This window comes from Lampetra planeri, chromosome 14 (genome assembly GCF_965212315.1).
Source record: "Lampetra planeri chromosome 14, kcLamPlan1.2.h2, whole genome shotgun sequence".
In the NCBI taxonomy this organism is placed as follows: domain Eukaryota; kingdom Metazoa; phylum Chordata; class Hyperoartia; order Petromyzontiformes; family Petromyzontidae; genus Lampetra; species Lampetra planeri.
The window spans coordinates 1,787,390-2,057,838 of NC_136120.1; the positions used below are offsets into that span (position 1 = coordinate 1,787,390).

The 270,449-nt window shown below is 45.6% G+C and overlaps 4 protein-coding genes across 12 annotated transcripts; 2 read left to right on the top strand and 2 right to left on the bottom strand.

Annotated features, from left to right (window-relative positions):
• Nucleotides 1–14,402: 14,402 nt before the first annotated feature.
• On the top strand, nt 14,403–126,137 carry LOC144722284 (uncharacterized). 9 transcript variants are annotated; one of them, XM_078600395.1, is made up of 52 exons: nt 14,403–14,650; nt 20,940–21,001; nt 21,982–22,071; nt 23,010–23,087; nt 26,855–26,947; nt 38,260–38,414; nt 43,843–43,958; nt 44,574–44,674; nt 45,364–45,483; nt 46,968–47,063; nt 50,360–50,478; nt 62,218–62,311; nt 64,738–64,892; nt 65,603–65,789; nt 66,242–66,370; nt 67,525–67,602; nt 68,931–69,092; nt 69,616–69,720; nt 72,068–72,163; nt 73,247–73,372; nt 74,278–74,430; nt 75,330–75,481; nt 76,361–76,487; nt 76,774–76,957; nt 78,097–78,254; nt 78,424–78,602; nt 85,196–85,334; nt 86,362–86,555; nt 87,024–87,186; nt 87,859–87,942; nt 89,409–89,516; nt 89,712–89,810; nt 92,157–94,205; nt 101,265–101,378; nt 102,713–102,773; nt 103,957–104,303; nt 105,302–105,421; nt 105,985–106,154; nt 109,505–109,664; nt 110,131–110,325; nt 111,939–112,067; nt 112,759–112,902; nt 113,307–113,495; nt 114,766–114,895; nt 115,746–115,921; nt 117,501–117,672; nt 118,178–118,329; nt 119,496–119,570; nt 120,652–120,769; nt 121,604–121,806; nt 121,936–122,056; nt 122,974–126,137. In XM_078600395.1, exons 1-52 carry the CDS (start codon nt 14,584–14,586, stop codon nt 123,255–123,257), a joined length of 9,078 nt encoding a protein of 3,025 aa, XP_078456521.1. In that variant the 5' UTR covers nt 14,403–14,583; the 3' UTR covers nt 123,258–126,137. The 9 variants fall into 9 exon arrangements, 7 of the variants coding, with proteins under 7 accessions (XP_078456521.1, XP_078456524.1, XP_078456517.1 ...); XM_078600391.1 differs by lacking the exons at nt 14,403–14,650; nt 20,940–21,001; nt 21,982–22,071; nt 23,010–23,087; nt 26,855–26,947 and adding an exon at nt 30,097–33,016; XM_078600393.1 differs by lacking the exons at nt 14,403–14,650; nt 20,940–21,001; nt 21,982–22,071; nt 23,010–23,087; nt 26,855–26,947 and adding an exon at nt 30,097–33,016 and having other exon boundaries at nt 122,977–126,137.
• On the bottom strand, nt 126,135–141,147 carry SELENON (selenoprotein N). Its single transcript, XM_078600400.1, has 12 exons — nt 140,513–141,147; nt 138,051–138,168; nt 137,349–137,476; nt 136,584–136,796; nt 135,552–135,676; nt 133,572–133,709; nt 131,802–131,883; nt 131,017–131,205; nt 130,139–130,244; nt 129,545–129,657; nt 128,705–128,806; nt 126,135–128,235 (listed from the first exon to the last, which is right to left on the bottom strand). Exons 1-12 carry the CDS (start codon nt 140,759–140,761, stop codon nt 128,074–128,076), a joined length of 1,725 nt encoding a protein of 574 aa, XP_078456526.1. The 5' UTR covers nt 140,762–141,147; the 3' UTR covers nt 126,135–128,073.
• Nucleotides 141,148–148,644: 7,497 nt separating this feature from the next.
• On the bottom strand, nt 148,645–151,406 carry LOC144722447 (uncharacterized). The gene has a single exon (XM_078600716.1). The coding sequence runs from the start codon at nt 151,038–151,040 to the stop codon at nt 150,126–150,128; it is 915 nt and encodes a 304-aa protein (XP_078456842.1). The 5' UTR covers nt 151,041–151,406; the 3' UTR covers nt 148,645–150,125.
• Nucleotides 151,407–173,346: 21,940 nt separating this feature from the next.
• Nucleotides 173,347–223,534, top strand: LOC144722286 (angiopoietin-2-like). The gene is made up of 9 exons (XM_078600401.1): nt 173,347–174,019; nt 189,352–189,492; nt 198,664–198,785; nt 200,562–200,794; nt 201,839–201,966; nt 204,525–204,626; nt 205,337–205,503; nt 219,983–220,113; nt 222,121–223,534. The coding sequence occupies exons 1-9, from the start codon at nt 173,717–173,719 to the stop codon at nt 222,279–222,281; spliced, it is 1,488 nt and encodes a 495-aa protein (XP_078456527.1). The 5' UTR covers nt 173,347–173,716; the 3' UTR covers nt 222,282–223,534.
• The last annotated feature ends 46,915 nt before the right edge of the window (nt 223,535–270,449 follow it).

A 270,449-nucleotide genomic window follows, 5' to 3' on the forward strand; every position in this document is an offset into this window, starting at 1 on the left:
GGCTATCATTTGTGGCCAGGTCGCTTCTGAAAAAGAGCTAAAAAGCTCAATGGGCTTTACCTGGTAAAATAAAAATAGTAAAAAAAATAGTAATGTACTCCTCATTTGATGAAAACGTATCCCTGCAGCAGCCTACAACACCCGTTTCTCTTCATGGTGCTCACCCACGTAAGCAGAATCAGAACACAATTGTGTGGTTAATGCAGACATGATTCCTTGCAAAAGGTTTCTGTTTGGTGTTTTAACTTCTTGACATCTGAAGGGTAAATACATACTCTTTGGTTCTTTCGGTAAAGTCACGTAGGTAGCAGCAGTTTTCCTGCTGTATCGGTTCTGCCTGATGACGATCGCTTGTGTTGCGATCGAAACGTCGTGATTTAATTAATTTTATTTTATACCTACGTGACTTTACCGAAAGAACCAAAGAGTATGAATCCCTGCAGTCACGAAAACTTCAAATGAAAAAGGGTAACACCTATTGTTATAGACTCAGAATATACCGGAGGAAGCGATTGAGCTACAAAGCTGTTTGTCACAGATGTCTCGTAGTTGGAGGCTCAACCCTGCGTGGCTCATGAGATCGGGTTAATTCCTGGTGATCTGGCCAAATGCACAGTTTGTGTTCATCTTGTTAGAAGTTGAGGAATTTATTCATGCAGCTCTTCAACACTGCTTGTAAACAGTATTAAATACCAACATATTAACTACTGCCAAATAACGTGGGAAAATAATATTAAAATATTTAATGTGAAAAGGGATAATTAATTTCAGTTAATTTCCTATATTCTCGGAACAAATAAGCTGTTCTCCAACGGAATTAGCTACATTCAAGATATGAACAAAGGTAAATAAAATGTGTCGTGGCAAATTAGTACAGAAAAGTGATGTAGATTTTTCCCACCCTGATGTGGCAGTGCTGGGGTGATTTATAACATCCACACCCTTATGCATTTCACACACATGTTGATGAACTCTCCCTATCTCATGGGTTGCTCCTTATATCTGCACTTTTGAACAGAATAGTAAGAGATGACTTCCAGGAGACCACTTTCAGGTTAATTCTGCTTGGTTTATACCCATGGATCCTCATCATGGCACAATTCTCATTATAGGGGGTTTTGAGATAGCTTCAGCCACCTCCAGCAGACACGTTTGCCAACTGACCTGGTCTTGAGCCAGTCTGGGCAGTCCAATCTGGGATATACCAGTCCACCATCTGCTCTTACCCTTTCCTCCAGTTATCCCTGCTGTGATCGTTAGAGCCACTTCACCAGCATTTCCTCTTTAACACGTCCTATATATCCTAGCTGTTGCTTAGTCACTCTTCCCAGAAGCTCACATTGCATCCGCAATTACTCTAGTTGTCTCTTGTCAGTCCAGAGTTAATAATATTTTAATTTGATATAGCGTCATTCATGCTAATAGCTTGTCTTAACGCTGTACATTCATTATATATGACTACAGCTCATATACAGCCACTACCAAGAAAATAAAAACCCTACTACCAATAAATTAAAAAAAAGTGAATAAACAAATTAAGAAATGGCACCAAAACAAAAAAAGCACAAACAATAAAAAAGTTATCGCAACAAATAAATTAGTCCATTAGGAGTTTTGGGGCGCCACAGTGTAATACAGGAGGTCGTGGGTTCGATCCCTGATCCCGACTCAGAACGCCTGCTGTATATTTGGGGTTTGCATTTCTCTGTCCCCGTGGTCGCGTGAACTTTTCTCCGGATCCTCCGGTTTTTACCTCCACATTTAGAAACGTGCATTTAGAATATTTGACTGCTGTTAATGTCCACATGATAAGCCACTTCGTTGAGCTATCATTTGTGGCCAGGTCGCTTCTGAAAAGGAGCTGTATAGCTCAGTGGGCCTTACCTGGTAAAATAAAAAAAACATAGTCTTGTCGAAGAATGTGTTTTGGGTAGGAGACTTGGCGACCGTGGCAATAGCGGTGCAAACCAAAGATTGCATCCTCGACTCATCTCTCATTAAAGGTACGTCCCTCTGCTCCAGAGAGTATCACAAGTCAAATGAAAGCTTTTGGCAGTCTAATAATAAGTTGAATTTATATAGCATCAAAATAAATAAGCATCTCAAACGCTGTGCGTAAACATGAACAATGCATTTAGAAATAAGTACCGTCAATGGTGAAACAAAAACATGGACAGACAGGGCAGATAGGGTAGCGACATAACACTGGGCACACGTAATCCAGTGCAGATGGTGGGTTTGTCCTGTTATGTGTAATACTTGACACTGGGAAAATAATGGGAGGGTTGCCGATTTGGATGAAGATGGAAGAGAAAGATGGATAAACAAGGGGAGTTATACGCAAGTAGTCAACAGCAGATGAGGTGAGGAATGTCTTAAGTCTGGACATAATGACGTTAGTTGAATCTTGACATGTTTGTAATGCCAGATGTTATTTATCTCTTGAAAACATTCCTTGTTCGTGGGCATGTGTGCCTTGATGTTATTGGGGCAATCGCCTTTGGAATTCTGTGGCTAAACGGATGAAATTGCTGCCAACTGCCAACTCCTCTCAACTACATTTATGCACGGATGATACTGTAGTACGTATGGATTTTACAAATCTTGTTTATCAATCTTCTTATCCACGCTCTTCTGCAAATATTTAAGACCGAAAAACAGGTTCACAATTCTGGCTATCGCCTGATGAAGCTGGTTGAAATCACCAGAGAAACGTCGTACTCGAATTATAAATGTTGTTTGGTTTACTTTCCAACACACCGGTGTGCCGACCTTGTAACTAATTCGAACTTTTTGATTACGTAACAAACCTTTCTAATTGGCTGTGTGAGGTGGTGGCGGGTTTCACAACACACAAAAACACATTTCATGGATAATATTGTTCGCGACAGCCGACGTGTTAGATATGAAGAATCGTGTACTTGTGGGAAACCTCTTTTAGGGTCGATTTGGGTCGGGTCAAATCTACACCATAAGTGTAACAAATAAGGTGACGTATCCCTACGCAGATAAATGAAAGAATCCCAGCCAGATTATGGGGTTGGACAGTGGACAGAGTAGGTACTGTAAGATGATAGTGGACAAGAACAATTGCATATTGAAAACTTTCATTTGTGACCATTTTTCTTCACTTCCATGAATGTCCTGCTTACATCCATTTTAAACGCACGCGTCGTAAATTATACCCGCGGTTGTGATACTCGCAAACAATTGGCAATTGCGGAGGCTGATTGAATGGTCCTATTCAGAAGTGTGACAGGCGAGTAGCCGTGGTGAATAATATCGGGGGGGGGGCACGCCTCCTGTGTCCCAGGTCTCTTCTCACGTGCGCCTCGAAGTGCGGCGTACAAGCGCGTCGTCGCGTTCATGTGCGCACCTCGGCGCTGCGTGCTGTGGCAGCAGCTTCTACCGGAGAGAAGGAATATCGGTGGAGGAGGAGGAGGAAGTTTTGTCCCAGAGGGCCCCTTTCTTAAGGCAACCCTGTTGTCCAAATGCTGGCAAGGCAGTCGCGTGGTCCCTCCGTGGCAAGGGGACCATTGGACCTGGCCGAGAGAGCCGTCACGCGGATCGCCGGTAAGTGACGAGCTGGCAACGCCTCCGACTCGGCTGGCCATCCTCATCACCTCGCTCATGTTGATATTATTTAGAATAATACATATTATTGGAACAATAACTTTTTTTCCAAAAGTATTTTATTGAACTGGAACAACTACTTGAACATGCGTTGCAGCATTTACTTTATATATTTTTGCATCTTATCAGCTGTTATGTTTAGACAAATTCTAAGTGTAATATTTTGTGTGAGTGAATAATTACAGGTGTGCACGAATTAAATGTAATTGAAAAAGAATACAATACCTAATGTAGATACACTTAAAGCACTTTGATTTCAGCATTAATTTAAACGTCCATGGATAACGAATGTCATGTCGTTACATTGTTACGAAACTACATTTTTATTTAGCGTCAATGTTAAATGGCTTCGAGAAGCAACATCCGAATAATTTTCATTCAGGATTGGCGGTACACAGTGATTACTTCCCTTGCCAGCATTTGTCAATAGACAACACTTGAAACCATGTGTTTGTCACAATACAGTGTGAGAGTCAACACAGGGCTTACAATGTACATACACAACCCGTCTTTTTCATTGTTACCGTATCTGTCTGCCGCAATGGCTAGGATATCGTGACGTTTCAAAAACATTTGTATGGTCATAGACTTGACCACCGGTCTAATATTGTACTGTAGTCATGCACGAGGAAAGTGCAATACTTTGAATTATAATTGAGTTAGCACCTGCAGGATAAGTTGAAGCGCAAAGGCACGCTCACATTCTTCTAGCATGGGGCATGGGTGACCTTGGGGGAGTTTTTCATAAAGAGCGCATTCAGAATATACATAAATTATCTATAAAATGTAGATAAGTACATTATAATAAAGACCCCCTACCAATTAATTTATGATTTTATCCATAATCCTGCTTTTGATGAAACTCCTCAAAATTAAACTGTTACATTAATTTAGCAACAACGGCCGCATAATTCAATATGGCATGGAGTGTACAATTTGGTACCAATTATGAAGAATTGCATAATATCTATTTTAAACCAAACTCTTTTTAAATTTACCAGGTAAGGCCCACTGAGCTATGCAGCTCTTTTTCAAAAGCGACCTGGCCACAAATAATAGCTCAACGAAGTGGCTTATTATCTGTAAATGTATTGCAGCCAAATACTCGAAAAGCACGTTCATTCTAAATGTGGAGGGGAAAACCGGAGGACCCGGAGAAAAATGCATGCGACCAGGGGAGAACATGCAAACTCTAAATATACAGCAGGCGTCATGGTCGGGATCGAACCCACGACCTCCTGTATACCAGGCAAGGTAGTTAACATCCCACCACTGTTGCATCCATTTGAAAATGTTCCCCAAAACACGATTTAATTCCATTGGGAGCTGTTATGTTCTCTAAACTTGGTGTTCTTGCGACAAAAGTCTACCAGGTGTAATGGTGCAAAGTTTGCACAAAACGACTTACAATAAAAAAATGCAAGGAAGGATTCTGTATTCGTAGGGAGTTCCAGACACCAGTTTGCCATTCTGCAATCTAGCATACAATAACGCATTGCAGTCTATAGGCCACGATAGACTGACAGTGCAGCTGAGAACTAAAAGATTGAAATCTGTCCAGAATTTTCCTGTTTAAATATTGTCCTACTGAACACTGTTGGTCTGGAAATGCCGATGGACTGAGAAAAATAGCTCACGCTGTCTATTGACTCTGTTAAGCTGTACGTAAGATCCTTCAATGGAATAGCGTTGAATCCGCGTTGAGTTTTAACCCAAATCAACAGGCTCATCGGATAGTATTCAACTTGCATACACAGTTGTAACATCATTCACTTATTTACGTTTAAAAATATTAATCTTCAAGTGTGCTCTCAATAATTCACAGCAATTTATTTCCATAAGCGTTACAAACGGTCACAACTAGTTCTGCTGTTTGGCTTTGGCTTAAAAATGAGTGCCGTCAACAGCATTTTGTCGGCAGGGGATACATGAGGAAACGTTAACAGTGGCTTCTGTTATAGCCGCAGCTTTAATTATTCATATATTCCACCTGTATTATTCATAATCCGTATTGTAAAATTACGGCTTATAGGGTGGTAAAATATTGATGACTGTAGAACCTTAAAAAAGAATTATTTGTTCGACACGATGCATAATTAACTCTGAAGGTTAGGCACTGACCCACTCCTGTTATTCTTTCTGAAAAGTTATTGAAAGGTTTTGAGTAACTTTCAATGGCTCTGTGAGCAAAGAAAAAAATACATTGCAAAACATTTGTATAATACGTTCTTTTTGTGAGAGATATGAGGAGAATTTACTGGACACATTTGCACGGTAATGCCTGTGGAAAGAAAAGGATAACAACATTTGCAAGATGGCCAGGAGATGTTAATGCAGCAATGGCTTTGAATCTAACTGTGCAGAGCTTTGGGTGGGAGCCACGGTGGCGAGGTGTTAAGTACCTCGCCTGGTACACAGGAGGTCGTGTGTTCGATCCCGACCCTGGAGTTTGCATGTTCTCCCCGTGGTCACGTGGACTTTTCCCTGGGCCCTCTGAAAATTTTCCTCTACATTTAGAAACGTGCATTTTAGACTATTTGGCTGCTATAAGGGGCCGTCCATAAATGACGTCACGCACCTAAGGGGGGGGGGGGGGTTGAGAAATGTGACGTCACATAAAAATGCGCAACTTTAAATAAATATAGACAACACGTTCTCCTTAATTAAATAGACTTTTTAATAAATATTTTCTCCTACAACATCAGAGTGCAGCGGCACATTAAATACACACTACTATGACAATAATTTAAAGCGATTTGAAGCATGTTTTATTTGGGGGGGGGGCAGAGCTTTGTGACGTCATTTGAGGGGGGGGTCTGACTTTTTGTGACGCCGTGTGACGAGGGGGAGGGTAAAAAATCGTCCAAAATCGCGTGACGTCATTTATGGACGGCCCCTAAATGTCCACAAGATAAAGCCACTTCGTTGAGCTACCATTTGTGGAGAGTTCGCTTCTGAAAACGAGCTGTATAGCTCGGTGGGTTTCACCTGGTAAAATAAAAAAAATAGTTCAATAGTTCATAGAGTGCAAGTTGGGATTTCCCGTGGCTACTCCAGCTTCCTTCCATGTGTCAAACACCTATCAATGGCACTGTCCAAACATCCCAATGCACAATCCTTCCGGGGGGAAAAATGTCCGGAGACAATATATAGAGAAAAAGCCAACAGGTTCATCAATAGCATTGCCCTAAAATGAAAACATATATAGGTGACGTTTCGGGAAATTGTCTTTCTTCTTTATAGCACAATGTGCTTGTGCACCAGTGGCAATGTAGCATCACCAAATAATTTGTTGGATAAATATTGGGCAGGAATGACCATATTTCCAGATTATGATATGTTCTGGAAAGTAAGTTTCACACCAGACTGTCCCGGGTATTAATAATGTTATACAGGTACTCCTCTACATACGAACAGTCGGCTTACGCACTTTCAGAGATACAAACAAACCTGTCTGTATGCCCAGTTGCCTTTTCGGACCAAGAGTCGTAAGTTCAACCACCGCGCAATAGATGGCGGTAGTGACATCTACATCTGCAGAACATGAAGAACCAGTGGCATCTACATCTCTTGGAGATTATACAACTTTGAAAGCCATTCCCCGTGTTTAGTGTACACGCCGTACAGCATGTTTTGGAATCGACAGGAGTAAAGCTGGACTTACAAACAAATTAACTTACGAACAGACATCTGGAATCTAGTTCGTCCGTAAGTAGAGGATTCATATTTGGTAACACATAAACACACACACCTACTGGGCTATAAGGGGCCGTCCATAAATGACGTCACACACCTGGGGGGGGTCAGACATTTGTGACGATGTGGTGTGACGACGGGGGGGGGGGGTAAGAAATGTGACGTCACATCAAAATGCGCAACTTTGAATAAATATAAACAACACGTTTTACTTAATTAAACATCCTTTTAATAAATGTTTTCTCCTACAACATCAGAGTGCAGCGCCACATTAAATACGCACTACAATGACAATAGTTTAAAGCGATTTGAAGCATGTTTTATTTTCGAAATGGAAATATGGTTTTGGGTTTGGGGGGGGGGGCAGAGCTTTGCGACGTCATAATTGAGGGGGGGTCTGAATTTTGTGACGCCATGTGACGAGGGGGGGGGGGTCAAAAATCGTCCAAAATCGCGTGACGTCATTTATGGACGGGCCCTTTGGCTGAAGCTCCCATTTGTCAGTCTTCACGATCGACCATTTAAACGAACTATATATATTTTAAAAAAACTTGACCACGTAAGGCCCACTGAGCTATGTGGCTATTGTTCAGAAGCGACCTGGCCACAAATGATTGCTCAACGATGCGGCCTATCATGTGGAAAGTTGCAGCAGCGGCCAAATGTTCTAAACGCGTGTTTCTAAATGTGGAGGGAAAACCCGGTGTGCCCGGAGAAAAATCCACGATCGGGAGAACATTCAAGTTCCAAATATTCAGCAGGCGCCCTGACAATGATATTCTTCGTCAAAATCACCATCATCCCTTCCAAGAATGTGTCCTGCCCCAGCCCACTTACTAATTCCCTTGGCAGCCAGGATGATATCTACAGCTTGTGCTAACCACTGCACCACCGCTCCCACCCAGGGCATTTATTGTAAACCAGATAATTCAGTAGAAGCTTTTCGTCACGCAGTGGGCAATGTTAGCTGTAAGTGGGCATGTTGTATGCTTATCAAAAACACGAGCTCTGCAGCACGATACACGACATTATATAGAATAATGCAGTTTCCCCACACTCGGACTTCTCATAAACTGATTCGTCCTTGCGAACCTGAATAAGCCTGAAAGGTGGGAAAGTAACCAACTGGTCCAGCAGGGGGCATTCTCTGCAAGCCAGTGGGCTGATTGTGCAAGTTCATCACGGAGCACAAATGCTTATCGCAGGATCGCATTTATTTGTTGGTAATGTTTATGAAAAAAATAACACAAACAAGTATCTTTGTGTTTACATATCTAGAACATTCTTTCTCCCCCCCCCCTTTCCTGATGATGACCGCGTGTGTTGCGATCGAAACGTCGTGGTTTTTTGTTTTCATATATTTTTATTCACTTTATTTTTTATTATTCTTTTTATCTACGTGACTTTACCGAAAGAACCAAATGGCACATGAGCAAAACTTACAAATGGGGCATTGTTGGATACTGTAGCAGCTGCATGTGCAGTGACTGATGGCACTGATGTCACTAGTCAAGCGTGGTTGCCTGGATTCGTGTTATCTCCCACGAACAGTCATCGGTGATTCAGTCTCAAAGGACAGGGACAGCCTGTTGAGCAACACAAATCTACATCAGCCAGAGAGAGAGAGGGCAGCTCACACGCCACTAAACAGCCTGATCCCATCTCTCTCTCTATATTGACGGGGGTGAACGTTTTATCCATGTGCACGTGCAGTGTTTGAATCTTTAACTGTGGTAGATTCCGCGGTGTGTGTTTGGGGCCGTACCGCACCTCCGATTAGCACGGTTGGCTGCGTACGGTGCGAAAGAAGTTCAACATACATACACGATGTCCGACGTTTCGCCTCCACGCGCCGCCAGTTTCTTTGGGAACCGAATTCAGTTTCGAAAACACGGACATACAGCACAAGCGCAGAAAAACCCCTACACAGATGTAGTGTGTCCGTAGAGAAATTAAAGGAAAACATTTTGGAGGGGAATAACTGGTGGCTTTGGGTTATGAACGAGGCTGTTGTTGTTGCTCTGGAGAACGGGCGATCATTGGTCAGTGCTTGGTCGCTGGGTTGCCGGCATTAGCGGTGATTTTAAAGAGGTGAACAGAATGGAGAGCTTTTGGATAGATGAAGGTGGCTTTGAATAAGTGCACATTACCCACGATAACATATTCGTCTTAAACGTCGACACTGACATATAAAATGGACTAAAGGCTGAACAGTGCACAGATAAGCATTTAAACATACTTGCTTGGAAGTACACTGTGGCAGAAAGAGGAACGCGTGGATCAGGGAACTTGTGTTCCTCTCTCGGTCTCTGTTGCAATGAGTTTAACTCGTGGGCAAGAGTGGTATGGTTAGTAGCATCAATATGACTGTACAATAATGTTGGTAATGCCTTTTGGAGGATTTCATCCAGAATTGGAAAGAACTTGGGGTGATAATCATGACGCCGTGAAACATGTAACTTTTTATCCTGCACAGAAACCATGATGTGATGCTTATTTGTAGCATTTATTTCAAATATCGATTGAAACGTGCTTACATGTAAAACTGAATTGTACGTCCAATATAATATGCACTATTGATATGTGCGCTTGTTTACATCACAAAACCGTCTGAGCCACGTCTCGGCACATGTGCTGTTGCCACATCCTCTGCCTGCTTTAGTCACGCGTGTGGCAATATGCTCAGGAGCTAAATGCCAATGTCGAGGTCTGCGAGCCACGAGAGGGCTTCGGGAGACAGTTTGTGTAGCTTTGCTCCGGTGGTTTACTACGTGGTCTATAGTTTTGGTTGCATGGCCACAGTCGCACTGTCTCTAATTCCCCATTGACGAAGGAGATATGTGCATCGGCCTGTTGATGTTCTTATGCAGTTGATGGTTCCACCGCCTGTGTCTTCGGGCAATGTTGAAGCCCTTCCTTTGAGGTGCATTACAATGTTGGGCTTTGCATCGGCGGTTGGCGTGTGTGTGTGATTCAAAATTGGCGTCCTTTGTTATGCAGTTATAATGTCTATTGGAGCTGTAACCCGACACCAGCCAACAAAGCCAAGCAAACAAGTTATCACATTGGCAAATGTATATAGATGCACTATTGATGTCACATTGGCAAATGTATATAGATGCACTATTGATGTCACATTGGCAATTGTGACATTTAATTCCGCCTTTCAGCCAACCGGTCATGTTGAAAATAAAGTAACATATTGATGAAGGACTGTAATCAATTCTGAGAAAGTTGGCAAATTGACAGATTTCAGTTATCTTATGATCGCTTTCCCTTGAGTAGCCATATTTAGAAAATGCATTTTCTCTTTCCTGATTCTGCTCTGAGGAATGGTCATTTCCATTACGTCAGCCTAACGTATATTTTTGTTGTACTGTAATAGCAATTAGAAACTTGTTTTCAAACCTTCAAACCACTACCGGATGGAGGGCTCCCCATGCAATGTATCATGGCGGTTGTTTGACCATACATTAGGAATCAAACTCGGGTTCACATTACAGTATACTCACCACTAATTATGAACGTTGTGGATTTTGATTTTATTTCACAATACTGTAGTTGTGTGCGACTGCATCTATCTGCTTTAGCACATTACCCAGTGAATATGCAGCAAATAAGCGGTAAAGAAAGAATGTTGTTTGAATTAAACTTGACTGAATAAAAAGACATCGTAATTAAAGCCCTTTAAAAAAATCCACTGCTGAATAAAGGCCACCCACTTCGTGTCTGTCATGGGCGAGTGAGTGGGAGTCGCTTTACCAAATGTCACTCATCTGGTCAATATGGGTTGCTAAATAAAAACTGGGGTCCTAGGCAGGACGGGTTTTAAATCCACTCACCGGTCACGTCAGCTGTGGCTTGGAATCCAACCTCGGTCGGCAGGTTTAGAGCTCAGCGCTTTATACCCAGTGCACCTCAAGATTTGCCAGCAAGTCATTATGCAGTCCTTTTAGAGCCTCTGGCTATATCCACGTTTGAGCATGTCCTCTGTGTTATGATGACATAAGCAATGCTATATCTTTACAGCATCGAAGCATATATATGTATTCCATTATTTCAATGACACTTATTCCACATTCGAAATACAAGCATTGGGCGAGCGTGCCACCGCTAATCTTATTGGGGGGGGGGGGGGCATCAGTGATTTATAAATGTGACTTAGATAACTTCTATTGTGCTGTATTCTCTCTTGGCTGGGGGGAGTCGTATTGCTTTTAGCCCATATTTATTTATTTATTTCACATCTTCCCTCCCATCACACATTTGCAACATCCCGACATTCTGGGCGGCATTAGCAGTTGCACCGACCGTTTCATGCATTGGGGGCTGTCCCGTTCTCAAAGCGGGGAACGTGTTGCACGTTGCTTGGTGCGCGTGTGAGAAAAACAACGACTGTACAGCAACATCTGCGAGCTGTAGATTATAATGTGCGGTTCCCTTCGGCATAAGCAATTTCTCTCCACCCCCTCCCCTCCACGTAGGAAATGTGGTTGCTTTCAAAAGGGGGGGGGGCGCTCGCAAGCAACACTGCTCTAGAGATTAACAGCTGTTTTTTTTATATTTGTTAAAGGGACGACAGAATAAAAATGTGACGCTGTTGTCAAAGTGTGGATTGTGTATTTGGGTTTTAAAAAAGAAAATTTCCAGGCTGACGCCTTCGGCACTCGAGTGCAAAATGTTTCGTGCACGCTGGGACATTTTTCTCTCTATCGGAAGTTCGCGTCAAGGAAGCGCCTTCACCTATTGTGCGTACACAGCGCGCTCCGAGCCTGAACCCAAATCCCTCTTGCTCGGCTCTTCTAATAATAGCAGCAGCAGCAAGGATTTAGCCCGGGACTAAGACATCGATTCGGGTTGCTCAGTCTCCAAGATGTCTCCAGGTCACAAGATGCAGCAGATCAAGAGATTTGGAAGAACGCGGTCGCAAAGAGGCTATGCAAACTAATTGAGACGTCGTCTAAATTTGATATTCGTTGTTGTTGTAATCTGCGTTGTGAGAGATCTTCAAAATGACGAACTCTAAGCGGACTGCTATCGCAATGGAGACGTTTCCCTGGGTTCCTGTGCGGTGCTTGTTAAATATGCTCTTAGCGTCGCTTTACTGAACGCTTAAGGGCTTCTTCGTGTCTTTGTGTTGTTGTTGTTGCTGCCTCCGCGTGCGGACAAAGTTGGAACTCGATCCGCTACGCGCTCGGAGAGCGTTCATACACCGAAGGATCCATCCCGCGTGCTGCTGCTCCCTTCCCTGCGAGATGAATCATAATCATCATAATCCCCCCCCCCGCTCCGCCTGCATCCCATGGGTGGAAAAAAACCCGATTTTTCCAGCGGCAGGCTTCGGGTTTTTTTCTTCAATACAATTAAACCCGATGTCGGGGAATTCAAACCTGGTTTAATGAACACGAAACTCTGATCCAAGGCTTAGGCTGCTTCCTCGTCGGTGCTGCTATCGTAGAATGCGGGCAGGTTGGTCTTGATGAACACGAGGAGCTTCTCCACCACAATCGTGGGCGCCAGTGAGTTCCTTAGCTTGGAATGGACGAAGCCCATCGTTGAGAAGTGCGGTTCTGCAATTAGAACCAATTAAACCGGATTTCTCCCAATCTCAGATGATCGGGTTCAATATAAAAAGACAATTAAACCCGATTGTAACAAACCCAACTGTGCCACCCCCACTGTATCCCCAAGCCAAGACGACTCCCTCGAGCCAAACGAACTCGGGTGTCGCCTGCGTTGTCAGCACTCTGGACAGTGACGCTCAATGATCAATGATCTCCCAATCGCCGATTCATCTCTCCCGATAACTGGGGCGGTGGGTGGTGGGGAGAGAAGAAACACAACGCGGTTAGAGGCGACAGCCGTGGGCGGCCGGCCTACAAACCCCGCGTTCGGCTTGAAGCAATTCAATCGACTGTCGTCCCGTCGGTGGGAAGAGCGGCGTTGAATGAACGTGCCCCCCCCCGCACTCGAAATGGGGCACGGGCGGTCGGCCACGGCGTGCCCCCCCCCCACGGCACCACGAGAGTTGCGGCGTCGCCAAATCGCTCGCCTCGCTCCCCACGCCGCCACAAGCCGATCGAGCAGCTACAGCAGCAGAATAAGAAGCAGCAGCAGCTGCAGCAGCTGTAGCTGTAGCGGTGTCTGGGTGGCACCAGCTGTGCTCACGAGGCATCGTGGGGGGGGGTGTTCGTCGTCGAAGCCGCTAAGAGGCGCGGGGAGCTTTGCCGCTGCCACTGGACCCGGGACACCCGCAGATTTGCAATAACGCCCCCCCTCCCCTCGTCAGCCCCCCCACCACCCCCCTACCTCGTCAACCCCCCCCACCACCCCCCCCTACCTCGTCAGCCCCCCCCCCCACCACCCCCCTACCTCGTCAACCCCCCCCCACCACCCCCCTACCTCGTCAGCCCCCCCCACCACCCCCCCTACCTCGTCAGCCCCCCCCCACCACCCCCCCTACCTCGTCAGCCCCCCCCCCACCCCCGTCAGCCCCCCCCCCACCACCCCCCCCCCTACCTCGTCAGCCCCCCCCACCACCACCCCCCTACCTCGTCAGCCCCCCCCCCACCACCCCCCCTACCTCGTCAGCCCCCCCCCCACCCCCGTCAGCCCCCCCCCCACCACCCCCCCCCCTACCTCGTCAGCCCCCCCCACCACCACCCCCCTACCTCGTCAGCCCCCCCCCACCACCCCCCCCTACCTCGTCAGCCCCCCCCACCACCCCCCCCTACCTCGTCAGCCCCCCCCCCCACCACCCCCCCTACCTCGTCAGCCCCCCCCACCACCACCCCCCTACTTCGTCAGCCCCCCCCACCACCCCCCCCTACCTCGTCAGCCCCCCCCACCACCCCCCCCCTACCTCGTCAGCCCGCCACCCCCACCGTCAGCCCCCCCCCCCCACCACCCCCCCTACCTCGTCAGCCCCCCCCACCACCACCCCCCTACTTCGTCAGCCCCCCCCACCACCCCCCCCTACCTCGTCAGCCCCCCCCACCACCCCCCCCCTACCTCGTCAGCCCGCCACCCCCACCGTCAGCCCCCCCCCCCACAACCCCCTCAGCCCCCCCCCGAGTGCCTAGGAAGCTCTGGGGCGGTAACGGCGAAATATTCCACGCAGCCCGCGATTTGAAATTTGAATTCGGCTGGGCGTCATTACTCCGTGCGATTATTATTGGTACAGTAGCAGTGCCACCACCGCCACCACGACCACTGTATTTGGTTCTGCGTCTGTTTCGGTGCGAGGTGGTAACGATGGGACAGATTTTCGTGGAAGAACGAGAGCGGAATGCTCGTCTCATTCTACAGATGTGCTGCATGGGTGCGTACCCCGCCGCCTTGAGCGCCGCCGGCTCGCCTCTCTCTCTGTGTGTGTCGTGTGTGTACTGTGTGTATACTGTGTGTCATGTGTCGTGTGTGTGTGTCCTGTGTGTGTCATGTGTGTACTGTGTGTTGTGTGCCATGTGTCGTGTGTGTCCTGTGTGTGTCATGTGTATACTGTGCCATGTGTCCTGTGTGTGTCATGTGTGTGATGTGTATGTACTGTGTGTGTCATGTGTGTACTGTGTGTACTGTGTGTGTCATGTGTGTATACTGTGTGTTGTGTGTCGTGTGTGTGTCCTGTGTGTGTCATGTGTATACTGTGTGTATACTGTGTGTCATGTGTCGTGTGTATGTCCTGTGTGTGTCATGTGTATACTGTGTGTATTGTGTGTTGTGTGCCATGTGTCGTGTGTGTCCTGTGTGTGTCATGTGTGTCCTGTGTGTGTCATGTGTGTGTTGTGTGTCGTGTGCTTTGTGTGTACTGTGTGTGTGTCATGTGTGTGTTGTGTGTACTGTGTTGTGTGTACTGTGTGTGTGTACTGTGTTGTGTAGTGTATATACTGTGTGTATTGTGTACTGTGTGTATATACTGTGTACTGTGTGTCGTGTGCTGTATGTGTACTGTGTGTGTCATGTGTGTGTGTTGTGTGTCGTGTGTATACTGTGTGTTGTGTGTACTGTGTGTGTGTTGTGTAGTGTATATACTGTGTGCATTGTGTACTGTGTGTATATACTGTGTGCTGTGTAGTGTATATACTGTGTGTATTGTGTACTGTGTGTATATACTGTGTGCTGTGTGTGCTGTGTGTATTGTGTACTGTGTGTATGTACTGTGTGCTGTGTGTGTGTTGTGTAGTGTATATACTGTGTGCTGTGTAGTGTATATACTGTGTGTATTGTGTACTGTGTGTATATACTGTGTGCTGTGTGTGCTGTGTGTATTGTGTACTGTGTGTATATACTGTGTGCTGTGTGTGTGTTGTGTAGTGTATATACTGTGTATATACTGTGTGTGTTGTGTAGTGTATATACTGTGTGTATTGTGTACTGTGTGTGTATTGTGTGCTGTGTGTGTGCTGTGTGTGTCGTGTGCTGTGTGTGTGTTGTGTGTGTGTTGTGTAGTGTATATACTGGGTGTATTGTGTGCTGTGTGTATATACTGTGTGCTGTGTGTGTACTGTGTGTATATACTGTGTGTGTGTACTGTGTGCTGTGTGTGTCGTGTGCTCGCGGGCCCCGTTGTGGCGCGAAATCGTCTCCGCTGTCATTCCCACCCCGCCGAGCCGCACGACGTCGCAGCCTTTGTTGGTATCCCCACCCCGCTACAGCGGGCAATGCTGAGATATATACACACACAGATACACATAAACATATACACAGAGATATACAGATATACACAGAGCAGTTTGTAGGCATGAGTTCGCCGCGTTTGTCCTACGACGATTGCAAAAACAAAAGCCGCAGTGGATTTTTGTCGAGGGCGCCCTGCAAAGTGCCCCTCGGTGCCACCGCTCCCCTCCTCCTCCTGCAGACACAACACACAGCCAGAGACTGTGTCTCCTGCAGACACAACACACAGCCAGATACTGTGTGTCTCCTGCAGACACAACACACAGCCAGAGACTGTGTCTCCTGCAGACACAACACACAGCCAGAGACTGTGTGTCTCCTGCAGACACAACACACAGCCAGATACTTTGTGTCTCCTGCAGACACAACACACAGCCAGAGACTGTGTCTCCTGCAGACACAACACACAGCCAGATACTTTGTGTCTCCTGCAGACACAACACACAGCCAGAGACTGTGTGTCTCCTGCAGACACAACACACAGCCAGAGACTGTGTGTCTCCTGCAGACACAACACACAGCCAGATACTTTGTGTCTCCTGCAGACACAACACACAGCCAGAGACTGTGTGTCTCCTGCAGACACAACACACAGCCAGAGACTTTGTGTCTCCTGCAGACACAACACACAGCCATATACTTTGTGTCTCCTGCAGACACAACACACAGCCAGAGACTTTGTGTCTCCTGCAGACACAACACACCGACTTTGTGTCTCCTGCAGACACAACACACAGACACAGGCTTTGTGTCTCATGCAGACACAACACAGAGACACATACTTTGTCTCATGCAGACACACCACAGAGACACATACTTTGTGTCTCATGCAGACACAACACACAGCCAGAGACTTTGTGTCTCATGCAGACACAACACACAGCCAGAGACTTTGTGTCTCATGCAGACACAACACACAGCCAGAGACTTTGTGTCTCATGCAGACACAACACACAGCCAGAGACTTTGTGTCTCATGCAGACACAACACAAAGCCAGATACTTTGTGTCTCATGCAGACACAACACACAGCCAGAGACTTTGTGTCTCATGCAGACACAACACACAGCCAGATACATTGTGTCTCATGCAGACACAACACACAGCCAGAGACTTTGTGCCTCATGCAGACACAACACACAGCCAGAGACTTTGTGTCTCATGCAGACACAACACACAGCCAGAGACTGTGTGTCTCATGCAGACACAACACACAGCCAGAGACTGTGTGTCTCATGCAGACACAACACACAGCCAGAGACTTTGTGTCTCATGCAGACACAACACACAGCCAGAGACTTTGTGTCTCATGCAGACACAACACACAGCCAGAGACTTTGTGCCTCATGCAGACACAACACACAGCCAGAGACTGTGTGTCTCATGCAGACACAACACACAGCCAGAGACTTTGTGTCTCATGCAGACACAACACACAGCCAGAGACTGTGTGTCTCATGCAGACACAACACACAGCCAGAGACTGTGTCTCATGCAGACACAACACACAGCCAGAGACTTTGTGTATCATGCAGACACAACACACAGCCAGATACTTTGTGTCTCATGCAGACACAACACACAGACACAGGCTTTGTGTCTCATGCAGACACAACACACAGCCAGATACTTTGTGTCTCATGCAGCCAGAGACTTTGTGTCTCATGCAGACACAACACACAGCCAGAGACTTTGTGTCTCATGCAGACACAACACACAGACACATACTTTGTGTCTCATGCAGACACAACACACAGCCAGAGACTGTGTCTCATGCAGACACAGCACACAGCCAGAGACTGTGTGTCTCATGCAGACACAACACACAGCCAGAGACTTTGTGTCTCATGCAGACACAACACACAGCCAGAGACTTTGTGTCTCATGCAGACACAACACACAGCCAGAGACTTTGTGTATCATGCAGACACAACACACAGCCAGATACTTTGTGTCTCATGCAGACACAACACACAGACACAGGCTTTGTGTCTCATGCAGACACAACACACAGCCAGATACTTTGTGTCTCATGCAGCCAGAGACTTTGTGTCTCATGCAGACACAACACACAGCCAGAGACTTTGTGTCTCATGCAGACACAACACACAGACACATACTTTGTGTCTCATGCAGACACAACACACAGCCAGAGACTGTGTCTCATGCAGACACAGCACACAGCCAGAGACTGTGTGTCTCATGCAGACACAACACACAGCCAGAGACTTTGTGTCTCATGCAGACACAACACACAGCCAGAGACTTTGTGTCTCATGCAGACACAACACACAGCCATAGACTTTGTGTCTCATGCAGACACAACACACAGACACTGGCTTTGTGTCTCATGCAGACACAACACACAGCCAGAGACTTTGTGTCTCATGCAGCCAGAGACTTTGTGTCTCATGCAGACACAGACTTTGTCTCTGGTGCCCCATCGTGCCCGGGGTGGCTACAACATTTAAAACAAAATTGCGGTTCAATTCGAGCGCTCCGCGAGCATCTCTGGGCAGGCAGTCGCTTGTCACTGCTCGAGAGAGAATTCGTGGAGGTTGTTTTTGGCCTACTCTTCCGTCTCGGATCGGACGTCAATTGCGCCCAGCTGAATACACATTGCACGAGCTGATACTGCGCGCTCCAAACGTGCTCGTGTGAAGGCGAATTCGTATAAAACATCATCGCCACCGCGTCCAGAATGTGCCCGAAAGGGCCCCCCGAAGTTGGCGTTGCCGAATGCTTCAACGTGCAGCCCCCCCCACTCCAAGCAGCTTTGCCGCGTGTGTGTGGCGACAGATGGCTGAGCCATTACAAGGGCATCATCCTGCCCCTACCACTGGGGCACGGCGTGCGTGTGTAGGATGGTGGGCCACTACGCGTCTGTCTGTGTGAAGTCTTTTCATATTGCTGGATGGTGTGAGATCAACTTACGCCTCGTCGGGAACGCACAAGACTGTTTCCAACACAGTGCTGGGTACAGTGTGTCCCCGCAACGTGCCCACACACACCACCACACCACGTGTTGTTGGATGGTGTGCACGCAGCGAGATGTTGCGGTTTCGGGGCTCGCAACTCGCAATCGTAAGGGCGAGAGTTCAAGTCGTGGTCGGCACAAATGTGTTACACGTTTCGGGTTGTCGTGCGGAGAGACTGGCTCCTGTCATGGGAATGTGGAGTTTGTACCGCTGGCGGAGTGGTGCCAATGAAGATGAGCAGTAGCCCACGCTTCCTTTAGGGTGACTTTCATTGACATTTAACGTAAAGGTGTGGCTTTAGAATGGGGCTGGTGCATTGTCATTGTAATGCGATGACGGATATACTAATGCCCTTTACCCAGAGAAGGTGCTGCGTTAGGGTGTTTGGCCAGAGTGGCATATGGAAGGAAACGGGAGCGACCAGAGGAACCCCACGCATACAAGGGGGTAACACTCAAAACTCTCAATATCCATTATTCTACTGAGATCTCTGTCCCTTAACAGCCCAAACTTATTGACGCCTGTTATTCTCAGGTAGAGTCGCACCCAAATACTATCCAGCGCTTGACATCTGATGAGTTCAGGCTCATTTAGAATTATTTGGTCGTATATAAGGGAATGATAATCAGTGATCCGCACAGATGGATTCAACAATTAAATGTTTGTACGTTCATCTCCTGGCCGCTTTGAAGCTCAGCAGGTTTTGGGAATTTCACAAATCTGCGTGATCCACTGACCTTATCCTCCAAAGCCCTGGATCACACGTGTGTGCCACCATGCCTAGCTTGTGCCATTTGCAGGTAAATGTGTAAAGTATTGTAATGTAATATGTGTAGTATGTGTCTCCCTGTTAAAATACTTCAATGGGTTTACACTGAGTTAAAAATACTATCAATGTTATGACTGTTTAAAAAGCATGTTTTACACAGCGTAAATGTATGCGTATACTTTCGTGTGTGCACTGATTATTATAATTAACTGCTATGACACATTGATCAGAAACAGGGACATTAAAAAAGCTCAAAACTGCAGAAAGTGCCATTGAGACATGCGTGCTTAGAATGACACTGAGGGACAGAAAGATGATCACATGGGTCACAGGTTAAAATCAGTATTTTAACTATTAACACAAGTAAGTTGGCTGTAAGAGATGGCCAAGAATAATGATGGAGTGCCAGCCAAGGGAGGGGACAGGTCTGAAAGTTTGGTCACCGTGGAGGTGGAGTGATGAAATAATGTCCTTTGCAGGACCTCGATAGACTGTAAAACCTCGCGAGACCGCAATGAATGGTGACACCTTGGGGAGTCCTGCATCCAGCGGTCCATTGATCATGGCTGATGATGATCATTAAAATGAATGAGGCAGGAATGCATCGATGGATATGGTGTCGGTCGTAAATAGAAGGTCATCGTAGTCGTCATTGTTATTGGCGGTATCACAATTCACCCCCTCCCTCCACCCTATAACCCTGACAACTTTGAATAGTGATTCGGGATTACAACGATGCATCAATGATTCAATTCAAATGGATTATTCCTCTCACCATACTTGTATGACATCACGTATGATAATTTATTGTTTACAAAGCGTACACATCATGGGTTAATGATAGATTTAGTCGAATAGAGCGAACAAACCTGGACAAATGCGAAACAATATATAAGGGTAAAACTGAGACGACAAAATGAGAGATTTATGAATGGAATCGCAACTACAAATCATGACAATCGCATCTGATTTTTGGGTTTAGTTTTTTGTCCTCCAACATCTCCGATGAGCTCGGTTGGCTACATACGGTGCGAAAAGAAGTTCACCATACGAATCGCTGTGGTTGGGGGTAAATAATGACATACCAGGCATTGACACCATACCCTTGACAATTGTGAGAGGTTGTCGAGAGGGGAGTAGTGCACTGGCAGTAACATTGTTGTATCGGGTTTCGTTACTCTGGTTTGGCAGATGAACGAGACAGGGTGCAAAAGAAAACGTTCACCAAATGGATTAACAACCACTTACAGCAGGTGAGTGCTGGTGAACTGTAGAACACATGAATAACGTAATTTATAATTACAATTCCTTTCCCATGATAAGCCTCACTGAGTCTCAAGGTATTTTTTTTAGGATAGCAATGCATTAAAATGTTCGGCCAATTCCATCCATTGGTGTTTGACAGCAACCGTGCTACGTGGAGAAAAGGCTCCACAGATAGATTGAAGTAATCCATTCCTTTCCTGGCATCTACCTGCTACCTTGCAGCCCAAGCCTTTAACGCCTCATATTCCCAGGCAGTTGCACATCAAAATACAAAACAGGGTCAAAGCTGCGTTGCTTCTTAGACCTGCTTTGTGTACGACAGCACTTGTATCCTGCAGAAACATTCCAACGCAAGAATGTCCTACCCTACCCATAGAAAGCATTGTATTACTCTCAGTGGGCATTACGTAGCGTACACTATTATTATCGCGGCTCTTAGTTGTGATTGTCACGGGGGCTTTGACGCCGGGAGCACCACCGCTCATAGTGAAGAGATGTTAACTCTCTCGCCTGGTATGCAGTAAGTTGTGGGTTCGATGCGGACCCTGGCACCTACTGTATATTTGGAGTTTGTATATTCTCCCCGCGTTAAGAGTATTTGGCTTAAATTTCAATTTAAAGCTTTCGTGACTGCAGGATTCATATTCTTGGTTCTTTCGGTAAAGTCACGTAGAAGGGAAATAATGAAATAATGCAAATAAAAATAATAAAATACAATTCTCACGACGTTTCGGCCACAACACAAGCAGCCGTCCTCAGGTGAAGAACAGAGCTGTCGGAAAGACAGCGTCCCAATGTATTTGGCTTCTATAAATGTTCACATGGTACGTCATATCGTTGAATTATAATTTGTTATAGCCAGGTCACTTCTGAAAATGAGCCATATCGCTCAGTGGGGCCTTAATTGGTAAAATAAAAATGGCGTTCTTAGCTCACAGTGTGGATCCTGCGCTGTGCCATGCTGCAGGTGCGCGTGAACATTGGAGACCTGTACGAGGACCTACGCGATGGACAGGCCCTCATCTCGCTGCTGGAATCCATGTCTGGAGACTGCATTGTACGTGCGATCGGTCCTTTCTACACAACGGTGGCATACTGAACCCTCCGGATAATAAGATGGACACTTTATTTTTTAACCTGCAATTGAAAGCAAAAGTCGAGGGGTGCGTCTCGTTAATACGGTAGTTGTGTGTGTGCGTATGTGAGACCAGATTTGTGTGACTTTCACTGACACTGGGAACAACTTTGGGGTGCCTTACAATCTGGAGTGGATGGTAGCTATCGAGTGTGCGGGCGGCGCAGCTGCACCAGGGCCCACGGGCCGGAGAGAACGCCGGGGATATGGAGAGGGGGGGATGCCAAGAGGCTGGGTGGGGGGGCATTGCAGTACTTGCAGCAGGGCCCAAGTAAACCACGTGTGTTTAAACAAGTAGGAGTAGACTTTCGCGACCAATATTGTCCATATTAAAGGTTTGTTTTGGGTTAGATCACGTAAATATTAAATGTTAACCCACCACCACCCGACACAGCCAATTAGTCAAGTTTGTCACGTAAACAAAATGTCGCAATTAGTTTCTACTTTGTTGAGTACGATGTTTAAATGGAAATCCAACCACTTCTGCTGCACAGCGTCTCTCTCGCCATGCCGATCTTGCCGCTCCAAGAGATTGAAGCGACCGCTGCTGAAACTGTAGCTCCTCTTCGATGTCGGCGATTTAAGAAAAAAAACATACAAAGAGGATTTTGCTGCTCATTTGAGTATGGGACAGTGCTCGTCTGTTGTTCAAAACACCCCGAGCTAGTCATGGACATTTCACATTCGGGTGGTCAAGCCAGATAACTGAGTGAGGAGCAGCGGAGTGTATCGCTGTGATGTCTCCTTGTGAGGTGGACAGTCTGCTTGAGGAGAGAGGGAGATCCTCAATGCAATGGAGGCAGTCAGTCTGCTAGAGGGGAGAGGGAGACTCTCAATGGCAATCTGCGTTTCTTTCTCAGATTCGAGAGAAGGGGCGGCTGCGTGTGCACCACGTGCAGAACATCCAGATCGCACTCAACTACCTGCAGCACCAGCAGGTGAGCGAGGCAGCCTGTGTTGGTCATGGAGGTTGTGTGGACATACTTCACCACGCTGGTCGGTGAGGGTTATTTTAAGTTGTTATCGGCGCAAAAAAAACACTTTCTGACAGCACATTTTGCTCCCATACTAGATATACAATGACACAAATGTGTCGGCTTGGAAATGTTATGAAAAGGTCAAAGTGGTTTCTGCTCAGTTGAGGCGAGGGCGACAATTGTCTCCTGTTTACAGCACCGCGTGAGTAGTGGACATTCCACCTTGCTGTGGCAAGGAGGTTGAGTCTTTCTATAAGACAACGACCGTTGACCTCCCTATGAAGCGCTATTAAATGTTATTGGGCCCAAATGGATAAGTTGACCCTCAACCTGGAGTGGAACTCACAACCTTCCCGATTGCGAACCACACGCTCGACCGCTGTTAGCTAAATATCATGAATGCAACACAGTAATATAATTATCATACGGATTTTTAATGTAAGCAGTATTATATTATTGGTTCTTTCGGTAAAGTCACGTAGAAGGGAAATAATAAAATAATACGAATATAAAACAATACAAATTCTCACGACGTTTCGACTGCAACACAAGCAATCATGATCCACAGGATTTCACCCCTGATGATGATTCTTTGGTTCTTTTCGGTTAAGTCACGTCTAAAAATAAAATAATAAATTAAAATAACATATTACGACGTTTCGATTGCAACACAAGCAATCATCATCAGGTATAAAAGAAATAGCAACAAAAATCTAACTAGAAAACTATAGACAGACATACAAGCAGACAGACATCACAACGGCACACAGAGAGAGGACACAAATCGGCACAAAGAGAGGGGTCGTTTCTGTGACGGTCCCTTAAATATAGAGAGGGGGGGCGGGGACGGAGAGAGGGAGGGGGCAGAGAGAATTAGCATATCAATGAGTGTACGGCAACGTACTGCTGTTGCAAGTAAGATGACAATGTGGAACGGGCACGCAAAATTGAAAACGGGCACGCAAAATTGAAAATTAGGAGACAGGCACACGAAAATTAAATAACCTAGCAAAATATCGAAACGTGATGTAATACAACACAGAGAGTCGGTTAACACACAATTAACGCATAGCCTGGTTGATTACGTGTTTCAAAATTTGCTAAGTTAGAATTTTAAGTGTGAAAATTCCAAAGAGAGGACACAGGCAGAGAGAACAAATAGCCAGAAAGAAAAAGGATAAGCTTAAAACTTCCCCGTAGAAGTGGTTCAATCTTAATTTAGGAGCTTTCGTGACTGCAGGAATTATTCTTTGGTTCTTTTCGGTTAAGTCACGTCTAAAAATAAAATAATAAATTAAAATAACATATTACGACGTTTCGATTGCAACACAAGCAATCATCATCAGGTATAAAAGAAATAGCAACAAAAATCTAACTAGAAAACTATAGACAGACATACAAGCAGACAGACATCACAACGGCACACAGAGAGAGGACACAAATCGGCACAAAGAGAGGGGTCGTTTCTGTGACGGTCCCTTAAATATAAATATTCTATATTTAATATAAATATTCTATATTTAATATAAATATTCTATATTTAAGGGACCGTCACAGAAACGACCCCTCTCTTTGTGCCGATTTGTGTCCTCTCTCTGTGTGCCGTTGTGATGTCTGTCTGCTTGTATGTCTGTCTATAGTTTTCTAGTTAGATTTTTGTTGCTATTTCTTTTATACCTGATGATGATTGCTTGTGTTGCAATCGAAATGTCGTAATATGTTATTTTAATTTATTATTTTATTTTTAGACGTGACTTAACCGAAAAGAACCAAAGAATAATTCCTGCAGTCACGAAAGCTCCTAAATTAAGATTGAACCACTTCTACGGGGAAGTTTTAAGCTTATCCTTTTTCTTTCTGGCTATTTGTTCTCTCTGCCTGTGTCCTCTCTTTGGAATTTTCACACTTAAAATTCTAACTTAGCAAATTTTGAAACACGTAATCAACCAGGCTATGCGTTAATTGTGTGTTAACCGACTCTCTGTGTTGTATTACATCACATTTCGATATTTTGCTAGGTTATTTAATTTTCGTGTGCCTGTCTCCTAATTTTCAATTTTGCGTGCCCGTTTTCAATTTTGCGTGCCCGTTCCACATTGTCATCTTACTTGCAACAGCAGTACGTTGCCGTACACTCATTGATATGCTAATTCTCTCTGCCCCCTCCCTCTCTCCGTCCCCGCCCCCCCTCTCTATATTTAAGGGACCGTCACAGAAACGACCCCTCTCTTTGTGCCGATTTGTGTCCTCTCTCTGTGTGCCGTTGTGATGTCTGTCTGCTTGTATGTCTGTCTATAGTTTTCTAGTTAGATTTTTGTTGCTATTTCTTTTATACCTGATGATGATTGCTTGTGTTGCAATCGAAACGTCGTAATATGTTATTTTAATTTATTATTTTATTTTTAGACGTGACTTAACCGAAAAGAACCAAAGAATAATTCCTGCAGTCACGAAAGCTCCTAAATTAAGACTGATGATGATTGCTTGTGTTGCAGTGGAAACGTCGTGAGAATTTTAATTGTTGAATATTTGTATTATTTTATTATTTCCCTTCTACGTGACGATACCGAAAGAACCAAGAATATGAATCCCTGCAGTCACGAAAGCTTTAAATCAATATGTAAGCAGTATTGTTAATAGTGTGAACATGTATTGACATGATAGCAATCTCCATTGTTGATTGAAAAAAATATATATACCTGCTATCTCTATAAGATGAACCCGATAAGCTCATTGTTGATACAATTGACTTCTTTGGAGATTTTACAAGAAAAATATACCTTTGGGATTAAATTAGAACACTTTATTAATGTAATAGTCTAACAAATTAACTGCATTCGTGCATCTGACAATTGTCAGCTTTGAAAGGAGTTGAAAGCAACAGATGTAGATTTGTCCTTTAAAAAAAAATTAAAGTTTATCTAAAAACAGGTGAATTTAATCTATTTTATGGTCCTAAAATATTTTTACGTACAGATTATTTTTTTAAGTTCCCCTCTATGTTAATGTATTGAATTTGCGTAAATATTTGTATTTCAAACTCTGAACTTCATGCAGATGAGTCAAACAAAATATGAATGCATGTATTTTATTCTGTCACGCATGAAATAGAATACAGTGCACCAGCATGCACATGTACTTCCACATAATTGTATAAACTGTCATTCGGATGTCCAGAGGAAGGGCTCAGGCGTCACTGAGCTGCTACTCTTGAGATCATAGGTTCTCATCAGGGTGTCAGCTGCCTGTGATTAAACTGGGTTCTCTAAGTGCACCTAATTAATGGTAAGCCTGGTCACCAGTGACCTTAAAAAAACGATTTCAAAAAGATTTTCACTTATTTTGTTTAAATTCTAGCTCTGGGAACCAGAAACAACATCAGGTTGCCTTGCATCAGGGTGTGTTGGAAAGTGCGACCACCAGTGTGCATCTAGAAAAAAGGTAATTTTAGTGAATCCCAGAAGTACTTCTGTGATAGACTCTTCCACGGGTCATTCTCTCACGAATGTGGGTACGCACTGCTCTGCAAGATTGCAGAATGGATTCTGCTTCTCACGATATTGCGCCAATAGCAAAACTGGAATAAAATCAGCAAGAATGCAATGAATAAATAATTCAAAATCTCCTGTGTAGCTCTCCAACGCGTTTTTGGATTGCACCGCACATTTTCCGGATCTGCTGCTGAAGCAATGTTTTTACACGAGGCCTCTGTGCGCGCCGGTGAGCAGGTGAAGCTGGTGAACATCAGAAAGGAGGACATCGTGGATGGGAACCCCAAGCTTACCCTGGGCTTGATCTGGACCATAATTCTGCACTACCAGGTGATACACACACTCGTAATCCGTTCTCCGTTTAGCTACGTCCGCCTTAGGTCAGGGGTCTTTCCCCGTCCCCTGTTTTTTAAGTTTTGCCAACCCGATCGGAGGTAGTACCACCACATGCCACACATTTCTGAGAAAGTGAGAGAGGTGATGTGCCAGAAGATGTCACAGGTACATTTTAAATGTCTTCCTGTATTGTATAAATGCAATGTACGTCCAGTGAATAAAATACAACTATTCCTGATTCATTAATAAAAAATATCAACCAGCAGGCCTTGTGGTCCATTCCAGGATATTTTAGACGATTTAGATATTCTGTTCCATGTGTAGTGGTTCACAAACGGAGACGAAGGCTTCTTTGGAGGCAACACGTTTATGCATCAATTCAGCCCTAAACACAAAGGGGTATCTCCCCTTTAATAGATAACCTAGGGAGGTAGTCCCTCCTGGTGAGCCAAACCCTCACACACACTGGGGAGGCTATATTAGACCGGACCCCGACTCAGGTCCGGGTCTTGTCTTCGGGGCTTCTCTTCCAGGCGACGACTTCGTGTCTTCATTCATTCAACAGCAGCCGGCCCCGTTCAGGGCTCCGGCTTACATTGTCAGTGGCGGGCTTGTTCGGCCCCGAGCCACGCCCGTCTTCTGGAAGCTCCCAGAAGGATCTCGATTGGACTTGTGGTCCCCCAGCCCCCTCTTTGGGGGCCCCCCCAGTCGGTACCTCCCGTCACGTGTGCCACGGGTTCACTCAGAGTGCCGTGGCCCCTTGTGAACCCCGCACCGCCCCCTAACCTCTGTGGGCTGGCACTGCACGTGGAGTGCAGTGCCATCCATCTCTGACAAGTGATCTCAGCCGGCCCCCGCTAGGGCCGGTACTGCATCCACATTGCAGGGCCGATGGTGGTGTGCACGCCGTATATGTCGTGCCTCTCACACGGGCCTGCTCACACCACATGCAGAGGCATCCCACGATGCCACAACACATGTAAAAAGGTACATTTTTATAGTGTAATTACATTACCACAGCTTGTAATTAAGTGGCAGCTGCATGCTCATCCAAGTGCATTATTACTCACGGGACTTTGCATCAGCAAGGACTTATTTTGTTCCCATGGACCTCTGCTTTCGACTTATGAAACCACAACCTGTCTTAAATGAGTTAAATCATTAATTTGATTACAACCACAATCCTCTGTAAATAAAACATGTGCACCATAATTCGCATGTCTACGTATCATTTAATGGGTAGGCTGAAGGTGCCACCCTACAATTAAGTAATGAAGTGCTCACACCACACCACACTGATGGCCGTGGGTATTTTTTCACTGCTCTCGTCACGGCGGTCAGTCGTCTTGGTAGAGGTGGGAGCAGCCCACGTGTTACCCCACGACATGTGACTTGTCAATTGGATAACCGTGGTGTCCCCATTTGTACTACTGGGTGTACTACAGCCCCTGGGGCGGGGGTGGGGGTTAAGAAAATGTGCTCTTTGTTGCAACTGCCGCACTGCAAGATGAAACCGGAGACCTCGAGATTGCAATTCCAGCTATTCCAGGATTACACCACGGGAAGATTTCCAAACAATTTAGTACGTAACCATGGATCCACCTCGCTTGCTGTCTGTTACATAAATTAGATGCTGTTATTTACAAACGCACAGCGCCGCTTGTTGTGCTGAACTGCTCTTTGCCGTTTTGACGGTAGCAGCTGCCTGGACAGGTTTGGTAAGCGAGAGGGAATGCACTCAGCACGGGGAGGGGGAGATTCTGCCGTCTCCTGCCTCTGGCAGATCCGGCATTCAAAATTAGTGACTTTTGGATAAAGCGAGGAATGTGTCCTGTAAAATAACCTCCAGAGTGTTCATTCATACGACCGTGAAGATTATTTTCACAAATGCGTGAAACACGGACAGTTGAATTTAGTTTCACACCGAAATTTGTGTGTGTGTAAATCATCTGTGGGGAGCGGTAGTGTCGCGGTTAGCGTTCTGCGCTACGAACCTGGCGACCCAACACCATTGACGATTATCTGAACCGGTCCTGGGCCTCCCCTAGGTCGACTCAACCTCAAATGAGTACCTGGTGAGGTGTGTAAACATCGCCACTAGGGAGACAAAGGCGGCCGGGCGTGGTGCTGACCACCCACCCCCTCGTGTGCCGTGCCGGCCTTCATAGGTGCTCGCTAACAGCACTTGCCCCAACAGTCTGTTCAGGCTATACGGGGGATCTTTGTGTGTCTTTGTAAATATCATCATCAGCCATGGTGAATCTACTGCTGGATGAAGGCCTCCCCAAGCTGCTGCCGTCTCGCATGACCTACGATACGAAGTCTGTCTAAAAACAGCCATTAAAACGAGAACACTTGATATCGTAACTATAGGGGAGGCTGTGATTGTAATGAGTGAATATGATGAAACCCGTTGAGCTAATTTAAAGATGATAATGCTGATGCGCCCGAAGACACCAGGAATAAAAAAATAAAAATGGGAGTGTGACTAATGCATCCTGGGAATGCCAGAAATGTTGACAGGGTGATTTATTTATTGATGGGTTTTTTGATTGTATTATGCAACAATTTTTTCATCTGTGACAGACTCCAGGACTAGATAATATCAACGATTAATTTGTTGAGCTTCTTTTCTCCCAATTTCAATTCAACTCAGTGTTTATTTGTTTCACGGAAAATACCGTTTTAGCCAGTTACCCAGCTAGCTTCTGTGGCAATGTCCCACAGCCATTAACAGTGACATTGGGGTCGCGAGGAGCCCAGCCAGCAACCAGCCAGGGAACTCAAGGCATAGATTATTATAAATGTATTGTCATAATTTAAATGTATCATTATCACCAAAGCACTTCCAACATGATCTTCAACAATCGGCAGTTGAGTGGCATTAATTAATCTCACTCACAATTTGGGGAAGCCATTCGAATTTAATAATAAAGTACCCTGCGTCTTTTAACATGGTGGAGAATTGTAGCACCTCTAGCGGCTGCAGGGGTCACGTGGATAATTGCACGTGTGCAAAAGGAATGTAATCAATGTTCACACAAACAATTTATACAAGAAATAAAGAAAGTAGCCTTATACCAGACTGCAATCTGTATCTAACAGATCTCTCTTTATTTATTGTCAACTTGGAATATGTTTCTGTTCTGTTTACAACCAGGTTCAACAATAATGCAAAACGGTAAATATATAACTTATACTAATGTTTCTACAGTAGCATATTTTATACTGAGCAAGAGTAAGGAATTAATTATCGTCTAAAATAAGCCGTGGATGATAGCCCCATCATCCTATCAATGTTTAAACTCATTATATTTCAAGCACCAGCAAGGCCTTGCGTTCTGGGAATCTAGCAAGGCAGCGTTGCGTGTGTTGAACTCTGCTTGCCCGTTTTTTAGAATGCCTCTGTTGCACACATCGAGGGACACCTGTACGTATGTCGAACATCTTTCATATCGTATGTAGCCATTGTGCTAATCGGAGGTGCGTGAATACGAGAACTCTTCCCTAACATCTCAGTGCAATGACAGTAAAATTGTGTTAGCCGTGGCTTGGCAGTGCCTTATCCGGCATCACCGAACAGTGCGATTAGGCCGCTTTACTCCGTGTTGATTCTTTGCAATTTTATTTTCAGCGGGGACACATCATCGCCGGCCGTCTGTGACTGAACCCTAATACGAGAGGAACCAAGCGCTCTGGTCCGTGTTTTAGCAATAGCCGAAAGTCAGGTGTGGTCACGGGTAAAGGTGGAACGTGTTCGTTCGGAGATGATTTTCAAGGATCTCTGAACCAGCCTTGCCCTACAGAAAACTCTTAGTCAGTGGTTATTTTTTCTCAACCTCAAATGACCCGTATGCATATTAATAAAAAACAACTCCAAGACGAACAAGGGCGTGATACGTGCACACGGTGCACTGTGTTAATCCAGCTTCTCATGCTGCATGAATGCAATCAGTAGAGCATAGTATGGGGCAATGCTTACATTGTTTGAGTATGTAAAACCTCGTTAACTCAGCTCATTTGTCTTATTATACTCGTAAGCACGAGGAATTATGCAAGAAATTGATCAGCAAGGGCTGCAACACTTGGCCAAAATGTGTTACTTGACTCCAAATACACTCTTATCTGTGACAATGAATTGGGAGGGGGCTTTACGTAATGCGGTCACACACGCACGCATCAACACGATAAGCCAATCAAATGAAAGGAAAACGAGCAAAAAATTAAAACATGAGAATGAATGGTTGTTGCTCTTCCCCGAGCCGTGGCTGCAGCCCCGTGGCATGTCAACCATTCAGACCTCATGCCCAGCGGCAGAAACGGGGCGGGAGTCTTCCTCGGTGTACGCTGGGCGAGCCCCGCCAATCGGCAGTGTGCACCTCAGATCGGCTTAGTGTCGGCTCAGAGATTTGCAAACGCGTCTGTTTCGCGTCGGGGAGCGAACGGCTCGGACAGGTGTTCGCGGTACCTGATCGTATCTGAAAGTCGTTTGTGTGTGTTTTATATACACGCGAGCATCTCTGAAGGTATAATTAGCTCCGATAGGTATTCTTTGTCGTTTAGAAAGCTGTGTTTTAAAAAAATATATATTTGCGTCGATTTCAACGAGAAAAAGTTTTTACCACCCCCTCCCCCCCGCTGACTGCGATGGGAAACTCGTTAGGCTGTGTCGACAACCAGGAGCTGGAATTCGATCCAACAAAGGCTCCGCTTGAAGCCACCTCGGAGGTCGTCAACAAGACGTACAAGGGCAAGAAGAAAAATAAGTACACACTGAAGAAGCGCTTATGTGTATCAGATCCAGAGGCTCTAGCAAAGGAAACGGTAATACCAGTGGATGAAGTTTCACTCAGCACTGCTGTCCTAAACGAGTTTGATTTACTGTCTGCGCAAGATGACGGGAGAGTCAAGGCGCGGCTATCGAAACACAGCAACATTAGTTCGCTGGAAGAGGCTTTGGATGCTCAAGATGAAGCTAACCAGGGTGAAGAGGAGGAGGAGGAAGAAGTGAAAGAGGTCATCAAGGAGACTGAGGTCGAGGGAGTGAAGGTGACCATAATTGAACGCACAAAAAGCAAAGTCTCAAAGTCTTCTATGCAGGATTCGGTGTCCGAGATGGATCAATCGCAGTGTGGAGAATTGTCCAAGGATGACGGCAGCCTGGTTTCTACCGGAGGCTCGGGCCTCAAACGGGGTTCCACGTCCAAGAAGACCATGATCACCACGGAGATAGTGCTTCAGGAGATCGCCAGTGACGCTGACGTCGGCAAGTCGGCAAGTATGTCACGCTTGGAACAGGTGCCAAGAGCCAAGAGCGGGGACCACATTGCCGGTCAGATTCATGCAATCAGCTTGCACTCGGTTGTTGACCGGAAGGACAGGCGTGGAAAGGTCGACCTGGCATCTGCATTCCAAACTTCGCCAACTTCACCGACCTCTGGACCCAATCCAGGGCAGAGGCGGCAGATTTTAGGAGAAGATGGAAATGAGTCGCCGTTAAGCGACAAGCATCGCGCCGCTGGGGTCACAAGTAGGGGTGGAATGGTTCCAATTGGGGCAGAAAGATACGGCTCGTCAAATGCAGACTTCAATGGGAGTAGCGTATCTACGTTGAGTGACCCAGACTCTGGTAATTTTGGGCAGAGTGTGGGAAAACTGAGTCAGATGAGCCCTGCAAAACGCCGATTTTTCGACCTCGAGCAACCGGTTAATATTTATCCTGCCATCTCCACGACAGAGGGTGACACGTTAGTCACTCCGCTGAAAGGCAAGCAAGAGAGGTCTAATGGTAAAGAAGATGTGTCTGCAAACCTCAGCGGCCTCGGCCTTGCCATGCAAAGCAAGGCTCCATTAGGTTCAATGAAAGTCCAAGACGGAGAATCGTTGGGTGAATCAAATGCGCCTGTAAAGCGAGCGGCCACGCCGAATGAGGGACATGCAACTGGGAATGCTGATGGATGGTTGAAGGAAGATTTAGCCGCTCAAGACAACGCCGTTCCTTTTGAAGTCGAAATGGAGAGTGCTACCCCTGCTCTTGAAGCCAGAGATTCATCGCATGAAATGGTACTTATTATTGCGTATTCTTAACTGCGGTACTGTCTGTTTATTTAGTGTGGTTTTTGTGGGTGTGTGCAAATATGCTTCGAACATTGTTTTTGCCAGCTGTGCTAAATGCAGTGTATATTAAGCTGGAGGAATTGCTTCGATGACTCAACATATTGAAAAGAATGCACCAACACCCATTTCTTAGTCACGATGCTTAGCTTAGTTACTAAAAATAGTTGCCCACAAAAATGCCTTTTCTGGAACCTGTTTTCCACTTCGTACAGTTGTCGTATTGAAGAAGAACGGTGAACGACGCTCGGCATGTTAATATTTAATGTAAATGAATCGCATCGTACGGCGTTGGAGAACATTTAAAAATAACGTTTTCCTTGCAGTGTTGTCCTAAGCGAGGTAGATATATGTTGAACTTCTGTTGCACCGTACTCAGTCAACCGCGCTAAATGGTCTTGGACTCTGGAATTTCCCAGGTTAACAGACTCTGCTCACGTTTTTCTTCAAAAACCCGCTGGGATAAGCTACCGTTGGAAAGTGACAATAATGACAAAGGCAGCCTAATCTGTAATTAGAGGTTCATTTGGCTTTTTGCTGGGAGTGCATTCAACTTTTAATTAAGCCATGTACCGCCCAGTAAAACGTAAACATGGAACGCTGGGTCCAATGATGGGCCAATATTTCCAACCACGTATGTATATGTGTACAACTTCTGTCGCACCGTACATTGCAAACCACATGCCAAGGTTGACCGAATGTTGGCTCAACGTTGCCATGTTTACTGGGTACAAGCCGTCTACCCTGTGGCGAGATGTGAAGTATGCAGGAGGGTCGTGGGTTCGATACCGACGCTGACGCCTGTGAATTTGGAGTTTACATGTTCTCACCGTGGTCGCGTGGATTTTTGTCCAGGTTCTCCACATTTAGAAACATGCGTTTATAGTATTTAGCTGCTATAAATATCCACGTGATTAGCCACTTCATTGAGCTGTCATTTGTGGCAAAGGTCGCTTCTGAAAAAGAGTTACATAGCTCAGGGGGCCTTACCTGGTAAAATAAAAAAATTGTTTAGTTTAGTTTACAGTAGCATGCAAATTGAGTAAAAAACGAAAGATGAGTGTGAGTGTACTCGAACGTCACCAACAGTCATGCACCAACGCAGAGGGTACAATTTGACCATTTCTTTGTCGAGAGATAAGGCCATTTGATCGTATTTTCTATGAATTATACGTACAGTACAATGTCACATATCTGACGTCACCACATCTGCCCAGATCAATTAAACGTCCACACCCAGTGAACTATTTGCGCATGATGGTGTAACTAATATTATTAAACAAACGACCTCACAGACAGGAACGCAATCTTAACCTCGTGTACGCTTCAGTTCTATTGCACGGCGAATAGTGATAATAATAATGATGATGGTGATGATGTTGTCCCCGTGCTCAGGCAGTGTGAGCTGTGTTTTGTCCGGTAGCCTGTGTGTGTGCACGTGCTGCTGCCAATCTCTCTCGATGTTCACATTTCCCATTTTTCACATGCCCACCTGTATCTCAGTCCCACGGGAAGTCGGGTAGGTGACCTTATACCGTAATTTGCATACGTCATTAAAGCCTCCCTACTTTTTTAATTGGGGCATTGCCTTCACGTGGCGACACAAATGAAGAACCTTGAAAAACCTGAGATGCTGTACCGTGGAGGATAACTCACATCAGTCGCACCACAGTCCTCAGTGAGACAAAATGTGTTCCCTTCACCACCCCACATTGACCAGCCTGGTGAAGTATGGTTAAACAATGCCCATGACCGACTACGCACTTAAAACCAAAGCCCCCAGTCTCAAGCAGCTCTGGATCCACCAGCCATGGCATTGGCTGGGTAGGTGAAGGAGCAGGGGATGATAGGAATCCACTGGGCAAGAACCACACACAGCCTTTCTGGATTGCAACATTGCTACGTTACACACACAGACCCTGCCGGTGAATCGGATACAGAATTGGGAGCATTATTTGAAGAATACTCAATCTTCTGACATTAGAAGCCGACTGGAACTCTGTGCTTTTACATCTACATTGCAAACTCATTTATTAAGGACTGTTACTTGTGCAGAGTTTTGTTGTCCCTCTCCTGCACCTCTGATTAGCATGGTTGTCTAAAAGTTCGACGTACATACAGGTTTCTCTCGTTGTATGCGGTAGCTGCATTCCAGAAAAGGGCGCACAAAGCGAAACATACAGTCCACACAGTCCCACGTCCGACAGCATCGCCGCATATGAGTGAATTCAAACCGCATATTGCGAATTTTGGCTTTAAATAGGTTAGTCACATTTACGCGAAATCGCACAAACCGAACCTGCATAAAGCTGAGTGAAACTTGTACATATAAGACACAGTAAAGAAGATAACTCCATACATTTAAATATTGGCATCTCGTGTGCAGGAACTGTGATGGGCTGTGGCATGGCAATCCTGTGTGAAATATGGTGACGGTTTGGGAAAGCCTTCGTGCAGCAGTGGATCAGCCATGGCTGATGATGAGGCCCATTGCGTAGACTTCGATGGGGTTCACTGCTCCTGAGCTCACAACATACGCCCCCCCCTCCCCGCCTGTTCAGTTGTACACTTGTCTGAAATGACAAACATTGACAGGTCACGGGGAGAGATGTCTGGGGTGAAGGGAGGCCATGGATTGAGCTTCAAGGGGGTGGTGAGCAGTGAGTGAAGATGCTGGCAAAGGAGCAGGTCAGCACAGTTTAGCCAGTCATATGTTAAATGTCACCATTTACATAAGGGGTGGTATGGGGACAGATCGAGTGATCTTTAACAGAGAACACTGTGCCGTTTGACATATCGTTTTATAATTTGCATTTTAATCAATTCGCTGCCAATACAAATATCGGTTTGAAAGTTAAATGTTGCTCACGTTGAAAGCTGATATGTTTATAACCACCGTTCAGATGAACCAACACAGTGCAGGAAAATGCAAACTTTGCTGAGACCACAGTCGATTGGATTGTTGGCCAGGTCTGAAACCTGTCTTACCACTGAGCCTTTATTTAAATACACACCACTGCGGCCCCATTGTATTCACAAGCCGAATGCACTTTTAAATTACCACAGCAATAAAGGTCACTGGTATATGCACCTACCTTAAACTTGTTTAACTTGTAAGGGTGTGTTGAGAATACAAAAAAGAGAATGTGTAATAACTGATGAAAATGAAATAAACATTGATTGAATAATTTTAACCTATCTACATGATTTTACCGAAATACTTTACCGAAAGACCCAAAGAATAGGAATTCCTGCAGTCACGAAAGCTTTAAGTCAGGTTTTAACGTGTAATAAATTGCCAATTTAAAGGCATTTAGGAAACAGTAACATGTATCATTCGTTTTCCTTGTAGTTAAATGCAAATGGTTAAATATTTGTTTTACTGCAAAAAAAAGCGGACAGTATTCCAATGTAACATATCTCTCCCATCACATAAAACATTAACGTCTTTTATTTTACACATCCCATCGGCCTCTCGACCTTCTGGGAGTGCAACATTTCAGCAGCATTGGTTTCACTCAAGCAAAACTCTGGACCGGATTTAACATCCAGCGTCTCATCAGCAGAGCCAGGCTTGATCTATACAATGATTCAACACATGCAAAACTCTGGACCGGTTTTGAAGTGCATTGTCTCATTCGCAGTCAGACTTGCTTGAAGCAATGCTGGTGAACTGCCAGATGTCTATAGCCAAAAACCCTCTCTGTTTGATATGGGTCCTAGTTTGACGCAACACTATACACGTAATACGTTATATAAAATTATCGTTAGGACTGTTGCGGAGAAGATAAGTAATTAAATAAGCAGACAACACACCTCATTTACACAGTTGTACCTCAACATGAGTAAGACGTTGTATTTTAACTCATTCAAGCTAAAGAATGGCTCTTCCACGTTTGCAAATTACTTTTATAAATTCTAAATATAACACCGATGATGACTCAATGGCATGCCAGCACAATGTAAACACATTCCTTTTTATTCAAGTTAATTGTAGAATAATCTTGATAATTATTAATATACGTTAATAAACACATTTATACTTAAATTAACAGATTATAAAATTTATACAAATTTTATTTCTAAACGAATTAAAATAAATGTATGTTTGTTTCAGATTTATTTAGATATGTTTGAGTTAATTGCGTGTACTAAAACCGTACGTTAGACTTTGACCTGATGACTTAACAATGTGGTCATTTTTTGTGATTTCAATTCACTCTATCATTCGAGTAAGTGCTGCTTATTCAATTAAAACGCGTTTGTAAAATTGACAAGACAGATGAATATACATACATTCTTCCTTAAGAGCCATATCCTACTCGTGAAATAGATACGCACATGCAAATATGTCCTTTATATTTCAACAAATAATTGCATTTCGGATGCAGTGAATGGGATTTTAATTTGAAATCAACTACACGTGATGGATGCTATCCAATCATAGACAGTCACTGCAAAAAATGCACAGATCCGAGTAGACACGATGCCACTAGCAGCCGTTAAAGATATATAATTCTGCCATTTCATATTTTAATTTGAATAAGCCGAGTTATTTCTTCAGCTTAATGCATACGCAAGGTTTAGAGACATCGTTCAAACTACGAGGAAAAAGTGTGGGCTTGGGCAGGACCTCGTCGCTAGAAGGAATTGATGGTCGATGAGCAAGAATCATGACGGAGTGGCAGTCAAGGCATGGAATGAGTTGAGGTCATTTACTTGCGGTGAAATTAAATGGCAGGGCCCCTTTTTTTTAATGCAACGAAAACACACGGCAATTGATCGTCTCATTTGCCATCGACTGCACCTCGTGTTTGCTGACATCGGATCTGGGCTTTCGAGACGACAGGTCACATTGCGGCACGATTAAAAGAGCACGGCGATGGGTCGTGCTCTTTAAATCTGCACGCGATCATGAGCCACTTCGTTGAGCTATCATTTGTGGCCCGGTCGCTTCTGAAAAATAGGTTAATACCTCAGTGGGCTTTGCCTGGTAAGATAAGATTAGTCTTATTTGTAGATTTTTAAGTGAATCGTTTACCCTTCCTATACTTTGTACTCCTATCGTGTCTTTGTATTTGTTCGCTATTGTTACATTCTGACACCGTGCCTCTACAGATTCCTCCTGCAGTATAAATGCATATTCTGAATCTAATGAGGACGAGTGGCCTCCCTGTTTGTCTCGAGGGCAGGTGTCGGCGGGGCAGGTGGGTGGCACGCCAGGCAGGGAGCGGCTACTGGCTTGGGCGCGGCTGGTCGCAAAGGATGTCCCCGGGCTGTCGTGCCACAACTTCTCGAGCAGCTGGAGGGACGGGCGGCTGCTCTGCGCCATCGTCCACGCGCACAGGTGTGACCCCTCGCGGGACTCTTCAAAACATCCCGGTGTTGGTGAAACCCACTCTTTATCCACCACTGGCATTATCGGCAACTTCTAAACTATTTTTTTTATTTTAGCAGGTAAGGCCCACTGAGCTATACTGCTTAGATTTTTTTCAGCAGCGGCTTAGCCAAAGATGAAAGGCCAATTGTCTTCTTTCGTATGGCTGATGTAGCTGCAGAGCAGCAACCACAATTTCACATTTAAGGTGGTCAAGTCAGACAACCGCGTCAGGAGCAGCGGAGTGTCTCGCTGTGATGTCTCCTTCGTCTTTGTGGGCATTGCATCGTTATACTTCGTATGGTCTGTTCTGGATGACCACAGTCGCACACTGGAGAGCCCAGTAGCCCCATGAAGTGGTTTATGGAAATTCATAGCAGCCAAAGTCTCGAAACGCATGTTTATAAACGTTTAGGGAAAACTGGAGGACCCGGAGAAAAATCCACGCGACCACGGGGAGAAAATGCACACTTGCAAAGCCAGTGGGGGGGGTGGGAGGTGGGGTGGCATGTGCCCCCCCCAATGATCCGATTGAAATCCCTAATTTCGATCGGATTATTGGGGTTTATTAGTAATAAATCGGCATTTTGCGACCCCCACTGCAGTTGTGTAGCATATTATTACGTGCCAGGGCCTCTATGAGATGATAGGCAATAAGTAATGGCAAGGCAGTTATAAGTGACTTACAGAATTGTACGCAGTTGCGTATTCAGTTCATGACTTCCCTGAAGGCATTCACCTTCAGCGAGCGCGATGCCGATCACATGCGGTTCGAATTCGACCCTCGATCGATGGCTGGGCCATCGCCGCACACGCGTCGAATAAAAAGCAAGGGACGAGTCCATACTTACTAACAACTCCTCTATCATGTTTCATTGCTAGAGGGGTTGCCCCCCTATCTGAAAATCCTGGCTCCGCCACTGAACATGCAAACTTCAAATATACAGGCATCAGGGTCAGGATTGAACCCACGACCTCCTGTATACCAGGCGAGGTAGCTAACATATCGCCACCATGGTGCCCCCAACTTCCATGGCAAGTGTAGAAGAGTAGGCCAAACACATGCATAGTTGCTCACTCAAGCTCCTTCTATTGGGAGGTGTTTGCACCAGCAGTGGCATAAGTAAGTAATTGCAGGCCTGCACCCATTTATTATATGTGGCCCTTAATCGATCGTAAATACATCCCTGTGTTTTGTTGCAGATGAGAGGATTCACGTGAGAATGTCTTCTGATTGTGTTTCTACCTCACTTAAGTTGTTGTAGTGGGTGATAAATTCATCTTCCAGCCTGCGTGACCTCACAGATAAATGAGTTACGAGGAAGAAAACCTGGAATCCATTTCATTGCGATGATGTTATTCAAAACAAATTGCAATCCAATTGTATTTGCCATCTCAGCAAGCAGTGTTCTTTTTAAAATTGTGATTATAATTGACCCCATGTCCGCCTGGAAGTGGCGGTATATTCGTCCCATTCACATTTATTCCCCGGTGACGGTGTAGGTCAGAGGAGGTATTTTTTGTGTGGAGAGACACAAATAATATTATCTGCCAGTAGTGGCTCCCCACACCCTCCCCACATTAACAACGGCATGAGAAGAAAAAATTGCCGTACTCCCAAATCCTTGGGTGCATTTTGAGGTGTTGTACTAATTTACCTCAGTGGGGGCAGTGCTGGGACACACAAACGTCCAAAAAATAACAATAAACTCCTTAAATAAAGTTATTTTTAAAACAACGGTTTTATTAACAACTTCGTTTAACTCACGGTCTTCGAGAAGTACGTCAATGGCGCCTGAGACACGCGGCGCCTGCGTTTTGTGTAAGCCGATTCCACAGTTTATGGACCGCGGCATTTTTGAGCTACACAAAAATAAATAATTAATAAGCCGTCCATACAAAAATTGTAATTGCTTGAAAGGAGGCAATTTAATTGACGAATTGATGCCGATTTTCATACAGGCATAAATTGTCACCGGATCTGAGTACGCGTGCAAAATTTGGAATTGATTGTACAACAGGAAGTAGACTAACTTTTGATGACAAGATTTGACCACGACAAACACAAGTGAAGTTAAATAAAAGCGTTGAAAAACCCCGCAGCTGTGTCATACATGTCTGCTGCCATCATAACGAAGACGAAGATCCCCCGTATAGCCTTCAACGACTTTTGGGGAAAGTGCTGTTAGCCAGCACCTACGAAGGCCGGCACAGCACACGACGGGGTGGGTGGCCAGCACCACACCTGGCCACCTTTGTGTCCATAGTGGCGATGTTTACACACCGCACCAGGTACTCATTTTAAGTTGAGTCGACCTCGGGAATGCCCAAGACCATCATAACAAGCACTGCATTGAAACCATATGCACAGGGTGATTCATCTACAGATACCTCACTGATTTCGAAATGCGCTCTTGCTTTCTTTTAAACGGGTCTTTGAATAGTATTACAGCGTTGGCTTTGTTGGACAAGGTGTATCCGGAGACTGTTAAAACATTGAATGCGTGTATATTGTTTGGCAGGGAGACATTTAGAGCCTTTGAATTCAAATGTAGTTTTCTCTGTAATGTATTCTAATTATGTTAGTGGGGTATCTATACATGGGTCTCCCTGTATACTCATGCTGTCAGCAGAAGCCCCTCCGATTAGCATGGTTGGCTACATACGGTGCGAAAGAAATTCAACAAACATACATTGCAATGCAGCAGATTGTGAATTTTACAGGGTGGGCCAAAAGTCATGACATTTATTTCAACAAATCACAAAGGGTTATTTGATTTATTTCAACAAATGTTTACTTTCATTAACATGAATCCATGCACGAATTCTCTTTTCATATGGATTTAGGACTTTTTTTTAATTACAGGTGTAATCTTTGAGCATTCATTAATTGTTTTTAATTTGAATTAATTCAGGGTTCTTGGTCAAGTTTAGCAAACGACGGATTGGAGGTGACCCCACAAGAAGAATAAAAATAGATAATGATGATACTTATAGATAAAATATCAACTTAAAGATTGAAACATTAAAATGTTTAAATGCCAGTGTTCAAATACATCAAATCACCCTATGTGTCCTGACTTTTGGACCACCCAATAGTTTAGGGGACAGGCTTTTACAGCAGAGAATATCTACTTCCATGCCATCTCGGTTCCTCACACGTCATTTAGCCTAAGAACATTTCATTATTTAGTTTAATAGCTTTTAAATGTGGATCCTGAGCTTTTGTTCACGTCGCTTGACAGCGGTAAATGTAGATAGATGAAGAAATAAACAGGAAAGTAAGTTAACGATTCTACATATGTGCAGGTGTTTGCGATTGTGCTGTGCCACGTATTTTTAGGCTGTACCGCGTGTTCGGCGGCATATTCCGCACCTCCGATTAGCAAGGTTGGCTACATACGCGAAAGAAGTTCAGCAGACATGCATATTCGACATTTTCTCTCCACGTGCTGAGCAAGTGAAAAAGCTCCAAGCACTTGGTAGCGATATATACAACCCGACGACACATCGGAGGGCTTGATGTTTACAGAGGTAATATATCGGAGGACATATACGGACAGACGCACATAAAACGCACGTACTTTAACCGAGATCTGTGAAGATGCCGTGTGCATTTATCCCTTGAGTGTTGACAGCAGCCAGTGAGTGAGTGGTGGCATCGGGCATTGCAAAGTGAAGTCAATTGCAGAGATGTGATCCGTGACATGTATGATCACACCCCTTGCCAATTAAAATGGGGTTGCCGGCGGTTTACCCGTCCCAGTTCTGTCTCATACATATCTTTTTTTAGTTCATAGGACCGCGTTGAAGTACACATTGTTTTTTTTATGAGCGATTGAATGCCGCGTGCCCAACGACCTTCACATTTAAGTAAGCGAGGTGTGTCTTCCCGGAGGGAGAAAAAAAAAATCCATTTATGTGCTCCAAAATAACGATGTCAGCGCAGCGATTAAACTTATACGGTGGTTCTGCCCAAAGCAAAGTTGCCAAGCCAAATCGTTGTTAGAATGCAGTCTTCTAAACACATACCTTCACCGTTCGCAGCGCTTTCCTTTAATTATCCTTTGACAATTTTTATCACTTGTTTATGGCATGCGCCTTCTGTTTTCGCTGGTTTTTTAAATATTTTTTTCGCCTGTGAATTTACCTCATTTTGTTCTAATTAACGCGATACAGACATATACGGAATGTGCTCACGTACGTTTCAGTCTGTTTTCCTACGATAGAATGACCGTGCATGCTATATTTAAACCACCTTGGGCCTCTTCCATTCATTGTGTGTACATAACTCGCATATTTCATGTACGTCTCACGGTTGTAAAATTTGCTAATGACAATAAGTCACGCCCCACCTACTGAAATAGTACACGCGTCTGTTGACAGTGAGACCGCAATAAGCCTCTGAGGTCTCTGAGTATAGATGGAAATACCACATTAAATGGTTGTGAAAAGGTGGGGTGGATACCCAGACTTTACCTCACCGTGACCCTTTTGCTGGCAAACTAATTTGAACCACACACACACACGTTGCTGTAGGAACTATAGGTAGTTGTACAAGATTTGAAGTGTCTTGAGGACTCAGGATGCAGATCACTGAGCCGGCAACCACTGAGATTGTGGGCCTCAGTCCGGATTTCATCCTCATAGCTGTGGTGAGTTGATGGTGTCGGCCCAGTCGGTGATGAGTGGAGAACAAAACATCATCACCTAAAATGTAGGTTTTTACTTCATTTTTTTGGTTCTTTCGGTAAAGTCACGTAGAAGGGAAATAATAAAATAATAGAAATAAACATAATAACATACAATTCTCACGACGTTTCGGCCACAACGCAAGCAGCCATCCTCAGGTGAAGAACAGGGCTGTTGGAAAGACAGCATCTGAATGACGCTGTCTTTCCGACACGTCGTGAGAATTGTATTTAATTGTTTTATTTTTATTATGTTATTTCCCTTCTACGTGACTTTACCGAAAGAACCAAGAAAATGAATCCCTGCAGTCACGAAAGCTTTAAATCGAAATTTTACTTCATTGTTACTAAATTCCAACCAGTGTATCAGTTCGTCACGTGGCAAAAGCATTCTTTGTGTAGCCGGGTGTGTGGGAGAGTGTGCGGCCCCTCATGTGAAGGGATACCTTAACAAGTTCCGCGATATCCGCTGCAGTGCACCATTCTCTAGTGGGGGTCATGCATCTCTGTGTGAGACTTCCATATCGACTCCTCATTCCATGGCACGGTGTTGATATGCCATTTGTAGTTATGATCACTCAATCGCATTACATCCAATTCGCACTATGAAAACACGCGTTATAGGAGATCGCGTTGTATTCATTTGGACTCCCCACCCCCCCTCCCGTATCGTGTCACCGGCTTAAACGTCGCGATTGTCCGCGCAGGCCGGGTCTCGTGGACCTGGAGGAGGTCCGGCGCCGGGGCGCGCGGCAAAACCTGGAGGAGGCCCTCTCGCTCGCGGAGTCGGAGCTCGGCGTGCCGCGGCTGCTCGACCCGGAAGGTTTGTGCGGCGACGTGGTCGGTGGCCGTACGCCGACGAGAATGCCTCTGAAGCCGCAGGACGAGCGGCTCTCGTCTGATTGAGCGGTGTCGGGGTGGCACAGCCTGGTCTGGGCTTGCACATAATTGGAAAACAAACGTTGACAGGAATAAAAAAAACGTGGCCAAGCCCCGTCTTGAATGGCATCACTGTGTTTGGCATTGCACGTTCGTGGCCTCACTGCGTTGGTATTGTCTTGTGTAATACGGTAGTAACGTCTCACATGTTAAACTGATGTCACACTGAACATGTGTTTTTACATATTTTTGTTTTGTGTGAGTGGCAATTATTACTGCCCCGTTTTAACATACGTGGCATCACTCACATAGTCTTAAATTCTATTGATGTAGCAGTGATGTCACTATTGTGCAATAATGAAATGCTTGACTGCAACTTCAAAGTCCATCTTCTTAAAACACAATCTTCGTGCATGTGTAGGACAGTGTGGGACACAACATCTGGAGAATAAATATATCCATATAATATTTAACATATATATATGCTCTGTTTTGTACCTTCCTTTCAATGGCAACACATGCGCAATACAACCGTATGCCCCGTTTTGTCTGTGTGCAGATGTGGACGTGGACGCCCCTGATGAGAAATCCATCATCACATACGTCTCCGCGCTGCACAATGCCCTCCACAAGCAAGGCGGGCAGAGCCGTGTCGCCCTGGTACCTGTGCACGGATATTTTTCACTCCTCCCACCACGAGGGTTCGATTTATTTCGTGAATGGGTTTTAAGGGATCATTTGAATTTCGCACACGTATCGTGTACGGCTCGCAGTCGTAAGGTTGTGAGTTCAAATCCGGATGGCGTCATTCGTACTGCGTTACGTCATTGGCTCTCTGAATATTGCAGTTTAACTGTGACTCGAATCTGGTGTCTTTATTTCACACAGAGAGTAGTTTAAAAAACTAAACTAAAAATACGTTTTTATTACCATGTAAGGCCCACTGAGCTTTATAGCTCTTTATCAGAAGTTATCTGGCCACAATTGATACCTCAACGAAATGGCTTATCGCATGGTAAATGTATAGCAGCCAAATACTCTAAATGCGTGATGTTGATTCTAAATGTGGAAGGAAAAACTGGAGGACCCGGAGGAAAAATCCTTGCGACCACGGGGAAAACATGCACACTCCAAATATACAGGCGTCAGGGTCGGGATCGGACCCACGCGAGGCAGTTATCATCTCGCCACCGTGGCAGCTCCCATAGAGGTTACGGGTATCTGAGCAAGGAAGCAGTGTTTCCAGCAGCAGATAGTAGCAGCAGCCTTATCACAAACAGGGAATTAATTATTAAGGATGCGACCAAAGGTTCCCGCCGTTGATTGTCGATTGTTGGGGCTGTGACGAGGATGCGAATGAGGATGCAGACGAGTTCTGGAGACTGGCTGCCTCCCTGCGAGTCTGGATTGAGGAGCGTACCATCACCCTGCAAAGCAGAACCTTCCCGTACAGCATCGACAAGCTGATGGTGAGCGACGCAGACGCCCGGCTGCATATGTTTGAATTGGACGATGCTGGACTATTTCTGTCAAAATAATAGTTGCGCGGGTAGTTGAGGTTATCTTTTTTTCTTTCCTGTGCAATTGTGTCGAGCCTCCAAAGGGGAAGAGTATTCAGGTTCTGAATGTGTCATTGTGGGTGTATATTTGGGGGGAGGTAGTTTAGACAGGGGGGGTGTGTAGCGGTTAGCGCACTGCGCTACAAACCTAGTGACCCAAGTTCGATTCCCGCTCATGGCCAACACCAGTGACAATTATCTGAACTGGTCCTGGGCCTCAGATGAGTATCTGGTGTGATGTGTAAATATTTCTACTTGAGAAACAAAGGTGGCCGGGCGTGGTGCTGGCCACCCACCCCATTGTGTGCCGTGGTGGCCTTCATAGGTGCTCGCTAACAACACTCGCCCCAACAGTCTATACGGGGAAGGGGGAGTGGGGGGGGATCTTTCTCTTTGTCTTTAAACTTTGAAAAAATCTGGACTATCATAGTAACATTGACAAACAGTGCGCAAGTCTTCCAGTCAGCCTCCGATACCCTGCTGTGCCGCTCTGGTGCGACTTCCTGGCGGTCCCCCTTGCACTGTGCATGGAGGGAGTGGTGGCAGCCGTGTGAATATCCTGAGCTTGGATATTCAAACTCCCGTCAGGACCCCCGCTGATCTCCGTAACTTCACTCACTTGAAGTGGCAGTGCCACTCGCATTGTTGAGCGGCATAGAGATTCATCCACTGCACCGGGATTGCACCAAGAAAAATATTACAACATCAAAATAATCGTCATAGTCGTTGTGGAGAATATAAGGAACATATAAATAAGGAGACAATACACCTCATTCACATCTCTGTTTCTCCACGTTAAAACAAATGTAAACGTTTTTAAACATCCCATAATCTCAGCAGAATTGGTTCAATGTGAGCAAAACTCTGAACCGGTTTTGACATTGACTGTTTCATCAGCAGAGTGAGGCTTGCGTCAACCAATGCTGATGAACTGCCTATCTGTTAGACACGGGTCTTTGTTCAACACAAAACGATATAATACATAACACAGAATAAGAATTAACTGTGGAGAATACAAGTGACAAAATAATTCAGCAGCCAATACACATCCTTCCCATATTTAGCCCTCCATGTAAAAAATTAAGGATATTTTACACTTGCTCACTATCGGCCACGTGGGCTTCTGGGAGTGAATTCATAATTTCAGCGGCATTGGTTCAACACAAGCAAACCCTGGACCCGTTTGGATATTCATTGTCTCACAAGCATGCTTGCTTGAAGCAACGCTGGTGAACTGCCAGATGTTCATTGGACCAACATTTTAAGGTGCAAACCTCACATTGCTGAATTGAAAGGATGCCCTCTGCATTGTTACAAAGCCGATGGCAGGATAATCACATTGGGATCCTTTGTCCGTAATTTGTGAGATACATTTCCACCCGTTGTGCCCACAGGTGATGCAGAAGGAACACGCTCTCATGAAAAACTCAGAGTTTCCAAAGAAGAAAGCCGAACTGCTGCAGCTGGAGGAGGTGTACAAGTCAATGGAGGTACATTGTGTTCACTTGCGCTTGACACCAGATGCATGAAATAATATTTGCCTGCCTGTGTGGCTACCTTCCCCAGATAATTACATCACACGAATTACTTTTAGAACACCAACGTGGAAACATATATATATTTTTCCCTTGGGCAGTAAACTCCCACTACCGACACACTTCACATTTGATCCTCTAAAAAAAATATTAAGAGCAGATTAAGGCAGATCCACCACCCCCCCTAGACCAGAGGGGTGTCCACCACTACCCCACTCACCAGAGAGGTGTCCACCACCACCCCCACTCACCAGAGCGGTGTCCACCACCACCCCCACTCACCAGAGGAGTGTCCACCACCACCCCACTCACCAGAGCGGTGTCCACCACCACCCCACTCACCAGAGCGGTGTCCACCACCACCCCCACTCACCAGAGCGGTGTCCACCACCACCCCACTCACCAGAGCGGTGTCCACCACCACCCCCACTCACCAGAGCGGTGTTCACCACCACCCCACTCACCAGAGCGGTGTCCACCACCACCCCACTCACCAGAGCGGTGTCCACCACCACCCCCACTCACCAGAGCGGTGTCCACCACCACCACTCACCAGAGGGGTGTCCACCACCACCACCCCACTCACCAGAGCGGTGTCCACCACCACCACCCCCACAGACCAGAGCGGTGTCCACCACCACCACCCCACTCACCAGAGGGGGGTCCACCACCACCCCCACAGACCAGAGGAGTGTCCACCACCACCCCCACTCACCAGAGGAGTGTCCACCACCACCACTCACCAGAGAGGTGTCCACCACCACCACTCACCAGAGAGGTGTCCACCACCACCCCCACTCACCAGAGCGGTGTCCACCACCACCCCACTCACCAGAGCGGTGTCCACCACCACCCCCACTCACCAGAGGAGTGTTCACCACCACCACTCACCAGAGAGGTGTCCACCACCACCCCCACTCACCAGAGGAGTGTTCACCACCACCACCATCACTCACCAGAGCGGTGTCCACCACCACCCCCACTCACCAGAGGAGTGTCCACCACCACGCCCACTCACCAGAGCGGTGTCCACCACCACCACTCACCAGAGCGGTGTCCACCACCACCCCCACTCACCAGAGGAGTGTTCACCACCACCACCATCACTCACCAGAGCGGTGTCCACCACCACCACTCACCAGAGAGGTGTCCACCACCACCCCCACTCACCAGAGGAGTGTCCACCACCACGCCCACTCACCAGAGCGGTGTCCACCACCACCACTCACCAGAGCGGAGTCCACCACCACTCCCACTCACCAGAGCGGTGTCCACCACCACCCCACTCACCAGAGGAGTGTCCACCACCACGCCCACTCACCAGAGCGGTGTCCACCACCACCCCCACTCACCAGAGCGGTGTCCACCCCACCCCACTCACCAGAGCGGTGTCCACCACCACCCCCACTCACCAGAGCGGTGTCCACCACCACCCCACTCACCAGAGGAGTGTCCACCACCACCCCACTCACCAGAGGAGTGTCCACCACCACCCCACACATCAGAGAGGCATCAACCACCCCCATACAGCATTCATGAAGACAGAAAGCCCTTCTCTCCGCATACAATGCAATGAAACCCCTTGTTTATTGGGCTTTTTTTACAGTGACAGTTTATCACGTGTTAATATCACGTGTTTATGTCACATGTTTACATCACACGCTTGGGGCAGTGACATGGCCTAGCAGTAGCGCGTTCGCCAAGTTTTGCAGAAGTTAACGGTTTGAACCCAGCGCCCGCCGTGATTATCACAACACGTGTAATCTGCGTGTATGTTGAACTTCTTTCGCGCCGTACTTAGCTAACCATGCCAATCGGAGGTGCAAGATAATAACCATAGCAATATACAGTGGTATCCCGGAGATCGAACTTAATTCGTTCCAGAAGGCCATTCGAACACCGATTTGTTCGAACACCGAATTAATTTTCCCCATAAGAATTAATGTAAATGACATTAATTGGTTCCAGACACAATAAATATCTCATTATAAAGCACTTTTACACGAAGTTTATAGTAATTATATGCATAAAATCATACAAAAAAACAAGAAAAACAATAAATAAATGGAATAAATGAAATAAATTAACATTGAACTTCACTTTACCTGTAGTAAGGAGAGTTGATGGCTTGAGATGAAGGTGGTGAGGAGGAGGAGGTGGTAAAACCTTTGTCTGGGCAAGCGTCATGCACGATGGCCATAGGCGTCTTTCAAGTCGCGATTGCCCGTTCGACCTCCGAATTTCGTTCGGTTTCCGGGGCAATTTTTTTTCGTAAATATCGTTCGAACACCGATTTGTTTGAGTTCTGGTGCGTTCGATCTCCGAGGTTCTACTGTACTGCACAATGGACGTAAACGATCCCCTGACGTCATTAGCAAGAGGAGGCCATAGTCTGCCAGTGTCAGGGTTCAAACATGCCACATTTGATCGTTACCCGCAAATTACTCAATTTGTATTTTTCGTATAAATCATCGCCCCGCTACTGGCAGACGAATGTCCCAGGTCATTCTTGCAAACGAGGCGTTGCTGGTCTGTTGAGTTCTCACCTAGTTAAACACATGTCACTCGTTTAGATTGTTCCTCATGGGTTCTTTGTTGTTTTTTAAAGGTTTGTTCACCCAATTAGCCTTACTGAATGTGACACTAAAATGTCATTTGATAAAACATAAACATTTGATTCTCACACAGTAGAGTCGATGCATGTAGCATCATGAGCACAATAATCTATTTTAATTAATAAATGTATGCATTGTTCCATGCCCATTTTTTACCCCACAAAATCTGTTTGCATCAGACATTACATCGACTTAAAAAAGGTTGCAGTAATCTGTTGTACCTTTATATCAGTTGTCGGTTTGGTCTCTCGACACGGCAGTTTAAACAATGGGCAATCTTCTTAACTCTCCCCACCTCTGCCCACCCAGCTGTACAAATGGGATAGCCACAGTTAGTTCATTGGCAAGTTGTGTGTGGTGGGGTAAAGTGGAATCAAGTACTTCCACCTCTTTTAAGATCTGTGGCTAACGTGAAAGAGTAGGCAAAATACTCTCAAGAGTGGCTCCTCCTATCAGATGCCCTTCCGCCAGCAGTGACATGCGCAAGCAATTTCAGGGGCCGCGCCTTTACCTTTTTAAGCCATATTTTCTATATGATAAGGTATAAGCACGCCGCACAGTGTTTCTCAATACCCACGTTGTGTTTGGTTTTGTGTGGAAACGTGGACTACTGGACATCTGCCGGCCACTTTGCAGCCGCAGCTCAGCAATGACGGGCATGAGGCCTGCCGGCCCGACGAACTCCATGAAGCCTGGAGTGGCCTGCTCAACGCGTCCGCCAACTACGAAGACGCCATCGTCACCGAGGTTCAAAGGTGAGTCCTGGCAAAACGTGGATCACACCCCCGATTAGCACGGATGGCTACGTACGGTGCGAAAGAAGTTCAACATATATGCTTACATGAACACGCCGGAAACAGCTGCAGGGTGAACATGTTGACTATAGGAGGCAGTACAAGCAAGCACGTTACTGGGTCTGGCTGTCCATAGTTGGAGTGATGTTCCCTTGTTTGTAAGGGTTTTCTCTGAGGGCTCATTTTCTGCCCATGTCATAAAGTACTAAGAACAGAAATTGGACAAGCATCTTGAACAGCAACCTCCTGGACACGAAAGTGTTTGAAACTCCGTGAAACTTTTTTAATGACAGATTTCCATAGAACACTTGAGACCAATTTGAGCTGGTTTGATTGGACTCATTTCTCGAAGAACTTTAGTAGAACAGAGCTTGAGTTGCCCAAAAAAAGTGAATTTCCTTGGTTTTCAGTTACGTGGGTTATCGCGTGAGTTGGGCAAGGTTTTTTTTGCCAAAAATCTGAGTCGAACTTTTACAGAAATGCTTCGCGAATTTGCAGCCAACTAAATTTAACAACAAAATCTCGAAATGCGCTGTTGAGATGTCAATTTGAGGCATGTGTCTCATAGAAACTAGGTTTGAATGTTTTTGTTGTTGCTATGTTACTGTCTTCCTCTTCACATTTTAGGCTTGGTAGATATTTTACCTTCATTGTAGAATTTTTTTATGTAGGTGGAATCAGATAGGGCCAGTTATCTGTGATACAACTGGGTGGCGCAGTAGCAAGTTTATATTCTGGTTCGGGAACAACACAGTCCTTCACTCCTCCAGGATTGATAAAACGAGTACAGTCTTTTCTCCTATAACGTGTGTTTTCATAACGCGAATTGGATATAACCCGATTGAGTGAATAGAGCTGAGTCGCGCGTGTAGGAATACGCGGTTTTACGGCTGCCTCGGCATAGTGTCACTCATGGCGGGATGCTGCTGGATGCTTTATATATGCTACCCCCGCGCGTTAGTATCTGTTGAGTCTCCGTATGCATCTCACGTGTTATCGCAGACTGTGCTTTACCCTATATTATATATTATTTATTACAACGCGATTTTTCTACAACGCGGTGTTCTTCAGGAACAAGCTGTAACTACGTTGTGAGTAGTCAGCAATGTTTGTACCATGTATAGTTTCTCCTGCTACAGGAAAGGGGAATTCCCGCCATTGCCCCAGAGCTGTAAGCAGGAGATGAGCAACACTCCCCACGCTGATTAGAACATTAAAACCACTTGAACTTGTTTCAGATTTCGATAGGCACCTCAGACCTGTCAACAGGTGGACCGCATTGTTGTGGTTGAACCCGATTCAAGAGCCGAATGGCTCACAGGGCTATACCTAATAAATGAACTTTGAACTTTGAACGGCAGTGGCGAGAGGAAAACATTGAGATTGTTGGTGCTGCAGGTTATGTGAACGCCTTCAAATGACCATGACATTGATCTATGAAAGCAAATGTGCATTCAGGACATTCTGCAAATACCGACGCCGTTCTGCTACCCAGCGTGCTTGTTTGAGCGGTTTTCGTGTCTATCTGAACCCTCCATTACGTACGCCCAGTGTGCCCAGCAGGTCCTCTTTACGCAGCCTTTAGCTGTTCATGTCCAACTGAAACGCCAGCAGTGTTTGTTTAATCTGTGTTGCTGTCAAGAGGCACAACCTCAGCTGCATGTTTTACGTTTCATGCGTTACATGAGACTTTGTTTTTTACCCTGAAAAGATTCACCACCCCCCCCACACACCCCCCCCCCCCTCTGCAATCCCCGACCCCTCCCAGCGATGAGATGAATTGTGACGATTCGGGGGGTCACGATTTGAGAAGTGATTCTCTTTCGTCGCGTTTCTACCGTCTCGCCCGCATTGTTGTTTCACTTTCGTCGGCACGGTTTTGTTCAACGCATCAGTCGTATAAATGCACAATTTGAATGTCATATGCTTTCATGATATTAATTGAATCTCAAGCACGTAATAGTGTACAGGTGTACCTCGATTTGCACGGTAGTAGATGCGTTCCAAATAAGGGAACACAAAGCGTAACCGCACGAGATAGCTGCCTGGCAAGTAGCACGTACAATCCACACAGTACACACACAGTATACACACACTACACACGGTACACACACACAGTACATACACAGTACACACACACAGTACACACACAGTACACACACACTACACACAGTACACACACACACACAGTACACACACAGTACACACACACAGTACACACACAGTACACACACACTAACCACAGTACACACACACTACACACACAGTACACACAGTACCCACACACTACACACACACACCACACACACAGTACACGCACAGTACCCACAGTACACACACAGTACCCACAGTGCACGCACAGTACACACAGTGTTACTCCACGTCCGACCGCATCGCTGCATGTAGAGCGAATTCAAACCCCGTAAAGAGAATTTTGGGTAGTAATAAGTTGGTTAGCGTGCGTATATGCGACATCGCGTAAGCCGTTACGCTCGTAAAGCGAGGGAAACTTGTTCATGCATCGTGATCTTAAAAATCCATTTTAACCGATTAATACATCTGTGCATTCATATTGGCCTCATTTTTACCCACCATATCTGCATTTGTTTGGCAATTTCATAGACCTAAACAATGTTACATTTGTGGCTGCACCTTCATATGAGGATGCTGCTGTAGTGTGGTGGTCAGCGCACTGGACGTGCGATCCAGAGGTTGCAGGCTTGAGCTCCCCTTGCGGCAATTTAAACTCTTGGAAACTTTTTTTTTAAATCCCTTAAATTTACTATCTGCGTAGAAGAGTAGGCCAAATACCCTCCAGAGCACCGATGGCTACCAGGCGCATGCTGGCTCTTTAATACACCACGTGCGGGCTCTATCAAAGGGGCATAGCGCAGAACGTGCTATCACAGTAGCAAAGAAACATGAATGTCACCCGTTCTGTGACGAAAACTGTCAATATATTTACACGTGTGTAGATCCACTTGGCTCTTTGCAGAACTCTTGGGTGCTGTTTGGCTCTTGGTCTGATACAGGTTGGCGGGCCCCGTTCTCGAGTTCCCGTTCGTGTGGCGTGAGCAAGTGATTGCGGGGCTGCACCTTTGCCTCGTCTTTCACGCCGCGCGTTAACGGATGAGCGTCGCAGCAAGGGGGTTTTTCCCAATCTCAGCTTTCGACAGCGTTCTACCGTTGCCTGCACCCTCTTTTCTCAGGAGACAAATCGCCCTGAAACGCTTAGCCTCCCATGGCCACGTTGCTCCGCTACGTTTCTCGTTGCCAACGCAGCGGAGCTGCTGCTAATTTAAGCAGCGGTTGATGCGGCCGGACGTCAGTGAACAGCCTCATCAAAGTGTGCCCCCCCCGCCCCGTGTGGACTGTAAGGGGGGGTTTTCACGTACAGGTACGGTACCATGGGTTGCGTGTCTTGAGAACAATGGCACAGCCTCTTGGGGTGCCCTCTGAATGCCCATTGCAGGTGTCCAGTGGCCGCCATCCCTTTGTGTGCTGTTAAGTCACGCACTCGAGCTGGGTGTGGTGGGGCCCCGATTTTTCTCTCTCTGTGTGTGCACTGCTCAGAGGATGCCGGCACACTGCCCACTCAGCTCAGACATTCATGAAACTCCCTCTGCTCAGTGATGGGAAGGAACCTGGGATTTTTTTAACACACATCCCATACTCGGGTCAAAAGCTTTAACGCATGAGCTCTGTCCGTCCGTCTGTCTGCCCGCCTGTAACAGGGGGTCGTGATGGCTGGAGTAACGATGATTCAATGTGATTACAACTTTCGCAGAAAATTTCGCAGAAAGTTGTGCTGCGATTAGGGACCACATCGATCAAAGCGGGTTGCACTTTCATCAATTTGGCCTTTGCGCGGCTTGGAAGGCATTGCTATTGTTGCTAATCAAACACTCTTTGGTTCTTTCGGTAAAGTCACGTAGGTAGAAATAAAACTAAATAAATCACGGCTAATCAAATACTTCCAAACACAAATGCTTACAGAATCGATTCCTCCTTGATTCGGTAAACATTTCACTGTTGTAGTTCGTCGATAAGGGCGTGTGTGTGTTTTTTTCTCTCTCTCAAATGTTGGTATGTTTTTTTTCGTAACGTATCTACCCTGTACCTGTCTCCAATAACAGCCACAGTCATTTTGCCCAAGGGATAGGCGCGTCAGCTGTCAACTGCGCATTTCGATTGCTCCAAGCGCGCGCGATTGGCCGGATTGGTGGGTCTATGTTCTCACGCGTACATTTGAACCAATGACACGGCTCACCCGCCAAGGTTAGTTGGCAAAACAGTGTAGAGCGTGCCGGACCGCAAGAAGAAAATACTGTTCATGTTGTGGTAGCCTGCTTGTTAATTGTTGGGGAAGTTGGAGGGAGGGGTTGCATTCTCACATGAAGAGGGTGTTTATGCAAAATATGTTACTTTTACTGCACATTTATAAAACTACTTCATATATAGAAGTTAGTTTTATTTACAAACGAATGGTAATTGAGCGCACATACAAACGCACACTGACTTTTCTCAGCTCAAATTAACATTGGATTCACTTATTCACTCTCGTGCAGGACGATAAATGCACGCACTGCCATGCTAACGATCTCCAAGAAAGGTGAACCCAACGTGGGCACCTGTGAGCGTCACGTCGCTTCCAAAGGCATGTGTGCATGGTCCAGGCAGCGTGAACATATTGACCCTACGAGGAATCGTGATTCAGCTGTGCTTCTTTGGCTTTGGAATTCCACGATCCCTTGTCAGCCTTCTTGCCTTCATGCGTGTTCGTTCGCATGTTTCGCCACAAGTACGTGCGTGTGGTTAATGCAGACTTGATGCCTTGCAATAAAGGTATCTGTTTGGCGTTAGAACATCTTAACACCCGTTTTATTGCCAGAGAGGGTAAAACCTATCCTTATGTTTCATCATTTTGGATACTGCCAAAAAAAGGGTCCCATAGATTGGTATACAACGTGTTTCACTTTGGTGTTCCTGGTCCGCCCGCAGCAATGCCTTCTGGCAATCGTCTAATAATGCCATCGTTTTCGTTGTACAACTTCTAGCATCAAAGTGGCTGTATCACACATGCTTTGTACGCGATATTTTACTTATTTTTCTGTTGTTTTAAATCGTCACTGGCCCTTTTAACGTGAAATATAAAAATCGAAAAGTGCAACCGATTTGAGCAAGTGAGGTTAAATACTTTATTTATCAAAACACAGCCAATGGTATTCCACCTCGTGGTAGTATTCGAGTTTGTTTTCAACCATTTTTGTTCGTCACAATGGTACGACTAAAGTTTGTTTACTTCCATGGATAAAGGGGCGATTGTTAATACAGGGAAAACAATATATATGTACAACCAAAATTTTTATTATATTCTTGGTTCTTTCGGTAAAGTCACGTGACTTTACCGAAAGAACCAAGAATATGAATCCCCGCAGTCACAAAAGCTTTAAATCATAATTTAATTATTCGCATGGCTGATGTTGATGTAGTGCAACAGGTATAATTTTGCATTGAGGTGGCTGAATTGATTTATAATTGCACTATGTGGCAGGAGAAGTGCGTGGGGAGGGGCGTATTTGTAACACCACTGTGAGAGGGAAAGATTGACGAGCTTGCGCAAGATATAAATTGCCTGTTAAGAAGAGTGAGTGGGCTTTGCAGGACACACTGCTCAAAGAGATGATGGCCAGTGGTCTACACTAGCGTCAGAGTGGCAAACAAAGCACGCAATTCGACCGCAGAGATGGAGCCGTGAAACCATTTGGCTTGCCATCGAACATTTTGGCTAGCCGCCGAACAAAGACGGCCACTGCATCGTGCACTTTCTGATGCACTTCTGCAGCCGTCTGGAACGCTCTTCCTTCCGATATAAAGAAGCCACCGGAGCGATCCACTGATTTTTGTGTTTAGTTTGTTGTCCTTCCACCGCACCTCCGATTAGCACGATTGGCTACTTATGGTGCGAAATAAGTTGAACATATTCAGTGGGTCTTTCGGTAAGGTCACGTAGATAGGTCAAAACGTCGTAGTTTTTAGTTATGTCTTGTTATTTTCTTTGAACCTATCTACGTGACTTTACCGAAAGACCCAAAGAATATGAATTCCTGCAGTTACGAAAGCTTCAAGCCAAGAAGTTCAACATACAAACATACATAATGCACAGGCGCGAGATGGATTGTTGCATTGTAAGACTATGAAAAATGAGCATAACTTGGTGAGGCCTTCCACCAGCAGTGGATTGATTGTGGCTAATTACGATGATGAAAGGCGAATGAGGCAGGAATGCGAACATGCAAACGGAACAGAAGTCGTTATAATGAAGGCTAATTGTCCTGCAGAAGCCGCTGGAATGTCAAAAATGGTTCTTGTGGGCTTCTGCGTGCGCTGCAAGTCAAGGCAGTGCCCTGGAAGGCTTTCAAGCGGCGTGCCCGGGTCGTGTTCGCAGGCGAGGCTCAGCCTCCTGCACACCCACTGCTCGCTCTCCGGGCCGACACACCCAGCCGTGTTGTGCGCTCGCGCGCGCGCGCGAGAGAGAGAATCTGTCCGGACAGGACAGCGCCACGTTGGTTTCGGCTCGCGCGGCAACCCCGAGTTACTTTTTTAAGCCTTTTATTCCCCCCCGCCCGCAAGAGAATATCGACTTGTATTCTTCCTTCTCGTGCGAGCCGTTAATTTATCCACGAGGGCTGTCGACAATCGGCGCTTCATAGCTGGTAGGAAGGAAGGAAGGAAAAAAAACGCAGGATTTTTTTTTATTTTGTCAAAAGCAAGTCTGAACGTGGCTGGAGATTTGTTGCCATTAGGCGGCGTTTGAGATGACAGATGGGGAATGTTGGAAGTATTAATGCTGTGGAATATAAAAACCTCAAGTGACAGTTAGCACCCGTGGCAACCCGTGCATTCCTACTCAGTGAGTCATCGCACGGATGAGAAATTACAATAATTCATTGGATTTTGTTGGAATCCTATAAATCTTTTTAAATGAGAGAGGATTTTATTTCTCCTCCTCGATAAGTCCATTTGAATGCTGCGCTGGATTAAAAGGCCTCCTGTAAGTTTACAACTCATCTCAGGCTACGGTGTTGGAAGCGTGGCGATGAAGAGAAGCGCGCGCCTGGCGGAGTCACCAAAATAGCGTTGAATCTTCAAAATCCGAACAGACGTTTGAAACGGCGGCCGGCGATGTCCCTCGCGACGCCGCACTTCTCCGGCGGAAGGCGAGGAATTTTCGGCGACTGAAGTCCGGCGACTCTCCTCCTCCGTTCGCGACTCAACCGATTCCCCGTCTCCGCGCGAAGGGGACACCGAGGTGCCGAGATGAGCGCCTCCGAGTGGAGCACGCTGCCCAGGGCGGCACAGCCCGGCGCTCCGGCCGCTGACGCCACGCAGTTCTGGTCGCTGCCGAGACAGCGGGTCGCCCCCGTCTCATACAGCCCGGCCTTCGCTCACGGCGGCAGCGGCGGCGGCTTTGGAAGCGTCTCCCGCCTTGGGTCCAGCTCAAGCGATCAAATCCACATGGCCTCGTTGTCCCGTTACATCCCGAACCACACGCTGGTGTTCGAGGACGTGAACCCGTACAGGTAGAGCGCCGGGCACACCGCTCACTTCTGCAGTGACCCCTGGTCGCTGTCGAGCTTGGATGTTTTTCGTTTGTTTACTTTAGGTATGCATATTGGTTTAGTTACCGAAGGTTGTCAGCGTAGCTTGTTAGTAATGTTTGCTGCTGTAAAGTGTGAGTAATGTCAAGTGATGTGTCATTAGGGTGGTGCATTGATTAGTGCACTGCGCTGTGAACCTATCAGCCTGAATTTTGATTACTGTCCATAGGTTACATTATTATTTATTGCGTATTTGGTATATACTGTCATTTATTTATAATGATCAATACCAGCTGTTGTAAATTAGCAGTCGTGCCTTTGCTTTCGTGTGTAAAATTCAAACTCACGTCTTCTACTTTTCTTTTCTCTCAAGTCCAATGACAGCAATTGTTCCTTAATTTTATAAACGTATTTACGTCTAAAATATATCGAGTGCACGCATTTCACGTAAGCTGGAGATTTATTTGCGTCTACCTTTGTGATAATTATTTTTGTCTATTTTCGTGCTATATATTCAGTATTCAACAAAACTTTAGCCAAATTCGATTTTGCGTAGCATTTAGGGTGTGATTGACAGACTAGCAGAGGGCTTCTTGTCTGGAGAAGGTTGCTGACTGTTGGTGGCACAAAGGTGGATGTGCTTCCACGGATCGCACCGACAGGCTTAAATGGCCTTTGGCCAACATTTGAATTGCCACTCGTTTGACCGTACTGTTCAGCATTGGTTGGTGGAGGGACTATGGGTGTTAGCTGCGGCCCAGAATCAATCTCAGGACGCTGGGTGTATGGCGTGGTGTGCTAACTACAGCAACGCTCCTCAAACCGACAAAGTCATTGGCATACTGTAGTTGTATTAACTTTGTAAAAAAAAAAAAATACCCGTCTGTAATGTGTTTAAGTTGGCTGATTCCAGTGGCCAGGAAATGGTAGTAAATCAAACTCTTTCTTGAATCCATCTGTGTGGAATTTTGGGTGCTATCCCCTTGTACGTGTGGGGTTTTCTCCAGGTGCCGTAGTTTCCTCCCAGATGTAAAGCACGTGGAATTGGCTGCACATTCCAATTCATTAGGATCCACGAAAAAATAGTATTGAGGCTCTTGCAACTTTCTTGGATAAATACAGGGCATTGTTATTTGTAAAAACACAGGGCATTCATGCCAGAGTACAACTGTGAACAATGCAGGATGTATATTCGTAATCACTTCATCTTTGTTTGGGATAAAACTGTGCCCAGCACTGACTTTCTGTGAGCTACAATGGAAAAAGTGTTAGTCATCAAGCTTCATTGTGGTAATGATACTACTGCTCTCTATGAGTTCATACCACGTGCGGTTGCATGAGGACATCCATTATCAAATGCAGCAGAACATTCTTCAAATCTGTTTACATCGTTCATGATTGGTGTCGTACACTCTTATATTTGGAGACATAAGTAAAGTACATATGTTCGTCTAAAGCCACTGCATACTGTGCTTTAGAGATGTGCTCATCCGAAAGTCAGGCCGAGACACGAAACATTGTACGATTCACATTTTATATATTATTTGGGTTGATCCAGAAACTAGAAGTGCTGTCCCTAATAGGACTTTTAGGGACAGCACTTTCACACTTTTCCCGCCAACAGTTGTGTCACGCTGCACGTGTAAGCACGAGGACATTTTACATTTGTACAAAATGTCAATGATCCAAAAAGATCACAGACCAGATTATCCCAAAATTTTAACAAAAAAATTTAATTGTAGTTGATGAACACAGGCCCAGAGGTCCACAGTATCAAGCAGCCAGTAACAAACAGCAACGCTTGAAGGTGTAATCAATAAGTTAATATATTTCTTGATTTTGAGCAAAGTTGTAAACACTTGGAAAAGAGACGATGGGAGGGAATTCCAAAGTCTTGCAATGCGAAGAAAGAAGCAGAGAGAGAGAGAAGCGAATTGACCTGCAGTGTCGTGGTTGAACACAGCATGCATGAGATAACATGTCAGTCCACAGCAAAGCATGGGCTGTACGCTGAGACAGAGAAGCGGCGTAACATCGCACATATGAGACAACCCCCCTGCCTCCACTGCCTCGCTTGTCCCGAGTGTCACTGTGTGGGGAGTGGTAGTGTAGTGGTTAGCGCGCTGCGCTACGAACCCGGCGACCCGAGTTCGATTCCCGCCCACAGCCAACACCGGTGTGACGTTATCTGAACCGGTCTTGGGCCTTCCCTAGGTCGACTCAGCCTCAAATGAGTAACTGGTGCGGTGTGTAAAACCATCGCCACTGGGGAGACAAAGGCGGCCGGGCGTGGTGCTCTGGCCGCCCACCCCCTCCTGTACCGTTCCGGCCTTTTTAAGTGCTCGCTAACAGCACTTGTCCCAAACGTCTGTTAAGGCTATACGGGGAATCTTTGTGCTTACGCGTGGAGTACAGCCTGCGGCTTTTGCTGCAGCATGCCGTGTGTGGGCTGTCTGATGTTTAGCGCAGGGGGGTCACGTGTGTTGAGAATCTTTGATCACAGGACACAGTTTCCCTCTATCCACAGCAGCCATTGAATATGCAAGCCAGCACACTGCCCGTGGTTGATGTTTGTTGTCAATCCAGCTGGAAGAAAAGTGTCTCCCGTCTGTCACTATCAATCCAAATGTTTGTTTCTCAAAGGTCAATTCAATTAATATTAATCTTAAGTCACGGTGGTAGTTATAACACGAATGTATGTGAGACATTCTTTCGCACGCCATGTAGCCAACCGTGCTAACCGCTGAAAAAATTAAAATGTTAGCTGAATATGTTTAGTGGGAATATACAGGGTATCCGTGAAGCTCTGTTTTGCTATTACGATTTGAAACTATATAACAGTTTGAACTGCCTGCTTGAAATGTCGGCAAGAAGTTGCTCGTCCGCAACATGTTGACGACACTGAAGAGCTTGAGTGATCCTCAAAAGCACGAAACAGAAACATTCAAGACAGCCGCACTCGAGGTATCGTCGAGAGGGCCTGGAACTTTCCTCTCTGATTTCGACTCGACGAGTTATCGTCCACGCTGTTACAGCGGTGGAGGTTTAGAGGCATTATAGTTAAAAGATGACAAAAAATGTATATTGCACAAGTGCGAGTGTGGGACGTATGTGTGTGTCGTGTTTTGTGTAGCGGTTAGCGCTACGCTGCGCTCCGAGCCCGGCGACCCGAGTTCCATTCCCGCTCATGGCCACCACAAGCGACGATTATCTGCAATGGTCCTGGGGCTCCCCTAGGTCGACTCAGCCTCAAATTAGTACCTGGTGCGGTGTGTAAATATCGTCACTCGGGAGACATAGGCGGCCGGGCGTGGTGTTGGCCACCCACCCCCTTGTGTCCCTTGCCGGCCTTCATAGGTGATCGCTAACAGCACTTGCCCCAAAAGTATGTTAAGGCTATATGGGGGATCTTTGTCTTTGTAGTTTTATAGACCTAGCTCAAATTGCTGGGTAGTATTATTCTTTAATCGTAGATGATACTTTCATGAACATCCTGTATAATCAGCCATTCAACCTAAAACTCACATTTAATCCACATGGACATCACAAGGCTTTACTATGCCAAACGATGAGTGGCAGTTCCTCACCACTAAACGTTTAAGAAAACAACAGCATTAATGCTTGCAGGAGGCAATGAAGGCTTGATTTTCCATGATTAGTGAGGTGCCCTGTTAAACGATTATGTTGGGTGTCTCTCCTACCCCTTTCCCACTGGCAAAGTTGAGCCAAGCCAGCAAGGGTTCCTTTTTTTTGCCGAGGCAAAACCAAACTGCACGACACTGCTCTCGCAAGGCATCCATATCTGATTCGGAGGCCCAAGCAGGGCCAGGGGTGGGGCTAATTGCGCTTTCATTGCACGCAACATCAGCGGCGCCGCGCGGGTTTCTGCGGTGGAAAAACAACCTTCCTCCTCCTGATCGGTGCCCGGCTGGTTCGGCATGGCCCCAGCGTGGCTTGGTTGTCGATTGGAGAAGAGGCAGCAGCGGCATAATGCGTGGTGTCTCGTTTATTTTTCCCTGCACCTCCGATTAGCGTGGTTGGCTACGTACGGTGCGAAAGAAATTCAACATACACGTGTCCCTGTGACTATGCGCATCAGGCTGGAGATGCTACAGAGGCTGGCACAGAAGATGGAGGTGGACACCAACACTTGCGCCGAAGGCCTCAACAAAGTCTACGAGGCTCTGCAAGCCGTGAGTTATTTCATCTGATGGAATCTTTCCACCTTCATTATCATCACCACCACCTTTTATGTATGTATGTTGAACTTATACTGATAGGAACCTCCTGGTTACACCAGCCCACAGGGGATTATTGTGTCCGTCCGTAGTGCAGGGAGGGGCTGGGTGGGGAGGGAGGGGCTGGTTGGGGAGGGGAGGGTGGGGAGGGGCTGGGTGGGGAGGGTGGGGCTGGGTGGGGAGGGGAGGGTGGGGAGGGGCTGGGTGGGGAGGGTGGGGAGGGGCTGGGTGGGGAGGGTGGGGCTGGGTGGGGAGGGGCTGGTCACCCCGTGGTGCCCTTATAAAACTCAACGTTTAACCTACTCACGCCGGCTTGTGCCCGCCCTCACAGTCGGGCATATTTGTGGAATACACCACGCCGCCGTTGACCCTGGCCATTGACCGAGCAACCCAACGTTCCTACCAGCTCCCTCCGCAGGAATGTGTTTTCCCACAGTGCTCATCCTGATCTTGCCAGATCTTGGAAGCTATGCAGGCGTGAGCCTGGGTAGTAATCAGACTGCCAGGGGACACCGTGTACTGTAGACTTGGGTCACTCGGTGGTAAGGTGCTGGCAGTCGTAATAGATTATTGGATTAATCTTTACGCTGCACTCAGTGATACGCCCTCACATATATTGGTTTTCTCTGGGTGCTCCGTTTGCTCTCCCCATGCTAAACACTCATTAATGGAGTGGGCAAAAGATCATAATGCAGGGCATTCCTGTGAGTCTTGAGACTCAGGCTTTCCTGAGCAAAGAACGCTATTACTGATGCTTATAATGCATTATCCAACAGAGGTAACAAACCTTCAAAGTAACATTTAACGATGTTTTATGAGTAATTTTCGTGGGGAGGAAAGTTATCATAACCGCCACTCCTTGAAATGCACTGCTCACGACACAAGCCTGAAGGCGTGCTTCTGGTTGTGATGACAGCTTCTGCTTTTTAAAGACCTCGCGATAAGAAAAAGCTTTTAATTTTGAAAAAAAAGGCAGTGCTCATTTCACAGTGGCTGCTCATTGTGGTTCTTGCACATTCTCAACTGACTCGAGTGAGCTTCACCCAAACCTTGAGTGGCTAACCCGCATTCTCAAAACACCTCATTTGCTAAAAAAAACCCCCTGTCTTTCGGATTTTTTTTGGTATTGCGATGGAATCTGCCTCTTCTTGTTGTCCAACTACTGGAGATACACTAAATTAGACAAAATCATATTCACACTCTACCATCTTATGCTCTGTATCTAAGTAGTTTTTTGGGCTTGATCTGTTTGGAGGAAATTATAATTTTCGTAAAAAAATGAAGTTGTTGAAACGTCTTGCAATTCATCACGTGTTTTGTGGTAAACTTTGCGATAAAATAGTAATGCTCTACAAACAGGTCAACCCCACGCCCTGGCAGTGCGCGTTTCCCACTTGTTGCGGAGGTTTACGGTTCCAATCCTGCGGCCGCCCTGGTTAATACTGCGGGTGCATTAACAACAATTGCACTCCACGACATCTGCGTCACAGTAGACGACGTTAAAGATCCCCCGACGTCATTCGCCAGAGTAGGGCACTCTGTGTCGTTGTCATGGTCCAATTTTGCCAAATTAGAAATTGACTCAATGTGGATTATACAAAGCAATCATTGCCCATACTGGTAGAGTAATGCCCCGGGTCACTCTTGCAAATTAGGCTATCCTGGTCTCTTGAGTTCTCACCTGGTTAAACAACATTAACTTAACTTAAACACGGTGTGATATATTCACTTGGTGTAAATAATTTCTGGTTGATTTCTATCGGGAGAAAAATGTAAATTTTCGAAAATGGTATTTTTCTGCTGCATTTGGCTTCATTTAATTCCAAATAAGGCGTTCTCCAACAACGAAATATTAAAATTATGTTTAGTCTCTGGAAACTATTTCTATGTTTCAGTAATAATTATTATTAGTAATAATAAATGAATTATAATTCATTTGATAATAATTTAAACCAAGAAAGCTTCTCCTGGTCGATGTTTGGCCAGTTCCTTTGCTAATGATTAATTTTCATGTTCACTGCCTCTGGGATACTGCCGTGGTACAATGGTTCGCACACTGGACTTGCAATTACATAAAATTGTATCTCCCCGCCTCTATTAACCAACAGTATAAATGGGTCCACCACAGTTAATTGATTGGCAGGGTCATTGTGGTGTGGTGAAGTGTGGGTGCTCCCAAATATATCAAGATATCTGGCCAGCGTGGAAGAGTAGGCCAAATTCTCTCTCGAAGGGCTCCGTCTAGTAGAGAACCTTCCGCCACCAGTTGCGCGAGCAAGCAATTGCAGGGCTGCACCTTTATTTTAAAATTTGTTTTAAAATTATTGATCATCTCTTTGAGCCTGTAAATAGATTATGCCGTGCTTCTGGGCCGTGTGCAGGACGTGGCTCTGATCAACTCTGGCCGAGCCCCACAGCACGGGGAGGAGATCTCCCGCTGCCTCTCGGAGATCGAGGTGTTTGTGCAGAGTCTCTATCCCGACGTGCGGACGCTCACAGACGGGGGATGTTCCCAGCCGGAGCTGCTGCAAACCCGGTAAACCACCAGCACTCACACAGAGACAAACGCAGATGTCCCATGTTTAGTCTCAGAATGTTGTGGCCGTGTGTTGCCTCTGTCTCCCAAGTGAAAATGTTGATGCACTCCACTAGGTGACCGGTTAAAGCCCGAGTTGATCTAAGGGAATTCCAGGCCAGCGTCAAACTCAGATTAGCACCAGGGCAAATTTTTGGCCAGAAGTTGAATGCAGGTTGATAGAATAATCACGCAGTGCCCTAGCAGCGACATAGCTACAACCCTTATCATCGTGTTTATAATCATCGCCATCATCATTGTCTCAATTTGTCCATCTTTGCAATATCCATCATCAATCATCAGGATAATCAACTACAGCTGACTTGGCAAAGTATGACAAGAGTGAAATTCAGGCCATCATTTTTTTTGTTACATCTGAAGCCATGAAATGTCTTTCCATTCTGAGCATCGGTACATACCCATTGCTCTTTTCACACACGCTGTCAAATGACTGATTTTATCCCTCACAAACGGCCATCTTTCCACCGCCATATCAACGTTTACCTTTCGCTAGTTTTCGTTCAAGGTTTTTGCGTCTCGAGGTCACCCTGTGAGCACCTCACCCAGCTCAACGCGACGATCGCGCGCCGCGCGTGTGCACAGCGTTTGCCGAGTAAAATGACGAACTCACACTTGATGGGGCTTTTCTGTGGTGGGCGCTCGACGCGCAGGCTGCGGCGGCTGGAGGAGCAGGTGGCGTCTTTGCGAGCGGAGCACGCGAAGATCACGTCTCGCGCCGGGGAAGGGGCTCGAAAACGCAGCCGGGATGAGGCCCAACTGCAGGAGGCGTCTTCCCAGCAGGACCAGACCGCCGCGGCCTACCTGCAGGAGCTGCTCACCTGGGTGCAGAGCAACCAGGTCTGGGGCCACGCGCACGGTCCATTAAGTTAACTTACTACACTAGAAGATGTCAGCCATCGTGTATATGTGTGTGTTAATAGGCACAGGATTATTTTAATTAATGCTCCCCCAAATCACCTGCAATGCGCCTGATCTCGTGGGATATCAGAAGCTTAGCAGAGTTGTCATGCACTGACAAGTTGTCATTAGGGTTTGCTGGATTACTTGATACGTCTATGGATCCAAGTAAATACTCCCCATCTTCCACCAATTCACACTGACCAGCATGGTGAAATATGGTCAAACCACCCCCCACGATTGAGACAGCGTGGGGAGGCCTTCATCAACTAGTATATTGACAAAGGGCTGTACGTTGTTATTGCTATAGATGAACATATTGCATTGAGTAATTTGCACATGCTGAGTAATGCAGTAATGTAATATTATTTATGTATGATTCGTGGCCACAGGTAACGGTTGACAAGTCTGGCTATGGCAAAGACTTGGATGAGACGACGGCTCTGCTGGAAGAGCAAAAGGCCCTTCACCAAACCATCGAGAACTTTCGGTCAAGCCTGGGTGAAGCTCAGCAAACAATGGTAGCTAATGACGTAACGTGGCGCATCTATTCACTTAGCGAGGCGGTAAAGCATGAACTCTGCACAGGGCCTGATTCCAGCTACAGTTATCCGGAGTTGAACTCAAGAAAAATATTTTCCTGCCCCCGTCTCCAGCTCTCGCTGTGGGGAGGGGGAGGGAGGTGGCGGGAGAAGGTTGGAGGGTGGAAAATATTCCATGAAGCCCTGATTTTACACAATCCGGAAAATATGTTATCTCACAGTTATCTTCAGTCGGCCGTGTTTTTCTGTACATTGTAATTTTATGATGTTTGAAGGTTGTACAATTCATGTTTTAGAAGCCACAATTTGTCAAACGATTACGTAATTTAAAATGAGCATTGTAACTCGATGTCGGCATGTAATAATAACACATCAATTATGCCACCACATCAGTTTGGTGTGTTTAATATGCTTGAGGCAAACTTATGCAATCAAATGTGCTTGTGTTCATTTGGTTGTAAGTCGTTTCCATTGACATTCATGGCTTTTTTCCAAAGTGGACAATTACTTCTGATTACAATTGCCATTGTTAGCTCGTGTTTTTACACCATATACAAGTTGTTATTGTTATTTAGATTTTATTAATTGCTTTAAATTATTCTATTTAATTGATCCTTTATTTAAAAAAAACCCATTCATTGTGACCAACTGCAGTAAATGTTTTCTTCCTTACCAACCATCCGGTGCTTTCAACGTGTAACAGATGAACTTGCATTTGCATCGAGACGATTGGTAAATGCTACAGGAGACCACTGTGCTGGGTGGCGAGGAGTGGCATTTGCAAACCTGTCAACCCCTTATCGGTGCCCTACCTTATCACAGACCAATTCAGACCTCATTGGTCACCCCGTGTCCCTTATAAATCTCAACGTTCATCCTACAAAGTCCCATCACGAGGGAGAAACACAGACAAATAGACAAACAAAAATGGTTTTGCCCGTATTGGAACGGCTGTACGCCGTATGGACCTGCACATTCTATTTCCCTGTACAAGAATGTGGGGTAAACCGTGTGGGTTGACACGGTATGCATTTGAGAAGCCCTACTTCATGCCTTGTACTCCTGGTTCACAGGAGGCCGACACAAATGACTCCAGGCATGAACCATAAGACTTTACGTTGCTGCATTTACAGCAGAGTGTGTCGCAAGGCAGCCGCTACGACTACAGCAAATCACTGGACAAGCTGGAGCAACAATACAGCAAGCTCTTGGTGAGGGCACGTGACCTTGCAATATTGAGATCGTGGAATGCTGACAAAAAACAATCCTCGCAACAATAGATAACATCTATTCAAAGATATGTACGCAGACACTTTCACAGCAATTGTCCTGAACGAGTATTTTTGTTTAAGGCTGACACAGCACACAGAGGGTTGGTGTGACCAACACCTCCACTTCCCAGCTGCCTTTGTCTCCCCCTCCCAGGCGCTCGTTTGAGGATGAGTCGATATAAGAGGAGAAAATGTTTATGTACCAATTTATCAAGGTGTACATGGTCAGGAAGTGGAGTGCAGTGACATAGCTGATATTATCACCAATCTGCACGCACACATATTTAAAAGGCTTAATATCACATTTGTAAAGACCACAAACTTTCCACCATAGAATCAAATGATCTAGGCATCTAATGAGTTTGAAATGCACAGCAATTTTGATAAATAGTTATAAATAAGCGTGATAATTAAATTAAGAAAACGTTTGTTTTGGTTTTGCATTATTACATGCCCAATAGCAACCCTTCCACCATAGAATCCCAAAATGACGGAATGAAATTGTCTGGTCTTAATGGTCTCTTTTTCAAGCATTTTGTCAATCCACACTCCGTGTCATCCATGTGCTTTATTTGACCATACTTCACCATCATGGTTGGTGAAGTCTTGGTGAAAAGTGGAGGTTTGTCTTCATTTGTGTCCATCTATCTTAATCTCTTTGATTTATCAATAATCACAAAGATGCCCTAAAACCTTAAGGGGATCTACTCAGCTGTAGCCTAACTGCTGATGAGACCCAGAAGGTCACAACCAGTCCAGAGTGTTTTTCCTTAAACAAATGCTATTTGATAATAACAGTCCGGAAAGCCAATAGCCTGATGGACTAAACAACTACCGTATTCTCTTGTTATTCACCAACTTGTTATCCACAATTTTGGCTATCCACGAAGCGCATCTCTCTCTCTCGACTGCATCGAGAGAGAGAGAAAGAAAGTGATGAGATAAAGTGATGAGAGATAGAGCAACGAGGTACAGAGATGTGCTACTATGATAATTTTCACGTATTTAACAGCTTATTTATATACTTATTTAAGGTAATTCCTTTTCGTAGGCCAATATGAGTATCCGCCAAAATTGATATTCACGAGCATCTCCGGAACGTATCCCTTGCGAATAACGAGGGAACACTACCATCAAACGTAGAGACACAGAGCGGAGCTCTGCTTGCACACGCTCGTACTCGGCCGTATCGCTGTACGCTCGCCGTGGTGAGTTCAATCAGGAGCTGTGTGCGCAACCGCCTCCGCCGCCCCCTTGTCCCGATGCAGAACGGCTCGCGAGCGCGGCTCGGGCTGCTCGAGAACCAGCAGGGCTTCCTGCGCCGCTGCCAGCGGGAGATGCTGTGGCTGACGCAGCGTGAGGAGCGCGAGGTCGCGTACGACTGGAGCGACCTCAACCCCGACCTGGAGCCCAAGAAGGAGGCGTACGCCGTGAGTCCCCCCGCGCCCTCGTACGCCCTCAGCGGTCGTGACGGGGATATTCATGTGTCTGTGCGTGTGTGCGTATGTCCATGCCTGTGTGTGTGTGTGGGGAGCAGTAGTGCAACCGTTAGCGCACTCTGCTATGAACTCGGCGACCCGAGTTCGATTCCCGCTCACGGCCAACACCAGTGACGATTATTATCTGAACCGGTCTTGAGCCGACTCAGCCTCAAACGAGCACCTGGTGCGGTGTGTAAATATTGCCACTGGGGAGGCAAAGGCAGCCAGGCGTGGTGGTGCTGGCCACCCACCCCCCTCATCTGCCCTGCCTGCCCTCAAAGGTGCTCGCTAAGAGCACTTGTCTGTTAAGGATATACGGGGGATCTTTGTTTTTGGAGCGGTAGTGCAATGGTTACGTACCCGGCGATCCGAGTTCGATTCCCGCTCATGGCCAACACAGGTGACGATTATCTTGCCCCCAAAAGTCTGTCGCGGCTGTACAGGGGATTTTTGTATATTTTTTTGCCTTCAGCTGCTGGTGCGAGAGCTGGAGCAAAGGGAGCCGGCGTTCCGGGAGGTGGTGCAGGCCGGGGAGGACTTGGTTGGCGAAGGCCACCCTGGCAATCCGACCATCCAGGTGGGGGGCCGTGCCTACACAGGCAGTCACGTGGCCACGTTTGTAATTTCACGGAACATCTGCAGCTTAGTCTCTTTTGTCACCTTTTTTTTTTATCATGGTTGTTGCTATCGGTTTCTTACCGTGAGACGAATGGGCCATTCGGAACTCTGGCAGGACAGCGTAAGCCCCCTGTTTTTAGAGGATGACCAGCAGAAGCGGATATTGCAGAGCTCCTGCTGAGATCTTTTCAAGCCTGCTGCAGATTAATGCTCATCGCATGACAATCAAACTGATATTTTACATTTTCAGAGGCGGAATTTAGCCAAACGGAGTGCCGAATCAAATAAAATATTCTATACTATAATGAGCCAAGAATGTCTGTGTGTCCCGCGCGTGACGTCACTCCACGTCGACCAGCCCCCCTCATTAATAATCATGAACAGGTTACGTCCTCCACATGGACCCCCCCTCCTCATTAATAATCATGAGCAGGTGACGTTACTCCACATCGAACAGTCCCCCTCATTAATAATCATGACCAAGTGACGTCCTCCAATTGGACACCCCCCCCCATTCATAATAATTAGCAGCTGACGTCACTCCACATGGGGGGCCGAGGCGCCTCCTCTCCCCTCCTCGGTGTCGACTTACAACCCTCACTACAAAGGCAGAACCCTCACGTCACGCGATCTCCGTAACGCTGTTGAGACATCAAAGTAAAACGGACATCATGATGAACAAGGGATTATAACCTTAAAATGAACTAGATCTGTGTCACCGCGGCCTTACAGATTGCACACGAATGGATGCAATGAATATCACGTCGCGGTCTGCTTTTCGCTTCAGTTTCAGATTTACTGCAATACACCCGTCCTTGGATGGGCAAAAGGCTAGTTATGGTTCATTTATAAAGTCATTGGTGACTGACATGACATTAAAGTCACTATACTGTACTTGAAAACCAGGTTTTATCATAGGCAGCTAGATTCGAATCCTGGAGCTGAGATTAGTCACAGCTGAGTGCTCTGACCTGTGGAAGAAAGTAAATTCTTGAAATAACGACTTTACAAGCAGCCGAATGTGATTGTTGCAATAATTTCACGAGCAAATTGAAACATCGTAATGGAGACAATGCATGTGTTTGCAAAAAAAATATCTGTACCAAAACAAACATTAACAACACATGAACCAGACCATTTGGTGGCTTCAGACATACATCGAAAACCTCGTACCCTGCACTCAAAGATCACGTGGTTCTCTCACAAGGCAGCACATACAGTTATGACTGCATTGCTTTGAGTCAGCTGAAAACCAGTTCGGACATATCCCGTTGAATACAAAATGCGTTTCGGATGTCAAACCACAATGCTAATTACGTATATTGCTTTTTGTATCTTGCTTTTCCTAATGTAGCCTTTGGGTAGACACGAATATCAAGACTCGTCCTGTTTTGATTTGCTTAGCTAAAGCGGTAACAATTCGTAACTCATTGCTGGCATTTTACTGACACTGGGAATCTGTAGACATTGCATCTGAATAAAATGTTGGCCTTCACTCTAGAAACACTGTGCCACTCTTCACTGTGTGGCACCAATCCAGAGGCGTATATCTCCTTTTAATGGCAGTTAACATAAAACAAATCTGTATTGTCTAAATGAGTGTTTTTATTTTCCATATAAAGTCAGTGATTACTAGTAAAATGTTAATACAGTAATAATGTACAGTCCTTTGTCAACACCCTGCTGGCTGAAAGCCCTTCTACGCTGTGTTGGTCATGGAGGTTGTTTGACTATACTTCACCACGCTGGTTAGTCGTGTATATTTGTTATGGGGGGCCCAAGACCATTTAGAATATCAGTTGGCAACGATGTTAGCCATGACTTGAAAACATATTCAGGTCACATGCTTCATAGTGCTGTGCCCTAATCCAGTGCCACCACGCTGCCATCTGTAACACAGCGATATAATAACAAATCATTATGAATAACATATAATGTCGCATAACTGTATCTTTTTTTTTATAAATGACTTGACTTACAGCAGGTAATTTAAACTTGTCAGGAGCAAACAGTGGCCAACTCTTGCCAAGAGTGATGTGGAATCTGTGATGCCTGCAGGCCAAATAAAATAACTTGACCACGCTCATTCCGTACGCACGGCATCTAGGGAGGCTCGCACATTCATCCTCACGCGTATTCCCACGTACATGTGTCAGGTTAATGTGGGATACCTTTGCAGTGAATGTATTGGAGGTGCGATGACATTTTTTTTTTACCGCAACCTTTTCACCCTGGAGGTGGTGAACTGGTCCCAGCTCCGCACCGCCGCATGTGCTGACCATAATGCGCGTGCGCCACGTGTGCAGGCCTACCTGCTCGCCCTCAAGACCCAGTGGTCTTGGCTGCTGCAGCTGTGCTCCTGCGTCGAGACGCACCTGGTCGAGAACGATGTCTACTTCCAGGTAGCTGCCCACCCCCCCCCGACAGCCTGTGGCCCTTTAAGCGTCAGCGATGTGCAATCGAGCTGCCATGTCCACGTGAGGCTCAACTGGGACACGTGGTCAGCACGTAGACCCCCCCCTCCGTCTATAAGCCCCACCCACTTTTATATAGCCACACCCACTCAGTCACTAGCCCCTTCCACACAGCGGGTGGCTTTGCTCTTTCTGATGTTGACCCGTACAATTGCTCACAGACCTCTATCACGACAGGCACCGAGAGTCAGGACATAATATGACAATTTTACAGCCATAAAATATGGCAATTTTACAGCAGTTGCCACTGGTTATTGTGACGGTCAATGTATTTACTAAGACCAACAACGGCAACTTGGTATGGCAGTGGCATGAACGGACAGAGTTGTGTCTAGCAAATAGAAACTGTTGAGAACTGTGATGAACAATGATTGCTTTTTCGAGCACAGAACGTTGGGATATTGAGAGGCTATTGAGACCACTATCGACAACACCTTGAAAGGTGCCCGTGAACAGCTGTTGCCCCTGCGGCCTAGCATACAGCACAGGGGACCTCTGTGCGTGTGCGTGTGCGTGGTCGTCAGTTATTCAAGGATGCATGGGAACTGGAGAAGCACCTGCTATTGGAGCTGTTAACGTGCACAATTACAGCCACCTAAATTAAGATTACCTTGATAGCTTATCAGAAGAGCACTTGCCCATATGGCCTGCAGTACCCCGTGTGTGTGCGTGTCCATGAGTGGTCATCAGTGTGGTAGTGCAGCGGTTAGCGTGTTGCGCTACGAACCCGGTAGCCCGGGTTCGATTCCCGCTCACGGCCAACGCCAGCGACGATTATCTGAACCGGTCCTGGGCCTTCCCAGGACCGGTTCAGCCTCAAAGGAGTACCTGGTGTGGTGTGTAAACATCGCCACTATGGGAGCCAAGGGTGGCCGGGCGTGGTGCTGGCCATCCACCCACCCCCTGTGCGCCACAGTGCCGGCCTTCATAGGTGCCACTCGCTAACAGCGCTTGACCCTACAAGTGTGTTGATGCTACACGGGGGGGGATCTTTATCTTTGTGGCCATCAGTTCTTTAAGGATGCCCGGGAGCTGGAGCAGCAGCTGCGACGCGTGCAGGACGCGGTGCGGCGCCGCTACGCGTGCGACGTGAGCACTCCGCTCACACGCCTCGAAAACCTCCTCCAGGATGCCCAGGTGAGCAGGACATCAGCATCGACGTCGTCGTCATCATCATCATCATTTACTGGACATCTGTGAACAATAGATTATAGCTTATTGGATTCATCCAGTATAATAATCATTCAGATTCTGATCACCAGCCATGACCTATCTACTGCTAGGTTAAGGCATCCCTAAGCCGTTGCCTTCTCGCACGGTCTCGCGATGCAACACTCGGCTTTTGCGACCGATGTTATCCATTATAGAGGTTTTTTGTTTTTGTTTTGGGTGAAATCCCGTAAATGTAAATGTGTCGTTAAACCCGCCACCACCCGACACAGGCAACCAGTAAGGTTTCTCACGTAAACAAAACATGCCAATGAGTTTCTAGCTCAATCCCGACCCTGACGCCTGTATAGTTTGGAGTTTGCATGTCTCTCTTCTCGTGGGCGTGAGGATTTGTCTCCGGGTCTGGGCATATTATGTGAGATGTTAACTGCCTCGCCTGGTACGCAGGAGGTCGTGGGTTTGATCTCGACCCTGACGCCTGCTGTATATTTGGAGTTTGGATATTATTTCTCCGTGGACGCTTGGACTTTTCTCCGGGTCCTCCGGTTTTTCCCTCCACATTGAGAAACAACATCACGCGTTTCGAGTATTTGGCTGCTGTAAATTTCTACGTGATCAGCCACTTCATTGAGCTATCATTTGTGCCCAGGTTGCTTCTGAAAAAGAGCGATATACTGTAGCTCCGTAGGCCTTACCTGGTAAAATAAAAATTGTTTAGTTTTAGTTTATTAGCGCTCTGAGCCACTTACAGTCTGTTTCACAGCCTAAAACAAACTCGACCAGGAATGTGGGAATGTTCCACACTCCGATTGAATGCATTACAGAGCAGGTGAGTGAACGAATGAATGAATGTGAATGTGTGATGGCCACAGGAGGAGAAGGAGCAGCTGTCGGAGCTCAAGGTGGGCGCATCGAAGCTGCACAAGCGAGCCAAGGGCGTGGTGCAGCTGAAGCCTCGCCGGCCCGAGTTCTCGCCGCGCTCCCCGACCCCCGTCACGGCGCTCTGCAACTACCACCAGGACCAGGTGCGGCTGGCTCCGCACGGCCTCCGGCGTTGGGAGTGTCGTTGTTGTCGTTGTCTTGAGCGTCGTCGGCGTGAGGTGACGAGGAGATCGATGTCTTAGAAAGTCTCGCGGAGAAGTGCATCGCCCCAGGTTTGAGAACAGTCCACAGAAGCGGATGTCACGGAACTACAAGTTACGTAGAAACATCGCCCGCCTGCTGTGAAACTACTGACGACTGTAATAGTCTGAAAACATAGCACCCGCATGTTGGCCTTGTGATATAAATCATGTTTGTTGTGTGACAGTCAGACTGATAATTATTAACATCTCTAGAGCTGGAACATATACAAAACGACATTTAATATTATCGCTCGACTTAAAAACCTGGGCGAACCTCACCTGGTATATAGGAGGTCGTGGGTTCAACCCCGACCCTGATACCTGCTGTATATTTGGAGTTTGCATGTCTCTCTCCCCATGGTTGCATGGATTTTTCTCTGGCTGCTTGGTTGAACTATCATTTGTGGTAATGTCACTTCTCAAAAATAGCTATATAGCTCAGTTGGCCTTACCTGGTAAAATAAAAAATTGTGGAATAAAAAATAAGTTTAGTTGAGCAGCCCAGGTTTGAACCCAGGAGCTCGGCGGCAGTGCCAGCTGGAGCAATGCACTTTTAAATCTCGATTGAAAACTCACTTCATTGGATCGGCTTTTGTGTTATTTTCTTGTTCTTTCCCGCACCTCCAATTAGCACGGTTGGCGACGTAAAGAAAGAAGTTCAACACACACACACACGTGTACTCGGTACTCTGAGCGACACTGAAGGGAGAGACGCACGCGATCTAAATGGGAGATGGTGGGGGGGCTGTCGCTCGCGTCGCCACTTAAGAGTTTCTCGTCCGCCGGCGCCTTTGCAACAGGTGACGCTGACCAAGCACGACGAGTGCTCGCTGAGCGGGGCCGAGGACGGCCGCTGGACCGTGAGCAGCCCCTCCGGCCGCTCGGGCACCGTGCCCTCCGTCTGCTTTCTCGTGCCGGCGCCCAACAAGGAAGCGCTGGACTCCGCCGCACGGTGAGGGGGCCCCGTCTACCACCACGCAGCCGCCTACCGATCCGTCCTCGAGCACGGGGGGGGGGGGGGGGGGGGGGCCCTTTTAGGGCGCCGCGGTGGCGAGATGCTAATTCCCTCGCGTGGTGGACGGAGGTCGTGGGTTTGATCCCGACCCTGACGCCTGTATATTTAGAGTTTGCGGTGTCTCTCTCCCCGTGATCGCGTGGATTTTTCTCTGGGTCCTCCGCTTTTTCCCTTCACATTGAGTATTAACATGCGTTTAGCGTATTTGGCTGTTATACATATTCACATGATAAGCCACTTCGTTGAGATATCATTTGTGGCCAGGTCACTTCTAAAAAAGAGTTACATAGCTCAATGGGTCGTATCTGGTAAAATATTTTTTTGTGAATTCAGCCTCCGGTTTAGCGCCTCGGAGAAATGGCGAACACCAAAAATCGACCCTGAGTGTCCGCCTATTTTACCGTTATATTTTACCGTATTCTGGCCATGACCCAGACGCTTATAGGCCCAGTCGGCTCTCCATGTACAGCCCTCTCTCAATCCACTATCGGATGAAGGCCTCCTCTCAGTCATGGGGGCTGTTTGACCATACATCACCGTGCTGGATGTTGCAAATTGGTGAAGGGTCAGATATCGCTCGCAACCATAATTAACCATGGCCAGAAATCAAAGTCAGGTCGCCCAGTTGGGCTGCCATCTGGTTATGAATTAAGATTGCTTACTTAGCAACCTATTTGCCCATCCCATCAGTGATTAAGCCTAATAGTGGTATGCTGCACCGTGCGTGTGTGCGTGTGCACATATGCGCATGTCCGTGTGTACATGTGTGGTTTGCGCGTGTATGTGTGTGTGCGCGTGTGCGTCCACTGGCCACAGGGTGGAGCAGCGGTACCAGGACAGTGTGTCTCTCTGGAAGCAGCTCTACGGCAAAATGCAGGGGCTGTTGCTGTGGCAGCACCTCCATGCTGACATGGGCATCGTCATGGCCTGGAATATCGACAACGTGAGTGCCGCGTACTGCTCACTACTCATTAACAAAACGACAAACACTCAGAAAAGCAAAGACGAGGAAACGCGGGGAGGGCTATGAGGTTCATTTTACCTTAAGTATATCTTACTTAAGGTATGAGGTTGGGCGGATGTGGGTCCCTTGTTCCTTTTTTCCCCCCAATCCCCTTGCCCCTAAATTGTCTCGAACAAGGTTGTCCAAATTAACGGCGCGAACTGACGAGATCAAGTCGCTCGTCGAGCCGCCACCCCCGCTTGTAATCCGCTCTCCCCTCCGCCAGTTCCGTGGGCTGGCAGAGCAAGACTACCTGTCCGTGATGGATGCCCTGGAGAGCCACTACGGGCAGCTGGAGGGCCACAACGAGGCGAGCCAGGCCTTCTCCGCGGCCGAGATGCAGCAGCTGCGGGGGGACGTGGCCACGTGCCGCACGCGCTACCAGCAGCTGCTGGAGCAGCTTGTGCTGGGTAAACTCGCGCTCGATTTGTCTCCAGTCCTCGTCTCGCGTCGGCTGTCGGAAAGCTGAGCAGGGTATATATATAGAGCCCTGCTGATGTGATCATACCCCCTACTGGACGTCTGTGAGACTACTGGACGTGCGTGATAAAGAACTTTAGAGCTCATCGGATTCCTCCGGTATAAATAAATATTCTCATAGGACTTGGATTAGTGACCCATCAGGAGTTGTTTGCGAGGTATGGCCATGGAGGCTCGTGTAGGATGCCGTTGGGCAGTTGGAGGCAGTGACTTGCTCACCACTTTCTCTATCTTTTAACTCTGATCATTTGTTGCATTGTTTGCTGCTGTAACTTGCTGACCCGCCCCATACCGGACATCTGTGAAAAATAGATTAATAGCTCATCAGAATAAAAAAAAATCAGATTTTGAGTCGCCGTCCAATAACAACGGAGGGCGGAGGAGCAACGCTCTCACAACAACGAGTGGTAGCGCCGGGCGGATAAAACGCAGCAAGTTCGCACAGCAGGGAGCACAGTTGGTGCATCTGCCAGTCGTCTCAGGCAGTCAATCTATGGCACCTGTGTCTGTCCCGTGGCCTCCTGCCAGCGAGCTTTAACACGGTTTAGTGCATTTCAGTTTCTTTGAGGTCAGGAGAAGCCAGGAAATTCCTTAATTGGATCTTCAACAGGTGTGTAATTAGAGGCGATGCATGCTGACCACCTTTCTCAGCGTGTTCACATCACCCGTCATTGAACAATGATCTCTATACTCGTTGGTTCTTTCGGTAAAGTCACGTAGATATAAAAATTGAATAAATGATCTGTACAAGAATTATGAGCCATACTTGTAAATCCTCTGCTGTTATCCAGGTGGTAGTGCAGTTCAGTAGTGGCCATGGCGCTGCGTACCATGGAGAGTAGTGTGGTGATACTCAGTCTAGTGTGATGAGGCATGGCCTGGTATGATGAAGATGATGATGTGACGGTGCCTCATCTGGTCTGATGATATGCGTTTTGATGCGATGGAACTTCGTCTGGTGTGTGACGACGCCTTGCCTGGTGCGTAACGACACGCCGGCTGGCGTGACGCCACCTCGCCCGGTGCGTAACCGCGCGTGGGGGCTGGTGTGACGCCGCGTGTGCCACAGAGGAGAGGACGGACGAGGACAGCGAGCAGCTGCTGTCGGACCTCGCGGCGCTTTCTCAGCGGCTGCGGGAGTGTCAAGAGCAGCTAACTCATGGCGTGCGCGCCCCCCTCGACGCCGAGACGGCGCAATACGTGCAGCTGTGCTTGACCGCGCAGGAGGTGAGCGCACTGGGATGTCCGGGGAAAGCCACGTTGAGCTACGGAATGTGCAGTGGGATGTTTACAGGCCTTTCTTTCCCTCCCTGTGCCGGACCAATTCGTCGTGCGTTCCGCGCAAACCCCCGATGCGTCGTGACGTCGTGCGTTCTCCCCTCTCCTCTGGCCACAGGGGCTGCACCGGGAGGTGGAGAGCCTCGGCTCGGAGGTGGACCGGATGGCGCGGAAGTGCGAGCCGGTGCTGAACCAAGGTGTCGCGAGCCCTCGCCTCCACGCTCTGAGGTCCCAGCTGGAGCAGCTGCAGCACTCGCTCCAGCAAACGCACAGCCTCTCGCTGCTCTACCGCGAGAAGTACGTGGCCTCACGCCGACCGCCACGCACACTCTTGTGGTCCCGCGACCGCTCCAGGCCCGACCCAATCTCCGTTGTTGGCGCCGGCGACAGGTTCCGTCGATTTTCGCTTCGCAGTCGGGGAATGATGCCGTGGTCGTCCGTCCGTTTCCAAAGGGGCAGGCGAAACCTGCTCGAGGAATTAACAGAAGCGTCAGGCTCGTCGGCGAGTTGTTTTCGACGATCGCCGGAAACAGAATAAGTGACATTTTTTTATGCCGGACGAGGATGGAGATCGCTTGCACAATGTAACAAGGAGTTCACATCAGAAGTGCCGCCAGGCGTGGGCACACGCTTTCACCGAAGTTATTCACGGCGAACATGCGACGACATGTTCTGAAAATTGGAGTGGCGAAATAAAGGCGTACATAAAGGTATAGGAATAGGTTTTACCCTTTGTGGCAATAAAACAGATGTTAACATGTTAAAACACCAAACGGAAACTTTTTCAAGGAATCCTATCTGCAGTAACCACACGTACTTGTGGTGAATATGCAGGGAAAAAAATACATGCTCTGATAATATGTGCAGTCTTTGAAACTGATTGGTCCACACCAGAGACAGCTTTCTTTGGAGCCTAGTCTCAAACAGTGTTAGACCAGAAAACGCCAAAAGGCGAACAGCACAAAGACTGCCACTATCAGGGCATTTATAGCTCGGAGTGAGCAGCTACAACATGGGACCTCTCTTGCCAGTATCAGAATATAAAAATAGGTTTTACCCTTTCTGGCAATAAAATAAAAAATCTGTTTCTGGTGTGGACCAATCATTTTCAAGGACAATGCATATATTATCAGAGCATGTTTTTGTTTTGATGTCCACCACAAGTATCTGCGGTTAATGCAGACATCTTGCAAAAGGTTTTTGTTTGGTGTTTTAACATCTTAACACCTGTTATTGCCACAAAGGGTAAAACCTATTCTTATTTTTATACCGGCAAGAAAGATCCCATATTATAGAGGTACTAGCGGAAGTACCCGGCTTTGCCCGGGTGAAAAATATATTTCTTAAAAACCTTACATATATATACACAGATACTAAGGTATTGTCAAAGCCCGGTGGGCTGTTTGTACATTTCTCCACCAACAAATATATAAGAGGCTTTCACAAGTCCAAAAAGTTGTAGAAAGTGTGGGGTAAATAGTTGATGTCAAAAGGTTTCCGAAAATTGCGGTCTCCCCCCCCCCTCAAAAAATATCTTTACCCCTCGTAGGTATATATACTAACAACACCTTACATACAACAGAGGAAGTGGTATCTATTGACTCTGTAGTAGTATCTACTGACTGTACTGTAGTATCTACTGAGCCAGTAGTAGCTACTGACTGTGTAGTAGTATTTAGTGACTGTAATAACTACTGACCATAGTAGTATTTACTGGGCCTACAGTAGTATTTACCGACTATATACTCGTAACGACTAACTGTATAGTATCTGCTGACTCTATAGTTGTATCCACTGACTATAGTAGTAACTACAAAATCTATAGCAGTATCTACTCACTCTATAATAGTATCTACTGACTCTAGTAGCTACTCACCGTGGTAGTATGTACTGACTGTATAGTAGTATATACTGACTGTAGCAGTATTGACTGACTGTAGCGGTATATACTGACTGTTTTAGTGTTTACTATAGCGGTATCTACCAACTCGATAGCAGTATCTACTATCGCTACAGCAGTGTATACCGACTGAGGTCGTACCTGCTATCACTACAGCAGTGCATACTGCTGTGTTGGTACCTGTTATGAAGACAGCAGTGCATATTGTGGTGGAACCTGCTATGATTACAACAGTGCATAGTGCTGTGGTGGTATCTGCTATGATGAGAGGAGTACATATTGTGGTGGTGGTACCTGGTATGATAACAGCAGTGCATATTGACTGTACTCATCATTCACCCTCACCATTCACCACTCACAACTCACCCTTACCACTCATCCTCACCACTCACCACTCCCACTCACTATTCACCATTCACCCTCACAACTCACCACTCACCAACCTCCCTCACCAATCTCCCTCACCACTCACCCTCACCACTCACCCTCACCACTCACCCTCACCACTCACCAATCACCACTCACCCTCACCACTCACTCTCACCACTAACCCTCACCACTAACCCTCACCACTCTCACTCACCACTCTCCCTCACCACTCACTCTCACCATTCACCCTCACCATTCAGCCTCACCACTCACCCTCACCACTCACCGTCACAACCACCACTCACCCTCACCACTCAACTTCACCCTCACTACTCACCATTCATCCTCACAAATCACCACTGACCAATCACCACTCACCACTCTCCACTAACCCTCACCACTCAACCTCACCACTCACCCTCAAAACTAACCACTCTCTCACCACTCACCCTCACCACTCAGCACTCACCCTCACCACTCACCCTCACCCTCACCACTCACCCCTCACCGCTCACCACTCACCCATCACCACTCACAATCGCCACTCACCCTCACCACTCATCCTCACCACTCACCCTCACAACAACCACTCACCCTCACCACTCACCCTGACCACTCACCACTCATCCTCACCAATCACACCCTCACCAATCACCACTCAGCCGCACTGCTCACCCTCACCACTCACGCTCACCCTCACCACTCACCCCTCACTAATCACCACTCATAACCGCCACTCACCCTCACCACTCACCACTCACCCTTAACACTCACCCTCACCACTCACCGTCACCACTCACCCTCACTACTCACCACTCATCCTCACCAATCACACCCTCAACAATCACCACTCACCCTCACAACTCACCCTCACCACTCACTCTCACCACTCACCACTCACCCTCACAACAACCACTCACCCTCACCGCTCAGCACTCACCCTCACTACTCACCCTCACCACTCACCACTAATCCTCACCAATCACACCCTCACCACTTGCCACTCACCCTCACCACTCACCCTCACCATTCACCCTCACCACTCTCCCTCACCACTCTCCCTCACCACTCTCCCTCACCACTCACCAGTCACGCTCACCACTCACCCTCACTACTCACCACTCACCCTCAACACTCACCCTCACCTCTCACCACTCACCCTCACCACTCACCCTGACCACTCACCACTCATCCTCACCAATCACACCCTCAACAATCACCACTCACCCTCACCACTCACGCTCAACACTCACCCTCATCACTCATGCTCACCACTAACCCTCACCACTCACCCTCACCACTCACTAATCACCTCTCACAACCGTCACTCACCCTCACCACTCACTCTTACCACTCACCCTCATCACTCACCCTCACCACTCACCCTCACAACAACCACTCACCCTTACTACTCATCCTCACCAATCGCACCCTCACCAATCACCACTCACCCTCACCGCTCACCACTCAACCTCACCCTCACCACTCACGCTCACCCTCACCACTCACCTCTCACTAATCACCACTCACAACTGCCACTCAACCTCCCCACTCACCCTCACCACTCACCCTCACCAATCACCACTCACCCTCACCACTCACCCTCACCATTCACCCTCACCACTTTCCCTCACCACTCTCCCTCACCACTCACCCTCACCACTCACCAGTCACGCTCACCACTCACCCTCACTACTCACCACTCACCCTCAACACTCACCCTCACCACTCACCACTCACCCTCAACACTCACCCTCACCGCTCACCACTCACCCTGACCACTCACCACTCATCCTCACCAATCACATCCTCACCAATCACCACTCACCCTCACTGCTCACCCTCACCGCTCACCCTCACCACTCACGCTCACCCTCACCACTCACCCCTCACTAATCACCACTCACAACCGCCACTCACCCTCACCACTAACCCTCACCACTCACCCTCACCACTCACTAATCACCTCTCACAACCGTCACTCACCCTCACCACTCACTCTTACCACTCACCCTCACCACGCACCCTCACAACAACCACTCACCCTCACAACAACCACTCACCCTCACTACTCACCCTCACCAATCACACCCTCACCAATCACCACTCACCCTCACTGCTCACCACTCAACCTCACCAATCACGCTCATCCTCACCACTCACCCCTCACTAATCACCACTAACAACCGCCACTCACCCTCCCCACTCACCCTCACCAATCACCACTCACCCTCACCACTCACTACTCACCCTCACCACTCTCCCTCACCACTCTCCCTCACCACTCACCACTCTCCCTCACCACTCTCTCTCACCAGTCACGCTCACCACTCACCACTCACGCTCACCACTCACTACTCACCCTAACCACTCACCACTCACCACTCACGCTCACCACTCACTACTCACCCTAACCACTCACCACTCACCCTCAACACTCACCCTCACCGCTCACCACTCACCCTCACCACTCACCCTGACCACTCACCACTCACCCTCACTGCTCACCCTCACTGCTCACCCTCACCACTCACCCTAACCACTCACGCTCACCCTCACCACTCACCCCTCACTAATCACCACTCACAACCGCCACTCACCCTCACCACTCACCCTCACCACTCACCCTCACTACTCACCACTCATCCTCACCAATCACACCCTCAACAATCACCACTCATCCTCACCAATCACACCCTCAACAATCACCACTCACCCTCACCACTCACGCTCAACACTCACCCTCACCACTCATGCTCACCACTAACCCTCACCACTCACCCCTCACTAATCACCACTAACAACCGCCACTCACCCTCCCCACTCACCCTCACCAATCACCACTCACCCTCACCACTCGCCCGCACCACCACCACTCGCCCGCACCACCACCACTCGCCCGCACCACCACCACTCGCCCGCACCACCACCACTCGCCCGCACCACCACCACTCGCCCGCACCACCACCACTCGCCCGCACCACCACCACTCGCCCGCACCACCACCACTCGCCCGCACCACCACCACTCGCCCGCACCACCACCACTCGCCCGCACCACCACCACTCGCCCGCACCACCACCACTCGCCCGCACCACCACCACTCGCCCGCACCACCACCACTCGCCCGCACCACCACCACTCGCCCGCACCACCACCACTCACCCACACCACTCTCCCCCTCACCACATGTTAAGGGCGATCCTAAAGGAATCTACAACCTTCGATGATTCCTTTGCGCGATTCAAAGAATCGATTCCTGGCGCATAGGAGGTTTCTATTTTTAATTACAGAGTTTTATTTGCATTCGTATGTTATGTTTTAAAGTTTTCAGGAGTTTTTAATTATATTTTAGCCCCGGTCAACGCCGGATATTTCCCATTCGTAGCAGTTTATATCAACTCTATAACCAACTAATATTAAACGGAAATAAGGCGATTCTAAATGAATCTAAAACCGTCGATTCCTTTTCGCGATTCAGAGAATCGATTCTTGGCGCGGTCGGGTTTATAATTTTAATTACACAATTGTATTTTCATTGGGATGTTATGTTTTAAAGTTTTCAGAAGATTTAAATGTATTTTTCCCCCGGGCAACGCTGGGTATATCGAGTTTATACCACAGAGTCGTCGCCTGACAGAGTTGCGTGTCGAGGCCTATTACCGTGCAGAGCCTCCGGCCTCGCCTAGATTGCCCACCCGACTGAGGCTGGGTGCTGGGGCCGTTAACCCCCACCCCCCCCGCGCTACAATAATACTGTCTAATCGCTATAATTGTATTATCTACCGACCCTATAATAGTAATTGCACACATTGGGGTGGAAGGGGAGTGAAGAGGACGTGAAACTTTGATGAATTTACCTCAGAGTCGCGTGTTAATGCGTGCGCATATTTATGACGGAAATTAAAAATGGCGTCCACCTCGCAGCGAATGCGTCGCTACTCGTTGCCAGGGGCAACCGCCGTGGTCCGCGCCGGCCGGCAAGAGTAAATAAATAAGTAAAGCGTTAAATAAATAAATAAAGATAAATCGCACTAAATCGATAATCGGTCCGATTTAAAGTTTAGAGACGAAAAATCGGAAATGCCTAAGTTTACCGCGGGACCGGGGGCGTGCCCACCTGCAAAATTTAATCTCGCCGAACCCCACGGTCCGAGAGCTAAATCCCCCGGTAGGGAGCGTACGCAGACGGATGGACGGACGGACAGACAAAAAATGAATTATATAGGTTAGATAGGGACGATACTTTTCCCCCGTCGCTTTTATAACAGAATAACCCAACGCGGCCCGCCGCGTAAATATAAAACGAAAACAACTAAAACTATTTTGGTTTTACGAGATAAGGCCCATTGAGCTATGTAGCTCTTTTTCATAAGTGACCTGGCCACAAATGACAGCTCGACGAAGTAGCATATCATGTGGGCATTTATAGCAGCAGTGAAATACTCTAAACGCACGTTTCTAAATTTGGAGGGAAAAACTGGAGGACCCGGAGAAAATTCTGCGACCACGAGGAGAGAACCCACAACCTCCTATATACCTGGCGAGGTAGTTAACATCTCGCGGTCGCGGTGCGTGCACTGACGGGCGGCCGATGCGCTGCGGCGTCTCGTGTGTCCAGGCTGAGCATGTTGAACGAGGTCAAGTCCAGCATGGAGGAGACGGAACGACTTCTCGGCTCCTACGAGGGCCGACTCTCCGAGGAGAGCGGCATCCCGAACGAGACGGACGGCATCGACGCTTACCGCAACACCGTCAGGGTACCCGCCGTCGTCGTTGTCGTCGCGCTCGCCGTCACCGGACCGCCCGGCAAGTGGGCTGCCCCATCGATCGCAGTCGGGCAGATTCTTGGGCTCGGCGATTGTAGTCTCGGTACGGCTGCGGGGCGCTTTGAAGGTGCGGGAGGCACGGCGGGACGTGTTTCCGTCGCTCCATAGGAGCAAAGCAGCCACTGAGTGCTCATTGTCCCCAGCTCGTTTTTTTTGGAAATTTAGCAAAATAACTGTGAAACGCAGCCCGAAAATTACACAACAACCGTTGCAGTCAATAATTTTTCGGCCACTGCACGTGTTGTAGGGTAAACTTTACGAAAGACATGAGCCCCGTGGCGGTGCCCGTGCAGGCGTGGGGGTGGCTGGAGGGGGGTGGGGGGGGTGGCCATGGTTCTATCGCACCTCACTCGAGACACATAAAATAAGAAAATTGGCATTTTATTGATATTGACTAGAGACTACATTTGGGTACGGCCCACTCACACCTTCTCCCCCCCTTCCCCCACGCCTGCCGCCCGACGAGAGGTTTCTGGATCCACCTGTGCACCATTCATCACTGCCAGACAAGTTGTTAACGCGGTCCAACAAAACCAGGCTGTGAAAACGGTGGTGACCGCAGTTAACGGTAACGGAACCCTGGGTTTTCCATTGCCTCGTGTGTGTGCGTGCATATTTGTGCATGTGTGCACGTGTGTGTGCGTGCGTGGGGTAGTGTAGCGGTTAGCGCGCTGCGCTACAAAGCTGCAGACCCGAGTTTGATTCCCGTTCACAGCCAACACTGATTATCTGAAGCGGTCTTGGGCCTCCCCGAGGTCGACTCAGCCTCAGATGAATACCTGGTATGGTGTGTTAACATCAATACTGGGAACACAAAGGCGGTCGGGCATGGTGCCGGCCACCCACTCCTTGGTGTACCGTGCCGGCCTTCATAGGCGCTACTCGCTAACAGCACTTGCTCCAACAGTCTGTGAAAGCTACACGGGGGGATCTTTGTCTTTGTGCGCGCGCGCGGCAGCAATGGCAGACGGAGGTGTCCCAGAAGCGGCGCTCGATGCGGGGCCTGGAGGAGGCCCTGGGCCGCGCGCTGACCGTGGGTGAGCGTCTGTCACGCACGCACGGCGAGGCCTGCGTGGACCTGGCCCGCATGCGTGACGCCACGCAGGCCCTGCAGGGCCGCTGGGACAGCGTCGACGCGCAGGTCGACTCACGGTGAGAGGCGTCCACGCACGCACGCACGCAAGCGCGGGAATCGGCATTGGCCTCGGCCGGGTCCTCAGTTTTGCCGCGGTGATGGGGTGGAGTTGTGGAGTTGCCAACATGTCATCCTCGTCGCCGAGAACGATGAAATGAGGCACCAACAGCTCCACAATTGGTGTCTTTCTTCTATTACGAATGCATCAGAGAACCCAATGCCCCCTCTTGCCACGGTCTTGTGCCATCGTTCACCCGTTCGTTATGAGAACACAAGGAGATTAATCGGCAGACTATTCGATCTGATTTGAGGTAATGTCAGGGTATGGGTAATGTCACGTGACATGAAAGGCATTATGGGGGAACTAAAGCTTTGGTTACGATCACGCCTTTTGCTGTCCATTCTTACCCTTGCGACGAGGTGCGTGTTTGCCAGTGGTCGCTGCGGGTTATTTGATTTACACGGTCACGAATGGGTCGCTGCAGGGTTCGTGACCTGGAGAAGTTGTCACGCATCCTGGGCCACTACCGTCAGTCGTACCAGACCATCATGCAGTGGGTGCAGGAAGTGGGCGGCCAGCAAGAGGAGCCCCTCCCCACACAGACGGCCGACTACCAGGAGCTGAGCTCCCAGCTGAACCAGCACAAGGTGATCACCTGATATTATTATTAGAAGCATCAGTAATAATATTAATATCGCTATGCGGACTTGCGAATGTCTGCTTTTCTGAGGATGTTAACTACGCTTTTTCAGCTGGTAAATAGGAGGTTGTGGGGTCATAGGTTCGATCCCGACCCCTGATGCATGTTGTACATTTGGAGTTTGCATTTCTCTCTCTCCCCGTGGTCGCGTGGATTTTTCTCCGAGTCCTCTGTTTTTTTTCTCCACATTTATAAATGTGCGTTTTAGAGTATTTGGCTTCGATAAATTTCCACGCGATAAGCCACTTCGTTATGTTTTCATTTGTGGCCAGGTCGATTCTGAAAAAGAGCTACATAGCTCAGTGGGCCTTACCTTAGTTAGTTAGCTCGTTAAAGTACATGACACTTACGCCTGTATAATTCATGCTTCCCCCGCTTCACCTTCGCAATTTAATGCGTTGTCACGATTTGGGATTCCTGGGATTCAAACTCAGGCTGTCAGGTTGCCAGGTTGTGCAGTGCGCTCTCCACTCTGCCGCCGATCGACCCCGAGATAAAAAAAAACAATCTCGGTTTATATGCTGCTGAAGCGTTTCACGTGTTAGATATTCACGCACACAGAAGCAGACGCCACGCAATCACCGACTCTGAGGTCGCCGCGTCGTTTTCACCCTCACAGGAGCTGGTCACTGAGATCGACAGGAGGCAAGACAAGGTGAACGAGTGCCAGCGCTACTCCGAGCAGTACTGTGCAGCGCTCAAGGTGAGCTCCGCTCTCCGTTCGCACTCGGCTCACACAGGGCGACACTAGCGGCAGAGGGACAGCGGAGGGAGGGGACACGCCCGGGAGGATGTCCACCATGGAGGTGGAGGGATATTTCCTCACGTGATTGTAATGCTAATTTCTGAAGAAAAAAATCTTGATTAATTCGAGGCATGAACATTTTCAGTAATATTTTTTAAGCGAGCCATCGCTGCACCCCATCTAATGCAAAGGTAAAGGTGCAGGTCTGTAATTATTTTCTCACGACACTGCTGCCAGAATGTCCTCCTTTAAAGGCACTTAAGAGAGGTTTCTCTAGAGGGTACTTTGGCCTAATCTTCCATGCCAGTCTAACATCTTGGAAGAAGTGGGAGTGGCCCACACTTTGTCCCACCGCACGCGACACGCCAGTCAGCTCACAGTGATCTCAATATTTATACGGCTGGGTGGATAGGGGCTTTGGTGTTTTAAAATCAAGTTGCACCAGTATTTCAACTGCCATGCCGGGAGACCGAATCGTACCGGTCGAACTTCTGGATTGTCAGTCCAGTTTGCTCACCCGGGAATGTTTGACCTTAACGCTCGTGACGTCACTCCACATCGACCAGCCCCCCTCATTAATAATCATGAGCAGGTGACATCACTCCACATCGAGCAGCTCCCCTCATTAATAATCATGATAAGGTGACGTCTTCCAAATGGACACCCCCCCCCCCATTCATAATAATTAGCGGCTGACCTCAGTCCACATGGGGGGGGGCGAGGCGCCTCCTCCCCCCTCCTCGGTGTCGACTTACAACCCTCACTACAAAGGCAGAACCCTCACGTCACGCGATCTCCGTAACGCTGTTGAGACATCAAAGTAAAAGGGACGTCATGATGAACAAGGGATTATAACCTTTAAATGAACTAGATCTGTGTCACCGCGGCCTTACAAATTGCACACGAATTGATGCAATGAATATCACGTCGCGGTCTGCTTTTCCCTTGCAAGTTTCAGATTTACTGCAATACACCCGTCCTTGGACGGGCAAAAGGCTAGTATGTACATATATACATATGCCTATGTAATTTCCTGCCAACTTAGCCTTGTATGCGTTTGCCAAACCCTGCTGCCTGTGTTCATGTATGTGTGTTGTGCTGCCTGGTTCAGTGGTAGTGTAGCGGTTAGCGCTACGCTGCGAACATGGCGACCCGGGTTCGATTCCCGCTCACGGCCAACACCAGTGACGATTATCTGAACCGGTCCTGTACCTCCCTTAGGTCGACTCAGCCTCAAATGAGTACCTACTGCGGTGTGTAAACATCGACACTGGGGAGACAAAGGCGGTCGGGCGTGGTGTCGGCCACCCACCCCTTCGTGCGTTGTGCCGGCGTTCATAGGTGCTCGCTAACAGCACTTGCCCCCAACAGTCTGTGAAGGCGAAACGAGGGATCTTTGTCCTTGTGCCGCCTGGTTCACGTAGGAGTATGAGATGCAGCTGATGGAGTATCGCGCCCTGGTGGAATCGGCGCACAGTGGCCCCAGCAGGCACCAGTGGCAGCAGTCAGAAGCTGACACCATTGCGCAAGAGGTGAGCCCACTTGCTCGACTTGTTGTCTATTGTTACACTTGTTTACCCAGAGAAGCCTCACCGAGTCTCACGACTCTTTGTCACGAGGGTCCTGCCCAAGTGCATTTGCTTTCAGACACATTGTAAGGTGATGTATTTCTTCCCGCTAACCTTGACTGCGGGCGTGTGCGCGTCCCACTGTGTATTCCGGGTCAGTTTCTCGACCTGCGAGGTCGCTACACGGCTCTCGTGAACCTCACGGGTCACCGCGTGAAGACCATCAGTGACTCGCTGCAGCAACTACAGCAGCAGGAGGTGAGCTCCAGTCAGACCTCCTCAGCCACCCGGCAGGGGACACGTGGTCTCTTTAGAGCAGTGGTTCTTAATCTTTACTGCAGCCTTGCACCCCTTTGGTTCTCAATCGTAACAACAACATTCTAATGTTAATAAATGCATAGGGGTTTGATGAAACAAAGTAGTTGTACTTACGTGTCCGTGCTTAATTTTACTTTTCGACGATTCACCTTCTAAAAAACATCTGGCCACGTCTCGCACCCCCAGAAAGGGCATCTCGCACTCCCAGGGGATGCGTGCATCCCAGGTTAAGAACCACTGCTTTAGAGGGTAGGCAAAAGAGAGATCATGAAAGGCTAAATTTGTGGACCCATCAGGACTGCCACCCCAACCCACACTGTTTACGTTTGTTCCCCCATATCGTTATGATAGGATGCCTGTTTAATGGTCATGCCTTGTGTGTAACTTCTGGAAATTGAACACAATCCCATTGTGTGCCCTCTGCATTCATAAGCACTGGACGCACCTTTATCCAAAGTTGACGTTTACTTTCTGTCTGCCAGCTCTGCATTTACAGGTATTATATATTTACAAACTGTTTGCCTGTGTTGTGTTTCTTAAAACTTTTATCTTGACAAATTAAAAGCCAAATTTGATAGCAATGTAATACTCCATTGAATGCAAGTTATTATACGGTGGCACTTTTATTTCAAGTGGAATGCAGTCGTAAAAAGATCAGCTTTGGCTGCGCGCAAATCATTTAATTCGGGGCACATTTCATGGACCGTCCCCTGCACACTCATCCGACCGGCAACTCTACGAAGCTGCCGCGCCTGGGGCCACGGCTCCGCCTGGCTGCTTCGTTGACAGTTGCCCCCCATTTGAAAACAAATTAACCGATTTCAATGTTTGTTGCGCGTTTTGAGAGTTTTTTTTCAAGCATAAATGTCAACGGTTCATCAAAAGCCGACCTCTTAAAATGGAAAGGCCACCGCGGTAGCGCGTTGCCGTCGAGTTTCGACGACGGCGGCGGCGTTTGCAGCGATGGCCAAAAGGCCGCTCTGCGGTTTGTTTGTTTTTTTTTCTTCCGCCTGGCTGTGAACCGCATTAACAAGGGAGACGCACCCCCCGCGCTCTCCCATCGCTTCGTGAGCGGCCGAGTTCCTGGCGCGTGGCGGCAATACAGCGTCCGCTGTCATCGCCGACAGTATTCACCGAGCGGGGGATACTGTGTGAAGCGAAGTGTGGCTTTGATTGTGTGTGTGTGTGCCGCTGCTTGTTGCTGTTGTTTGTGAGCTGGCTGCACAAGCCGTCTCTTGCCCCGAAACCACCGATTGCTTCTGTGCAGGATCGCGTCGAAGCCAATTGCAGGTTAACCGTGAAGTACACGAGTAAACAAGTTATATCAGTAAAAAATATTATTAAAACGCAATATTAACGGACTGCATTGCGGCAGATGGAGGTGTCATACAACGTTATCTTGGTTCTATTTTGAGGGATTATCATATGTTGAGGATAAGGAAGTACCTGAGTAGATTATTTTTCCTATTATAACAGTCAACTCTCGATCTGTCTGTGGGTAATGGTGGGGGGCAGATGGATTGCTTTGATTTGCAATAATGTGGATTATGCAAAACATATGCTTGGCTCTAAAAAACATTTTTCTTTTAACAAGGTAGCATTAGGGGCAAAAAAGTAGAATGTGTCATGTACTTTATCGCTTCTTGATGTAATCGGTGCACATGGTGACCTTCCATGTGTGAGGAGCAGCTTATAATTAAACCAGTGAGCATTTTGCAGATATTTTTTTTCCCCCATAATTCGGATAATCTTCCTACAGATAATCGAGAGTTAAGTGCATCCAATACAGGTTACAGTACAATTATTTAAATGGTTTACACGTGAAAATAGTGAGGGGAAGTATGGGCTGTTCTGTATTAAGGATAAGGAGTACTCCGATCAAGGAGGCTTAATGTGTTGAAACCGACAAGAATCTGATCGTAGGGTGGTGTAAATCCTGTCTGCATGGCGTGCAAAACCCCAAAATGCTTGGCCGCTTCAGCGATGTGCGGACGACGCATGGCATCCAAGAGCAGCGAGCGTGAGCAAAGCACCCAACTAAGCGTCGCCGCTCTGCAATGGCCACGCCAAAGCATCGCTTTTTACGCTGAGCTGGAGTGGCTCCATGCGCAGCGTACGCGCCGTTGCCTTGAGAAAACAAAACCTTCCGTGGTTTGCGCTTCGCTCCGCTGCCGGTGGGCGGTGCTTTGCCGCTCTCCGAGGTAAGCTTCAGCTTTTCGCGGCGAATCGAAGGCGGCGGAGGCGTCCGCTAACGATCGATGTCTGTCCTGGAACGAGCCACGGCAGAAGCAGGCCGAAGCCGTGCCAAGCGTTGCCGTGGGAATAGTTGAGGGAGGAAACGTCCGGGAGGGCGGGACCCTCGAGAGACTCACGTCGCCCAGAGCTCGGCAGAGAGTGACGCTCGTTGAGAAGTCGGTGACGAGGACTGTTGACGAACACGGGAAGGTGCACGTCCAGAAGCTGAAGAGAGACAAGATTTTCTTCCCCGCCGGGGAGCCGTCGGCGGGGCGGCCGCAGATAATCTCAACCGAGATCACGGTGGAGGAGCGGCGAACGCGAGCCGATCGTGGCGCGAGTCCCACCCTGTCTCCCAAGGAGGTTAAGAGCCCGTTGAGGCTTTCCCGGGACATCACGGACATCCGCGGGGGAGCGGAGGAGGAGCTCAAGCGGCACGAGCAGGCTTCGTCCGACATCCAGAGGAAAAAGGACGCTGCTGAGCAGGAGGCGAAAGATCTGAAGGCGAAGTTGGAGGAAATCTCGCACGCAACCGAGGCCACGGAGAGGGAGCTCAACGACCTGAAGCTCGTCCACCAGCAGGGCCAGCTGAGGAGCCTCGCTGCGGAAGAACACCTCCGCGTCCTGAGGGAGAAAACCGAAGCCGGCAAGGCGGTCAGGGTGAACATGGAGATGGAGCTGAAAAGACGGGAGGCACACCTTGAGCAGATCCAGGTGCAGAAGAAAAGAACGGAGGATAAGTTGGCGCAAAAGGCCTTCACCGAAGGTCAGCTGAGCATGAAGGTGCGGCAGTCGGCGCAGCACATGCACAGGCTGGACGCGGAAGCCACTGAACGTCTGCAGAAGCACGGGATGGCCGAGATGGAGGCCAAGCAGCAGCTGATGTTCATTATAGAAGCACTGCAGCTCGAACGCATGAAACACAGCGAAGCGTCGGCCCAGGAAAGGCAGCTTCTGATGGAGATCGACAGCTTCGCTCGGACCAAAGAGAGTGACCTGAAGCAGATGGAGATGCTCAAGTTGAAGGTCGAGGAGCTGACTAAGTCGAAGGAGAAATCGGTGGAGCAGCTGGCGGAGCTCAGGGCTCAAATTCATTCATTGCAGCAAGAAAAGGGCATGGCTGAAGCCAAAGTTCGGGAGCAGGTAGAGCAGATCAAATTGCTTTCGCAAAAAATCCAGAAAGCAGATCAGCTGATCAAGGAAAAAATGAAGACAGAGCAAGAATACATGAGGAAGATGAAGCAAATGCAGGAAGAGCTGTCACTGACCAAGAGATCGACCACAGACATACAGCAACAAACAGGAGCCCTGCAAAAGGCATATGAACAACGGCTGCAAGTGTTGAAGGATCAGATTGAAAAGGAGAAGCATTTCGTGGAATCTGCCTTTGAGGCTCAGGTCACCCAAAAGGAGGCGGAGTTGAAACGGAGAATGGACATTCTCGACAGAGAAAAACATCTTCTGGGCGAAAGGGTGGAGAAATTGAAGCTTCACTCTGAAAGTATCGAGAAGACCAAGGAAGTGGTTGAGAGAGACGTCGAGGCTCTGAAGGCTCAGGCCGATCAGGCCGTCTTAGAGAAGCGCCAACTGGAGAGGGAGATTTCGGAGCAGAAGGCTTACATCGACGAGCTGAAGCTGCACCAGAAGAAAATCGCGCAGGAGGTGAAGGCATCGCAGGAGGCTGAGCGCCTGGCGATTCAAAAGCAAAAGGCAGTGGAGTCCGAGGTGGCCACGATGAAGAGGAAGGTGAGCACGGAGCAGCAGAAGGAGCAGCGGAGCAACAGAGAGGAGATGCTGCTCGAGGCGGCCACGCAGACCAAGCAGGAGGAGATGGTTCGCAGGGTGGCGCACGAGGCCGAGAGGCTGCGTCAGATGGAGGAAGGTTTGCAGAGGCAGCACGGCCTTCTGGAGGAGCTCAAGGGGCAGAAGGCGGAGGCCGAGCAGGAGACTGAGAGGCAGCGGCGGCTCGCGGAGCAGGAGAAGGCCGCCGAGCGGCGCTTGGAGGAGGAGCTGAGGAAGATGGAGGCGGTGTGCGAGAAGGCAGAGGAAGGGAACCGGAAGATCAAAGAGGAATATGAGCGGCTGAAAATGTTAACGCAGGTATTCCGTCGCCCAAGTTAGACGTCCACCCGCTTGTAGATTGCGCTCACCTTGCTGCTAAAGCGAACGCCGAACGCGCCCTGAGATGCAAAGCAACAAATGCGTTTGACCCCTGTAGTGGTGGTGGCAATATGCACGAGCAAACTAACCAGAAGCTTAGGAACCCGAGTAGCCTGTGCAGGATCTAATCATTGTAGCGAGAACACCCACAAATAATTTCTGCTTAAGGCCCCCAATGGGCTTTGCCCCAGCACTAACTTCGCTCATCACTCTGATATGAATACTTATTTATTTAATGAACTCGTTTTATTTGATGTGATCGTTATACATAATTTGCTAAATATATGAAGAGAGAGAAAAGAAAATGAAGAACACATTTTTATTTGATAAATGAACGTCTTTGTGGTTCAATTATTTGTATTTATTTAATTAAAAACTATCTACAAATAATGCCAGGTACATTTATGTGTAGTTTAGACAATTTTCATTGAGATAGATAAATGTTGTTTTCAATTTAATCATCACTAATTCGTACATTATCAGGCGATACATCGATATAACTTAAGCAACGTTAAAATAAATTATTACTGATTTGTTTTTAAAAGTATTTTACACCCCATAATTAGAAAGAATTTTCATTAGAACTGGTAAACATCTTATAATGTTAAGATTGGTTATTTATCCCTAACTGCTTATTTATAATGGATAGACGAACACGGCTGTGTGTGTGTTTAGTGCAAAGTTTTGCCTGCATGGATCACGACGTTTATCCGCTCTGTATGAGAATGGCTGTGCCTTCGTAAAGAGTGGCTGGGTTGTTCAATTTCCGCGTACCATACATAGGACTCTATCTGGAGTGGATAAGCTGCAGGTTACTCAAAGCCATTGTGTGGCACTGCAAAGCCTTGTTGAGATATTCAGCTTCAGTATTTTGAATTACCTTGTGAGCCAATAAGCTATTCAATCGGGTTTCATCAACAACAAATAAAACAACGCCGCTTCTCCGACATACGCAACAAGTCACAGTGAAAAATTAATCGATAATAAAACAATAATAGATGACTGACATAAAAAAATAGGAAAAATAGACTGAGGTCAATGGAAGTCCGTGGTTCCAGGTTGGAGAGGCAGTCTCAGGCAGACCACATGGTTATTTAATCATGAAGGCAACCTGTGGTGGTGGTGATGGGAGTCTCAATGAGAATTTATGGGACTAGTTGATAATTGGAACATGAAGGAAAGGTGAGGTGGTGGTGGCAATGATGATGATAATGCATCCAGTGGTGGGTTCCCACCAGAGCGGTTCACCTGGCAATCTGCGTGGGCTGCGGTGGCCGCGTCTGTTGGAGAAAACTCTGATGGTGAAGCCACTGCCAGCACACTTATCCACTCCACATGCACGCATCGCCTACAGACTGGAACACAGCCCGTATTAATTTGCTATCTCGTGTATACTCAAAAGGAGGGGCAGTTGAAACACCTCGAAAACAAAGCTTTAAATATTTGTACAGATTCGCAACAATGGCCTTATTTTTTGTAATCAATAGGCACGCCCACAATTACACACTATGATTAGCACATGCATTGACTCGCAAAATCGTCGTCGCGTTCGACAATGCAAACATTGGTTTAGTATCTGGTTCACAAAACCCCATTGTGCATTCGTGCATAGAGTAAGAAGCAGTACTTGGTGGCTATAACGTGAATCATTTTCATTAGCCTACTACAGTTTATTGGCGTGTCGCGTGTGGTGAGGTAAAGTGTGGGTATTCCCACCTCTACCAAGACGTCTATCTAGCGTGGAACAAAGGGCCAATCTACCCTTTAGTGGGGCTCCCGAGAGCTGCCCCTCTTTAGTGGAGGTCCATCTGCCAGCAGTGGCTTTGAGCTAGCAATTGCAAGGCTGCACCTTTATCTTTTATAGGACACAATTTTTCGTCGTGTCCTTTAATTGGGAGGACAACTTTTAAATTAATGTATGTATTTGCATGCTCATCTACAGTACATTTGGGAGTTCTGATAAAAAAACTAAATAATGATGCCTCATAATGTAAATCATGTAATTTGATACAATGAATCGTGTTCTTTGTGAGGAAACGTTTGTGCTGGTGAGTACTTTATTCATCATCCAGGTCTCCCTTTTTGTTTTGTGACAAGAACACGCCGGGGAACAGAAAAAACACAGTGGGTGGCGGGGGAGGGGGTGGTCAGTCGGCCCTTCAGGGCTATACTTGGGGGCGGGGGTGGGGAGTGATGGGCCCGTTGCCCCAACCTCGTGGGGACCTTGTGGGGGGGGGGGGAGAATCTAGGTCTGAAAACAAGATGTGAAAAGTCAATGAGCCCTTATACCTCGTCGAAGTTAAGGATACTCACCTAACTGTATAGTTAAATACGTTTCAAAAGGTCGGCGTTTATCCAAAAGCATTGCCTAGATGGTTGAATGGCTTCTTTGCTCAAATATTTAATACTTTATGGAATAAATAAATACTCTCAAAAGCCATAAGTCAAATATGGTATGATCAAACCAGTATGTGTGTGTATGCATATGCCACCTATTTGCACGGAAAAATGTATTAACACGTGTTTCTTTCCTCAGAGAGATCAGGTTGCAGGCACAAAGATCACGCACGAGATTGAGACATTGCAGAAGAAAATCAAGGAGGAGAACCTGAGGCACCAGACGGAGAAGGAATCTCTCCTCCTCAAGCAGACGATGATCGACGAAGAGAAGGCAAGGCTGGCCAAGATCTACGAGGAGGAAATCTCCCGGGTGAGGTCTATGGCGGAGAACGAAGCGCAGCAGAAAATGCATCAGCTGGAGAAGAACAAGCAACTGCAAAAGCAGGTGGAGGAGTCCTTCGGCGAGCAGTCGGGTGCGGCGCTGGAGAGGCTTTACGAGCCCAGGAGCATTTGTAAGAAAGAGACGAAAATCACGATCACGACCTCATCCCCGTGCGACAAGTCGCCCGACCTGTCCACCGAAGAAGGACTCAAGCAGTCGCTCTTAAATTCGACCGCCAACATACCCTCGGGCCCATTCGCGGGCAAGGACGTGACCGCCTGGGAGCTCGTGCAGTCCAATATTTTGACGGAGGAACAGCGGAGAAAGCTGCTGTCGGAGTACAGTTCCGGCAAGATCATCATCGAAACGCTCGTCTTGGCGATCGCTCAGGCCATCCAGGATGGTGCGGACAGTCAGGAAGTCGTGAAGACCGTCACCTTCAGGGGCCCCGTTGGTGACATTTCCCTGCAGGAGCTCGTAGACTCCAAGGTGTTGCATCCGAGCGTCGCGAAGGAGGTAGAAGAGGGAAAACGATCGGCTGATGAAGTGAGCAAAATGATTGAGAAATACAGCCTGACGAAGAACAGCATTGCTGGCATTTTTTTGGAAAACACCAAAGAGAAAGTGTGTTTCTATAACGCCATGAAAAGGGGACTTATTAGAGCTGACACTGCCTTTGAGCTTCTGGAGGCACAGGTAGCCACTGGCTACATTATTGACCCTGCCACGGCCTGCAAGCTGACCTTGGACGCTGCCATACAAAAGGGCCTCATTGGTGCCGAGTTTAGGGAAAAGCTTCTGTCGACCGAGAAGGCGGCATCTGGGAACCCAGTGCCCTTGTTTGCAGCGATACAGAGGGGGCTGGTGACGAAACACCAGGGACTACGTCTCCTGGAAGTGCAGGTGGCCACAGGTGGGATCGTAAACTCGCAACTCGGGTTGCGAATCCCTCTGGAGGATGCCGTCCCGCTGGGCCTCGTGGACGAGGAGACGAAGAGGGCTTTGTCAGAGAGCGGCCGCGTTGTCAAAGGATTTTTTGACCCAAACACGGAAGAGAGCGTCACGTACCAGGAGCTCATGCAGCGCTGCATGACTGAGCCTCACACTGGCCTGCGCCTCCTGCCCATCAAGGCGAAAGTGCGCGACAGGAAGCTGTCGAGCACGTCCTCCATCCGGAAGCGGAGAATTGTCATCGTAGACCCTGACATCGGGACGGAAATGACCCTGTACGAGGCCTACTGCAAGGACCTTATCGACTTGAAGTCCTACATAGAGCTCTCGGAACAGGAGTGCGAATGGGAAGACGTCACGACGACGATGCCAGATGGAACGACCATCTCCGTTTTGCAGGACACCAAATCGGGGCTGAAGTACAACATCAACGAGGCTCTTGCCAGGGGCTTCATCGACAAAGCCAACTTTAATCTCTACCAGGCGGGTAAGATATCCATCGCCGATTTCGCCGACATGCTGACCGGAAGTGGATATCGTTCCCGTTGCTCGTCGACAAGTTCGGATTCGGCCCCGCTCAGCCCAAAGAGGAGCCCCGTGCCGTTGCTCCCGAACAGTCCCATCAGTGACCCCACAGAGGAAAAATCTCTCATTGCTGGAATATTTGACCTCCACAGTTTGGAAAAGATCACCATCAGGGAAGCTATTGGGAGAAACCTGGTCGATGTCATCACGGCGCAAAGGCTGTACGAAGGCCAGGCGTGCACCGGCGGCATAATTAGCCCGTTCACTGGGCAGAAAATGCTCATTCAGGATGCGGCCAACCGCGGCATAATTGACAGGCAGATGTCAGAGAGGATCGCGCTGGCGCAGAAGGCTCACACCGGATTCGAAGACCCTAAAACGGGCAAGAGGATGTCGACAGCACAGGCCATGAGGAAGGGCTGGCTCTACTACGAGACGGGCCAGCGCTTCCTGGAGGCACAGTACCTCACCGGTGGCCTCATCGAGCCCGACACCTCGGGGAGGGTGACGATGGAAGAGGCCCTGAAAAACGGCACCGTGGATGCGCGCACTGTGCAGAAGCTCCGTGACGTCAACAACTACTCCAAGTGCCTGACCTGCCCCAAGACCAAGCTGAGGATATCCTACAAGGAGGCGCTCGACTCCTCCGTCGTGGACCCCCTGACGGGGCTCAGGCTGCTCGAGGCCTCCACCTCTTCCACGAAAGGCTTCCCGAGCTCCTACAGCGTCGGAGACGTGAGCCCCACCTCGGGCTCGAGGGCCAGCTCGCGCAGGGGGAGCTTCGACGCGTCCGGCACGAGTCACTCCTCCTCGGGCTACGGCACGGCCAGCGTCAACGGCGGACGGTGGTCGCTGTCCACCCTGCACCCGTTCTGAAGCGGGCACGGCACGCGCATGCACGGCCGGACGTTGACCCGGTTACGTGCGTGCGCACGTTGAGTGTGTGCGCGTGTGCGTCCAAAAACGCGTAAGCACTACGAAAGTGTACATAGGAGAAAACGCTGATGTCTGAAGATTGAACTCTAGAATGTCGGATGTCTCGCCCGTCTCTCATAATTCATGCCAGCCGCCTGGATTGTTAGATATAGTTGACGACGTCAGTTACAGAGGAGCTTTGCTTTGCTTTGCTTTTTTACTTTAATTCAATGTGGTGGAAATATACACTCGGGCATACCATTATTTTTGTATCTATTGTTAGCGCGATTCAAGTTCTGTAAACGATAGATGCATCTTTAGATGTCGCAAGTTAAGATTAAATCTTCAATCCTTAACTTATAAGAAGTTGTAATGATGGTATGATTATGGGTTATTACTGTGTAACGGTTATATACAACTGAAACTGGAGGAGAATGTGATTCAGATTTACCTCAAATGCCACGAACCAATCTCCATGGCATGAATTTTCAATTTCAAAGAAAACCCCAGAAAAAACTATGCAGCCCCCCCCCCCACGTGGTGTCAATGCACAGATTAAATAGCCAGTGGTGACAACTTCAAGACCCAGAATCGTCCAAACCGATGATGCCCTTCAGGCAAGGGCGAGAGACAATGAAACGCCACGAGGTTTCACGGCCGCTGAAACATAAATGCAACGTTCAAGTTCGTGGAATCCTTCGGCAGTTCGGCTCCTGGGCCACTCTGCATTTTGACGAAGCCACGCAAGCCCAAGACGAGAGAGATCGCGACAGGTCTCCCCATGTTGTTGTTGGTGGTTGGTTATCCTGCTTTAGGTGACGGGACTTCCGCTCGTGTCAAACGGACAAGTGTTCGTGGAATTGTGCAGAAGGGCTGACTTTGAGACAACTAAGCTCTGTTTGCTTCGTTGCCTGCGTAAAAATAAAAAGTAATACACGACATAAAGCCGACTGCAAATCGGTGCAACATTTATCTGAATTCGAATCAGATAATGAGCATCTCATTATATCAATGCAATAAGTCTGATATTTGGCAAATTTTAGTTATAAGGTTAATGTTTTTTACGGCAGTTCGGTGTATCCCTTAAAACCAAAGTGCTTCAGAAAGCAGTTACTCTCTGCACATATCTTGTTTTGACACCCATGGTAAATGGGTGATGGAAATGCGGTTGGCTGCTCAATAAACACTTCTCAAACGCACGGAATCCTTGGTCTCCTTCGAGGTTCTATGGGCTTTTATCTTCCTCTGGTGGCGGTACGCTTTACTTCATTTCGGTGTCGGGATCTGCAACTGTTGATGAGATAATACCTCGGTGTGCTTGTCTCGTGAAGGACTCCTCTGTGGCATTGACCGTTTTCACGATTTGTGCTCATGTGCTAGGAACATTGTTGTGGACGGTAAGATGAAATATTTCATACGCTATGGGTGAACTTACCAGCTTCCACTGCTGCTCTGATTGTTTTAACTGCCGATGTTAAGGTGCCGGGACTTTTGTTGTGTGCGGTGTTTCTGTGGCCTAAAGGCCGTCTGGGTGAAACACTTTTCTATTTACACGTTTTTGGAAGATCATGGGGCTCTTAAAATCAGCGGATGTTTACTCCGTGCAGAGAAACCTGCGTGAACTTGTGAGCAGCAACAACGAATGTCTGTTTAACCAAGTGGTCTCACGTTTACGTGTTCTGTAAATAAACGTAGGTGTTCATTTAACTGGCAAGCATTCGGTGAGAAATTGTCACTAATTTTAATACCAACTGGAGATTGCTGTATCATCGAGCACGGTGACGCAGGTTTCACGGCAATGGGGTTAAAATCCAACTGCTGACATTCTTTTGCTCGTCGCTCATTGAGTTCCGACGGTGAATTAACCGAGTCCGGCGTGCTTGCAGGAGACGACGGGAAAGTGCACCGGGATTGGAGGGGAGTTCGTGTCCAGCGACCGCGGCGAGGATTGGGGTGGAGAGGAAACGGCGGACACCTGCGCAGGGAGCCCGGCTCCGCAGGTGAGAGGGAGCCATCGCTAAAAAGCGTGTGTTCATTTACGGCAGCCTTTAAAAAAATATATATTTTCGTCATAGTCTTCGTCTAGTTGGTGAGATTTTAGTCAAGTCTCAGTGGATTTCATTCCGTCAGCCTCTTAATCTTGTTGACGTAAATGATGAAAAGTGTAGTCCGCTTTCACTTGGAATATGTTGGTGTGAGGGGTGTGAATTTAGCACTCTCCCACCTCCCATATCAAGTCGGCCAAGAAGCGAACTCGGTAAATCCTTTCACACAAGCATGGCGCACTGCGGTCTCTGATAGCGTTTACTAAATTATCTCAGTCTGGATCGTCATTCAGGCACTCGTTAATTGTGTTGCGTCATAGTAATGTCATGCTTTGGTAGGTGGTCGTAGTCACGTACAGTATCTATGTTGAACTTATTTTGCACCGTACGTAGCCAGTCTTGCGATTGCAACTTTTTTTGTGCACAGTCAACGTTGACCGATATATAAAAAACCCACAATATTTACAACACCGATTTCGTTAACAAAATTAACGCCGGCCAAAATCCACTGCTGCATGCCACACTGCTTGCATTTACCGTTCTGAAAATGCCTTCCACTGGTTAGCCACTCATCCTCTCTAAGTGCAAGAATCTCCTCTTCTTTTCTCCTCCTCCACCTTCGAATACTTCTTCCATAACTCCTCTCCCACCCCCAATGATGACACCTCCCCCCCTACCGTGAGTTATCCCACTCGATAAAAGCATCTCGCAACGTACATTCATGTTGGTTTTATTCAGCGACACCTCAATGTTGTGCACCTTACGGGCAATCGGCCGAATTAAATGTTTGCATGTGGGAAAATGTAAAATCAGGGAAGAATGAATGTTATCGATTGGAATGCTTTAGTGAATCTTGAAACGATATGTCAGAAACGGGAAATTGCGGAAAGTGTGAATATTACAGCGAGGATTCGCTTACATGGTAATATTTTATATTTACAGCCGTCTATCGGTCCGCTGCTGGATGAAGGCCTCCCCATATACCTGTGGTGGCCATACAGATCAGTTGACTGTGCTTCACCGCGTTGGTCAGTGCAGATTGGCGAGAGGGGGGCCCATCATAGTCAAGTTCAGATATTGCTTGCCACCAGCGTTCGCTGTGTCCTGGAGCAAAACTGGGGTGGTTGGTTCGGAGTGCGGAGCAATATCCACTGTGCCACCATTGCACCCTGTGTTGTAATAGGGTAGCATACGACACGGACGTGTTTAGAGAAGCATTTAAAGGCTTTGTTTTTCCGTATTCTAAAGAAGAATTGACGTCGGGTGCTTTTTCATTCTATTGTCTGCAGGTCTTCAGTGATGAGAGTCCATCATCAACGCAGAATGCTCTGCCCGAGCAAGATGCAACCGGTATGGTTTTCACTTGGCTAAATGCGTTTGATTAACCTTTCAATTGTGATATTTCACGAAGGATCTGCTGACTAGCGAGCATCTTTGTTGCACCAACTGTGACCGTGTCGACATTTGTGGTTGTCACTTTCAAATATGATGATGGTGATACAATGATAAAAAAACGTTATTTTTAATTAACTTATTTTTCAACAGCAAACAATTCATTGAGGCTTACTTGCGTAAAATGCAGTAGCTAATCTTTATTACCAGAAAATGTAACTGATTACTGAATTAATACAACTCTAACAAATATATTATCTTACCATTCCATATTTATTAAGCACTTGATTAGGACAACTTGTATTGAAGCCATGTATCGTAACATGTGACAGGACGTAGCATTTCACAGGCTGATGGTGCCTCGCAATTTTGCCATTGACACACACTGCCTTGTCATACACAAACATCTAAACTACTATTAGTACCGGGTGCCCGTAATGGAATCACAAGAATTATAATTAGTACATTTTTATATAGGTCGATAAATCTGTGCACACACTTGGCGGTGTAACAAAAATGATCGTGTGAATTTCATGCCTCTTGACGTCCACATATTCACCGTGGCATTTTGGTCAAAGGTATCGTAGAGCGAGTCTTGGATAATCCCCAACATCTCGGGCGTGATGCCATTTTTATGTTGGTTGAAGATCTCTTAAGCTGTTAGTTTTTGTTGGTGTACACTTTGTAAAATAACACCATCTACACATTCATCAATAATACTGCCTTGAAAAGTATACATGAAGCAACTTTTTGGCAATGGCCCTTCATAGCACATGAACATTGTTTCCCGCATTGTAGCATGCAGTGGTATTAACGAATGTGTCGTTTTATGTTGTTATTTGTGCTTGTGCACCGCTGCCAACTCAGCATCACCAAAGAATACACTGTATAGGTCAGATTAGCTCAACATTCAACTGTGCTGTTCAAACTTCCGTCGAATTATTATGGCTGATATCTTCATGGACACCTTATATTTCAGTCAGACCAATGCAGAGTAGGGTATGAAATAACCAGGTAATAGAAATTGCTCGTTGGTGAAACATGTTCTTCGTACACCTTCAGCACCATCTCGAACACAGCCACCTGGTGACTTTCTTGACGATTGCGTTGAACAAAAAAATTCACATCTCCCCTGCCGTAGATTCAGCTATTTGCCTGAACGAAGACTCGGACGACGCGGATATAGCCCGTGAGGCCGAAGAGGATCCGGCACGGGACGCGACCTTCTCGCTGGGGTCGCCGCTGGACGGCTCGGAAGCGCTACACGCGGAGTGCGACAGCCACCGCAGCGCGTCGGAGATGTGCGCAGACGGAGACGACGATAAAGACGATGAAGACGAGACGCAAGGCTGCGAACTAGAATCTCCTTCGGTTTTCAGCCGCGAGCACGTGGACCTTGCCACGATGTTAGACCAACAGCTTGAAGACGATGAGCCTGAAGACGCAAGCAAAGCCAGGGAGGGTGACCCGAACTCTCAGGAGCAGCAGGTAACCGTGATATGTGTTTAGGTTATGGATTGTATGCTCCTACTGTCTGCGTTTATAAGTGCATATGTTTTGCGTGGTTTGTGAGATGCCTGTGCGATGTCTGCGTGTTTTCACCTTCGTAGGCTTCTCAGGCACCGTCTCCACCAGGATGCAATAGTACTAAAAAACAGAATTGGTCAAATATCTCTAACATTATCCTCCTGAAATTTTGCCTTGAGACTCAACGAGGCTTTTCTAAATGAATAGCACCACCATCATTATCATCGTCATTATCAGCCATTGGCTAACCGATGCTGAAAGAAGGCTTCTCCGCATTTCCACATTACCATCAGAATCAGAATATTTATACTGGAGGAATCCAATAACCTATGAAACTAATTTTGTAGAGATGTCCAGGAGGGGCAGGTTAGGACGTTACAACAACAAACAATACAAAAATCCGATAGGAGTGCAAAGTATAGGAAAAGTAAGCAAATCACAAAAAAGCAATTACAAATTAAACTACACTTTTTATTTTACAAGGTGAAGTCCACTGAGCTATCGGCTTCTTTTTCAGAAGCGACCTGGCCACAAATGATAGCTGAACAGAGTGCCTTACCATGAAGGCTGCTGAGTGCGGAGGATGCTACATTCACTCTCGCTCTTGCGCATTAACGATCTCATCGTTCCACCTCCACGGTGACCGTCCTCTCGGCTTCGTCCATTCAATCACCAGCGTCATCCGTCGGTCATCATCCCTTCCAGCCATGTGTCCAGGCCAAGCCCAGTTACTTCCTCCCATAGTCAAAACGATGTCTCTCATTGGCATTTATTTTCTAATCCACGTTTTGCCTCTGCTATTTCCTCAGTGTAATTCGTAACTTATATTCGGTTAAGCTCTTTAAACACTTTTTAGCTTTTGTTCGCTTTCTTTGTTCAGTTCATTGTACGTTATCGACGACACGCATGACTCTTGAGATTGTTATGCCCTCTGCTTTTTTTCACGACCTCGTGGGCAGTTTCTGGACAGCTGGAAAGCCATGCACACATGGTTGCTGGAGATATCAGACGCCCTGAGCCAAGAGCCGGGCTGTGACGATGGCATCGATACACTTACGGAACGGCTCCTCAAGCTCAAGGTAACAAGGCCATCTCGGTCCAGCTCGTATCACTGAGCATAGGGAGCCGGTATAGGTAGCCTTGTAGTGCGGCCAAAGCTCCTCTTATCCGGGAACTCCGTTGCCCTTAAAATATGGGACCTTTCTTGCCTGTATCAAAATATAAGAATATTGGTTAATGCAGACAGGATTCCTTGCGCAAGGTTTCTGTTTAGTGTTTTAGCATCTTAACACCTGTTGTTTTATTGCCAGATAGGGTAAAACCTCTTCTTATATCCGTTGCTCTTATCTGCAATGTCGTCAATAACCCCCCGGGGAAGCATTCACGAGGAGGACACTCCGCTACTTGCGGCTGCTCCGCCGCCGAACACTTGCGTGGGAGGCGGTGTCGCAGGCCGCATCTATCCAATGATGCTTGCGCAATAGACCTCCGCGGGTCTTGCGCACCCACATGTCACGTTTGAGCCGCATGGCATGATTGGGAGTGTGAGCAAGAGATGGATTTGGCGGAGCGTGCTGGGTTTTCAAGAGTGTGTGGAAGACCGCGGTGGTGATCTTTGCTGCACTGTTTATGGACCCCCCAGGAGCTTCAGGGAGGCCTGCGCGCTCACGAAGAGGCCTACGAGGAGTGCGTGGATCTCGGAGAGTTGGCGGTCGAGGCCGCGGCCCTGACTTCAAACCACGGCCAATTTCAGAGCATGCTGGGAGAGCTGCGGGGCACGTGGGAGAAGGTGCAGGCCCTGTCTGCCGAGCGGTGGGTATGATTGCACACGCACGCCTACGCCCAACTTTGTTAAATCCACTGCTGGATGAGGAATCCTCATGCCGAACTGAAACGGGCTGGTAGTTAACCCACCAACGTCCCCTCCTGCGCCCCGAACCTCCCGACCACGGCATCCGCACCTCCCAATAGCACGGTTGGCTACGTGAGGTGCGAAAATCGTTCAACATACATGCGTACATCCTGATCCCACTCCTCGCTGACCAGCCCTGCCGGGAGCCGACCCGGTGGCACCAGTAACGAGCTAAGCATCGACTCGCCCATTACATTTCAAGTGTATCGCTCACGATGTACGTGCCCAGTCCTTTTGTCGATCAACTGCTGGACGAAGGCCTCCTCATGCCATTCTGGTCACGGCGGTTATTGGACCATACTTCACCGTGCTGGTCGGAGCGGATTGGTGAAGTCTTTAGGCATTGGTGTAGGAACATACAACTGCAAAGTACAGTCCAACAACAGGTTTTACTGTACTGCCCTCTGCTGCCCACAACGTAGCTCTGCAGAAACCTGTAACACCTGGTAATGCATTGTGGTCACCCATCCAATCACTCTCCAGGCTCAGACCTGCTTAGCTTCTAAGGTCTGATAATCGTGGAATTTGGTCAATAGGGCTTTTGTATCCCCCTAAAGTATACCTTTCATGAATTGTTTTCTTCCTGTATTTTCAGCATCATATCATAATAACAGCAATGTTTAATATCAGAGCTGGAATAATACACGTTACGTGATAAACCCAGTTGCAGGTAACTGAAAATTGCTGCACTTGAGAAGCAGATTTAATCGCGGGTGGCAGCAACCTCGCTTCTAACCAAGGTTCCACAGCGATACCAACTCAGTGGCCTGACCCCCACAGTCATCCACAGATTTATATTTTCAAACATTCACAAATGAGAGGTATGCTCATTACGTACCAAACGCATATGCAGTCGAAACCTTAATTGAGATAGCATATGCTTTCAATAACTTGTTTTAGTGGGTGGAAGTGTTTTGTTGTGTAGGAGGAATGTCACTAATAGTGACACAGAGGTTTACAGAGCTGGCTTCAGTCGGGTGCAGAGGCATCATTGTATGGTAGTAAGTGCTGGGTGTTCACTAAAGTGCTAATTTTATGATGTCTGTCTGTTTAGGGTTCATAGTATATATTTGTTATTGTTCATTGCTTCATTTTCATGGACATGGTTCATGTGCATAATCCACAACCTGTCATTTACATTTTCTACTGATGAAAGAAATAATGAATCTATAAATCATCACTCTGTAAATGTGTGATTCATAATGTATTTTTGGGTAGGCCCACGTAGGTAAAATGTCGTGTCGTAAACCTTCCTCCAGCCGACACAGACAATTCATAAAATTGTCACGTGATCAACCGGGACAGTGAATTATTGCTTCAGAACATCGGTGTGTCAGAGAGCGATCCACACACATTTAACAAAAGCCTTTGTGTTAAATGTATGTGTGCGTAATGTTTCTGCTGGTACAAGTGCATAAATCAAGTTCAATGGAACGCAACTCATTTATATTCCAATAACATTTTATGAGCATGCCGCATACATTTGATGCACATCAACATGCGGTGAAAGTCACGCATGGTGCTCCGTTCTCCCAGTAATTCACTCAGGGAGACGTTCGCAAAATGCGGACAAAAAAAATGCGAATAAAAGATAGCTTGATAAAACTTAAATCAAAACGACTGTCATCTGTACAGTTTTACTGCGATGACATCGCCTATATATGACGCAAAGAGCAGTAAGCTTTTTTTTTATTTCAAACCGGGGTTGCTTGTCATTGGACGCCTTGTACCGACCACCGATGTGCGCCGAGGGCTCCCTTGGCACGTGGCCACCTTCGGCTAGCTGGCACGGAGCCGCGTGTTGCAGCAGCGTCTGTGCGGCAGTGCGACCCGGTGAGCGTTGTGCCGCATCGGTGACAGCGCCAGCGCGTTTGGTGCCGCTCGGATGAAGCTGCGGCAATGACCGCGTCGTGGACTCAGAAGTAACCGGTCCCTCATTTCGCCGATTTTTGTTTGTTGTTGTTGTTGTGAGGATGCATGTCTGCGTTGGCTAAATGTGCTGCTGTACTGTGCATTCTGTTTGGTTCAATGTCGTATATCTGTGTGCTCGTGTTTTGGTGTGTATATTATGTTACACGTGATTGCATTTTGATAGCGAGGCCTCATGTAGGGTATTGTATCATCTGCTATCGTGTATCGGTTCTTTACTAATCTACCCGGCTGTGTGGTGACAAGCAGTGTGAGTGTGTGCGCACGTACGTGAGTGTATTTTGCGAACATTTCAATAACATGGCATGTCCAATGTTTTTTGTCATAACTCGTATTATATCTTTGTTCATACTAAACTAGGTGGCTGTGTAAGTCACCCATTAGCCCATCAGATTATTATAATTATTAAAAGTATGAATGCAAAGAGACTGGTGGTGTCAAGCTTTATACAATGAAACACTGCGGTTTAAACAATCTGCACTGTTTGAATAACCAGTACAAAGTTGGAGTTAAACATTATTTGATTGAAATGAACCAAAGTAATATGCTTCATAATTGTACTTTTCACATTTCATGATAAAAAATAGCAATTGGCACATTATTTTAGAAAGTACTATGTGCTCACGTGTTTCTTTAATAAAAGTTCTGTATCTCTTAACTCTGTAAATGCCAATGCGTAGCTTGATAACTCTGTCATTCTATGAGCCCAAATGTTATCCTGATGAGCGTTAATTTGCCTCCATTAGTTTTACGACAACGCACCGATGTCTTCATGACTGGCTCCACGCCAAATCGTGAAGGCGACGATGTCTTCTGGCACGTTTACTAAAATGGGAAACTAGCCCTCATTCTTCAAGTAAATTACCTACGGTAGTTCATTGTTTATTCCGTACCAGTCCTATTCATGAACTATCTTGGACCCAGTAGATTGCCAACATTTGATAGAAAAAAAATATGTTAGACCTGATTATCAACAGTTTCGAATTGCTATGAATGTAATTACTTTTCAACATTTTACGTCTTACAAAAATCTGTTATTCCTGTTTTATATGGTGTTAAAGTTTTCCATTAAATGTTTTGTTTATTTATTGGTGAACTTGTTTTGCTGTTCGATGTATCTCTAGAGTGTAACTGTCTTGCTCCTTGATGTAGTTATTTTTACCCAGGTGAACCTTGAAGAAGAGAGGCTTATGGTCTATTTGGTCTCTCGGTCAATCAATACGCCAGCTGGGCGTTTTTGCGCCGGTGTATTGACAGCGTCGCTGCTGACCGTAGCAAAGTGACTTGCATGCGTGGCATGTGTCGGATCGCTCGGATACAGGGAGCAAAGCTTGGAGGCATCGTTGATGCTCTCAGGGCAGCTGGTTGACGCCCTGCAGGCCCTGTCCGCGTGGCTCGACGGCGTCGAACCGCTCCTGTCACCTGACTTTCCCGTCCTGGGCGACATGGACACGGTCGCCAGGCTCCTGCGCGAGCACCAGGTACGGCACAACGTGTTCACCCGGTACAGCACAACACGTTCACATGGTGCAGCACGACACCTTCACCTGGTTCAGCACAACATGTTCATCGGGTACACCACAACACGTTCACCTGGTTCAGCACAACACGTTGACTAGGTACAAAACAACATGTTCACCGGGTACACCACAACACGTTCACTGGGTGCAGCACAACACGTTCACCTGGTTCAGCACAACGTTCACCGGGTACACCACAACACGTTCACTGGGTGCAGCACAACACGTTGACTAGGTACAACACAACATTTTCACCGGGTACAGAACAATATTATCACCAGTCACCACACAATACGCCCAGGATATGACGGCCGGGGATAAAATCGCGGCCCAAAATGCAATCTCTTTAAACGTTGCAAAGTTTTGTGGTTTTTAGCGCTGGGGGTGGTCCCTGCTGTCGTCCCGCCATTGCGCCCCCCGTCGGCAGGCCCTCCGCGAGGAGCTGTCGGAGCATGGGCAGAGCGCGGAGTTTGTGCGCCGCGCCTCGCGGGAGTGCGCCGTGCTGGGCGGAGGGAACTCGTGCGGCATGGTGGAGCGCTCCGAGGCGCTGCTCGCCCGCTGGGAGGCCGTGTGCCGGCTCGCCACCGCCAAGGAGACGCGCCTCCACGCGGCGCTCCAGCAGGTGCCGTGGTAGCGAGGGGATGTTAACTACCTCGCCTGGTATGCAGGAGGTCGTGGGTTCGGTCCCAACCCTTGACCGCCTGCTGTTTATTTGTAGTTTGCGTGTTTTTCTCTCCCCATGGTTGCGTGGATTTGTCTCCAGGTCCTAATGTTTTCTCCTCCACATTTAGAATCAACATCATGCGTTCAGAGTATTTGGCTGCTCTAGATTTCCGCGTGATAAGCCACTTCGTTGGGCTATCATTTATGGCCAGGTTGCTTCTGAAAAAGAGATAGATAGTTCAGTGGGCCTTACCTGGTAATATTAGAAGTTTAGTTTAGTAGAGGTGCGCCTGGCGCGATTCAGTTCACACGGATCAATCCAAACTTCTGTTCAGGGAATTATTTTGCCACGCTACGTCCATCTCAAATTCTTCTTCTCCCTTTATTTATTCACAATACTGCAGTGGTGTCCGGCAAGATAAGCAGTGTTCTCGACAAATATCGGGTGAGAAAGTCAGCCCAAATAATTCCTTGTAGCTTATGAAGCCAGCCACGCATGTATTGTGCTCTTCAACGAGGGTGAACAGCATCATGTCTGCTCGTAACAGGAGGGGGCCCTATAACTCTTGTAAAAAAAAGAATGAATAAAAATAAATAAATAAAAGAAACTAAACATTTACAGTACTAAAGTACCTGTAGTAGGGACTTTACTTTTTGAAAACTTGACAAATTAGTCAAAAGGTCACCGAAAATGTGGAGACACAAACCAGAGCAAAAATAACTATTTGCTATAATATGAAAACACATTTGCCCCGACAGCTTCCACACTGCAAATTAAATCCTTTGGAAGGACGTTTGTGCCATTTTTACAGAGTACCACAGTGAGCTTGCTCTCGTGATGGGCGTGATTATCTGCTTCGTACCATCGCTTTTGCAACCGTAGCAACGTCATCAACAGCATCCTTTGAATTCATGTGGAATGTGTGCAGGCCTCTCAGGCGTGGAGAGGTGCGGTAGTAATCAGCGGGTGGCCTTAAGATTGGCCCTGCGTGAGAGGCAGTTGAACATATGAAAGGGGTCCGGTGTGAACGAGTGATGCATGAATCTCAGACCTAACTGATCAGTTTCCAGCGTAGTTTGGTGGGGGTGGGTGGGTGGGTTGTGGAGCATGGCGGAGGGGGGTGGCGGTGGCGGCGGGGCTGTTGCTGTGTTTGTAAGAGACCGCAAGGGCCCAGGCACCTGGGTACAAAGACGGGGGGATTTAGAGAGGGCATCCTATTCGATTCCTTACACCAGGACTCATTCCAACCACGCTTTGCCACTGTTTCGCAGGTTGTACTTTCAGGCATTTTATACCTGGGCAGATGCAAATCAATACCTTTCGTATGAATTCAATAAATATTTCCATGTTCCCGCGCCTGGAAACGTGTGAGATAATCGGTATCACCCTGAGAGAGTGAGAAAAATCCTGACTATGTGAGTCTCGGCGCTAATGCGCGAGGTGTGAGAGCATTTGCGAGCTGAGACGCAGCGCTCCGTTTTTTGCAACGCCGTCGCTTTAATCCACGACACACGTGAGAGCTTTTGCGGCTGCTTTTCTCTCTCTCGTCCGGTCATCTCGCCGTGGAGCAGGCGGAGGAGCTGGCGAGAGCGATGACGCGGCAGCTGGAGTGGTGCACGTTGGCCGATCGGATGCTCTACCCGCACGACGCCCTGCCCGAGGAGGAGGATGCCTTGCAGGAGCTGGCCAAGCAGCACGCGGTCAGATGCGAACGCTGCGCACGATCTGCCCGTTGCCCCCCCCCTCCCCCACGTCGCAAACCCGCCCACCATCTACTGGACGCCTGTGAAAAAGCTTTGTAGCTTATCGGATTCCTCCAATCTCAATAAAGATTCTGATTCTGAGAAAGATTTTGAGGTTTGCTACCTCGATCCTGGTTTTCCCAGGATAGTCCGCTTTGTTTTTGGTTCCTGTAGCTGTCTTGGAATATCTGCAAGTCTTCCCAGTACAACAAATGTCCCGGTTTGTGTCAGTTAATTAATGATACACCACGCAAGATAATCAATTTACATGTAGATCCCCTCCTTCTGCTGTATTGTGAGATTCGTTTTTCCCATGACATGTCCAGTTTTTTCGTACGTCAGAGGTGGCACCCCTAAACAGACCCTCCTCCTCCCTCCTCCCCTCGCCATCCCATCGACATACATCAGTGTTCTTCACTTATTTTCAGAGGGGGGCCGATAAGACATCAGTGTGAGGGCCGCCACACATTTTAAACCATTGGGGGTTTGACAGCACAATGTTTTTTCACATTTTCTATTGTCGGGGGCCGCACGTCAAAGGCCACACTGAAGGCCACCAGGGGCTGCCAGTGGCCCGCGGGCCTTGCAATGAAGAACGCTGGCATACAGCGTGAGCGAGTGCTTACGCGGCATTTTATTATCACCGCAGGAGTGGATGCTGGAGCTGGAGAGCAGGGAGGAGGAGATGGCAAGGATCTCTGGCCTGGCTGATGCCATCTTGTCTACTTGTCACCCCGACGGCACAAACAGCCTCAAGCAGTGCCTGGCCTCGGTGCACAACAACTTCCAAGAGGTGAACACGTGGCCCCGGCAGACAGGACATTCTCAATTACTGGCACATGTTTAAGGAAGCAGATAATAATGTACGTGTGTATGTTGAACTTCTTTCGCCGACCTTCTGACTTCATAGGCCACCACGATTGGTGGCCACTGTTTACGATTATCCAGGAGAGCCTAATTGAGTCTCGGGACTCTTCCTCGGGAGGATCGTGCCACATTTGGATGTTTGGCCAGTTTAATCAATAAAGATTTGGCATCTGGGAGGACGGGCCTACGTGTGCACACTATAACCTAATGTGGCTTATTCACTTACAAATCCGGAGCCACATTGAATTGTAGATTGTTTCTTAGCGACCCTGGCCGCCAGGCTAGAGTTGTTCATAACACTTATATTTTTGCTATTGTCTGCACGTGCAGGTGAGTGGCCGGGCCTGGCGGCTCCAGGCCTGGCTGGACACGTCGCTGCGGGAGCTTGAGGAGCAGGCACACCTGGCGGAGGAGATGTTTCTGTGGCTGCAAGAGGCGCAGGACTCGCTGGCCGAGAAGGAGACGGAGCTCCTGCCCCAGGATGAGGAGTCCATACAGGGCCTCATCGACGAGCACCAGGTGACGAGCCCAGCTCGCCGAACCGGCGCACTTTTGCCGTACGTTGCCATTGACTTGCTAGCTCAGCCATTGGTTGGTTGCACTTTGAACTTTCCCATTCCGAGACGTCTGCACGTTGCGGGGTCGGTCCCGTTCACCGCTCAATCTTGAAACGCGCATTTCCAGAGGCGTAGTGCCGCTGTTTTAAAGATATTGTACTCACTGCAGAGAACTGTACCGACACGACCGCACTCTAGGATAGCTGGCGCCAACCTGTGCCACACGCCTTCCCGCATGGGAGGGCGATGATGTACACGTATGTCGAATCATGCAAACGAATTGGAGGAAAAACTGTTAACGTACATGTACGTCATCGGAATGGGTTAACAAATGATAGACATATATCACGCACCCATGTGTTGCGCTTCAACATCACGTACCCTGGCAAATAGGTATTTATTGGGACAATTGTGTCGAATCATGAAAACCATTAATAAAGGAAGAGTCAACATAGTGATGAGGAGACTCATCTGAAATGTGTGATGTCTCAGTGGTGCATCCAAGGGGTGCGCAGTGGAGGGTGACTGCTACCTCCCTGGGTATTTTGTTGATAATTACCAGAGAAAATGTGTTGATTGTTTATCGTTAATGTAGGACCCCATTCCTAGAGAATTCAATACTGGGGCCATTCCCCCCGCCCATCCCCCCATGGGAAGAGGTCCGCCTCTGTGATGTCAGTACTAATTATGAACGGGTGACGACCATACTCAGTCACTCACTTACTCACTCACTCTATCATGCACCGACTATCTGGTTCCTGTACTTACTCAGGCAATTCTTGAACGAGCCTCAAGACTCTTTTTCAGGAGGTTAATCCTTGCGATGTCTGGCCAATTCCTCTTCAAGCATTCTTAACTGTGTGGGGAAAACGAAAGTGCCTGGATAAAGTACAAACATACGAGTCATAACTCCTCGGAGATACGGTCAGAAACTTGCTTCCTTTCGTGCTGCTATCAGTGAGATGATGACGAATTCACCTGCAATTCAGAACGATGCGTTTTGCACTCACTACATTTCACCTGCTTGCTTTTTTTGCTTATCACGGTTGTTGAGTGCAAGCCCAAAGGTCCCCCAAAAACGCCGACGCTGCCTTCAACCAACCACATCTTCTCGTCGTCTCCAATTGCCCGATGTTGCGTCTAGACCCCCCCCCACCCCGCCCCGCCCGTAGCGAAGCGGCGTTTCTCACTCGGCCACGCGCCGTTCGCTGACACGAGGCCGTTGTCCGCAGAGCCTGATGGAGAGGATGATGCTGAAGCAGCCGGAGATGGACCGCCTGGGTAGGTGCAACAGGCGCAAGTTCTCCAGCGAGTCGCAGCTGAGCGGGACCCTCTCCCCCTTTCTGGACAAGACGAGGACGCGTGAGTTTGGCCATCGTTTTTCACTTCACGCTTTTACAGGGGAGCATATTGAGTCCACCGATGATCTGTGGAGAACGAGTGACTGAATTGGAGTTCGCATGTTTACTGTGCTGACTTTGTATTCCTCGATCATTGCATGAGAGCTCATTGCTTTGGCTGCATGATCGTGTGAATTATATGTGTTGTGTGTGCAGCATTGTTTGTGTAAGCTGTAGGTAGTCAGCACACTGCGCGCTACGAACCCGGCGACCCGAGTTCAATTCCTGCTATATTTGAACTGGGTCTAGGGCTTCCTCTAGGTCGACTCAGCCTTCATCGAGTACCTGGGGCAGTGTGTAAACATCAGCACTGGGGAGACAAAAGTGGTGGGGTGTGGTGTTGGTCCATCCCGGCCTTCATAGGTCCTCGCTAAGAGCACTTGCACCATAGTTAAAGGCTATATTGGGGATCTTCGTCTTTGTGCTGTGGCACGTGTGTCTTGTGGTCATGTGCACGCTGTGGTGTCCATGCCCTTGCCACATCCGCCTTGTGGCATTATTGTTCTGTGGCACGCATGCGGGGTATGGTGTGTGTGCGTGCGTGCGTGTGCGTGTTCGGTACATGACGTGAGCAGCATGACCCGCATACGTGTGCGTTGTGTGACATGCGTGCCGTCGCACGTGTGCTTTTGCACCCGTGCATTGACTTGCGTGTTTTGTGCACGGGCGTTCAAGTGCGGCACGGTGCGGGCCGCCGCGTGCGCCAGCGGCGGCAGGGCCCAGGCTCGTGCCGTCTTACCCTGGCACGAGCGCCGTGGCGACGTCGCCCTCTCTGAAGCGGCGTGCGGGGGCGTGTGCGTGTCTGGGCGCAGGCAAGCTCTCGGGCTCGCAGCCCGACAGCCCCGTGTCGTCGCCGCTGTCCCCCGGGCCGCTGTCTGAGCCGCGAGACCCCCACGTGACGGCGCTCGTGGCCTGCTGGCACCAGGTGTGGCTCGCGGCGCTGGAGCGGCAGGGCCGGCTCCGTGACGCCCTCCAGCAGAGCCAGACGGTGAGCGAGCAAGTCGACCTCTGGCGGTCAGTAATTAAGGCTGTGCGAATTGTTAATTCATCCCAGAGTGCCATTATTATTATTATCATCATCACTGTAGTGGCATTATCATTATTATCATCATCATTAGTTGCTCAATGACATCTTATCCATCCGTTATTGTCATTCTGTTCTGATCGTCATCATCATTATCATCAGCCTTGATCTATTCACTGCTGGATGAAAGCTGCAAGCTGTCACCATCTCTCACGGTCTCCGTCTAGCTCCTACATACAAGCTGACTTCATCACTCCATCTCAGCCGTAGACTTTCTCTCAGGTGCCTGCCACTCTGTCATTTGTCTCGACCATCGGCTGTCATCCCCTCCTAGAGCCCTGTCCTGCGCAAGGCCACTTGCTTGTCTTAGGTCAGCGTGATGTCTCTAACTTGTCTACGTTCTCCAATCCTTGTGTTCCTCTTCCAAACATGTATGTTTCCATGCACTCGTGCAGAATTCTGTAGAATCGGATATTTATTTGGAATTGTTGTTTGAGCTCATGTGGTTCTCGTTCGCTTTTAATATGAATTTGGTCAACAGCAGTAAGGAATTACCAATGATCTTGAAGTGTTAGGCATGTAATTATGTATGAAATAATTAAATAAAATCTACAATCATGCTCATGACACATGTATCTAATTGTGCAAGAATTAATTAATTACAATTTGTTCAAATTACTCATTCAACAACATCAAAAACTTCAGCTTTCATTCATAAGGCACTAAATCACGGAACCAAATGTCTCGAAGTGCCACATATTCGTACATAAGTAAGATGCTAATTTGTGGCATTCAGACTCATGGAGTGAAACATATTTAGTTTAAATTATATTGCAAAAAATAACAACTACAAACAAGGTTTAAGATTTACAATAACGAATGATCAACTCTTCCATAAAATAACGAGTCTTAAATAAGGAGAATCATAAAATCACCTCAGTGTATGAACATGCCGATGAATTTCCATAAAACTTCTTTCATCGTTTGAAACATTTTTGTGCTGATGGTTTATGGTTGTGGTTCTACAGAACAGTCGAACTCATCAGACATTAGAAGCTAAGCCTGGGTAAGACTTAGATGGGAGACTACCTCGGAATACAGAGTCTTGTAAGTTTGGGCTTTGAGGTGGCCAGGAGATGACAGTACTAGAGAGGAATCATTGACTCCATCTGTGTGGAGCTTTGAGTGTTACCCCCTCGCATGGGCGGTGTGTTTTCTCCAGTTATTCCACTTTCCTTCCCAAACAAGAAGCCAAAAACTCATGAATGGAATTGCTTAAAACACCCAGTGTAGCGGGACCCTCCTGCAAATAGCCTCTTGTGACTCAGTGAGGCTCCCCTGGGGACGTAAATCACATCGCCATTATGACCTTCGACATCGTCTTGAAAACATCCCTTGTTTAATAATCGATTGGTCAAACATATAATGAAGGACCCTCCTTGAAAGGAGTCTGGTGGCCCAGCGGGGCTCTCCCGTGTGAATGAATACCATTGTTTTTACATCGTACAGCATCGCCGTAAATCGTAATTTTGACAACGGGCAGATGCGGCAGGAAATGGAGCAGGAAAAGTTCAGCTTCGCGCAGTGGAGGAAGCTCTTCTCGCAACAGACGAAGCTGAAGAAGTCTCGTCTCATGGACATCTTCAAGCGTCTGGACGGAGACCAGGACGGCCGCATCACACGGGATGAGTTTGCCCGCGAGATCTCTCTGCTGGGTAAGAAGGAGAGAAGCCTCTCCCTGTCGAGACAATAGCAGCGTACAACCATCCATTCATCAACGTTATTTAGAACCAGGTGCCTATGACTAGATCACTTGGAATGGGCCCAATGTCGTCAGATCTCATGAGCTAAGCAGGGGTGGAGCCTGGATAGTGCTTAGATGGGTGACCCACAACACACACGTAAGAAATGTGGTAGGGCTTGCGGGACTTAGTGGTGAGCAGCAGAGGGCAGTGAAGCAATATCCATAATTGTTCTGCACTTCTTTGCCCCACAAGTCTCATGTCCATTCATCCCCGCCTTTACCAACCTGCAAGGACCAATAAATCCTATGCTGCAATAAATCCTATGACCTGCACGCCTTGGGAAGACTTTCATCCAGCTACGTACGGTACGAAAGAAGTTCAACACACAGTACATGTATCGGGAGCACGAGACGTCAGTGCAATCGATGAGTCGATGCTTCGCTTGTAACTGGTGACCCTGGTCCATTTCCTGTAGGGCTGGGCAGCGAGGAGTGGGAGCTGGACGCCGTGGTCGGGAGGTTCGGGGTGCAGGAGGGCACGCTCGTGGACTACTACCAGTTCGTCTCCGAGCTGTGCCCCAGCAAAGCTGGCGGCAGCATGACAGACGCCGACAAGATCGACGACGAGGTGAGCTGTGCACCATGCACAGATGAGTTTCATTTTGTAAAGATGCACGAGCAAACGTGCAGGCATATGCCAACTCAATGCAACTCCAGCAGTAGTCCCTGCAAGACCAATTTCGAAGTGTTTGTATGACTGCTATTGTGAGGGTAAAAATAATGCAAATAGAATTGGATAAAACATGAAATATCAGACGTGATGTTTCTCGAATTGGCAGGAAGCATTGGTGAAGTGCGCTGTGAACCCGGTGATCCGAGTTCGATTCTCAGCCTCGGCTAAGACCAGTGGAAAGTGATTTCTGAACCGCCCCTGAGCGACCGCTTCACAAACCCACACTGACTAGCGTGGTGAAGCATGGTCAAATAACCCCCATGACCAGCATGGCGTAGGGAGGACTTAATCCGGCAATGAATTGATGAACACGGCGGCGAGATGTTAACTACCTCGCCGCTTGTGAAGAAGGTCGTGGGTTTGATCCCAACCCTGACGCCTGTATATTTGGAGCTTGTATGTTCTGGCTGTGGTTGCGTGGATTTTTCTCCAGGTCCTCCAGTTTCTCTCTCCACGTTTGCTACTAGAAGATTTCCACGTGATAAGCCACTTTGTTCAGATATAATTTGTGGCTAGGTTGCTTCAGAAAAAGAGCTTTATAGTTCTGTGGGCCTTATCTGGTAAAATATTAAATAGTTAATAGTAAGAGCTATATAAAAAAAAAAGTGTTGAATCCAGAATCAAAGCGATATTTCTATACAGAATTCTATAAAAAAAATTCATACAAAATAAACCTTAAAATATTTTTTTTATTTAGAATATGGCTCAATTACATTTTCTCCATTTAAAGATGTTTGGGTTAGATCGTAACCCACCACCACCCGAAACAGCCAACCAGTAAGGTTTGTCTTGTACACAAAACGCGCCAATTAGTTACTACTTCAGCCCACTGGTGTGTTGGAGAGTAAATCCACAATATTGGTCGCGAAAGTGTATGTGTCAAACTGAAATTTTCTTCTGAACTTATGTGCACAGATGTGAAACAGGTACTTTCACTATACTGGTGATGTTCCAGTCTACATTGTAATCCAAATTGAGGTATTTGGATTTGTGTATGAGGATTGTTCTTGTGTTGACGTACTCCTATACTGAGTGGTAACATCTTTGCCCATCACTGCCAGGTCATTAGAAAGGTGTCCGCCTGCAAATGTTCCCGGAGGTTCCAAGTGGAGCAAGTGGAAGAAAACAAATACAGGGTAAGTTTCACGTTTGTTCAATCTGGGAAAAATAAAACCCCAACAAAATTCAATAAATGTGCACATTTGAAGATTTAAATATTCACCCAGAGACAGCTCCACAAACTAAGGTCCCTGCTGAATTACATCAGAATGTTGCATGGTGGATGCGGACATCTTCAACGCCAGTATCGAATTATGAGTAGTTCACAGAGTGACTGTGGATCCCAATTTCAAAACCATGGACCACGTGGTCACATCCCCATGGGTTGTGGCATACTATGTGGCCTTTAATGGTGTGGCAATGAATAAATAATATAAAAAAAAACTCTTTTTAAAACACGCTTTAATGAAATGTACCGTACTAGTAATGGAAGTACTCCAGGAAGTAGCCGCGAGGCTTGCCATAACGTAAGGGACCGTGGCCATTTAGAGCCAACGTCAGTTGACCATGGACAATTATAGCCAAGCCGAAACATCACATATAAAAAATAATGTTTCAAAATATGTTTTTTTTAAATGATAGAACATAGTATTATCATCAGTATGACATAAGTATACCAAGTTTGCAGTCGATACCACATTGGGAAGTGGGTACAACTTGAGTTACAAGATTTGAGGATACAACAACGACAACAGACAGAGTGAGTTAAATAAAAGCGCGTAAAAAAAAGATCTTTTACCATGATGGCCTATGACCAAATCACCCAGAATGCATTCGATCTTGTCAGACGTCGGAAGCTAAGCAGGTTTGGGCCTGCTTAGTGCTCGGCTGGATGACAGCAGTACACAACAGCTGTTAAAGGCCACATGTCTATGTGGCAGGCAGCAGAGGGCAGCGCAAAAAAAATGTGTTATACTGTACACTCGTGCTCCTTGTATGTGTTCCCAACTTTATTGATGTGGTGAAATATGGTCTCCACCCCCCCCCACGATCCGCATGGTGTGGGGGATGCCCTCATCTAGCGGCTGCGCGTGTGTGCACGCGCGCGTTACTATGCCGAGCCGTGCGTGGCGGCGGGAGTTCTTTTGACGTCGAGATTGTAGTGCAAACCCTCCCGCGGTGAACACCGCACTCATCAGTTGCGGCTGCCGCACGCAGTTTGGGGACTCGCAGCAGCTGCGCTTGGTGCGGATCCTACGCAGCACGGTGATGGTGCGCGTGGGCGGGGGCTGGCTCTCGCTGGACGATTTCCTCCAGAAGAACGACCCGTGCAGAGGTACCATGGCGCTCTGTCGCACCACCACCAACCTACCTTGTCACGGCCACTCGGAGAACCCAGTGGTAATACTTACGCCTTGCGGCAAGAAGTGCCCTGGTTTCATTCCCGACTCGAGCACCTCTCTGTGTGTTTGTATATCCTCGCCCTTTTCTGCATGGATTCTCTCCGAGCCATCCCGGTTCTCCCCCCATAACTACAAAAACACACCGGAGTGTCATTATCGATTCGAACATTTTGAAGAATTCGAAAATGTACCTACAAATTACTCTTACGGTAGTCACCCTTTCCTGGCAGATTCACGCCCAGTTCCTAGCCAGATGTCGAGTCGCCTTGTCACACACAAGGACAGCTCCCGAAAGGTGCATCGAACACGTTTTATTACGTGGTGAAGAGAGCACAATGTCAATGTATTCATTCATTCAGTCACGGGAGGCTGTCTGAATTCTAAATGTGGACTTATTGGTGCCAGCTCAACTTCTGAGCCACCCATACAGTACACCCTGTCGCTCAATTTACTTTTTTTGTTCTCATAGGTTCATGTAAATTCGGCAGCCACGAAGAGGTTTCACTTCCACATCAATGGAATAAAAAAATAGTTGATGATCGTATATTGTGACAATTTATGCTTAAGAAATTCTACCATTCTCAAATCTACACACGGATTTACAGGGATATTGACAGCCTTCAGCCAGAAGTTGATGTATATACGTATATTGAACTTCTTTCGCACCGTACGTAGCCAACCGTGCTAATCATGACAACGACGGTGATGACAGTGAACGGAAGTCGGTGCCCGTCCTTATTGCTTGCCGGCTTCCGTGTGCCACGCAGCCAAGGGCCGCACCAACGTGGACCTGCGAGAGCGGCTGTCGTCGGGCGAGGGCGGCGGCAAGGCTATGGTGCTGTTCCGGAGCAAGAGTGGCGGCGGGAAGGTGGCGGCTCCGAGCCGACACAACTCCACCAGCAGCCTGCCCAGCCTGAGCGCCTGCCCTGAAGACGCCGCTCCAGCCGGCGGCAGCCGTGACTCCCAGCAGGTGTGCAAGTCGACAACGCGGCCGCGAGCTACGGCCTGATACGAATGTCGCACCGGTTGCCGACGATGTATATACAATAGAGCGGTGGTGACGTATGGGCAATGTTTGTGATGCTTCCCGCTCCCACAGGCGTCCGATGCCGCTGCGAACAAATTCAGGAAGTCGGGAAATGGAAAGTCTGGGCGCAAGGAGCGCATTGGCCAGCTCAGCAGCTCCGTGTCCAGCATACCCTCCCAGGCCCTGTCTTCAGGTAGACCGTGACTTGTCTGCTTTCTCTACATTTCTGTCTCGTACACTTATTTTTTTCCACTGCACAACAGAGCCGTTCCGGGGCCGTTCCGGGGCCGTTCCGGGGCCGTTCCGGGGCCGTTCCGGGGCCGATCCGGGGCCGTGCTGAGCTATCCCGCGGTGTTGGCTCACGAGTCGCCAGGTTGTCTTTCCACTTTAGAATCAAAGAAGCTGTGCCACTGAGGTCACGTGCACCGAGACTCGTCGAGACTCGTGGAGATCACACCCTCACACAGAATGTGTTATTCACTCCGATTGCTCAGTCTCGAGCTATAAACTATACAGGCGTCAGGGTCGGGATCGAACCCCCGACATCCTGTATAACCAGGCGAGGGAGTTCACATCTCATCACCACGACGTGTCTTGCGAGACCACCATCTGGTTCCACCTTTGCACTGCTTGATGTTATCTCTTTGCTTTTCATTTGCTTTTTGATAACATGAGGATATAATTTACATAAATTATAAATTCGTGATTCTTATGCACATGATTCAGTGTATATACCACGAGCATAAAAATATGTTTTGATGTGAACATTGTATGTGATGATACTGCATTGGCAGTGGTGCCCAAGTTCAATTAACAAACAACACATTTGTTAATTACACTATCTTTAAAGAACAAATTATAATTGGTGGCATTTCAGGCAATGGGCCCTCTTCATAGCACTGTATTTTTTATGACATTTCACTCCCTTTGTCTCTCCACAATAATTATGCGATTTGTGTCCATGTCACGAGCTCCAGAATCCATTCGGACCTCGTGCAGTGCAATACAATCCCTTTATGTTGGATAGCAGCGAGCGGACACATTTATCCGAGCTGCCTCTAAAAGCCCGCCTACTGACCCCTGGGTGCCCGTGATATTCTCGTTTCGAAGCAGGCTCCCACAAGCCCTCGGGAATCCCTCCAGCAACCACTGCCGAGGCGCGTCCTGGGAACAACAGCAGCAGCAGCAGGGTGTCCCCCACGCAGCGACGCAGTGGCACCGCGCCAGCTCCACTGGCGAGGATGGCCACCAAGGTCGAACCATCCACAGCCCCGGCGGCCGACGGACCCAACCAGAAAGCCTCCCGGCCGCTGCCGGCCAAAGTGTCCAAGATTCCCACTCACGCGAGCCACGCGACCTCCCGGACAGCCACTTCCAATGGCCCAAAGCACTAGAGCCTTGTTTCGAAGGCGGCACGTTGTTTGGAATTCCCATTTTTGTTGGACGTACGTACGTACATATGTTGAAGTTCTTTCGCACCGTACGTAGCCTACCGTGCTACTCAGAGGTGCGGGCGAAGGACAACAAACTAAACGCGAAAAGCAGCTCGATATAAATGAGTTTTCAATTTAAAATGTGAAGACATATAATATATTTTACAGCAGTTTGACCATAGTGAAGCCAGTCTTAACTGGGAGAATTCTACGTCCGAGCATATTTGATACCCACGATTCCACCCGAGAAAATTCCTGCAAGAACCAACAGTCTTCTATGGGTGGTTCCCCTGTTAAAATATCCAATCAATTGAATGAGATCCTTACAGGAAAACGGCTATGGATGACTCGTGCAATAAGATTAATTATTATTATTTTATTATTATTTCCCTTCTACGTGACTTTACCGAAAGAACCAAGAATATGAATCCCTGCAGTCACGAAAGCTTTAAATCGAAATTTAAGCTATATCTGCAACAGAATCTCAATAGAATCCCATCTTATTGCACGAGTCATCCATAGCCGTTTTCCTGTAAGGATCTCATTCAATTGATTGGATATTTTAACAGGGGAACCACCCATAGAAGACTGTTGGTTCTTGCAGGAATTTTCTCGGGTAATTATTATTTCCCTTCTACGTGACTTTACCGAAAGAACCAAGAATACAGATATAGCTTAGCTAAGCATTGGCAATGTCATCCTATCAATAGGCCAAAATCGCCACTGCAATGCATTACTATGCTTCGAGCATAGAATTGGGCCGATTCCACGTTAATTGCAATGTGGCATTGAGGATACGAGGTCCCATAGGACCTGGATGGGCTAGTGGAGGCTGTCCCAGGGACGGTGCTTACCCACATCTGTTTCAGGATATCGCCAAGCCTAGCAAGGCAAGGCAGGCCCCACTAGCCCTACTCTCTCACCTGTATGATATGATACAATTAGGGTGGAATTGGCCAAGTTTAATACAATAGACATTTGCACATGGTCCAGAGTGGTCGTCTCAGAGATCTGGGTGTTAGTCCTGAACACGATGAGCACCCTGAGGAGCTCTAGTCCTGAATATGCTTGGATATTTACGTGCTCAATTAAATGTCAAATACTGCACTGGGAGGTAAAACATGTCCTTGTGAAAGTTTTTTAAGCAGGATCCTCTGTATGTCAGTGCATGACGAGAGCCTGGAAATGAAGTGGTTCATTATCTACAGGTCAACATCTGACCCACCAGAGTTACTGTTACTTGTGCATACAACAGCCAATATTATGTACTCTTACCTCTTACACACGTCATAGGGTATGAAGATTTCACATCAGAAAACAATATAATTGGACCCTAGCATACAGGCCTGTTAACTGGGATGTCAACATTCTATTGAGTTTCTTTTTCAGTAAAATAACACTACTAACTTTGAACTCCAGTGAACTCGATTACCTCTGGGTGGATTAACTGGCTTGTGGACTAACCTTGCTTGTGGCGTATAAAAATGTTTACACATGCCCAAGTTTCATTATTAGCTGGTCCTTAATCTTGAAGGGACAGCGACTCAGTGCAAACCAATCGACAAGTAAACCCATTGCTTTAATATAAACATACGATGCACTGTCAACTATTCTACATAGGTAAACACTTTTATCATATAAATTACATGTTTAGCATTATCCGTTTTTTGTGTTACCAGTGCCACTCCTCCACACCATTTTCCAAGATAATCCAGTTAAATGCAAGATAACCACCTTGAGGCATATGAAATGTGATCTTACCTTCACTGCCATGGGTATGTCGCTTTACCTTTTAGGCATCGGTGATACTATTTCATGAGATTTAATGAATTGTTATTGATGACACTGTATTGCCACTAGAGAATTATGCATTCGTGCAAATAACTATTTTCCCTGTGGGTAGTAACTGCACCACGTTCCAAAAGCAATACTCGCAAGGTACAAATTAAAGGCGTGTGAATTTATATCGACTGGAATGCACGACTCGTAGAGTTCATTTGTTGCAGAACCACTGGCTGATTGTAAAACAAGTATTTAAAGAAACCACAGCTCCTCTAGCTTGAGATAAGTTTATATATATTGGGGGAATGTTTTAATGGTAGTGGTTTAACGCTAACTGTAACTTATTTTAAGGATATTGAATGATGGCGATGTCAGAAATGGGAACGTTTGTGGGCATTTGTTTTGTAAATAGCTACCAAAGCCTGGTCGACATACACAGACCAATGTTATCTCTCTTTAACTGTGAAGTATTGTGCACGCACAAAGCATGAATTCCCCCGGGAATGCAATTAGACAACGCCATTATTGATGCGCATTTGCACATGGAAGCATTGGGACACCACGTGACCATGCTGGTACTTCACAGGTAAAGGGATAAGTCGGCACTGGCTGGTATCCCATCGTATATTCAGATATCTCTAGAAAGCTCACACTGCAATGAATGTCATAGTTTTATCATGTGTTATGTATCTTAAGCGAGTGGTTTTAGCTTTGGGACTATTAAGTAGCTGCAATGTGATATCAGGAAATGTTAATATTGTCTGTGCTGGCATTTGCCGTAGTTGTGCCGATGTTCGTTTAGAGCAGTGTGGAAATCAGAGCCCCAGGTTGATCAAGTCGCACTCTGTGGCTTTGCAATATTGTTCAATATAATCAAATCACTGAAAAAGTTTGCTTTTTTTTTAAATAAGATTTTTAACTTGTAACATTTTTACAATTATACTACGCATTATAATGGGTCGTAGGATGCATGTCCCACATCATATTGCCAGATGTTAAGGTCTTAGCTATATGGGTGTTTGCTCTTTCAAAAATAAAGGTACAGAATGACAAAACTCACCGCTGTTTTCTTTTATATTTCTTTCAAAATACCATTTGGCACTTAATATACATTGAAAACATGAAAATTAAAACACAATTCCAAAGTCTGGAATTACAATATGTGGGAGCTTAGCGTAAACATGATTACACTAATTGTACAACTACAAAATATTGTATACGAGTATAAAAGGATAGATAGTTTTAATAAAAAATGCCAACCATAAATAAAGTAGCATACAAATGAGCTGTACCATGCCACAATTTGCACATGTCCTTCATGGGAAAGCCAGGATTGAAGACACTTGTAAACAAAGTTATATTTTACGAACAAAGACAATCCTGTTTTAAAGTATGCTCACAGCAAGAGCTGACTGCACTTCAGAGTGTTATACATGAAAACAAAAATTCCAAATAATTATCCCCCCAAAAATCTCCACAACAAAAAAACAACCATTACCTGGTCATAGCGATCATTAAAATATCAGCATAAAAATAACACGCAGTTTATGCTTGCAGAGATACTAAGAGTAAACAAGTTGGGCACATCCTTGCAGCCAGCCTGGGCCCTTTCGAGCCAAAACAGAATGCTGAGATTGTATCCCCAACTCACTACGTATAGAGACAACTGTTTACATACTCGATTGTCTAATATAGTCCCAACGTAAGGACGTGTTCCACAAGGCAAACAATTCATTTGACATTCTCAAGTATTTGAGCAATGCTATTACCACCACTTTCCACCGTCTATGAAAATGCTCATTCAATGCCATTTGGAGCACTCGTTCTGCCTCCATTGGCAGCGGGAGAGGGGAATGCTTACGAATGAGTCTTGGCTGGGTGAGCATAGGCACCTGTATAACAGCGGGTTTCCCCACAGCCAGCAGAATGGCATGGTAGCCGAGGCACCATCACACCGCGGACAGCTCCATCGGGGGTCTGACCTAGCCCCTCCTTGACAGGATTTTTGGCAGAGTCTTCATTGAGACGGAGCCTTCGGTGTCTGGCAACTCAGCCACGTTGCACGCTCTGCTGGCGAAAGGAAACTAATGACGACAACACAGACGTCATCGCGTGCCTCCTCTCCAGTTGGATGAGCTAGTTATTATTTAGAGTTGCATTTTTTTACCCAGTGGCAATATGGCCTTTTCATTGCCAAAAGATTTAGGCTTAAAGTATTTTATAACACTGCATATACCCTGATGGATAGTTCAGATACTCAATTCAATGCAAGATGAAGAAAGGAAGAGGTTTGACCCAAGGGTTGTGTGTGTGTTGGGTATCTTAAAAGGTTACGTTGTGTAGCAATGTGCTTTGAAGATTTATCATGAATGATACACGAAGAACAAAGATTAATTTTCAGAACATTAGAAGGTTTTCCGCACTAATGGCCAGCTTAGGTTCTAGTATATTGGATTGGAGGGCGACGCTTTGTATCCATGTTGGTAAAATTTTGTTTTTCTAAAAAAATATTAAAATTTGTAGGACCCTGACATTTCTGAACCATTATTGTAACTGCAAAACAAATTGACTTCTGGTACCTACACAGCACTGGCAATGAAACCACATGTATGGGGCAATTTTTCAAGTCTAAACTACATGAGACAAATCTTTGCACATTTTGTAATCTTGCATTCGCTTACTAGTCTCTCTACGTGGATTGCATTGCATTAAGGTGAAGTGTGAAATACAAATTAGTTTGTCCTACTGAGGGCAACCCTGCTGCTGCTGCTCCACACTGCTCACATTTCTGTCCATGAATCGTAGGTTAGAATATAAAAAACGCTTCGCACTTTCGTGATTTTACCGAAAGACCCAAAGAGTATGAATTCCTACAGTCACGAAAGCTTTGAGTCAAGATGTAATTAGTTTGTTGAATTAGAATGCTAAGCATGATTTATCCATGGGATGGTTCAGCGATGTGGATGCTTGATAGGTATACATTGCGCCAAGTGCTTTAGGCCTGCAGGTAGGTGTGGGCCTTCTGCAGGCCTTCCTTGAGGAACTTCAGGTAGGTCGTGCTCGTTGGGTCCAGGAACTCGGCTGGGAGGTCCGGTGTCAGGTCCTCTGCTTTCACAGCGGTGGCATCCAAAAAGTCATTGGCATTGATGCAATGGACCTGGAACATTGACACAAGAATATGGGGAGGGGCTTAATATGCGATGACCGCTGCATATATGTACATGGATAATAGTCAGTATTGAATAATGCACGTGCTAAGTATATATAGTAAAAAGCACAGCGATGTGGTTGACGAAAGGTGGAGTGACAACAAGAAAAATATTAAATGTAAAAGTGTTCGCCTTCCAGTTGCAAGGCTAAAGGTTGTGGCATTTATGACACGGAGAGAAAAAAACAACACAATAGCAAGATTGGGTTGCCACCTTGTCCCAGTATTCCCAGAAAGTCCTCTTTCCTGGGAAATTTGTATCGTTCTCCCCTCTTCTGTTAGTGTAAGATATTCTTATTCCCATCACATGTCCTATTTTATTGTACCTCAAGAGGTGGCAACCCGAGGTGTAAGAGAGGAATCAATTCTTCCCACGATCCAATTCCAACACGAGAGCTGTAAAGAAAACAAGACCTACCACTGTCCCGTTTGGCAGGGCAATCATCATCTCCACTGGGAATGTGTATTTTGCGAGGTGCAGCGTCGCCCATTTCGCATGCTCCACTTGCTCTTCCTGCTTCTGTAACAGAAATAAAACAGGAATGCTCGCAGTCAGAATAAAACACCTTCAATCCAGCAGAACTTCATGTCATGATACAAACACATTATTCATTTAGTTATTTAGAAAGTGCCGAATTTAAAGGAGAGTTTTGCATTGAAATGTTTGGCCAGTTATATTTTAAATAATTTTTGCTTTTTGGAGGAAACTGGGGGTAACTGGAGAAAAACCCATGCATACAAGGGGATCTAACATTCAAAGGTCTAAACAGATCGGATCACCAACCCATTTGCTATACTGCCATCTTCAGGAAACCTCGCAGCCCAGAAGGATTTGGCGTTTCAGATATGTACATTATACACAATCCTGTGTGTAAAGCACTTGATAAGATGCATGCACCAAAGCACCCAGCGTTAAAACACGGACGGGTACGGTACGTGAGAGTACACCACAGCAAACGAAGGAAGAATAACTTTGGAAAAGAGTCGGGGATCTTTCCCGCACCTCCGATTAGCACGGTTGCCTACTTACAGTGGGAAAGGAGTTCAACATACATACACGTGCTAGCAAACGAAAAAGCAACGTCTGATGGAAGACAGCCAGATTGCATTCACCTGGATGGTGTGCATGTAGTGCTGCCTTTTACACAAACAGAGATTCGAGCAGAAATGGCAGCAACAGCCGAAGATGGCAGGCGTCGTTGATATCGACGTTGACGAGGCGAGAAAGTGACAGAGACACAGGGACGACGCGTCGCACCTTCAGGTCCTCCAGGTCCTTGACCAGCGACCAGCTGCTGATGAAGTTCTCGCTCAGCAGGGCGAGGACGGGCAAACTCTCCAGGGCAGTCTCCCGGAGAGTTCGCCCCGAACCTGCCCACACAAAAACGCCGAGGGGGCACGAGCGTCAAACACCGACACCGTCAAGAGACTAAAAGGTAGCGTTCGTTCGTGCTGCTCGTCAAGATGTCAATTGCCCTTAAAATAAGCGCGTGTAACACTCAATAGCGAAGATGTGAATGCTTGCCATGTCAAGTTGCCAAGTTCAGATTTGTCTCTGGGACACAGAATTTTTCAAAAATAATGTGTATAAATAAAGTGATATATAAATAGTGATCGACTTGCAATTGGAAGGTTGCGAGTTCAGGGGTTGACCCAGGCCTCCATTATTAAAATGTGTGGGGAAAATAGACAGTGGTAGTCTGAGGATAACACTGGCCCACATCACAGCAATGTGGAATTTCCACTGCTGTTCATGGCTGGGGATGATTATCCCCCCCTACGCTCAATGGAGCAGGAAATCATTTTGACTTTTGACCCTGTAAAATTTGTAAAAGCCAGTATCAACACCAACCTCAGCAGGATTGGTCATCCAACGCTCCCCAGAGTAATATGGAGTGGACTAGCTTGTCTTCTGCCTTTGCTTTTTCAAAGGCTTCCGTGAAAGGATGATATTGAATCTAACAGACAGAATAAACAAGTATACAGTACAGAATAAGCACTTCAAGTAAAATGAAGAATTCATCCATGTAATATAAATGGTAATACAACATCACATTAGGTCAGCACTGCCATTAACAATACATTGATTTCCCTTGGCATGAACATCAGCCGTGAGTTTATAGCATAATTTTAACAATCAATGTGAAAAAAAAATGTTTAGCGATTTTAGTAAAAATTTGTATTAAAATTTGACGGAAATTTGTGAAAACTCACCTTTGTCAACAACCCTGCCTTAAATGAAAAATATATAAATAGGCGACATTGTTGGCAATGTCTCTGCTTCATAGGACATGAGTGATGTTGCATTGTTGTGTACGTGTTGCAAGCAGTGTTGTTGACGAATGTGTCAAATTTGTTGTTATTTGTGCTTTTGCAGCCTGGTATACAGGAGAGGTTGTGGATTCAATCCTGACCCCGACGCCTTTATATTTGTAGTTTGCATATTCTTCCCGTGGTCACGTAAAATATTCTCTGGGTTCTCCGGTTTTTACCTCCACATTTATAACCAACATGCGTTATGAGTATTTGGCTGCTAGAAATTTCCACACAATGAGCCTCTTCGTTGAGCTATCATCTGTGGCCAGGTCGCTTCTGAAAAAGAGCTATATAGCTCAGTGGGCCTTACCTGGTAAAATAAAAATAGTTTCTAGTTTTTTTATCGTTTATAGTTTAAATTAGCCCACGTGGCATGTGTTCAGCACCAAAGCCATGATCCAACCCAGTGCTTACCTTCTTGAATGGATACATGGCGACCTCCATTTGTCTGTAGGCTTCCTGGAAGCTGATCTCTGACCGCCACTCAATGTTATCAAACACAAACTGGATGGGCTCCACGTCCGGGTCGCTCGTGTTAATCGCGTTGCCGTTTTCATCGTAAATCAGCGCTGGCACTGAAGGACCTTCAGCAACCAGCTCCATCTGCAAATTCAAGAGAGAGGGCATCTGTAATTTGCTGCCCATTATCATCATCATACATTTTTATTCATCAAGTACTATATATTTTGATTGCTAAAGAAATGTAAATTATTATCGTATTCATCATCAGCCTTGGTCAATCCACTGCTGGATGAACATCTCCTCAAGCTGCTGCCACCTCTCCCGATCCTGCAATGTAATAATCCACCGAGCACTTGCACACGATGGTGGACATTCTCTGGGATACATTCATTATCATTTTAAAATCTCTAACAGGTCTCATAACCCAACGAATAATCTCCCGTATACGAGCTGCATCTCAACTAGAATGTGAATGTGCAATAGAGATGTACCATTATTTCATTTATACCCTGGTAGTCTCTATCAGTCACTGCATAATGGTCAAGTAAAGTACATTTTATTTTTGCTTACACACATGGCGCCTGCCTGGCACAAATCTGCCACTAAAAGCGGAATCACATTAAAACTCAAACATAAAAAAATACCCTTTCACGCAAATGTATACCTGAAAGAATTTATATTTATATTTTAACGCTCAAATCATAATCATCCCTTGTGTTTTTTTATCAGCAACACACCTTTGGCATGAATCCAATATCCACTTCCATGTTGCCCTGATCCATGGAGCCAAACAGCCACTCCATGTCCACGTTCAGGGACCTGTGAAGTTTCAAACAAGAACAGGTATTTCAACGTACATTACCAACACCTGTCCAATTGTCACGCGTATGCTTGGGTGTAGCTCTCCCAAGTCAATTCTTCAAAGTCTACTCGTCTTAACCGCTACGTTTTCAAACACTTTCGCTGCTCAAAATCATTCTAGTTATTTTGAGCAGCTAAAGTGCTTGAAAACATAGCAGGCTTTGATCTCAGTAAGATAATTAAGCACGAACAAATTATCAATTGTAACAGATTTTTAAGCTTACGACACAAGCATTAAATATTCAGTGTAAGAATCGATTATATTAGTTGCGATTTACATATTCACAGAAACCCCGGGGGTTTATGTAAATGTTGCCGCCACTAGAATTTGTACATGTACCACAATCGTGGAATAAAATGTTCTTTAATTCAATTTGAACACAAACTTGAGACCTACTTCAGCATTGTTTCTTGCTGTGGTTGTTCCATCAGATGAAGATTGCTTGTGTTGCGATCAAAACGTCATGGTTTGTTTTATTTTATTTCTACCTACGTGACTTTACCGAAACAGAGGATAAAAATTGAGACAATTCAGTGAATTGTACCAGGGGAGAAGATGGCAGTATTACATCACTAAAAACTATACAATTTGTATTTTACCAGGTAAGGTCCACTGAGTACGTATGTTGAACTTCTTTTGCACCGTACGTAGCCCACGGTGCAAATAGAAAGGTGCGGCTTATCATGTGAAAATTTACATCAGCCAAATATTCTCAACACATGTTTCTAAACGTCGAGGGAAAACTGGAGGACCCAGAGAGAAATCCACGTGACCACGGGGAGACCATGCAAACTCCAAATATACACGTGTCAGGGTCAGGTTCGAACCCACAATCTTATGTATACCAGGCGAGGTAGTGAACATCTCGTGGCCACGGCACCCCAGGTATACAATGGATCAAAGCACTTAAATTACTGCAGATTTTTTCATCAAGTGGATTACGCTTTCCTGGCAGAACCTCATACTAGTTTGCAGAAACGTTATTTTAAAGGCTCTTTAACAAATTGTATTACATTTATCACTGCTGAATTTCAGATGGTAGTCCTTAATATCGTATACAAATATAAAATCTGATATTGAAACATTAAAAAAATAATGAAAGAAGAATTTGCACTGGCTAAAATATCGACAGATTTGTATAAACTTTTGTTTTTGAGCCTAAGCCCACAAACATCAAACATTGTACCTGCACCTTTGGAAGTGGGCTTCATAAGCCAAATTTCCTGTAACTATACTTTGTGGGTATTTTTAATAGTCTGATGCTGAAGCTCATAAGAGAGTAGGTGAAGCCTGCTTTTCAATTTTGCTAACCTTATTTTTTGTGTATTATATTCTAGTTTTGAAAAATGTTTTGGTCTACAATCATTTCCTTACCGAGGGAAGTCTACAGTACAGAAGGCACACTTCCCCCTTGTCATGATGGTGTTACTCGTGTTGTATATGTTCCCTCTGATGTGATTGTTGATGTTGGTTCAATTAAAAAAATGCCCATTTGTTCTGGTGCCTTGTAATGTACTACACTGGAAGAATTGTATAAATAAATTTTATATTATGATGATCCAAGATCCACGTCCTGCACAAAACTCTCTCGTGCTCTGTTGTCATCCCCGTTGACTTTGAGAACTGTGCACGTGCGACTACTCACCGATTGTTTGGCACAAACATGTGGAATGCGCGGACGTGGGAGGAGTCCCGTGCGATGGTCACATGTCCGGTGAACTGCGCCGGGGTGAACCAGAACGGGAAGGCGGGTGGTTCGTTGAGCTGGAACTCCGCATGAACCCTGTGGTGCACAGACGCAATGACAAATCCATCAACTGTGATCAATCCACTGCTGGACGAAGGCCTCTCCAAGCCGCCGCCTGAACATGGAGGGGTGGCGCAATGGACAGCGGACTTCATTATGATTCCGGTGACTTGAGTTTTATTCCTGGCCACGGCTAATGTTGGCGGTGATATCTCAACTGGTCCTTGGGCAGATCACCCCTTTCACCAACCGCCCTGACAACATGAAGTATGGTCAAACAACCCCAATGACACAGCGTAGGAAGGCCTCCATTCATAAGAAAAGTGAAAACGGGGTTATATATCAATCTACTATTCAAATTATTCTATGCCTTGAGCTTTCTGGCTGGCTCCTGGCTGATCTCCTCCCCACTCCAACAATAGGCCATTGGCACCAAAAACTACCTGGATAACTGGCAAATCCTAATTTTTTTTACGAGCAGAAGTTCAAAAGGCATCATGATATATCATAGCGACAACGAATGTGAGAGTAACAAATAAACAAGACTGACACGGTTAATTTAAAATTGCTCTAACTTTTCAGTTTATGCTCCTATAAATGCAAATATTTTGCCAGAATATTCTTTAAAACATCGAGTATAAAAAAAAAAACTCACAATACGCATTTTCTTGTCATATTATTAAATAAAATAGCGGATTACTTTTAGTGCTGAGTACAGGATTGTGCGTAGAACATTAAAATGACAGCGGTCTCTAATTTTCCATTGCAGAGAAAGGGGGGGTCAGTTTAAATAAAAATAGCATTTTATTTTGCTTAAATAAATTGACTCACTGGCCATTATCCACCAGAAACGGGTTTCACTTTAGCGGCCACTACTGGTGTTGCGTCCCAATTACTATTTATTTTATCTATTATTCAACAACATAAATAAATAAATACACGTAAAAGTGTGTATCCCGTTCACGAGTGAGATATGTTTTTTGTAAGATGTATCCAATTTAATTCCATCAGTTCATTTAAATAAACTGCACTTAAATGAGATAAAAGTTAGTATTTCAATGTTGTTCAGTTTGTCATTATAAAGAAACACCACACGTTCAACTTGAAACATACAAATGTGTAATTGCCATCTAAATATCTCCATTTAATAAGTTACACTAGTGGGTATATTTTAATTCATAACATTGGTTTCTAGAAACATTTAGGTAATACATTGTGAATGACTAACTCAATGGATGGTTCTTTAGAAGAGACCTTTCAAATCAAGAAAACGCGCTTTGCTTTTATGTTCGGTTGGAAAGTTGTCCTTTAGGTAGAAATGTAGAGACACGTATTTGTCCACTTCATCACAATGGCCTTCATGGAGAATGATTCAATACAAATGAATAGCATTGTTAAATGGCCTTTTGCATTTCGAATGTGAATGCCCAAAACGTGTCATGCACAAAAGTGACCTTACTGTTATGATAATAACAATAATCACCTTTTCATTCAACAATTTCTATTCATTTCAAAATTACAAGCGTTCTACAGGATATACCTGTAATGAACACAATCCTTAAACATCTAACAACCCATTCATCTATTATATTCACCCTCAAAGGCTTAATGTAAAGAAACAAGTTTTGCCAAATCTATTGCTGAATCATTAACATTATATTTTTGCAGGAAAGAGTTCGAATTTCTGAATAGATGTCATCAGCAGGTTATTGAATTGCTGCCAGAAGCGACGTTGAAAGACACACCCTTTTGAGAACAATGAGCCATCCCGTCACGCTGAAGACACAGCGTAGGATCGTCACACGTGGTTCACAAGCCCCATTCACGACCATCACCTTCACACGTACTTCACCAGCAGTTGTGAAACCTGAGCCGTACCTGAACACGATGTCGTAATACATGTCGCTCTGCGCGCGAATGCACGCCACGGAACCCTGGGGGGCGAAGCGTGACTTCACGAAGGGCCGTGGGTGAAGCATGCTCAGGAGCTTGGAAATGATGATCTGCCCCAGCATTGCACACGAACACAAACACACCCACGGTTAGCAGCATAAAACCATCGCAACGAGCGATATTATGCAGAACATGGGAATCCCGGCACGGAAGGGGATGAAACATTACACCAAGTCGCATTTGTTTAGTCAGGGTTCACATTTATACACCGATCCATTTCTGTATACCTACCCCCAATGATGTATTAGGGCGATCATTTTCTTTTCAACAGGTAATTGAATATTGTGAAAGCGACGGCTCCACATCTTACAGACGAAAGTGTTTGAAGATTGAATAAGTGGGTTGAGATTTGTGTGAGGCATGAAGAGGCTTTTAAATACAATGTTTTCTCGATAATTTTCCACTTCTTTAAAATTTTTCTGAGATAACTATAAATAGATCACCCAGTATATTTCAATCAAGTGTTTTACACTTACTTTAGGCTGGAAAGAAAACACCTGACAGTTAGTTCCCAGGGACTACACGCAGAAAATGGCACACATTGTGGACTGTCTGGAGTTGAACCCAGGGCCCTTTGGTTGTGGCTGAGCGAACATATCGCCACACCCCAAAGCTACACAATTGGGTGTGCACGTGCGCGATCGCACGCACACGCAAGAGGCAAGTGCATGTGAAATGTCACAGCAAGGATTCAACAAACAATACACCCCCCAGGTGTGACGAGGAAGGGGTCCACAGATGTCATGTCAGGCCACACTTAGCTTAAATGTTCTGTGGAGCCTACGAAAACGTAACTGATAGAAGCAACAAATCAAAACTGTGCTGTTTGATCTTTATAAAATGTGATTAATTCTCAAGAACAATAAGGATGCACATTACTGTGGCTTCATGTATCGTATCAGATTGACATCTAATGTTCCAAGCAGCTCAAGGGTGTGCAACTATTGTGGTCATTACCTCTTTTGCAACAGGCGGTGGTGGGTAGTAGCGGCTGTTGGGCAGATACCCGGTAAAGAGGTTCAGATCGTTGGGCACGATCCACCAGGCTTCCCCCAGCTCCAGGTCGCTCTTTGGGGGCAGAAACACCTTGAACTGGTTCGCGCCAAAGTGCTGACTTGGGGCCTCCGCCTTCTTCCAGCTGCGCAGACCGGCAAGGCAGCTCTGTCCAACCTGACAGCAAAACAAACCCAGCAACAGCTAAAGACAGAGGTGTATGCACTGTATGTTGAACATCTGTCGCACCATATGTAGCCAACCGTGGTAAACAGAGGTGTGGGGGAAGGACAACAAACTAAACATAAAAAAGGATGTATGTGGAGGGAGAGGTGGGGGGCAGTAGTTCGCACACTGCTCAGTTACTGTTCTCACCAGGTGAAGCCCAGGCATGGTGTAGATATCACTTGCCACTGATGCTAGCCGTGACCGGGAATCAATCTCAAGTCATCGGGTTCCTCGAACAATGCAAAAACCACAGTGCCGTGTCTCTCTCCAACATATAAGATATGTGACGGTTCATGCTCGTAGCCAATTAGCTAGTTGGTTGGGGTATGTGTATGGAATATTACTAGTGGCTGGGTTGGCTAGTTTGGGTCAGGGAACAATAGGGGGGCTAACGACACAGTTGTAGACAACCCTACAGCTATTCCCGCAATGCTTAAACACAGCCACCATTGATAACTAATTGTATTTCAATCCGAGTAGGCAGCCCTTGCTTGCGCTCACCCCCAGGAATCCGTCTCGGCTCTTGCTCATGGTCTCCATCAGCAGCGGCTCAAATCGAGCCAACATGGTGAGGCCCTCCCCCTGCGGGTCGGCCTCTTGCGTTCCTTCATACTCCGAAGGGGGCGGCCCTGCGGTAATCAAGGACACGTGGGCATTTTGCGAATTCCAGAGGCAGTCAAAGGGTTTATGAAAAACAATTACTGAGACACCAACTATTCATGTAAAAATAAAAACAAATGATAATTGGCATTGGGGTTGGATCGATTCCCTTACCGCTGCCCCCATCCAACCCCAGCAATGAAATGGAATTCTGAGATTCAGGGTCACGGTTTGATTAAAAAAGCTATTTTTAACATTACAGTGAATTGTAGTGCCTCTAAAAGCTGCAGGGGTGACATGAACCCATTAAATACAACATGAAATGACAATTTCAGTGGTTTGAAATTCCACTGCTGGATGAAAGCTTACTATGGGGTTCGTTTTACCAAAACGTCACCAAACTGATCAGTGTGGGTTGGTTAATGGGGCATCCACAACCGGTTTAGATATTACTCGGCACTTACACTGACCAGGACCAAAAATCTAACTCAAGTCACTGAGACCATAGCACAACATATAAAATATCGATGAATCCTTGTACCCTTCCACCGCAAAAAGGAAGACTGCAGAATTCTGAGAAATATGCGCAGGTCTGGTGTTTACCTATGATCTTGTCGACAATGGGCCGGAACTCCTCGGGGCTGATTTGCATGTCCATGTTGGTGTCCAGGGAGGTGAAAAGGAACAGCCCGTCATTGCCCAGTGTTCGCAGGGCCATTTCCTGCCAGGCAATTAGCGATTCAGCCACATTTGGTCACGGGCACACACGTACGCCACGTCAGCACACTCAGCCAGCAACACCGGCAGCACGCACAGAATTTTTTTGTAAACCCGCACCCAACCCAATAACAACCATGTTAGTTTTACTAGGTGCAAGAAAAACATTTGAATATAATACATGTGTATGTTATTGAACAAAAGCCGGATCAACATTTATATTTGAGGTTTGCTTCATGGTCATACGTGCCACCCATGCACGGAAACTTTTTTGTCTGCCCAATAAATTGTATTATGTATCGTGCATCAGTGCATGTACGTGTACATACGTGTGCAAGTGCATGTACTGTATATGCACGCTTGTCGACCCTGCATGTGCACGCTTTCAAATTTGCTTGGTGCTTGGATGCAAGAACGCCGGGTAAAACCAAGTGTTGTAGCAGTGCATGATGGCCAGGAGATGGCAATGGATATTTAAATTAATCTATGCAGAGCTTTAACTCTACACCCTTGTACGCATGAGTTTTGAATGGGTACACTAATATACAGTACTTGCACATACCAAAAGCTCATGAATAGAATTGGCAGAAAATTGTGATGTGGTTCTCACCCGATTGGACTCAGCGAGGGCTGCCGGAGCCAGCAACATACACTACTGTACTCCACTATTACTGCATCCATTTAACTAAAAGCAGCCATTTGCTAAGGTGGAAAATAGCCAGGCAAAAAATACAATGCATGATCATCCCATCAAAAGCCAGGCTTTTGATGTAATTGAGCACTTGGGAAGCAAGCCTTGGTGGGGATCACTACGTTTTGTGAAACTTCCACACATGCCTGGCTGCGAAAGGGCCAGGCATTGGTAGTGCAGCAAGTGGATTCCTGACCTATCTGTACAGACTTTAGAGCATTGCCCCTTTATAGGCAGTGGTTTTTCTGAGTACTCAAAGAAAAGTTTTCTCCAACACACATCTTCCTGAAGTGGAAATTTTTGCACACATACAGGACCCTACTTAGTCTTCACATTTTCAAAAAATTTACTGAATAACATTATTATTGATGTAACATAAGCAATATGCTGATGACAATAAACACCCAACTGCTGGCGATAGGTTCTAAAACGTTACCAACCTCTCGGTCGGTAACATCGTGAATGAACCTTCTGTAACAAAATACATAAATGTTCGACAACTGGAGGTGACGTCACCACAGCTCCTGTGCCAAGCTTGGTGCACATTCAGGCAACGTGATTGTCAAAGTCTTCCTGGCAGGTCACCAGACAGACGCAGGTGTTAACGGACTTGAGAACTGGCAGACCCGCAACCACCGTGCCAACGTGGCCACACAAAATCTCGTGGATATCGAAACACAAATAATTTCGATATCGTTAACAGTTCTTGCATATCCACTGCTGGATGAATGCCTCCCCATGCAGTCACATCCACCACGGTCCTGTGGTGATACCATCCATCTCACTCCCTTCACCAACCCGTACTGACCCACAAAGACACACGATAACGCCCACATGAAGACACACAAGCTCACACACATTCAAGTGGATATTGCACACATGGAAACAATCACAGACACAAAATCCCATAGTGACAACCAATCTGACCAACACACGATCACGTTAAGACACAATTCCAATGAGATATAAAGTCACACGAAGATCCCATCATATTTACATGGAGACGTACAACCTCACACACAGGGATAAACACCATCACATGCTGTACACATTGAGACACAATCACATGTAGACACACACCATCACATGTAGACACACAACATCACATGCAGACACACACCATCACATGTAGACACACACCATCATATGCTGTACACATTGAGACACAATCACATGTAGACACACACCATCACATGTAGACACACACAACATCACATGTAGACACACATGTAGACACACACCATCACATGTAGACACACACAACATCACATGTAGACACACATGTAGACACACATGTAGACACACAACATCACATGTAGACACACACAACATCACATGTAGGCACACACCATCACATGTAGACACACACAACATCACATGTAGACACACATGTAGACACACATGTAGACACACAACATGACATGTAGACACACACAACATCACATGTAGACACACACCTTCACATGTAGACACACATGTAGACACACACCATCACATGTAGACGCACACACACAACAACATGTAGACTCACATGTAGACACACACGTAGACACACACCATCACATGTAGACACACATGTAGACACACACGTAGACACACACCATCACACGTAGACACACATGTAGACACACACACACGGCAGCTGTGTGTGTGTTACCTGTCTCTCCATCACGCCCCTGTCCGCGTACAACTTCACAGCGGCCGCCAGGAGCGCAGCGCCGAGCGCGCAAGACACCCAGAGGGCGGCCGCCCTGCAGGAGGAGGCCCTGGAGGAGGTGGTGGAGGCCCTGGAGGACGTGGTGGAGGCCCTGGAGGAAGAGGAGGCCAACGTGGTGTCCCGCGCGCCCACGACGCGGCTGCCCACGTCTCTTCTCTTCCCCGTGTCGCCGTGGCCCACGGTCGCCATTGCGTTCACAACAACAACAACCACCACCCTTTAAAACAATAATAATAACAACAACACGGAGAACACTAAAGCCGCCGGGGCTGTTTGTGGCCAAAAGTGGTGGTGGTGGTGGGGGGCCTCATTCAGCCATCGCTGCTGCTGCTGTCACTTCGTCTCATTCGCCAGCGCCCTAACCACTCACGTTAGTCCACGACTCAGAGACATCGACTCAAAAACCCACAACCAAGGATCTCGTCGACCACCACCGCTGCGACAATAGCGGCCGGCGAAATGAGCGTGGGTCGGGTGTGTGTGTCAAATAAACCCTCGTCTGGAACTCAATTGTCTCTCTCTCTCTGGTGTGGCCACGGCCGTTTCCTGCCTTGCAGAAGTTACCAATGGCGAGGGATGTGCGTGTCACCCTCCCCCACGGCCACTCACGGCTCGTCTCTCTCTCTCTCGCCTGCAGTTCAATGCCCTGCCACTGGGGCCAGATATCGAGGTAAGGCGACCCTCTGCGGTTCAATCTTGTTGTGTTGTTGTTTGTTCGTGTGGTTTGCGTGATTTTGTGTTCGAACCACCTTAGCTAGCAAAATATGGGACAGTGGTTGGGGCCAAACAAGCACAAGCACAAGCCAACATCGGTTCTAAAATTGTAAATGATGTTGATTCACTCTTTAACACACCGGTGGGCTAAAGTCGTGAACTATTTATCTTGTGTAATCGTGAGACATTTTTTACTATATTCTTGGTTCTTTCAGTAAAGTCAAGTGACTTAATAAAATGATAAACAATTGTTTGATAATTTTATTATTTTATTATTTCCCTTCTACGTGACTTTACCGAAAGAACCAAGAATATGAATCCCTGCAGTCACAAAAGCTTTAAATCGACATTTTTTACTGTTTGGCCGTGTCGGGTGGTGGAGGGTTACGACACATTTAAAACTAACGTGATCTAGCCCAAAAACCTGTATTATGAATCGGTTCTATGTTTACTGCGTATAGAGACCCATACCTTAAAAGACAGGGCCCTTGCCTGTTACATTATAACTCATCACACCTACAGTGCTTGCCACAAATGAACCGCAGTACCTTGCTAACATCGTCAAACAGCATAAACCATCATCACGAGAACTTCGCTCATCCTCGCAGTGGCTTTTGGCGAGACATCCAGCGAAGACGGTCGCTGCATCATGCGCGCTTTCAGATGCGCTTCTTTGGCCGTCTGGAACGCTCTGCCTTCCGATATTAGGAAGCTACTGGGAGCTATACACTTTTAAATCTAGAATGAAAACTAATTTCTTTATAACTTATTTTGGTGTTTAGTTCACTCTTCATCCTCCGCATCTCCGATGAGCATGGTACATCCACCCAGATGCAGAAGAATGCTGGTGAGTGGAACAATGTGTGCGTCCGGAATGACCACCTCATTCGAGACACAAACATCACAATGTGTGCGTCTGGAATGACCACCTCATTCGAGACACAAAAATCGCTCAATCTTGGTTACACCAGACTCTAAGAGTCTCTAAGAGTCTGGTGTAACCATTCACTGTATCAGAACATCGACAGGCCGATGCGCATATCTGTTTCAGAAATGGTAAATTAAAGACAAGCCACATTAGTGCGGTCGTGGCCATGCAACCCAAACTACGGACCACATAGTAAACCAATGTTGTCTACTCTCTTTCAATATCAAAACTACACGAACTCCCTCCTGAAGCCCTCTCGTAGGTTGAAGAATTCGACATTGGCATTTATCTCCTGATCATATTGTTTGGAAAAGCAGATTATGCACGGCACAGTAGCCGGTACACATGGGCGAGGAAGACCAAGGATGGCATGGATGGATAACATCAAATCATGGACGAGGCTCACGCTGGAATAGACAATGAGGATGATAGCGGAAGACAGAAGTCAGTGGCGAGGGATTGCCCATGGTGCGGCCAAGCCTCGGATCGGGGATGGCTGAAGACAAGGACATATTGCCATATGCAAGAGTAGAATTCTTCAATGCGGGACGAGGCTCGTAAAATAATTGTGACGTTTGTGTGTGGGATTTTGCATTCAACTACCCAGCAAACATACAACATTGCGCCTATGTTCAGGTCAACACTTCCAGCCACATGCCAGATTTAGCCCAACAATGTTCCATGGTTACTGGGTATAGGACCCATATCTTCAACTCTTAAATTAAGAGTGAGTCCTTCCTTGCCGATTCAATCTTGCAGTTCATCAGCATTGATTCGAGCAAGCCGATACTCTGCTGATGAGATACTGAAAGTCGAAACTGATTCACGGGTTTTGCTAGAGGCGAATCAATGCCGTGAGGCCAGTGGGCTTTGTAGAGACAGATATTTGAAGGAGACATTGCTTATCATTCTCTATAAGGTTGTTAGAATGTTTTTTTACATTACCGCTAACCACAAACAATTGGTAAATAACCGTTTAACCCACGTATAGAAATGCCTATAGCAATACTGTAAATTTAATGTTTTACCTGTTTAACTGAGAAACGATGGGAGTTGTAGTATAACAGCTCATTGGCAGATAGACACTTTTAATGGTCCACAAGTTGGATTAGATATCCCGGCAAGGCAGTTTAAACATTGGGGATAATTGGGATGGTGTAATGGGGATGGTGTAAGTGTGGGTATGATTTCAAACATCCCCTCCTTGTACGGCCTTACCAGGCTGCTGGGGCAAATGCTGTTAGCGAGCAATGCACAACGAGGGGGTGGGTGGCCAGCACCACGCCCTGCCGCCTTTGTCTCCCTAGTGACGATGTTTACACATCGCACTACACACCCCTCTTGCAACACACGTGGTCAGTGTGGAAGGTGAGACGAAGTATCCCTGAGCTCATTGTAACGGAGGTTCTTCTGCCAGCGCCGGCTTGAGCAGCAAGACAAGAACGTTGCAGGGCTGCGCCTTCACCTTTGAACTGAGACACGCGGTGACTTCGGCTGCCGTGCGCTTTGAACGCGCGCACGTGCCAATCGGTGCATTTATTATGAACATTCCACTTGAATCGATGGCAGGTTCCTCACTTTCGGAATCGGTAATTGATAATTATTAAACACCCCAATGTGTAGACCACTCAATACATTGTTTGTGACCTGTGTGCTCCACTCCCCAGGCAACTTGCCCCTCCTTACCATTGCAATGCATGCAATGTTTTGCTGATACTGCAGAGGAAGTGGTGCACAATCACAAATAATAAAACTACAAAACCCAACACATTTGAAAATAACACTGCCTTAAAAGAAAATAAACACAAGTGCTGTTTCTGCCAATGGCTCTTCTTGACCTCTTAAAATTTCGCCTGGCTTTCCTGGAGTTCACATCGTTCCAGTGAGCGGTGCTCAATGTCAACCGCAGCCCAGGAATGAGTTTATGGCGCCACCTGCACCGCATTATTTTGTCCACATTATACCGCAGTGGTACGTGCGGTGTGTGTGCCACGTGTGGTGCAGAATAGGATTACGACGGATAGGCATGCCATGCACTCCAGTGGTGGTGCCTTGCGTGTGTTTCTGATCCTTGTAGCAGAACTACACACTCACGGAAACGTTCCTGTTGAAGCACTTTGGTATCTTGTTTTTTACGATTAATTCTTTTTAGCATTCATGTTCTTTTTCTAATTAAAATGCAGGTAACCTACCTTAGAACAGTCACTTAAGTTTTGCCTTAGGGGCCGTCCATAAATGACGTCACGCGATTTTGGCTCATTTTTGACTCCCCCTCCCCCCCTCGTCACACGGCGTCACAAAAAGTCAGACCCCCCTCAAAAATGAGGGGGGGCCCTAAAGAAGTGAAGTTGCCTTTACATGCTTAAGCTGTTAATTTATCCATTGCATGGGTGGACCCTATCCTTATCAATCATCCAGACATTTGCCCCCCCTGAGAGATTTTGCAGGAGCCGCCACTGGGGGGGGGGGGGGGGGTCAGACATTTGTGACGATGTGTGACGAGGGGGGGGGGGGTTGAGAAATGTGACGTCACATCAAAATGCGCAACTTTAAATTAATATAGACAACACGTTCTACTTAATTAAATAGACGTTTAAATAAATGTTTTCTCCTACGACATCAGAGTGCAGCGCCACATTAATTACGCACTACAATGACAATAGTTTAAAGCGATTTGAAGCATTTTTTTATTTTTAGGGGGGGGACAGAGCTTTGTGACGTCATATTTGACGCCGTGTGACGAGGGGGGGGATCAAAAATCGTCCAAAATCGCGTGACGTCATTTATGGACGGCCCCTTACATTCAAAGCGGCCCCAAATACACGTGCCGGAACGCAGCTTTCAGAATGATCTTGCAGTAACCAATATTTTCCAGAAGGTGGCAAGCAAGCCGCTTTGCAAACTTCAGCAAGGGAGGGTTTGGAAGTGGCCCTGGTTTTGCTGGCTCAGGCTTCGGGAGTGGCTCAGGTAGATCTTCATCTGCAGCTCAAGGCTGGCATCAAAGTGAGGGAAATCCTTCACCTTGGCTCAAGTCTGGCTCCATCAGAGTGAGGGAAATCCTTCGCCTTGGCTCAAGTCTGGCTCCATCAGCTCCAGCTACGCGCCGCCGATTAGCACGGTTTGCTACGTATGGTGCGAAAGAAGTTCAAGATGCACATGGATCAGTTCCACATTGCTGCTGCATCTACTTTAACCCGCATCCTATGGCTCCAAATCCACAAACGCCACAATCAGTCATGAGAAGGGTAGGGGGAAAGAAGGGGTGGTGTTCAGAACCAGTGCACATTCGACCGGCTGAGATTTTACGATTTTACTTGCCACTGATAAGAATCCAACTCGGGTTCCTGGGAGCGTAGCGCAGTGGGCTAACGACTGCCCCACCGCTGTTAACAATGACGATGAAGATGACAGTATACACATCATACCACACGTGTAATAATTCATATTTCTTATCGTGCCTTGCATGTCCCTTGTATGTAGTGTGGTTGTGGTGCGAAAGGGGGAGTGGAATCACTGGAGATTTGGGGGGTGATTCAGCTATGGACCTGTCACAGCAATGAGCAGCGTTCCCTGTCCACTGTGATATCACAGATTTCTCTATACACCGTGACAATGCATGTTCTGTGCCCTGACATCACTGCTTGCTGTGATCTCTGTGATGTCGCAGCATTCTCTCGGCGCTGTGACGTAACAGCACGCTCCAATTTTTGTGTGACAGCATAACGTGCTCTGTGAACTGTGAGATCACTGTGTGCGCTGTGCACAATGACATCACCTCTTGCTCGATTCTTGGTGACATCACTGCATTCTTGTTGTATGCTGACATAGCAGCATGCTATTTGTTTCACATCACCGCGATCCTCGTGGACTGTGATTTCCCAGCTTGAACCCTGCCTTCTGTGACATCATAGTGATCTCTGTGCAGTGTGATATCACAGCGTCCACTGTGCGCTGTGGCATTACATACCTTTACGATGGCAAGATGTTAACTACCTTGCCTGGTTCACAGGAGGCCGTGGGTTCAATTCCGACCCTGATGCCTGTATATTTGGAGTTTGCATATTCTCCACGTGGTCGCGTGGATTTTTCTCCGCGTCCTCCGATTCCCCCCTCCACATTTAGAAACATGCTTTTAGAATATGTGGCTGCTATACATTTCCACGTGATAAGCCTCTTCGATAAGCCTCTTCAATGAGCTATCATTTGTGGCCAGGTCGCTCCTGAAAAAAATCTAGAGAGCTAAAATAGTTTCGTTTGTAGTTTAGTTTTACCTACGACTTTGTTTAATGAATCGCCGCAAACCACCACGACATCATACAAAGTACTCACATTTATCTTTGTGCCACAAAGAGGCTTATGAACATATAGTACGATCTCAAAATGTGTCGGTGATGCCAAATTCCACGCATGGACGGTGTAAGTTGGTTTTTAGATGTACGTGAACATAGCTGTGAGCCATCTCTTGGTGATATTTACTGATTGGTTCCCTTTCGTGGCGCGAGCTGGTCAATGTCACGCTGTTCAGCTCCCCAAACTTGACAACGGAGTCGAAATACTGACGAGAACGTCAAAAGCCAAAGCTCGATTGACTCGGGCGACATTTATGACTTTAATATTGGAGGGAAATCAAGCTTTTCACAGTCATTGAGATGAACATCTCAACACCTGTTTTGTTGCCAGAGAAAAGGGGAAAACCTATTCTCATGAAAAATGAAATCTTATATTTATATTTAACCACCAAAATATATACTTACTGTACATGTATGTTCATCAGACTATGGGCCTATAGGTATTCTCAATTTCTCATTCAATGCTTTATTTTTCACGCAGTATTTGTTAAAGCATGCTAACTCTACCAGCTTAAATGTACTCGTTATCATAAGCAAATACAGCAGCGCTTGTTTAATGAGTTTACCCATTAAACAATCACTGCTGTATTTGGTATAGGCAAAACACCTCCACGGACACTGTGAAATGTATCCAGTGCAACAAGACAACATTGTACAACATGTATGTGCTGTTGCTTAAGTGCACATGAAACACATTTTTCCCCCTGCTTGCATTCGCCCGTAGGAATTCCGTAGCTATTACGGACCTGTAAACTATAGTCACGACGTGTTCCAAAGGAGCACTCCTGCTGTTTGAAACTGGAGAGTTGTGCGGATAGGCGAATTGACATTAATGATTTCTGTTGAAAACAGCTTGCAGTGCATAAACAGTGAAGGTTGCATTCGAAATAGGTCACGGACAATGTTTTGCTGTGGTAGAATGTATTGCACATTGAACTATGTGGAGCACAGCGGAAAATATCCCAGGCATCTCTCCTCTAAATGGTTTGTAACGTGTGCCGTCCGATGTGTCAGTGAAGGTTAATTTAACACTTTGCCTGTCGCATTGTTTCCATAACTAGTTTGTCTCATAATAATTGTGAAGTGGAAATATTCCCCTTCCCTTCCAGTTGTCTATCACTCTTCCAAATAGCATTGAGCTTTGTTTACAGATGCCATAAATAGCAACTGAGCAGAGAGAGAGTCAAGCCAATGTGTGGCTGCGTGCGGAATTCATGAGTGGGAACACAACTGCATTCGGTCAACAAAGTTTCCATCTGTGCTCAATTGCAGAAAAATAAAAAAAATTGCTCGAGGCACAGAAAAGCAGAAATACGGACTAACTGATCAACAAGATAATATAATGCGTATACATCACTTTGATAGAATGTGCGATAAATGAGTCTGAGTAGATGACACGGGGTTTTCTTGTGTTGACCATATTAAGTCCGAGGTGCCTGCAAGGGCATTCCCACTCATTGCGGTTATGGATCTGATTCATTTGTTGGTAGAGGGCCATTGAAGTTTGGTGGAGGGCTCTGTCAAATTGTTTTTTTTGCATTAGCTCCACCAAAATGGAGTGTTCTGGCTGGCCATTCACCAACAATCTAACATCACACTCTGTTTGGAAAGTAATTCTTGTTTTATATTCCATTTATATTCCAAATTGCGATCATCGGCATATTGTCACGAGATGCAGAAATGTCCATTCAGAGCTGTCGCCCCATGTTACAAGAGTCACTGAAAGGTGATATCACAGAACTACTACAGAGGCCCATTCAGTCGCCTGCTATTCACACCATGAGCACTGGACTTTCCAACCTGCCCAGCTATAGAGGCACTTACAAAAATAATAATTATCAAGGCTGGAATTTGCCACATTAAGTGAAAAAACAAATGCAATGAAATATGTTATTGGTGGCCTCACATTCGCTATACTTGAGAAACTGGTTTAATTACAAGTAGCTGCCTGGATTTGGACAGATTGACTCAGTGGTGATACCATCTGATCCCTGACCCACCCAACCACCACAACGGGCGGTGGCCAAGTTGTTATGAAGGGCACTTTCAAAACACTGATGAAAACAATTTTAAAAGTCAAATTAAATAACAGTCATATTTATTGTACACACAAAGACTACAGTCAATGACAAGAGACACGTAGCTTTGTAAGGTCAGTTTAACTCTGTAAAACAGCATTAAAATGCACTGCAATTCTGACAGACTTCAGAGTACAGAATTTGAGTTCGTATTATGAAATTTTCCCAGCACAGAACGAGCAAGTAGATTGATGCTATTGGTTCTGCCTGTGGTGGAGACTGCAAAATAAGAAGTGCAATCACTAACACCGCCACAAGAAAGAGTGGCACATTCCAGAGCTAATTGCCAACATGTGTGTGGCTCCATGAAGCCTGTCTTACAGTGACGGGGCATTCCAAATTGTATGGGGATTCAACGTTCCTTCAGTATGTCACTTTACGAAGTACATACAACTAGAATTGAATGCAACATTGTATAAATACATTCTGCATAATTTATACATTCAAAATGTTTGCCTACGCGGTTTTATTTGTTTACAATGCGTGTGTCATCTGACACCCTGGTAAATGAGATGTTCGACCTGGAGGGATTTGCGAGGTGAAATAATTTAGGAAAAGACAAATAAATACAACTCTCTGCATTCCTTTCTGTCTCCCTTGAAGACGACACTTATAGTCCCATCGGGGCCTGAGTGGGGCCATAGCTCATTCCTTCATTGACTCGTTCACTCATTCATTCATTGACTCGTTCACTCATTCATTCAATCACGACCCAAATTTATGTACAGCATTTTAAAATGCAGTTTCATTTATACACTATATGAATACAAATTGTACTGTTGAATATTGTTATAGTTATTGTATGTAATTTACAATAATTACAATGGCAAGAAAGTTCCATTCGTTGTCAATTCCTTCTTATCCACGTAAAGAGACGGTTGTGGAATTTTCTGGGGCCATGAAACTCAAAACTATTGACAGTTAATGGCATTTTGTGCAGTTTCAGTCAATTGGGCGCCACGGTGGCAAGATGTTAACTACCTCGCCTGTTATGCAGGAGTTTGTGGGATCGATCCCGACCTGACGCCTGTATATTTAGAGTTTGCATGTTCTCCCCGTGGTCGCGTGGATTTTTCTCCGGGTCCTCCGGTTTTTCCCTCCACATTTCGAGTCAACGTGCGTTAAAAGTATTTGGCTGCTATACATTTCCACGTGATAAGCCACTCCATTGAGCTATCATGTGTGGCCAGGTCACTTCTGAAAAGGAACTCTGTAGCTCAGTTGAGCCTTACCTGGTAAAATATAAATTGTTTAGCTTAATTTAAATAACCATGAACTAAATCAAGATTACTGTCAAGGCGAGCTGAAAAGCAACACGAATGTCAGCCTGATCATTTTACAAAGCACTGTTTCCAAATACACACAGCGTGAATATAAAACACGCGGCCCCGTCCCAGTGTTCGTTTGGCGGCTTCACACAGATGACCCACGACTCGCTCCAATCAGCCGGGTGCAGTCCAGTTCGACACCGACCCCGAGCTCGGTCACGCGAGCAGCGTGATCACGACGCCGTCGTCCTGCCCCTGCCACAGCATCTCGCCCTCGAAGTGCACGTGGCCGTGCTTGCGAGCACGCAGCAGAATGCCGACCACCTTGTCCGAGACGCGCACGTAGCGCTCGAAGAGGCGCCCGAAGGTGACGCGCGCGCGCCCGTCTTCGCCGCGAACGCCCACTTCGCCGATTATGAGCACCATCTCGTCCACCTCGCGCAGCACGTGGCGCTGGGCCCGCCGGCCCCGCTCCGCCGTGGCCGTGCCGTCCAGCGGGCGGCCGTAGCCCTGCTCGCCCTTGCGCGCCCGCACCGCCATGGCGTGCTCGAAGTCGAAGTCCCCGCTGAACGGGTTCAGCCGCTGCTCGTCGACGTGGTCGCGCGAGCGCTTCTGCCAGAGGCCGGTGAGGTCGCCGACGACGCCGTAGTTCGGCACCCGGGTGCGGCCCGGCTCCTTGGCGTCGCGGGCGCTTTTCCTTCTCGTCGTTTCATCTTTCGCGGCGGCGCTGGCGTTCGTCGAAGGGCTCCGCGTCGTTCCCTGCAAGCCGCGCTCCGTTGCGTCGTGTTTGCATTTTTTGAAGTCTTTGTTCGCTCGCGCGTCCAACTCAATGGTTGACAAGCGAGGCTCGCCGGTGTTTGCTTCTTCAGGTGTAGCCTCGTGTGTGGGGGTGCTATCCGTGCTCGCATTTTTCATTGCAGCTTTCCTCACCCCTTTCGGGGTGTTTTCACATTCTTCAGCATCAACTCTGCACGTTGTTACGTCTGAGAGACCATGGCTTTTTGATGGAAGAAAGATGTCTCCAGACATGTCAATTAATGGCACATCACTCGTTTCATTATTACATTCTAAGTGATCAGAAATCAAACCCAGAACATTTGTCTCGGCTTGGAAGTCCTTTTTCTCCATCATTGTGATTTTCAATTTGGCACCAAAACTTCAAAAGGATGCTTTTATTCAGATGTCTCCTCTCCTCCCTGCTGCTCCAACTCAGTCTTAAGTTACCCTTCTCGTGCCGATTTTGACCACAGAGATCGTTTGAGTTTTCTTAAATCACCAAGGAAGTGTTTACTCGTACACAACTATATAACTCACCTTCTAGTATTACGGTTTAGACACTCGCATAAGGCAAGGACTGTTTTTTTCATTGCCGAAATGTTGTGTTGTTGAGCCAAGGGGACACAAGCAACCGATCTCACTGGAAGTTCTTGCCCACAGCCTACTGCATAGGGCTCCTCTCACTAATGTCTCATCTACGTTCTTCAGCCGTGCTGCTAATCCCACACTCGTTCCAAAGCTGTGGGCATCTCTGTGACCCCTGTATCGTGTATTTATAACCCGGCTGGCCTGCACCTGGTCTATTTTAAAGCAAAGGCTAATGGTACATTTCAGGCGTATTACAAGCTGCAAGAACAAAAATAGACAATGTTCCACAGCTAGGACATTGGTTGGTGGGGTTAAAGAAGCACTGGACAAAAATTGCATGCAGACTTCCTCTCTTTATGTTATGGAAAGCGCAATTTCCAAGAATACCACAGGCAATTTACGCGTTAAGAAAAAATATCAGTGCAAATATTACTTTAAATATTGCTCTGAAATTTGCAATTGCTTTTATATTAACTGTGAATAGACATTTTTTAAAGTGAAAAGTGCCCACACCGACAATCACTGGTGCCTCTTAACAAGTAGCAGGTCTCTGGCAAGGACGAGTGTATGTAATTAATAGGCAACCTCTGTACTCCCCAGTTTACTCATATTACTGACTCCGCAGGCATTAATGATGACACGGTGGGGTTGAGTTGGTCCCTGCCAGGATTGCAACTCATCGTCATCATTCCCTCTGGTGAATCTGCCACTCGATGAAGGCCTTCCCAAGCCACTGCCATCGATTCTGTGCTGTAATAATCCAGCTAATACCTGTACACGAGCTGATTTCATCGCTCCATCTCCTTGGCGGACGTACTTTCAGACACGCTCTTATCATTGTTGCTGCAATTATTCTTGACCAGTAGCCAAAATCCATCCTAGAGGCATGTCCTACCCACCCCTACATTTCTGATAGATTTTTTTAATTTAAACTCATGATCTCATTATTAGGAAGCATTTTTATCTACCAACCAGGGGCGGTTTCTTCATTAAGGCGATTGGGCGACGCACCACCAATGTCATTCAACCACAGAGTCACGCTAGCCGTCACTGTGCCTCTGGATATAGTCCAATCAGCGTCATGCTACGTTCTGTGGAGTACCGCCTCTTTTTGGGCGATTTCCCTCCAGCTGAGAATCGCCCCGAGTGGTCCCATAGACTTACATTCAAAGATGTTTTTTTTCGAACGGGGGCGCTGCAATGCATTCTCTATGGCTTCCGGGAGGGCTCGCCCTAACGTGCTTACGTCATCATACGTGCTTACGTCATCATACGTAAGCACGTTTCATCCAACAATATGATTTGTCGCCACCTAGTGGAATCTTTAATAAAAGAAACTTGAGTGGTTTGTTTTAATAGTGAGTATAGAAACAAACAAGATGTATTGTAAGAGTCACTTTATTTTTCATTAATATTAAAGAAGTGAAGTTGCCTTTACATGCTTAAGCTGTTAATTTATCCATTGCATGGGTGGACCTTATCCTTATCAATCATCCAGACATTTGCCCCCCCTGAGAGATTTTGCAGGAGCCGCCACTGCTACCAACTGAGCTACAACTTACAGCATTGCCTTGAGAATATTGTTGAAATATAAGCTGATTTTATATACTTCTTTTTGGAATGTGGTGACTGCATTTTAATGAGGGAAATAAGTATTTGACCCCCTCTCAATCAGAAAGATGTCTGGCTTCCAGGTGTCTTTTATACAGGTAACGAGCTGAGATTAGGAGCACACTCTTAACGGGAGTGCTCCTAATTTCAGCTTTTTACCTGTATAAAAGACACCTGTTCACAGAAGCAATCAATCAATCAGATTCCAAACTCTCCACCATGGCCAAGACCAAAGAGCTCTCCAAGGATGTCAGGGACAAGATTGTAGACCTACACAAGGCTGGAATGGGCTACAAGACCATCGCCAAGCAGCTTGGTGAGAAGGTGACAACAGTTGGTGCGATTTTTCGCAAATGGAAGAAACACAAAAGAACTGTCAATCTCCCTTGGCCTGGGGCTCCATGCAAGATCTCACCTCGTGGAATTGCAATGATCATGAGAACGTTGAGGAATCAGCCCAGAACTACACGGGAGGATCTTGTCAATGATCTCAAGGCAGCTGGGACCATAGTCAACAAGAAAACAGTTGGTAACACACTACGCCGTGAAGGACTGAAATCCTGCAGCGCCCGCAAGGTCCCCCTGCTCAAGAAAGCACATATACTTTCCCGTCTGAAGTTTGCCAATGAACATCTGAATGATTCAGAGGACAACTGGGTGAAAGTGTTGTAGTCAGATGAGACCAAAATGGAGCTCTTTGGCATCAACTCAACTCGCCGTGTTTGGAGGAGGAGGAATGCTGCCTATGACCCCAAGAACACCATCCCCACCGTCAAACATGGAGGTGTAAACATTATGCTTTGGGGGTGTTTTTCTGCTCAGGGGACAGGACAACTTCACCGCATCAAAGGGACGATGGATGGGGCCATGTACCGTCAAATCTTGGGTGAGAACCTCCTTCCCTCAGCCAGGTCATTGAAAATGGGTCGTGGATGGGTATTCCAGCATGATAATGACCCAAAACACACAGCCAAGGCAACAAAGGAGTGGCTCAAGTAGAAGCACATTAAGGTCCTGGAGTGACCTAGCCAGTCTCCAGACCTTAATCCCATAGAAAATCTGTGGAAGGAGCTGAAGGTTCGAGTTGCCAAACGTCAGCCTCGAAACCTTAATGACTTGGAGAAGATCTGCAAAGAGGAGTGGGACAAAATCCCTCCTGAGATGTGTGCAAACTTGGTGGCCAACTACAAGGAACGTCTGACCTCTGTGATTGCCAACAAGGGTTTTGCCACCAAGTACTAAGTCATGTTTTGCAGAGGGGTCAAATACTTATTTCCCTCGTTAAAATGCCAATCAATTTATAACATTTTTGACATGAGTTTTTCTGGATTTTTTGTGGTTATTCTGTCTCTCACTGTTCAAATAAACCTACCATTAAAATTATAGACTGATCATTTCTTTGTCAGTGGGCAAACGTACAAAATCAGCAGGGGATCAAATACTTTTTTCCCTCACTGGTATGTGTGAATATTATTATACAAGTCAAAGTCTTTGCCTCACTCAAATAAGCATGCGGTGGAATTATAATTTTTTAGCCTTGAGCCAGCGGTGTAAAATCCCCATTACCTATGGTGGGGACAGTCTTACCATAGGAGAACAACCACTGCCATTTATTAGTTATTAAAATTGTTACCCGAAGAAGAATAAAATTACAAAGGCATTTTTGGAACGTGTGACTCTGTTAGATTGCCTTTTCAGCCCCAGTTCCCTTGTTTAAAACAGCAATAGACGCGGATGAATTCTGATGTCAGTAATATTAAGTTGTCTCACCATTGCCATGATGTCAAGCAACATTGTAACGGTTCACTGGTCTATGGTGTATTCTACAAATGACTAGGTTGGTCTGCCACACGTTTCCTGTACCGCGCCTGATGTGACTAATAGGGGTATAATTCAAGCAGATAATTGGGTGACCCAGCCAAAGTATATTTGATTCCAGTGGCAAGCTAATCAACATATTTCCAAGGTTCATGGACAAATAGGCTAAGGCTTGCATAGGATCTTTGATGATGAAGCCAACTTCGATAGTCCTTAACTTGGCTGAAAATTAACAATTTAGAATTAATTTTGCCTTTAGCTTTAACTGTACTATATGGACACATTTTCCATGAATTTACTCGTCTAAAAACATCCGGCCAGATGGTGCAGCCATATCCTTAGAACATTTTCCACAGCCTTGCAATGCACCTATATAGTGTTCTGTACTGGAACAGAGTTTATAGGGATATCATATGCTCATCTGGTAGGCAACATCGCGTGACTCACAATGGCCAGTCACTATTGCCGCAGCCACTTTCGTAACTTTCGCCATCGACGAAATGAGCACCACTGCGAGACAGTCAAAAGTGGTTGTCCTATGGACAGACCTGTTCCCGCCACAGTAATGTGGAATTTACACCACTGGCCAAAAGGTGTAAACAGCAGATAAATCCACCCAATCCTCAACTGAGCAGGGAAACTACTTTCATTTTGATTTAAATTATCTCAAGGCCATTTTACAAAGTTAAAAATGTCAGCCCCATAATTGAAACTTTTCCATAGCGTGCGATAAACCTGCGTTTGAGAAAGGACAGTAATTGAATTATGTTTGGATATCAAGTGTCCAAAATAGCCTCCACCGCAGCCAACCAGCCCCAGGACTGATTTACAGTTTGCTGTGCAGAGGGGAAACTTTCTGCTTCAGCCGGGCCAGGTCACCTCGCATTGACGTCGCGGGAACACAACACGTGACACCGTCAGTGGGGACAGTCGGGATTCAAAAGCCACTGCAAACTCGCCACGAGTAATCGGGCTTGTTTACGCTGGGATTTTCCCCACGAATTAACCCCCAACGTGATTCTGATAACTCTCCTCACACCGACCCCTTACTAAGGTCGACATAAATGACGTCAGGCCATTGCTGTGGCAAGTAGTTTTTTTAAATAGACATGTTCATGCAAAGTCTATCTGTATGACATGGGGATGTTCCTATTGATAATTGAGATAGGCCTAAAAAAAAACTCGGATATTTTTCAATCATGAGAATGGGATGATAGGTTTCCATGTGAGTAAATGAAAGTGATTAAGACTGTATTATCAGTCGTATTAACTCTGTGAATAGACAGCCCATTCATTTTCTACACAGTTGATCATTTACGGGGCTTGTCATACAACAGGTAAGTCATTCATAAGCTGCCCTTTCTATATATCAAACGCAATTCAGTCATATGCTAATTTTGGACGAAGTAAGCTTCCCATTTGTTACATATACTGCACATTATAAAGCATTCATTTCAGTTGATGTAAATTATACTTAAAATACATTTTCCAAGTTAGGTTTGGCAACCCTCAACCCATACCACAACGCTAACTAAAGCTTGCCATGCAATACAGCGCAATTAGTAACTCACTCTGGTGCTGTCACACACACTATCCTATCATATTGATGGTGGGCAGCAACATCTACTGTTGTACTGTACGGTGTTTGCTATGATCCCACGTCTATGCTCCCCACCTTCGCCAAACGAAATCATTATTTATTTATTTTACCAGATAATGGCCACTGGCCTCTGTCCACCCAGCAGTATAGAATGGGTCCGGTCGCAGTCGACGGCAAGTTGCGCGTGGTGGGGTAAAATGAGGGTACACCCACCTCAACCCACCTCTTTAAACACGTCTGGTCAACGGAGGGAGTACTGAAGACCACATATCCTCTAGAGGTCCCTCTAGTGGAGGCCCTTCCGTCAAGCAATCACGTGAGCAGGCAAACAATTACAGGGTTGCACCTTGACATGTGAGCTGAAAAAAAGTGGCCAGGTGTGCCACGCGGTGACTTAGGCACCACGTGGTACACTTTCGTGCGTGGCACAGTCAGTGCATTCATTGCTATAACTCCGAAGGAAACAATGACCAGTTGCTGATTTTCGGAACCAGTCATTGGTTACAAAACCGGTTACAAGTTGAGCAGTTGTCGTTAAAATATCGAATATAAACGATCCGAATTTCCCACAAAAGGGCCATAATTGTCTTTACAAATCCGAAATGTTTCCGTTCGAAGCTCATGACAAAGGATCTACACGTACGCATGCACGTTCCTGTTGACAATCCACTGCAGGATGTGGGCCTCGACAAGATGTGCACGTCATGGTAATTTTTTTGACCATTCTTCAACACCTTGGTCAATTATGGGGTGCGACGGTGGCGAGATGTTAACTACTTCGCCTGGTATACAGGAGGTCGTGGGTTCAATCCTGACGCCTGTATATTTGGAGTTTGCGTGTTCTCCCCGTGGTCGCGTGGATTTTTCTTCGGGTCCTCCGGGTTTTCCCTCCACATTCAGAAACATGCGTTTCGAGTATTTGGCTGCTATAAATGTTCACATGCTATGCCACTTCGTTGAGCTGTCATGTGTGGCCAGGTAGATTCTGAAAAAGAGCTACAGAGCTCAGTAGGGCCTTTCCTGATAAAGTAAAAATAAAAATAAAATAGTTTTCATACTAACAAAAAAATAGTTTCTCGTTTATCTACAGGGACTTTGATAAATGATTTTCATGGAGGGCCACGTATCTCGAACACCGCAGCTGTTAGCAGCCATCAGTGGCGAGGAAGGTGGCGTCAGAGAGTCTGCGTGTGGATTGCCATTACATAACACAGAAGCTAGTGAAGGGCAACTTCCTCCAGATGGCGCTTGGCAGCCACTCCAGATTCCCGCTTGGACTTGGGATGATGCGTGGCGGTGCCCTGAGACCCTTGGGAGAATATTGGGTATCGGTCTCACCTTGGAGGGTCGCTTGTATTCATAGGATGTCTCAGTTTGGTCAGGTTTGTGGTAACGGTGAGACGCTGCCACGGAAAGATCTGAGGAGAATTAGTCATCGTCAAAATGGGATTGGCTCCTATTGCATGTATGCTTGAAGAAGACTGTTACAATCTTTGGGAATGTTGTTACTCTCTGATTTTTGGAGAAACATAATTTTGGAAGAAAAAAACAGCATTGGTTTTAGGATAAAAAAATTAAATAGGTGCTAAAGTGCAAGATCATTTGCTGGGAAATAAAATATCCAGCACAATCATACTTTGAACTTGTTCAAACTTAGCATATTTAGCATTAGGGGAATAATTAATATGGATTATTAACCTGTAGATCGAGCCCTGGGTCCAAGAGACTCAGATTGGTGTGTTTGGTATTAAACTTGCACGCAGACCTCTTCATGATCTCATACAAGACACGTAACATCTTATTACATAAATGGATCGATAAGACAATTATATCATTATACATTACTGCTTCGGGTTTTCCAGACACGACCGCTGGGGCAGTGTAGAATATTTCATGGCTGCGTGCAAAGCGATAAGATCGCACACGATGCATCATCCATCGAGTCGCGGGTGTAAGAATTGATGTTTTCAATCCCATTATGTTATGTAATGGGATTACGTAATCATAGCAGCCACTTGTGGCCGCTACATTCCACAATGGTAATACCTTAAAATTGATTATTTTGTAAAATTATGACCATGAATCTAGACCTGTTATCCAATTTAGGGAGCAGGGCTGGGGACTCGTTACCAACCCAATTAACAATGTCTTATTTCAAAATCTGTAAATGTGTTGCCTATGGACATATACATTCTATGGGACTGATGCCGTTACATGACTGTTAACTTTCCCATTGGGTCTAGTACACGTCCTCTGTGTGTACCATAAGTACACGTACTCTGTGTGTACCATAAGCCACTGTGGTTTAACCATTGACATGTATTCGCAGCACATGTGATGTATAAATGGTTGACAGTGCAAGGGAAAAAGTGGAGTTAAATTAATAAAAGATATTAATGCCACCCGTGATTTATATGTTGGGATTCCAGGACGACACAAATCACATTTTGTGTCCTTTTTATAGTCATGGATGAGATAAAATAAATATTTCAACAAGCAGGACGTGTATTTTATGTAAAACATAAACTAAGCTCGTGGAGATATATTTCTTCATTTATTAAACAAAATCATGCAGCTGGTACTTTCCATGTATTTAATCAACTTTCCTAAATATTAACCCAGGCACCTCTAACCTTTCTCAGAAAGCCTTGGGGCATCTGCTTCAAGCTCCCGTGGCCCAAAATGATATTCAATCTGATAACATTTAGATTACAGAGACATTTCAGAGTGTGGGAAACAATGTTTGGTAATTCTCCGCACGTACAGCAAAGTGAATTGGCCTATGACCAAATCATCCGATCTCCTCTTATCACAGCTCAGCAAGTTTTAGCCCGTAGTGTCTGTTGCTTATCGATGGGTGACAGCCGTCCTTGAAACAGGTGCTGCTGGCTACTGCGAGGCGGTGTTATCCATTGTTATGTGCTGTACTTATACTCGCGTAAACGTAAATGTGTCGTCAAACTCGCCACCACCCGACACAGCCAACTAGTAAGGCTTGTCACGTAAACAGAACATGCCAGTTCGTTTCTAGTACAGCACACCGGTGTGTTGGAGAGTAAACCCGCAACATTTACAAATCGAGTACGACGTTTCTTCAGTAATTACAACTAGCATCATCAGACAACAGTCAGATTTGTAGAGAAATCCTCCTGTTTCGGTTTTAAATAGAGGGATAAATGTGCTATCAAATCTTACTACTTGTGGCCAACGTTACTAATTGGCTGTGTCGAGTGGTGGCGGGTTTAACGACACATTTACATTTACGCGATCTAACCAAAAAAGCCTCTTATGTATAATATAGGTCGTGAACGCCTACGTCTTAAAGTAAGTATGAATGCCTTCAACCCACACTGACGAGCGCAGTGAAGTATGGTCAAACATATTCCCCACGACCCACACGGCGTGAAGCAGCTCTCTTCCTGCAGAGGCTTGACACAAGGGGACTGCGTGGAGTGGAGTGAATCGAAGGCGCGTGCGCGCGATTCGGCACGCGTCTCACTAACCAGACAGAGTCTCTGTTACGAATTGTTGCAATTCACGTCGACGATTCTAGTCCAGAAACGTCAATTCTCCTTAAAACGCCGTGCTCAGAGATCACGAGATACCCCCCTGCAGCGTGCAATGTGCAGATCAGAAAACATCGATCCTCATACTCGCCACACGAATGTTCGGCTTCAGAATGAATATAAACCAATCGATCGTTATACATCCCGAATACATTGTGAAGTCCACCAACAGGATGCGATCGGCTCTTGCTTCCTGGACCCCCCTCCCTCCCGGAAGGTGTTATTGATATTCACCAGGGCTGCCTCACATTGGGAGGTCAAAAGGGCAAAGGGGCTAATGCAATGAGTAGGCATCATCGAGTGCACCTGCAACGTTGGCATGCGATTGGAACCGTTGAGTCAACGTTGACCCAACGTTCCAAGTTTACCGAGGATGACTGTGTCTGTGGGCCACGTAAGGAAGGCTGCATGTGCTACGGACTTGCCTTCACTCCCTACCACACAATTATTTGCACGTGCAGTGGGGAGTGAGCAATTCTCGCGGATATGCACATTGTTTGCACGAGCCACGACAACTTTGGTGGCAGTGCCGCTGTTGTGAATGGCATTTGCTGGTAATCTCCAGCCAGATGTGACAGCTCATTTTTGGTGGGAACTCTTGGGGAAAAAAATATAACATCCGATATTTGGAAGTTCCCACCCATAAATGGTCATATCCGCCAGCGCCAGTGATATGCGAGTCATATACACATTCTCCACGCTGTGTAAATTCTTGTGTAAACAGCTTTATTTTGCGACACAATTTATTATGGTAAATGCTTTGCACAAAGGTCCACATATAGTAAATTTAACACTCCATATAGTACCGTTTTTTGGGAAGGCAATAAGGGCTTTCTCATGGATACTCATCCTGGCATAGGCATGTGGAATTTCTAGCACTGGCTCAGAAATGTAAACAGGACGTAAGAAGCCCCATTATGCTTATTTAAGTTGATTTTATTTGTTACACGACAAATCCCTTCTAGCCAGTTGCCCAGCTATTTTACATGGGATATCCGTGTTGCATGAGCACAGCAACAACAACAACATCAGTCCAGAAGGAATATTGCACAACTAACAATAATGCACAAGCAGGGGACCATGTAGATTTTTTAAAAGTTTTTTTTTTTCACAGCGCTTTTGTAACCGAGTTGAGGGTTGTACTATTGAGCCCTTCGACAGTGTTACAATATATTTGCATGCCTCTAAACTACAAATGCCCATTCTGTTTGAACTCCAGAGGTGATGCACTTACATATCGAATGCCCAATATTGGAAATCATATTCCCAATACCCGATGTCTGTAAAAGCAGCGTGGTCCACTAAGAAATAATTACAAGAGTGTTGAAGATTTGGGCAGAGTGCCTCTCCGTGGTTCGGGGCTTAAAGCTAGCCCAGAGCAATATCGACATCGCATCCTCAACACGTGGCCTGAGACATCCATGCACATCTACTCTTGGCACCCGTCACCGCGCTCTGGTTATGCTATCTGCGTGGCATTAAACAGACTTGGATGCACACTGGCGCACGTGGTCCATTTTTTGAACAGTGCTCTTGTGAAGATGCACTGTATCGTGCAAAGGTTTTGTTACTGGTAGGAACCTCTTGATTACACCAGCCCACAGGGGATTATTGTGTCTGTCCGTCGTGCAGGGAGGGGCTGGGTGGGGAGGGAGGGGCAGGGTGGGGAGGGTGGGGAGGGGCTGGCTGGGGAGGGGAGGGTGGGGAGGGGCTGGGTGGGGAGGGAGGGTGGGGCTGGGTGGGGAGGGTGGGGCTGGGTGGGGGGTGGGAGGGGTGGTGCTGGGTGGGGAGGGGCTGGTCACCCCGTGGTGCCCTTATAAAACTCAACGTTTAACCTACTCACGCCGGCTTGTGCCCGCCCTCACAGTCGGGCATATTTGCGGAATACACCACGCCGCCGTTGACCCTGGCCATTGACCGAGCAACCCAACGTTCCTACCAGCTCCCTCTGCAGGAATGTGTTTTGCGGAAGGTCAAGTCGTTCAGCGTGGAGTGCAACGCAAAAAAGGAACACCATGGTTCTACCAGAGACATCATTTGACGTGTGGGTAGAGTAAATATGCAATTTAACAAAGGAATAGATTAAAACGTGTTGGGTTTTTTTAAGTTCACAATCTTTGAACTGAATTGTGTGTGAGAATCTATAATATTTGAGTCCGATATGTCCTAATTTGTTCACGTTACCCCAACAGCCACCGCAGGCGTGATGTTCACCGCTATGTAAGTAAAATAATACATTATTTTATTGAATCGTGAGCCCGAATCGTGGCAATTAAATCACGAGGGGTGGAATTCGTCCCATGAAAAGGTGGTGAAGATATCAGCTTTACACATTTCACATGAGACGTGGCTAACAGAGGTAAGTAATAGTGGACCTCTAGTGTTGCATTGAGCTATGTAATGAACACTGTGCAGTCACAATGCCATGATACGAAGCTGGGTGGTATAATGACATGGCAAAAGACACCGCTGTACATAGACATATACTAATTAGTGCCACAAATATGGGTTGTTATTCCTGAAGAGAGCTTACACCGTGACACAAGGCAGTTGAGTTTCATCTATTTACGCTTGTCATTTTGCTTGAATCCTCTGTACCACGTAATAAGAATGACTATGCTGCGGTGCCAGCAGCATTCCGGAAACCTGGAAGTTGCCCAGATGTAAGGCAGTGATTTTCCTTTCCGTGCTAAAGGACAGAGTCTGGTGATCAACACAGGCTCACGTGTTCAGCTCCACATCGTTGAAGCTGAACAGTGACTCAATGTGTTCTATTAGAATGTCCGTGCGGTTAAAATACCTCGTGCGCTTGAAAGGGCGTCCACGCCATGGAGACGGAGCGATTAAATAAATTCACATAGGAGGTGGATTATGACATTGCAGGATTGTGAGAAGTGGCGGTGGCTTTGGAGACCTTCATCCAGCAGTGGATTGACCATGTCTGACGCTGATGAACATACCTCAGTATGTATAAAATAATGACGAGACTCTATTTTTTTCAAAAAGTTATTTCATTTGGGATGACTGTAAACATAATTTGGTTGGGAAATTTAGCAAAACTTAACCACCAAGGAAATTAATGATTGGAAATATTCTTTAATAAAAAAAACACGATGTTTTAGTCTGTTAATTAATAATTATTTCTTGACTTAAAGCTTTCGTGACTGCAGGAATTCTTATTCTTGGGTCTTTCGGTAAAGTCACGCAGATAGGTTCAAAGAAAATATTTTTTGTTATTTCCTTTGAACCTATCTATGTGACTTTACCGAAAGACTCAAGAATGATTAAAAATTATGTTTACGATCCTGATTTTTATTTCGGATGAGACATAATTCCTCATTTTCTGTGTAATTGTACAATTAAAAAAATGTGATGAACAATATTTGACAGGTTATTTTGTTTCTGCAAGTGATATTATGCAATAATCTCATCAGGCCACACATTTCTTCTTGTTTGCACAAATGTGTGACTATGTTCAAGTCAGCACCCTGACTTGGCTTAATGTGTGCCAGATGTAAGCGTACAATCCATTCCAGAACACTTCATTGTGTTTGTTTCACAGTTTACAATGCGTACTATGCAATGTTGTATCCTCATTAAGTGTTTTTCTCCCCTCAGAATATGGAAATAATGAACCATAAATCTCAGTAAAATTCCTGTCTGGTCCGTGCCAGGGTTATGCACCACATCCATCCGAGTTGTCTGCCTCAGCAATCGCCTTCTTATTCTCTTGTCCATTTGTCTCTTTACATTCTGTGTTTTAATTAATTCATTAAAGACCTTTCTAGTATTTTTCTCCAATAATAAGAACCATAACTGACCGTGAGAGTTCAAATTTCAGCCACGCAAGCCAGCTTAAAATATCTTCTCCTGCAGTATTCTACTATAATTTACTGTTGCACAATTACGTTAAATTTATTTTACCCACGCTGGCATCGGGAACGCAAATTGGCGGATTGTGTTATCCATACTTCTCTGTGACTTTCCCGTTGCCTACGCACAGATGCGCAGATCAGCGTGGGCAGCGTGGTGGATATGCCGACACTTCCGGCCACACAAATATTGTCCACGGGAAAACATGACTCGTAGGAAGGATAGTTGTGAGGATTGAGGGGTGTGGATTTTAGGAAAAGCAGCTCATAGGAGGGAGAATTACAACGACAAGTTTATATGGTGTATGCATGCAACGGTAATTATGCTTTCCAAAGTGGAAAAAAAATAGTGAGGCCAGAAGAGCGAAGTGGGGGCGGGGTGGGGGTGTTAAGAACTACTGGACATCAGTGAAAAAGAGCTTTATAGCTCATCGGATTCCCCCAGTATGAATATTCTGATTCAGATGTTGAAACATGGGAGAGTAGAGAGGGCAAGGTTCGCCACATTGCAGACATCGATCGGGCTTCAAGCACCCTGAATTGTACTTGTTTTTCTTTTTGAAATTGTACTTTTACTTCGGTAGAAACTTTCAGTGTCAACACGACATACTTTATGTTAAGAGTTGCAACAGGCAGATGTTGTTCGCCGCAGTGTGGTGTAATGAAAACGTTGCTGAAATGTTTAGTGGTTTAATGGGTGTAAGTTACACAAAACCCAGCGAAATGTAAATAAACTTTGCTGACCTTAATTGTCTTGGGAAAAGTGTCTTTAGAAACAACACCGCGGGAACAACTTTCGCTAATAAATAATCATCATGTACAGCCCTTTGCCAATCGACTGCTGGAAGATGGTCTCTCCTTCACTCATTTCTGGTCACGTGGGTTGATTGTCCATACTTCACCATGCTGGCGCAGTGCACGTTTGTGAAAGGGAGGGGAGAAGCAGTTCTCATTCAGATATCACCCGGTGGTGATGTTCGCCGTCGCCGTGAATTAAACTCAGGTCAATGGGTTCATAACACGGTGCTAGAAAAACTGCGCCACCAATTCCCCCCCTCCCCCTTTCAGAACTAACCTTAACCCCACCGCCCGCAAATACTCATACAGACTGCAAAGAGTAAAGCTACACAGCGATGGAGTGCAGCAAAAGCGTGACGTTCAGAGGAGGACTAAGTGAAGTCTATCGGCGTGCTCGCTCCCAGGCGGACACTCGCAATCAGCCGTGCACTCCTAAGGCCCCGAGACCATTTACGGGGAGAAAGGGCCTCACCTACACCGTTATTTTGGCTGGCATGCCAAGTGTGCCACCACTTTGATATTGCGGCACACGCTATGCTGTCCACTGCAGCGCAATCAGCCAACATTCTCAGGGGATTCATCTTTTCTTCTTTTAAGCAGCACGCGAGAAATGAAAATTGAAAACAGAGTTGCGCAGGTCACCGGGGCTTTTGCTGCTATAAGGGTCCTGTTAACTTTGATATGTCGAGAGCAGAACAAGTTAATTCCAGAGCTTTGTGGGCGCCACGGTGGGGCGTGATGTCACCTCCCTCACCCAGTACGCAGGATGCCGTGGGTTCGATCCCGACCCTGACGCCTATATATTTGGATTTTGCATGTTCTCTCTCCCCGTGGTGGTGTGGATTTTTCTCCGGGTCCTCCGGTTTTTCCCTCCACGTTTAGAATCAACACGCGTTTCGAGTATTTGGCTGCTATAAATTTCCACGTGATAAGCCACTTCGTTGAGATATCATTTGTGGCCAGGTCGCTTCTGAAAATGAGCTATGTAGCTCAGTGGGCCTTCCCTGGTTGGATAATTATTATTTATCTCTTGTTAACATACTGTATTGTCATAAAGTATGTGATATAAGCCAAGATCTCATCATGAGACTAACTCAAGTAATGTCTCTCGTTCGCCACTGTCAGCGCACTGTAGGATAAAGACCTATCCACACCATGCTGATCATGAGGTTTGTTTTATTGTCTTTAACCACATTGGCCATTGCGGGTTGGCGAAGTTTGGCAAGCATAGACATAGGAGCATAGGTGTGCATTACAACCACGGACTTTGCTTGACGGCCCTCTGCTGCCCCATGCTGACGAGGAGGAACCCGCGACTCATTCAGATGTCACTCGCCACCGATGTCAGCCATTGACGGGAATCGTCCTCAGGTCGCCGGGTTCATAGCACGCAGTGCCCCAACCACTGCACAGCTGCTCCCATCTCGCGTCTCTGAGGAGTGGCTCAGAGTCACATTACACTATTTCAATGTTGAAAATATATCCCTTGTGCCACGTAACATTTGTCAGTGGCTTTAATATTGTAATACAGCGTATTTAATAACTCTATAAACCATTATTGTACCACGTGTATGCTGTATATTTGTGGAGCGGTGGCGGAGTGGTTCACGCGCTGTTGACTCTTCGACCCGAGCTCGATTCCCAGTCAAGCGTGACATCGTCAGTGATATCTGAACCAGTCCTGAGCTTTTCTCACGCTCACGAAAACCGCACCGGCGAGCATCGTGAAGTATGGTCAAACAACCGCGGCAACCGATACGGTGCAGGGAAAGCGTTCCTTCAGCAGTGGGTGGGCAAAATTTCCAGCAGTGGGTGGGCAAAATGTCTAAATTGGTTGTTACGTTTAGAGCAGTGGTTCTTAACCTGGGGTGCAATCACCCCCTGGGGGTGCAAGACACGGACAGATTTTTTTCGAAGGTAAATCATCGAAACACAAAGTAACCACGGGCAGGTAAGTGCAACTACTTTGTTTTTATCAAACCTATGTATGTATTAACATGATACGTTTTTTAACGATTGAGAACCACGAGGGTGCAGGGCTTGCAGTAAAGGTTAAGAACCACTGATTTAGAGTATTTGGCTGCTACACATTTCCACACGATAAGCCACTTCGTTGAGCTATCATTTGTGGCCAGGTTGCTTCTGAAAATGAGATTATGTAACTCAGTGAGCCTTACTTGGTGAAATAAATTTCGTTTTTTAATTATATATTACTTTGGGTTTCTAATATTAAATGACCGTCTGCTGATTTTGTAAAATTTGTGGAATTGATACATCCATACCATCTTGCAGGATCCTAATTGGAAACGAGATATGAATCGGGTTCAAATATTAATTTTGTATTGACCTGAACAAACTTGTCTCTATTTTAATGACTATTTGCTTGCCATATAATAATAGGATTTGGATATATATAGCAACTGCATTTGAAAACGCCGGAGATTAAGAGTGGGGAAATGTATTGCATAGAGAGAGAGGAAGGGAGAGTCACAGGCAGAGGGAACAATAAAATATTGAGCATATACTTTAACAGGGGCCTAGAGTCAACAGGACGAGTTACTGGAGGAAGGCAATTCCAGAGCATTGGGGGCAGCAGATGAGATTTGGGGGACCTACAGAGAAAACGTTGACTGGGGACTGCAACTGGGCTACGTACGGTGCAAAAGAAGTTAAACGTACATAGAGTAGATGCTCACGAAAGATGAAACAATGCAGCAGGGATGCATGATGCCAAATACTGTACAGATGAAACAGGGCAAATCGACAACACAAGAGATAGGTTGAGACAGTACAAAATACATGACAGTGCAAAAGGTAGTAACAAATAGACACAACTATACATTACAGACGTAAAATACAGCGCAAGAAATTAAAACTAGATACATTACTTAAACATTCGTCGTGTATATTATGGCTGTACGCACCTCTCAATGTCGATGAGACGGCAGGAATATCACGCTGGTGTGCATTGAAACCTTTTATCATTGGTCAATATTTTTTCTTGCAATCAGCGTCAAGGTAAATGAAACAAATGTATATGTTTTCATTGCCGTGATGAATCATATTCTTATTATTATTTTAGAAAAAAAATCCTCAAGAAATGTACCTGCATTGATTAAATTTGGTGGTGGGGGGTGAATTTTTTTTTTAAATTTAGGAATAAAATTGCCATCGTTTATCAATGCAGGGTATCATCTTTGTATGTGCTCCCTCGTTTTGCCTTCCCGGTAATTAAAAGAACAAACTAATTTTCATTGCAACACATTTATTTTCTTCGTTTAAGTCGATAACAGATTTGAAATAGCTTTTTTATATGGCATGTTTCAGTGTTTAGATTTGATCGAAAACATAAGAAAAGTCTAGGACAGCTGCGACAATACGCCAGACTTGGCCGATCGTTTGAGTCACACAGCAGTGCAAGGAGTCACGGTGTAACATTACTGCTGCCTTCATTCTCTTCTAGCTTGGATAGAATCACTGCCTTGACTTGAGATGTTTCAATTCTCCCGAACATGAGGAACACATTTTAAGTACTATTAACATATAAACGCGTGCAGTAATGTACATTGCAGTTCTTTTTCTTTTCATAACCAACTAAAGGTGGCATTGGTTTGTGAACCGTGCTAAGAACACGGGTTCCCGAGTTCGATTTACGGTCATGGCTAACATAAGTGGCGAGTAAATATCTGATTTGGCCTCCCCCTTGACGAACCTACAATGATAGAATTGGTGAAGTATGGTCAAATATCCCTATGACAATGCACTCTGTGGTGGCTTTCATCTAACAGGCTTCAGATGCATTGTTATTAGCTTACTGAAGGCCATACGCGTTTTTTCCAAGGATTATCTGTCAAATTACACGCATCCTGACACTCAACAAGGTCTCGTGCACGAAGTTTAATTGCAGCATTAATTATCAAAACAAAACATTACGGTTAAACATCAAGTCTGTGCGTCGTGTTTCTCATGTCTTTGATAATAAAGAATTATTGTTTTAATTCACGATCACAACCCATCCACTGTCACTATTTGGTATCGCCGTTTTGATTGTATATGGCTGGAAACATCTTACTGTATAGAGGATTGCAGAACTTGGCCAATTGTTGGTGCCGCATCACCGCGTGTCTCCCTTCGAGCTTGTCTGTAGTTCCTCGGCAATTGTGAGATGCGATTTGCATGAATGACAACAGTGTATAAAGCTAAAACATCAACATTAAGTGTTGTTTTATTTTCCTTCAAACTAAATTATTTAACAACCATTGCCGTACAGTAGTTGTTTTAAACCATGCTCTATATGAAGACGTGAAAAAACTAAAAAGTTACAGTCAGTGAAGGCCACACATCGGCACGACATCAAAACTATTTTGTTTTAATAAGCTTATTTATTGTTATATATTTGTTTGAACATTCAATACTTTGTGTTGAAAAGAAAAGTTGGTCTTAGTAAAAATAAATAGAGCAGTTAACGTTGCCATATATCAGTGTTTCTCAACCTTGTTCGGCCCTCGGACCACTCAAGTTCCCCACCCATGGTGACAAAACACATTCACTTCTTACTTTAAATACCAGTGATACAAAACGATTCATTTTACCGGAACATACAAAAAACTACAGAGCCAGAGTTTTTTTTTTAGGGGTGGCATTTAGATCTTAGGGTTCGGGTCGTCTAATCAGTGTAGTTTTCCTAACTAAATTTTTTAACTTATTAAATATAATCCGTCAAATATTAGTTAATGACCGAAACAAAAGGAATAAACATTGTAATTATTTCCGGATCAAACTAAGTTTACATCACAATGCTGCGAGCCACCTGGGGGGCAGTCGCGGACCACTGGTCGTATCCGGGCACCACACTCCACCACCGCCTTATATCAGTGCCATATATCATGCGGAGGTAATCACCCAGCATACGTTTACATTGCAATTCACCAGCACAAGGCCCTAGACAAAAACTAGAAGAACGGAAGAAGGATCAATGTTAAGATCAGGCTCCCTCTGGAGATGTAATTCTCAATGGCTTAGTTATAACAGCTGCCGTGCTGGATAAAGACTTGCTGAACAGGGCAGGTACACTGGCTTAATGATTACATAGCATTGAGGTTTGTACTCCATCGTACTTTTGGGACGAGGCCCCTAGTAATGTCTTGGGCATATTGCAAAATGCACAGCTGGTAATGTGATTGTAATTGTTTTTCACAAGCACACACAGCAGTTTCTGGTTATAATTTGATGCAAACAGGTATCGAAACAATAGCAGATACGCCTGCACATATATGGGTGCAATATAGAGTTAGAATCGGCTACACACTACTCACTGGATTTGAACTACTTTTGTAAGCGATTCAATCTTAAAGCAACCACAGACATTCGGCTACAATGAATTGCAAAGTGACCAGTAGCTGGTATATTTCAACAAGGATGGAAAATAGTTGGCAACAGTGCAACAACAGGTAATTGGAAAATAAACAATGGTCAGAACAGGCAAATATGTTTTCTGTTCACTGATGCATCTCACTGAACGATTATCAAGCAATGCACGTGGGTGTTGAGGAATTTCCCTTGCATTTTCCTGCACTGAAATCTGCCAAAGTACTCTTACTCACTTCAAAATCCTACAAAATAATGCCAAAGAAGTTTTCGCTTCCACGATTTTCTATTTGACCCAGACACAACGCTGGCACCCACATCCATTTAGATTGCAGCTATATGATCCGCAACAGGTTTTTGAACAATAATTCCCTTGTGTCAAGTGTGTGCAATAGATAGTATCATACAAATTCTGGCACAACGCCACTCACTGTTCCATTATCTCTATTGGTCGCACCTAAACAAGGCAGATTTTAGAATTTTTTTAAAAAGCTGCAGCAGATTTCACTGCTGGAAATCAACACAGCTTGCGAACAAATGTTTTTTTTTTGCTCAGATATTGGATGCCGCATCGTTTAAAAAAAAGTATGGGTTATTTAGAATTTGAGATGCCTGTTTGTTTGATTTATCTCTGTTGAGATACATCAGTGGTTGCAACACGTGTCACGTTCAAAAACTTGGACAAGATGCCACTGTGGCTCTGGGGCATTGAAAAACATATAAATTTGGGATCCTGAATCCCTTTGAGAAAAGTCCAACAAGTGTTGGAGCAGAAATACGTTAACAACAACTTTATCATGGGAAAAAAAACATCTCTCCGTGGCTGTGACATAGTGATATATGTAAACTTGCTGCTGCTATTGAGATGGACGACTCTGCTTTTAGCAGTTTCATGCCGGAATTTGTCTTCAAGTCCCTGGTCGATTCCTTTCTGGGAAAATCTATCTCTCCTTTACTGTAAATTTTACCATCCCTACGTCGCAAGGAAATATTTCCCTTTATTCTTTGGAAAAAAATTCCAATTCCAAGAACCCAACCCCGAATAACACGGAATGCATTATGAAACGAATCAGAGCATTGTTAAGTCATCCACGTTCATCAGAGACTTGTAAACATTCCTCTGCAGTTTAAAAAAGTAACATTTATTAACAGGTGGCCGGATGGGTCAATCGTCAGAGTAGTTATCCAACACCGCCTGAGACCCTGGGTTGGAATCTGGACAGCCACCTATGATTAAAACTCGGCTTATCAAATGCATTGGCTTTCAAAAAGTCCATCACCTAAATTGTTGCTTTGCACTTCCTATTCTTTGGGTCTTTCGATAAAGTCACGTAGATAGATCAAATAATAAAACAAAAATAACAATATCACGACGTTTCGATCGAATATATTCTCAGCAGCTCTTCCGCGATATGTCTCACCTGATGACGATTGCCCGTGTTGCGATCGAAACGTCGTGATATTGTTTCATTTCTCGTTTGATCTATCTACGTGGCTTTACCGAAAGACCCAAATAATATGAAATCCTGCAGTCACGAAAGCTTTAAGTCAAGATTTTCACTTCCTGTTGTGAGAATTAAAAATATCGGTTTGACTATCATGCGACAAACAATTTCACAGAAGCCAATCTCTTAAACGGGGCGCACTCTGTGATATTTGCGAAGAGGCTCCGATAGCACAATTGGAATTAATTGGGTATCAAACCCATAATATATTAATACAAATCAACATGCGTAAGTACAAGCGAAAGTAAAAGGTATTCAGCCAACAGTTACATGACGAGGTGTCAAAGGTTTACCACACCTCCGATTAGCACGGTTGGCTACGTAGGGCGCGAAATAAATTCGACAAACATACCAATGGCTATTATTTCAGAAAATCGAGGCAGCGGTGTAGCGTGGTTAGCACGGGCCTCGGTATAATACCATTAAACGGGGCCCCCTGTCCCAATTTCCCCTCTCTCCATAGACCAACGCCTATCCCCCCTCCACTCCCATTCCAGCCTGTGCACTCCAGTGCAGTTGCACCGGCTGCACACTCGATATCGCCGTCACTGAACAGTCAGTGGGCGAGACACTGTGGACAGAAGTTACGGAACTTTAATCACAAGTTCTAAGGCAAATGTGATCTCTGTAGCAGGCGCCATTAATCATTGGCAGATACAGCCTTTGTAGGGGCTGCTTTGGTGCCATTATCTTTAGAAAAACACAGCAAGACTAATATTACCCCTAATTAAATAAATATCCCTTTGAGAGTAATCAATTGCAAGTTTGTGCTGCGGTGAAATAATAACCCAGAAAACTCAGTAGGTAATTCTGTGAATGTCATTTTGTTAAGTGTGTGTGTTTTTTACGTATCTGTAAAAATGCAACAGTCAACTCGGTCACGTCTTGTGTGGGCAGTTGCCTTGATGTTAATCATTGCAGCTGTATGTCGACGTATGTTTCACAAAAAAAATACTTTTTGATGATGATAGGCATATCTCCCCCCCCCCTCAGTAGTGTGTGGGTTGGCACATTCTTCCCCAGCAAGCCACGTTACCCTGAGATTGCTGACTTGTCCAAAAGGGCTGAACCAGAATGCTGCATTTCATTCACGTCTTGCTTTTTCTAAAGCGCACTGATTAGCCATGCCCGGCCGTGATTATAAACATAACGTGGTTCTGTTTATAAGCTCTGAAATGATAAACAGAACTGAGCCAGATAGAGGGCTACGCGCACATTGCGTAACGATTTGTGTAACAGAGCGCACGCTTTGCAACAACGCTGCGGTGACTTTTAAAATTGCTGCAATTTAATTAGAGACAATATTTAGTTTGCCTTTTTCATGGTTCGCAAGTAACAAATCAGTATTACCAAGTGACAATGGTAATTGTCAACAGGTTCCCATCACCAGTCCTGCTAATATGATTGTTTTGAATGAGTCATTGTATTATGCTGAACATAGGTCACTTTTGTATCGGTTACAAACGCATTTTAGTAATTGTAATATTACTGAGCAGACACAGTGATATTACGAAGTGGTAGACATAAGTGTACACATGCAGAATGCACAACGTAAAAATATATACGTAAAGTCATGCATGTAGAGGTGTAGATACACATCCCGCATTACAATTGCAGAGGACACAAACAGAAGCAGTTCCTTTGGCACTTTCTGCAAGTGGCAGCACTGAGGACGCGACGCGCGTCTGCGTTGCTTGCGTATGAACCGCATCCGTCTACCCCCGGCCCTGTTACCCTCCGAGAGAAATTGGGTGAGGACATTCCGCAGCCCTGCTGGGGAACTCGGCCTATGATGAGTGCCCCAGACCTCCTGGGGCGGGAGAAAGGAAGTCGGAACTCCCAGGCACACAATACCAAGGCCCCCCCACTCGCCGCGAATCACCCAACCCCTCCCTGAGGTTTATAAATATGTTCTGCCTCAGCTGGCAAAAGGGGCTTTTAGCTGCATGCTCCTCCGTGTCATGGTGCAAACAGGAATACATTCCACCAGGCATGCACCACTAACAAATGTCCAGCTAAAGTCGGATTACGTAACAGGAATTGGGTATTTGTACATTTTTTGTTTAAATTGTTTTTGTGGAAAGTTGAATTTATGTCAGTGAAATAAGCACTGCCCTTTGTAAACATATATATTGCGTGCGTATTAAAAAAATAAAGAAACCCCGGGGCAAACATCTTAACGGCAATTTTTGTTCCATAATCATTAACACAGCCGTGGTGCTTCGCCTTAAGAGTACAACGCCGCGTGTACAAAAAAAAAGGAATCTGGTTGAGAACAGCCTTTGCAGAGCCTTCGCGCAACACGATGTGGTCTTCCTGCCTCTGGCTGGCCGGCACCCTCCTCCTGAGCGTCGCGGCGCTGGATCGTGGCTCCGAGCGGCCGCACGACCCCGTGCCCTCGAGGCAGGGCTACCACCGGCTGCGACACGCCGGCTGCACCTACACATTCCTCCTGCCGGAGCTCGACTCGGACTGCGGCAGCGGGGAAGACGCCGAGGCACGCCACGGCATCCAGAGGGACGCCCCGCCGCTGGACGGCGACGCGTCCCTGCAGCGGCTGCAGCTGCTCGAGACGGCCGTGGGCAATGCCACTCGGTGGCTGCAGCAGGTGAGGACGGAGCGGAGCGAGCGTGCCAAAGGGCGCATCCGTGCGTGAGCGCCTGGTATGGTTGCCACCTGTCGTGGTTTCTGTTTAATTTCCACCCCAGGAAATTGTGGTAAGCTTTTGCCGAAGCGTAAAAAATATATTGGTTTTGGTCTGTTGCGTGATAATGCACCACGCAAGACTGTGCATCATATTCTTGGTTCTTTCGGTAAAGTCACGTAGAAGTGAAATGATAAAATAATAAAAAGATTCAAGAATAAAAAAAATCTCACGACGTTTCGACTGCAACACAAGCAATCATCATCAGGTGTGAAATCCACGTCGTGAGAATTTTTTATTGTTTTATATTTTTATTATTTTATTATTTTATTATTTCCCTTCTACGTGACTTTACCGAAAGAACCAAGAATATGAATCCCTGCAGTCACGAAAGCTTTAAATCAAAACTGTGCATTATGTTTACATGTCGTGCTCCCTCCATCTGGTATTGTGGGATCGCCTTCTTCCCGTGATACGTCTCAGTTATTTTTGTTATACCGCAGAGGTGGCAATTCTCGTGCCTGATCCGTGAAACCTGGGGGTGTCAATGAAAAGTGGGTATTAGCAAGGCGCCCTGCTCGACAGACTCGCTGTGTATTGAACACATTATTTGGTGGACACTGTGTTTTGGCTTTGGTGCACAAATAGCAAAACAAACTTCACACATTCATAAATAACGCTGCCTTTAAAGGCAGATATATAAGAGGTGATGATTTGGGTAATGAACTTTTGTTATAGCATGTAAAACTCTATAACAATCTTGATTTGAAGCTTTCGTGACTGCAGGAATCCATATTCTTTGGTTCTTTCGGTAAAGTCACATAGGTAGAAAATAAAACAAATCACGACGTTTCGGGCGCAACACAAGCGTCCGTCATCAGGTGGGAAAGACAATGTTTTGCGTTTTGAAATAAAAAATAAACTATTTAGTCTGAAGCTGAGAGCCACCCCTCCATAGTAAAATAACTCTTTCACTGAGACCCTTTGTTTTCTGTGAGCCTTAATATTCCAATGTTATTCTCGCAAAACGACAATACGGTTTAAAATATTGTCCTAGCTGTAACAATTTTTTTTCCCGGCAAACGAATATATTATAGTCTGCCCACTCTTCCCAACCTCTAAGCATTTGACTCCACCGAAGTTCACAGGCGAGGCCAAAGTCAAATTGTTTAAAAGTCAAACCCAGGTTCAGCGATTAATTTTTCCTTCAAGACCTGAGGTAAATAAATAACCCCAGCATGACTTTGCCCTATTTATTTTGAGCACAGAGCATGTCGTTGTATTGTGAAGGCGCACCTGCACCTTGTTTGTTGTTAATGGGCCGTGTCACTTAACACCTCGCAGCCTCCACAAATCTCAAGGCGAGGGCCACGGCCAGGTCTGGGCACAACTCTTATGGGGAATTGGCTAAGCAGTCATCACCATGCTGCAGGAAGGAGTACTAATTTGCTCAGCAAGAGATACTTCCTGCTCAGCCACTGTTAACTGAGCAACTCCCGGGCTTGACTACCACGACTACTACTACGATGCTGTTGCGTGTGTCATCGCTTCGTTGGCACGCTCAGCCAGGCCCTTTCTTCTCTGTGAATCTTAATATAAAATGTAATTCCTAAAACAACGAGGGTCTGGAAATATTGTCCTTGCTTAAATCATTTTATTCTTACAGGCAAATGAAATTCAAAGCCGAGCCAACCTCTGCATTGTCTGAATAACAGCAATTATGTGCTCATACTAGTTGTCTGTTTAGAAGTATGAACCTAAACTTGCGTACATTCACAGTCTGGTTTTATAAGCATTTTAATTAACGAAGACGGTTGTTTTAAATTCTACTGACATTTCTTTCTGTGGAGCGGTGCTATAACAACATACATGTTTAAAAAATATATATTGCAGATCAAACATCACCTTTATTTCGGTTGCAAATATGTCCAAATTACGTCATTTGAGGCTGGTGCTAAATCAACCAAAATTCTATTCAATGCTCCCTCTTGGGGCAATCCCGCCAAAGCAAAAATAGCTTTACTGGATCTGTGACGAAGGAAAAAAATCCAACAAAAGAATTCATATATTAGGTACAATAGTAGCAGATGCTTCCTGCAATTGGAAGTTTACTAACATTTATAATATAAAGAAAAACAGGAAAGCGAGGAGCAAACAAAGACGACAGTCGTCCTTGCTTTGTATTTGCGATCCGGACACAACTATTCCCCAAAGTTGTTGTTTTTATTATTAATTTTTTTGTTTGACGGAATAAGGACCGGTGGAAAACGATCGTGGCCATTACCACAAAAAAAAGAAGTGGGTCTCGCCACCTCTGGGCCTCACCCGCCTGCCTGGCGAGTGACAGAGTTGCCTTCATGTTCCCGTCTATATTGGGCCCCATTGTAGTGGAGCTATTCTTGGACGGCGGTGGTTACTTTGAATTTTTTTTACAACAATAACGACAAGAAAATGAGCAGACAAACAAATTCCACACGCGTCGTATGACTTCCACAGATGTATCGGGCTTCATTCGTTACACTCGATATGCGCCAGGTCCAGCATCGGGGGAGCGGTGATGCAGTGGCTAGTCCACTGCGTTATAAATAAAGTGACAAATGAAACTCCCGGCGATGGCTACCACCAGTGGGTAGTGATATCCTAACCAGTTCTGGGCCCTCCTTTTCACCAACGCACACTGAGCAGCGTGGTTAATTATGCTAAAACAACCAGGATAGCCGACATAGTATGTACAGGCCTTCATCCAACAGTGGATTAGCATAGCAATTTAAAAGGTCGGTAGGTAAATAATTAGATAAGTATATTTTAAAATAGATAACTGTCGTGAAATGCAGGTGTTACTATATACAGACATATTCTATGGGTCTTTCGGTAAAAGACCCATAGAATATGTATTCCTACTCTTTGGTTCTTTCAGTAAGTCACGTAGGTAGAAATAAAACAAAATGCATCACGACGTTTCAATAGCAACACAACCAATCGTCTTGTGTTGCTATCGAAACGTCGTGATTCATTTTGTTTATTTCTACCTACGTGACTTACCGAAAGAACAAAAGAGTACGGATTCATGCAGTCACGAAAGCTTTAAGTCAGGAAATATACAGACACTTTGTCAAATTAACTTTGAATGAACGCATCGCCACGCCATGTCAGTCAAGCGTCACCAGGGTGGTCCGTGCGTGTTGGTGGATGGCTAGCGGCACCAAGGACCGGTCTAGATACCCCCACTGGTGTTGGTCAGGACCGGGAATCAACGTTTGTCTGCCAAGTTCATAGAGCAGTGCATTGACCACCGTGCCACTGCTCATCCAAGGCAGGCATTGTATGTTGACGTATTGGCGATACACTGGTGCAGCACAACACACTGGTCCTCATGAAACAGTTTAAATACAAATTTTGAATAAGCAAATCTGTTTATCGGTCTTTCATTGACCTTGTCGCCAAGTTTGACGTTATTCGAAGGTTTATTGAGTCTACTGAGACTTGCTAAAAAAGGTCAATATTGACCGTCGATTTGGGTCCATTGAAGCGAGGGACTGTCCGACCACGTCTAGGGCACGAGTCAAATCTGCCTTTGGAATACGGAGCCAATCGTCACCAGGCTGAGTGCTGTATGGCAACAGACTGTGAAGCTTCGTGTTCAGCCGCTCATAAACGTTTGTCTTCTGACCGCTTCGACATCACGAGAACTGATTTTGACGCATCACCACCCCGCGAGATTTTCTGACCGGGGTTTCGAATCGTGGGAAAATAAATAAATAAACTTTATCCAGAAAGGGCCTTTTTTTCTGTTATACCACGCACCGATGTACCGTCAATACGTTAATTTGTCAAATAAGGTATCGTGCCTATGACCGTAAGTGACTATGCATATCTGTGAGATGGCTTGAGGCAAGATCATGGAACCACGAACATGAAGGAGGACTTATCTGCACTTTGTCTTGTGGTGTGTCTAAAGTGAAACGTAACACTATCACCATGGCAACAAACAACAACATCTGGACAGACACAGCACAATTGCTAACCCCAGGGGGAAAACATTATATGTATAAAAAAAATTCCATCACGTATTTATTTGGTACAAAAGCATTATGTTGTAGGGTTAATATTTCCCCATTGGAATGCAAAATATCTTCCCGAAATTATATTGCATGCACACATGCCGATGCAGGGTTTTATTAGAAATCCCATTTTTCACGAACTCAACTAACATACAGCGAGAATATATATGGATATGTTTTACATTAGTGAAGCATCTGGCTTGATTAAAAAAAATGTTAATGGACGCTGTCAGAACACGACCATTGGTCCTGTGAAACAAAGTTGAAAACGCGAGAGGTGCATCTTGGCCAAGCTGCCGGCAGGAAGAATTCGTTGCAACGGTGAAGTTGAAGCCCTCTAACAAACAAACAAACAGGTGTCAGTCCTCCCTCTCGGGAGTCGCTGGGTAATAATCACGTCTGGCTTGGAATGCAGGAAAAACATGTTGTTGTAAATGTGGGCTCAGCTGGGAGTGGCGGGCGGGGGAGGCGTTCCGGTTGATGGCGTCAGAGGAAGAGAGATTTGTTTGAGGTGGCCACCACGGCGCTCGGTGTACTCCGTCGTTCTCCCTCCTCTCGGAAGCCTGAGTCACACTGAGTCACACCGACCAGCCCCCAACAATGAGTTTGCATCTCACGATCATATATCTGTATGGTCATGAACAAAGTATGATTCCCCCCACCCACTTCAGTTTAAATCATGTTAAAGTTCCAATTTAAAGCTTTCGTGACTGCAGGGATTCATCTTCTTGGTTCTTTCGGTAAAGTCACGTAGAAGGGAAATACTACAATAATAAAAATAAAACATAATAAAATAATTCTCACGACGTTTCGGCCACAACGCAAGCAGCCGTCCTCAGGTGAAGAACAGGTCTGTCGGGAAGACAGCGTCTGAATGAAACACCCCAGGCTTGGAGCGTATATTGGAGGGGGAAGAGCGCCTTGACAAAATAATTTGCATATCAATAGGAATTTAGCATATTTATGGGAAATGCAGATATGGGATTAGTACTACTTGTGAAATGCATTTCACAAGTAGTACTTCCCTTCTACGTGACTTTACCGAAAGAACCAAGAACATGTTAAAGTTACTCATTTGCTTGCACTTATAAGGGTGTCACCTAACATATTAATTTTGTCAACTTGTTATTTTTGTAATTGTTTCGTAATCTCCCCCCCCTCACCGGAGCTATAAGTTTAGCCAAATTAAATTGTAGAACCAATGTTAATGCGATGTTTTATTGTGTCGTAGAAACTTGTGACCATCAACTCCTCTACCCTTGAGAAAACAGTTTAATCAGAGGCGGCTGCCTGGATTTGAGCCCAGGATCTCTGAGTAATATGGAGCAACCTCCTCAACCAACTGGCCTTTAAGTTGACAGTCGTTTTTGGGCATCGCATTGTAAAAATATATATATTTTAAAACTAAAAGTTATGGAACGTCTTCCTTACCACTGTAAAAAAACCATTGGCTGGAATTGTAGCCAATGGAATTTTTTACGTGAAAATACACAGTTAATGACAATTTTGGTATTTCTCAGCCCAGCCTGTGATTGTCAACGCAGTCCCTAAACGTCGATGCGATATAGAGGAGGGCACGCTGCCTTGAAGGGTACATGACATGTGGGTCACGCTGACGTTCACGTGCAATGCAATAGGCCACCTTTAAGATATTATTTTGGCAAAATAATTGATCATTTAAGTTCCTGTGAATAAGATACGTATGCAATTTCTGATCTACATAAATTATATGCAATGATATGCCATTACACTTAAGCTAATGGAGCAAACAAAACTGTAAAAATAAGTTGAAAAAACCCCCAGAATACTCACCCCAATTCATGACAAGTGATTAAATCACTGGGGATACGTGAATCATCAAGTGGACACTAAGAACACTGACTCCATATTTCACCACTGCTTGTGTGTGTGTATATACAGTATATATACACAATGCACACACTTGCACTCTACACTGCAAAGATACATACATAGACACTACACTTTTCATGCGATTTTCCAAATGTACTTCATCAAATGTACTTAACCAATCTGCCAAATAAACACATTCCTTCATTTAAAAACAACGATAACCTCATCCAGAAACATACCTCTTTTGCAAAGAGGGAACCCCGATCATTAAACGTTTGGAGGAACATTCCGAGCAACACTAGAAAAAAAATACTAATAAAGAAAAAAAATGATTTCAACATCGCGTGGAAAAAAACCCCACATGCGTCCAGTCCAATGCCCTTTACAGTGTGGCCAATATAGTTTTTTTTTGTATCCAGCAAGGGCAAACAACAGAACGATTCCCCCTGTTGCCAAATTTACGATAATTTTTTTCTGTCACAAATTGTTAAGTCTCCCCCTTGGGAAAGTGCATCAATATGTGGGGAAAATCGAAGTAATTCTGCCTAATGAAACTGGGTCCGTGCGGTTTGATTGTGTAAAAGCAATGCTACAAATGTGTTTTACACTGCGCTAACATGGATACCGTGTTGTATCAAAACTACAATGACTATTTTTCAGTATTTTGGTGCATATCATCCCTGAAGTTATGACAAATTTTAGAAGCCATTCTAGTTGCAATAAGAACTCAACTCACTCATCAGCAGTCTTTAAGTAAAAATGTACATTAAATGTATTCCAGTTGCATGTCATTTTGCATTTTGCAATGACATGCAACGAGTTTTCTAATGTTCTGTTATTGTTTCAGTAAAAAAAGAGTGTAAATATTCACAAGTTTATAGAAAAGCACGCTTATTATTCGTATTTTTTTCTTAATATTACTGCGTTTGTAGTGCTGCAGAAGAACAAACAAAACATAATTTGCCCTAAAGAGAAAACAATATATATTATGATAGGCGATGTTTCAGGCAATGGGTCTTCTTCATTGCAGAACAATTATAGTTCAATAACCCCTCATTAATTAAAAACAATTAACACATGTACAATAATAATATTACATAAATAAAAACGTACATTCATCTGCACATAATTGCAAATGTATACTCGATCAGCATATGCAAATAGCTTGGAACCTACTTAAAAACAACATTTAATAACGCTTCCTCCACAGCGTGCCATGTGTTTGACCACACTTTCCACATCTGTCACTTTATGCAACTTTTTTTTTAAGTGGCAAATAAACAAATGTATAGATCAGAGGGCTGCATTTTTTGCCATGCTTTCAATGCAGCCTGGTTGCTTGTGGAATTTCCGGCTGTGGTCCAGGGAGGATCGGTGGGGGGGGGGCAAGACGCCCCTCGTTGCTACACGAGGAGCGTTTTGTGTCTGGCACCCACAGAAGAGGGTTGTCGTTCTCCGTGGAGAATAACAAAAAATAGGAACATAAATGTGGGTACGGGGTCTTCCTGCTGTCGCTCACGAGAACAGAATTTTCTTACTGACAAACAAAAAAAACCTCACGCCCTGACTTGGTAATAAATCTTCTAGCAAGGGATTGGGGTTAGGACTTGGGTTCGGGATGTTTGATGGTTTTAAGACGCTTGGGAATGTTTGGGAGATTTTTCTGATTTTTGCTTTGACTTGGCAGTGCTATCCAAATTATTTATTGTTCTCCCCTAAAACATTTATTGTCAGATAATGGACGAGGGTTCAATAAATTACAGAAGCCATACATTCAATGTGATCCTTCATATTAATGCTTACCATATATATGTCCAATGCAAACATTACAAAATAATTTCACAACCATCTTCTTGGTTCTTTCGGTAAAGTCACGTAGAAGGGAAGTAATAAAATAATAAAAATAAAACATAATAAAATAATTCTCACGACGTTTCGGCCAGCTTACAAGCAGCTTGCGTTGTGGCCGAAACGTGGTGAGAATTATTTTATTACGTTTTATTTTTATTATTTTATTACTTCCCTTCTACGTGACTTTACCGAAAGAACCAAGTTGATGAATCCCTGCAGTCACGAAAGCTTTAAATCGAAATTTCACAACCATTTAATGCGCATATATTTCTGCTCTTTGTAAAAATAAAATTCCTTTAAAAATGTTATGAGTTACCTTGATGGGGCTCTCAATTGGTTTCAAATCTTAACATTCTCAAATCTGGCTTTGATGTATGAGTGAAAATATGAAAAATAATATCAATTATAAGATGTAAAATGGCAAGTAAGACCATGTCGAACCCTCCAAACTGGGAGTGAAACAGCGGATCACGTCATACATTAAAGCTGATTCTTAAGCTTTATAAATGACGTTAAGATAAAATAAATATGCATTGAATAGCATGTGTGAGAATCAATACATTAAAAATTTTTTTATCTTGCATGCAGTGGGTTTCCCAGTGAACAACAGCCACCGGAAGTGCTACTGTTCACCAGAACGTAACAAAAACAAAGAATCGCGACCCTGAACTGTGGCAATTCATGAACTTACTGTGGGGGTAATACGATTCTATCCCTGCTATTAACGACCTCAAAACGTCTACTCAGCAGCAGTAAGAGAATGGATACAATAACCATCGTCTTCTCTTCTCAACTGCAAAGCAAACACCCAGAAGGTTAAGTTATTTGCTACACTGTGAAGGTGCTGACCTTGAAAATGAGCCCTTCCTCTGTGCTGCCCTGTTTCCACCAAGGTCAAAGGTTATGTTCCTTTCTAACTAATGAGCACCCACTCCCCCCCCCCCCAATTCTTTGCATTCCATGTGAAATGCATGGGGTAACTTTCTTATTTTTGCATTCTAACACAGCGCAGAGTTTTAGTAAAGCAAAATATGCTGCTTATGTGTACACATTTTGGAATAAATGTTTATTGCAGATGGATCAAGATTTATTTTGTAAATATTGCGACGTGACTTTAATGTTGCCAAAGCATGAATCCACAAACTGGCTCCAATAATGCACTTTTGGCTCTTAAGCGATCATAAAAGGCCAAAAAGCCATGCTCTCATATTGAGGAGCTTTTAAATCAATTCGAATTAACATAATACGGGTTTTTAATGACCGTTTAAATGAACAAAGATGTTACATTATGCGATTGGACAGAGCAATAAAAATGAAGTTTTAAATGCAATGGAACAACTTGGTATCCCACAAAATCTCAGGCGCCATGGTGGCATCTTTACTACCTCGCCTAATAGATAGGAGGTCGTGGGTTTGATCCCAACCCTGATGCCCGTATATTTTGAGTTTGCATGTTCTCCTTGTGGTCGAGTGGATTTTTCTCTGGTTCCCCCAGTTTCTCCCTCCACATTCAGAAATATGCGTTTAGAGTATTTGGCTGCTATAAATTTCCACATGATAGGCCACTTCGTTGAGCTATCATTTGTGGCCAACTCGCTTCTGAAAAAGAGATATATAGCTCAGCGAGCCTCACCTAATAACATTTTAATAAAACATAGTTTAGTTGAGCATTGTTCATAAAGTAGGATTTTTTTAGTAGGCAGGTTAAGTGAATGAAAACAGTGAATTATGAAGTTAATTGAGCAGCCATTAGTGGCAAGATGATGCTATAAAACAACGAAACGTGCATTTTAATGTGTTAAAAGGAAGGAAAAGTTAGATGTTAACAAGATTGTCATCAATCAGATAACAGCCCAATTTCCGATAGCCTAAAATCGGTACTAGCTAGAGGGCTGAACTTTGCAGTCACCCCCCAAACACATCCCAGTGGATGATATCATTGCCCAGGTTGACGTAGCCCTCAAAGGTTGAGGTCACATCCCAGCAGAAGTGGAAAGATCTGAAATCGCCGCCATCCTCAAAAACGCTAAGAAACCCATTAGTAACATCAGCAGGGACGAGTGTTTTTACCTACGTGACTTTACCGAAAAAAACCTAAGAATATGAATCATTGCAGTCACGAAAGCTTCAAATCTAGAATGAGTGCTCTGAACTCGCTCAATTGAGAAAGAGAGATGACATTATCATCCTTTCAGCCAACAAGGGCAATGCCACGGTCATCATGGATAAACCACAAACAACAACATCCAGGACCTTCTTCATGATGGCAGTTATACTAAAATCAACAAAGATCCTACCAACTGCCTGGGTACCGAAACCAACAATATCATCACTAATTCGACTTCTCTAATCGAACCGACCAAGCAGCTCTCTCTAAAGCCTTTGGCTGCTAGACCACCCAGATTTTATGGTCTTTCAAAAATACATAAAGAAGGTACTCCACTCCATCCTATCGTTTCTACCATCAACTCACCTACCTACAAACTGGCACGATTTCTATCTGAGACCCTGCTTCCATTCACGGGCAAGACCACCTCAGCAGTACTTAATTCAGCTCACTTGTTCTTTGGTTCTTTCGGTAAAGTCACGTATAAAGATAAAATAATAAATTAAATTAAATACTAGCATACGACGTTTCGATTGCAACACAAGCAATCATCATCAGGTATAAATGAAATAGAAACACAAATCTAGTATACTTAGAAATGTAATGTAATACAACAGAGAGTCGGATAACATAACAGTCAACACCCTATCTGGTTGATTACGTTCTTCCTGAGAATGCTAAATTTGAGAGAGAGATTAAACACAGAACCAGAAACATATAGACAGACATATAAGCAGACAGATATCACAAAGATACATAGAGAGAGAGCAAACATAGGCACAAAGAGAAACTACGCCTCTGTGTCGAGGCCTCAACACAGATGATGATTGCTTGTGTTGCAATCGAAACGTCGTATGCTAGTATTTAATTTAATTTATTATTTTATCTTTATACGTGACTTTACCGAAAGAACCAAATAATAATTCCTGCAGTCACGAAAGCTCCAAATTAAGTTTCAGCTCACTTGGTTTATCTAATCAAGGACATCTCACTGTCTCCAGATGATTTGCTTGTCAGCTTTGATGTAGTCTCTCTGTTCACCAAGGTACCTGTACCTGACACCATAGCAATCATTGAGGACTTGGTCCAACAGGAACTGAATCCTGATGTACCAACTTTGGTGAGGCACTGCCTTACCAACACTTACTTCATCTGGAATGGTACGTTCTACAAACAAAATGAAGGTACCCCTATGGGTTCTCCCTTATCACCAGTGGTATCAAATGTTTTCATGGAGAAATTTGAAACAGATGCCATCCTGACATCCACCCTACGTCCTTCCCTGTGGAAGAGATATGTAAATAACACTTTCATCATCTGGCCACATGGCCAGCTCAGCACTAAACCAGTTTTTGAACCACATCAATTCCATACACCCATCCATCAAATTTGCCATGGAAATGGAACATGATGGCAAGTTACCATTCCTGGATGTTTTGATCGAGAAGAGGCCTGATGGCTCGTTGGGACATTCTGTCTACAGGAAAGCCACCCACACGGATTCCTATCTAAAGCCTCACTCCCACCACCATCCGGCCCAGAAGAACTCTCTCATCAAAACACTACACCATAGGGCCCGTTGCATCTCTGACCAGCGCCACCTAGCCAGTGAACTGGATTGGAGCACGTACACCAAGCCCTCAAGATGAATGGATACTCAGACTGCACAATCCGCAAAGCTGTAGCCCCAACCATGGGGAGACAACCATCTGAGGACCGAATCAAAACCATCACCTTGCCATACATAGCAGGTGTTACCAAAAATATTTTCAAAATCTTAAACAAACACAAGATCCAGGTCCGATTCAATACAGTACACAAAATCCGTGATTTGATCCCATCTGTGAAGAATGTCATTCCTGACATGCAATACCCTGGTGTCTACAAACTAAGTTGTGTCTGCGGCAGCAGTTACATTGGGGAAACGAAACGACATGTCTCAGACCGTGTTCGCGAACACAAGGCAGATTTGAAACACGGCAGAACCAATACCTATGCAGTGGCTGATCATTGTTATAAGATGGATATAAGCTGAGCAATCATTGGAAGGACGTTATTAACCAAGCAAAGTCGAAACTTGCTGTGGTGCTTCCATTCTTCCCTGCCGTTTGGCTGTCATCTCCGACTCTCTGAGTTGCATTGCCCTGTTAGGTGCCTCTGCATTAATGGGTTGGGGTCTCACCAACATGGCCACCTCTGCTCCCTTAGCCTCGATGTATCGATGGTTCTGGCTGTGTGATGGGCTTTGTGTCTCGCTGGCGTGACCACCATTGCGGTGGTCTTTTTGCGTGGACACGCTTTCCTCACAGCGCAGTTGGCAGCGCCGCAGCTTGTGGTACACATAGACATGACATTAACTTGCTAATCCCCCTAATCTCCCTGCCTAATCTGTCCCATCAACATGGTGCTAATCTCCCATTAACACTGCTGTTGTGCGCATTTGCGGGGACGATACTCTTATGCGGCGACGGAAACTAATTTCACGCTAATCGCTCTCTCTCATTCAAGACCCAAACATCATCAAGACCCAAATCCCCCCCCCCCAGCATTGACAATCCTCGAAGGCACTGGTGTAACCATCAACTGCATTAGAACATCAACAGGGTGATGCGCACGTCTCCTTCATGAATGGAAAATGAAAGCTAAATCAGAAGACTGCGATGTTGGCCATGTATAGCAATGCCTTGCCACCTCACACCCTGTGCCACACATCCAATCCAAACTATGGACCTTATAGAAAACCACCGTAGTCTGCGCTCATTCAATGGAGGAATAGCAAAATGACACAAACTCTATCCTGAAGTCCTTTGGTGGTTATCAGACCTTGACATTGGCATTTAGGTTCTGAACGTATTCCCATACGCTTAGGAATAGAGAATGCGGTATTATTTGCAATAAAAACAATTTTGTGTCAAATTCTGCATTATTAACAGTGGCAGCTGGACATTAGAACTGGGGTTGGGCCTCACCACAGAAAGGGTGAATAAAAAAACAATAACAACACATTTTCACGTTGATAAAACTGCATGTTATTTTACATTTCCTCATACATTAAGTATAATTTCTCAAAGACGGCTGCTTAAAACTGGACGTAAATAAGCCGATGTACACTTATAGCCTCTGGTGAACACGTGCGAGTGACTTGTGCAGGTTTTCCGCTGCAGGGCTCGCTGTGATATAATTGCACTGTGCGCTGTACATGAACACGGCAGATAGGGGATGATGTTGAGGTTTTTTTCTTCTTCTGGGCATTGTAGGGGCAAGGCCAGCCTCTACCCCTTGCCTGCTGTGCCCCGCTGCGTACGCCCTTGTCAGTTGTCAGTTACTCTACCAAAATGGTTATCGACCACCAACATCGCCCCACGCGCCTCCATTCCCCACCAATATATTTACACTGCAGCCGCCACCATTAAGAGTTTATACGTTTAAAATACACAGGGCAGAACAAAAACATATGGTACATTAAGAACACTCACGATTTTTTTTCTTCGAAAATTAACCAACGCACAGAAGATTCGAGTTTGCATGAGGACATGGGCATTACAATAATAACACAACTTAGCTCTGGTTTTCCTTCGGAACGTTTCATCAACAGTTTGTAAATGTTGTTTAAAGCTATTGTGGAATGTCGTCAAAGGGAAAGCGTACATGTCCCCTTGCATTAAAATATGCCGAAATAACTGGTAAAACTAAACAGAAATTCCAATAAAGTATGGTATATGGGTATTTCTTGGAATTTCATCTGCACCACTGTAATGGTTGCCTGTCGTCAGGGGTTGTAGCACAATAGGCATTGTGCTGCTTTTGAATTTAACCAAAAAATCCACATAATACTTGAATCAAATTAATTTGGCAAAACATGATAAAATAACATGGTAGGGTCTGCACATTTAATCCAATACTCTAACAAATGTCGCCCATTAAAAATATTATTTAACAAAATGCTTTCAAGAGCTTAGTAGTGCTCGTGGTGGTCCAACTGTTAAATCCACCAGATCATTGTTGACCAAGAATTGGCCGATAGCCTTTCCCAGCTCACAAATTGGCAAACAATTACTGAGTAAATGTTGAACTGTTTATTAATTTGAATGATATAAACCCTCGCAGATGGCCATGCATAAACCAGTTGGTTGAATGCCACATTTTTGTCACTGTCAAATCCGTCGATTTCTATCTACTTTTAAACAACTGAGTGCTTTCTTTTTTAAACAATGTTTACATTTTATTTGTAAGAGGCATGCAGCATCTTGTGCCAACCCTTTAAATGCAAACACGGCCACCAACTGCTTACATAATGAGAGCTTTGCAGAACATAGCTTTACCACTTCAGACGTTGTCTTTCCGACAGACCTGTTCTTCACCTGAGGACGGCTACTTGCGTTGTGGCCGAAACGTCGTGAGAATTGTATTTTATGATGTTTTATTTTTATTATTTTATTATTTCCCTTCTACGTGACTTTACCGAAAGAACCAAGACGATGAATCCCTGCATAATATTTTATTATGTTTTATTTTTATTATTTTATTATTTCCCTTCTACGTGACTTTACCGAAAGAACCAAGAAGATGAATCCCTGCAGTCACGAAACATTTAACTCGAAACTGTACCACTGCTCGAGGGTAACCTGCGGGGGGAGGTGGCTCAGATACATTCGCTGGCACTGCCTGAGATCCTGAAATGAATCTGAAACTGGTCTGTGCAGCCAGTTCATGGCCTCATCCCAGTAACCAATGAATCCACATGGTTTGGCTAAGTTCCAGCAACGAGCGTGAAAAAATATGGCTATCACTGGCATAAGACAACTTCTTGGAAGAGCGTGTGGGAAAGTACGCCCCCTGCTGTGTCAAATAAAAAAAATTCCATACTTGAAGGATCTTTCAGAAGTCCTGTGAAATATCGGGATTTGCGGGCCGTTTTATTGCCACATGGGTTGCACTGCTTTGTGAAATGTCTGTGTAGGGGTGTCAGAGGAAGGATTCCCACCAATAGGAGGGTTAGTGGGGCGGTGACAGGAGAAGGGGGAGGAGTAAGCGAGGAGATATAAGGGGAGAACGGGCGGGAAGAAGGGGAGCTTTGGCGGGAACGAGATTGAGACGGCTGGGGACAGGTGTGGATGGGAGAAAAGGATTAAAAGACGAACCTCCTGCAACCTTGTGTTGGCTCTCCTTTACATCTGAATTGATGCTTCATTTCATGACGCCAATAGCACAATTATAGTATTTTGTTTCAAACAGCAGGTAAATAAACATTCAGCCCTGCATTCACTAACACGGCTCCCTGCATTGCTGGTGAAAGGGCCTACCACTTTACAGGGCTCAAGAAAGCCCTGTTTTAAAAAAATATAAAAACAAATGTAAAACAATAATACGAATGAAGAATGACCTGCTGGACCGTGTCGTTTGTTTGGGACGTGTGACACATGCAGTTGGAAACACGCGTGCAAGAGAACGCAGGCAAGGCAGGCTTCCTGCACAACCTCTCTGTCGAAGAAGCCGGAGATGTGGGCTCGATGCTGTTTGCTTACAGCCATGAGCAGAACCAGTGGATAGCCAACATCGAGATGCAGGTGAGAGGTGAGGCGGCCAGCACGGTGTCCGCAGAGACACACCTGACAGGAGGGGAAAGGCAGAGCAGAGCTCGCAGCTGTCCTCTCTTCCTGCCGCGGTGTGTTTTAACCATTAACCACTTTGACGTGTGCCTCCTCCGTTGAGTGTGGTCGTGGCATTTTTGCTTATAACTGTCCAATCCAAACTGTTAAAACGATTGAACTACATCATTAGACCTACTTTGCCAGTACCAAAATATAATAATAGGCTTTTCCCCTCTTTTTTCTGGCAACAAAACTGAAACCTTTTTACAAGTGTAATAATCCTTCGGGAGACGGCTTCGGAATCAGTCCTTTTATTTCCACTCCACAATACACTTTGCTCACTCACTCTCCGTTGCTGGCAGACAACGGAGAGAGGACAGACTACGCACTAAGTCCCCACCGCGCACGTGGCACCCCGAGCCCCCGTCCGCGCGTGACCCTGCTCTTGTCAGTTTCAGTCTGCTCCCAATCGTTCTCTCTCACTCGCTCTTAATACCTTCGTCACGTGGTTCCCCCAGCCAATCGTTCATGGACAGCTTCGACCATTCTCGATGGTTCCCTGTCAATCCCGGGACCACGCCCCTCATCCGGCTCCCCATTAGCTGGGGCCCCCGAATGGCTAGGCCAATCACTCCTGATGACCTGTCGTGATCACGCGTGGGCCATGGTCCCTATCTCAACCCTTATTGGCTACAAGCAGGACCGGCAAGCCAATCCCCACGTGAACCCTCTATGGCTTTTATTACATCACCCCCCCCCCCCCCCGGTGAAAAAATTTAGCCGTCTCGGCTGGGAAAAGGGTGAAGAACCAATTCCGCAACATCTTATTAGGGCACCAAGGTGCGTTTAACAATTTGAGGGTGAACCGGCGTTCCCGCGCCAAACAACATTTTAAACAGTCACCCATAATAATAAACAAAAATCACAACATACATTAGGGCGCCCCTGCAGCGCGGTAACGACAGGGAATCAGCGAACGATCAAACGTTAATGAAACGGAAGAGATTTCGACCGCGTATGCGACGCGGGACCCTCTCCGCTCCCAGCGCAAGGTCGCTTTGCTTCCGGATGGACAGGAGGTGGCAGGCTCGAAGAAGAAGTCGGTTGTTGGTGCTTGGTCACGTCCAGGGCAGGCCCCGTTGGAGGGGGGGCAGCGGGGGCTTCCTCAGCCCTCGGAACTTGTTCATCTGCAGGAGGCACAACACAGTCCCCCCTGGGATCAACGGGCGTGTCAAGCGGCGTAGTCGGCCCAGCAGAACCCGGGAGGTCAGCTATTGGGGATGAAGGACCGACACGCGCGTCAACATAGGGTTTAAGTCGCGAGGAATGAACATACCACCGACGTTTGCCGTATTGAACTTTGCGAGTTCCGAACATCTACGAGCGTCACAGGCCCCCGCAGTTTAGGGGATGTGCCCGCCGGTACCTGGGGGCAGTGGAGCCACGCCAGGGCTCCCACTGACCAAGGCATGCGAGTATGCGATCGACGCGCGTACCATTCATTCCTTGCCTGAGCACGGGCCGTCGCACACCGGGCAGCCTCTCGTGCTTCCGTTACTCATTCAAGCGAGTCACGCACGTGGTCAGGCAGGGAGCGGGACGGTAGTTTACTCGGCGTACCCAGTTGCACATCGATGGGTGGAACATTTTCACGGCCATACATAAAAAAAAACGGTGAGTATCCCGTGGACGTGTGCGGAACCATGCGGTATGCCGCCAAGACGCCTGGTATGTGCAAGTCCCAATCGGTTTGCTTTTCACTGACCGTGTGACAAAGCATAGCGGAAAGGGTACGGTTGAATCGTTCCACCATACCATCTGTTTGTGGATGGTATGGGAAGGTGCGAACTTTCTTTGTACCTAGCGCGTCACAAACTTCCCTAAGCAATTTAGAGGAGAAATTCCGGCCTTGATCTGTGAGCAGCCTTTCAGGTGCCCCCTTGTCCATGACATACCCGTTCAAGAAAGCGTCGGTGATGGACGCTGCCGTTTGGTCGGGCAGAGGCCAGGCCATCGGCCATCGAGAAAAATATTCCACCCCGACCAGAAGGTATTTATTGCCCCTAGCCGACGGGGGAAACGGCCCCAGAATGTCGAGAGCCACTAATTCGTTGATACGGGACACTTCAATGGAACGCAACGGTGGTACATAGTGGTTCCGAGGCGGCTTCCTCTTCGCGCAATCATGGCACGAGCGGACAAAATCATTGATGTCCGCCGTCATACCGGCCCAGAAAAAATCCTTTTGCATCGCGGCCACAGTCTTTTGGACGCCGAGGTGCATCAACTTATCAGCGTGCAGAGCACGGAGCAGGTCGTAGCGAAGCGAAGTAGGCACCACCAAGCGTGTTCGGTCAGACACCCCGTCGGTACACATTAGCAATCCCGACTTACCCCGGAACATCTGCCACTTCCAGCCCACCAATTGCGATTTCTGTTTCCCAACCAATTTACGTAGCGGAGACAGCGAGGCATCGGCCTCCTGCTCGCGCAACCAGACCGCGTGCGGCAGCCGTAAGGTATCATCGGTGTCCACCGACACCTGCTGGTCCTCCTCCTTCGCTTTCGCCCCTGCGTCGTCCTCATTCGCTATCGCCCCCATAACCGGGCAGGGCGACGTGGGCGGTGCGGCGCAGCGGTGCGTGCCCGTCAGGCAAGTGCATGGAGGAACGGGCGGCAGCCTTGAGAGCGCATCAGCATTCGCATGACGGGCCCCCTTTCGGTATGTTATATCGAAGGAAAATTCCTGTAACGATTCCAACCACCGGGCCAATTGGCCTGACGGCTGATCCAATTTGAGGGAATATTGCAAAGCCGCATGATCAGTGCGGACCAGGAATTTCCGTCCATACAGGTACGGTCGGTACAATCGAACAAAATGGACAATTGCCAAAAGTTCCCGCCTTGTCACGCAATATCGCGTTTCCGCAGGGGACAGAACCCTGCTGCCATACGCCACCACCCTCTCAACCCCGTCCTTACATTGCGACAAAACGGCCCCAATGCCGATATCCCTAGCATCCGTATCAAGGATGAACGGCTGTGAAAAATCTGGGTAATCTAATGTAGGCGCCGTGGCGAGGTGGTCCCGAAGTGCCATAAAGGAACTTTCTTCCTCTGCCCCCCATTTAAACCTTTGATTTTTGCCAGTCAGAACGTGTAATGGTTTTGCTAACGTCGCAAAGTTCTTAACGAAGCGGCGATAATAGGAAGCGAATCCAATAAACCGCCGAACATCACCCACTGAAGTGGGTGTGGGCCACTCACGTACACACTTCGTTTTCAGAGGGTCAGTGGATACACCGTCCGAACTGACAATATGACCCAGGTAACGGACGGAGTGTTGCAGGAGGTGGCATTTCCTCGGTTTAAACTTAAGGTCAGCCGCACGCATTCTTTGAAAAACTGTCTCAAGGCGTTGGAGATGTTCCTCGAACGTGCGGCTAAAGACAATTATATCGTCTAGATATATGAGGCACGTTTCCCACTGCAGTCCCGCCAACACCAATTCCATGAGCCGCTGAAACGTGGCCGGAGCCGCGTTCAGGCCCATCGGTAACCGATTAAATTCAAAGAGGCCTTGCGGCGTGCGGAATGCCGTTTTGGCTTTTGACTCGTCATCGAGGGGAAGCTGCCAGAAGCCCGAGGACAGGTCAAGGGTGGAAAAGAATTTAGCACCCGATAAAGCATCCAATGAGTCATCCATCCTCGGTAAGGGGTACGCGTCCGCTACCGAGATTTTGTTCAACCGGCGGAAATCAGCGCAAAACCTCGTACCACCATCTTTTTTCTTAACCCAAACGACGGGCGCGCCCCAAGGGCTGTTGGATGGCGAGATAATATCCGCCGCCAGCAATTCATCTACCGCCCCACGCACGTGTTCCCTTTCCGCCGGGCTCATGCGGTGAGGGTGCATACAGACAGGAGGCGCCGCACCGGTTTCAATATGGTGCGACAAAAGCGATGTGCGGCCGAGGTCCAAATCATTTCTGCTGAACACATCAGCGTACTGCAGCAACAGCGAACGCAAGGCGTTCCTATGTTCATTTGACAAGGAAGAATTCTCTCTGCATAAATCCGCGATCCAGCGTTCTTGTGAACGATCATGCGGAGGCCCATCCGCGGGCATCCGAGCGCGCGGCGGTTTTTCACAAGAGGCGAAATCGGTAGTGGCGTGAGCCAGCACCGATCCCTCCGGAACAACAACGCGATCAGGTCCCCCATTCAAGACCTGTATGAAAGGTGCCTGACCTGGGCGCACGATCGTTTGTGCCGCCGCCAAAGAAAAAGATTTCGATACGGAATTCGATGGGGATAATAGCACGCCCTTCGCACCCCTTGCCATTTGAAGTGGTTTTCGGTAACGTAGCGGAATAAGCATTTGCGCTCCCGATGGAACCTCCACCGTAGCCGCAACTACAGCAGTAACTGCGTTACCTGTAGGCGCCTTGGCCAGCAGGGAAGGCAGGAACGCCATCCTACGACCCCCTGGCATTCCCAAACAGTCTTGGTCGACCCGTATTCGCAACGGCATCCGGCGCAGGAAATCCGTACCCAACAAGCATGGAACAGCTAGCGAGCGAGAAATTAACACAGGTCCTGTGGCGTTAATATTTCCGATAGCGATGCTCACATCCACCTGTCCGCAGATACCCATGCTCCCCCCATTGGCGGCAACACACGCATCATTAACCTTGCATATTCTCGACGCAGGAATGGACAATAAATGAAAAATTACATGCGAAATGATGGTAGCCGATGCACCAGTGTCCACCAAGATACGGACGTCAATGCCGTCGATGGTACCGCGTACCGTCGACAAGCCCGACGCCGCAGCCACAATCCTGCGAGCCAATTTCTTCCACTGTGTAGCAGAGCGTGTCAATGGAGCAGGAGAAGTAAAATTATCCTTAGGAGTGTAAGAATGAGTGTGAGTGGATGAGTGATGTGACACGACCTGCCGGGTGTCCGATTTGTGTCGACTCGCCCGAGGTTGTTGCAGCTCCGCAGTAGGTAGAGGAGATGGAGGTCCCCTTGGCGGAGGAGGCGACAGCAGAGGTCGGCAGCGGCAGTCACGGGCGAAGTGGCCCCGTCTGCCGCACATAAAACACGCGGCCGATGTCGGCAGGTGGTCGGACGACCCGGCCCTCGCACGCGGTCGGCCCGTGTAGTCGCCCCGCTGGTCGCGCAGCCGCCGTCCCAGAATCCTATGCGGGACAGCAGCAGCCAGCATGTCGTCGTCGCCCGAGTCATCGGAGCAGTGGACAACCAGTCGCGGAGACCACCCCAGAGGCGGCCCGTCGATCTCGGGTTTCCCCGTCCACGCCGCCATCTGGTCCCACCGCTCGATATTAAACTTAGCGTCCAGGCAGCGCGCCACCCACCGCGATGAAAGCGGTTCGTGGCCGCACCCTGGTAGAGAGATGTTGAGCTCCTGAGACAACTCCAGCATGCGGGAAAGGATGAGTGGATCCAAATGCTCGGCCGTTGCGTCGGGGTAGGCGGCCATGGCCATCGCCATCAACGCCCCCCGATAGGCCAACGGCGATTCCTCCGGTGCCCGGCGACACGACATAAATTTTCTGGTGGCCGATGTCGGCGGGTCGTAAAATTCCGCCATCTCTGTGAACGCATCCCGCATTGTCTTCTTCTTGGACACCGGGATGGAGCGGAAGACTCCCAGAGACACATCATCGAGCAGCGTAGGTAGCGCTCCCAGCGCTTCTTCCTCCGTCCAGTTGACAGATCTAAAAGCTGACTCGAAGCGCCACGTAAAAGCACTCCAATCGCCCCCGGCGATAAATTCTTTTATTTGTGGAAGGCGATGTCCGCGGTGGCAGGCGCGTGCCGCGGGCGTCTCCGGCTGCCGTTCCCGCTCTCCGCTCGGTGCAGACAAAATGGCGTCCGGCGGCCGCGTGGTGGTAGGCGTGCCCAAAATGGCGGCCGACGACTCCGGCGCAGCCGCCCCACCCAAGACGACGGCGTCCTCCCGCGTGGCAGGAGCAATGGCGGGTCCCGCTTCCATAGCAGGACCCCTTCCCGCGGCGTCCAGCTGATCGGCGATCTGGCGACCCACGGCTGGTGAGGACGCCACCGCGGTCACCAGGCTTAGCAGAATTGCGCGCAATGACTCAATCTGCTCCGCTATCAGCCGCCATTCGTTTCTCGGTCCTGCGGTGGTCGCATCCTCCCCCGGTCGACGCTGAGAGGCGTCGAGGCGAGCGTCATCAGCCGGCGGCACCAGGGCTGTAGCTCCCAACAGCTCATCTTCATCCGTCTCGACCTCTTCCTCCGATAGAGGCACGGGCAGGTTCTTTTTTCTGAGGTGCTTAGACATCTTGACGATCGTCCAAACAGTCGCAGAATTACTTCTGACACCAGTGTAATAATCCTTCGGGAGACGGCTTCGGAATCAGTCCTTTTATTTCCACTCCACAATACACTTTGCTCACTCACTCTCCGTTGCTGGCAGACAACGGAGAGAGGACAGACTACGCACTAAGTCCCCACCGCGCACGTGGCACCCCGAGCCCCCGTCCGCGCGTGACCCTGCTCTTGTCAGTTTCAGTCTGCTCCCAATCGTTCTCTCTCACTCGCTCTTAATACCTTCGTCACGTGGTTCCCCCAGCCAATCGTTCATGGACAGCTTCGACCATTCTCGATGGTTCCCTGTCAATCCCGGGACCACGCCCCTCATCCGGCTCCCCATTAGCTGGGGCCCCCGAATGGCTAGGCCAATCACTCCTGATGACCTGTCGTGATCACGCGTGGGCCATGGTCCCTATCTCAACCCTTATTGGCTACAAGCAGGACCGGCAAGCCAATCCCCACGTGAACCCTCTATGGCTGTTATTACACAAGGAATAATGTGTGCATTAACCACAATACTTGCGGTCAAAATGCAAACAAAAATCATACTCTGATAATATATGCATTGTCCTTTAAATTGATTGGTCCACTCCAGAGACAGCTTTCTTTTGTGCCTCGTCTCAATTGGTGATAGACCAGAGGACGCCAAAAGGCGGAGAGCTCAAAAGAAAGCTGTCTCTGGAGTGGACCAATCAATTTCAAGGACAATGCATATATTATCAGAGTGTGTTTTTTGTTTGCATTTTGACCACAAGTATTGTGGTTAATGCAGATATGATTCCTTGTAAAAAGGTTTCAGTTTTGTTGCCAGAAAAAAGGGGAAAACCCTTATTATTAAACGATTGAACTATTTTACTATCGTACCAGGTAAGACTCAGTGAGCTATTTAGCGTTTTTTCAAAAGCGACCTGGCCATAGATGATAGCTCAACGAAGTGGCTCATCACGTGGAAATGTATAGCAACCAAAAACTCTAAACGCGTGTTTCTAAAAGTGGGGGGAAATAACGGAGGACCCGGATAAAATCCACGCGACCACAGGGAGAACACACAAGCTCAAAATACAGCAGGTGTCAGAGTCGGGATCGAACGCACGACCACCTGCATACCAGGCGAGGTAGTTAACATCTCGCCACCATCAAAATAAAATGGTAAAGGTGCAACTGTGATATTTCTTGCACACACTTCTGGCAGAAGGACTTTCACGAGAAGAAGCACTCGAGAACCCCTTTCCATATCCCCAATTAGCACGGTTGGCTACGTACGGTGTGAAAAAAGTTCAAGAAGAAATTCAACATAGAGGGTATTTGGCCTATTCTTTCAGTCCAGCAAGACCTCTTGAAAGCGGTGAAAGTGCCCGCACTTTACCCCACCAGACAATCTGCCGAGCGACTAGCAGTGGTCACACCACTTATACTGCTGGGTGGGCGGAGGTGTTTAAGAAACTTGTACGATTGTTGACACCGCTACGTACCGGGGTCAAATCGAACCGGTGAACTGTGAATTGCAAGTCCAGTGTGCCACCCATTACACTGTGACACCATCCTCGTAACCAAACCAATACAATTATATTTTTTTTTAAAAAGGAGATGTTACTTCAGGGCTGCATGGTTCCTTCTAAGTTTTGTCCCATCTCCTCCATCCACCACTAACAATGGAGAATGGTTGCACCCCTGTCCATTTGAACCATCTGAACTACTCTCTCGAGATGTGGCGTTGATGTTGGAATGTTTTTTGCAAGCATATGCTCCGTGTCTATGGCGTATCCCTGTGTTGTACGTAAAATAATTTCAAGAATTCTAAATATTACTTCATTTCCATTTATGGAATGTAAACACATTTGCAAATAACGCTCTGGATTACAAAAAAGTATGTACTGTAAAATAGCCACATTATAGAATGTGTCATCTGTAGGAGAGAATGTTAATGATCGACTGAATTGATGCCTGCACTAAACAGTAAAAATATACACGTTCATGTGTCAATCTACTGCTAGATGAAGGCCTCTATGCACGGTGTCAGCCATAGGAATTGATGAACTATATTTCACCGCGCTGGCAGTGTCGGTTTGGAACGACAGGAGGGGGGGGGGAATCACTTCGTAAATCACTCACCACTGATGTTAGAGGCTAGGAACATAACTCGGTGCCTGCCAACTTCATCTTCAATTGCATCCATCTCTCCAACACTAAATGGTAATTTTTTTTGGGTTAGATCACGTAAATATATAAATGTGTCGTTAAACCCGCCACCACCCACCAAAGCCAACGTCACGTAAACAGAACGTGCCAATTCGTTACTAGTACAGCACACCGGTGTGTTGGAAAGCCAAGCCACAACATTTACAATCTAAGCACGACATTTCGCCAGTAATTACAACCAGCATCATCAGACGAGAGCCAGATTCATGGAGAAGTCCACCTGTTTCGTTCCTAATGTAGAGGCAAAGATGTGGTGACCACGCAATCTAACCCAAAACACCTCTATTATGGATGATATTGGTCGCGAAGGCCTACGTGTTAAGCTGACTAAATGGTGAAGCTCGTTGAACGCATCGTGTTGTGTACGTCATGCCACTCCACGCACACATCATCCTTCTGAAGATGCCATAATATTGGATGCAACACTTGTGTACACAATGGCTAAACAATGTGCCATCATTGGCAATAACAACACGCTTGATGGCATTAGTCTGCAGACTCTACATAAACGTTTATATACAATGTATCCCACAGGAATTGAAAATGTGCAAACAGTCTGTCTCATTTTACATTCTGCAGCTCGTTAATCAGACATCAAAGTTGGAGATGAAGATTTTGGAAAACGCTCTGTCTATGAACAAGCTGGAGAGGCAGGTGCTGATGCAGAAACAAGCGATTGAACACCTGCACGAGAAAAACAGGTAACTACTGCAGATGCGCTCATCCAAGTAAGGCTACGATTTGGTCACAGGTGATCATGGAAATTGTGAATTAAAAAAAGGGAGTGCGGAAAGTTTGGGTGACAGATGTGAATGTTTGTATGAACACACTCGACTTGGGCACTTCCTTGAATTCCTCTCGGTGGGCGGCCTCATTTCCTCTCTCCGTAACCTTCCTTGGATTTTTTTAGTTTTCGCCCTCGTCGATTTCACTAAAAATTACCGTGACAAAATCAGCACCTTGCAGAGAGGAGTGAGTTGGGTCACCCTAATAATCTGCCATTCTTTCTCCAGCACAAAGCCAGGATTAGCCTTTTTTCAAGATATCACAGGAAAGCTCACGTTTATTTCGTTGTTTTGTTGTTGTATCAAGAAGTTTAACCTCTGGTGACGCAAGACGTCTCTTCATTAGATGGTGGACATGCTATCACGTCATCGAGAAGCCAGTGCTATTGTGCAGAATGTTGATATCCCAATTTTAAAATATGGGGTTCATGCCACGTCAGCAGTGGAGCCCGTGTCTACAATCATATATTTTTTTTACTATAAACATTTTTTTAAATTATATCAGTTAAGGCCCCACTGAGCTATGTAGCTCTTTTCCAGAAGACCCTGGCTAGCACAAATAAGAGTTCAACAAAGTGGCTTATCAGGTGGAAATCTATAGCAGCCAAATACTCTAAAACGCATGTTTAGTCTATATATGGAGGGGAAAACCAGAGGACCCTCAGAAAAATCCACGCGACCACAGGGAGAACATGCAAACTCCAAATATATAGGCGTCGGGGTCGAGATCGAACTCACGACCTCCTGTATACCAAGCGAGGTAGTTAACATCTCCTAGCCACCGCTGCGCCCTACATTGCACAGCATAAAATGTGGCGTTGAGACAAACCATCTGAACTCAAGTGTGGCATCGTTGAGAGGTTTGGGTCGCACGCCATTTAGCTGGGGGACATTTATGACGTGTTACACATAAGTGACTTGGCCTTGAAAAAAATCATAATCTCTAAGCTCAGGCAGCATTTATGTTACATGCAGTGCATTTCAGGTCATTATGGAGTTTGAAAAAAAAACACATGTGGAAAATGTTGCTTAGATTTGAAAGGCCTACAGGGGAAGCTAGAAGCTGTTGTCAACTTTATACATCCATCAGCTGTCTCGGGACTCAAGCTACAGACCCTAATTACACGTCACCCCTGATCCGTTAGCCTTGGGACGTGAAGTAGAACAAATTAATGTGACTAAAAGTGACGTATGGTGTTAGGTGTCTGACGTCTATCCGTGCAATTGTGTTAATCTGTGAGTGATGAACAAGCCACTGAGTAGAGGGTCAAAATAAACCAATAGAATTATCCGTGTGTCTACCTACTTCAACATATGTTTTGCCCATCAGCCCGTGGGCTTCCCAAACCAATGCTATACAGAAGCATCATTTAAATGGGGAGATATGGACCTTATGGGTCTCATGGAAGGCCCAAGGGCTGATGGACTGAAACAATGTTATTTTAATGCAGAGAGGCAAATTAAGGTCCAGTTATTATGTGAACGTATCATATATATATATATTTTTTACATTCCTGGTAAATGATTCTGCAATAACATTTTGTAAAAATGATTACAGAACATTCTTCTTTCCTTTGGTTTTGTATAGCAAACGACTCCTACATCTGTGTCCAGGTCTGATCGTCAACGCCTCGGAGGACGCTGCAGTACTGTCACCGCTGTACGACTCTGTTTTTTTTATTTTTTGCCCAGCGTGCTGGAAGGGAGGCTCACAGCGATGCAGGACAGCCACGAGATGAAGCTCCAGTTGATCGTGCAGGAGAAGCGGCAGCTCCAGAAGGTGGTGGAGGACCAGGCAGTCGTCGTGTCGCAGGTCGAGAGGCACCTGGAGGAGGCCGAGAGGAACAGTTCCCTGCTGCAGCAGCAGCAGCAGGAGATGATGCACACCCTGCACAGCCTCCTCAACATGCTGACTCATGCAGCAGGTGACACATCTCGGGGTTTTTCCGCATCCGGGCAATGAGACGCAGCAGTATCCTCCGCTAATGTGGCCTTCGTGGCTTTTATGTTTATCTAAAAATCACTTTCAAAAGGGGCATTTACTTGATATTTGTTTATGGCACTCGTCTTACAAGGTTATTCAATTTTATGTTGACACTTTCCTGTTCCGAGACGTCTGCAAGTTGCGGCTTGGGTCTCGTTCACCGCGGAATCTCGGAACGCGCAAGTGGTTAGCGTTAACTTTATTTAAGGAGGCGTAGCGCCGTTGTTTTTAAAGACATTGTCCTCACCGCAGAGAACTGCAGCGACACGACCGCACGCAATCATAGCTGGCACCCAACTGTGCCAGACGCCCTCCCGCATGGCTTTGTGGCAGCCTCGATACGTCTTCTGACCGACAATTTTTTTCCGATTCCTTTCCAATGACGGTAGTGATGTACATGTGTAATGATGTACACGTATACATCATTATTGGAATGGGTAAGGGTGAAGCAGAACCCGGTTCTGTGTAACCTCGGACACGTAAATAAATGTTTTAGTCATTGGCCTATTGGCTTCTGGAATAAAATAATTATTATTTATATGTGGAGAGAGGCAACAGAGTTATACTTTTATCTGCCATTTCCCATGATATTACACAATGCTTCATGAGTTTGCATGCCATCTTAGATGCGTTTGGTGAAATGCCCATGTATTATGTATCCAGCAAATGCAGTCTAAATTTGCTAAGGATTAGCCAGCCACATAAGAATTTAATTAGGACAATGGTGTTTAATCCTCATCTGTAATTACAAATGTGAAAATATATTTAATGTCCAGAAGGTAGGCAAAAATAATTTAACACCTTAACTACAAGACATTACATTCCATATAGCACAAATAAACGTATGAAGAGACAATAGCCGGCTGTAGACTGCCCATTACATGCGCAAGAGCAGATGCTGCTCGCATGATCAATGCAAGAATCGGCGGTGGAGGTTTTTTACTTTCCGTTTCCAAGCCCCTTGTTTACTTTTGTTTGTTCGCAGTGAATCAGCAAAGTGCCAATGACGAAGTAAAGACTGAATTCCAGGACTGTGCCGACCTCTATCATTTGGGGAAAACGAGCAGTGGAATTTACAGCGTCTCGGTGCGGAACATGAGCGAGCCCGTCAAGGTGAGCTGGCGACCGCTGGCGCTGCTGGTTGCTCACGCGCGCCGCACACACAACATCGTTGGGAGGCCGAGAAGCTTGGCAAACGCTGGTACTAATTTGGTTTGGCCAACGCTGGTACTAATTTGGTTTGGCACTGGCGTCATCGAGGCTGCCCAGCGTCTGGTGTGACTCAATCGTGCCAGTTGTTACAGAAAACAGACAGGACTCACGCATCGACTAAATCGCCACCCACTTTTGCCCAATAAGTCCGGAATGCAGTTATAGAGGAATGTAACGATACGCCAAACCACCACACCCACCTGAGCCTCCGGTCGATTTGATGAATGAGCATCATTCGGGTAATGATTAGGGCAGAAAAGGCAAAGTGTTAAAGGTGGGGATGCAATGATTCAGCCTCGTCGCAATCTGATGGATTGTCACTGTTCAAGGTCCAGATTTTATGCAACAATTAATCTTTTATCATCAAGTTTCTCGCATCTCGTTTGTATCGCATCTCTAGTTCTGGTCTTATTTGTACAGTTTTGTTTCCTCCATTCGCCTACATATAATATCTATATATAATTTGCAGAGAATGCGCATAAATAATATATTATTGTTTTTTACACACGCGATTCAACGCATGCATTGTAAGGGTTATAAAAAGATATTAACCGAATTGACAAAGACCTGTAAATGATTATATCATCATCTATGATGCATATCATAAAATTTCTCATATTAACACTTTTCTTCCACTCAAAGCAAAGTGTTACTGTGTGCCTTATACAAAATTTAATTATTTTGTTTTTCATTGTGTTGTGAATGTTTTTGTGACACCTCAATAAACCAATTCTATTATGTTTTATTTTTTATTATGTTTTATTTTTATTATTTTATTACTTCCCTTCTACGTGACTTTACCGAAAGAACCAAGAAGATGAAACCAATTCTGTTCCGAATGGAATCAAAGTATTAACGCATGCCTGAACCTAACTGGTGAGGTAGGCTGTCTCATAGAGAATTATTCCCTGGTTGACAATCTCCATGGCTTGACCCAGAAACATGCGTGTTATGGGCTCGTATTCAAAGAGAGGGGCGGTGGAGCCTCGATAATAATGTGTCTACATTGGCCTTCAAATGAGTTAGATAGTCCGGCGGTGGACTATCTGTTTGCTCAAACACGTTCATAGCAGTGGCGGCTCCTGCAAAATCTCTCAGGGGGGGCAAATGTCTGGATGATTGATAAGGATAAGGTCCACCCATGCAATGGATAAATTAACAGCTTAAGCATGTAAAGCCAACTTCACTTCTTTAATATTAATGAAAAATAAAGTGACTCTTACAATACATCTTGTTTGTTTCTATACTCACTATTAATACAATCCACTCAAGTTTCTTTTATTAAAGATTCCACTAGGTGGCGACAAATTATATTGTTGGATGAAACGTGCTTACATATGATGACGTAAGCACGTTAGTGCGAGCCCTCCCGGAAGCCATAGAGAATGCATTGCAGCGCCCCCCGTTCGAAAAAAAACATCTTTGAATGTAAGTCTATGGGGCCACTCGGGGCGATTCTCAGCCGGAGTGAAATCGCCCAAAAAGAGGCGGTACTCCACAGAACGTGACATGACGCTGATTGGACTATATCCAGAGGCACAGTGACGGCTAGCATGACTCTGTGGTTGAATGACATTGGTGGTGCGTCTCCCAATCGCCCTAATGAAGAAACCGCCCCTGGTTCATAGTATTTATCCTTGACCGTTTCTGCCGGCCGTTCTATAGGTGGGTGGGGGGGGGGGGGTGCGTCAGGCTTACGTACGCAGGTGGGGGGGGGGGGGTAAAATGTCCGCGTGCGTACAAGGAGGGGGGGAGGGGTCGAGTTTTGACAGATTTTTGCGTACCTACTAAATGGATGGCCCCTTATTAAAGGTTACCTGGGGCCTTTAACAGAAAGCCCTGGTTGTTGGGGAAGAGAGTCCTGGGAGGGGAATGGAGTCCACGTAGGACGTCGTGCAACAAAATGAAGATGCAGAATTTAAACATCAGAAGCAGAAAACATTACAGACATATTAGAGGTGTGTCTGTAGCCTTTTCAGTTATCATCTCCTTAGGTGTTCAAGGAAGTATAGGTTGTCTTGTTGGAGGTACGGACACGGTACGTCAAGCAGCTTCTGATGCTGTCAAGTAGATTGCCAAATTCACATCGCTATGATGTTCTGTTGTCAGTTTCATAAAAAAAAAATCATACGAAAGAAAGAAAAAAGCACAGTGTCGTGCTGATGCTGGAAGGGAACAAACAAGAAGATTATAAATAGTGGGTGAATGCTGAATTGTAAATGCTGTGGGTTGACTCGCCATCACACCGATGTGCTGAAGTAATAGGTAATCGCCACATTTTGTTCACATGGCAAACCTTACTAATTGGCTGTGTCGGGTAGTGGTGGGTTGAAGACACATTTATATGTATGCGATCTCATTCAATAACCTTTATTATGATTAATATTGGTTCGCGAAAGCCTACGTGTTAAAGTGAATGCTAATTTTGTCTGCATTGGTCCCCCGTCTGCACTGTCCAGGTCTATTGCGACATGGAGACCGATGGCGGTGGGTGGACTGTACTCCAGCGCCGGAAAGATGGCTCCCTGGACTTTCATCGCACCTGGAAGGAGTATAAATTGGTGAGATTACATGGGCACATTTGGTTAGAATTTGACCAAAACATAACTGTATTTGTATCTGTCCCTGTCACCTCCCTGTGTATTTTACAGGCAAAAAATTGGGTTTCTCTAAACACAGAACCTTCCATATTAATTTTATCATCACCACCATCGATAGTTAACCCATTGCTCCATGAGGGCATCTCCAAGCCGTCAGCATTCCTCATGGTTCTGCAGTGTCACGATCCACAATGCTCATTCCGTCGCGCGCTCTCCACAGTGGACGGCCTCCCAGGTGCAGTTCGACCATCGTCCCCCCTCGAGTGCCGAGTCCTGCCGTTAAGCCCTCTTTCTTTTCTAAACTGCTCAAATTGTGACGTAAAACTTTCGTGACTGTAGGAATTAATATTATTTGGTTCTTTTGGTATGGTCACGTAGATAGAAAATATTAAAATAAAAAGAATAAAATAACAATTTTATTAAAACCCAAAACTCACGACGTTAATAACATATAATTATTTTTGTTATTTTAATTTGACTTTACCGAAAGAACCAAAGAATATGCCCAAATTGTCTTTAACCAGCGTCTGCTGTCTAATCTATGTGTTTTGTTCTATCTCGCAATGCAATTGCAAGCGTGCATCTCCACAACCTTCCTTGTGTTAATTTTAAGCTTTTGCATTGAATCTACCAAGGCTAAATTAGGAACGTATTTTCCACGTGTCACACAGGGATTTGGAGACCCCGTGGGCGAGCACTGGCTAGGAAACGAGGTGGTCCATCAGCTGACCAGCCACAAGTCGTACGTGCTCAGGGTCGGACTCAAAGACTGGGAAGGCCACGAGGCATTCTCCCTCTACAACAGCTTCGCGATCGAGAGTGAGGCACACAACTTCAGGTGAGAGGGTCATAGGGGTCAACGTTGTCTTTGTGCACAAATTCAGCACTCCCCCTTTTGTCAGGCGGAGATGTAGGGGGCAATGTTGGCGGATTCGGTTATGCGTCATCAACTCTGTGAATTCCTCCTGTTACCTACACAGTTGTCTGTGGAAACACGCACAGAAGAGGATTCACTTTTGACCACTTCTGCATGGCTCCTTTTTTACCTGTGAAAAAGTGCGGATAATATAAGAAAAAAGATAAAGAAAAATTTTGTGGATCGATTTTAGGTGTGAATAATAGGAGTTGCGGATAATTTGGCCTCAATGATGTCGAGTATAATTGTGAAGAGATATCCACTCACATGCACTACGGGCATCAACAACAACAACCGTTCACCACCAAGTGGCAGTGACATCATCACGCCCTTGTGCCATGCTAGGTGCACTCTGAGGCCACGTCAAGTGTTTGAAGGCCTACTGACATGAGGTCACGGAACAGACCCAGGTACCATGGGTTGACTGAGATGACTGGCAGATGCACCGACTGTGCTCCCAACTGTGGCAACTCTCTGCATTTTAGCCGCCCAGCACTCTGCTCGTTGTTGTGAGCATCGCTCCTCTGCTCTCCGTTGTTGCTAAAGGGTGACTGTCTCCAACTCCCCAGTAGCATCCTTCATGAACCTCTTCCACAGAGGCCGATCTTGACACTGCTGGTACCAGTCATCGGAAAGTCCAATCACCTCCACATCCTTCTGTACCACATCAGTCCCTTTCTTCTTTCGCCCGTGCCGCGGCCATTTAGCCCCCTCTAACCGGCCAAACAGAAGCTGCTTGGGCATTCGGTATACACTACGGCAATAACATCTTCATGCACATACATCATGATCATCACACTGCCAGTGGTTAGATACCATTCCTACAATGACCTATCACTGGCTCCATGAAATACTTCGAGATATTTTTCATAATGAAGCTTTTTCGGTTAGATCGCATAAGTATAAATGTGTCGAAACCCTCCGCCACCCGACACGGCAAATCAGTAAGGGATTTGTCACGTAAACAAAACGCCAAATAGTTACTACTTCAGCCCACCGGTATGTTGAAGAGTGAATCCACAACATTTACAATCTGAGTACGACGTTTCGCTGGTAATTACATCCAGCATCATCGGGCGATTTGCCAGAATAGTGAAGCCAACCATATATATGCAGTGGTTCACACCAGCGAGGCAGAGACTTCTTAGAGGCAACACGTTTATTTAGCAATAAAGCCCCAAACACGAAGTGGTATATCTGCCCCTTCACCAGCTACCTTAGGGAGTTATCTCCTCCGGTCTAGCTCACCCTCGATCGCACGGGGTGGCTATCTCGGACCGGACCCCGGCTCGGGTCCGGGTCTTGTAGTCGGGCAGGTCTTCTCCAGGTGACGGCTTTGGTCTTGATTATTGCAACCGCCAGCCGGACCCGTTCAGGGCTCCCGCTTATATTGCCCGTGGCGGAGCCGACCCCACCCCTTGCCATGCCCCCCCTTCTCGAGCCTTCGAGAGGAACCTGGTCCTGGTCCCGTGGTCCCCCAGCCACTTCTGTTCACCAGACCTCCGGGTTCACATGGAGTGCCATGGCTCACTGTGTACCCCTGCACCGTCCCTGGCACTCTCGCCCCCTAACCTGCAGTGCCATCCATCCTTGATCGGCGATCTCAGCCGGCCCCCGCTAAGGCCGGTACTGCATTCCCACTGCAATGTTGTAGGTGGTGTGAGCGGCGTGTGTCGTGCCTCACACAGGCCGGCTTCACACAACATGCAGTGACATCCGCCGATGCCACTACATATATATACATTGCTTGACGTACATTGTGGAAAGTTTCATATGATTATTACTACTACTTTTTACAACAATATTTCACCTGGAAAATCCCTTGAGATGGAACATCTCATTCGCAAGGGGGTCCAGGGTTGCAGTTGACGTGGACAAAGCCAACACGTAACAACACACGTACGGGCATTTTAAATACACAACTTGTTCAGGATGAATTTACGCAATGAATATCGCACCCTGTGAAACACACACACGTACACATATATATGATTAAATTGTGCGCACCACTCATTCAATCGTGTGGGAATGTACTTTAGCTGCAGCAGCTGCAAAATGTTTTGCAAGTGTGTTGTAATTAATTATGTAGATACGTTGAGACTGTCATTTTGCACAGGAAGCAACGTTCTTCGATCTAATAGTACTGCGTTCTGAAAAGTTGCACATTTTTTAAAGCTTTTCATTACCCGATAGACAAAATAGAAGACGAAACTATGCCTTTGATTCAACAGGTGTAAATATAGATACATGTCATTGTTGGATCTGTCTTAAAACACTGTACAGTATGTTCCACATTAAGCCATACGCATCTTTGAAAGAAATCAAATGTGTCATTGCCATTGCATATTAACTCAAGAAATAATGTGCAAATAGAGACTGGAGCATCGACTTTCATGGCCAAACTAAATATCTCATAGGATTGCCAAATGTAGAACACATGGCATTGTTGGTCGCCCAAGAAGACAACACCGCATAGTTTATGGTTAATTTTTCTATCGTCCCACATTTGCAGATTTCCAAACTCAACCAAACCAAGATGTACAATATTCTCGCGTTAATAAAATACAATTTGCATCGAAAGCATTGAGTCACGGGAGGCCCTGAGGTTCGCTCAGATTTTGTGGATAACTGCTCTGCAATGCTGATTCGGTCCAGTGGTTTGTGACTTTGTATGCACAGACATCAGGATACGTTGCTTCTCATAAAAGTTAACTCTCGATTACCCGTGGGTTCGTTATCCAGGTTACTAAGCAACCGTGTTTACAAGAAGAATAAAAACATGTTTATGCACACAACTGGCTCATTATCTGCAACTGACTCGTGGGAACATTAGTAACTCAGTAACAACATGATCGCAAACTTGTCAACACGCAAACCACTTGCTTGAAGAGGCAATCAAAATAAACCACTCTGTGTATGTTCGCACCCCTATTCTACGTAGGCAAACAATACACCTGTGTTTATATCGTAACATGGTTTTTATTTTAACACGTAGGCTTTCGCAACCAATATCATCCATAATAGAGGTTTTTGGGTTAGATCGCGTAAATATATAAATGTGTCGTTAAAACCCGCCACCACCCGACACAGCCAACTAGTAAGGGTTGTCACGTAAATAGAACGTGGCCAATTCGTCACGAGTACAGCACTAACCGGTGCGTTGGAGAGCCAAGCCACAACATTTACAAACGGAGTGCGACGTTTCGCCAGTAATTACAACTAGCTTCATCAGGCGACAGCCAGAATTGTGGAGAAGGCTTACTGTTTCCTTCCTTATATAAAGGATAGCTATCGTCTTAGTGCTGCGTGGAAGGGAATCATCAAGTAAGACATTATTTAAATGCCTTGCCTGCTTCAATAGGGATTACCGTTGCTCGGGCTATTTTAATCAACACAATAGACAGGAAGGACAAGTTCAAAGGGCTCGCATAATGCACATGCATCATGTATGTTGCTTCAGTAATCCCCCTCCCCCCACACATTGTGCAAGAGCGCAGAAGGGTGGTCAACACATCTATGCCTATTTTATTTAATTTTTGTCCGAGCCATCGTTCCTCTGCATCACCCTCGACAATCGACGGTTGACCTGATTGCTGAGACGAATTTGTTCTACAAAAGCCAAAGTTTCTTCAAAAACCTGGATATTGCATTCATATGTACGAGGGTGACATCCCAAGGTGTTGCTGTAGGATTGCAGGTCACGACCGGAGTTGCTGAGCACAGTATTTATATCGTGGAGCCACCGCCACATCGAGGAAAACGGCGGTGGCCCTACGATCTTACACTGACATGCTAATCTCTCACAATTCAATGGCGACCCCCGCAGAGTCGTCTTCGTGGAGGTTGCCCAGCTCTCTCCGATCTTACATTGACATGCAAATTTCATCACTAGCCCCGCCCACTTCGCTTATGACCACCCTTGGGCTACACCCATCTCAAACCTTTATAACATCCTGCCTCAGCAGCTCTCCCATTATTTTTTCACCTGATGACGATTGCTTGTGTTGCGATCGAAATGTCGTGATATTTTTATATTTGTTTCTATCTACGTGGCTTTACCGAAAGACCCAAAGAATATATTTATTTAGACTGGAGGAATCTGATGAGCTATAAAGCGTTTTTACAGATGTCCAGTGGGGCGGGCAGGGGGTCAAAACGTCAGAACATCAAATAATACAAAAACACGATCGGAGTGCAAAGTAGAGCAAAGATAAGCAACTCTTAAGAAATATATACAAATAAAACTGTTTTATATATTACCAGGAAAAGCCCACTGAGCTATTAGCATATTTTTCAGAAGCGACATGGCCACAAACGATAGCTCAACAAAGTGTCTTATCACGTGGACATTTATAGCAGCCAAATACTCTAAATAATCTAAAAACGCCAAGCCAGCAACAAATTGCGTTATTGATGGTGTAACAGATCGGAGTTAATACGAATGCAATGTGGAATTTGGAAACTAAAACAGTACAGCGAAATGGAAAACAAATCTAAACGGTAAATAAGCTTACATAATGGAACACAATTGGCAACGAAAACGAACTCTTCGCGCTCGCATGGAGAGATAACAAATGATCTATGTTACAACCGGCACGAGGTGCTAGTTCGCACGTACAAATTCAGTCCAGAGAGGAGGGCACGTGGGGAAAAGTAAATCAACACGCTCTGGCGAGAAGCTCCAAGTTTGAATTTCTGCAGCGTGTACCAACGGAAGTGTGCTTGACATCAGTGCGCACACACAGGCGCCTTAGCTAATAGGCATCAAGCAAGACAGCCCTTCCCAGATGCAACGCGAAGTACGAGTGAGGTAGTAATAATGACAATAACTATTCGAGTACTGTAACTCACGGTGCTCGGTCGATCACGTGACGTACGAAGGCTTTGCAAAGCCGCGTCAGTCATGGGGGTTGTTTGGCCATGCTGGAGCTTTGGGTATCACTCGCAAGGGAGGTTTAATTCGTGTTAAATTGGCTAATGCTCCCCGCGTAGGTAACACAAACTTTTTTTTAGAAATAAAACACGGGGAAGATGAAGGGAAAATGAATTAAAATACACGAGGATTCAGGTAGAGTTTATAAAAGTAGGGCAAAAAACAACAAGCAAAACTTACATTTATACTGCAATATCTATACTTCACAACGAGTACACAAATGTTGCAGGATTACAATGACTATTTTACCTTCTTATGTGCTTTTCTTATAGGGACTGGTCAAATTTAATGTTATGTGTGGGCAAAATGTTGGATTATGGAACATCAGCCATAATTGTTTAATGGGTATATTGTTTAAATGGGATAATTAGATATGGTAAAATGCACAAAAGCGAGTTGTTATAGTGACATTTCACTGTCTAAAAAAAAATCAACATTCTACAAACAAGTTAAGGTACCCCAATGGGTTCTCCCTTATCTACAGTTGTAGCCAATGTTTTCATGGAGAAATTTGAGACAGATGCCATCCAGGCATCCACCCTATGTCCTTCCTTGTGGAAGAGATACGTAGATGACACGTTCGTCATCTGGCCACATGGCCTACCAGCTCTGGACCAATTCTTCAACTACCTCAATTCCATACACCCAGCCATCAAATTCACCATGGAGGTGGAAAAGAATGGCAAGTTACCATTCTTGGATTTTTTTATCGAAAAGAGACCTGATGGCTCAATGGGACACTGTCTACAGGAAAGCCACCCATATGGATGCCTACCTAAAACCTGACTCTCACCACCATCCATCCCAGAAGAATTCCATCAAAACTCTATACCATGACGATTGTTTGTATTGCAATCGGAACGTTGTGATATTGTATTAATTTTATAATTTTTCTATCTACGTGGCTTTACCAAAAGACCCAAAGAATAATTAAAATAAATTACACTATGTAACACAATTTGTGTTCCTGGGTAGTAAATGTTATTTCGTAATTGCTTATGCCTAAAAAGTATAGAAATTGCTATTATTTCCCACTAACGGCGAATTTGTGTCTTTTTGTTTACATAAAGTCATAAAAAATAACATATGAATCAAAATTAACATGTATTTATACTAAGGTAATACAAAAATGACTACACAAGATTTAGAAGTGAGTAGTTTTTCGAGACTTACGATTTATACTGTAAATGATTTTCATGAATCAGCCCCCAAATGTAGTCTCCCATCCTGTTCTCGTTATACTGTCCTTGGTAGCGGCGTTCAAATTCCAGTATATCTTGGTGGAAGCGCTCGCCTTGCTCGTCCGAGTACGCTCCCATTTTCTCCTTGAATTTATCAAGATGAGCATCAAGGATATGGACTTTTAGGGACATACTACAGCCCATTGTGCCATAGTTCTTCACCAGTCTCAACCAGCTCCACGTAGTTTTCGATCTTGTGATTGCCCAGGAAGCCACGAACCACTGCGACAAAGCTGTTCCAAACCACTTTCCCCTTACTAGTGAGCTTCTTGGGGAATTCATTGCACTCCAGGATCTTCTTTATCTGTGGTCTGACGAAGACACCAGCTTTGACCTTTACCTCAGACAGCTTAGGGAAGAAGTCTTGAAGGTACTTGAAGGCTGCCGACTCCTTATCTACAGCTCTGACAAATTGTTTCATAAGGCCCAATTTGATGTGCAGTGGTGGCATCAGCACCTTCCAGGGGTCCACCAGTGGCTCCCACTTGATGTTGTTCCTTCCCACAGAGAACTCGGTCCGCTGTGGCCAGTCCCGCCTGTGGTTGTGCGCCTTGGTGTCCCTGCTGTCCCAAAGGCAAAGATAGCAGGGAAACTTGGTAAAATTGCCTTGGAGACCCATCAGGAATGCCACCATTTTGAAGTCTCCGATGACCTCCCAGCCGTACTCATCATACTTCAAGGCGTCCAGCAAGGTCTTGATGCTGTTGTAATCCTCTTTGAGGTGCACCGAGTGAGCCAGGGGAAGAGACAGGTACTTGTTACCATTATGGAGCAGCATGGCTTTGAGGCTCCTGGATGAGCTGTCAATGAAGAGGTGCCACTCATTCTGGTTACAGGCGATTCTGATTTCCTCGAACAGACTGGTTCATTGTGGCAGAAGCAGAGCCCATCTTGACGGGTGAAGAAGCTGCAAAAAGGTTGGTGACACTTCCTCTGATCTGCGACTTTCACACTTTTATCCAACAAGTTCCACTGCTTGAGCCTAGACGTCAAAAGCTCGGCATTGGACTTGGTGAGACCAAGATCTCTGATCAAGTCGTTGAGGTCTTTTTGGTTGGAGTAGTATGGGTTTCTCTCAACTCCACCTCTGAAATTGTCATCTGGATCTACAACGTCTTCCTCGCTCTCTGACTTGCTGCTCTCTTCTAAAGACTCTCTCTCCGGAGGAGTGGGTATGGGGAGCTCATGGCAGTGTGGCACCGGGTCGATGGATGAAGGAAGGTCCGGATACGTGATAGCAGGTGCATTCTTGCCAGTCCGACGTTTGTAAGGGTCCACCATGCAGAAGTAGCAGTTGCTTGAGTGGTTAGTGGGTTCCCGCCAAATTCTTGGGATAACGAACTTCATGGCTCTCTTTTTCCCTCTGTATCATCCTACAAAAATACATTTATTTCACCCATGACTAATGTGTAAGAGATTCTTGCAACATTTTTCATATATGATATATTTTTTCAATTATATTGAAAATTGTAAAACATTTAAAAATTAAAATTTTTTACAATTGAACAATTTTTAACAAATCTTATAACATAAAATTCTGAGCAACAATTGTACATCTTACCTTCCAGAGATTTGTTTGCATTGCTTGCAGGTGAAATGAGGTGTCCAGGGTTTGTCTTGATCCCCGACAGGCATGCCAAAATATGCCCTGTAGGCCTCACACATCTTAGCAGATGGTTCCACAGAGTACTTTTTCGCCCTTGTCTTGATAAATGGGCTGCAGACATAGCAAAATGCGTCTGCTGGATGCTTGCAGCCTCTTGATGCCATCTCAGAAAAATGCAGATTTGCATCCACTTAGGCAGCTGGAATGAAACTGAACTGGTGGGCTTAAGGACCCTGTATTTATACTACTATTTATATTACTGAAAAGTTCTGGAATGTTCTAGAAGTTACTCCGCACTGAATCTATCTGGAATGTTCTGAAAAATAGGTAAATTTCTAAATATCACTGTACTGGTCACAAACCAAAGTTTGTGGGGAATAATAGACATTTTCTGTACTTTTGAGGCATAAGCAATTAGGAAATAACACTTACTACCCAGGAACAAAACAAAAAAAATGGTTACACAGTGTTATTATAGGTGACGAACACTTTACAATGTAGGGCACATTTGGTCCATGATAGAAGATTTCAGTCACATTTAAATGTAACTTTTAACAACATGTCATAATGTGTGCGGAATTGTTACAGAATACATTTCCACATGAGAAGCCACTTTGTTGAACTATCATTCGTGGCCAGGCCGCTTCTGAAAAAGGAGCTATATGAATAGTAAAAACAAAGATCAACAGATACTCATACATTTACGCAAGGCCGTAGCCAAGGAGTCAACATTGGGGGGGACCAAATCTTCCAGGGTGTCTGGTGGTTCCAACCCAGAAAAAGATCTAAATTTGAAAACAAATTTCCTGGATAAAATATAAAAAAATTCACTAACACGTGGGATGGACTTTTATTTTATTTTTACAATAACGTCTAATAGTGTATTATATTGCATTGCTCTGTTTTTACTTTTTTTTACAATTTCTTGTTTCATTGTATGTAATGGCAGAGATGAATAAAGTACAACCATAACCACAACAATATGAACAGAAATCTATGCATTGATTTATATGAAGACAAGTCCAGATAGTGTGGCCAAGGTTTAGCAAATTGTTGTTATTATTTACATAGCATCGACATTTTTTATAGCAATATATTGGGGGGGACATATCTTTGCAGGGTTTCTTTCATCATTATTTATTCTACAAAAGTGAAGCTGTCGTGCAGATACGTCCCCAGGCTGTGTCCCAGGCTGTACAAACACAAAGTTTGAAAGTTCAACACCATTTTTAAATGAGAAAATAAATGCTTTAAATTCACTGGCCAGTGCCTTGTCATAACATTCCAGTGACATCACTGCATTAACACCGCGTAACATTTCATGGGAGGAGTCTAGACATCCATAGAGTGACACCATGACATAAATGACCGTAACTTTAAAGTATTTGTCATTCACAACACTTCAAACGCGACCGAAACATCGTGTTTTATTTTATTTTATGATTTTTTCTGTCTACGTGACTTTACCGAAAGAACCAGAGAGTATGGAGAAGATCTTAAAAGAACAATAGGCTTTTTCCCCTTTTTTCTGGCAACAAAACTGAAACCTATTATTACGTTTCGGTCCTGGCAAAGGAGGCCTCATAATGCAAACTCTTAAAATGCCTGTGAGATGATGATTTCCATGAGTACATATTTTCCCTTGCATTTGTACATATTTTCTCACCGCCTGTCCCTTTAAAATTATTGTAGAGCACTCCATTCAAAATAATTGCATAATACATGTTACGTCACAGCAAACCAATCATAAGTCATTTTCTAATCGTGTTCCCATGCATACTGCACACATGGGGACTTGGCAAGTTTAAGCACGGTACATGTTTAGATGGAAGGAGTGAAGCAGTGGCGTTGTGGTTAGCGTACTGCGCAAATGAATCTAGCGACCCGAGTTTGATTCCCAACCACAGTTAACACCAGTGGCAAGTGATGCACGTGCTGGTCCTGGGACCCAACCTTCTCTTCACAAATGCTGCATTGACCAGCCTGGTGAGGATTGATCAAGAAGCTTCAGGACCAATACAATAATAATGCCTTTGACCGGATCACCTGAAATGCACCCAGTTTTTGTCAGATATTGGAAGCTAAGCGGGTCTGAGCCTGGATCGTGTTTGGATAGCCGGTTACCGTGAGTCAAGGGCTAGGCTGTGGGCAGTAGAGAACAGTGCAGCAACATCTATTGCATTGGATTCTGTTCCCACAAAAATCCTCCCCACCTTCACTAAATCTGCAGTGATCAGCGTGGTGAAGTATGGTCAAATAACCCCCACGGTCCACACGGTGAGGAGAGGCCCTCATCAAGCGGTGGATTAACAGAGGGACGTATATTACGCAAGCATAAATATCAGTAAATGTATATACCCGAAAAATCATCCGCATTGTCTCTGGTCTCCTTTTAGGAGGGCCTGGCTGAGGTTGATTTTAATAAAATATGTGTGTCGACTGGGAAGATGAGCTTGCATTGACAGATACACTCGTTTTGGGGTCTGGATGCTATTTGTTACCATCTCTTTTCCTTATATGTGAGGTTCTATAGCCTTAGTCTTGGCATGACATGAACTGGGTCTTGTTTATTGGCAGGCTTTCTCTTGCTTTTCAATACAGCCTCAATTTTACAGGATACTTCTTAAATTCTGCAAGAAACATTATTCGTTAATCTAACTCGGTTAGACAAAGTAATAGCAAAACGCAGTTGTTAACATGTAAAGGGTTAAAACGTTGTCCCATCTGGTTATCTAGCACCATAACGCATGAATGTTAAATATCATGCCTGGAGTGTAATTCCAAGAACAACAAAAAGCTCATATTTTCTGTATTTCCACAAGGGCTCATCTATGATTCAGGATTTGATTAAGTGGAAGTATGCTAATATGTGCATGCGTGTTTGTTCATGGGTGTTCGTGCATGTATAACCAAAACTTCTTTGGGAAAAAAGTTCTAGTGTGAATGAAACTTACATGAGGATTATATCATGACGGAGCAAGTGTCTAAATCATATTCAGATGCAACCAGCAGATACGCACACTATTACATGTGTAGTGATGTTAAATGGATCACTGCGGCGCTTAGCGCCAAGTGCCGTAGAAGTGGGCACAGAGGCGAACACACCGTGCAGGACCACTCAGTGGGCCACGCGGGGCATGGTACTGGGTGCTTGCAGGAGGAAGCCAGATGAGTCCAACCGACACAGTTGGGCAGCGGTCCTCAACCTTTTTGGAACCAGGGACCGGTTTCGTGGAAGACAATTTTTTCACAGACGGGGTGGGGGGGGTTCATCATTCGGTCTTTCCCCCTTTTCAAAGAAGTTCTCCAGCAACGTTTGTTTTTTTACTCATCTTGGCTTGGGGTTAGAGCTTGTGGGCTACCAACACTGTGACTGAGACGAGTGCGCAGTGCTGGAAAGAGGCGCGGATGGAAGTGCTGAATAATAAAATCATGGGGGCGGGGGGCCATGCGCGGACTCACCGCTCTCACCTCCTGCTGCTGTGCGGCCCGGTTCCTAACAGGCCACGGACCGGTACCGGTCCGCGGCCCAGGGGTTGGGGACCCCTGCAGTAGGGGATAACAGCCTCCGCCAGCGCCGCAAGGAATTGCCGCAGAGTCGGTCACTGGCGGAGTGTGGTGGGGGCGGCTGGCGGTAGGGGGGGCAAGTGGGGCACGTGAGGGGCCGGGGTGAGCAAAGTGGGCCAAGGGTGAACGAGGGAACACGGGAAGAGTAGCTGGGAAACGTCTGGAGGGTTCCCGAAGGGGGCGTGGTTCAGGGCGGAGCCAGAGAGGGAACAGGTGCGGTGTAGCCTGGAACCGTCGGGAATATTCCAGAGGTAGGCGTGGCCAAGGGTGGAGCCAGGCCACCCCAAGAAGGATAAAAGGGAAGCTCCGATCGTATATCGGGGCTGTCTGCAGGTGAAGTGGAACCCGAGTGCTACGTCTACGTCTCCGACATCGTGGGTCAGACAGCACGCTGGCTGCTCTAACCCGATTATAGTTATCCCGCATACGAGAGGAATAGGTGTATCGTGGTCCCGTGTGCAACAAGAGTGAGAGATAGGTGTATTTAGTCCTGTGGGTAACGGTGTTACGTAATTGTAGAATAAACGTTGTTGCCTCCTAAATAGTGTCTCTGAAATGACTCACTACACATGCAATAAAATGTGTAAAATAAAATAACATGTCCGTCAGCCTGACATATAATGACATTGAGATTCATGGATGTAATGAAAATCATAACTATAGGCATAACGAGGTAAATTTGTAATTTAAAACACCTACTACAGCCGTCGCATATTGTTTTATCTTTTAACAAAAGGCCGCCAACTAAAACGTGAACAAGTTAAATAATTAAAATGGACAGCGAGTTGTATGATCTCATTCATACAACTCACTGTCCATGTGCCTTTGTTGTTACAAAACAAAGGCGAATTTGCCAACACACATTTCACCATTCGCATCGCTGAGATGTAGTAGCTCTGCTGCAATTAAAGTTTGCATTTTGTTCGATGCACTTGACCCATTTTCTGTATCATTAAAATTCCCGAGTGAACAATACGTATTCGTTTTATTGTTTATTTGAATACCATTTGTGTAATGTTTGCCGTTGTAACTTGCTGACCCGCCCATGCTGGACGTATGTGGCAAAGAGCTTCATAGCTCATCGGATTCCTCCTCCTCCTGTGTAAATACAGATTCTGAATATGTTCTTAAGTTGTCACGGAATCGATAGTGTCTCACACAATTCACTTCAAAGACCTGGCACGGGTATCCGAAACGTGACCATGTGAATTCACATTTTTTTTATAGAATACATTCACACACACTGTGTATATAATAATTCATGTTCACATTCCAGGTTTGCAATCCGTATGTTATGGCACATAATACGCACTGATGGAAAGCGTTATTCTTTACGTGCACTGGTACGCTGTTTTTCATTCCTATTTCCATTTTCCAAAAACGTTCATACTGACGTAGCGCACATCTTTATTTCATAACTTAGATCCTAGTCCGTCTGCAATGATTCCCCTTGGTATTATACATGCACTGATCCATTTTCCAGTTGTCTTTTTTCTTTTGATGAAATTTTCGTTTTGAACCTCTTCTATCTTTGTAGCCTTTTTTTGTTACGTTGTCAATAATCGCATTTGGTTCATCGCTCTTGACTGGGTGAGATTTTCGGAATTTAACTGCTAGTGCTGCTGTGAATAGCCTTGGTGAGATAATATATAATGGTTTGACTACTCTTTTAACTTACATTTTCTTATGTTTCAAAAAACATAACCATTCATGTTTCATGAATGGTTATGTTTTTTTTTATAAGGTGTTGCTCCATGTGGAGCTTGGACGACTGCATTAGCTCCCACTGAATCAAATGCCGTTGCCTGGTCCATAAAAGCAGTGCATGATAGTGTAGGTTATGGATTGTTTTTTCTAGAACTTGATGGTACAGTATGCGTGTTCAATGGTAAAAAATAACGATTCTGAAACCAGTTTGCTGTCATAGTTGGTTATGTACTAAATCGACCATTTAATGTATTTTTATTTATTAATAATATTTATTCTTATGATTTCTTACTCAGGAAAACCTCGCTGAGTCTCACGACTCTTTTCCAGGGGCCAATGCTTGCTATGTATATTCAAATTGAGCAATTCGTAAGCAATGAGTAGTTGACATTTCCAATTGAGCAATGTACGTGGTTCTCTATTATCTTTGTAAAAAAATTATACACATGTGAGAAGTGTCTAAGGGGTCTGTGCTTACTCAAATCAGTTTTGCGTACAGCAAAACCTGTTCATGAAATATAGAATAAATTACCATCATTCACCAAAAGAATACACTTATATTAACAGAATGATGCGATCACTAAAGTAATACATTTCGATATTACCGTTGCAAAAATGCAAAAATTGTAAGCAATCGATGAATGTATAAGAGCTGCCTGATCTCGTGAGAGCTTGGAAGCTAGGCAGGTTTGAGCTTGGGTAATGCTTGCGTGGGTGACCACGGTGCATGAGTCAGGCAGTTATATTTTGTCGTGCTAAGTTGTGGGCAGCAGAGGGCAGTGCACCAAAAACATCATTTTTACAGTACTTATTCTGACAACATCAATGCTCCTCGTCTTAGGGGCCATCCATTTAGTAAGTACGGAAAAACCTGTATGCACGCGTACGTCTTACACCCAACCCCCCCACCTGCGTACGTACGCACGCTTGACCCCCCCCCCCCGAATCCTATAGAACGGCCAATATCTAATCGATCAATGATGAATAATATTTAGGTGTTTAAGCAAACAGATAGTCCCCGATGGCTGCATTATTATCGAGGCTTCACCCCCCCCCCCCCGTTACCTATGCGTACGTACATTGTCAGTAGACCCCCCCCCCCCCTCCATGCGTACCTACTGAATGTATGGCCCCTCAGCCGACCTGTACCAATCGTCGTTCAGTGTGACCGAGTAACATCTACGACTCGCACGGCGTGGGGGCCCCAGTGGTCACGTTGGCCCAACGTGTCCCACCGTTACTGGGGAGGCTCTCTCTCTCTATCGCTCATCCAGCAGTGGATTGACAAAGAGGGCTGCACGTGTACCCTTGGTGTGACGTATTCGACGCGTGCCTCCGCTCCGCCAGGCTGCACGCGAGAGGCTACTCGGGCACGGCCGGCAAATTCAGCAGCCTGGGCATGAGCAACCCCGAGTTCAGCACCAGAGACGCGGACAACGACGCCTGCGCTTGCAAGTGCTCCCAGATGAGCAGTGGAGGTGAGCGCAAGAGCCTCTTAAAAGAACACAGCAGCGGGTCCGGGGCCGCTCGGATCGCGTGTGTGTGCGTGTATGTTGAACTTCTTTCCCACCGTACGTAGCCAACCACGCTAATCGGAGTATTTAGACTCGATGAGACACTCCTCGAAAAATAAGGAGCGTTGTAATTGTCGTCGTCAGCCATTGTCAGTGCACCTTCGGATGACGGCTTCCCCAAGCGGTATTGGGCATGGGGGGTTGTTTGACCCCATACTTCACAGTGCTGATTGGTGTGGAATGGTGAGATGGGAAACCACCAAGGAATACAACTCAGGTCACCAGGTTCATAGTCCAGCAGGCCAACCACTGCATCGTCACTCTACCACAACATTTGTTGATTTACAAATTATTTACGACCAATGTGTAGCTCAGGAGTGTCGATGCAGTAATTAGCGCATTGTGCTATGCACCCAGCATCCCGCGTTTGATTCCTGGCCCTGGTAACATCGGTTGGGCAAGTGATGGGTGAAGCAGACATCCCGAACTGCACCAACCCACATCATCTTAGCGGTCACGCTTGGTCAAACTCTACATTGAGGGGGTCTTCACCAAGCAGTGTGTTGACAAAGGGCTGTAGATTGCAGCAATTCTTGTAGCACAATTGGTAGAGGACAACACTTGTGAATGTCTCAGTTGAAGTCCAAGCCAGGGGGTAGTCCCTCCAGGGGTCAGTAAAATGAACACCATCTGATGGACACCACAATTAGTACCGCAGGGTGAGTACTGGGAAGGCATCTTTATCAAGCCCTACCAAGCAAAGAATACATTTGATCACATTCTGTTGTAAATCTCCACGTCAATATAAAAAATACGTTTAAGTTTATGGACCTCTTGGCCTTCTCTATCTTTGTTCGTCAGCAGCATTTGCTTAAATATGAAAACTCTGAACCAGCTTTGCCCCTTCTGGGGCTCATCGTTTTCTGGCCAAACAGGGCCCTGCTGAATCTTGTTCCAACCCTGGACTCTTCTGAACAGGAAGTGGAAGTACAAGTCATGAAGCCACGTCATCCAATAGAACGCTGATGCCCAATTCATGTGTAGCTGAGGTGCTTTCCACAAAATATTTGATAGAAAATGTCAATATATGCCTAACGCTATTATGATTTGTTAGTAATGTTTCTACTATGTGTACTATGTCACTATTAATAGATAAGAACTGCAGATTTACCACTACTGACCGGTTTGATGTCGCTTTGAATTTCCCACTTCTTAATTGTAAATGTACCTGTGGAATTATACAGGACTAGAAAAGTAAAAAAGGCGAATCAAAAGCAGAGCAAGTGGAAAGTAAAAACTAATCTGAAGTGGATAATGGGCGACAAAGTAACCACATTTGTTAAACTTAGCAGAGCTTTAGCAGTCTATACTCTTAGGTTTTTTCGGTAAAGTCACGTAGGTAAGAAATAAAATTCAAAGTTAATAAAAGTAATAATGGAAATAAAATAAAATAATAAATCACGACGTTTCGGAGGCAACACAAGTCTCCGTCATCAGGTGGGACCGTCACAGCTAAAATTACTGCATCTTGTAAAATAACTGCATCTTGTAAAATTACTGCATAACTTGTATTTAAGGGCTGGTCTTTTGGAATTTTCCTCACTTGATGCAGTAATTTTAGCTGTGACGGTCCCACCTGATGACGGAGACTTGTGTTGCCTCCGAAACGTCGTGATTTATTATTTTATTTTATTTCCATTATTACTTTTATTAACTTTTAATTATATTTTTTAGCTACGTGACTTTACCGAAAAAACCTAAGAGTATGAATCCTTGCAGTCACGAAAGCTTAAAATCTAGAATCTTTAGCAGTCTATCCGTCACGTATCGGTGCAAAATTTCCCTTTCCCGCTAATCGTCGAACAAGGAGCCCGCATTCGGCAACACGTTGCGCCTGACGGGAATGGATAATCCCAGTCGGTAATTCGGTCCAGCCAGTCGGCTGACGCGTGTTGTGTGTTCTCGTTCCAGGTTGGTGGTTTGATGCTTGCGGCCCCTCCAACCTCAACGGAGCCTACTACGGTGGTGGCCAGTACAGAGGTCGCATCAACGGGGTCAAGTGGCATTATTGGAGAGGGGTCAACTACTCCCTGAGAGAGACGGCCATGATGATCCGGCCCAAAGACTTTTAAGCAGCCTTCCATTTGCCCTTTACCTCGACCCAGAGCAAAACTTTTAAACACTTCAGGCGAATAACATGTTAAAGAAAAAAATTGAAGCATTTACGTTCATGAAAAAAATATTTAAAAATAAAGGTATATACTGTATGTACATTACTAAAACATAATGTTGAAGTCTGACACGAAGTAAAGATACGTATTATAGATCAGACATTACTAACGATGCACACATTGTAATTTATAGATGAATATTCGTTGCTTGTTTGTAAGCTTCACGCACACTTTCCATGCTATTTTTGCAGCTACTGTGTTTACATGTCCAGCCTTAACGTGAGGTTATCTGCCACACTTGCGTGTCAACCTCATGGACATCACGACTGGTCTGTGCGTGGATCTGTTTGTTACTGTGTTAAGAGCAGTGCAATGCTTTCACGTTCCTGTAATTGCGAGCACTTACATTGGCATTGTGGGACTGCAAAATTAAATGAAAACAAACAAAAAAAATACTGATTGCATTATTAATCCCACGACGTGGAAGCTTTAATACATTTAAAATTTTTGTTTATTTAAATTTGTGGTTTGGGGTTGCATTATATTAACGCATGAACGTTTTCAAGCATATTCCAAAGGTCCTTCTTAATTTTAAACACGTGGGTTTCTCTGGATGAAAGCAAACTGAAGTGCACATGTTCGTACAAAATAAACAATGTGAGCCTTGCACTTATTGCAAGTTCAGCATGTACTGTTAGCCCATGGGCCGGAGCAGAAATTGATACCGCCGAAAAACGTAAGCAGTACCGATTGATTTACATGACTAATAAGAGTGAATTATTTGATAACTCACTCATTTCACATAATTCACTGTTATTGGTCAAATAAACTGACAGGTGGTACCGACAAGTGAGACATCTGGCCTGGGCTCGGGAACTGTGTATCACGGAACAAGAACAGGAAGGTTGACTGCTGGGGACTTCAGCCCTTGTGCTGCACCTGATGGGTGTCCTCATCTTGCGATGCATGTTCATCTAAGTAAACCTCGACTCCTTCTTTGAGAATTTAGCAATTTCTAAATCTCGTGATTAAATGTTGACTATTAAAGCCAGCCAGTTCCAGAAGCACATTGCCTGCTTTTAACTTATTTTTTTTTTACTTTTTGAAACAGCCTTTGCTCTAATGTAGTGACAATTAACAAGTTAAAATTTAACATTTTTGACGAAATGCAAAATAAAAAATATGTAAAGAAATAAAAAAATATAATATATCAAGTTTGTCATTGTGAAATCATTTTATTTAGAGGTCTTTATCAATCCACTGCTGGATGAAGGCGTTCCCTGGCTTTTCAGTCGTGGCAGTCGTGTGACCATACTTCACCACCACCACCACAGCAGTCGGTGTATGTGGGTGAAGGTTGGGGGCACAGGACTGGCTTAGACATCACTCACCACTGATGTTAGTAATTGCCCGGCAATCAACATCAGGTCGCTAGATTCTTAGCATGGTGCGCAAACCACTGTGCCGCCGGTCCACCCCCAAGTGAAGTAATTCCACATATGTCTTTTAAGGTTGTTCAGCGTGTTACTTTTTCAAAAAGAGATGAGATCATTGCTCTAAGCCAGTGGTTCTTAACCTGGGGTGCAAGCACCCCCAGGGAGTGCGAGATGCCTTCTGGGGCTACGAGACATGGCCAGATTTTTTAGAAGGTAAATCATTGAAAACTAAAATTGAGCAAGGGCACGTAAGGACTACTGCGTTGTTTCATCAAACCCCACATGTATTTATTAACTTAATTTGTTTACGATTAGTATATGGTTCTTTCGGTAAAGTCACGTAGATATAAAAAATAACGATTGCTTGTGTTGCAATCGAAACGTCGTGATATTTTTATTATTTTTTATTCACTTTTTATTTTTATTATTGTATTGTTATTTTTTCTTCTATCTACGTGACTTTACCGAAAGAACCATAGAATATGAATTTCTGCAGTCACGAAAGTTTTAAGTCAAAATTTGTCTACGATCAAGAACCAAAGCGGTTGCAAGGCTGCAGTAAAGTTTGAGAACCACTGCTCTAAGATGACTCCGGTGATAATCAAGTTCTGATGTAAGTTATTTTACGTGATATTTGTGTCTTGCTTTTAGTAAAGGACATGGGTGATAAATGGCATTCCTTATTTGATGTACAAGGGTTAATTTTACCTCGACAAAAATATTATATGCAGGGGTAAGTGAATATTTTTTTTGTTACCAAATGTTTTCAATATTGCCTTCTGTGGTTTCCAGAATGCCTTAATCCTTGAAGCAATCAGTGTCCCATCTGCTCGCAGATACAATCAATCTTCCAAGAACGAACGTCAAATAGTACGAGAGTAACATGATAGTTTATAAAACATCTAAAAAAAAATAACATCAGTAAATAATTACATTGAGAATGACTTGGATGTTTTCCAAATCAATAAAATGCTCAGGAAACCAAAATGTACGCGGTTAGACCAAATCATTGCATCTGCTTTTCTTTAAAGTCCAGCGCCTTAGACTTCTGAAAATGTTGCTGGGAAGACTAAAGGACCCCAGTGGACAGAGTTTATGCCCTCTCGTATGTTGGCAATAAAACATCAGAAACACCTTGCAGGCTGCAATAGCGATCACAATGTTTGTATCGCAGGCGCAGGGACACATTTTACAGCGAGAGTTCGGCAATTGGGTGGACCGCGTGTCCCGGCTTTACCCGAGACGGCTCCGGCCTGCGGAGTTCTTGCCCCTCGGGGCCGACGCTGAACTACAAACCAAGTCTGGGGCGCTTCAACGCGAGTTTCTCGCATTCTCCGCACAGGTGTGGCTCAAATGATTCGCGGTGAAAGCACAAATTGGTCGACAATTCGGTCTTGTGATTGCAGTCGGTTGATTACGCCTGGCTTAAGCAATATGTAATCGATACGGAAGGTACGCACGTAGTGGGCTATTCTGGATAAAATTTTACATCGGTGTTGCGCTGCGCATTCTTTGGTGACTTTGCAGAGTGTATGGCACTTGGGAGATAAATTGTGCGGCACAATGCAAAATGTAAGCTCTTCATTGTACACCCACATTCTTAATATAGCGTGACGTAAGAAGAGTATTAATATGTGTTTGAGGGGCAGTCAAGGTGTTTACTAAAAACCAATGGACACACATACACAGCACAATCGTCAATCCACTGCTAGATGAGACTCTCCCCATGCCTGTCGAGGTCATGAGGCTTATTTTGACCATACTTCACTGTGCTGGTCGCTGCGGGTTACTGAAGCGTGTCTGTATACTGTGGCTACAACCAACGCCGTTGCAACTTACGAGAAAAGTCACCCAAAAAAATGCACACTAATCTCTTTAAAAAAATGTATCTAAAATGTTTCACATTAACAGGCTGTGAAGAAAAAAAAGAAACCCATCACCTCATACCTGGGACAGACAGTGGGAATAATTTGTGTGAGCCCACGCAGGCTGCTATTTTGAGTTGGGACTTGAGTTAATGCCCCATGTGTGTAGAGAACGAGAGATGAATGAATGGAGTGGGCCCCGAGCTAAAGATGCTGCGTGGAGGAAGCACATTCATTACTTTCCCATGGGGGGGGGGGGGGGTCGGGGTGTTCCTTAGAGGGGTTAAGAGGGGAAGGGGTGCGCGTGTGGCTTGAGCCAGTGCGTGGGAGCGGTGGTGCAGCGGTTAGCACCTCGCGCTACGAACCCCCGGCAACCCAAGTTCCATTCCGGCTCACGGCCAACACCAGTGACGATTATCTGAGCCTCCCTTAGGTAGACTCAGCCTCAAATTAGTACTTCGTACGGATGAATGTTGAACTTCTTTCGCACCGTACGTAGCCAATTGTGCTAATTTGTGGGAAGGACAACAAACTAAACACAAAAATCAGTTCTAAAGAAACGAATTTTGAATCTTTGGAGGCAAAATCGACTCGGCGTGGCGCTGGCCAACCACCCCCTTGTGTCGTGCCGGCCTTCATAGGTGCTCGTTAAGGGCACTTGCCCCAAGGAGTCTGTTCATTTTATACGGGGGACCTTTGTCTCTATGCGTCCATGCACCGCGCTTGAAGATGACTGTTTCTGGCCACGGCTTGAGACGTGACGCAGCAGTGCCTGGAAAATCGTGCGGATCGTGTAGCTGGCTATTAGAGATCATTATAAACGCCGGAACTCACTCAATGTCGCCCAGTTCCCGTGCCGGCCTCTGGCTATCACTGCACACGCAAGGAGATAGAGTTCACCAGCTGTGCGTGAGACCGCTGGGTTCGTCATGTCAACGCTGCTTATTGTCAAGCAAACCGGCGTGGTTCGCCACACAATTCCCGAGTTATTGTTATTTTTCAGGAGGGGACGTGGGAAATCAAGCCATAACGGGGCTGGGGGGGGGCATCTCAATGAAATGACGCGATCGTAGTACGTGCTGGGACCGTCGTTTACCAAAGCTGGGGAGTGAGGAATTGTTCCGTAACTTCATTCCACAAACATTCAGCCGTAAATTATCAGCCATGCCAGGGATGAAACGGAACGCAGTACAGCCCTCCTGGTTTTCAATACGAAACCGTTCACAGAAAATCAGTAGGAAGTTGACTCAGATGTGTTTTTTTTCTTTCTTTACGCAGACGACACGAATGCACGTGACTTTGTTCGAACGTCTGCAACTTCGAGGAACGTAACGGGCAATGGGCTCCGAGGAATGGAGCGCATCCGAGAGGACGTCCGCCGAGGAAATGGATCAAAGAAATCGGTTCATGTGCAGATGGCAGTCGTAGACTTACAACTCGGGGATGGTGAAGCGTGCAGGCAGCTTTGGGGGAAGGTGAAGGGGGCGGGGGAGCTGCATCCAGCAGTCGATAGACCATAACAACAATACAAACTAAACAATGTTTTTTTTATTTGACCAGGTAAGGCCCACTGAGCTATACTGGACAGCTCTTTATCAGAAGCGACCTTGCCGCAAACGATAGCTCAACGAAGTGGCTTATCCTGTGGAAATGTATCACTCTAAATGCACGTTTGTCTTATGTGGAGGGAAAAACCGGAGGACCCGAAGAGAAACACCGCAAACTCCAAATATACAGGCGTCAGCGTCGGGATCGAACCCACGACCTCCCGTATACCCAGGCGAGGTCGTTAACATCTGGCCACCGTGGAGCATCATGGATGATGATGAACAGACACATCTCTTCACCATAAGTTAAAACTCACATGCGCCGAATGTAATGAATTACTCATGACTCGTTTCCTTCCTGCACTTAGAAGCCAGTGCCACTGCTGCTCAGCAAAGCGCAGAGCTTTGATTTTGCTGCCTCCAAGTGGCCACTTCACTTCTGCGTGATTTCAAAGACACGAACATGCATCTTCGTCTCTCGTTCAACATGCTCGCTACCCTTTGGAGGTACTGCATACATGCAATCCCACACTGTGGAAAGAGATTTGTCAGAGTTGGTGTATCACAGAGAGATGGAGCCCACGTGCAAGCCAACAGGGTGCCTGGACGAGGCAGTAGAGTAAGTAGGTTTTAAAATCTGTGTGGTTTGTGTGTTTTACATTCGTACTCCATACAAAGTAACAAAGTAGCCATATGGGGTTCCTCCTTAAGAACCAAGGGCAGTATTCACAGAGAAAACCAAAAATGTGAATTGTTAAGACGACTGGTCAGATGCAGGGGTGGCACTTTCGCCACAAAGCAAGGAGGGCCTGCGTTTAATTATGGACTTGGGTACCTCTCCGTGTGGAGTTTCTCTCCCTGCTCTGCATGGGTTTCCTCCATGTATTCCTGTTATCGTGTTTTCCTCCGTGTTTTCCTGTTTTCTGCCGTAGCTAAAAATAATTAAATACTTGCAATGTAAATGTGGTATTGGTCAAACATCCCAGTGCTGAACAATCAGCTGCAAACTAATTCAATTGGGATTACACGCAGCAGAAACATTGACCCACCGACTCTCGAAAGAGTCTTGAGACTCAGTGAGGCTTCCCTGAGTAAACGAGCGCTACAAACGTAGAGGCCAGTCCAGGTTTTGCTTGGACTGAATCAATGTCGCTGAAGTTCCGTTGCCCCAGAAAGCCACGAATTGTGTAAAATAACACGTTTTTATTATGGCTGTGTAGGTTGAACTTCTTTCGCACCGTGCGTAGCCAACCGTGCTAACCGGAGGTGCGGGAGAGACATGTGAAGGAGACGTTGTGTGTGTTCTGTGTGCGCGAAAGCTCAACGCGGCTGCAGCCGCAGTCAAAACTTGGGATTACAAGGCCACTGCGTGCAGACGCGGCACCGTGACTCCGGATACCGAGTGCGCTAATCCGGTCGAGTGTGCACGGATGCACAGGGAGAAAAGCGCGAAGGAGCAAGTCTGTTTCTTACATCATGCGCACGATGAATGAAACTCCATTCAGCGGAATTGAACAAGTACAGGTGTCCAGGCGCGGGGCTTCTTTGTCGACCGCACCGCCAGCCTGGGTGGCTGGAACCCCATTGATACGTTGCGGAGATGCTGCCGAAATGTTTAATGTGTTCGAGTCTGAGCTGGACATGTTGTCCCCTTGGGGGGGGGGGGGGGGGGCTCGGCTTTTATTCCGGGCATAGTGTATGGCAGCACCGCAGGATGGAAAAGCATTTTGAGAATTTAGGAAAGCGCTGATTTCAAACAGAATGTGCCGACACGTGTGGATAATGTCACACTTTTCTTTTGAAAGCTGCGGTCAATAATTTAATTTGAAATTCAGCTGCTTCGGTTTACCTAGAAGCTAACAGCAAAGTAGAAAAAAATTAGGTTCTAAAACACATCTTCATGTACATGGATGAGGAGCTCCCCACATCATGGGGATTATTTGACCATACTTTATCACGCTGTTCCGTGCAGGTTGGTTAAGGGAGGTATCATTCATGATGTAGGAGCACAGAAGTACAGTACAACAATGCCCTCTGCTTCCCACCACGTAGCCCATAACACCCTGTTAGTATACGGTGGTTGCCAATCTGAACACTATCCTGACGGAACTGTGCGAAGCTTTGCGATGTGACCCCAGGCCAGGCGAGCGCATTCAGGATGGCCTGGTCATTGGCATCTTAAACACAAACTATAAAAAAAATATGTAGATAATACAATGAAAGTATTACTATAATATTATCGCATTTATTTCACACGCACAGCGCTAAAAAAATACAACAAACTACAGTATACGATGAACATATTTCAAATGTCCTATTTGTCAAATTGTGCCCGTTGGACTGACTGAACGTGTGTTGGCCACTAGGTGGCGACAGACTGCGTGGAAGTGCACATTGGGATGACCGGCTAATCACATTGTGATGTTGCCATCAGACTTAGAGACCCACCTTAATTCATCTTTAACTCATCCGTGACACACAACATCGTAGATATGTTGTAATGGTAACGTCACTTGGCAATTAATTACACTGTTGTTGGGACATACTGTTGTTGGCTTTTGTTTACAAGGGTAAACAAAATCCTTCTGTCATTATCACATATTCAGTGAACTCCTATATCACGTACCTCCATTATCACATTCTCAAAAACATGTGTTTTGTTTAACAGCATACACGACGTAAAAAGCTATTACAATTAAAACTATCCAGAAAAATGTACAATTTAAAAATAATTGTATTGTTTATTATCAGCCTTGCAACCCAAACGATGGACCATAGAGTAAACCACTAGTCGTCTGCGCTTCTTCAAGGGAGGAGGATTCGTAAAACTACACAAACTCTCTCCTGAAGCCCTCTCGTGGCTCGCAGACCTAAACGTTGGCATTTGTCTCCTGAACATATTTCCATACAGGAGAATAGAATAGTCTGGAAATATAAGATATCGCATTTAAAAAAATATTAAATTGACAATATACTGTCGGCAGTATGGGTATACAAAAACATGAATTGTATGCCGCGTACATGTATACATGTGTACGATATTATATTTATACACACATTCTGTGGCATGCTAGCCCACATTATTTCGCTGTTGGTCCTGTGGGGCAATGATGTTTGTGTTGACCTTTTGAAACTGATAGCATCCCAAGTTACTCATTAACCCCTAATGGGCAATCGAGCGGTCATATCTTCAGCAATCGTGTCCCCAATTGTTTTATTTAATCTCAAGCGGGAAAGTAAAGGACCACGTGTGAAATCGTAAATGTGCTTTTCCGGTTATTGAAATTTATCAGAGAACACTGAACAATTTATCGCAGAAAAGACCAATTTTAGATATATTTTTTATTTTATTACAAATAATTATTTCTGTCAGGACGTTTGAAACGATAATACAACATATTTTGAAATCCCCAAGGAGAAGTGCACAGCACATTGCAGGTATAATCGCAAATTGGAATTATGAGTTAAAGTATAAATCAATACCTAAGTATAACACAGCACTGCACATGCCACAATGTATACGGATATGAGCACCATATATGGACATCTGTTAAGCGGACATCTCTATTTCTCTTGCAATTTTACTCTTTTATATTTTTGTCAATATTTCACAAAAATTGTCGCCGCACGCACACGCGCACAAAGCCCACAGCGACTTACGGGAAACTACATAAGCCTTGGCTCTGTGTGGATGGTCTGAAATCTGAAGCACAAATTCCTCTATACATTCATATTCAATGAAACACCACGCAGGCACAACATTCTCCGAACTTAAATTAAACAGTACATACATTACAGCAAATGTATTCTTTGCATATGCGAACATTGAACAGTTGTACAAAATTAATTGGCACTTGTCGTGACGGGCACTGCACGATGCGACCGTCTCCGTCTGGTGGCTCGCGAAGCTGCATTGGCTTCCGGTTGCCGAACGAATGCATTCTACACAAAGTGTGTGTGATGAAGCCCAATACCTCGCTGATCTCGTCAAGGAGCATAAACCATCATCACGCGCCCTGAAACAATCCTCCCCGAGACTGCGGTCATCGCGAACTCCGCTCATCCTCGCAACGGCTTTTGGCTAACCATCGAACAAAGGCGGTCACTGCATCACGCGCTTGCAGATGCGCCGTCTGGAACGCTCTTGCTTCCGATATTAGGAAGCCACTGGAGCTATGTACCTTTAAATCTAGATCGAAAACTCATTTCTTTAGAACTGATTTTTGTGGTTAGTTTGTTGTCCTTCCCCCGCACATCTAATTAGCACGGTTGGCTACTTATGCTGCAATATAAGTTCAATATACAAACATAGAGTTGAATATGACAAACGATTGCAATATATTTAAGTCTCTCGATAATACAATCTTAATACAGCTTAAACACGGCGTTATATAATGTCCATACAATGACACGTCTAAAGTGAACGAATGAAGCAACATACCTTTTGCAAACTTAGAAGGGTTTATCTTGGCATTTTTCACTTGCATGCACATCCTAACGTTTCCTTTGCTTGTACTCAATTAATTGAATGCTTTGAAAAGTTTAAAAACAGTGATAATAGTAATAAATAAACAAGCACAACAACAACAACCAGCTAACAACCCCCCCCCCCAACACTATCGATTCAGCAGCAATGATCACACTCAATGGTGAAAGTGCCTAAGGCTCATATTGTGAGACATTGTGCTTTTGCCTCCGCTTTTCACACTCGCGCATTTCGCACCGCGTGAAAACGCAGGCGAAATAGCCGGTTCCATGACAGACAAAGGAATTCCTCCATTCGCTGCACTAATACTGAGATAATTAGGGCTTTTTAAAGGACCACTGCACGGGATTATGAGCCTTTGTTGACCCTGAATTGCTTTCATTTCATTCACAGCAGGGCCCTTTCGCGAGAAAGGAGGCCCAAGAACACCGGGGAATCTAATAAATCTGGGCTGAGAACGCCTGAGAAGCCATGACAAAAGTTGTCTGCAGATATTCATTAAATCTTTTATCAGCTGTTTAATCTAGACGTGGGTCACATTGCTTGGCCGGCACGATGCGAGCACCGGAGTGTCGGCCCCCCAGATTATGCCGGAATCGTGGCTGAAAGCAGGCCGAACCTAATGACATTTGGCATTTACTGCGATCCCCTGCATAATCCTCTGCAAAGTTAATGCAAACAGAGACATGGATTAGCCAGACAGGCTTAAGGAGCCCACTGGAGCGCCTTCATTCTTTAATTGTCAATTAGCGTCGGTGCGAGGTAATTAGATTGCAATTTACCCTCAACTTTTTTTTCTAATATGTTTTTTTTATTTTCACAGCACGAAACGTCCAACCCCCCCACCACCCCTCTCATGGCCGCGCCCATCTCGCACGTCTTACACATCTTAGGACACTCGGTCAGCGAGCGGTGCCCCACACTATGTGCAACTTCGAGCCAAGAACACTGCGGACCACCATAGGCCCTGTGTATACTCACATTCTTGGTCAAGATGCCATTTTCTTTTGTTTTTCGAATCAACTTCGCACGGTTGCAAACTGAACCCAACTGTTGCTCGGCTGCCTGCAGGCAAGAAAGGGGCTTGCTAAAGTGGGTGCATCTATCTAAGCTGTCAAATTGTATCCCCACAGTATGATTGTTGGGAAAACGAGACGCTGATTTGCTGCTGAGCTACTGTCATCGTCGTCTGCGAACTGATCCAGATTTGCTGCATAAAACAAGCATATTCTCCTTGGTGTTATTACAAAATTCCAACTACCATGCCAGTAGTTTCTAAGCGCCAACATCAATCTTTTAAGACTGCAATATCGAGTGTTATTATTGCATTTTTCTAATACATATGCCATTTACATGACTCTTTTTGCAAAATCTCAAATAAAATGGAAATTTTTTTAATGCTATTTATGAAAACCAAAAATAGTTAATATTGGAATTTATATGTAATCGATTAGGTATTTGAATGTATTTACTGACTTCCTAAATTATTAAACAAAACACTTAAGGGATATATTTAGAGAATAGGTTTCCCCCTTTATTTCTGGCAACAAAACAGGTGTTAAGATGTTAAACACCAAACCGAAACCTTGTCTGCATTAACCACAATACTTGTGGTCAGAATGCAAAAAAATAAAATATATTTTGTTAAATAAGTGATTTTAAAAGACAATAAATTATATAGATGCCCACACAGTTTGTAGACTGTTTCATAACAACTGGTTCTATATAATACAAGTTTGAGCATAAAGCAGTCTTTAAACTGTTCTATGCTGAAATATTCATAACTGTACACTCTTACAAAACATAAAGGTTTTTATTTTGTACGGTATTATTGTTTCCAACCCCCCCCCCCTAATTTTCATACCCACAGTTTCAGGTATTTAATTCAAATCTTGAGGGTGGCCTCAGTAGCAACTAAACGATTCTCATATTTCTGAAGCAGAAGAGGGAGAATGGTTTTTTTTCTTCCTGGCAGAAAGCTTACAACAACTCATGAATGCGGCGCATTCATATCAGAAATTCAACCCATACATGGCGCAGAGTGAGGCTTAGGCCCTGACAGACAGGGAGAGATCATTTAGTGACAGAATGACTCGTTAGCTGGCTAATTAAACACAGCGACTGCACTGGGAGCCGAGGATTCAGGAATGACATTCTGGCGCAATTTTGGGCCTGGGGATTAAAAATAAAAAGTTTAAACCTGGGTGTCTGGTGGGATGTAATCTTACTGCCAATTAGTTGACAGCTGCAAAACGGCTTCCTAATACGAGAAGTCATTCTATAAAACAATTTCCTAACTCGAGCAGACGTGTCATTGATCCAGCAAGATTCGGCTCAATGTAAACCTCATTCACGCGCTCCACTATGCTTAACAATGGGCGGGGCGTTTTTTGCTCAGTCGCTATACAATTTGCTTCTGAGTCATTAGCAGCAGCATAATGCAAAAGCATTCATACTCCAAGTCACTGGCCAACGAAAAGTTCAAATGGAAGCATAGAGAGAATGCAGTGAGTTGCTCGAGGATTATTGAGGAAGGAATTGGCCAAAAGTCATAGACTCGTGTGTTTAGCATGGTGATGAAATAATTTTCTCAACATAAAAACTAAATCTAACTTGTTGTTTTCGTACATTATTTGTCCTTGTTGATTGCGAAAATTGCATGTGATTGTGGTCAAATGTATTTTTTTTCATATATTCAGTGGTGAGTGATATTGAACAGGTCCTGGACCTCCCCCTATGTTGACTCAGCCTTAAATTAATCTCTGGTGGGGTGTGTACACATCAGTACTGGAGAGACAAAGGTGGCCAGATGTGGTACTGGCCACAACACTCTCTCATGTGTCAGACCAGCAGTTTCCCAAAAACAGATCGTATGGCGATATGCCACAATAATACAGGCAAAAATCTGTCTGTAGCACCACATAGTGCTCTCTCTCTCTCATTCAAAATGTGATTCATTTATGTATTCACTAAACACTGACATTTTCAGTGCTTACATTTTTACGCTAAGAAAAAAACCCGCTAAATAAACTACAGTGAACTTGAGCATAGAAGGTGATAAATTAAGACACTTGAACAGGATCAGCCCCCCAACCCCCCGGCCCAGTCTGCCATGACTGCACGAAGCATGTGTCCTGATCTCTTCTGGTTTCAATAAAAGGTAGGTCACAGGAAGCAGTGTTTCTTCAGACAGACATTGCATTAATCAGGGAAGTAACAACAGAGTGATTTGTAGCAACACGGTCGAGCCACAAAAGCTCTTACAGAGTTTCACACGTTGCTTTTGCCCTCAATCACTCTCCAGTCCAGGGCCCTCGTCCGCCCAAGTGAGGCCCTGCTTTCTTGACTCAGCTGTGTTTGATTTCTGGTATCGAGAGGGCACGGAATTTGCAGTGCGCCACTCTGGAGGAGCTTCAAGGGCTCGTATGAAAACCAGGCCACGACTAAACGGGCCTCAACATTTGTCCTTGAGCCGGCATCGTGCGCTTTTTTCTCATCATGGAATCTAGCGGGCACCCCGACCTCCAATAGATCTCACTTCTGTTTAACCCCGCCACCCCCCGTCGTCGCAGACCACTGCTACCAAGCACACATGTACTTTAGCACGTAGGCTTTCGCGACCAATATCATCCATAATTTAGGTTTTTTTGGGGGGGTTAGATCGCGTAAATATATAAACGTGTCGTTAAAACCCGCTACCACCCGACACAATCAATTAGTAACAGGTGGACTCCTCCACAAATCTGGCTGTCGCCTGATGAAGCTGGTTGTAATTACTGGCGAAACGTCGTACTCAGATTGTAAATGTTGTGGCTTGGCTCTCCAACACGCCGATTAGTGCTGTACTAGTGACAAATTGGCACGTTCTGTTTACGTGACAACCCTTACTAGTTGGCTTTGTCTATTATGAAAACATGTACTTGCCAAGCAACATGCACCCCTGGTTTCACCTCACGCTAAAATATCAATTCGACGTTGCATTTATCCCTCGGCGATGTATGCATGTGTGCTGATCTTATGTCGCATCATGCGTAGCCAACTGTGCTGATCGGAGGTAAATGGCTGGTTCTTTTTTGTGACTAGATTTAAAAAACATTTGTTGTAGGCAAACATCTTGTTATACTGTATATGGATTTTAGACAGAAATAGATTGTATATTTGGTACGTAATGACACTGTAGTTGAGCCTAAAGGGGGACAGATTAATGATTTGCTTATTTATCCGTGTATCCGTGTAATCTTTTTATGCAGGACATCTGCTCTATGTTAAATGCAGTTTGTCTACAATTGGGGGTTGTTTCTCCAGCAAAATCCTACTTGCAGTTTATCGAAAGAAGACTTTTGGAGTAATTATGGCCAATCCAATACAAATGTTAATTCAGCGTCCCTCACACTACACAGCACACTCTCTCTCTCACCTGTAATCATACTTAACCATCGTACCCTGATAATCACATAAAGGTTAGAACACCCCTGCGGATTATTATTGTTCTGCTGGCATCATGACCTTTAGGGGTATAATGATGCATCCATTAGAATTGAGTTGTATGGGAGGGGTCTGAGTGGCTCAGAGGTCAGAGCGCTAAGCTGGCACCGCCGACATCCTGGGTTTGAATCCAGGCAGCTGCCCGTGATTAAGTGTCGTGGGTTCATGGCCTCAGTGTCGTGGGTTCATGGCCTCAACCTGGTCATTGATGACAACGCAAATTCCATCATTTGAAATACGATATTGCACTTAATTAGAATTCTGATCAAACGTAATGTTCATCGTGATGCGAGGAACACCGCTTTACGTGGCAACGCAGGTGACAGAGTGACCATGACTCTCTGTAGCCGGATGGATGGAAAATGCTCTCCCCTGAGTGTGGATACAAGATCACTTGAAGAGATTTCAGAAGCGGTTCTGTGATGTCTCCTTCCAGGGCCTGTTCTCGCACGGGGTGATACGACACTCGGCGAAAATTATTAATGGGTTCTTCATCTCAAAAACTGCATTAAATAGAACACATGCTTTGAAATGGAGGGATTTTTTAAAAATCTTACATGCACAATACATGAATTGCATGAAATCGCAAGGTGAGTGGGAAAACCATTATAGGCCTAATAACCACTGCTCATTGGCACTCTTCATTGTTCCTTCATCTAAAAATATGTTGTTACTGTCATGGTCTTATTTTTAAGATATATTGGCTGTGCTGTGGATAGAGGGATTACATGTGAAATTTAGGAAACTCCGATGGTCCAACTCTGATTATTCCGACAATTGTTGCCCATGTGATGGACATTGTCATATTGCCATGAGTTGTATATATTGCCATGAGCGGTGTGTATCACCATGACCTCTATCACCATGAGCTGTGTGTATCATCATGAGCTGTATGTATCATCATGAGCTGTGTGTATCATCATGAGCTGTGTGTATCACCATGAGCTGTATCACCATGAGCTGTGTGTATCATCATGAGCTGTATGTATCATCATGAGCTGTATGTATCACCATGACCTCTATCACCATGAGCTGTATGTATCAAAATGAGCTGTATGTATCATCATGAGCTGTGTGTATCACCATGACCTCTATCACCATGAGCTGTATGTATCATCATGAGCTGTATGTATCATCATGAGCTGTGTGTATCACCATGAGTTGTGTATATCATCATGAGCTGTGTGTATCACCATGACCTCTATCACCATGAGCTGTATGTATCAAAATGAGCTGTGTGTATCATCATGAGCTGTGTGTATCACCATGAGCTGTGTGTATCACCATGAGCTGTATCACCATGAGCTGTGTGTATCACCATGAGCTGTGTGTATCACCATGAGTTGTGTGTATCACGATGAGCTGTGTGTATCACCATGAGCTGTATCACCATGAGCTGTGTGTATCACCATGAGCTGTGTGTATCACCATGAGTTGTGTGTATCACGATGAGCTGTGTGTATCACCATGAGCTGTGTGTATCACCATGAGCTGTGTGTATCACCATGATCTGTGTGTATCACAATGAGCTGTATCACCATGAGCTGTGTGTATCACCATGTGCTGTGTGTATCACCATGATCTGTGTGTATCACCATGATCTGTGTGTATCACCATGAGCTGTGTGTATCACCATGAGCTGTGTGTATCACCATGAGCTGTGTGTATCACCATGAGCTGTGTGTATCACCATGAGCTGTGTGTATCACCATGAGTTGTGTGTATCACCATGATCTGTGTGTATCACCATGATCTGTGTGTATCACCATGAGCTGTGTGTATCACCATGAGCTGTGTGTATCACCATGATCTGTGTGTATCACCATGATCTGTGTGTATCACCATGAGCTGTGTGTATCACCATGAGCTGTATGTATTACCATGAGCTGTGTGTATCACCATGAGCTGTGTGTATCACCATGAGCTGTGTGTATCACGATGAGCTGTGTGTATCACCATGAGCTGTGTGTATTACCATGATCTGTGTGTATCACCATGATCTGTGTGTATCACCATGAGCTGTGTGTATCACCATGAGCTGTGTGTATCACCATGAGCTGTGTGTATCACCATGAGCTGTGTGTATTACCATGATCTGTGTGTATCACCATGATCTGTGTGTATCACCATGAGCTGTGTGTATCACCATGAGCTGTGTGTATCACCATGAGCTGTGTGCATCACCATGAGTTGTGTGTATCACGATGAGCTGTGTGTATCACCATGAGCTGTGTGTATCACCATGAGCTGTGTGTATTACCATGAGCTGTGTGTATCACCATGAGCTGTGTGTATTACCATGAGCTGTGTGTATCACCATGAGCTGTGTGTATCACCATGAGCTGTGTGTATCACCATGAGTTGTGTGTATCACCATGATCTGTGTGTATCACCATGAGCTGTGTGTATCACGATGAGCTGTGTGTATCACCATGAGCTGTGTGTATCACCATGAGCTGTGTGTATCACCATGAGCTGTGTGTATCACCATGAGTTGTGTGTATCACCATGAGCTCTACGTATTGCTATTATGTACAACCCTTCTTGACACCCGCAGCACCACCACCCCCTCTTTCCTACCCACAACTCTCCCACTACCCACTTCTTTCCATCCGACATGCCCCTCTTCAACACATGACCCACCTCTCCCCCTCCTCTCTCTTTCAAAACAAATCCCAACAACAAAACACGACCCTATACGGCTTATCCTTGGACATGATTGATGACGCTGGAGAGACACAATTAGCTTTATCTGCAGACAGTTCCCAAAACAATTCATATTAACGGCACTTTGGTGTGCCAAAGTTACATGTTAAGATTTTCCAGCATGGCCCGAACAGTGGGAGTCTGAGGGAGAGGAGGGAGTTTGAGTTTCTCCCAAAGAACGCTGCCTTATAAAGCTCTTTCTGGGAAAAGATTGACACTGCTAGAAACACTACAGTTAACTACATTTGGCAGGCATTATCATATTGCCAATGAGATCTTCACTTCAAGTGAAGTGTGAAATCCACATTTTAGTTTAGTACCAATACAAGTCAACTCCTACATTATTTTTGTCTTTTTGCTCCAAATGTTATTTCCAGGTGTTCTATGAGCATCACGTGACGATGGGAAACAGCCATTGACACGCTTGAGAACCCAGTGTAATTACAGGTGGCTGCCTGGATTCCAACCCAGGCTCTTTGCGGTGTGGAGATAGGGCCTTGAGCTACGTTGTAGTAGTTGTGTGACAAGCACCTGAGTCACTGTCTCGCACAAGGACGTGGAATTTGGTGATTAAAAAAGAAACTGTTATTGTGCAAGAACTGAATGCACTCAAAATCGTGAGATCTCATGAGCTTAACAGCCTTCTTCTACTGCGTTTGGCAATATGATCCTTATGGCGGTACCCCGTGGTACTAAGGTTCATATGTCGAGGAGCAAAAGGCCAATGTTGAGGTCTGCTGGCCACGAACATGCTTCAGGAGAGAGTTTCTGTCGTTTTGCTCCTCCATTGAAGCATCGCAGACTGCAGTTGTTGACTCTGTAGGTCATCGTTTGGGTTGCATGCTCACAATCGCGCTGATGTGGCTCGTCTTTAATTTTCCCACTTATAAATGAGATGTGCGCGCCGGCCTGTTGCTGTTCTGATGCGATTGATTAACGGCGTTGGACCTCGTTAACGCTTAGACGACTGCCTGGGCTCTTCGAGGCAGCCAGAGGATCACAGTAAAGCAATGTATTCTTACATTGATATGTACATCGTAAGGCAGGCCCCTGCTGAAATAGACTGTTACAATGCAGACTTTGCTGGACAAATGCAGAGCATAAACATAGATGTAGTTTATATCTGATCGTTCTATGATTTGATTGATTCCCAATCACTGTGTTAAAGCATGAGCTCCACATCCATGTGAACAGATGTTATGTTTGTCTCAGTCAGTCTATTTTAGAGATAAAGACATTCACATCCTGGAACTCCTGGCTATTAACTTACTCTGAGTGTCATTCCACATCTGATGCAAGTGTTTCAATTCTTGATAGTTGACAGATTCGTCAATAACACTGCAATAAACAGAGCATAGTATAGATAATAGGTGACAATTCAGGCAATGACACTGCTTCGTAGCACATCTAGTTTTGTTATTTGTGCTCATGCACCACTGCCAATGCAGTTTCACCAAAAAAAATTGTTTAACACTTTAATCGCAGTCACGGAAAATTCCATTGTTGAAAGCTTTACAATACACCGTCTTATCACAAAGCTAAATTTACATTCAATACATAATAATTGTATATAATTAATAACTTTTGGATAATTATAGCATTTATATGGATGGGCAATATCTACACAGATAGTATCTACATTTGATTAATGAATTTATATATCATTAAACGCTTACACAAACAATCATCTGGACCAGCATACAGCGTATAACACATTCGCTCGATAATTATCAGACACTCCGGAAAGTAAGGCACAGTGACACATCCAACACGCGTGAGTGGCGTCAACAACTTTACACGAATCTGGCCACACACACACACGGGAGCATGTGATCACGATCCAGAGAATATGGCGATGTTTAATCATTTTGAGATGAATACATGACTGACCATGGCTTCGGCCGTGAGTATATCGGCATAGCTTGCAGGTGTTTTGATGCAGAACTCAAGGAGATATCCTGTGGTCATGTGCCAGATGAAGTGCCAGATGAAGTGCCAGCATTCCGCGATACATATTTGCTTGTTCGCGCACATTCCCAGGAGTACAATGTCTTTCATGTGGCCTCCAGTGGACTTCAGTCAAAGCCCACGAGTTTGTTTTTGGTTTTTCTACATTAAAATCACTACCTTACATTTTTATTGGCATGTAAAATGGATAAAGCATCGTGAAAACAATTTTTTAATCTTGGAAACATTTTTGAAATAATAAAAACGACATGGTCAAGAATTTATATCATATTGGATTAACAGTGGCCAATCCTCTTCTTCGTAGTATTTGATATGGAAAATTGTTATGTTTTTCCTTCCTTATGGATATGAATTATGTAATAGCAGAACACACATGGTTATTGAACGGCCGTACTGTGTGTGATATTAAATCGATAGCTGCTGCTTTGATGAAATAACCCCATTTTCTAATTTAAAAATCAGTTATAGCATCTTAGCTATACACTTACACATTAAGAATACACTTGTATATGTATATTCTTTGGGTCTTTCGGTAAAGTCACGTAGATAGGTTCAAATACAGATATCCACAGTCATTTTTTTTTATTTCCATTTTATTTCCTGATTCAGGAAAGAGATATAAAGTCAGGGGGGAGAGGGAGTGGTGGCACAGTCGTTAGCGCACTGCGCTATTCACCTGGCAAAGTGGCTTTGATCCCGGGGTCATGGCTAATATCAGCGGCGAGTGATTTCTGAAGCTTTCTTGGATCTCCTCTTCATGAACGCGTACCGACCAGCACTGTCGAGTATTTGTCAAACAACCTCCATGACCAACGCGTCGTCCGGAGTCTTCTGTCCAAAAGTGGATTGACAAGAGGCGGAAAATTATGATTGCTACCATAGAGTCAAATCCCATTGTTTAGGCGAGACTGAATATAAAAGCAGCACACCACGGGAATAACTATAGCAGTTGTCGATGTTAAATATCGGCATATGCACAAGGCTGCCGCATCTGTCAGCGTGATGCATGCAGTTTCATAACCGCCACTGTTACACACTGCCATGTCATCCCTCATTACAACTTGTATTATTACACAACTCAATACAGCAAAAGCCATGTAATTTTAGTTCTCTTCATTTCCTATATGTTCCTTAAAAAAACATGTTTCATCCAAAATCTCTTCTTCCATTTACACAAGGAAACAGCTTTAAGGAAACAACACTTTCAAGTTTTCATTTATTTTTAATTTTTTTCAGAATATGCAAAAAACAAAAAGACGACAACAAGTTTTTACAGACACAATTTTCTCCTGTTAAAGTTTTACCATTTACAGCTGATGTGGTGGAGCAGTGCCACAAGTGATTAAGTGCAGTGCGCTACGAATCCAGCGACCTGAGCTCGATTCCGGGGCTACAGCTGCAGCATTGGTAGTGGGTGACATTTGAATCAGTCCCGGGGCCCCTTTTTCACCAACCCATGCTGACCGTTGTGGTGAAGTATGGTCAAACAACCACAACGACGGGCACGGCATGGGGAGGCCTTCATCCAATGGCAGAATGACAAAAGCCTCCACATTTGCAGCTGTTGGTAAGTTACACATCCTGATTGGACATGTGGCCAATTGGCATGACTGGGCAGACATTCTTATCGCAGTGTAGTCCGGCCAATGTTCTCTTTCTTGCCAAGGTGTGATATTACCTCCTCTCACCTAAGGCCTCCCACGCGCAGATAATGGCTCAGAGTCTGCAGCAATGACTGCCAGGTCTAATCTATCAACTTTATGACAAGGAAAAATAATTGCAATCCATAATGAACATTTTTGGAATGCTTTCACTGCAGCATTGTGCTGAAATGCTGTAAGAGTATCCATAATTAAATTAATTTCCATTAGGAACGTTCAACAGTGGCATTGTTGTTCTTCGATGCATACCGAAAAATAAGGAGAACGTCAATAAACAAACATCATGAATCAACGCGTGCGTGCGTGCAGTTGTTCCAATCCGACGTCTTTTACCAATTGCGGTATGTTTAGAATTGACAGCAGAATTTTTAGGCATCTAGTTTTGTTTTGCAAACAGACATGTTTAATGCGTTGTTTTGGGAGCCCTGGTCATATGTCAGCTGCAATGTGGAGCAAATGTATGAAACGCGGCACGAGCGACGCAGCTGCACGAACGCACAACACAAAACCTTGACAGCAAACGAATAGAGGCCACTGTCATTCGCAATGCCTGTGCCAATCGTCAGGGGTGCGACCATCAATGAATTGTCGCGGTTCGGAGTAATGGATTTATTCAATCAGTGCCTTTTTTGTTATTATCGTAATGAACATTGCAGGTCTCTAATAGCTGACGGGGGTTATGTCAACTCATTACAAAAAACATATGCGCGTCGAAACAGCATTGATGATTTCACAAGCGATTGTCACGCGTCGAATGAGGTTAATAGTCGATATTAATCAACAAATCGAGGTATCATATTCTTGGTTCTTTCGGTAAAGTCACGTAGAAGGGAAACAATAAAATAATAAAAATATAAAACAAAAAAATTACTTTATTGTTTCCCTTCTACGTGACTTTACCGAAAGAACCAAGAATATGAATCCCTGCAGTCACGAAAGCTTTAAATCAAAATTTAAATCGAGGTATCCTTAAACCCCAATGACGTAGCGATTTTGGGTACGGTATACATAAAAAAAAATCAATATTAATTAAAATTGCCTGTAAAGATGTGCTGTATATGCATGGGAAACAAAGGAATGGCTCTGACAATCACAGGGAGGTGTTGCCGTGTTGGTGATACGGTTGGGGCGTGAACAGCAACTGCAGCAGCAGCAGCAGCAACAAGGTATTCCAAGTGTCTAGACGAAGCACATCTCACGACGTTTCTACAAAAGGTGAAAGCAACTGCATTAGAGTAGAGGGACGGCCAGAGAGAAAGAGAACGAAAGGAGAGTCGGGAAAGCGCAGGAGAGAGTGCGGGAGAGCAAACACTGTGACACCTGGGCCCAGCAACAGCCACGAACCCCAGAGACAGCCAGCGAAAGTACCAAGGGGTCCAGAAATATTGACCTTGGTTGAAACCCAAACACATGTAGTCACAATCGATCATGCGGTTTGCAAGCAAGCGTGCCAAATTGTTGCCAAAGAAATATATAAACTTACTGCCAATCTCATTAAAGCCATGAATGCATACGCACGACACTGCATGTTAAACATATGGGAATGTCACGATGTTATGTAATAAACGTGTGCATCGTGTTTTGGCGATACCGTCCTTGCATGTTCTTTTAAAGCGTGCCTTCATCTGATCATCAAATGATAGCTTGAATGCAACTACCATCATAAAGAGACACGGCTACATTGTTCAGAAGGTCCAAAAACCTGTTTTGAGTTAGCTTCTACATAATAAACTTGAAGACGGGCAATTGCTGAACGCTTCATGAGACAGTTCAACGAGTTATAATAATAATAGTTCAATTTGTAACGCGCGCAAATTTGCAGACGTAGTGGCCGCAACTCAGAGGCGTGGAGCCAAGCTCAGAGTCGCTGGAAAGCATGATTGTAGAGGTGAGTTTTTAAGTCTCTCTTGAAGGAGGCGATTGAGGTGATGCTGCGAATGTGCAGAGGGATATCGTTCCAGACTGTTGGGGCTGCCACCGAGAAGCGGCGCATAGACATGACCATCCTGGATCTTGGTATCAAGAGGAGATCGTGAGTCGCGCTGCGCAGGCATCTGCCGTGTGCTGAGCTGCAAGTTGTCAATAATGAAGAAAGGTACGGCGGGCAGGCGGACATGAAGGCATTGTGGCAGAGGCAGGCGGTCTTGTATGTGACCCTACTGGCGATGGGGAGCCAGTTGAGAGCACGGAGACAAGCTAGTGAGTCGAGACGGGGATGAGGGTGGGCAATGACGACGCGTGCTAGGTTGTTTTGTAGTCTTTGAAGTTTCTTTAGGTTGCCAGCGGAGGTCCGGACTAGGACGGAGTTGCAATAGTCAAGGCGAGACCCAACTATGCAACATGCCAATGTGTTGGCAATTTCAGTAGAGATGAGAGGACGTATGTGTCTAAGAGCCTTCAGGTGAAAGTTACATGAGCTGATGATATGGTTGGTTTGACGGTCGAAGGATAAAGTTGAATCTAGGATGACATCGAGGTAGCTGAAGTGGTCGGTGAACTTGATGCTGTGACCGAAGATGTGTCTGTGTGTGGGGAGTGCTGATGAATTGAGACGTTGCTTGGTACCTAACATGATGGCCACTGACTTTTTCGGATTAAGGGCTAGGTTGTGTGCAGTGAACCATTGTTGCACGGCGGTGGTACATTCCGAGAGCCTCTCGAATCCAGATGCATTGTTAGAATCGATGGCGGTGAATAGAATCGTGTCATCCGCGTATGAGTGGTGCTTGACACCGAAGCTTGCGATGAGCCGGCCGATCGGGGAAGTGTAGGCTATGAAGAGCAGGGGACCTAGTACAGAGCCCTGGGGAACCCCGCATAATGCTGTTGTTTCAGGCGATGTGGACATGCCCACCCTGACTGAAGATTGCCGGTCAGAAAGGTACGAAACTATCTACTTGAGTGCTGAGCCGCATATACCGAAGTCGGATTTCAGGAGGGAAGTAAGGAGCGAGTGGTTGATGGTGTCGAAGGCTGACGAAATGTCCAGACTTACAAGTGCAACAGTTGAGCCGGAATCAATGATCGTTAAAATGGCATCGAGCACTCTAGTGAGTGCTGTTTCTGTGGAATAGTTTTGACGGTAAGCTGACTGGAAGCAACAGTAGTTTGCGGAGGAGGTGATGCGTGGTTTTAGCTGGGCGAGGGCTAGTCGTTCAAGGAGTTTAGAGAGGTTCGAGAGGTTAGTAATGGGACGATAACTAGATGGGTCATCCGGATCTAGACTTGGTTTCTTTAACAAGGGAGAAACCAGACCAGGTTTGAGGTTGGATGGAAAACACCCCGAAGAGAAGGAGGCATTTGCGATGTTCCTGATCATGATGGTAAGTTATAGCGACAGCCTCTGTTATAATTGTCTATCCTTCCATGAGTGGAGGAGGCGCTGCATATGAAAGGAGGCGTATCCCACGGAGGCACATGCGGCCACGTGGCGGCCACCAGCTGGAGTGTCACGAGGGGGCTGCAGGTGACCCACCGAGCGTGGCGGGACACGTGCTTCTGTAATTCGGCGATCGCGAGGCCCTGTTAGTGGATAATGCAGGTCAATGGGGTGGCCTGCCGAAGGCTGTACAGCAACGTCGTTTGCTGACCCATGTGTTGTTCTTTGTTGCATTTTGCCCTAACGTCCGGCTCATAAACCGCAGCTGGCTTAAGATGCAGCAGCGCGCTTGCTCTGGCCTAGACGTCATCAGAATTGATGGGAATGGGCTCTCCAAAAGCTGTGTGGCCTGCCAGTGGCCTGCCGAATCCAGTTCAGGGTAGTATGCATAATTTAAAAGGTAACGGCGCATCCCTGCAATTTCTCGCTCACGTCACTGCCAGTTGAAGGATGTCCGTCCGCTGGAGAGTGTTCTAGAGAACCCCTCTAGAGTATATTTTGGCCTACTCTTCCATGCTGATCAGACGTCTTGGAAGAGATAGCGGTACTCGCACTTGACCCCACCGCACGTGACCTCACGATCGACTAACTGCGCTGCACCCATTTATACTGCTGCCTGGACACAGGTGGGAGGAGATCATTCATCACGCCCTAAATGACTTGGGACTCCCCACCTCAAAGATCGCCCTGTAACCTGCATTCTGATGTTGAATCTGTTGTCTTCTAGATTGGAACTTCTTTGGTTCCCTAGACATCATCTCGAAAGGATAATGGGTTGTGGCTTTTCTGTGTTAGCACCATGTTTCTGGAACTCACTCTTGGCTGAGATGGCATCTTGCTCTGACCTTGCTCGGGCTTTATAAAACAATGCAATGGTTTTTAGATCTCCCAAGCTTTTAGTTAAAGCTTGATAGAAAAGTTATAAGTATTTTATAGCTGATGTAAGGTGCCATGATGGTAAATGTTCAATAAAAATGGAGCGAAAAACAATAAATAAGTATTGGGCATTATCTCCTCGTACTCATGTTTTCTCCCGCTACTTTGCGTTTTCCCCTCACATGCAAATGCAGTCGATAATGAAATGGCCAAACATCCCAAACAGGGCTCCGCTAAATACAACTCTTGAGACTCATATACATAAATACAAGGTCATCATTGCAATAATTGCACTTTATGGCGGTACCCCGGGGTACCATAGTACCATAGTAGCCCGGCTCTCGCATCATGTCCGTGATGCAGTCGTTTTTAGTCTGCTGATGGTCGATGATGCGGCGATCGACTCATCTCGACGAGCTGTACACGATGCACCACCACTACGGTGCGTACCGCGAGCGTTCAGGGTTTCGGCGCAATCGTCCTCGCTGCGTTTCGACATCGCAGAGTAGCACTGATGTCGGATTGATTGGTACCCCAGTCGCGGAGTTAAGTACACCCCTGGAAAAAATAGTGTCCCAGAAATACAATATTTAATTGCCTCGGCCAGTTTGTATTATTTGGTACCCCGGGGTACCGCCATAAGGATCAATTGTATCAAGTTCAGGCAACCTGCTGCAGTGTGTGCGCAATGCAGTAATGCTTGTCGACTTTGCCAGCGTTGAAGCAAACAGGCGAAGCCACCAGACGATCACCTGAATTTGAGTCGTTGGTTGACCCCTGTACATGCGTTGTGCTTAACATGACGTAGATGGTCAAATTAAACTTTTCCAACTAGATCATATGGGTAAAACAACTGCAATGTTAGATATTGGTGAGACTTCTGTGGAGGAGTTTATTGGACAATGTACTATCGCAGCCAAATGTTGTGATCATTCCACCAGACGACAGATGGTCAATTAGTTTTATCGAAGAGAGTCGAAATGTATCACCCGACTTCAAATTAAGATTATTTCCCAGCGTGGTCATGGATAAGATCCGCACGTATAGAGCACTTAAATGCCACCTTATCAACTAAACACATCCTTACATCACATGCCATCTCAACCATTGCAATGCCCTGCTGCAGTGGCAGCTGCCCCTCTGCGACTCAAGGTGTACACGGCACCAGCCTGCAAATAAGTTCTTTTAAAAACACAAGTGCTATTTATACCAAGGGACTATCATAATGAAAAAAAGAAAGTATGTTTCGTGAGCTATGCTTTAAGTGTGCTTCAGTTTAACATGTAATGCAATGGCATGTTTAAATAAGTATTTAAAAATAACAAAATATGAAAAATAACATGAATGCATTTTTGTTCAGTGACAATAAGCACGTGGAACCAATTTCAACGTATTCACTTAAAGAGCTCGAAGCAAAAAAATCAGCCTCAAAACACTCCCCCGGTGTGTCGACGGGGGCTCATCAGATACCTGGTCTGATTGAAAGTTTGCACTGCATGAGCCTGGGCTTAGATCAAAACTCTGCGATGCCTAAACCTATTCCACATGTCCCCCTGTGCCACATTTTCCATCGCGATGCCACGCAAGCCCATGGCATGCCGCAGAAAGGCAACACGCGAAATGTTGCACGTGTACAATTGCCACGATCAAGTGCATTCTAAAGATAAATATATATTTGTAATATATATGTCTATCATTCTTTTGTTGTGGTAACTTTTTTTTATTGTTTGTGCTTTTTTTGTTTTGGTGTAATTTCTTAATGTATTTATTAATTAAGATTTTGCTTGGAAGTCGCGTTTTCATTTGTTTGGTAGTGGCTGTATATGAGATTTGATCCTTACATATAATTAATGTACAGCGTTATGGGATGCTATTAGCATGAAATACGCTATCAAAAATGAAAGTATTATTATGAGTGTGTAGCCCTATGTCAATCCACTGCTGGACCAAGGCTCAGATATGAGTCACCACTGATGTTAGACATGGCCAGGAATTGAACTCGTATCACCACGTTCACAGTGTCGTGAGACGAACCACTGCCTGTTATTAAAATCAAAACCGTAAAAACACACTTATACGATACTTTAATGATACGTAAAGTTCTAAAATGGTCGATTCCCTAAAAGATAATTAACTTAAAGCCATATTTGAAAAAAAGCTTTCAGTTTGCTCACTTATCTCAATTTGCATTCAGAAGTCACGTGACTGAGAGTTTGCTAACAAACAGCATTTGCAAAAATAAAGAACAAAGGTAATCACACGGAAATACATATATTTGCTATAATCAATGCTAATTTATGCAGGCTCTACTAATCATTCGGGCTGAGTTCAAGTCAGGTAAGTTTGATAGCAGAAACTTTAACATTCTATTTACTGCCAAATCTGAGTGAGGCCATGTATTACCTCAGCCATGGAGATTCCAATATGACCCAGGAGAAACATCTGCCACTTTTTGTGTGATGTGTGATGGATGTGCAGTGCAGCTATTTTAATGGTCTTATGGCAAATCCAACCTTTCTCTTCCAGTGATTAAAGCAACCTGCCCACACACTTTCTACGCTATTAAACTCGATGCATTAAAGGTTACATTATTCTCTACAATATATCCCAATAATGATAAATTACATGCAAATTATTACAATGGGATTACACGTGACAACATTGTCCCTACTGAAAAATAAATGGAGTGGACCCTCCTGAAAAACAATATTGAGATTCAGTTTTTCCTTGGTAAACAGGTACAACAATAAAATAACAATCTGCTCTATTAAATGTAACTTACAAGCCACTTTGTGATCGTAGACATGGTTTCATTTTCTGGTGTTGAACGCGTTGTTTTATTTGGTACAGTTGTGTACCTCAAGAATTAGTATTTTTTTTGTTATTGCCTGCCAAGCCCCTTCAATCCAATCTACACAGTTGTTGCTCCCTTTTCAAGGTAATAAAATAGTCGTTCATTTGTGCGAATGAGTGCTGCATGTTTCTTCATGCATGTGTGCTTGCGTGAGTGTGTACGTAGGCACGTGTGCTCATGCATGCGTGTGTTTCCACTGCCTTCAAAACTAACACAATAAAGATGCCAAAAGGAAACAATTTGCTGGGTCACGCTTCAAAGAAAACCAATTTACAAGCACAAGTAAATCATATAATGTATTTCAATAGATCGGGTTGCTGCCAAAATAGCAGTGGTGTATGTGTGTGTGTGGTGCTTACTTGGAAGAAATCTGCGTGGTGGAATTCATCGCTCAAAGATTGTAAACATTAATACCTTGGGAGCGTTCAACAACTACATTTACAACGCTGTTTCATAGTGTCTATGCCACGCGTACAGGTGAGAAACTACACCCAGGTGATGTTAATAAAGCCTCGACATATTAACGGATGAGAGCCCATTCGTGAAGACGCTGTCTCTCGAAAGCGAGAGCCATGAGAACTGAACACTGTGGATGAATGTGCGATGGCAAAAAAACAGCAACAACAAAACACAGCAAAAAAAACTCCCGTGCAGCTTTTGAGAAATGCAATTTGCAGCACCTGGATAAAGAGTGCTGAGTGGCGTACACGTAAAATAATCCATGGCGAAAGGTGAAACGGGAATGGAGTAATAAAACAAAGTATAGAGGTGCTGGAGTTGATTAATAAATTCTCTCCACACATGCCTCCCTGGGTTCACTGCTCGCAGGACTCCTGATGAAATTCAAGATGCTGCATTTTAGAAAAAATAAAGCCGTATTTCTTAAACAAATAAATAAAGAACTGAATACCGAACTGCATATTCTCACCCATCCTTGACACATATGGCACGATGCCCAACTTCGCTTCTGAAAATTTCCTTTTAAAAGCAGGCAGTTGTAAGTGCTTCGTGCGTGATTTCTCATTATATGCGGATTATCGTTCAAGAAATTATTATATTTTGGAATTCAAACTCGTACTGCGTATATAAAAGATAGTCTTTTGTGCAATTACTTTAAGACACTAGATGGCTCTCTTACACCCTGATGCAATGCGTTTTTGGAGAGATAATGTTACCGTGAATTTACAGCTAAACATATATCCACCAGAAAATGTTGAAAAATCAATAGCGCGTAGAAAAGAGTGGCAGCCCGAATCACTGGTCACGCTTCTTTTGCACTCTGGCAACGCCGATTGCTCGCTTCTCACTGTTAAACGCAGAACATAAGTGTAAGCAGGTGTGCAATTATACACACACGAGAGAGAGAGTGCCTAACACGGTGTATTTTACAACTGAAAGAAAGTCACAGTTTAAATACCAGTTGCTGCAATTCAATTTGCTTCCACGCACAATCCGGCAAAATAGTGCAAAACACATGAGCGGCGCTTGTGCGATCACAGGTAAGCGAGTGCCAAGCTCAGAAAGCCATCTTCACACCTTTTGTAAGCAAGCCAAACGGCTGCGTGGCTTTTTTCATTTTCTCATGCTGCCTGCATGGGAACACATCGTAAAAAAACACACACACACGGATACATTTGTGGAATGATTTTAAGTTGTGGTGATAATGCATTTAGAAGCAATACATTTAATTTTAATTGCGATTAAAACTGTTACCGCAGTTACAAAACATGTATATTACCATGCAATACCCCCAAATAGTATATAGGTATGACTTGTATTGTTTTTTTTGCAACACTTAATACTGTAGTAACAAAAAAACTACGTAAATTTTCTTTTCACTAATTTTTCAATACCGGTGAAGTTAAATGTAATCTCTCCAAGTTGCTTGTTGTGGCATCATTTCCGCGCCATTGTTCCCCATTCGTGTTTCACACGTGTTGGGAAAATAGAGGGTTAACACATCTCACTAGCCAACAATTACTCAAAGAATCCCCCCGGTATTGATATTTAATCATCCACTTACTTAACTAAAAGCCACAAGTAAAAAGGTGGGATTAGGCCCTTTTTTATCTGTTGGGTCTGTGATTGACAGGGGCTTGTTTGGATTGCAATAACAATTAGCCGTGGCTCTCCGTGGGCTCTGATTTAATCAGGTTAATGTCTCCCCCGCACTGTAGGGAAAGGACATGCTGTCTATCAGCGCTGGCTGAGTGAACCGCACTCACACACACGAGCCGTTTGTCTGGAAGGGCGGCAATACTGTGGTTGTCTGAGATATGTGCCTCTTACACATTGTACACTCAATATGCACGTTATGTTGTCGGTGGTGCTCACTTTCCCCAACTGCACCCCCCCCCCGCGCTTCATTACATTATTTGTGTATAGCTAGTCTTTTTTGGTGCTATGCAATGGCATTAGGATTCTATTAATGAAGTAATTAATTTACGTTTGTATTGAGCGGTGAAGTCTCCTTCACCAACCTGTAATGACCAATGTGGTGAAGTATGGTCAAACAACTCCCGAGGCCAACACGTGATGTGGAGATACCATTATCGAGCAGTGGAATATTACTACTTTTGTATGTGACGTGAGTAAAGTTTGACCTAATCATAATAATGGTGCTGCGAGTAATGACTCTATGGCTGGGAGTTAAGTTTGGGTGTTGGGTATTGTATTCAAGTATGACTTGGATGTCAACGTTAGGATTAAGATTACAGTTACAACGAGGTTTTTGGATTAGGAATTACGCTTGGACTTAGTGCCTGGCATTAGCAGTACAGCTATGAGTTGGCATGCTTCACAAAAGATCTTGGCAACAATGTATTCTGCGGATAAAGAATAATTATGCAACGTCCGTGTGTGATTACTGAGAGATCCCCGGTATCCTAGCAATATGCAATTGCTAAAAAAATTGCTACTCGGTCAACACTGCTTCATCCAAAGTGGCAGCATCAGGATACTATCCCTATGAGAGAGATGCCTTCTAAGATGGAGATTACGGGCCACATCCCAAGTGCAACCCTCTCTTCAGAACCACTGCTCTTATTTAAGTGGGTTTCCAACTGGCGCGGGGGGGGGGCATGTTCTGACCCTCCGATGTTCCCTATTATCCAAATCCACCTCCCGGTCACGTTGGAGCAAAGCTAGACCACCCCCTCCATTCCAATCATCCGTTGCAGCGACTAACATCCTCCTGCCTCCCCGGTCAGCCGTGCAGTGGCCCCATACGGTGCTCACCTTCCGCGGTGGTCTGGACACGAGATTCATTGAAATTCTGAGGCAAGGCCAAGCGGGAAGGTTGTTTTTTAAGAAACAATAACCCTTTTTTCTATATAAGCATTGCCTGACAGAAGCCCCCCCCCCCCCCCCCTTCAAAAATTGCACAGTTGTTGCTGGCCAGAATGCATTAACGTGTCAGCGGTAATGTGCCCTATCCCCCCACCCCACCACGCCTCGGTGTAGCGATTGTGCAGAACAGGGCCGCCTCTTGTCTGAGGCTCGTGGACGAGCGGCCACACCCGGCGCGCGATGCCCGCCCGTCTGCCGCGCCACCCAGGGGCGTCGTCCACGCCGAGCAAGTCCGGGGGTTGCCCGAACCACGCAGTGGAAGTCCGGGGGTTGCCCGAACCACGCAGTGGAAGTCCGGGGGTTGCCCGAACCACGCAGTGGAAGTCCGGGGGTTGCCCGAACCACGCAGTGGAAGTCCGGGGGTTGCCCGAACCACGCCGTGGAAGTCCGGGGGTTGCCCGAACCACGCCGTGGAAGTCCGGGGGTTGCCCTAACCACGCCGTGGAAGTCCGGGGGTTAGGGCAACCCACGGACTTCCACGGCGTGGACTACGCCCCGATCGATCCCGGTGGTGGCTGGCCAGTTGACCGACGCGCAGTGACCCCCCCCCCATCCCCCCGCGCGCACTAAAACGATTCGCACGTTCGCGGACGTGCCTCGTGAAGGGGTCCGTTGCGTTTCGCGGGTCTCCGTTAGCCGCCGTCTTAATAAAAGAAGTTTTGTCGGTGTCCAGACACCCGAGGCACTGACAGGCGGCCGTGCCCGTCTTGGCGCCGCAGCGTGGCGGCCAGAGCTCACAAGGAGCGGGCACGACAGGCCACCACCACACCTCCCAGCTGACACGCACACACGCACCGACCGCTCCCCGACACAGGGATTCTTCCCCTTTTGACAGGCTAACACAAACACAGAGGGGAGGTTAAACCTTCAAGTGTTATCATGTTATTTTACGGCCCAAGGTAAGAATGTGTGCTTTAAACTTGTCACATAAAGGTTCTTACCAAAAATAAATAGTGAAACGTAATGGTCCTGGTACAATCAACACACGTGTTTCGTCGTGTCATAAAGCCCAAGTTTGAGCGTATCCCTATAATAAACTACATGATACTGTGGTATCTATTACGAGCGAAAGAAATAACATAGTCTCCAAATGTAATCCAAAAGAAATAGATACTTAGACACTGATTTCACGTGTGCATATGTTTCTTGGCTATTTTTTGTCTTGTAGGCGCTGACCTTATTTATTTTGATCTATTGCACTCACTGTTGAGGGAGAGGTGAACGTGTGGGCCACCTCTTCGTCAACCTGATTACATTCTTCAGCACTCTGGGGCACATCCGGCCAAACTGTCGCGAATCTCCAAGACGACACCTCGAGCTCCATTTCATAAATAGACGGGATATTTTCACACCGATTTAAGTGTGGCATGATCCAATGACAGGGACCGCAGATTTGGAACAATCTTTCTTTTCCCATGTATAATGAATAAAACGTGACTGAGATGAAAAATGTTACCATTTTTTTTATTGTGTATGGAAAATATACAGCACTTAAAATCACATCGCCACGCTTGCTTTTTTATAAAATAAAAAAAACGTGGTGAATAGATTCGGCCAACAAAACGAAAATATGCATACAATTTTGACCTAGCCTAAAAAAATACCTTTGGCCCGTCCTCCTGAAACAACACAAACCAAATTAAATTGTGCAATATTCCCACCGATTAGGCTCAGTGTAACGTCAAGCCTTGGTGATTTGCTGGCCGAGACTGCTGAAGATGAATGGGGTGAGTGGGGGGCCAAGGGAGTCGCGGGTTTCCCACATTCTGATGCTACCCCATGCCAGCATGCCACCTTCACTCCCCCTTGCCCTGTTCCCACCCACCCCCCCTCTTCCCCTACCTCCACTCGTCTCGCAACCAAACAAGCGACCGTGCAAAGTAGGGAAACTCTTTTTCCTAACGACAGGCATCCACACATTGGGTTCATTATAAACGGGAGCGCATACAAGCCCATGCAAGCATGCGGTTCTTAGCTGTAAATGGGCCGACGGTGGGGGGTTGACTGATCACCGCTCTCCGCTGGGGGTCAAGTTTCCTCCATTCGGAAAGCCCCGCAACTGTGTGGCGGCTCTCACAGAGTTCCTGAGGCCGCCGTCACTTGGAGGAGATGTCCATAAACGGACGTTAAACATTTCCACGCGACTTCACAAGAGCAGGCCCACCGTCTCGCGTCCATGCCGGTGTCATGGCCAAGTTAAGCACCTGTCATTAAGAGGCATGCGCCTCTAAAAGAAAAGAAAAAGCCCCAAAGTAGAGTATCCTTGTTAACGAGCTGGTCATGGCTCTAATTGTGGCAATCTGTGAAAAGGTGTTTTATAAAAAAATAAACATGATCCTCTTTGTAAAAAAAAAAAAGCTCTGTGTAAGCTGCCTCAATTAAAAAAAACACAGGACTTACGAGTAAACCAGATATATATATGGATCAATAAAGCTGTTTGTGGTTTGCACAGCATGTAGTGCTGTCAAGTAACGATGCTGGAAGAAGCTTAATTGCACTTACCGATGTAACATTACTCTATATTTCTATTGAAAAAAATACAACCAATATAAAATATATTTTAAAAGTTCTAAAGAACTTTTATTTTTCGGTAAAGTCACGTAGGTAAAAAATAAAATAAATTAAATCACGACATTTCGGAGGCAACACAAGCCTCCGTCGTGATTTAATTTATTTTATTTTTTACCTACGTGACTTAACCGAAAAAAACAAAGAGTATGAATCCTTGCAGTTACGAAAGCTTCAAATCTATAACTTTTATTTTATTGAATTGCAATTTTGTGATATGCCTACGTGCAAAACTTTATAAACACACACAATACCTAAATATATAACACAGGCCAAATTTAGACATCCATACAGCAATAGATAAATGTAATATATTCCAATTGTTCTATCAGTGTCATTCCATGAGATTATTTAATGTACATTTGGACCACTGCCACTATCAGTGTCATAGAAAGGGCCTGGATGTTGACACCGTCAGAACTAGTTCATCTCTAGCCTCATCAATGTCTCTCTATCCACACGAGGGGATACACACTATTTAATCTCCTGCTAAATTGTTCATCTCATGTCAACAAAACCAATGTTTTAAAGTTTCCACTGGATTAAGCCAAAATAAAGGGGAAAATTTTATAACGCGAAGGGCTTTTGCAGCCATTGATAGGCAGACTGAGAGCATCAACTCACTGCAACTCGAGCATCGAGTTTAATCACAGGGGGCTAAAACTCAGCCTTGTGAATCACATTGCCAGATCAGATATCCGACTCCTGAGCCAACCGTAGATATATTTGATAAATTTCACTTTGTGTTGTTTTGTTCAATCTAATCTAAAATCGGTGTACTTCGTCTTCGAATAGAACCTCGAAAGAAAACAGAGACACTGTAATGTAACCCACCCATTTAGAATGACAAGCCACATCGATGGGAACATATTCCAGCCAAGAGTCCCACTAACAAAATATCTTTATTGCCCCCACGGCATCAAACACAACCATGGACTGCTTAGAGTAACATTGTATAACGGCAGTACACACACGGCGTGGATCGCAACCACTTGGAACCCATTAAAGGCACAGTCTGTTTATAGTTCCCTCCCACCCCTCCCCCTTTTAACAGCAGCAGAGCTCTTCAATTTCCAATTCTCTGGAATTTTCAGCGTGTTTTGCAGTGTGGGCTGCCCAATAAAACTAAATCCCGGATGTTAAAAAGTCCTCATTAAATGGCGGCATGTCACCGCCTGGGAATTTACAGCCCAGTGAAATTTCAATTACCTCCCCGTTTGTATCGCGTTATCTATTTTATTATGTAAACAACAAACCCCCAATTCGGCCTGCCCCCACACCGCACCGCCTCCATGGCATGGCTAGGTGGCGGAGAAATGTCTCGTATGCTCGCAGTAAAAGTGTCTCCAGATAACATCACGGCACTTAGACGCTCTTTACATGCGGGCCTTGTACACGCGTTACGGTAAGAAGTCGCAATGGTGTTTGCAAAGTGTTGCCGCTTTACCGACCTATGACCTCTTAACCCGTTAAGTCACCGCTTGTGAGAGAAATTTGCCTCGCCTCGTTGGGCTCCTCCCTCGGAAGCCTGGAGCACCGCCATGTCCCTAAATCGGTGCAGTTTAAGATCTCCCTCTCTCTCTCTGCCCTTTGGAGGCGGTGACATCGTTTTATATATTCGCTTTTGTAATAATCTTTGGTGCCTAAATACCATGGCAACTTAAAGCGCCTGTCATCACATCTCATCGTAAACACTTGAAGGGTGCCCCCAATGGCAGCTGCCCTTGTGTGGCACCTCTAGTCTGCCAGCAGGGGGCGATCGTTGCAGAGTGTAATCCCCATCGAGTAAATTTGGTGTTCCTTTTCCAAATAAGCGAGATTACGTTTTTGCTAAAATTGACAATTTCTTATATACTTTGGTTTTTTATGTAGTTTATACTTTAGTTTTCTACGTGGTTGTTTAGTAACTGCAGCTACATATCAATAACATTCCTTTCCTTTGTTAATGCTACTCCCTGCAACCCCCCTTGGTGCTGTTGATCCTGCATAATGCATGGGCATAATATGCCTTTGAAACCCCCCCCGCCCACCTCCTACGCATTTTCCATGAATATGCTAAATTCCTCTTCATATGCACATTCTTTTTTGTTGAGGCGCTCTTCCACCTCCAACCCAGTTTATATATAAGCTCCTAGCTTGGTAGTGTCTCATTCTTCACCTGAAGACGGCTGCTTGCGTTGTAGCCGAAACGTCGTGAGAATTATTTCATTTTATTATGTTTTATTTTTATTATTTTATTACTTCCCTTCTACGTGACTTTACCGAAAGAACCAAGAAGATGAATCCCTGCAGTCACGAAAGCTTTAAATCGAAATTTCTTATATCCTATGAAGATCATCTAATTGTGAGGAATCTATTTGACTCTTAAACATGTATTTAAAGGGCAACTCTTCATACAAGTCTTAGATAAACAAATGCATTGTATGTAATTGTTTTATATGCCTTCATTCAAACCATGGGTTTATTCAAATACATATGAACTCGCAGTGTCACAGCGTTTAGCGCACTGCTATAAACTCGTCAACCTGATTTCAATTCCAGACCATGGCTAACATCAATGGCGAGTGGATGTATGAAATGGTCCTGGACCCCCCCCCCCCCTCTACAAGCCACAATGGTCAGAGTCATGTAGCTACGGTCAAATAACCTCGCAGCTAACCACGGTGTGAGGAAGGCTTCATCCAACAGTCAACTGACAAAGGGCTGAAACAGCGAGAATTAACATAGGGGAGACCCACTAGAGAGATGGCGCGATGAGATCACGTCACATGCAGGAGGAGTGAGATCCGGGGCAGTGACAGCTCAGCCGTGGTTGTTATGGGGGTCCGTGGTTCGACGGTGGCTCGTTTACACCACAGGTGCATCAACAGTAACATTCCACACACCGTCTGCTGCAAGGTGCGCGTTAGAGATCCCGTGATGCTGTTCGAAAAGTATCGGCCTATTATGTGCCGGCATCACGGTCCAAATGTGGCAAATTTGAAAAATTACCTGCTAATGACTCTATTGTGATTACACATCACCCCCTACCGTGAAGCTACTGCGGGCCGTGTCTGTGAAACACAGTGCCTTCATGATAGCCTTGCAACAATAAAAAGGCAAATGATACCAAATGCAATAATAATTATACGTATAGAATCATGTAGAAGCGCAGATGGCAATGGTGTGGGGAGGCACCAGCAGTGGATAGACATTGGCTGATAAAGACGATGATTATCATTCAGGCTCTGACATTAAATGTATTGTGTTTTAAGAAATGTTGAAGAAAATTACCCCTCCACTGGCAGAAACAACTTTGCTCAAAATCCTTAGAAATGTCTCATGGAATGTTGCAAACTCATACTGGGCTTTTTACTAAACAATTAAACTTATGAAGCAATTAGAACGAATACATATTATAAAAAATATCAATGTTGCCTGGCATTGCTTAACACATGTTGAATGTGAAGACTGCACATACAAAGCAAGTTCAGGCTCCAAAAGTGACAAAACAGTTCCGCACAGCTGGTAAGCAGCTGATAACAGTCTAGAAGGAATTGTTTTGACACAATAACCTCTCCACACAGAAAGATGTTCATGGAATGTTACCAACTCAGACCCGAGCTTTTACAAAAAAATAACTTTTAGATGTTGTGATTGCAATGAAAAGTGGTAAATGCATTTATATTTGAAATTAAAGCTGGGTGATTCCAGTAGGAACCACGACTATTCTACGGATTAATCCCATATGAATACAAATGCACATACACATGAGTGAGCACCTGTGGGTGTGCAAACATAAAGAGTATATATTTGTGTGTGCATGTGAGCATCCAATCATTTGCCAGGTCTAGTGGTCTGAATGGCATTCCTGGTAGCCCGAGTGCCCTTGGTGGTAATTCCGGTATACCTTGATGGTAGTCCCGGTGGTTTCAGTGGTCTGACTGCTGCGTCTAGTGATCCTGGTCAGCCAAGTGTAAAAACTACATATACATGTAGCTGCACCGTGTAGACACTAGGCTATACACTTAGTTGTTCGGTGTATAACCTTGGCCTCCACTCGTCTGTCCAAGTCCCATTTACCCTCGCCTCTTGCCTCAACACAATACCAGAATTGTGGTTGAATTGGCATCACGACTGCAACATATTATTAGAAAGGCATTGTTCACATTTCAATGGCAATTCGACGAGCTCAACCAGGCTCCACAGGTTCTCCGTAGTTATTTCCTGAACACCACATCGAGCTCCGAGCAATCCAGCACCCCCACGGTCACACACTTCTGATCCCATCAGGAATCAATATTCGATTCTAAGAATGGTTTCACCAATCCCAGGTGAGGAATTGTGAGGATTGCCCGGCTCTATTATATACACTCTTTATCCTGTGTCAATGTAAGAGGAATGTTTTTTGGGTGCTGTGGTTTTTTTTGGGGGGGGGGGGGAATTTAAAGTTGGTGCATCAGTAAAAGACTGTGTAGTTGCATTGCAAAGTATCAACACATTCATTCGTGTAGACAAATGTTGGACCGAACAATAAAACAACTAATTCTTCAACTCTGCTCAAAGAGCAAAGTTGCAACCCAAAAAGCTCAAGTTTAGTGATCCCTTCACCCCGCAAAGTGAGCATTTATTGAAATTCCCAATTATGCGATGATAAACAACCAACACGTTTAAATAAAGAAACGGATAATTGTGATTGAGACTGCAGAGAAAAAAAGACTAACCATTAGTTAAAAAACAAGTGAGGCCAAATGGGGTGGACTTGTGAGTGAAATGGCTTTATGAGAGCCTGAAATGAACTCAACAGGGAGAAAAAGTGGAAAAGTAAATGTGGGCCTCCCGACTTCGAGAGGGATCTCAAACGTTCTAATTGGCAGTCGCATCCAATTCAGTTAAACTCAACTGCAGGAGCACGAACAGTGACAGATGGGCCAGAGCAACCGTGTCCTCGCAAGGGCAGAGAGCACACTGTGTTGAAGGTTGTTTAAGCGAAACTAATTGACTCAGACATTGCTGACATCCGGCAAGCTGCAGTGGATAAAGTTGGGTAAATATGGCTTTAAAAAATCACCAAACATTCACCTCGCAGCAGGTATATCTACTGGCCGGTTCACCGAATTTTAATCATGAATGTTGCCAGAAACTCGTCGCAATATCATCATTCACATCGGCGTTACATTTGATGCATTCCCATGTGTTTTTGGTTTCTAGCCACTTCAGCAGAGGCAAAAGAAAAAAGAATCACCCAATTGTATAAGTATGTATGTGTGTAACTGCGTCAAGCTTTGACAAAAATTCACGCCTTTGCCGGTTCTGACGCGCGTCATATGCAAACACCTGAAGGAATGAGCGCATGCCGTTGGGGCCACAAACAGGAAGAGCACGCAATAACTATTGTGCAAAAGGGCACTAACATAACGGGAGCTTTGTTATGCTGTGCACACGTGTAGTAGCAATCATGGCTTTTGTATGATTATTCACAGATGCGGGTTTGTCTAAAAATGCTGTATTTACAAAAATATGTATTTTAATTAGACGTATGCTACCGACGGAACGCGAATGCTTTGAAACAATGTGCACATGACTTCATGCCCAAAATGTCCTTCACATTGCCATTACTCAAGTAAATGATGTAATGAGCAGAAATGCACAGCCGGATGGAGCAGTGGAGCATTCGTGAGGGTATTGCGCTCCGAACACAGCCACCCGAGTCCTTAGATTCAATGAGGCTTTTCTGGATAAACAAGCATAATACTAGTAATACATTATAATTATAATGTAGACTCTTTGGTTCTTTCGGTAAAGTCACGTAGGTATAAAATAAAAATAAATCACGACGTTTCGGGCGCACGCACAAGCGTCCGTCATCAGGTGGGAAAGCTTTCTTTCATGCCCAAAAACTTTCTCCTCTGATGACGGACGCGTGTGTTGCGCCCGAAACGTCGTTTTTTTATTTTTTATTTTATACCTACGTGACTTTACCGAAAGAACCAAAGAGTATGGATTCCTGCAGTCACGAAAGCTTCAAATCAAGATATAGTTGAATGTTTTTGCAATACGGTCAGTGCTTCACTTACGAAGGGGTCACGTTCCTGAGACCCGTTCAGAAGTTGATTTTGTGTTATCTCGAAACTCAACATTTAATTTTCTTCTTAGGTTTTTTCGGTAAAGTCACGTAGAAAGTAAAATAAAATAAAAACAAAAATCACGACGTTTCGGAGGCAACACAAATCTCCGTCATCAGGTGGGACTACGTGACTTTACCGAAAAAACCTAAGAAGATGATTCCTTGCAGTCACGAAAGCTTCAAATCTAGAATCAACATTTAACATTTAACATTTAATTGTACACACGGTCATTATAAAATGTGTTATGGTTCAGCAAAAAGGGAAGCATTGTTATGGGGCGGTTCGTTTGTAAGTGCGGATGTGTATAAGTCGGACATTCGTTTCTCGGGGACTGCCTTACTGGATTGAATAAATAAAGTCAAATACATAATTGTAGAAATATCAATCGTCATAGATTCACTGACGACATCATATAAACCAATGGTAATTAATGATATCTTTTTATATTTAAGAACTTTACAAAGAAGGCTGCATAGTAAAACTCAAGATAAATATGTACAAAACTAAAAGCATAATAATTTTGGAGCCAAAATAAAGTAAACATGTTTTTGAGGAACGCTACTGAAAAATAACTACCGAAAGTGGATCGGGATCAATATAATGAAGTGCAAAGATGAACAAGGGTAGGTTGTTTTTATTATTTTTATTATTATTCTTTTTAAATTATTTTACCGAAAGAACCAAAGAATAAGTCTATATTACAGACTGCCAGTACGCTCACCGAGGTTAAGAACCAGGCAACAGTCGACATTATAGACTGCCAGTACACTCACCCAGCTTAATAATCATTGCTACAGTTTACATTATAGACTGCCAGTACACTCACCAAACGTAATAACCAGGCTACAGTCTACATTATAGACTGCCAGTACACTCGCTCATATTAAGAACCAGGTTACAGTCCACATCATTGTTTTTTAAAAATGAAAATTTTAATTATTTTAAATAATTTTTTTCACTTTTTTTCTATCTACGTGACTTTACCGAAAGAAGCAAAGCATAGGTTGGGGGGCTTTTGGAAAAGAAAAAAACTTTATTCAATAATGAAAAACAACTTAGCAATACACTTTGAGAAGAAGGTTTTCAATCAGTCCATATTACCTGCGATTACGTGAAATCAGAAACGTGTAAATGATAAAGAAACTGGAACAAAAGCTCAAGCGTGCACAAAGAGGCATGTTGGGAATTACACTGAAAACTGAATCGGAGAACAAAGAGAAAATAGAGGACATCGTACTGACGGTTGAAGGAAAGTAATTGGCTTAGACAGGATACATTGTTGCATGGGGCGATGGCCAATGTATGAGACTGGTGACAAGATGGCATAGAACGGATCGAACATGCCCAAGAGGAAGACCACGACAGAGATGACGTGATGAGATCAGCTCATCTGGAAGAGCAAAACGGATTATGGCTTCGCAGGACCATGAATGATAGTGTCGGTGGAGGGAGGCCTTCATCCAGCAGTGGGTAGGTCATGGCTTATGATGACGATGATGCATTTAAAATAGCTTTAAATTACGTGTGCACGCTTGTATGCGCAATATTTCAGCTGCATTCCTTTCTTACATAGCAGCGTCTATGCGTTCACTTTGCAACAAAGGTGCATAGATAGATTTGCGAATGAATAGATTTAGGATGAACTCAGTGTCAGGGACCTAATCGTTTCACTGCACATGCCTGCTGGAATATACTGTGTATCTATGATATACAGGTATTGCAGTGAGAATTATTTTATGTTGCCACTAAAATACAAAACGTGCCATTTGCAGAAACTACCCCTAGATTCCACGACAACTTTTTTAAGCAGCCCTGTCATAAATAGTTTTATGAGTTGATCAGATACCAATGCCACACATACCAGGTTTGTGGTTTGTCTTTTTTTCCATCCTCCATGAAATTAGTTGACTATTTCGTTTGTCGTGTCACCGGCGCAGTTGCCATGGAGACTTACCGAGTGACTCAAAAGGTGTTGATGCCATCACTATAAAGCTCTTAATGTAAAAGCATTCACTAAATTCCTGAGCATTGATATCGCGTTTTTTTAAAAGAGAGTTCATGCAACTTTCACGCAGGATTCAGTTTTCAATGCCATCGCATGCTTGCGAGCATATTTGATCGTGCAATGAACTGATGTTTGATCACGTGAAATGCCAATATTCTTAAATATTTTCTCTTCTATGCATTCCATTCGTAAATTTAAAATGTCCATCATGAGTGGTTAATTCCACATTATAAAATATATCAGCCAGCTTACAACCATCTTGAGATGCTTTTGTAATTTAGACGTCATAGACATCCACACGGTGTTGTACTGTTAAGTGGATAGCAAACGTTGTGCCCATCTCTTGAATGGATGTAAAACTATTCACGGTGTTCTGCTTGTTCAATGCAAACTACAGAAGCTTATTCAAGTTGTTCACATTCTCAACAAAGACGAAGAAACAAATGAGAAGAGTATTGACTGTTCTTTGGGTCTTTCGGTAAAGTCACGTAGATGGTTCGAAGAAAATAACAAAAAGCTACGACGTTTCGATCACAACACAAGCGGTCGTCATCAGGAGGAAAGCTGCTGAACGCAGACTGTTTTACAGGGTGTAGTAGTCCTAGGGTCATAAAGGAAGTGGGCGGGGCTAGTGATGTTAATGTGATAGATTAGCGTGTTCATGTGAGAGATTAGCGTGTTCATGTGAGAGATTAGCGTGTTCATGTGAGAGATTAGCGTGTTCATGTGAGAGATTAGCGTGTTCATGTCAGATCGCAGAGCGACGCAGAGGTCAGCGTCTGTAGGTGGCCACGTTGGCGCGATAAATTCAACCTGTTGATGTGAAATCGGAGAGCCGAAGCCACGGGGAAAAAATACAAAATTTACATTGGAAGGTGGCAGGATGGGAACATCACAGCCAGTTGTGACTTAAACTGGTTGATAACGTCCTTCCAGTGATTGCTCAGTTTGTACCCATCTTCTCGGTTGAAATTGTGTCTGTGTCTATATATATGGATGGCTTCATGAACGAATCTTTGTTGATAGCCAGTGGGTTTGCAAAGTACCTTCGTCTTAGATAAATTAATTTCTTGTGAACATTTACACTATGAGATCTCTTTTACCAGTGGCAAAATATAATGGCAGGTTTTTACCCTTTATACTGGTACAAAACTGACACCTTTATTCAAGGCATCATGTTTGCAATGACCACAACACAAGTAGTCAATAAAGCAAACAAAAAGAAGCAACTCTGATAAGGATAATAATATGCACTGTCCTTGAAGTTGATTGGGTTGTACGCCTTCTGGTGTCATCTGGCCCTACACCAATGGGGACTAGGCTCAAAGAAAGCCGTCTCGGGTGTGGGCCAATCAACTTCAAGGACAGTGCATATTATTATCCTTATCAGAGTTGCTTCTTTTTGTTTGCTTTATTGACTACTTGTGTTGTGGTCATTGCAAACATGATGCCTTGAATAAAGGTGTCAGTTTTGTACCAGTTAAAAGGGTAAAAACCTACCATTATAATTTCTTGTGAGCCCACCGCATTAAAACAATGATCAGGCACGGTCGAGGTATTGGTCCTACAGTGTTTCAGATCTGCCTTATGTTCACGAACACGGTCCACCTAAAAGGCTGGTCATGTAAATGACGGCTGGTCATGTAAATGACCAGTCTTTTAGTCAACCCACTTGGATGAGTGCCTCTCTTCTCCATGCAGGTTGTGGTGGTTACTTTAACCATACCTCACCACGCTGGTCAGTGTGGGTTGGTGAAAGTGAGCAGCGTACACTTGGGAGCATCGAAGTACATTACCACAATGTGTATTATTGCCGCATTGCCCTCTGCTGTCTATAGAGTCATTTACATCTCTGAAAAACACATCTGAATGTACAGCCATGACATTGTGGGCCAGTGTATTCCCCAGAATTTGCATTCACACATCATGAATGAATGTATATCTGAAGTGGCCAGATGACTTCGTGGACTGATGCCATATCAGAGCACTGAGTCAACGCTGCTGATATTCTGAATTGCAATGAACCAGAGTTCTCAAGCATAACGAGTTGATGGTCTCAGACCAGTCATCAATGGATGCACAAAAAAACCCATCATGTTGAATTCAGTTTTCCCAAGTCATTCATATTTCCACCACCGGAAACTAGAACACTATCAACATGAATACCATGTGCCGAGCAATCTCTACAGCACAGTGTGTGAGGAAGTACGGCACCCCTCACGTGGATGTGAAAAAATGAAAGAGATCTCAGAAGTACGGACCGATTATTATACAGATACCCACCAATGTGCGATTGGATATTCTGAAAGCGATGGCCCCCTATCTTGCAGAGAAGATTGTTAAACAGTTTTGATACGTATATTCAGATTGGTTGGAGCTGTGTTTAGGCTTTTAAATAAGTTGTTTTATATATAATGTCGTCCTATTATTTTAGTGGGGTGTCTATAAATGGATCTCCCTGTCCTGTAGTTCTGTGATAGCATCTTCCAGAGGGCATTCTCAAACACAGGGTTGATGCACTACTTGCTGCGAGGGTTTCCAATGGTAATGCATTAGTTTAATAACATAACATATATACAAGCACAATGGGAATATCTGGTATTTGGAGCGGTAATACAATATTTGATGTTGCTATAAACAAACTCACAGAAGACCATGAACAGATTTTGAAAAGGGCATAAACAGAGTTTCGAGTTCATATCATTCAAGCGATACACATCCTGATCACCCCTCATGTATTTTGTTTCATTTAAAGAGACCTTAAGTAGGCAATCCCCAGGAAAGGCATGTCTAGCAATAACACATACCATAATAATAATATTATGAATAATGCCAGTACAAGACAATTTGATATACATCGCGTCAAATGCAACTGCATCTCGCATCACACATATACACACGGAATAATAGCACCAGCAAATAGCACGTTCACAAATGAGGCTGGGAGAAAGAAAAACACATTGTGTTCCAGAACAAATGGGTGTGGTCCTTGGAAATGTCTTATACAATCACAACCATTGTGTCATTAACTACTATGTATACAAGCTCTCTCAACTTTCTTTTACTTAATAATGAAAAATGTCCTTTACAATTGGACAGCCCGAGTACTTTTTTTGTTCTTGCACAGTACAATACACAAAGTGCATGTGAGTTAACAGAGAGCCATATGGCACACGTGTGCCAAAGCTTGCGGGTAGCCATCCACTCTCTTTGCCGACCACGGTGACAGGAATAAACTGCGCAACCTAAAACATTACCCAGAAAAAAAATCATTTTTGTTGCAAAAAAAAAGACACGACCCCTGCAAGTTGCTGCTCCCACAGGGGTCAGGCAATGTCAGAGCCTGTGTGGGAGGATCTGCATAGCTGTGCATCCAATGTCACGTCTCGGGTTCGCGGCATGTTTACAGGAAGTTTCCCTCTCATCCACCGTCCGACTCAACACGAGCCCGTATGCAAGCACTCTGCGCCCCGTGTTCACACCACGCTTCATTTACAAGAGCACAAAGCCTCACGCAACAGCCTCCCCGCAAAGGTCAGCACTTCAGGACGGTCGGCGTTAACCGCAGCGACTCGTGCAAGGGGCTCTCCATCGGCAGGCAGTGCCCCGCGACCGGTCTCTTGTATCCACTGGAAGAGCTGTCACCGCGAGCGCCACTGCCTGCATTCCACTTCCCACAGATATTCCTGAGTCTCGTCCCAGCCCGATTCCCGAAATCATGAAATGTACACAGTACATGCAGGTGCAAACACCTGATAGCACTTGTGCCTAAAGCATTCCTTTCATGCAGAGGTGCAGAGTGCTGCATTTTAACGTTGACAATTTGACGCTTAAACGCGTCCCAAAGTTTTCCACTCGCTTATGTGGGTCAAACTACATCGTGCGGACAGATTCTTAATGAGGCTCTTCATATCAGCGTGGCAAGATTGTCAACAGAGCTTTGCTTTATTAACAAACATTGTGATAAGCATGAGCCTTTGCTCCATTTTGGGGCATTTATTGCGTGCAAAATTACAATCGGGGTTAATTTTTATTAAAAGTCTTCACGCGAGAGCGATATCTGCAGCAAGCTCTTCGATGTGACAAGCATATTGACTCCGAGCTCCTCAGGTCGATGACTTTTAAGAACTCAATGCCCCTTTTGACAGCAAATACCAAACACTTTTTTTCAATTGTTATCTCTAGGTCAGCTGAGTGACGGGAGAAACGCAGGCTTAGGACAGTGCCCTCTGCTTTTGATTACATTTAATAATGTGAACACGTGGGACCTCCTTTGCCAGTACCAAAATATAAGAATAGGGTTGTCCCCTTTTTTCTGGCAACAAAACTGAAACCTTTTTTTTACGAGGAATCTTGTCTGCATTAACTAGGCCTCGGCAAGGTAAGGTAAAACTTAAAAAGTAAAAACAACGAGCCTACCTTTACCCTACCTTTTACCTCACCACAATACAATCACTCTACCCTACCTTTTACCCTTTAGCAGGTAAGGTAAAAGGTAAAATGTAAAAAGCAACGAGCCTACCTTTACCCTACCTTTTACCCTTACCCCATATAAATTACCCGATTACAGGGGAATTACTGGGGTACTACTACACATGAACAAGGTTTATACCGGTAAATGGTAGGTAGAGCGCTTTATACATATAGAATACTCTCGATTATTAAAATTTTACACGCTTTCTTTTAACTCACTCTGTTGTTGTTGTCGTTGTATCCTCAAATCTTGTAACTAAATTTTAACCCACTTCCCAATGTGGTATCGACTGCAAACTTGATATACTTATGTCATGCTCATGACAATATTATATTCTATCATAAAAATATATATATTTTAAACATTATTTTTTATATGTTATGTTTCGGCTTGGGTCTAATTGTCCACGCTCAACTGACGTTGGCTGTAATTGGCCACAGTCCCGTACGTTATGGCAAGCTTCGGGGCCACTTCCTGGAGTCGTGGGGTTCTGCCATTACTCGTACATTTAATAAAAGCGTGTTTTAAAAAAAGTTTTTAAAAAATATTACTTATTAAATGGAGGCCACGGACTGCGCCACGGATTGTTTAGCGGTAAACAAGGTACCGTATTTACCGGGTAATACTACGCGCTACCTTTACCCTACCGGGTACTTCTTCCGACCTACCTTTACCCTACCCTTTACCTTACCCCTTGGCATGTCGACACCTTTACCCTTTACCTTTACCCTTTTATCCGGTAAAAAGGGTAAATTACCTTACCTTGCCGAGGTCTAGCATTAACCACAATACTTGTGGTCAGAATGCAAAGAAACAACATACTCTGATAATATATGCATTGTCCTTGAAACTGATTGGTCCACGCCAGAGACAACTTTCTTTTGAGCCTCGTCTCAAACGGTGCTAGACCAGAGGACGCCAAAAGGCATACAGCTCAAAAACAATGCACTATCAAAGTAATGAGAGCTCGGGGCGAGCATCTACATCACGGGATCTCCTTTGCCAGTACCAAAATATATTAATAGGGTTTTCCCCCTTTTTTCTGGAAACAAAACTGAAACCTTTTTTACATGGAATCATGTCTGCATTAAGCACAATACTTGTGGTCAGATTGCAAACAAAAAAATACTGTAATAATATGTGCATTGTCCTTGAAACTAATTGGTCCACACCAGAGATAGCTTTTTTTTGGAGCCTAGTCTCAAAACGGTGTTAGACCAGAGGACGCCAAATGAGACGAGGCTCAAAAGAAAGCTGTCTCTGGTGTGGACCAATCAGTTAAAAAAAACAATGCATATATTATGAGAGTATGTTTTTGTTTGCATTCTGATCACAGGTATTGTGGTTAATGCAGACATGATTCCTCGTAAAAAGGTTTCAGTTTTGTTGCCAGAAAAAAGGGGGAAACCTATTCTTATAATGTGAACACAGATACATACATTTGTATGGGTGCAAATGTCTGCGTGTATTTTATATCACGTTTTTATTGAAACAACACTGTTAAATTACATGCCAACCGTGATTGCGTTTTCGAAAATTTTATATGTCTGGTTCACATGCTGGCCCATGTTCCTTTTCGCCCAATTTTCTTTTTCAAAAATGTAACAACAGTCTCCATTACTAACAGAGAAATAAATTGCAAATATGTGCATTTGGTGAAAATGTAAATCTGACAAAAATGTCTATTGTACAGAATAGAGTGAGCATTTTCGTTGGCAGCACTGCACATGGATAGAAAACCCACGCCATATTTAAATTTGTATATTTTAGGAAGCTCAATGAAATCCATCACGTAATGTTTGTCCAAGAAGGCGGCAAAAAACCCCATTAACAAACGCATTGACCTTTAACATCTAATAACGTGCACTGTATCACAGACGTACGGCGCCTCTTAAAAGAGACGTCGTGCTGCCAGCGGACCTGCCATGTCTCATACCTGAGTAAGTGCGTAGATCATGCAAGATGTGACCTGCCAGGTAGCCGGGGTCTCGGCGCATCGCACCGCACACCCTGCAGCCGTCACTCAGCGCGGTATCTCGGTGTCAGCGTTTGCGCTGCCTCGCCACCTGTGCACCGCTAGACTTGCCAAAAACACACCCACACACGCACACACACACACGCCTACGAACGAACGGCAGCTGTGGTGCCATTTTTGCACATTTTATTTACATTTGTCCAGCAAAATAAAGAAAAAACGTTAAATCATTTTTGGGAGGGAAAAAAACCCCCTCCAAACTTTTGAAAAGCTAGAACCTGCTATTTAGGATTGTAGAGAGAACTTACGAACATCGGAAGACTTTAAAATGACAAATAAGACCCACTTGCTACATATGCCTACAAATATTATCAGGACACGCTTAAGAG

Bases quoted from the DNA above. Each gene is read 5' to 3' on its own strand.
- LOC144722284 (XM_078600391.1), top strand. From the start codon at position 31,601: ATGGGAAACTCGTTAGGCTGTGTCGACAACCAGGAGCTGGAATTCGAT. The intron at 74,431-75,329 runs GTGCGGCTGGCT...CCTTTGCAACAG, and splicing joins GCAACTACCACCAGGACCAG to GTGACGCTGACCAAGCACGA. The intron at 89,517-89,711 runs GTGAGCCCACTT...ATTCCGGGTCAG, and splicing joins CTGACACCATTGCGCAAGAG to TTTCTCGACCTGCGAGGTCG.
- LOC144722447 (XM_078600716.1), bottom strand. From the start codon at position 151,040: ATGATGGAGAAAAAGGACTTCCAAGCCGAGACAAATGTTCTGGGTTTG.
- LOC144722286 (XM_078600401.1), top strand. From the start codon at position 173,717: ATGTGGTCTTCCTGCCTCTGGCTGGCCGGCACCCTCCTCCTGAGCGTC. The intron at 174,020-189,351 runs GTGAGGACGGAG...TGACACATGCAG, and splicing joins CCACTCGGTGGCTGCAGCAG to TTGGAAACACGCGTGCAAGA. The intron at 205,504-219,982 runs GTGAGAGGGTCA...CCGCTCCGCCAG, and splicing joins AGTGAGGCACACAACTTCAG to GCTGCACGCGAGAGGCTACT.